Source organism: Papio anubis, chromosome 1 (assembly GCF_008728515.1).
Source record: "Papio anubis isolate 15944 chromosome 1, Panubis1.0, whole genome shotgun sequence".
Lineage (NCBI taxonomy): Eukaryota > Metazoa > Chordata > Mammalia > Primates > Cercopithecidae > Papio > Papio anubis.
This window is the reverse complement of record NC_044976.1, coordinates 205,135,202-205,423,559: the sequence shown is the minus strand read 5'-3', so window position 1 is coordinate 205,423,559 and position 288,358 is coordinate 205,135,202. Positions and strand designations below refer to the sequence as shown.

At 39.3% G+C, this 288,358-nt stretch overlaps 1 protein-coding gene, 1 long non-coding RNA gene and 3 pseudogenes across 17 annotated transcripts; 2 read left to right on the top strand and 3 right to left on the bottom strand.

The window, feature by feature from the left end:
• Positions 1–17,183: 17,183 nt before the first annotated feature.
• Positions 17,184–60,761, bottom strand: LOC108583553. 3 transcript variants are annotated; one of them, XR_004180342.1, is made up of 6 exons: positions 60,376–60,761; positions 57,247–57,349; positions 33,609–33,683; positions 22,254–22,672; positions 20,948–21,073; positions 17,184–17,823 (listed from the first exon to the last, which is right to left on the bottom strand). It is a non-coding gene; the product is annotated as an uncharacterized LOC108583553 (long non-coding RNA). The 3 variants fall into 3 exon arrangements; XR_004180340.1 differs by lacking the exon at positions 17,184–17,823 and having other exon boundaries at positions 20,804–21,073; XR_004180341.1 differs by lacking the exon at positions 17,184–17,823 and having other exon boundaries at positions 20,804–21,073; positions 60,549–60,761.
• On the bottom strand, positions 38,261–38,343 carry LOC116272076 (annotated as a pseudogene).
• Positions 60,762–69,684: 8,923 nt separating the features above from the next.
• Positions 69,685–287,269, top strand: LYST (lysosomal trafficking regulator). Of its 13 annotated transcripts, none has more exons than XM_017953547.3 (55): positions 86,301–86,413; positions 121,754–121,843; positions 123,118–123,247; positions 125,006–125,204; positions 142,021–142,111; positions 144,553–146,635; positions 148,613–149,642; positions 150,690–150,851; positions 152,295–152,451; positions 153,347–153,573; positions 154,078–154,144; positions 160,844–160,953; positions 163,068–163,494; positions 166,577–166,721; positions 168,024–168,197; positions 172,247–172,407; positions 173,280–173,470; positions 177,004–177,249; positions 179,218–179,391; positions 180,304–180,453; positions 183,968–184,105; positions 188,000–188,198; positions 191,754–191,885; positions 194,776–195,403; positions 196,913–197,090; positions 198,691–198,860; positions 201,085–201,315; positions 202,197–202,363; positions 203,009–203,161; positions 207,402–207,563; positions 208,206–208,397; positions 209,979–210,157; positions 212,465–212,671; positions 219,744–219,920; positions 220,494–220,570; positions 220,709–220,897; positions 223,197–223,342; positions 223,431–223,527; positions 224,564–224,625; positions 226,092–226,147; positions 230,061–230,213; positions 233,352–233,596; positions 236,354–236,420; positions 237,780–237,936; positions 240,959–241,099; positions 244,485–244,702; positions 248,309–248,539; positions 253,677–253,866; positions 257,262–257,398; positions 261,432–261,530; positions 270,963–271,102; positions 271,487–271,584; positions 283,667–283,823; positions 284,228–284,299; positions 285,204–287,269. In XM_017953547.3, the coding sequence occupies exons 4-55, from the start codon at positions 125,013–125,015 to the stop codon at positions 285,340–285,342; spliced, it is 11,571 nt and encodes a 3,856-aa protein (XP_017809036.2). In that variant the 5' UTR covers positions 86,301–86,413; positions 121,754–121,843; positions 123,118–123,247; positions 125,006–125,012; the 3' UTR covers positions 285,343–287,269. The 13 variants fall into 13 exon arrangements, with proteins under 13 accessions (XP_017809030.2, XP_017809048.2, XP_017809036.2 ...); XM_009197110.4 differs by having other exon boundaries at positions 123,118–123,315; XM_017953532.3 differs by lacking the exon at positions 123,118–123,247 and adding an exon at positions 111,462–111,571 and having other exon boundaries at positions 86,312–86,413.
• Positions 91,374–91,423, top strand: LOC116271926 (annotated as a pseudogene).
• LOC101019924 lies at positions 215,081–217,910 on the bottom strand (annotated as a pseudogene). Its single transcript, XR_002519100.2, has one exon. The product of XR_002519100.2 is annotated as an L-lactate dehydrogenase A chain-like (transcript).
• Positions 287,270–288,358: the final 1,089 nt, after the last annotated feature.

Here is a 288,358-nt window from a genome sequence, read left to right as displayed (position 1 = left end):
AAATGCATAGCAGCCTATGAGAACAAGACAAGCCACAGGCCAGGAGAAAATATTTGCAAAACATATATCTGATGACTGATGTCCAAAATATGCAAAGACCTCTTACACTCAACAATAAGAAAAGAGATGGCCTAATTAGAAAATGAGTAAAAGATCTGAACAGATACCTCACCAAAAAAAGATGTACAGATGGCAAATAAGCATAGGTAAAGAGGCTTAACATCAAATGTCATTCGGAAATTATGAATTAAGTCAACAGTGAGATACAACTACATACCTATTAGAATAGCTCAAATTCAAAACACTGAGAATGCCGAACATGTGAGAAAGCGCGAACCCTGAGAACATGCTGGTTAGGATGGGAGCCACAGAAACGTTCATTCGTTGCTGATGGGAACGCAGCATGGTGCAGCCACTTTGGAGCACAGGGTGACCATTTCCTGCAAAGCTGAATGCAGTCTTGCCATAAGATCCAGCAAGCATACTCCTTGGTATTTACTCAAATGAGTTAAAAACTTACATCTACACAAAAACCTGCACGCAGATGTTTATAGCAGCTTTATTCATAATTACCAAAACCTGGAAACAACCAAGATGTCTTCAAGCAGGTGAATATGGGTAAATAAACTATGGAACACCCAGACAATGGCATGTTGTTCAGGGCTAAGACGAAATGAGCTATTGAGCTCTAAAAAGACATGGAAGAAACTTACATGTGTATTTCTAAGTGAAAGAAGCCGATCTGAAAAGGCTCCATGCTATATAATTCCACTCTATGACACTGGAAAAGGCAAAACAATAGAGACAGTTAAAAAAAAAATCTGCGGTTTGGGGGTGAGGTGGTGTGGGGAAGGGATGACTAGTGAAGCAGAGGGGATTTTTCGGGCAGTGAAACGATCCTGTGTGATACTTCAGTGGTGGCTGCATGCCATGATGCATTTGTCTAAACCCATAGAATGTGTAACACCAAGGGGGAGCCCTAATGTAAACTACGGACGTTAGTTAATAATAATGTATCAATATGGGCTCATTGATTTGAAAATATATACCACACAAATGTAAGATAATAATAGGGGCTGAGGAGTATATGGAGAACTCTCTGTACTTCCTGCTTGATTTTTTCTGTCAGCACAAAATAGTTCAAAAAATAAAGGCTGGGCTGGGAGCGGTGGCTCATGCCTGTAATCCTAGCACTTTGGGAGGCCAAGGCGGGCAGATCACCTGAGCTCAGGAGTTCAAGACCAGCCTGGCCATATTGGTGAAACCCCACCTCTACTCAAATACAAAAATTAGCCGGACATGATGGCAGGTGCCTGTAATCCCAGCTACTCGGAAAGCTGAGACAGGAAAATCTCAGTGGCCGAGATCATGCCACCGCACTCCAGCCTGGGTGGCTAAGCGAGACCCTGTCTCAAAAAAGTAAATAAATACAAATAAATAAATAAAGTCTGTTAAAGAGAAAGAGCGAGCAGCTCCTGCCAACTTATTATTTGGCCTATAAACACATCAGGTTATTCACAATAACATGTTGCTGCTGTGATTGTTAGCATCAAATATTCGCACATCAAGGGTCTTCTCTGTGCCCTGGGACACACAGGGGTGAGAGCAGAGAGGTGCAGCAGGTTAGTCTGGTGGGACCTTCGTTTCCAACCCACTCTCTTGTCTGGTCAGCTCGGGGTCTGCTCCTGGTCCTGTCGTTGCCCCCGACAAGGAGGCTACAGGAACACCATGGACTTACCAGTCCCATTCAAAAGCACTTGAATCTCTTAGCAAACCAGGTGATTGTTTACAGCAGCTCCTGCTCCCGCCTGAATGTGTCTCCTTCGCCTTCTCTGGGGCTGTCAAGCCCTGCTCTTGGTGAGGAAGCTCTGGGAACAGAGGACGAGTGTACTCTGCTCTACCTGAAGCCCTTGAACTGACTTTTTAAACTACGCATATATAACTTATAACTGTCTCTTTTTTTATTTTTTTTGAGATGGAGTTTCACTCTTGTCGCCCAGGCTGGAGTGCAATGGCGCTTTCTCAGCTCACCACAACCTCCACCTCCCGGGATCAAGTGATTCTTCTACCTCAGCCTCTCAAGTAGCTGGGATTACAGGATTGTGCCACCACGCCCGGCTAATTTTGTATTTTTTAGCAGAAACAGGGTTTCTCCATGTTGGTCAGGCTGGTCTTAAACTCCTGACCTCAGCTAATCCACCTGCCTTGGCCTCCCAAGTTTCTGGGATTATAGGCATGAGCCACTGCACTTGGCCAACTGTCCTTAAATATTTAAAACACAGTGAAATAAAACACAAAATCAAAGGTTTTGTTTTGGGGCTGGAGATAAAAGAGCTGGAATTACCGAAGAAGCAGGATGGAGCTGGTCCCCAGGGTCCCCAGACCATGCAGAGGACTGCACCAGCCATGTTAGTTCACTCAGGCTGCCATAACAAAGTACCACTGACTGGGAAGCTGAAACAACAGAAATGTATTCTCCCACAGCCCTGAGGCTGGAAGTCAAAAATCAAGGTGTCTGCAGGGTCGGCTCCTCCTGAGGGTGTGATGGGGAATCTGTTCCAGGCCTCTGTCCTTGGTGGGTCGATGGCCGTCTTTATCTTAACATGATATTCTCCCTGTATGCTGTTTGTTTCCAAATTTCACCTCCGCTTTTAAAATAGGGTACCAGTCATATTGGATTAAGGTCCACCCTTAAGAGTTCATTTCAACTTGATTATCTCTACAAAGACCATATCTCCAAAGAAGGTCACATTCTGAGGTCCTGGGGGTTGGGACTTCAATATGGGAATTTGGGGTGGGGGAGCAACATAATTCAACCCCTAACACCCAAGCATCCAACGGCTGCTGGGAGAAGCTCTTACAGGGAAGGAAACACCAAGTCGCCAGCATCCTGGGAACTGCAAAGAGCACAGAACCTCTCTGGTAACCTCAAGAAAAGGGTTGTGGGAGTTCCAGTAAAGTCAGGAGAGCAGAGCTCAGGGCCGCTGGCTCAGAAGGCTCCTGGCTCTCGACAATGGGCGGGGCTCGCTCTGCCTCCTGCCACTCAGCTCTCCTTCCCTCTTCTTCTGCACTGCCCAGCTCCCCACTGGTTTCTGCCCCAAGTCTTACCTCCTTGAGTCAGCTGTCCATCCCCTTGGCCCGCAGCACAATGGCTGGGGTTGGGAGGGAAGCAGGAGGAGAGTTATGGAACAAAGCGTGGCTGCTCCGGCCAAGGGGGCCACAGTGGGCAACACGTGACAGCCAGACAATTGGCCAGTGTGGCCAGCGTCCCCGACAGACATACTAAAGCCGCTCCCAGGGGCAGCCCTGGGGAGGTTGGTAATGGCTATTGTAAATCGGTTGCTTTGAAGTGATTGACTGCATGGTACATCAGTGCGAATTGTGGATTTAATTGGCCAACACCTGCCATGCAAAAGCCATCTTAGAATAAGCCATTTTCCTTGTGAGTGTGAGTGTGGGTCTCTGAGAAGAAACCCCATTCCTGCATCAAGCCTTCACACTCCTGCCGAGAGCCAGTTTGGGGACCCAGGGGTGGTGGCAGTGTTGGCCACTGTTTCCAGGGCTTCTTTAAAAGGAAAACAGGCTGGGAGTGGTGACACACACTTGTAATCTCAGCACATTGGGAGGCTGAGGCAGGCAGATCGCTTGAGCCCGGGAGTTTAAGACTAGCCTGGGCAACATGGCAAAATCCCATTTCTACCAAACAAACAAACAAAAACACAAAAATTAGCCAGGCGTAGTGGTGCACACCTGTAGTCCCAACTACTCAGGGGGATGAGGAAGGAGGATTGCCTGAGCCCAGGAGGTCAAGGCTGCAGTGAGCTGATGGTGCCACTGCACTCCAGCCTGGGTGACAGAGTGAGACACTGTCTCAAAATAAAAAAAGGGAAAGCAGATGGGCCACAGGTCTAGGTGTATCCACCCAGCAGGGTGAGAGTCCTCAGTGCTGCTGGTAGGTTCCTGAATCACATCTACATTATCACTGAATAGAGCTAAATAAATGAAATGACACTGAGGGCCTGAAAGAAAGCCTGGCTGAGGCCGGGCACAGTGGCTCAAGGCCGGGCATGGTGGCTTATGCCTGTAATCCCAGCACTTTGGGAGGCCGTGGCAGGTGGATCACCTGAGGGCAGGAGTTTGAGACCAGTCTGGACAACATGGAGAAACCCCATCTCTACTGAAAACACAAAAATTAGCTGGTCATGGTGGCACACACCTGTAATCTGCTACTTGGGACACTGAGGCAGAAGAATCACTTGAACGCAGGAGGCAGAGGTTACAGTGAGCCGTTATCACACCATTTGCATTCCAACCTGGGTGACAAAAGCAAAATTCTGTCTTAAAAAAAAGAAAGAAAGCAAGCAAGCAAGCAAGTCTGACCGATCTTTGGATTTAAGAACTTGCTCTGGTGAGTGGGCACAGAGGGAACAGCGTGGCTCACGAAGGGGTTTATTTTGCTTGGCAGACATGATGGCCCTGTGTATCAACAGGTGGGTGTGCTCATTTGCAAATGAGACTTCCTGCCCAGGGGTACGTCAACTTATGTTATTTTAGGATAATTCTGTTTAATTAATATAAATATTGTATACCTCACCTCTTTCCAAAATGAATTTGAGATAGCAACCCATATCTGAAAGGAACTTGATGTTCTGTATGATAAGGAGTTCTGTATTCTGGAACACTTGACCAAAAGAGTTTGAAACATTTTCACATTAGGTTCCTTTGACCCTGGCCTGAAAGGGAAAGTGGTAAATGAAAGGAAACAGGCTTAAGCAAAACAAACTGAGAGAGGACTTGGAGAGCCTGAAGAGTTGGGGAGGGAAGGGCTGCGCTGGGCATCTCTCCCAGGTGGACTGCGTGACTCCGGAGGAAGATGAGATCACGGAACTCCCCCTGTACAGGCCAGAAGCTGGACATCAGTGTCAAAGTCCATTGTTTAGCAGTGTTTTTTACCTGTTTTTTGTGATCATCCTAGCTACAAGCTTAGTGGTTTAGGACTCCGAGTCCTAGGCTCTTCCCGCCATTGCTATGCCCCAGTGATACCACTGCAGAATAATACCTCTATTTGAAAAAGCAAGCAGTTGTCAGTCCTGCATTTCATTTTTATAGAACGTTTTCACACAAGTGAAGAAGAAACTGATATCCTCCCCCAGGGCCAATGTATCATCAGCTCACTTGTTAACAAGTCCTTTAAAAATGTAAAAAGACTACCTTCTTAGTGAGTTGGCAATTTTAGCAGGTGCTTGACTAGTGATTAGACTCCCTTTGCCATGTTGTTTTATTCATTTGCTACTCAAAGATTCACCCAGGGCTTAGACAGGACTGACACAACTTTCCAGCTATTAAATTCCCCATAAGTTGTATTGTTAACTTTACAAGAATACAAGAATGCACCCACGTGTCCTCGTTGTGCAGAGCCGGTGGAATCTGACTCCGTAGGTCTACAGGACCCACTTAGGGGAGAGCCGCAGCCCCTACTTGGCAAACACAGCATCAGTGGGAAGGTTCACAAGGTCAGGGAGGAAGATCAATCGTCTCTTGCTGTAAAGTTCTCCATGGACTAGGTGCTGGTGGCTCACACTTGTAATCCCAGCACTTTGGGAGACCAAGGCAGGGGGATCGCTTAAGGCAAGGAATTGAGACAAACCTGGGCAACATAGAGACATTCCATCTCTAAAAAAAAAAAAAAAAAATTTTTAATTAGCCAAGTGTGGTGGCACGTGCTTGTAGTCCCAGCTACTTGAGAGGCTAAAGCAGGAGGATCACTGGAGCCCAGGACTTCGAGTCTGCAGTGAGCTATGAGTCCACCACTGCACTCCAGCCTAGGTGACAGAGCAAGACACCGTCTCTAAAAAAAGAAAATTCTTGGCCAGGTGCAGTAGCTCACGCCTTTAATCCCAGCACTTTGGGAGGCCAAAGAGGGCGGATCATGAGGTCAGGAGTTCGAGATCAGCCTGACCAACATGGTGAAATCTTGTCTCTACTAAAAATACAAAATTATCCAGGCATGGTGGCGCATGCCTGTAATCCCAGCTACTCAGGAGGCTGAGGCAGGAGAATCGCTTGAACCCGGGAGGCAGAGGTTGTGGTGAGCCAAGATTGAACCATTGCACTCTAGCCTGGGCAACAGAGTGAGACTCTGTCTCAAAAAAAAAAAAGAAAAAGAAAAAGAAAAAGAAAAAGAAAATCCCTTATTGAGCAACCTCTCTGTTCCAGACACTGTGTCAGGTATCATGGAGGATGCAGAGAATGCAACTTGGTCCCTGTCTACTTAGGACAAGGAGGAAAGCATGAGGACTTAAATGTAAACACGAGGCAGAGGAGCGTGCTAACTGTAGGGCTCTGCCAACACTGAGAAAAATCCGTCACTTTTCCAAGGTTGAATTCCAGTGAGGTAGTTTGTCCAGCAACTGTACATTGTCATCTTTTGTTTGTTTGTTTTTGTTTGTTTGAGAAAGAGTCTCACTCTGTCACCAAGGCTGGAGTGTAGCGGTGCGATCATAGCTCACTGCAGCTCTCAACCTCCCAGGCTCAGGTGGTCCTTTTCACCTCAGCCTCCCAGGTAGCTGGGACTACAGGCATGCATCACCATCCCAAGCTAATTTTTTGTATATTTAGTAGAGACAGGGTTTCACCATGTTGCCCAGGCTGGTCTCAAACTCCTGGGCTCAAGCAATCCTCTCACCTCGGCCTCCCTAAGTGCTGGGATTGCAGATGTGAACCACCATGCTTGGCCTACATTGTCGTTTATAATGCACATTCCAGCCCTGGCTCTTCATCCCTTCTCTATAAACAGCAAACCACAGCCCTGTTGGAAGTTCTCACGGGAAAGCAGCTAGCAGAGTGTGGGGCCTCAATTGTGTGCCCTTTAAAGAACCTCCACTTATTAACCTCAAACATGAGGTTATTATTGAAAAGGAGAAGACGGACTGCCTGCTTTAACCGAGGGTTTTGTTTGCAGGACTCTCGTCTGGCAGCTGCAATCAGTAACCAAGACCTGGTTCTAGAGGGCAGTAGTGACACACTCATTCCAAATTGCAGACAGTTGAAAATGACCAAACCCAGGGCTCAGCCCTTTCAGAAGGACACAGTGGGCAGCATAGAAATAGAAGATGAGTTGAGCCCACTCTGCCGATTGCTGGTCACGAAATTACCAGATGATGCACTGAAATGGAGTGTCAAACCCAGGCGAACAGGGGGAACTTGGAGTAGGAGACTTCATGCTTCACCTGGTCATAGAAGGCGGGGAGTCCCTAGCCTGGCCATGGGGTAATGAAAGCTTGTGCAAGGAACACTGTGTGAAATGTTATGCAAAACTCTTCCCCTAAATGAAATGCTGCAAAGGACTTCTCTCCAGACAGAAAATGGAACTAAACCTAGTATTGCTTAGGGTGGACGTCCAGTTCACAAAACTCCCTTGGTGCTCTTCTGGACCCTACCAAATTAGCCCCGCCCACAAGGCAACCCTACAACTGGGTCTGAGTCCAGACTCACAGGCAAGTTCAAGCATGTGGGGCCATCTTTGCCCAAATCAGTGCCCTTTTCGCACTCGGTGCAAACAATAGTTTTTGGAAGTAGATCTCCTCCAAAGTTTGAAAACCATTCATCATCAGGTCTTAGGCCAGACTTCCAATTTAGGGCACTTTTCCTTCAGCCTCTGTGTGGTTTCTTTTTTTCACAGGCCTCAGCTGTGAGAAGATCTGTTCTTACCACCCCTCAGTCCCTCTGAGCTTTGCTCTTGTCCCAACAGCACCCTTCCTCTGCCAAGGATGCCCCTCCCCACTTCCTTACTCTCCCCCAGCCTCTCTGCCAGCCCCAGAAGAGGAGTACACGTATGAGTGAGCACGTGCATGTGTGCCTGAGTGTGCGTGCGTGTGCGTGCATGTGCATGAGTGTGTGTGCTCGTGCGTGTGTGTGTGTGTGTGAAGCTGCTCCTGAGGTAGAATCTGTAGATGGGGCAAGAATTCATTTATTCAACTCAATTGATTAGGCACTTACTGTGTGGGGGACTAGAGATACAACGGTAAAAAGACAAAAATCAGGCCAGGTGCAGTGGCTCATGCCTGAAATCCCAGCACTTTGGAAGGCCGAGGTGGGCAGATCATGAGGTCAGGAGTTTGAGACCAGCCTGACCAACATGGTGAAACCCCCATCTCTACTAAAAATAAAAAATTAGCTGGGCGTGGTGGCACATGCCTGTAGTCCCAGCTACTCAGGAGACTGAGGGAGGAGAATCGCTTGAACCCGGGAGGCAGAGCTTGCAGTAAGCCGAGATCGTGCCACTGCACTCCAGCCTGGGTGAGAGTGAGACTCTGTCTCAAAAAAAAAAAAAAAAAAAAAGAAGACAAAAGTCCCTGCCCTCCCAGTGGGTGGTGGCCCCTAGGAGCAGTGCGTGGCTCAGCAGGCCAGGGAGACAGCTCTAGGCTACTAGCAAGGGCCGCCTCACCAAACCAGACAGAGGCCAGTGTGTATGCCTCTGGGCGGTGCTGCCGCCCCACTCCCATCCCACCCCAGTGAGGTGATCCCGGTGAGGCGCTCTCCTTCCCCTCGGCGCTCCTCTATGGAAACATTCTTTCTCCCGTGGACATTTGCACTCTGTGAGGACCAAAGCCTGTGGCAGTCTCAACATCACCTGTAGGAAGGTTTTCTTTTAGCAGGAGGTTGTAGTGGGAGGTTGTGGAGGGACAGAGTACATCTTCTAGGCCATCACAGGTCCTGAACTTAGGATTGGCCTCTTTCCTTCAGTAGCCACATTGGCTCTGTGTCCAGGAGGACAGTCACTGTAGATCCACAGAATGGCTGTCATGTGTCTCTGTTCACTCCCGTGGAACGCAGGGGGACCCGGGAAGGTGAGAAAGCCAGGGCTGGGTGTCGCGCTGAGCACGGAGGAAGGAAGAGAGCCGGAAGTTGCTGTCAATCGGGTAGGGCAGTGAAGGAGACTTGGCAAAGCTGATTAAGGTAGGAGAAGCAGGTACTCAAAGGTCACAGAATCACCGGAAAATGATATTCATGGAGCTCACTTCTCACTGTGGCTGCTCATGGGACCTAGTAAAGAGAGCACTTCCCATTCAAGATGGCTTCCCATTCAAATCCCCCTCCTATTCATCTCCAGCTGTGTGTCTCCTGATGAATTATTTAGCCTCTCTGGGCCTCCTTTTGCTCATTTGGAAAATACTTTTAATTGATACTTATTTTAGAAGGAGGTTGTAGAGATAATGAATAGGAAGGGCAGGGAACATTGAATAAGTTTCATAAATGATACGCACCATAATCATGGCACTTAATTCTTACAGCAAGTCTTGAAGCTTTATCTCCTAGCAGGAATTTTAGAGATCTTCCAGGTCAGCGGTTTTCGAACTTTGACCTGCATCAGAACCTCCTAGATAGCATGTGTGTTAAAACACAGATTTCTGGGACCCACTCCCAGAGGCACCGGTTCAGTAGGTCTGGGTTGGGACCTGAGAATGTGCATTTCTAACGAGTTCCAGGGTGATGCTGAGGTTGCTGGTCCGGGGACCACGCTTTGAGAACCACCGTGCTAGTCTAAATTCCTCAATTTGCAGAGGATGGTCCCGAGGTTCAATCCTGTTAGCCCCTTCCCCACGGTCAATAGAGTCAGCCTCCCAGATCCAGGTCCGGGCCAAGGTCAGGAGATCCAAGCTGGGAGACAGGAGAACAAAGTATAGCATTCAGGAAATGTCAGGATGCAAAAAGCCAGACTCCGGGCAATGAGCCCCAGGGACAGACTCAAGGTTCCAGTGAGAGGAATGAGCTTAACAGACAGTAAACCATTGCTGTGCCCAGGAAGAGAACTGGCCTCAGAGAGGTCCCGAGCCACAACAGTCCACATGTCTGGCCTCAGGGAGCTTGTGTGTGTCAGGGGTGGGGAGATAAGGATTGTGTGGGTGACATGGGAGGGTGGGAACTGAGTGTAAGTGCATCTGTGTGTGTGAGTGCATCTGTGTGTCAGTGTTTTCGTGTGAGGGTGTGTACGTGTGTGAATATATGAGCTTGTGTGAGTGTCTATGTTAGTCTGCTTGGGCTATCATCACAATGCATCACAGACAGGGTGGCTTAAACAACAGAAATTTATTAGTTTACAGTCTGGAAGCTGGAAGGCAAAGATCATGGTATTGAAATGGTAAGGATGGTAAGTTATATATGTATATTTTATCTCGACTAAAAAGACTAACAATTTTTTTAAAAGATCATGGTGTTGGCAGGGTTGGTTTCTCCTGAGGCCTGTCTCCTGGGCTTGCAGATGGCTGTCTTCCATGTCCTCACATGGCCTTCTCTTTGTGCGTGTTCATGTCCTGATCTCCTCTTTGCATAAGGATGCCAGTTAGATTGGATTAAGACTCACCCTCAAGATCTCATTTTGATTCAATTACCTCTTTAAGAATCTATTTCCAAATAAGGTTGCATTCTGAAGGATTAGGGATTAGAGACTCAGCATATACATTTGGGAGGGGGATGAGATTCAGCCCATAACAGCACATGTATACGTGTGCACATGTGCGTGTATGTGTACGTGTGTATGTGTATATGCATGTGTACATGTATGTGCATGTGTGTGATGCATGAAGGGAGCCCGGGAGCATGAAGGAGGTGCTTTACAGAAAGCCCGGCAATGTTGGGGAATACCTTGAGTGACATCTTTCCCAGCAAGGGTTCTGGCACATAAGAAATCTGACTTTCTTCTAGCCTCATCCTGGGTTTGTGAGTTTATGAAGAAGCTGAAGAGCTCCATCATTTCCCAGCTAAACATAGTTCTTCAGGTCTCAGGGTTTAAGATGAATTCCTCCTAAGTCCACCAGCATTTTGCCTCCATTCAAGCAACCCCTTCTTCCAAGCATCGTGATGTGACAGTGCAGCGTTCACAGGCGCACCCCAGCTGATCTGCCCTATGGCACAAGAATAACAATTGGAAAAACTTGGCTTCCCTCCGAGAGCAATGCCAGCTTTGCCCAGGCCAGCCCTTTCTGGCATAACTGTGTTCCTTCGAGCTTTCCTCATGTATGACCATCCTTGTGTGACCTCGAGGCCAGAGTCCCCATTTCTTAAAGCTAGGAAAGACATTTTTGAGGCTCCAGTTTGTTCTTTCACAGTGAAAGAACTGTTTGTGGGCTCAAAGGGGGATGTGGCAATAGGTTATTTCAGGCTTTCGAAAGGCCTGTCTTCCATCTGGAATGGATGTATTACCTAATAGGCCGTCCTTTATAGGAACTGAACAAAGACTCACTGACACAATCTCAACGGTTGGCCATCCTTGGAACAGCTAGACAATTATTTTGCTTCTGGATGCAGCAGGCACAAAAGAAGGGGCCAAGGTACATATAGACCTTAGTGTGAGCTGGAGAAGGCCTGAGGGATAAACCGTCAGGAAAGTTCATGAGTTTTCAGAAGGTTCTGGGGCCGTCAGGTTCATACCAGGGTGGATGCACCAGGCTGAGGGCCGATGAACACCACAGGGCAGTAAATACAGGGCCCAGCCCAGGGCCTAGGCATAGTTCACACCCATTAAATGCTTGTTGATCAAATGACTGATTGGAGGAATGAAAAATATTGTTTAAAGGAAGGCAAGTGTGTGTTCCAGGCAGGAAAGAGAGGGCTGGATGTGATGGAGAGAGGTTTATAACCAGCTTCCTCTGGAAGGCTCATTGCAACAACCACATGGTCTTTGAGAAAAGCTTTTCATCAGGAGATGCCTCAGTCTGCATAAAATTATGTGTTAAGTGTCCATCGTATGCAAAACAGTGGGAGGTAAATAAAAGAAGTCCTTTAGAAAATTTCCGTTTCCTGCTTGTATTTCATATGGAAAAACGTAACTAAAACTATAGACATAAGGAAAAAGACTGAAAGAAAAATGGAAAAATAATAGTAATTGTACCACGGTCGTGGGATGATGGCTAAATTTATTTTCTCTTCCTGACTTTCTATAATGCTCTTTTTTGGCTTTAACATCAAAATAGGGATTCAAAGAATCATGATTGTCTGCAGTTGTGACCACTGCAGTCAGCTCAGGACAGGGGTGCCTTTCCTGGAACCCGAAGCTCAGTGCAGAGGATGGGGGTTTGGAACAGTGGGCCAAAGACCCCAGCAAGGCAAACCTGAGCCATTCTTGGGACAGAGTTGGTCTTGATGGGGCCACATCTCCACATGGTATCCCCCACTTAATTTGCTCCAATACCCCCAAAACTTGGCTTCATTTTTTTCACTCCTCTTTCTCCTTTTTCCCTTGCTCATTCATTCATCAAACAAGTATTAAACTCCTTCCTATGAAAAATGAGTCCCATCAAGCCCTGGGAATACATAGAATGAGAAGTAGGTTCTGGGCTCACCACTTGCAGAGGAAGCAGATATTTAAACAAATGGAGCCAGGCACAGCAACTCACGCCTGTAATCCCAGCACTTTGGGAGGCCAAGGTGGGCAGATCACCTGAGATCAGGAGTTCGAGACCAGCCTGGCCTACATGGTGAAACCCTGTCTCTACTAAAAATACAAAAATTAGCTGGGCATGGTGGTGGGCACCTATAATCCCAGCTACTCAGGAGGCTGAGGCAGGAGAATTGCTTGAACCCAGGAGGTGGTGGGTCCAGTGAGCTGACACCATGCCACTGCACTCCAGTCTGGGCAACAGAGTGAGACTCTGTCTCAAAAATAAGTAAATAATAAAAAACAAGTGAAGACAGAACAGGAACAATGGAATAGACAACAGGCTGTCAGTGCCAGGAATCTGAGCATCAAGGAAGGGAGGCTTCCTGAAGGTAGCGGATGTGTTTGATGATAGATGGTAGATGATATGTTTGAAGTGAGTCCCAAAGAAAAGGTAGGAAGACAAATAGGTAAAGACTTTCTGCAAAGAAGGAAATCTGTTTGCAAAGGTACAGCTCCAGAAATGCACGGTGGGTCGTACGCATTGTTTTTACGAGGAGCTATGAGGTCATCAGTCTGGAGCCCAGGGTGCAAGATGAGAGGGGAACATGAGTAGGCATAGCCAGGCTTTGAAGGGCCTCATCTAACCCTACAAAGGTGTCTGGACTTATCCTACAAACATTGGGTTGCCTGAGTCTTAAAGTAGCATGAAGACATGGTACCATTGGTTTTATAGCCAGAGAATTCTGGTAGCCAGAAATAGGGAAGGGAAGTGGGACCAAGGGCCAGAAGAGTGATGATGAAAACAGGTTGGGTGTGGGGGTGGTGAAAGCCTAAGCTCCGTACCCAGCAGTGGGTGTCGACATGACTTGCAGGTCTGTTGGGCGGAGAATGAGGGTGGGGAAGCAACAGGCCCGATCTCTTCCCTCTGCCAGCACCAAGTTCTGGGTGCTCATCCACTCCCTGGCCCCCAGCTGTTTACTGTCTCATGTACTCAGAACCTTGCAGCCACACTAACCTTCCCCAGACAGTGTCATCTCATCCCTGTTCTCCCCAACCACCTTGTAGAGCATAATTGCATAAAGGTTAAATTCCCCCTTCATTTTTTTTTTTTTTTTGAGACAGAGTCTTGCTCTGTCGCCCAGACTGGAGTGCAGTGGCATGATCTTGGCTCACTGCAAGCTCTGCTTCCCGGGTTCACGCCATTCTCCTGCCTCAACCTCCAGAGTAGCTGGGACTACAGGTGCCTGCCACCACTCCCGGCTAATTTTTTTTTTTTTTGTATTTTTAGTAGAGATGGGGTTTCACCATGTTAGCCAGGATGGTCTCAATCTCCTGACCTCATGATCCACCTGCCTCGGCCTCCCAAAGTCCTGGGATTACAGGCATGAGCCACTATGTCTGGCCAAATTCCCCCTTCATTTTTAAAAATTTAAATTATTTATACCTTTTTAAACTATCTTTTGTTTTAGAGATAGAGGCTCACTCTGTCACACAGTCTTGAGAACAGTGACACGATCATGGCTTATGGCAGTCTTGACCTCCTGGGCTCAAGAGATCCTCCACTTCAGCCTCCCAAGTAGCTGGGACCACAGTGTTCACCACCATGCCCGGATAATTTTTAAATTTTTTTGTAGAGATAGGGTCTTGCTATGTTGCCCAGATTGGTCTCGAACTCCCAGACTCATGTGATCCTCCAGCCTCAACCTCTCAAAATGCTGGGATTACAGGGGTAAGCAACCACACCTGGCCAAAATCCTCTTTTAATGGCTACATTCCAAGTCCTCCATTCAGCCTTCACGCTCAGTATTTCCTAGTGTGAAATACCTCCACCCAAAACACCCTATTATGTCCTCACAGTGTCTCCAAGGGCTGCCCTCCTCCACCTGTGTGAATGAAATACATCCTCCAAGGCTCACCTACCCTGTGAAACCTCTCCCACCAGGGTTCCTCATAGAAAGCTCTCCCTCTGCTGATTCCTATGGCATTTTTTCCTGACACTCTACCACGCTTGTTTTGCACTGTTATTTACATGTTTTGAACATGTGTCATGGCTCACAGTATAGTGTAAGCTCTTTGTGGGAGAGAAGCCATGAGTCTCACAGAACCTGCCTACGTAGTAAGAGTTAGTAGATATTGACTGATTGTCAATTTGTCCATCCAGAGGCTTATCAACAGTACCTGTCACTCTGCTGCCATCAGTGTGACTGGTGTGCAGTACTGAGAACAGTCCCTGGTCCGAAGCCTCTGCCATTTATCATAAACTCATGACCTCAGACCAGTCGCTTAACCTCTCTGGATCTTCATTTCCTTATCAGTAAGATGGCAAAGTTAGAGTAATCAATAGTGGTTAATTCCTTTTCTTTTTTTTTTTTTTTTTTTGATCATAGGACCTCCTTTCAAATGTGGACCTGCTTGTGTGCAGCACATGACAAGTCAAGCTGCTAGGAACCCAGCCTTCTCCTCCCTCCTTCTCCTCCTTTTCCTCCTTCCCTTCAATCCACTATAGACCTAGAAAAAAACCTGAAAACTCCCACACTGGGTGGTTCCTTCTAAGACTCAACACCTGCATGGTTACAGGATAGCAAAGATGTCCAGTTTCATGGCTCTAGGTCTGAGCACTGCTATGTCTACATAGGACCACGGCAGGATCTAGGCTAAGACCTTGGTCAAACGTATGCTCACTAATTGTAGAGAAATAGTTACTGCAAAATTTCCCGAGGAAACCAAAGCTAGGGTTTGGTTTCCACTTAAGATTGAGCAACTTCCTTCCAGGGCACTCAACCTTCTCAGCAAAACATTCTCTTTTAATACAGGCAGCCCAATAATACGCAAGGGTTGTGATTGTGCATTTGACATAAACATATAAACGCACCTTCAGGAGGAAGCTGGGCCCTGGTTATTGACTCTGGTGGTGGTGTTTACGTGAGTCATTGTCCACTTTAATCATCTTACAAATCCAGAACAGGTTGAGGTCACAGCTCACGGCCAGTATGGCGGCAAGGGACAGCTAAACGTATACTATGAGATTTGAAGTAAATAGGCGGCTCACACCTGTAATCCAGCACTTTGGGAAGTCCAAGCAGGAGGACTTCTTGAGGCCAGGAGTTTGAGAGCAGCCTGGGCAACACAGGGAGACCTTGTCTCTACCAAAAATATTTTAAAACTAGCCGGACATACTGGGGTGCTTCTGTAGTCCCAGCTACTCAAGTGACTAAGGTGGGAGGATGGCTTGAGCCCAGGAGGTTGAAGGTGCAGTGAACTATGATTACGCCACAGCACTCCAGCCTGGGTGACAGAATGAGACCCTGTCTCTAAGAAAAATTAAAAATAAAATAAAATAGAAATTAATAGTATTACCTCAAGTGACAGAGGATGTTTCACATTTCACTCGTAGTCACCTAAAAATAATTTAAAATCACACTAAAGGGATCTAAGACTTTCATTACCTGAATCCTCCTTTTCAAAATTGTGTCTTCTCTGCAGGATATCTTAGGCCCCTCTCCTTCCTCCAGCCAACCGCAACCTGCGCCCAGCAGGCTGGGCAGGAAGCTCAGTGTCCTCATCCCAGCCAGTCTCTGAAGAGGAACCTGGAAACATTCCCAGTTAACTAAGCCAGTTGCTCCAAAAAGTCCCCCATTCCTGGGTCACTTTCCTCTGACCTGTTCCTAAGTCAGGTTTGCACCGGGTTGGGGTGGATGGGCTGCAAGAACTGTTTACAGATTTCCCAGACCTCGCTCTCTCCTTTTTGTAAACACCTTGACCTAAATTTCCCATCCACTGCTTGCTGGTCAGCACTCCATTGACAATTTCCAACTTCAGTTGTTCCTAAAGGAACAATTGGGGTCCAAGATAGCCCACTGGACCTATCTGCCTTAAACAGTAGAGTTCCTGTTCTCTCCTCTGGGGTGCTTGTCACAGGAACTCACGGGAACTAGATCTTCCCCAACAGAGCAGCTTCTCAGAGTGGTGGGTGGTTATCGGGGCGACTCAGAGGCTGTGTTGTTGTATATAGTGATACCTCTGGGGGATTCACAACGAAAGAACCATGAGTGGGTGCATGGGTGTGTGGAGAGAGAGAGAGAGAGAGAGAGAGAGAGAGACAAGACAGAGAGAGTGCCAAGAGATTTTTGTCACGGTAGCCAGGAATGGGCTGTTTTGGGTTATTCTGAGTTGGAATCTCACTCTGTCACCCAGGCTGGAGTGCAGTGGTGCCATCACAGCTTACCGTAGCCTCGAATTCCTGGGCTCAAGCAATCCTCCCACCCCAGCCTCCCAACTGGCTAGGACTACAGGCTCGCAGCACAGGCGCAGTGGCTGTGCATCTGTGGAGTTCAAGACCAGCCTGAGCAACATAGTGAAAACCCATCTCTACAAAAAATACAAAAATTAGGTGTGGTGGCATGCACCTGTAGTCCCAGCTATTTTGGAGGTTGAGGCAGGCAGATAGCTTGAGCCCGGGAGGTGGAGGTTGCAGTGAACCAAGATGGCACCATTGGACTCCAGCCTAAGTGACAGAACTAGACCCTCTCATAAAAAAAAAAAAAGAAAAAAAATCCCAGCTCTTCCACTTACTGGCTGTGAGATCTTGCTGGTTTAAGATACTCAACTTCTTGGAGCCGAAGTTTCCCCATCTGTAAAATGGGGATGACAATAATAATGCCTACCTGATAGGGAGGCTTTGATGATTACACATTGTAAAACATATCAAGTGCCTGGCACATTGCAAAGCACTGTGTGTGTTAGCCATTGCTTTTATTACGCGACACCTGTCTCCTTGGTTTTACTCATGACTTTAACACAAACAGATTTTCAAAAACTTATTTTGAAAGAATTTTAACCTTACAGAAAAGTTGCAAGAATAATACAATGAACTGCATACACTCTTTGGATTCACTGATTGTTAATATTTTGCCACATTTGCTTTATCTCCCTCTCTTTTTCTTTCTCTTACTCTATATATACCATCATTATAATTATTATTTTTGCTAACCTATTTAAGGGTGAAGTTGTGGGTATTTTGACCCTTTACCTCTAAGAACAAGGAGGTTCTCTCACATAACCACAGTAAAATGATCATATTCATGAAATGTACTGCTGATACAACACTATGATTACATATACAATCCATACTCAAATGTCCCCAGTTGACTCCACTATAATGCCTTTTAAAGAATTGTTCTTCCCTGTTCTGGGATCCAACCTAATCACATGTTGCTTGCAGTTGCCAGGTCACATGAGTCTCCTTGAATCTGGAATAGCTCCTCAGCCTTGCTTTGTCCTTCGCGTTGAGCCGTTTTTGAAGAATGCAGAGCGTGTAGATGCCGCTCATCTGGGCATGTCTGATTTACTCCTCGTGATTCCGTTCAGATTATGCACTTCTACAGAAGGCTCCACAAGTCTTCCTCAGCGCATCATGCTGATAGTCACATGATGTTCATTTTTATCTGTGGGGAGATACTTTGAGACTATAAACATCCTGTTCCTCACACGCCTGCACCCAGCAACTTCTAGACAGATGGGTAAGCTGTGTACCCCACAGCACTGGTGCCAGGCACCTGGAGTTTGGCCGCCCATGCCCTCAGCCCCAAACCCTCCCGCCCTTCCTGTCCTTCCTCCCATTTTGCTGCACTCCTCCCTGACTTTCAGGACGGGGCCTCCTTCTCGTGCCCCTTCCCCACCCATCACAGGGGTTTACACACAGCAGGGACTTCGTAAATTGACATGTGAATGTCAGATTGAAATGAATTAAAGATGTGTGATCTAAGGTCTGCATATCTTTTCAAGGGTAAGTGCTTCAGCAGAAGTTTCTTTGACAAAGATTTTGTTTGTAGTTCACTAGGGTGGGGCCTCAAATAGCACACATGTTCTTTCTATCTGCCTAAGGGCAATTCAGACTGAAAAAAATAAAAATAAATAAAAAATAAAAAATAAACCCTGAAATGGTGTGGAGGAGGGAGAGAGAAAGGAGAATTAAATATGCATATACCTCACAAGCCCGCCACTCTCCTCCATAGGGTGTGTATGGCAGCAGGCAGTAAAAAACAACCTTGTTAGCGAAAGCGATATGTAGAATATGGTGGACAGATACTCAGGCACTTATTCAATATCGATCAAGAACCTATCGTGGGCTGGTACTGCTCCTACTCTAAGAGCTGCGGTGATCTCAGTGAATAAAAGAAACTCCTTGTTCTCACGGAACATAGTGAGTGCTAACAGACAATGAACAAATATCATCCCCATATACCCCCCTACACACACAGACACTCATCAGGGGGTGGTAAGTGAAGGGGTATAGGAAGACAAGCAGGCGGGGAACACTTTGCACAGTCAGATGTAATAAACTAGGCTGGGCTCGGTGGCTCATGCCTGTAATCCCAGCAGTTTGGGAGGCTGAAGGGGAGGACCACTTGAGGCCAGGAATTTGAGACCGGCCCTGGGAAACATATCGAGACCCCATCTTTACAAAAAATAGAAAAACTAGCTGGGCATGGTGGTGCACACCTGTAGTGGAGGCTAATGAGGAAGGGTGGTTGAGCCCAGGATGTCTAGGCTGCTGTGAGCCATGGTGGCACCACTGCACTCCAGCCTGGGCGACAGAGCGAGATCCTGTCTCAAAAAAAAGAAATCATAAACGAGATTTACAAACAGGATATGAATAGACTTTAAAAACATAGTCAATTCACCAATGATTAGCATTTATGATGCAAAGACAGAACAACTTTGTACAGAACTATATTCCTGGGTGCTCTTTCCACATGGGGATTTCCAGTTGTAGCAGAATATTAAACAAATAATAGAGAACCTTTGCACTTCACCTCTGGCTGAGCCACCTCACTTTGTCGAATGTATTAGAGCTGCCTTAATTTTATATATATATATATATATATATATATATATATATATATATATATACACACACACACACACACACACACACACATACACACACACACACCCATCTCCAACTAACATACTGTTTCCTGGAAATAAAACTGTACTCCACACACAGTTTTATTTCCACACACACAAACACACACATACACACAAAAGAAGAAGACGGCTTCTGGGAAAAGATCTTTTCTCCAGAAAACTAAAAATTGGAATGACCAAAGACAGCACCTTTTCAGCTTAACACAGACCATTAGTGAGGCTGGCAAGAATCCAAATTTGGAATCTACCTCCATTGAATCTAAGGTCTCCTGTCTTTCTCAGTGTCCTTCAAGTGACTTTCAAAATAAAGTCTTATTTTGGCAAAGACAAAAAATACATAGTCAATTGAAAGAAGGGCAGAGAATAAAACTGATGGCATCATATTACTTATGGAACTGAAAAACATGCAAAATGCTGCTATACATAGTTCAGGTAAACACATGTCTAAGGACATGTGTAGAAACATGTTAGCATGTAAAGCTAAAGGAAGTGAGAATGGAAGTTTGGAAGGGGAACCGGGGAAAAAATAAGGGATAAAACAAGAGAGGAGCTTTGTCTGCATGGATGATAGGGGGCCAGGAATTGAAGTGTAGGATTATTTATGTGAAAGTAAAAAGAAAGGTACTAGACACAATGGGGAAGGAAGGAGATTTTGCTGCCAAGAATGAGGAAATGAATCTACTTTTCCTTCCCCCCTGCATTTGGGACTAGGTCTGCCAGTGAGCCTCCAAACTTTTCCCTCTGCCCTGTGAGGCTGTCTCAGGGCAGCACGGCCTGCACATCTGCCACTGCCAGGGGGCAGCAGGGGCAAGCATGGTGGCAAGAAGCAGTGGGAAGGCATGAGGCAGCCTCCACTAGCCTGTGGCCACCTTCTCGGGATCACACAGCTCTGGTTCCCAGTTCAGCTCCATTATCTACTACATATGTGACCTTTGGGCAAGTTGCTTTATTCTCTAAAGCTGTTTCCCCATCTGTGAAATGTGACTAATAATATCATAATAGCCCTTCACAGAGCGGTCGTGAGGATTCTGTGGGCCAGCACATGTAAAGCCTCCATTGCAAGGCTGGAACTAGAGCCCATTCTTGGAAATTCTTAGTTATTAACATTCTTCTCGTTTTTGCTTTACTGAAATGACTGCCAAACTCAACTTAGTCCCAGCACACCATTCTGCCTGTTCAGAACATGCCCAAGCAAACTACAGGCAGGCTATTGGCAACTTTTGTCAAAGGATACCTGTGGTTTTCACCATTTTTTTTTTCTGCTTTCTGAGATGGAGTTTTGCTCTGTTGCCCAGGCTGGAGTGCAGTGGTGCAATCTCGGCTCACTGCAATCTCCGTCTCCTGGGTTCAAGCGATTCTCCTCCTTCAGCCTCCCAAATAGGTGGGATTACAGGCCCCCGCTATCACACTGGCTAATTTTTGAATTTTTAGTAGAGATGGGGTTTCACCACGTTGACCAGGCTGGTTTCGAACCCCTGACCTCAAGTAACCCGCCCACCTCTGCCTCCCAAAGTGCTGGGACTACAGGCATGAGCCACCGCACCTGGTCGGCTTTCACTTTTTAAACACACCACACCTGACTCTTCCTGATCAGCCACCAGGATCAGGGGTTACAGAATGCTGTAGTACAAACTTCACCTGAGCATGTTTCCGTGCAAGAACAAGAGGAAACCCAATGCTGTTCTATGGATCTCTTCTCTGCAAAGCCATTGAATTGCTGGTGTTGATTTTTCAATGTGCTGTGCTCAGGACAGCTTCTTTTTCCTACAAATTTGAGATAGAATCACATAAGGAACTGAGTCAAAACTCCAGGGAGAAAGGGTGTGTGCTCACTCGTGTGTGTGTGTGATTGTGTGTGTGTGTGTGTGTGTTGCAAGTGATCTTATTCTAGGTGGTTGCTGAGTTTCCATCTCCAGATTTCATGGTGCCTTTAGCTCAACTCAGCCCAGGCCGAGTAGGTTTGCCAATGTTTGTGCCTGATGTTGGCAGGATGGCTTTGGCAGGAATTGTGAGCACAGTTTTGAAACCTGTACTTATCAGATGGCACCGGATTGCAGTGCGGCAATAATTGCAGGACAATTTAGAGTTTTGCCAGGACAAAGGGTGGAGCAACTCTTTGTGGTTGAGATTGCAGAGCAGCCAAAACTGCCCCACCCGCGGTGTGGTGGGGAACGAGGGGAGGACGGGCCCCCGGGAAGAGCGGGGCGCACAGCTGCAAGTGTCTACCCTCGAATGCCTACCTCAAAAGCACAAGCAAAAAAGGGTAACCCCTGGGGCTGTCGCCACAGAGATCTATACAGGATGCTAAATTGTGAACCCCTTGCAATTAGGGACCATGCCTGATTCATCTTCTTCTCCTAGAAACTGGCAGTAGGACCTGCCCAGAGTAGCTGTTCAATAAGTATTCATAAAATAAAATAAAAGTTTTTACATCTTTTTGCAGTGCAGCCAGCTAAAATGAATGCAAGATCTTAAGCACTCTTCACTGCCACCTTATTGGGTTTTTTTTTGTTTGTTTGTTTGTTTGTTTTTTTTGACAGAGTCTTACTCTGCCGCCCAGGCTGAAGTGCAGTGGCATGATCTCAGCTCATTGCAACCTCCGCCTCCCGGGTTCAAGCCATTCTCGTGCCTCTGCCTTCCTAGTAGCTGGGACTATGGGCACCCACCACCATGCCCGGCTAATTTTTGTATTTCTAGTAGAGACAGGGTTTCACCGAGTTGGCCAGGTTGGTGTCAAACTCCTAACCTCAGGTGATCCACCCGCCTTGACTTCCCAAAGTGCTGGGATTACAGGTGTGAGCCACCGCACCGGCCCCTTATTGACTTCTGATTTTTTTTTTTCCCTTTAGGATTGTAAACTGCAGGGTCCTCCCAGATGCTATTTACACACGTTTTGCCAGCTTAGCACTGTGTTCCTATTAGCATCGGTGTAGCACTCACACACCTGCAAAATGCCTCTAACGATTCATTCTTCATCTAGTCTTCAAAGCAAGGTCGTTGGGGTATCTCTAGTCTCCACTGCAGGCTGCAGGTGGAATTTAGAGAGAGTGTGAGAAAGTTCAGTTGTCTAGGGAGAAGAGCAAGGGACCCATCTCTCTCTTGCCACCTGGGGTTCGGTCTTTCTTCACCTGCTGAGTCAAACTCTCTGAAGCTTAACAAAACAAGAACGATTCCTTCTGCTCTCTTTTGCATCTGGTCTTCTAGATCATTTGGTCTTCCAAGTAGCTGCTGACAAGCTGCAATTCATTTTAGGAGATACAAGTTGCATGAACCCCAGGTCCTGAGCCTTGCATCCCCAGCAAACTTTTCAAACTGAGTTTGACGTTGACGCCTTTCTTCAGAATGATCACTTGTGTTTGCCACCTGAATCAAACATTATTACAAACATGTATTTACACAGAGATAATTAATCTTAAAAACTCCCCCAAATATTTTATCTAGTTTGGAGCCAAAGAAGTTCATTCTCTGTGTGTGTTTCTCTCTCTGAATAAACTGCATTTATCAGAGGAAGTTTGTCTTTTTAGTCGTTGTCTTGCAAAAAATAGTAACTGAGTGGCTATTCCTCTTATAAACTAAAAAAAAAAAAAAAAAAAGAAAAAAAAATTCAAACACCACCTCCCCCCTACCCCCAACAAATGACTGAATGGACCCTCCTCTTGGTCAAGGGGATCCAAGCAAACCTGCAAAACTAGCTCAGGCCATGGTGGGAAGGGAGGGTTGGACGTGCCCCATTTGCCCTCCTCCCGTTGGAGTTTAGGCACAGCTGACCAGTATTCACATGCCATTAACGCTCTTAAGACTGATAAAATAGACTCTTTGTAACAATAAGATATCAAATTCCAACCTGACTCTGGTATAGCATCACATGACAGATAGCAGGCCTTGAAGGAAATTTGTTTACCCATATATAAATAAATAGATATATAGATATATAATATATATATTTTTTAGCAACCTTGGGCAAATTACTTAGCCCATCTAGCCCTGATGACCTCTGTAGAATTGTTATGAGGACTGAATGACTCCATTTAAGTAAAACTCACAGAATAATGCCAGGGACTATGGTAATCACTCAGAAAAAAAACAAGCTGGTGGCAGGGTGTGGTGGTTCATGCCTGTAATCCCAGCTCTTGGGGAGGCCAAGGCAGGCGGATCACGAGGTCAAGAGATCAAGACCATCCTGGCCAACATGGTGAAACCCCATCTCTACTAAAAATACAAAAATTAGCTGGGCTTGGTGGCGTGCACCTGTAGCGTAAGCTACTCGGGAGACTGAGGCAGAGAATGGCTTGAACCTGGGAGGTGGAGGTTGCAGTGAGCCTAGATCACGCCATTGCACTCCAGCCTGGGTGACAGAGTGAGACTCTGTCTCAAAAAAAAAAAAAAAAAAAAAAGGCAAGCTAATATTACTTGAAAGATGAAGATGATAATGCCTACCTGATAGGAAAGTCGTGAGGAAGATTAACATTTAAATATCCAGCACATACTAACTCAGTAATGCTTCCATCCTTCCACTCTTGTGACTTGGATATACCTGGAACATTGACTTATCAGAAGTATCTACAGAAGCGGATAATGTGGGTGAGGGTTAGAGCACATGAAAGGTGTTGTCACTCACAGGAGCTATGGTCCCAGGTGCCCTCAGACCCTCATTCTCTCTGGCTTCTCCTGGCAGTTTGCCTCCTGGCCTTGCAGTGCAGTGGAGCAGGCTCGTCTGGGGTATGGGACTATATTCTCTCTCTTTGATGAACCTCTCTCTGTAGGGTGGGTTTATCAAGAAGTCCTAGCCTGGACCCCGAGTTCCCTGGGATAGTCCAACTTCATCTATAGGTACTATCCATCCTCCAGAGCAGAGGTCAGCAAAATTCTCCTGACAGGGCCGCATATTAAATATCTTTGGCTTTGCAGGCCATATGGTCTCTGCTGCTATTACTCATCTCTGGCATTCTAGCTCTAAAGCAGCTGTAGACGATCCCTAAATGAACAGGCATGGTTGTATTCTAGCAAAAGTGTATGCAGTGGCACTGAAATTTCAATTTCATTTCAGTTTTGTGTGTCATGATATAGTATGCTTCCCTTGATTTTTTTTCAAATAATTGAAAACATAAAAACCATTCTCAGCCTATAGGCCACACTAAAACAGGTGTGGAGCTACATTTGGCCATTGGGCCACCATTTGCTAACCCCTTCAGATCCCCTCTTTCAGTGCAGAGGATTTCTTTTAAAAATTCGTTCATTGTTTATTTTTTATTCTCATTTGATGTCAAGTGTAAGACTAGCTTTATAGGCTAACCATGTTGTATTCCCAGTGACAACTTCTCCTTGAGTAGACATGATTTTGACTGTGACATTTGTATATCTGTGAACTATGGTACTGACTCACGTGATAATGGACTTTAGTAACTTTGAGCTTTTTATTCTCTTTTTAAGGAATCCTTCTTAATTCATTTTATGAAGCCAATATCACTCTGATACCAAAACCAGGGAAAGATATAAGGAAAAAAAAAAAAAAAGAAAGAAAGCTACAGACCAATATCACTGATAAATGTAGATGCAAAAATCTTCAACAATATACTAGCTAACCAAATCCAACAGCCCATCAAAAAGATAATCCACTATGATCTAGTGGGTTTCATCCCATGGATGCAGGGATGGATTAACATATGCAAGTCAACAAATGTGATACATCACACAAACAGAATTGGAAACAAAAACCATATGATTATCTTAATAGGTGCAGAAAAAGCATTTGATGAAATCAACATCCTTTATGATAAAAAATAAATCCTCATCAAACTAGGCACAGAAGGGACTTACCTCAAAATAATAAAAGCCACATATGACAAACCCACAGCCAACATCATACTGAATGGGGAAAAGTTGAAAGCATTTTCCTTGAGAACAGGAACAACATAAGGATGCCCACTTTCACCACTTCTATTCAACGTAGCGCTGGAAGCCTTAGCCAGAGCAACCTGGCAAGAGAAGGAAATAAAGGACGTCCAAATTGGAAAAGAGGAAGTCCAACTATCGCTGTTCACTTGTGATATGACCATATACCTAGAGAACCTTAAAGACTCCTCCAAAAGACTCCTAGATTTGATAAACCAATTCAGTAAAGTCTCAGGTTACAAAAATGAATGTACACAACTCAGTAGCACTGCTATACACAAAAATCACCAAGCTGAGAATCAAATTAAGAACTTAATTCCATTTGCAACAGCTGCAAAAAAGAAAAAAAAAAAAACCCTAGGAATATACTCAATCGAGGAGGTGAAAGATCTCTACAAGGAGAACAACACAACACTGCTGAAAGAAATCATAGATGACATGAACAAATGGAAACACATTTCATGCTCATGGACTGGAAGAATCCATGTCATACCAATGACCATATTGCCCAAAGCAATCTATAAATTCAATGTAATTCCTGTCAAAATACCAACATTATTTCTCATAGAATTAGAAAAAACAATCCTAAAATTCATATGGAACCAAAAAAGAGCCTGAATAGCCAAAGCAACCCTAAGCAAAAAGAACAAATCTGGAGACATAAGATTACTGGACTTTAAATTATACTGCAAGGCCATAGTTACAAAAACAGCATAGTACTGGTATAAAAGTCAACACACAGACCATAGAGAACCCAGAAATAAAGCCAAATACGTACAGCCAACTGATCTTTGACAAAGCAAACAACAACACAAACTGGGGAAAGGACATCCTATTTAATAAATGGTGCTGGGAAAACTGGATAGCCATCTGTAGAAGAATAAGACTGGATTCCTCTCACCTTATACAAAAATCAACTCAAGATGAAACAAAGACTTAATTCTGAGACCTGAAACCATAAAAATTCTAGAAGATAACCTAGGAAAAATTCTTCTGAGAATTGACTTAGGCAAAGAGTTTATGAGTAAGACTCCAAAAGCAAACACAACAAAAACAAAAATAAATAAATGGCACCTAATTAAACTAAAAAGCTTCTGTACAGCAAAATAAATAATAATCAGAGTAAACAGACAGCCCACAGAATGGAAGAAAATATTTGCAAACTATGCATCCAACAAAAAACTAATATCCAGAATCTACAAGGAACTCAAGGAAATCAGCAAGAAAAAAAACAAATAATCCCATCAAACAGTGGACAAATTATATGAATGGACATTTCTCAAAAGAAGATATGCAAATGCCCAACAAACATATGAAAAAATACTCTACTAATCATCAGGGAAATGCAAATTAAAACCAAAATGACATACCACCTTACTCCTGCAAGAATGGTCATTATTAAAAAGTCAAAAAACAATAGATGCTGGCGTGGATGTGGTGAAAAGGGAACACTTATACACTGCTGGTAGGAATGTAAATTAGTACTGCCTATATGGAAAGCAGTATGAAGATTTCTTTTTTTTCTTCTTCCTTTTTTCTTTTTCTTTTCTTTTCTTTTTTTTTTTTTGAGACAGGGTTTCGCTCTTGTTGCCCAGGCTGGAGTGCAATGGCACAATCTGGGCTCACCACAACCTCCGCCTCACGGGCTCAAGCGATTCTCCTGCCTCAGCCTGCTGAGTAGCTGGGATTACAGGCACACACCACCACTCCCAGCTAATTTTGTACTTTTTTTTTTTTTTTTTTTTTTTTGAGACGGAGTCTGGCTCTGTTGCCCAGGCTGGAGTGCAGTGGCCGGATCTCAGCTCACTGCAAGCCCCGCCTCCCGGGTTCACGCCATTCTCCTGCCTCAGCCTCCCGAGTAGCTGGGACTACAGGCGCCCGCCACCTCGCCCGGCTAAGTTTTTTTTTTTTGTATTTTAGTAGAGACGGGGTTTCACCGTGTTAGTCAGGATGGTCTCGATCTCCTGAACTCGTGATCCGCCCGTCTCGGCCTCCCAAAGTGCTGGGATTACAGGCTTGAGCCACCGTGCCCGGCCTAATTTTGTACTTTTAGTAGACACGAGGTTTCTTCATGTTGGTCAGGCTGGTCTCCAACTCCTGACCTGAGGTGGTCCTCCCACCTCAGCCTCCCAAAGTGCTGGGATTACAGGCGTGAGCCACCGCACCCAGCCTGAGATTTTTAAAGAACTAAAAGTAGATCTACCATTCTATCCAGCAATCCCACTACTGGGTATCTACCTAAAGGAAAATAAATCATTTTATGAAAAAGACACCTGCACACATATGTTTATTGCAGCACAATTCACAATTGCAAATATATGGAACCAACCTAAGTGCCTATCGACCAATGTGTGGATAAAGAAAATATGGTATATATACATCATGGAATACTACTCCATAATACAGCCATAAAAAGTAATAAAATAATGTCTTTTTCAGGAACTTGGACGGAACTGGAGGCCATTATTCTAAGTGAAGTAACTCAGGAATAGAAAACCAAACACCATATGTTCTCACGCATAAGTGAGAGCTAAGCCATGGGTATGCAAAGGCAGACAGAGCAGTATAATGGACTTTGGAGACTCAAAAAGGGGAGGATGGGAGGGAAGTGCAAGATTAAAAATTACATATTGGGTACAATGTACACTACTCAGGAGACAGGTGCACTAAAATATCAGACTTCACCACTATACAATTCATCCAGGTAATCCAAAACCACTTGTACCCCAAAACTGTTGAAATAAAAAATATTTTTTAAAAACAAAATATTAAATGTCTTGAAATATTACTGATGCTGTATCTATAAAAAATCATTAACATTTCAATATATAAAATAACCCTTTGTTTAACACAAGGCAAAAACCTGACAGAGCCCTTTCACACTCTACAGTTGTCTCTTGTCTCAGTATCTGATTTATCTAACCTGGGCACTCACTGTCAGACAGACTCATGCAGAAACAGACTCTTTTTTTTTGGAGACAAGGTCTTATTCTGTTGCCCAGGCTGGAGTACAGTGGCATGTTCTTGGCTCACTGCAGCCTCTGCCTCCCAAGTTCAAGTGGTTCTCGTGCCTCAGCCTCTCGAGTAGCTGGGATTACGGGCATGCACCACCACGCCTGGCTAATTTTTTTGTATTTTTAGTAGACACAGGGTTTCGCCATGTTGGCCAGGTTGGTCTCAAACTCCTGACCTCAGGTGATCCACCCTCCTCAACCTCCCAAAATGCTGCTGGGATTACAGGCACGAGCTACCTCGCCCAGCCCAGAAAACGTTAAAGACACCCTGATCCTTACTTTGAAGTCAAAATCTCACTAGATTGTAAATAAAATTTTGGGTTGTAGCTCCGTTAATGCAGGGTTTCAAGACAGCTTGATGGAAAAACCTCCTTTTAGGTGGGTTTTCACCAATAGAGAGCTTTCAACTACCGATTTAAGCTCGTCAGGGAGGTGCTGAAAGGTCACACTCTTAGCATGCTTGATTGGTGGTCTCCCACCTAGCGTCCCAATTCCTCTCCCTGTGTGCATGAGGGAGAAATATGCTTTATGCATTTGATGACTTGGCAAATCTAGGCGAGAGGAGTGAGCTGATTTAGGTGACTTAGACCCTTGGTCTGGGGCAGACATATGGGGATCAATTTCCTCATTTAAGTTATATTCTTCTCAGAAATCATTACAGCGTGTCTTTAACGCACTACTTTTCTCCAAAACAAATATTTACTGACTGAAGTTGTCTTCATAGCCACAGCAACTCTCACCGGTGTTGTATACACATACATATACATATATGTCTATATATGTATATATTGATACACACATACAGAGGCATACACATGTATGTGTGTATATATATGCAGGTAGCCGAAAGACTGATACCTGTGGGCTGCTAACCTCAACATTTTGGATCATCTTTTTTTCTCTCTCCAGAAAGAAAAGGGATAGCAAATTGTTTAGATTCTTGAGTGTAATTGAATAATATATCTTCCCCCCATCTGTTCCCAGGCAGAAGTGTTGCAACATCAAAGCCTGAATCCAATTCCCGGGTTGTCACTCTTCGTGTTTTCTCCTGTCCACATTGTTCTATGCCACAGAAAGAAAATAGACCCTTCCAGAAAGACAAGTGGCCTGTGAGCTTTGGTGCCAAGAATGTATTGGAAACCTTAGAAAAGTAACGAATGCCGTGAGCCATACCCCTGTTCCCCACCTGCCCTGGACTGTTTGTGCTATTCGTTGCTACTGTACTTGCTGTCCTGTTTAAATTGCAGCAGAACAATAGTCTTCGACTAGGGCTGGCTGCAGAATTTAATGCAGAGGTCGAGGGCAGTCTCTGTAACTGGGTTGTTAGACATGAGCCTGGAGGGTCCTTTGCTCTGTCTTTTGGGTCGGCTTGGTCTGGACCATGTAATGCCATCTACAAAATCCCAGGGTGTTTTCAGCTGGTAAAATGAAAGAATCTTAGCATTGGACTGGCCGTAGTGGGCATTTCCAGGGCTGTTTTGCCCAATGGCCAGCAGCTTCTGCTTCAATATATACAGCAGGAGCTCACTGCCTTCCTTCCCCACTGGCCAGCGCAGAGGGCTGGCCTCCTGGGCAAGCGCCCTGTACAGTTGCACAGGACTTGCACTCAGAAGGCTCCCACACTTGGTTTAATGATCTGCTGTTGCTGTCTTGAAATTCTTAATAATTCTTGAGCAAGGGGGCCCTGCATATTCATTTTGCACTGTGCCCCACAAATTATGTAGCTGGTGCTGCCAGCACATTTAAAGCTACCTTCAGCCACCAGCCACACACAGGATGTTTGTACAAACGTTCAGTCATTACCTACCTCTAGACCCCACCCTGCCCTCACTTCCTGCTCTGCTCCAGGTGCTGACTTCCAATCCCAGGCCTTTCCACCTGCTTCTAGCTTCATTTGACTTAACCTGCCTTGACCCTTGAGATTTGAAGTCTGAACCTGGCTTCTCTAATTTGACCCTAAAAGGTCAAACGCCTCAGTGGTTGCAGGCTGTAGTCTTGGTTTTTCCCACCTGTCACCACTTACAATAAATTCAAAGCCCAACTCAGCTCTGATCTCCAGACTCTTAACAGAGATGGGCCTCAGCCCCAGGAGATTAGTCAGCTGATTACATATACAGAGAGTTATTTTGGGCTTTTGTTAAAAGTACACTGAGCCAAACATCTGCTTCCCTATAGTTCCTACACATTACCTGGCAAACGTGGTAGAATGCTAGTTATTGAGTCAGCAAGTAAACAGATGCAAAAAATAAACATACTGAAATTAAGCATGTTTGTTATAGATATTAAACCACCTCCCTCTCCAGTTAAAATATCCAAATGATTCTTCCGGTCATCCTTCACACATCCCTGCACAACCCGCTCAGCCTCAGACTCCCATATCAACTACCTCCATCACATATCCCAACACCCAGGCACCCTGTCCACCCACTTTCAGTCCAGCCCTGGCTTCCATTCAGACAGGTCTGCTCACGGCTCTTCGTCCCATCCTCTTCTCTGTCCCCATGACCCCTCCCAGATAGCCACCGGGCCTGCCATGTCATTTAACTGTGACAAGTCTTCCTAAGCATCTTCTGTTGCGGGGTTCTGCTTTCGTGCCTCTCCTGCCATCAGCATCCCCCGTGCCCCATGCTCTGAATTTTTCTGGGCTCCTGCACAGTGAGGTTTATTTTGACTATTGCTGTGCCTGTACTACCTCAGTTACAGTCCCCCTGAGACAGAACTGCAGCCACCTCCAGCACCGTCCTTGTCTCCTGGGTTATCTCTTGTGATTTTCCTAGACATGCTCATGCCAATTCTTAGACTCCTTGGTAGCACAATCCTTTAAATGGACACCTTTGAGTGTATGTGTATGTGTGTGTGTGTGTGCGCGCTTGCGTGTGTTCATGTATGTGTATTTATGTGCATGGGTGAATGTGTGCATGTGAATTTGTGTGCGTGTGTGCAGATACGTGCATGTATGTACACAAGGGTCATTTCACTCTTACTGAGAGTGTTTATTTCATTATGAGGAACTAGCCTTGTACATCAACACATACCTGACATCTGTGCTCTGATGTCACTTTCAGCTCAGTGCTATATGAGTTCAATGACAGCATCTCCAAACTGCCTTGTCTCATACCTGAACCCAAGCCCTTGGCCATTCTTGTTTTCCACAGCAGTGTGCAGTAACCTAGTGGTTGCCAAACCCAGCAGCCCAATAGAATCAGGTGGGGAGCATTTTTCAATGTATTTCCTATGGTAGCAACTCAGACCTGCAGAATCTGGGTCTCTGCAAAGGGCCCTGAAATCCTCATATTTCCAAAGCTCCACAGACTGGACCAAATTTGGAAAGGCTAACGCAAGCCACCTCCACCCAGATACAAAACTAATAAATGTACCTTAAATGGGCATCGGTGCATTACCCTGCACTAGATAGGTAAGTATTATTATCTCAATTTCATAGTTGAAATAACTGAGGCCCCGGGAGACCACGTGACCTGTCCAAGAGAGAACGCAGCCAGGACTCTGCAAGTTCACCTCCATGAGGCCACTCTTCCCACCGTCCATGGGACTGCTCCTGCAGTGTGTGGAGTCAGATCGAGGGTCCTCCTTGTGTGCCACATCCTAAACCATAACCCTGGAAGTGGCTTGAGCACAAGGGCACATCCAGACAGCATCTCCTGGAACCCGCCTCTAAAATCCCCCAGCCCGCTTACCCTGCCTACTCTGTTTATTCTGCACAGACCCATCATGGAACTACTGGGTGGGCATTTGCGCATGTGTCCATCACCTGCTACACGGGGTGCTCCCTGAGATGGTTGGGGTGCTGTGGAAAGTGCACTTGCCTCCGATGGATGTGGAATAGATCTGGGTGTGACTCTCAGTTTGGCCAGTCTATGAGTTTGCTAGAGCTACCTTAACAGAGAACCACCGACTGGATGGCTTAAATTACAGAACGATGTCTCACAGTTCTGGAGACCAGGAGTCCCAGATCAAGGTGTGGGCGGGGTGGGCTCCTTCTGAGGGAGTGAGGGATTTGTTCTTCACTCCTCTCCTGGCCTCTGGTGGTTTGCTGGTCATCCTTGGCATTCCTTGATGACCTGGAGGGCATCACTCTGATTTCTGCCTTCATCTTCACATGGAATTCTCCCTGTGCACGTGTCTGTGTCCAAATTTCCTCTTTTCATAAGGACACCAAACATATTGGAGGGGGGCCACCCTAATGACCATGTTTTAACTTCATTACCTCTGTAAAGACCCTATCTCTTGATAAGGGCACTTTCTGAGGTACTGGGGGACCTCAATTTACCTTTGGGGGGTACAATTAAACTCATAAGAGCAAGTAACTCATTCTGTGAATTGGAGCAAGTCACTGAACCTCATAGAATCAGTTTATTCATCCACGAAACAGGGATTTAAAAATACCCACTGTGAAGGCTTCTTTCTTGATAACTGTTAGCAGATTAGACAAGGCACAAAAATGTTTTTTTAAAAGCAAGGTAGAGAACAGTGAGGTTAGTTATTGCAATCTAGGTTAAAAGAGGTGGGGCAACTCTCCATCCACTAACACCCACTCCCGCCCCATGAGTGTGCGTGTGTGTGTGTGTGTGTGTACCATACACTGTGATTGTCCGGATCATCAGAGCCTCAGGCAGATTCTAACAGAAAACACATACCAAACAAACACGATTATTCCCGAATGCTGACTTCAAATTTTCACTCACATGAAGGGTATATCAGCACTCAAATCAAGAATGAGGCACCTTTGTTGCTGTTAAATAGGCCTTATCTTTAGTTCAGCATGTTTCCTAAACTCATCTCATCACAGACACTTTAAAAGCACAGATCCCCTCCCCAGGGATTCAGGTTCCCTTGGTCTGGGTAGGGCCTGAGGGATCTGCGTTTGAACAAGCTCCTGGCGTGAATTTTATTGGACAAGCCTGGAACAGGGCTGTCCTGATTTCTCACCCGGCCTCCTCTGCTGCTGATGAGCCAGGTTCAAGTCATTGGACCTGGGAGGGGCCTCCATTTCCTCACCTTTAACCCTATGCTTGATTTTGAGTCTTGAGCTCTCCAGGTCCTTTCCAGCCATAAAATGCCATCTCTTTGCTTGTGGATTTGGAATTCTCTGCATTATAATAAGCTCCTTGAACTACCTCTGACATCTTTTGCCATGTACTTTCCCATCATCTGGAGGGTTGGGGCCTCTTGACTCAGTGGGTGTCCAGCCAAGCTGACCTGCCCACTGCGGTTGAGAGCATGTGTGGAGAAGAGCAGCGGACCAGGGGAACCAGCTCCGGAGCAGAGCCCCTTCAGTGCGGTCTTTTCTCTCTACACCAGGGAGGGATGGTCTTGCTCCTGGCCTCCAGGGTAAGTCTGCAGACCAACTGGGGGCCTGTTTGGCTTAGGCTTACCTTTTAACATGGCCGCTCTGTGAATCACTGCTGTGAAACAACTGGTCATTTAAATGCCTTGGCACGCTCAGCAGTCTAGGATGAACAAATTGTTTTGTTGATTTAGTTTTGTTAGAGAAAAGAGAGAGAGAAAGATAAAGAGAGAGAGAGACCCTAATACATTGCTGGTGGAAATGTAAAGTGGTGCAGCTACTAGGGAAAGCAGTCTGGCAATTCCTCAAAATGTGAAACATCCATCCGTATGGCCCAGCATTTCCACTCCTAGTTCTGTCACTCAAGAGAAATGAAAGCGCATATCTACACAGAAACTTGTGCACTCATGTTTATAGCAGCATTATTCACAACGGTCAAAAGGAAGAAACGACCATCGACAGAGGAATGGATAAGCAAGTTGTGGTTTACCCACACCGTGGAATATCATGTAGCCACAAAAAGGAATGAAGTATTATACATGCTACGACTTGGATGAACCTGGAAAATGTGCTAAGAGAAAGAAACTGGACACAAAAAGAATACATGTTGCATCATTCCTTTTATATGAAATATCCAGAATACGCAAATCTACGGAGGTAGAAAGCAGATTTGTGGTTGTCAGGGACTGGGGGAGGGGGAAATGGGAGTGACTACTTAATGGGTACCAGATGTTATTCTGGGAGATGAAAAGGTTTTGAAACTAGAAAGAGGTGGCGATTGCATGATACTGCGAATGCACTAAATACCACTGAATTGTGCACTTTATAATGGTTAATGGTATGTCAATTGCACATCAACAAAAAGAGAGAGAAAAAAAGGGTAAGGGAGAGTCTGGGGGAGGGAAGAGAGGAAAAATGAGAAAGAGAAGAGAGGCAATATTATTAGGCCTAGCATGTGAATTTTTTATTTTTATTTTTAAAGGATAATGTGACCATCGAGTCACTGAAATGGAACAGAGCACTCCTCTGATTACAGTGACCGCTGACCTCCTCTGAGGGGTGGAAGCCCTATCGCTTCCTTTTCACCAGCAGCAGGCTTTGATACCGCAAGTCACAAGATGTGGCACCAGCATTACATCTTTGGGTCGACTGGGGGAGGCCCCTCCAGCAGTCTCTCAATCAAGCATCTCCAGCTCAGAGGACTCTGCTCTGAGATTAAGCCACACAAGGTTCTTTCGGCCCTGGGGTCTGGGGAAGTGGTCTGGGCAACCACTGAGGGGCTCAGTGGGCATGTGGGGCACACAGGGAAAAGTGAGCCCAGCCGGGCTACAGATTCACTAGGACACTTGGATGGACTCTTTTTGTTAGCTCTCAAATGTGCAAATCATGCTTTTCCTGGTGCTTGGCACGGCAAAGACTTGGATTGTTTAAAAAAGACAATCTGATGGAGATTCGAGCTGGACAGCAAAGAAGACACATTAGTTGGCCAGTCTAGAGAATGCATTCGGAAGGGGTTTCAGCACAAGTCTTCTGCTGTTGAGGTTTGCAGCCCTTGCATCGGGTGCCTTTCAGATAGTCTGGACAAAGGCCTCTGGTAGAGCTGATTGCCTAACAAAATCACTTCAGAACGAGTATGGAGTTCTACAGAATTCACTGTCTCAAGTCAGACCCGCATGGACTCTGAATGACTGATCTTGGCTGCTTGCCTCCACGACCACCCTGTTAGCAGTTTGGTGTCTACTTGTGGGTTCCAGCCACCAATCACAACATCATCCTTCACTGATAGCTGCTCCCACATCTCTGCCTAAATCTATGTGCCACTCCTGGGTACTCGGCACTGATGCTGATCATTCCTGAATGCAGATTCTAGAGCGACAGTCGCTGCAGAATCTCAGATAAGTTATTATTAATAGAAAAGAGTTCAATGTGACTCCTAGCATGCATAGGCTTTGCCATGGTCAGAGCAAAGGTCTTGCAGCACACCCCAGGCTTCCCAACATGCAGATGCTCTCTTGGAGCCCTGAGGAAGCTTCCAGGGCTGTGCAGTTTGCTTGCACATGGGCAGATCCAGATGGCAGCTGATCACCGCAAGGCTCTGTGATCTCTGCGCCAGCTGGTCCACTCCCTCTGGCAGTTCGAATGGTGCTCTGTGTTTCAAGATGGACACCCAGGAGGTCACCTTCTTAGCTTTAGAGCCGCCTGGTGGATCCCTGCTGGAGTTTCCTCCTCAATGTTGGACATGGGGGCAGGTGGTGGTCCCTGAAGGACTCTGTCCATAGAGCCCACTTTAGAAGTCTCCACTGCACTGAGCTGTGCCAAAGCAAGATGCACAGTCCCCTTAGATTCCTGTTATGATTGCTGTTCTCTTCTTATTTAAGTATTTTCACAAAAGACTTGGTTGTTCTCCAGCCTAAGACTTTCAGTAAAGCAGACTATCTTTTAATTTAATAACTCAAATTAAGTGAACATTTTAATTTTCATTTAAAAATTTAAATTTTGTTTAAAATTAAATGAAAACCAAATAATATTTACTTTTAAACAAATCAGTGCAGCATGGTTATGAGCTTCAAGTCCTGACCTGTTTGCCCTGGTCTCCCCCTCCCAGAAATGGTAGTCCTGCCTGAATACCATTTGCCCATCCAAGGGAATCTGTGCCAGATTATGCCTCCAGGGCTGGAGTTTACAGCTCCCCATCACACGGAATGGCAACTCATGCTTCTTAATCAGAGCATCAAATGAATGAGTCAATGCAGTCTTGCTTTTATTTTCACAAAGTGTCTCCCGAGTAAGGCCTGCTCTGAGCTTCGGGGCCTTTCCTTGGCTCCACTCCAATAACTTGAGTAATTTCCTGTGCTGAGGGCCCTTGTGTGCTGAGACTTCTTATCACATGAGCCACTAGGTTAGAGCCTGAACCTGTTTCCAGAGAGCTCATTACAGGCGCTTTGGAAGGAGGTCTGAGCTCTGGAATAGGAGACTGACGTTCTGGCTTGAATTTTGGCTTTGCCCCTGAGTAGCTGTATGACACTGCACAGGTTAGTTAACTTCTCTGAGTTTCCATTCCTACAACTGTAAAACAGGAATCACAAACAGGATGCCAACAGAGGGATGAGCTCAGGCCTCAGAGTCGGACAAAGCTGCATTCAGATGCCAGCTCTGCAGATTGCTAGCTTCGGGACCCCACCACAGCCTCCATGGATGGGAGAGCTGATATCTGCCTTCCGGAGTTCTTGTAGAAATGAAAAGAGAGGATGTATGTACCATGCCTCGCACATGGTTAGGCACTAAGTAAATGTTTTTGAAGACTGCAAAATAAGGATAAAACACATGATGTATCAACTTCCATGGATATTTGAAAGGATCACATTAATATATGTGAAAATACACTGTAAACTATAAAACAATATGAAATGTCATTATTTTGATTCTTTTTCTCTCAGATCATTTTACTCTACGCTTTCCAACTTCTTATTTAGAAAATGTCGGCTGGGTGTAGTGGCTCATGCCTGTAATCCCAGCACTTTGGGAGGCCGAAGCAGGCAGATCATGAGGTCAAGAGATCGAGACCATCCTGGCCAACATGGTGAAACCCCGTCTCTACTAAAAACACAAAAATTAGCTGGGCGTGGTGGCACGTGCCTGTAGTCCCAGCTACTCGGGAGGCTGAGGCAGGAGAATCGCTTGAACCCAGGAGATGGAGGTTGCAGTGAGCCGAGTTTGTGCACTCCAGCCTGGGCAACAGAGTGAGACTCCATCTCAAAAAATAAATAAATAAAATAAAAATTTCATATCTGAAAAAAGTTGGAAAAATAGTAAACACTCAAATATCCTTTTCTTAGATTCACCAGTTATTAACAGTTGCTTCTTTGCTTGCTCTATCTCTATCTCTATTTCTATTTATCTACCTATCATCTACGTATAATTGGTCCAAGCATTTGAAAGCAAGTTGCAGATATCATGAGTCTACCCTAAGAACTTCAGCATGTGTCTCTTGAGAATAACAGCATTCTCCTATAGAACAAAGTACTATTAGGACCGTATTAGTAGGCTTGGGCTGCTATACCAAAATGCCATAGACTGGGTGACCTCAACAGCACACACTTCTTTCTCAAAATTTCAGAGGTCGAACGTGTAAGATCAAGGTGTCAGCTGACTCAGATCCTGGTAAGGGCCCCCTTCCTGGCTTACAGATTGCAAATGGCTGTCCTCCTCCTGCTCCTCCTCCTCCCTCTTCCTCCTTCTTCTTCACCTTCTCCTTCATTATTATACTTTTAAGTTCTGGAGTACATGTGCAGAACATGCAGGTTTGTTACATAGGTATACACATGCCATGGTGGTTGCTGCACCCATCAACCTATCATCTACATTAGGTATTTCTCCTAATGCTATCCTTTCCCTAGCTCCCCACCTCCTGACACGTCCCAGTGTGTGATGTTCCCCTCCCTGTGTCCATGTGTTCTCATTGTTCAACTCCCACTTATGAGTGAGAATATGAGGTGTTTGGTTTTCTGTTCTTGTGTTAGTTTGCTGAGAATAGATGGTTTCCAGCTTCATTCATGTTCCTGCAAAGGACATGAACTCATTCTTTTTTATGGCTGCATAGTATTCCATGGTGTATATGTGCCACATTTTCTTTATTCAGTCTATCACTGATGGGCATTTGGATTGGTTCCAAGTCTTTGCTATTGTGAACAGTGCCACAATAAACATACATGTGCATGTGTCTTTATAGTAGAACACTTTAAAAATATGGAATGCTTCAGAAATTTGTGTGTTGTGCTAATCTTCTCTGTATCCTTCCAATTTCAGTATATGCTGAAGTGAGCATTTTTTTTTTTTTTTTTTTTTTGAGATGGAGTCTTGCTCTGTCACTCAGGCTGGAGTGCAGTGGTGCAATTTTGGCTCACTGCAGCTTCCACCTCCTGGGTTCAAGCGATTCTCTTGCCTCAGCCTCCTGAGTAGCTGGGATTACAGATGTGCACCACCACACTTGGCTAATTTTTGTTTTTTTTAGTACAGATGGGGTTTCACCATGTTGGCTAGGCTGGTCTCAAACTCACAACCCAAGTGATCCACCTGCCTTGGCCTCCCAAAGTGCTGGGATTACAGGCAAGAGCCAATGCACCCAGTCGGCTGTCTTCTCACTATGTCCTCACGTGTTGGAGACACGTGAGTGTCTGTTTATGGGGACACTAATCTCATCACGAGGGTCCTGCCCCTCATGACCTTGTCTAAATATGTTTCCTTCCCAAAGGCCTCAGCTCCAAATACCATTACATTGGGTGTTAGGACTTCAACGTATGCATTGTGGAAGAACACAAACATTCAGTTCATAATGATTACCAACAACTTTAACATCAATACAGTAATATTATCGAATACACAGATATTCAAATTTTATATTCAGCATTCAAATTTTAAATTCAATATTCAATTTCAAATATTCTAAATTCAAATTTTACTTTGATTGCATGTTGAAATGAGAATACATTGATTACGTTGGATTAAAATACATTATTAAAATTTAATTTCTGGCGGGCTTCTGTAGTCCCAGCTACTCGGGAGGCTGAGGCAGGAGAATGGCGTAAACCCGGGAGGCAGAGCTTGCAGTGAGCTGAGATGCAGCCACTGCACTCCAGCCTGGGGGACAGAGCGAGACTCCGTCTCAAAAAAAAAAAAAAAAAAAATTAATTTCACCTGTCTCGTCACTTTTTCATGAGGCTTTAAAAATATTAAAATTCCACCTTTTGCCTGCGTTACATTTCTATTGGACATCACTGCTCGGAATATTCCCTCTCACATTTTGTTGTTGTTTGTGACATGGACATTTTTTGAGTCCAAGCCAATCATCTTGTGGAAGGCTGTACACTACGGCTTTGCTTCCTTTTGACTAGATTCTGGTTAAATCTTTCTGACAAGGATATAATCGAAGTGATGTTGAGACTTGGCATCAGGGGCTCACTGTGTGAGTTTCTCCCATTGTTGGGAATGCAAAGTTTTCTTACTTGGTAAAAGTGGCCTCTGCCAGATGTAAAGATTCCTTTTTTCCTCTATCGCGGCGGGGGGGGGGGGGGTCTTTTGAAATCATAAAGCCTCCTGATCCTACTTACTCAGTGGTGTTAGCATCTAATGATGCTTGTTGCCTGTATCAATTATATATTAGTGGTTGCAAAAATCACAGATGTCTTAACTTTTCATTTTAACTCATTGGCTTGACTGATTTCCTATTCTAGTTTTTTATGCTAATACATGATATGAGCAATTTGCTCCTTTTTTTTTTTTTTTTTAAGACAGTTTCGCTCTGTCGTCCAGCCTGGAGTGTAGTGGCGCCGCCTCTGCTTCTCGTCTCCTGGGTTCAAGCGATTCTCATGCCTCAGCCTCCCAAATAGCTGGGATTACAGGCACGTGCCATCACGCCTGGTTAATTTTTGTATTTTTAGTGGAAATGGGGTTTCGCCCTGTTGGCCAGGCTGGTCTCGAACTCCTGACTTCAAGTGATCCGCCTCCCTCAGCCTCCCAAAGTGCTGGGATTACAGGCGTGAGCCACCACACCTGGCCCAATTTGCTACTTTCTAAGTCTTATTAATTTATTTTACTGACTGCATAGCATTCTGTTGTATAAAATGTAGAATACGATATAGTTGAATCTCTGTTGATGATTATTTACATGTTTTCTAATGTTTTGCAATTAAAAATATTGATTCTATGAACATCCTTGTACAGTGTCCACCCGGTCATTTCCTGCCTTGAAATATACCCCTAGAAATGGCGTTATCGAGTATGTTCAGTTAAATTTTTGACACATATAGTCAGATTGCCCTCCAGAAATATCACACACTTCACACTTTCAGTGAATCAGCCAGGAGGCTTTCAGCTGCAAAGGAACAACAATCTCAACACAGATTGGCTTCCATAATAAAGACATTTGTTTTCTCACAGAAGCCAGAACTCCAAATGAAAGGTGCTACCATACACTCCATTTTCTCCTCAATTTCATTGTTTAAGAAAAGCACTAGTTGTAACCCATTAAATGGACTTCATGACTCACCAGCGGATCATGACCTACAATTTGAAAAACACTGCTTTAAAATCCTCGAATTGCTCTCTGGAACTGGAGATAGGTGGCTACCTGAACAAATTCTGACTTGTGTTAGGAGTGGAGGAATGGATGTTCGTCACCTTATCTATGTATCTACATGGATGACAGAAAACTCCGTCCCCCAGGCCCTTCTCACCCTGCATGTAATTTGGCTCCCCAATCTTTGCCAATCTAATAAGTGAATTCACTGTCTCTCTTTTAAAATTTCATTTATGTAACAGTGCGATTTCATGGATAAACAATACTGTATGGTGCCAGGCTCTGGTAAGAGGCCTGCCTGGATTCATAATCTGGAAAATTCACTTATTACCTGTGTGACTTAGAGCAAGTTACTTAGCCTCTCTGTGCCTCTATTTGTCATCTCTAGAAGGAGGATAATAATATCTACCTCATAGATTTGTTATGATCATTAAAAGAGATAACTTGGGCTGGGACTCAGTGGCTCACGCCTGCAATCCCAGCACTTTGGGAGGCTGAGGCAGGTGAATCACCTGAGATCAGGAGTTTGAGACCAGCCTGGCCAACATGGTGAAACCCCGTCTCTACTAAAAATACAAAAAAATTAGCCAGACATGGTGGCACACGCCTGTAATCTCAGCTACTCAGGAGGCTGAGACAGGAGAATCGCTTGAACTCAGGAGGCAAAGGTTGCAGTAAGCTGAGATCACGCCATTGCACTCCAGCCTGGACGTCTCGGAAAAAAAAAAAAGAGAGAGAGAGAGAGAGAATTTGTATAATGTGCTTAGCACCCTTTCTGAAAACGCGTTTTGGAAAAACTGTTTTTACATTTATAGGTTTCTGTTGCTCTATTAGGATGACGTCTGAATTTGAACCCACCACAGGAGGGAAAAGACGTCGACAGAGACTTGAGCTGTGCCGAAACAGCTGTGTCCTGATTTCACCAGGCCCTACACAGCTCAGGGTATATGGAATGCAAGGGAAGAACTGCTCACAGGGCACAGGGTGGACAAGGCCCTGGAACTCTGTGAGACCAGGAAGGCACCATGGATGACTCTGGCTTACAGAAGTTTAATAGGAAAAAAAAAAAAAGGCAAACAAACATTAAAACAGAAAATGCACCAGCACAGACATATTTTTTTATATAGCACACACAGCTCCTTTTTCTTGGCGTGCCCGTGGTCCCTGCAGCCACTTGGCCAAGTGCAGTATCTGTCTTCCTTCAGGTCCTCTATTGGTGTGCACTTCTTGAGCCTAGGGCCACGTCTTTCCATCTTTGGACAAGCGCCAGTGCCTTTCCTGACACATTGTGAGTGCTGAATAGACAGTAAATGGCTGACTGAACAAATGCAATTTGCAACCATACAGTGGAAGATGTGGAAGTAATTGGGGTGTAGCTTTTTTTTTTTCTTGGATTATCCATTTTCTCTTTGGGATCCATAGTGGTTTATATACAAAATCTCACAGTCAGTGTCTCCTTAGTTGGGGAGCCCAAGTATTTAGGAAAAATAGGAAGTGGCTAAAGCATTAAGAAAAAGAAAAACAAGTGTTACGTGTTCTTGTGCGAACACAGACACTGCAGAGAGGGAGTCTGCAGGACCATAATGAGCTAACTGCAAAGGGGCTATAAATTCTACATAGTGTCTATCTGCAAGCCAGGGCCACCTCAAGGTCTAAGACCCTTGACGTTGCTGTCATATGTATGTGTGAAGATAGATTTCAATTGAGATTGATTAGAAAAGGTACCTTGCCCCTAATTGAATATTGGACAAATGATAAGAGCAGGTAAATCACAGGAGACATACGTTCCCCCAGAAGCTGTAAAATGCTAGGCTGACACCAATCACCCAGACAGTGTTGTAACTGTCATCATCAGTTTTGTGACAAGTGAACAAGATTATCTGAAATCGTGGTTGGAATTATAATAAGAGCTAACATTTATAGTGTTGTCTGTCCCTGTCAACTTCTTTCCCCTGGTGTGACTTTATCCCAATACAACAACAGAAATCCATAAATGAAAAAAAAAATGGTTTCCTCAAATGCATTTACTGTGTTAAGCACCTCGTATGAATTACCTCTTTTAATATTCATCTATAAGGTAGATATTATTATTCCCATTTTAGAAATGATGACCCAGATTCACAGAGAGGTTAAAGTAACTTGCTCAAAGATATATAGCTAAGTAATGGTTGCAGAGTAGGAATTCAGGAAGATCTCTCCCAAGAGACTGCACTATACAATAACGCTTGCCAATGAACTCTCACAGGCAGATGAAATAAAAAGGCAGGTATTTTCTGAAAAGCAAGCCCATTTTATAGTATTAACTCAAAGTCTGGAGTTATTCCCCAGATTGGTGATACCAGTTTTAGGGTAGTGGTGATGATGCTGACATTTCCAGGGACCTTAAAGAACACTTGGGAGTTGGGGGAGCCATTTTTTCAACCTCTATTGCGGGAAATAATCAAATCTTAGTCATCTCTAGTGTGTGACTAATACCCATTGCCAGGGCTGTTCCATTCTGCTGCAGAAGCCACTGTAATGACTAAGCCATCAAGATGGATTTTTTTTTCCTAATGACATATGCTGCACAGGACTCAATTCTATTAAGCCAGCCTTTTCGAGTCTGGATCTGGAGGAGTCATTGTATCACTGTCTTTGAAAATTAGGCTAAAGGGGGTGGTATCTATTAATATACCAAGGCTCTAGTTTCCCTCCTCCTAGGATGCCTGACCTCTCCGGCCCATTCCCATCTCTTTCTTAGTGAACCGGCTGTGCCTGTGTTGTGGGAGCCAGCATGACCTCATCATCCTGAGCAGGGGGTTGGGCTGGGCCAGGGCCCTCTCAGTGCCCTCCCAGGCAGAGCCTCCACCCTGGGTTTTACAGTTACTCAGGGGCCACAGAAGGTGGATGGTGCTAAATTAAGGCAACAAACCAGAAAAAAAAAAAAAAGAAAGAAAAAAAAGCAAGGTCCCACCATTCAATACACCAATGCTTTTATTTTAAAGCAGATACTGTCTGAGGCCATTTCTGACTTTGACATCCTATAATTACGATCCTGAGAAACATTTATTTAGACAACAACACATAAATTAGTTGATGACTTCCCTTGTTTGTTAAACCTCACAAGGGTCAGAGATACAGAGCCAAGAACAATTATCTTGTCACTAACTGAAATTCTTTTGAGTTCTAATTGTTGGGGTATTTAACCTCTTCCCAACTAAAATGCCAGCCCTTTCCCCAGCTTCTGAGAATAAAGAAAATCTGACGCACTCCCCTGCTGAGAACTCGCGAGTCTCTTCACCTCCAGGGTGAAAGCCAATCCTTTTTTCATGGAACAGTCCTTCATTATCCATTCGCTGCCTACCTCTTTAACCTTACCTTTTAATACGATTTTTTAATTGACAGATAATATTGGACATATTTATCATGTACAGCATGATGTTTTTTGTTTTTGTTTTTGTTTTTCGTTTTGTTTTTTTTGAGACGGAGTCTCGCTCTGTCGCCCGGGCTGGAGTGCAGTGGCCGGATCTCAGCTCACTGCAAGCTCCGCCTCCCGGGTTCCCGCCATTCTCCTGCCTCAGCCTCCCGGTAGCTGGGACTACAGGCGCCCGCCACCTCGCCCGGCTAATTTTTTGTATTTTTAGTAGAGACGGGGTTTCACCGTGTTAGCCAGGATGGTCTCCATCTCCTGACCTCGTGATCCGCCCGCCTCGGCCTCCCAGAGTGCTGGGATTACAGGCCAGCATGATGCTTTGAAATATATCTTTGAACATCACTCACCTCTATCCCCAGGTAAGTCTTAACCAAATGGCACCAACCCACCAAGCTCTCTCTGTCTCTTGGTGGTCCCAGGCCATCCGCTTGGCCTTGAAACACCCTCTCCCGACCCCGACCTGTCCACCCTTACCTGGCTGACTCTTCTTACTTCTGTGCCAGCTAAGACATCATTTCCTCCTGGAAGCTTTCCCCGCTTTCTCCAAATGCCCACGTATGTGGGTGCCACTCCTGCAAATTCCCACAGAAGAGTTCAGCAGCTGTCATGGTGGATTATAATGGCCCCTGGATTTGTCTGCCTTTCTCATCAACTGTAAATCTTTGAGAGCAAGGGCTGTGTTATCTTCACTGTCATAGTCCTAATACCCAGCCATTTTGTCTGGCACACAGCAGAAGCTTCATAAATATTTGCGGCTGAATGTTATTCATGCCCATATGATTTTTTACATTTTTTGCGATTTAGAATGTAGCTATCTATTCTCTTTTTAAACTCTCTGCCACTTACTGAAAACAACCAAGTGACTCATAGTTTCTCCCACTCCAAGCTGATGCCTACTCATGCCATCCAGAGGGCAGTCCCCACCCTCCCAGCCCTTCAACACACACTCTGAGCCAAGCCTCCATCATACCATGCTAGAACTTGAATGCCGCCTTGAGGGGTTGGATTTTACTCAACAAGAAGGGTGAGTCAGTGGAAGTTTGTTTAGGACCAGGGAGTGTGCAATTACAGCCAACATGAATGTTTCTGTGAGGTGCAGAATAGATTGTGAGAGGAAGGGAGACTGGTTAGGGAACTGTGACCCTGAGCAATGCAAATTAGGCTACTAGGGAAAGAATGGAGAGGAGGGACCAGATTTGAACTGAGAGGCAGGACTTGGCAATTGACTACATGTGGGGGCAAAAGAAAGAGGCTCAATGTTGATTTCAAACTCTTAGGTCTGGAAAGCGAGAAGGTAGGTGGCGCCACTAACAGAAGTGGAGATCACTGGGTGGATTGTGTGAAGTGCTTGGCTTTGCTTATTTGGAGAGAAGAGGAATGTGTTGATGTGCTAGCAAAGTTTTCAAGTTCTAAAGATCAATTAGTAAAATACAATTAGAGATATCATTTATGACCAGGCATAGTGGCTCATGCCTGTAATCCTAACATTTTCGGAGGCCAAGGCGGGTGGATCACTGAGGTCGGGAGTTTGAGACCAGCTTGGCCAATATGGTGAAACCCCATCTCTACTAAAAACACAAAAATTAGCCAGGTGTGGTGGTGTGTGCCTGTAATCCCAGCTGCCTGGGGGGAGGCTGAGGCAGGAGAATTCCTGGAACCCGGGAGGCAGAGGTGGCAGTGAGCAGAAACTGTGCCACTGCACTCCAGCCTGGGTGACAGAGCAAGGCTCCATCTCAAAAAAAAAAAAAAAAAAAAAAAAGAGAGAGAGAGATCATTTATGAAATGAATACTCCGAACCAATCGTTTCACAAAATTAACATCTAAATGCTTACTACAACACTAAGAGGTGGATTCTATGATTCTCCCTATTCTATGGATAAGGAAACAGAGGTTGAAGTCACGTGATCACATTCATACAGCTGTTCTGAGTGGCAGAGATGGGATTCAGCCCAGGCTGCGTGACTCAGTGTCTTCAGTATGTGGGACTGAGGCTCGAGAGACAGCTTAGAGCTCTCTACAGACTTCAGTGTGGTCCGCATTAGGAAGTTAAAGCACTGAGATGGGACGAGGTTGTCAAGGGAGATAATGTGCAGAGGAAAGTTAAAAACCATATATAGAAATGGAAGACTAAGAGTGAGCAGGCAAAGGGAAGAAGAGGAGCCAGAGGTAGAAAGTAAGCAGGGGCAGCCCGGAAGAGGAAGTGGGTGAAGCATCCTAGAATAGGATGGAAACAGGTTTTAGGAGAAAGTGATGAGTGTCACCTGCTGCGGAGAGATGTTAAGAAGGAAAAGTCCTTTAAGGCCATGGGTGTGTTTATTATTTAGTTTTTGTCGATTGACCAGGCTAGTAATCAGTATGTTTGCCTCCTTAATATTCTAGGGCATCTACAGTGCAGAAAACAGAGAAGTGTCGAGGACCCAACTTGGGTAACATTAGCAGAATAGGTAGGATTATACCTCGAACCAGCACAGGGAGACAGGGGGAAATTTGTGCTGTGGTTTCCATGCTTCAAATATGCCAGGCTATGACATGGCAAGTATAAACATTAACGCTGTTTGAAACCCACAGGGATCACTCCCGCTTAGCTCAAGCCTCAGTATTGCTTTTGGCTTGTACTCACAACCTGAAACAGCCTTGAATCTAGTATACTGTGGCCCCTGAGATCATTTGCCAATGGTCCAGATCTTATTTCAAGCTCCTCTTTCAAGCACCAGACGACCTGGAGTATGGCCATTTCCAGAACTAGCTGGAACTATTTTTCATCTAGGACCATTCAAATAAGACTTCAATGCCATATCAGAATTTACAAACTCAGATCATTCTCTTCCACTTTGCCAGTTGCTAAGTGACCTTTCAGCTGATCTGGAGAGGTTCTAAAACTCAGGGACTTTAAGATGATCTCTGCTGACACTGGAAAAGGAGAGGTCTCTTTCCTTGTCCTTGGCTAAATAATAGATGAACTGGCATCTAAGTTGCTAAGATTGAACTCCCATTAGAGGCTCAAATAGCCTCAAAGTGTGTGTCCTGGAGAGAAGAGGCAGGACATACTGGTAGTCTTGAGGAATTGTAGAAAGTTGAAACTAAAAGAATATCAAAAACTATCTAGCTTAAGCCCTCATTTTGCAGATGAGCAAAACAGAGGCTTAGAAATGTTAAGGGCTTTGCTCTAGTCTCAGAGCTAGTTAATACCAGTACTAGGACTAGAACTAAGTCTCTTAACATTTAATCCAGTTCCTTTTCCACAATACTATTCAGAAAAGAAACATTCATTGATCTGCAGATGTTCGTCCTCTCGTGTTCCAGCATTTTTGCATCTAATGCCACTTACTGTCTCCGTGAGCATATATTTGTGCCTCAGGCAAGAGAGAAGGGAGACTGATAGACAAGTTCTTCAAATTATATTGAATGAAGACCCAAAGGGTTTCCTAAGAGGCAACATGAGCTCTGAGGAAAGACCACTTGGGCTTTGGAATTATTCACTCTAGGTTTTAATCCTGGCTTCATCATTGTCTAATTTGTGACACTGGACAAGTTATATCTTAAACTCTGTATTAGTTTTCTATTGCTGCTGTATCAAATTACCACAAACCTAGTGGCTTAAAACATCACAAATTTATTCTCTTACAATTGTGGAAGAGGTCCAAAATGTGTCTTGCAGGCTACACCAAGGTGTCAGCAGGGCAGGCTCCTTCAGGTATCTCTAAGGATAAATTGTTTTCCTGCCTTTTCCAGCTTCGGAAGGTCACATGCATTCCTGGGCTCATGGCCCCTGCCTCACATCACTCTAATCTCTTGCTTCTGTTGTCACATCTCCCACTACTGACTTTGACCTTCTTGATTCCCTCTTCATTTACTTAAAACACACACACACACACACACACACACACACACACACTCTTTTAGAAACAGTCTCACTCTGTTACCCAAGCTGGAGTGCAGTGGTGCAGTCATAGCTCACTGTAGCCTGAGCTCAAGTGATCCTCCTGCCTTGGCCTCCCACAGTGCTGAGATTACAGGCATGAGCCACCACACTGGACCTTGACTCCTTCTTTTTTTTTTTTTTGAGACGGAGTCTTGCTCTGTCACCCAGACTGGAGTGCAGTGGCCCAATCTCGACTCACTGCAACCTCCACTTCCTGGGTTCAAGCAATTATCTTGCCTCAGCCTCCCATGTAGCTGGGACTACAGGCATGTGCCACCACACCTGGCTAACTTTTGTATTTTTAGTGGAGACGGGTTTTCGCCATGTTGGTCAGGCTGACCTCAAACTCCTGACCTCAGGCGACCCTAGGATTACAGGGGTGAGCCCCCACGCCTGGCCTTGACTCCTTTTATAAGGGATTACATGTGATTACAGTGGACCCACCCAGCTAATTCAGTATAAATAAGCTCACTATCTCAAGATGTTTAGCTTAATCACATTGACAAAGATTTTTTTTTTTTTTTTTTTTTTGCCATGTATGTTCATAGGTCCTGGTGATAAGGATATGGACATCTTTGGGGGTCATTATTCTATCTTCCACAAACTCTGTGAGGCTCAGAGATAAATCTGGAGCCGACAATTCCCATCTAGGGCTGAGTGCAGTGGCTCACACCTGTAATCCCAATACTTTGAGATGTTGAGGCAAGAGGATCGCTTGAGTTCAGGAGTTCAAAACCAGCCTGGGCAACATAGTGAGACTCTATCTCTGCAAAAAAAAAAAAAAAAAAATTTAAAAAGTAGCTGGGTGTGACGTGCACACCTGTGGTCCCAGTTACTTGGGAGGCTGAGGCAGGAGGATCCCTTGAGCTCAGGAGGTCGAGGCTGCAGTGAGCTATGATTGCGCCGCTGCCCTCCAGCCTAGACGGCTGAGCAAGAGCCTGTCTCTAAAAAGAATTCCCTCCTGTCTAATAGTGCTTGGACATCACTTCTTTTAAGAAGACTTTCTTGGGACCCCAAAATCAGGTTAGGGTCTCCTCCTATGTGTTCCCGTCACCTTCCGGGGTCACCTCTTACTGGAGTCCTTATAAAACTGTGTTACAGTTACTTGATTATGATTACATCTTCCACACTAGTCTATATATAATTCCAGAGAGTAGGGACTGTGCCTTATTTATTTTTGTGTCTCCTGCCCCCAACATGGTGTCTGGCACTTGGTAGTTGCTTAATAAATATCTGTTGTCATGAGGATTTAAAAAGACCAAGTAAAATGCCCAATGGGGGCAGGCACGGTTGCTCATGCCTGTAATCCCAGCACTTTGGGAGGCTGAGGCGGGCAGATCACCTGAGGTCAGGAGTTCGAGTCCGGTCTGGCCAACCTGATGAAATCTCATCTCTACTAAAACTACAAAAATTAACCAGGCGTGCTGTCAGGTGCCTGTAATCCCAGCTACTTGGGAGGCTGAGGCAGGAGAATCGTTTGAACCTAGGAGGTGGAGGTTGCAGTGAGCTGACATTACCCCATTGCATTCCAGCCTGGGCAATTAGAGCAAAACTCTGTCTCAAAAAAACAAAACAAAAAAAATGCCCAATGGTACCTGGCTCAAATAGGTATTCAATAGATGGTGAATCATTTTGCTAACACCCATTATTGCCAAAAAAGTAGGAGAATTTTTTTCTTCTTTTTATTTTACTTTAAGTTCTGGGATACATGTGCAGACTGTGCAGGTTTGTTACATAGGTATACCTGTGCCATGGTGATTTGCTGCACTTATCAACCCATCATCTAGGTTTTAAGCCCTGCATGCATTAGATATTTGTCCTAACGCTCTCCCTCCCCTTGCCCCCCATTCCCTGACAGGCCCTGGTGTGTGATATTCCTCTCCCTTTGTCCATTTGTTCTCATTGTTCAACTCCCACTTATGAGTGAGAACATGCGGTGCTTGGTTTTCTGCTCCTGTGTTAGTCTGCTAAGAAAGATGGCTTCCAGCTTCATCCATGTCCTGCAAAGGACATGAACTCATCCTTTTTTATGGTTGCATAGTATTCCATGGTATATATGTGCCACATTTTCTTTATCCAGTCTATCATTGATGGGCATTTGGGTTGGTTCCAAGTCTTTGCTATCGTAAATAGTCCTGCCATAAACATACATGCACATGTGTCTTTATAACAGAATGATTTATAATCCTTTGGGTATATACGCAGCAATAGGATTGCTGGGTCAAATGGTATTTCTGGTTCTAGATCCTTAAGGAATCGGCACACTGTCTTCCACAAAGGTTGGACTAATTTACACTCCCGAAAGTAGGAGAATTTCTATAGATGACAAGTAAAAATGCCTCCATCCCCACAGGGAAAGTACAAGAAAGCATGTCTTCTAGCTTAGAGACAAAAACCCTTTAAGGCAGTCAGAGCCAATGGCATAGTTTAGCTTTTTTGCTTTTATTATAACATTGTTTGGCCCAGAACCCACCACCCATTTGCTGAGGAAAGTGTGCTGGCTGACTTTCAGAGGCAAGTGGGGCAGGAACAGGTGAAAAGGAAGAAATCCACTATCAGTATTTCATCATCAACTGGGCAGAACAGAGCCTCCACCTGGATCTGCCTTTACCTCTTCCAGTGCTGTGAACTCTTGGCTTGTGCCACATTTTCTCTCAATGGGCCACACTTCCTTTCTTTTCTGACATTTATGCCTAGTGCAGTGGAGGGACAAGAGGATAGGCAGCAGGCCAAGTATTCTGGGTGGCCCTGTGGTGCTGGACTCACCAGATTCTTGGACTTGCTATCTGACCATACGCAAGTCACTCCTCTTTCAATTTCTGCGCTTATAAAATGCATGACTCACCTCACAGATGCCGAGAAATTCAAAGTGTTCCTGTCTTTCAAGGGAAAGAGTTATAAAAAAAAAGAAAAAAAAGCTACCGTAGATGTACCTATCAGGCTATTACTAGACCAAAGCTAAAGCCAAGGCCAAAGCCAGCTTTGATTTCATTTCAAAGCCTGAAGCAAGGAACCTAGTGTCGGAACTTTAAAGAAGCATGCTGTTGAAAGTAAGCCTTTCCAGCCTGCAATTTAAATTCAGATTCACACACATCCCACAGTGGAGACCTTAGTTCCCCTACAGGTACACACAGTAGGACTTGAACCAGCAACTTTGCCTTTTTAGCTAAGCAGTAATGAATTGATTGCACTTACAGCCAGAGCCCGATTGGCATACCAGCCATAATTGCTGACAAAATTAAGTCACATGGTCTGCAAAGAATGTTTTAATTATTTGTGAATTTATTTCTATGAGAAGTTTACAAAGGAACAAATATTAAACCAAATGTAGTTATGTATTTTACAAGTCACTCTATTTAAGAACAAATTGTATACTCAGGCCATCATGAGCTCCTTAAAGACCACTGTGTTTTATTTATTTTTAAATCTCCATCTTTAAAATACCCTTAAAATAGTTTGTGATCAATAAGTGTTGACTGACTAATGTGACTCCGTCTAACACGATTTCTGTAGTCTATTGCAGGGATAAGAGGGAAATAGAAGATGTAGTCTTTGCCACCAATCGGAGGCAATGGAGCAAACGGATTAAAGAGACATACAGCGAAAGGACATTGCACAGTGAAAACCAATTTGCGTTTATATGGAACTTGCCTGGTTTGGCAATAATGATCATTCATTCATTTAATCTTTCATTTTGATCATTCAATACATATTTTGTAAGCACATTTGATGAGATAACAAAGAAGAAGGCCATGTTAACTCTGAATTATGCTCAGTTCTTGAGTCTTCTTTGACTAAATAGGGAACACATGGGCAATTCCATGGACAGTGTCCAGAATCGCTACTTTAGAGAAGCAAAAAGATACTACAAGAGCTCAAGGGAGAAAATAGATCCAGTCTGGGGGTGACGGGTGGGTCCATCTCAACCACCAAAGAGCACCTGCTTTCAGTGACGTCATTTCAAACATGGAGAGTAAAGAAGGGAAGGGCAACATGGAATTTAGGAAAAAAGAACTTCCAAACTCAGGAACCTTAATAGTCTGTAAGCAGGAATTTTGACAAATGCTTTTGACTCAGAGATTGAGAATTGTGGTTTAATAAAACCAATAAACTAAAAACTAATAAAAATGACACAAATGACCTTGTACTGTGGATAAAGGCAATCCCACTATCGTTCATTTCACTACCAGCTCTGTCCAGAGGAATAAAGTTCACCTTCAGCCCCCTCTTTATGTCTGTGGATTCCTGAAACTGTGGCCAACCAACTCCCAACTGCCCAATTTCTCCTGTGTCTCCGGTGGGGTTCCCAAGAAGCAGGAGGATTCTTGAGCAGGTGATTCATTGGGGCAGTGGTCTCAGGAGGAGGGGAGTGAGGAGGCAAGAGGGCACAGGGTGGGGAAAGGCAAGCAAGGATGTGGTCTTAGCTGGAGACCAGCTTCAGGCTGATCCCTCCAGGGAGCTCGGGAAGCCCAAAGTGCACCGCAAAGGTAATGCCCCCGTGATACTGGGGGCCGAGATTTTGTATGTTTGGGCCAGACTGCCTTTTGGGAGCCACGACTCCCAGGAGAAGGAGGGGCTGTGAGTTGTCATCAGTCAGCCCTCACAGCAGCTGGGGGTAAAAGGGACCTGGATGGGGTACTCCAGCACCTACCATGGTGAAATATCCTAACCGCTGAATACAAGTGAGCTCAGTGAAGGGAGATGCTCATCCGCAAACTACACATCTTGCCATTATATTACAAAAATAAGTAACTCAAAGTCAAAGCTGTTTGTACGTCCCCCAAGCACCTCAGATTCAACATATTCCAAACCTAAGTGTCACCTCACATCCCTCATCTCACCAAACTGCTTCCCTGGTATTCTCTTTGTCGATGGGATTCCATCATAATGAGGTCATTCAAGCTACTGATTTCTCTCTCTCTCTCTCTCTCTCTCTCTCTCTCTCTCTCTAATCTGTTCCACATTTAATCAATAACGAAGTCCTACCAGTTTTACTTCTTAAAGGTTCTTAAACCTATGCCTGACTCTCCCTCTTCATTACCACTGACCCTGGGCAGATCCTGGTCATATCTCACCAGATCTCCCTGCCTCCAAACGCGTCCTCCCCAAATCCAACACCTCCCACTCCATTCCTGGCTAAAATGTTCAGTGACCTCTTTCTATAGCAATGTCCAAGCTGCCGACCTTAACTTCCAGCAGCTTCCCTGAACAGGCACCAGCCCATCTCGCTGACTTATTTTTCAGCACTTTCTGACTTGCACTTTATTTTCTAACCACACTAAACTGCTGACTGTTGCCTTGCCCACAGAGTGCTGTTCTCCACCCAGGCCTGGGCTGATACTGTTCCCTCTTCTGGTAATGCCTTTGTCCTCTTTATCTGGCTCACTTGGATCAGATGGCACCTCTCCAGGAAGCCTGCTCTTCTCCTTTTCCTCAGACTGGGTTCAGTATCCTTCCCCTGTGTGGTTTTTTGTCTTTTTTTGTTTTTGTTTTTTGAGACAGAGTCACTTCGTCACCCAGGCTGGAGTACAGTGGTGCGATCTTGGCTCACTGTAACCTCTGCCTCCTGGGTTCAAGCGATTCTCCAGCCTCAGACTCCTGAGTAGCTGGTACTATAGGCACGCACCACCATGCCTGGCTAATTTTTGTATTTTTAGTAGAGATGGGGTTTCTACTAAACCCCCAGGCTGTTGGCCAGACTGGTCTCGAACTCATGGACTCAAGTGATCTGCCCACCTTGGCCTCCCAAAGTCTTGGGATTACAGGCATGAGCCACGGCGCCTGGCCCCCTTTGTCTTTTACATAGCAAGCCACTGCAATTGCTACATAATATTACAATTATGTGCCCCCTTCCCTAGACTGTGAGCTCCCTGAAGTTAGGAAATGCTGTGCCTTATTCGTATTTGTATCCTAGGTGTTTAATATAATAACTGGTACTTCGTAGGTGCTTAATAAATGCATGCGGAATGGATGAATATTTCTTGAGCCCTCCCACCCTCTTGAGACAGTTTGCCATTTGAAGAAACTAGATTAGTGTAAACTGATATATGGTTCCCTAAGGTGGCAGGAGGCACTTCCAACACTAAAAGAACAGTACAAGACAGTATATATTTCATTTCAGAGCTGCAGAAGGTGATCAGTCAACAACTTGGGGATGTGGGATGAGAGAGATAAGAAATGGTCTGGGGAGATTTCAGATCAGGAAGAGAGCAGCCCAGAAGGACGAGTTACAAAGAATTGGCAGCTATCTCACCCTGTTACGGGGTGTGGGTTTACCCACCACCAAACTGGAGGAAAAGTGAAATAGTTATTGATTTATTTGTCAACCTTAAGTAACATGATTTAGAACATATGATTATGTGCAGAGTTCATTGGAGCTCAAAGCCAGGAATAGCCATCCAGGAAACATGGACTTCAGAGAAATGGAGCCAGTGATCTAAAGTAAAAAAGTTAAAGTCAGCCGGGCGCAGTGGCTCATGCCTGTAATCCCAGCACTTTGGGAGGGTGAGGTGGGCGGATCACAAGGTCAGAAGATCGAGACCATCCTGGCTAACAAGGTGAAACCCCGTCTCTATTAAAAATACAAAAAATTAGCTGGGCGTGGTGGTGGGCGCCTGTAGTCCCAGCTACTCAAGAGGCTGAGGCAGGAAAATGGCATGAACCCGGGAGGCAGAGCTTGCAGTGAGCCTAGATTGCACCACTGCACTCCAGCCTGGGCGACAGAGCAAGACTCTGTCTCAAAATAAAAAAAAAAAAGAAAAATTAAAGTCTTGCTTATATAGGCAGAAAACAAAGAAATTTAGTAGGATTAAAACATTCCATCTTAGACAATGAGATGGTTGTAAAGTCTTTGTGTTAGAAAGTTAAGAAGGAAGTGAATCTATAATGAAGATCAATAGTGAAGGTGGAAGGGATCTTCCCTGGCCCCCTTCAGTCATTTACAACATTTTACAAAACAATGTGGTAAGAAAGAAGGCTAATCTATAATCAGAGAGACAAAGGTTACAGCTGCCTGTTTATGTAACTTGAGTCCCATAATCACACTCCTTCAAGGTTCATAATATTTTAAAGTTCCAACAGCCTTTAGTTTGAAATACTTATTTTCACACATTCAACAAATATTTGTTGAACATGTACAATGAGGCACAGGCCTAGGTGCTGGGGGATATGGCAGCAAACTCAGAAGGCCTTATCTCTGCTCTCATTGAGCTTACCAGGTGGTGGGGAGAGAAAACACAAAAGTAAGCAAAGAAACATGTCATTACACATAGTAATAAGAACTGTGAAGGGACTAAACAGGATGGTGGGAGAGAAAATAGCAGGAGGACTGGGAAGGTCTCCCTGAAGATGTGGTTTTAAACTGAAGTTGGCAAGGACAGGAAAGAGAGGGAGGAGGAGCATCCCAAGACACAGGCCTGAGGGACTGCCCATTCAAGAAACCCAGAGGCCAGTGCAGCCTCAAAAATGTGGGCTGACAGGGCACAGTGGCTCACAACGTAATCCCAGCACTCTGGGAGGCTAAGGCAGGAAAATTGCTTGAGGTCAGGAGTTCGAGACCAGACTGGCCAACATAATGAGACTGTCTCTACAAAAAGTAAAAAATAAAAATTAGTGGCTGGGCGCGGTGGCTTACACCTGTAATCCCAGCACTTTGGGAGGCTGAGGCGGGCAGACCACCTGAGGTCAGGAGTTCAAGACCAGCCTGACCGACACGGAGAAACCCCATCTCTACTAAAAGTACAAAATTAGCTGGGTGTGGTGGCGCCTGCCTGTAATCCCAGCTACTTGGGAGGCTGAGGCAGGAGAATCACTTGAACCTGGGAGGTGGAGGTTACAGTGAGCCAAGATCGTGCCATTGCACTCCAGCCTGGGCAACAAGGGCACAACTCCATCTCAAAAAAAAAATTAACTGGGCTACTTGGGAGGCTGAGGCAGGAGGATTGCTTGAGCCCTGGAGTTTGAGGCTATAGTGAGCTATGATCGCACCACTGCACTCCAGCCTGGGCAAGAGAGCAAGATCTCATCTCTAAAAAGATAAAAATTAAAAAAAAAAAATTTGAAAAGTAAATCACAATAATAATTTTTTAAAGATGGGCAAAAGACATCAAGGCCTGACCATATCTACAGTGGGGCAGGCAAAGGGAGAGCAGGTGGACCCAAGTCAGCCAGGGTAAGTTTAGATTTTTTTCTATGTGCTACAGCTGGCTGAAGAAGAGTTTTAAGACAGAGATGGTGTGGTATGATGTATTAATCAGTGCAGTTCTTGCACTGCTATAATGAAATACCTGAGACTGGGTAATTTATAAAGAAAAGAGGTTTAATTGGCTCACAGTTCTGCAGGCTGTACAGGAAGCATGGCAGCATCAGTTTCTGGGGAAGCCTCAGGAAACTTACAATCATGGTGGAAGGCAAAGGGGAGTAATGAATCTCACAAGAATAGAGAATAGAGAGAGGGGAGGTGCCGGACACTGTTAGACAACCAAATCTCATGAGAACTTACTCCCTATACAGTACCAAGGGGAGATTGTGCTAAACCATTCATAAGAACTCTGCCTCCATGATCCAGTCACCTCCCATCAGTCCCTACCTCCAACACTGAGGTTACAATTTGACATGAGATTTGGATGGGGACACAGATACAAACCATGTCATGTGATTTACATTCATATGGGGATACTCAGGCTGCTGGGAGGAGACAAGATTGAAAAGGAGTTTGGGAAGAAGGGAGAGCCATTGTGGGTGGGTAGGACTAGGATTAAGCTATTGAGCTTTTCTCTTTGGGAAAGATTATGATTTACCCCATTTTACAGCTGAAGAAACTGTCTTTTATTTATTCATTCAGAGTTGGGATGGAGCCCCAATTCTGTTCTATCTCTGAATTGGTTCTTAAAACCCAGCTGTCTTCTTTTTTTTTAGACAGTGTCTCACTCTGTTGCTCAGGCTGGAGTGCAGTGCAGAGGTGCAATCACAGCTCACTACAGCCTCAACCTCCTGGTCTCCAGTGATCCTCCCACTTCAGCCTCCCAAGTAGCTGGGACCACAGGTGTGTGTCACCATGTCTGGCTAATTGGTGTGTGTGTGTGTTTTGGTAGAGATAGGGTTTCATCATGTTGCCCAGACTGGTTTCAAACTCCTGGCCTCAAGTGATCTGCCCGCTTCAGTCTCCCAAGGTGTTGGGATTACAGGCATGAGCCACCACTCCTGGCCTCTTCTGTAATTCTTGTGTTCGGTTGCACATAACTTCCAGACTGGCAAAGATGAAAAGAAATGATAATATCCATTTTTGGCAAGGATGTGGGGGAAAGGGAACTTCTCACCCACTGCAGGTGGGAATGTGAATTTGTTCTGTCTTTCCAGGGGAAACCCGATGACTGGAAGAGGCGCATCCTCCTAGAGCCACCACGTCCAGTTTTAGGAACCCTAAAAATAAATAAATAAATAATAAATAAATAAACTGTCTACTTAGCCAAGATGTTTGAAAAACTCTTGTGTGTCAGTATTTGTAAGAGTGAAATAGATCCCAGTGAGAAAATTGGGTTACCCAAAGATGCATGGTATGATCCCATTTTGTAAAACATATGTTTATACCTATAGAAAAAATTCTGGAAGAATCTATGCCAAAATATTAAGAGGAGTTATTTCCAGATATTGGCGTATCTGGAGATTTTGTTGTTGCTGTTTTTTAAATTAAATTAAATTAAATTAATTTATTTATTCATTTTTGAGATAGAATCTTGCTCTGTCACCCAGGCTGGAGTGCAGTGGCGTGATCTTGGCTCACTGCAAGCTCTGCCTCCCGGGTTCACACCATTCTCCTGCCTCAGCCTGCCAAGTAGCTGGGACTACAGGCGCCTGCCACCACACCCAGCTAATTTTTTTTTTTGTATTTTTAGTAGAGACGGGGTTTCACCTTGTTAGCCAGGATGGTCTTGATCTCCTGACCTTGTGATCCGCCCATCTTGGCCTACCAAAGTGCTGGGATTATAGGTGTGAGCCACCGTGCCTGGCCTGTTGCTGTTTTTTAAAAAATCTGTCATGTCTAATGTTTCTAAATCAAAAGATGTTAACATTTTAAAATTAATAAATAATAATTGTACATATCCGTGAGGTATATAGTGATGTTTTGATATTTATAATATATAATGATTAGATCACAGTATCAGTATATCCATCATTTCAAACACAAAAAAAGTTAACTTTTCACTGAAGTATAACATACATACATAGAAAACAGCACACATCTTATGTTCACAATCTGATGAATGATCACAAACTGAACACACTCATGAACAAGACATTGATCAAGAAATAGAACATGACCAGACTCCTAGAAGCTCTCTTCATAAAATCAGATTGCATCTACTTTGCTGTGTCTGGCTTCTTTCATTCCAGATTATGTTTATGTACATTGAGTGCACATGGACACAAAGAAGGGAGCAATAAACACGGGGCCTACTTGCGTGTGGAGGATGGGATATGTATGAGGATGAAAAAACTACCTATTTAGTATGTTGTTTATTACCTGAGTGATGAAATAATCTGTACACCAAACCTCCATGGCTGCAATTTACCTATATAGCAAATCTGCACCTGAACCCCTGAACCTAGAATAAAAGTTAAAATATAAGCTGGCACGGTGGCTCACACTGTAGTCCCAGTACTTTGGGAGGCTGAGGTGGGCGGATCAGCTGAGGTCAGGAGTTTGAGACCAGCCTGACCAACATGGTGAAACCCCATCTCCACTAAAAATACAAAAATGAGCTGGGTGTGGTGGTGCATGCCTGTAGTCCCAGCTACTCTGGAGGCTGAGGTGGGAGAATCACTCGAACCTCGGAGGTGGAGGTTGCAGTGAGCCAAGATGGCGCCATTGCACTCCAGCCTGGGCAATAAGAGGGAAATTCCGCCTCAAAAAAAAAAAAAAAAATTGTGTGTGTGTGTGTGTGTGTGTGTATGTATATATCTACATGTATATGTATATATAAATATAACTTTTAAAAAAGATTATGTTAGCCAGGCACAGTGGCTCACACCTGCAATTCTAGCACTTTGGAAGGCCAAGGTGGGCGGATCACCTGAGGTCAGGAGTTCCAGACCAGACTGACCAACATGAAGAAATCCCATCTCTACTAAAAATACACAATTAGCCAGGCGTGGTAGCACATGCCTGTAATCCCAGCTCCTAGGGAGGCTGACGCAGGAGAATCACTTGAACCAGGGAGGCGGAGGTTACAGTGAGCCAAGATTGCACCATTGCACTCCAGCCTGGGCGACAAGAGCAAAGCTCCATCTCAAAAAAAAAAAAAAAAAAAAAAAAAAAAAAAAATTATGTTTATGTGATTGATTCTTTCATGTAGCTGTATTTAATTGTAGCAAGTTAATTGATTGATTAAAACCTTAGAATGGTCACACCTTGTCTTTTATAAATATGACACTGCAGAATCTGTGATATCATAAGCATTTTGTCACCTGATGAAGCACTTTCCATCTAGACTAGCTCTAGGCATTATGATTATCCTCATTTAATAGAAAAGGGGCCTGGGATTAAAGGGTAATTTGCCTTGCACAGGTGGCCAAGCCAGGACTGGCTCTTATCTAATCCATGCCCTTTCTGCCCCACCCGATTGGATTAAGAGCAAAGGTAGCAGTGGCTGAAATGAAAGGAATGTTTTGCTCAGCATTAGACCCTTTAGACATTGAGACAAAGTTACCAGGGAAAGTTGTCTAAACTTCTTTCCTGAAAATCATTGTGAAAAATTGGGAAGGCAAATGTCCCATAAATATTCATCCAGCTTCAATATTAATTATCTCCAGAGAGAATTTCTTCTGCTAATACTATGATATCAACATTTCTCATTTAATACTATTAATCATAATATCTTGATGAATACATTGCATATGTAGTATATGTTTACATATCATGTGGATTTTACATTTGCATATGCCCACTTTCGTCTCCAGCTTAATGAATATCAATGATTGCAGCCTCTTAGCAACAAAGGAGTGTCACTTCTCATTCACAGATGAGGAATTTCAGGCCCACTATCAAATAGATGGTTACAGCAGAACTGGAGCAAAATTCAGGTCTTCAGGCTTCCAGTCCACAACTCTTTGGAGCACACATGACTACATAAAATGAGAAACTTTGTTTCTACTTGGAAACATAAACAATGATAATCCTAATTGTTATTAAAACTGTGAAAGTTTTTTTTTTTTCCCCAAGACAGTAGGGCTGCATGACCTAGTTTTATGTTATCATAAAATCATGATATTGTACCCTAAGATAATGATCCTTCTTTGAAACGTGATTCAGGTGTCCCTATGAAGAAACTAATTTCACAATCCAGTATACTTCATAGGAATTTCGGAAGAAATTAGGCAAATTAGCAGAGAAAACCTGAACTTATCACCTCAAATATTGACTTAAGCGCTAACAGAAGTAATCTTACCTTATAGAGCTGTGGGACTTCAAAAGCAGAAGTGAGGTCACAGAAGAGCTTAGCCTACACTCGTCCCCGCCTTCCCCATTCCTACTTCCGCTTCTGCGGATATTCCTCTTTTTTCCGTAATTTTAGAAAAAAAAAACCACACATGAAATAGTTCACATCTAGAGTCTTCCTACCTCTGAATGCAGAATTCACTGCGCTGAGAGCTTTTCCCCAGGACGTTGGGCTTTGCTCTCACCTGGTCACCTTTCAGGAATCCCAAAAATGGAAGGTCTGTTTTACCCTGCAAAAGAACAGTATGTGCAGGTCAAAGGACAACAGATAAGCCTATTTATTTTCCCAGAGACCTTGGCCAGGCCCTACTGTCTTCTCTTCGCTTGTCCTCAGGTTGCGGGTCAGCCTCAGGTCATGGGGCAGGTCGGGCTTGCAAGGCCTTGATCAGGTCCCAGGGCTTCCCTCCCCACCCTCCCTGGTGGGCTTTCTAGGCTTCTTCTTTGACAGCCTCTGTGAACCTCTGTCCTCCCAGTTACCTTTATAAATAGACAATAGGGAAAAACAAACATTTCAATAAATAATTGAATAAGGTCTCAGAGCTGTTGCCCTTCTAATGACAGTTAGACACTGGGAAATACCTCAAATTTCAGAGCTCTGGGCCATCCCCTGTCCTAGATCTGGGCCCCCTAGGGTAGGTTTGTGGTCTGGATACACACCTTGAATGCTGAGTAAATACACAACTTTCTGGGCTTCCTGTGGGAACTCTTAGAACACGCTATATGGCATGAATATTTGCTCTCCTAGAGAAGATGGCTGAGCCCTGGGACTCTTGTCTGCTGACCTAGACTGTAACAGAGCCTCACAGAGGTCTTTTTTTGTCCTCAAGCCCAGAGAACTTCAGAGCCAGCTGCCTTCATGTGGGTGAGTGGGTGGTGCACAGCTTAGGGAAGGTTGAGCGACAGGAGCTGCAGGGAAGACGTGGCCTCCTTTATGGGGTCAACAGTGGGCCCAAGTCTGGGCTGGGTAGTTGGTGAAAGTGAAACTGGGTTGATTGGGAGAGGGACTCATGGCAGTGCCCCTGTCCGAAAGGGGGGCAAGATCTCTCGGAAGACCCATGATCCTGATCCCTCACTGAAACCCAAGCGCCTTGAGAAATCCTCTGCATTGCTCATGACTAACATTTCATATAGTAATAGTTGTGTTAGGCCCTTTGAATGATAAACACCACATTCTGGATGAGGATGATCTCTAGGAAGAGGCCATGGGAGAAACATATCAATGAAGTTTTATATCCATAATGTTGTCATTTTTAATACAAGTCTTGTTTTGGGATAATTTATAGAAAAATTGCAAATGTAGTCCAAAGAGTTCCCATATACCCCTCCATCCAGTTCCCCCCAGTGTTGACATCTTATATAACCATGGTACAGAAATGAACATAACTCAGAAATTAACACTGGTACAGCTAAACATTAGATTTTATTCTGATTTCACCAGTTTTTTTTACAAATGCCCTTTTTCCTTTTCAGGATCCAATCCAGGACCCGACATTACACTTAGCACAGCCATATTGTTTTATGTTTGAAAAGTTTGAAAAAGTGATGGCAAAATATTAAGATATGATGAAACTTTCTGGTAAAAACAGAAACTTCATCATATTGCTTTCTGGCCATTATTGGAGAGAACTTACAGTGCTTATGAGGGAGGCTCTGGAGATAAGACAAGCAATCCAGCTTCAGCTTCTGGCTCAAGCACTCTAGCTGTGTGCTTAATCTCTCTGAGCCTAAATTTCCTCAACTCAAAAATAGGGAAGATAACAGTATGTACCACTTAGGCTTACTCTGAGGTTTACATGGATTAAGTCACACAAGGCAACTAGAATAGCGCTCAAGAAATGTTAGCTATTATTATTAATTGCATATGTAATTCACAATACAATTTTCCTAAAAATATCTCCTTTGAGAGTCTCTGGAGTTCATTTTAATAGAAACCACAACCTTCATTGTATATCTATTCCCCATTATAAAACTTGTTACATTGTATTGTAACTCTGTATTTCTGTATCTGTCTTTAACAGTATGGTAACTATTTGTTTCTGTATCTGTTTTTAATAATATTGTAACTATTTGTTTCTATATCTAACAATATTGTAACTATTTGTTTCTGTATCTATCTTTAACAGTATTATAACTATTTGTTTCTATATCTGTCTTTAACAATGAACTCCACTTTGCACAGCCAGGCATATACAGGAGGAGGAAAGTGTGTTTAGTATGAAGGAAGAAAGAAAACATGTAAAGTGGGTAGGTATCTCCTCCAGATGCTCTAATGGGGGACTCGGGGCCAGAGTGGGGCACAGCATTTGTGCCGATCAAGGGAGCTGCATGTTTCAGGGCAAAGATTTAGCAGGGATGAGAAGATGAAATAACATTGTAGAGAGAGCTACAAGCACTGAGCAGAGGGGCAGGGGGTAAGTGGGTCTAGATGCAAATAAAACGCTTTCTGTCCTTAAGAGCATGCACAGTACAGGAGCCTGGAAGAACTTTTCATCCCCAGGGCTGAACTGAACATTCCACTGAACTCAACTGGGACAATGGCTGCAGTCAGCTTTCATCCTTGATGCTGAGTACCAAGCAACCCCTCCTACACTTCACCTTTTATTTATTTATTTATTTATTTATTGCTTGATTGAGATGGAGTCTCGTTCTGTCGCTCAGGCTTGAGTGCAGTGTCCTGATCTCGGCTCACTGCAACCTCCACCTCCTGGGTTCAAGTGATTCTCCTGCCTCAGCCTCCCGAGTAGCTGGGATTACAGGCATACACCACCACACCTGGCTAATTTTTGTATTTTTAGTAGAGGCGGGGTTTCATCATGCTGGCCAGGCTGATCTCAAACTCCTGACCTCAGGTGATTCTCCCACCTCGGCCTCCCAAAGTACTGGGATCACAGGCCTGAGCCACCACATCCAATCTTTTATTTATTTTTTTGAAACAAGGTCTCACTCTGTTGCCCAGGATGGAGTGCAGCGGTGTGCCATCACGGCTCACTGTAGCTTCGACCTCCCCAGGCTCAGGTGATCCTCCCACCTCAGCCTCCCAAGTAGCTGGAACTGCAGGCATGGGCTACCATGCCAGGCTAATTTTTGTATTTTTTTGTAAAGACAGGTTTCACCAAGTTGCTCAGGCTGGTGTCGAACTCCTGGGCTCAAGCATTCTGCCTGCCTTGGCCTTTCAAAGTGCTGGGATTACAGGTATGAGCCACTGGAGGGGAACCACCCCATCTTTTTTTTTTTTTTTTAAACAATGTAACCTTTCTTGTTTGTTTTTTGCTGTTTTTTTGTTTTTGTTTTGTTGTTGTTTGTTTGTTTGTTTTGTGTTCTGAGCTGGAATTTTGCCCTTTCACTCAGGTTGGAGTGCAATGGTGCAGTCTTGGCTCACTGCAACCTCTGCCTCCTGGGATCAAGTGATTCTCCCATCTCAGCCTCCCAAGTAACTGGGATTACAGGTGCCCACCGCCATGCCAAGCTAATGGTTGTATTTTTAGTAGAGATGGGGTTTCATGATGTTGACCAGGCTGGTCTCGAACGCCTGACCTTAGGTGATCCACCTGCCTTGGCCTCCCAAAGTGTTGGGATTACAGGTGTGAGCCACCGCTCCCAGCCTTTTGTTGTTGTTGTTTTGTGAGATGGAGTCTCACTCTGCTGCCCAGGCTGGAGTGCAATGGTGCAATCTCAGCTCACTGCAACCTCTGCCTCCTGGGTAAAAACAATTCTCCTGTCTTAGCCTCCCAAACAGCTGGGATTACAGGCACATACCACCATGCCCTGCTAATTTTTGTATTTTTAATAGAGACGAGGTTTTACCATGTTGGTCAGGCTGGTCTCGAACTCCTGACCTCAGGTGATTCATCTGCCTTGGCCTCCCAAAGTGCTGGGATTATAGGCGTGAGCCGCCAAGCCTGGCCACAATGTAACCATTTTTAAGTGTACAGTTCAGTGTCATTAAGTACATTCACATTCTTGTGGCAACCTCACCACTATCCATCTCCAGACTTTTCATCTTCCCAAACGGAAACTTTGTACCCACTAAACAACTCCCCATGCCCCTCTCCCAGCAGCCCCTGTCAACCACCATTCTACTTTCTGTCTCTATTAATTTGACTACTCCAGGTACCTCATATAGTATAATCATACAATATTCATCCTTTTGTGACAGGCATGTTTTATCATAACATCCTCAGTGTTTATTCATGTTGCAGCATGTCTCAGAATCTCTTCCCTTTTTCAGGTTGGATAATATTCTATGATATGGATACATCACATTTTTTTGTCAATTAATCCATTGAGGGACACTGGGGTTTCTTCCACCTTTTGATTACTGTGAATAATGCTGCTTTAGACATTACTGTACAAGTATCTATTTGAGATTCTACTTTCAATTCTTTTGAGTACATACCCTGAGGTAGAATTACTGGATCATATGATAATTCTATGTTTAACTTTCTAAGGAATGGCCTTTTTATAGCAAGAAAGGGTTCTGCGGTGTGGGGGGTGGTGAGGAGGAGGGATGGTAGTTCTGAGAATCGAGATTACTTCAACATTCGTAAGAACCTCAAGGATGGTAGATTGGAGGGATCTGAAAGTTAATGCAGCACAGCTGCCTTCTAACACGTACAGACTCGCTTCTATGAGGTGTTCCTTCTAGGGCTGAAATGCTCTGAGGTCTCCCTCTGCTGCCTTTACCTCTCATGGCCACAGAGATAACGTGAATCTGTCTGCTTTGTGACAGCCCTCAGGCCTCGGAAGACAGCTTTCTTGTCTCCCTGTCTTTTGTCTTCTAGAGAAAGCTTTGTGCTTTACTTTTTTTTATTTTTATTTTTGGTAGAGATGAGGTCTTGCTATGTTGCTCAGGCTGGTCTCAAACTCAAGGCCTCAAGTGATTCTCATGCTTCAGCTTCCCAAAGTGCTGAGATTACTGGCATGAGCCACCATGGCCAGCCTGCTGGTTTTTAACTGTTCCTCCTATGACTCAGTTTTATCCTTATCCTAGGTACTCTCTGAATGAGTTAATTTCTGTACAATACTTATAACAGTGGTAGTCTCAGTGGAATGAAATACCCCTGGCAAAGTCCAAGCAGCATGGCCTAGAGAGAGTTTATCACTTCCTTTATTCTAAATCAGGGCACCAAATGACTGCTTGGGCAGGGCAGGGAACAGACAGGTACAAGTCAGGCCTCTGTGAGACAGCTGGGATTGGTAAAACCCAGGGTTAAATGGGAAGCATGCTGGCTTGCAAAGGTATTTACCTGGACAACAACAGCAGCCCCAACCAAAGACAGGATTTATGCCAAGGACAAACCATCCAGCCTGTTGTCTCCTTTATTTTTTGATAGGTAGGTAAAAGACGGATGAAGGACTCCAACCATCACAATGTGGCCTCATATGGAGCTTGCTTTCAACTAAAACCCTGAACACCTTTTCCCAAAAGTGCTGCAAAATACCTCCCACCTATTCTTTACTCAAACCATTGACGTTTTTGATTCAATGGCAGAGCCCGACATGGCAGTGACCTCTACTAAATGCCATGTTAGAATGATCTCATCTCTTTAACCCTTCAAGATGTGTCTAGTCTTATTCTGCCATCCTGTGTATTTAGTCCATCTCCCAACTTTATGTCTTAGCTTGTCAACGATGAAGGAATGCTTAGCAATGATGAAGGAATTTTAGGAGCTTAATTGACTTTTTCAGTCCTCTCCATAAAGTAGTGCGGTATGTACCACCTTAGCTGGACAGTTGCTCTTATATCTTTCATATTCAGCTGATCTCTGAACTCTCCCAAACAGCCAGGCATAGAATGAAGCCTTGTGAAGGATCACAACTTGAAATCTGTCTTACACTTCACAACTTCCCGTAACTTCGGACATATTTTTAATATGCCATTCTCTCTCTCTTCTCTAATAAGAATGGCAGACAACCTGTGAGTAGGCTGTAATATTTAATGAGTTACTATGTTTTTCTGTGGGTATTTTTAAAGGAATACAGTAACTCTTTAGGAGACAAATGCTTTTTTCCTCCTTGCATTGAATGCCAAGTAAAATTTGGGTAAATTTGTAAATATTTCTTTTTTTTTTTTTTTTTGAGATGGAGTTTCACTCTTGTTGCCCAGGCTGGGGTGCAATGGCATGATCTCTGCTCACCACAACCTCTGCTTCTCAGGTTCAAGCAATTCTCCTGCCTCAGCCTCCAGAGTAGCTGGAATTACAGGCATGCGCCACTGTGCCCGGCTAATTTTGTATTGTTAGTAGAGACGGGGGTTTCTCCATGTTGGTCAGGCTGGTCTCGAACTCCCAATCTCAGGTGATCTGCCTGCCTGGGCCTCCCAAATGCTGGGATTACAGGCATGAGCCACCGTGCCTGGCCTATAAATGTTTCTTTATCAAATAAACATCGTGGTGGCAGTCAGACCTATATTATCCATCTTATTTTTCTTTTTACCTTGATTACCAGTAATCTAGGCCAAATTCAGAGCCCAGATAATCAGCTCATTGCAGGCAATTGGTTATATTCACCCCATTTACAGAGCCCCTACTGTATTTTTAATCTTAAATTACCCTAGTTTTGGAATCGGTATCAACTTTCTCAAGCCAGTTAGTATTACTCTGCACATCAGAAGAATGTTTAAGTAAACGGTAGCCACTCAGAAAGGATTTCTGTCTTCCAAATTAATCATTTGCATCCTGTTCATTAACAAGGGACTCTAAGTTCATAATAAGGCCAAGATGTATTTTTTTCCAAAACATCTTCAAGAGGAAAACATTAATTCAGTACATCGAGTTATGATAGGTGATCTAACATTAGTAGAATTAAACGAGGCAGGAAGTGCTATGAGAAATGCAAGTAACACTTAGAGAGGTAAAGCCTTCACAGCTCTTCAAAATGCTTCAGGGGCTTTTTAACAATATGTGTTACAGCATGAAACACAGCTAACCGACATTTCAAAGGAAAGAAGGCCTTTTTCTCCTAAAGGTATACATTCACAGTGACTTTATTATCCACAGCATTCAGCCAGTTTTCATGTTGGATAGATAAAGAACTTTCTCTCAGTACCTTTGACCCTTAACATCTCTGCTGGGTGTGAGTTAAACTCAGCTGATATGAGAACAGTAAATACAGTCAAACCCACATTCATTACACTGAGTGCAGCTGGGGGAATACATCAACATGGCCTGAACAGTGATAAAAAGGGACTGCAATAATGATGTATTGAATAAATGTTTATCAAGAACCTAATACCTACATGGTACATAATATGCTAGAACACATTTATAAATATTTGTTGAGGAACTAATTATAAAGACTATGCCACGTGCTTTAGGGTTCAGCCATAACCTATTATAAGTAATACCTATTATAAGTGGGTGCTTGTAAGAGATATTACCATATTACCTAAGCACTCACTTTAATACTCATTGTTCTAGGCTCCACCTGATGTTAGGATATGAATCTTTTCAGCTATACGCTGCGTCCGGAAGATCACATGATTAGCATCAATTTCTAAGCACAGTTATAAACTTGATAGTTCTGAGTGAATACATACACTACAGAATAGTCATTCAACAAATATTTATTGCCTGCCCACTATGTAGTCTGTATATACATATACATAACACATGTGCAAAGAGCAGTCTAGTCAGTAGTTTAGGAGGATGGAATTGGATGTTAAAGAGGCCTGGGTTCAAGCACCAGTGCCACCATTTAAAAGCAGTGAGACATTGAACAAGTCTTAGATCTCTTTTCAGTAAAATGGGAATAAAAGTACCTATCTGGAAGAATTGTTGTGAGGATTAAACATAATAACACTGATGAAATACTAGCCCAGGACCTGGCATAATTGCTAATTGGAAAAGAGCAACTTGGCAAAGTGCTAGTTGGGAGGCCAAGGCGGGAGGGTTGCTTGAGCCTGGGCGTTCAAGACCAGCCTGGGCAAAATAGCAAGACCCTGCCTCTAAAAAATAAAAATAATTAGCTAGGCACGGTGGTGTTTGCCTGTAGTCCCAGCTACTCGGGAGGCTGAGGCAGGAGGATCACTTGAGCCCAGGTGTTTGAGGCTGCAGTGAGCTAAGGTCACACAACTGTGCTCTGGCCTGGGCTTCAGAGCAAGACCCTGTCTCAAACGAAAAAAAAAAAAAAAAATGGTGACATTGTTTATATATATATGTACAAAAGTTTCTAAATAAAAATATTAATTCAGAAACCCATAACAGGCATGGTATTAAAAAGATGACAGTAGGCCGGGCATCTTGGCTCATGCCTGTAATCCCAGCATTTTGGGAGGCCGAGGTGGGTGGATTGCAAGGTCAGGAGATCGAGACCATCCTGGCTAACACAGTGAAACACCGTCTCTACTAAAAATACAAAAAATTTAGCTGGGCGTGGTGGCAGGCGCCTGTAGTCCACTCGGGAGGCTGAGGCAGGAGAATGGTGTGGATTTGGGAGGTGGAGCTTGCAGTGAGCCGAGATCGCACCACTGCATTCCAGTCTGGGTGACAGAGCGAGACTCCTTCTCAAAAATAAAATAAAATAAAATAAAATAAAATAAAATAAAATAAAATAAAATAATAAAAATATGACAGTAGTTTTTAATTAAAATATTTTAAAGGTAACAACAGCAGGAGAAAAAAAAAAAAAAAGAAAGGTATATTTTAGCACAAAGCACGGGCAAAAAAAAGACACTAGGAGTTTGGTGAAAGTTTGCCACCAGAAGGCTAGTGGCAATATCTAAGCTTCAAACTCATATTCTGGGCCAGGTACAGTGATTCATGTCTGTAAACCATGGCTTTGGGAGACTGAGGCAAGAGGATGCCTGAGGCCAGGAGTTCAAGACCAGCCTGGGCAACGTTAAAAAATTAGCTGGGCATGTTGGCTCATGCCCGTAGTCCCAACTACTTGGGAGGCTGATGCAGGAGGATCTCTTGAGCCCAGGAGATCTAGGCTGCAGTGAGCCATGATTGTGCCACTGCACTCTGGCCTGGATGACAGAGCGAAACCTCGTCTCTGAAAAAAGAACTCAGATTTTGGGGTTTAGTTCTATGTCCTCCAAGGACTGCAGCGTTCTCAAACCAAGAGTAATGATGGTCCTCACAAGGACAAACTTAGGTCCGCCCCCTCTGCAGAAGAATCAGGGAATTATGACTCATAGGAGCCACCACAAAATCACTAACTGGAAATCCTTGCTGCAGCTACACTGCAAAAGAATCGGACTTGATTTGCCAAATTCCCCATGTGATACAAGCGTGGCCACCTGCCAAAGAGCCAGAGGGAGAGAGGGCCACTCGCCTTCCTGGTGACACAGAGATTTCCTAGCCCCGTTACCAAATGAAAAAGCAACGCAAGGGCTTCTAAGAAGCCATCCCAATGACCTTTTGACTTTGAGAAGAGCAGTCTTCACAGCAGAGGGTTTGGGGTTTTGGCCTCTTTCAGCAGTTTATTCATTCTTACATGGAAAAGTTGTATTCTGAGGTTTCTGTGGTGCATGAAGCTTTTGCCTTCACCATCTGTTCCTGTGTCTTCCCTGGGTGACATCAGAGTACAGCAGAAATTTCCCTTGCCATCTAATGGGGTTTTGGGCTGTTTGACTCAACCGTGCATGTTCCTCAATGCCAGGAGAATAATCCTACCCTAAGTCAGCTGAGCAGAAGCCAGGATCTAACTGCAAACAAGAGACCCGGCTTGCCTAATGGCATGGAAGAGACCAGTTTCATTGCAGCTACCTGGGAAGATGGTTGCTAATTAGCCTGCAACAAAGAGTTCCTTGCTCATCTAAAGCAGGTAATCACTGTTCAGGTAGGTTAAAGTGTTTCTGAGACTTTTCAGTGCCAGCCGAGAGCATGGGCGGCTTAGGAGGGCAGGCTGGGTGCAGACTGAGAGCTTTAAGTACCACAGAAAAAGGTGACTGGTGGATGAATTCCTGGCAGTCCTGTTGCCTCCAGGAGCTGACCCCTGCAGAATACTTGCTCAGAGAGTGGCCAGGACTGCAGAGAAACCGTAGAGGAGAGTATTTGAGGAGGGAGAATATGGATACTTTTCTGGAGTGGGGTGAGCCAAAGACATTCATTGGAGAGATTCCAATCTGATTCTCGGGTGCCAGTAAAATTGAGATTATTTGTCTGGGTCATGGCGTAGTTATAAGGACTCACTCAGTACACGTGTGCAGATGGACTCATGTGGGATGTTTTTAGACAAGGCACATGAAACTGAACATATCCAACATGGACTTACTCTTTCTCTCCTTCTCACTTCTCACTGCTAGCCCTCCCGAACCCTTCAGCCTCTGTTATATTTCTGATTTATGCTAAGGCTATCTCACACCCTTAGGTTTCGCTTACCACCTCTCGTAGGTTCCTACACCCTCTTAACGCCTCTCTCAGTTTCCACATACCCTCAGCTGGGGCCCTTATCATCTTTCTCTTGGGCTATTGCAAGAGTCTCCTCACCATTGTTTCTGCCTCTAGTCCCTTTCACCTCCAATCCTCTCTTCATGCAACTGCCCACATTCTCTTTCTGAAATGCAAGCTTGGTCATATCTCCAGCTTAATGGACTCCAGGAGCTTCCCAGTACCTATGCAATGAAGTCCAAAGCTTCTGCATGGCACGCAGGAGCTTTCAAGATCGGCTCCCTCTGCCATTACAGCTTTATCTCCAGCAAGAGTCCAGGACTGTCATCACCTGGATTACCTGCTGTTCTCCTAACATGACCTTGGAATTGCCTCCTTACTTCCTATGCTATTCCCTCAGCCTGGAATATCTTTCTCTTGTCCTGCCTGACAAACTCCTCCTCTTTTTTCAAGACAAAGCCACCTCCTTTGTGAAGCCTTCCCCATCCTCCTTCCTCCAGATCTGGATTAAGTATTCTGCCTCCTATTCGTGTGTGTGTGTGTGTGCATGTGTGTGAGTGAAAGAGAGACAGTGTGTGTGTGTGAGAGTGTGTGTGTTTAAATATACATAACATAAAATGTATCATTTTAACAATTTTTAAATGTACAGTTTAGTGACATTAAGTACATTCACATTCTTGTGTAACCACCACTACTATCCATTTCCAGGACATTTTAAACTTCCCCAGCTGAAATTTTGTACCCATTAAACACTAACTCCTCATTTCCTTCTATCCTCCAGCTTCTGGCAACCACCATTCTATTTTCTGTCTATGTGAATTTGACTACTCTATATACGTTATATGTAGGGTTTGTCCTTTTGTGATAGGTTTTTTTCACTTAGCATCATGCCTTCAAGATTCATCCATGTTGCAGCACGTGTCAGAATTTCTTTTCTTTTTAACGTTGAATAATATTCCATTGCATATATGTATATATGTACGTATATGTAAATATATATATACACACACACAGTGATATATATATGTGTGTGTATATATATATATAAAACACGTATCACATTTTCTTTATTCATCTATCAATAGACACTTGCATTGCTTCCCCTTTGGCTTTTGTGAATAATGCTGCTATGAACATGGGTGTACCAATAGCTCTTTGGGATCCTGCTTTCACTCTTTGATATGTACCAGAAGTGTAATTGTTGGATGGTATGGTAATTCAAACCCCTATTATTTTTCCTCAAAGCTGATTGTGCATGTTAAATATGCATCTTCAATGTGGTAATGTAGCTATATACAAATTCCCAAGGAGTAATTTTAGATAATTAAAGCACAACAAAGACTCTGCAAAGAACATCTGACTCTTCCCTGTGGTAAAAGTATGTTTTCCACACAAAAGAACTTGCAAACCTGTTGAAACGTGACAGTGTGAATAACACTTGCAATCTAAAATTAAACTCTGGCAAAATACTTCTAAGGAGAAAATCCTTTTAAGAATACCAGTGGGTAAGTTTTGTAGTTATCACTTTGTTATGACCTACTTGGGAATTTGGAGTTAGGAACCCCAGTTCCAGCCCTGCCCTGCACATCATGTTTAGCAAGTCACTTAATTTTCTAGGCTGATTTTACCCTCAGTAAAATAACAAGCACCCCTTTACATTCATGATGATAAGGCAACCCAAGTGAAAGCATTCTGGTAGCCTCAAAAAAGTGAGATCATCTGAATTATCACAATGACCAGCATCCCATGTAATGCTAGGGATCCTTTCCTTTTATTGCAGACTCAAATGGCAGTAAATTGGACTCATGGTCCTCTCTCAAAGGAAGCTAAATTGAATTCTTTTTTTTTTTTTGAGACAGGCTCTGTCACCCAGGCTGGAGTGCAGTGGTACGATCTCAGCTCACTGCAATCTCCACCTCCCGGGTTTAAGCGATTCTCCTGCCTCAGCCTCCCAAGCAGCTGGAATTACAGGCGCCTGACATCATGCCCAGCTAATTTTTGTATTTTTAGTGGAGATGGGGTTTCACCATGTTGGTAAGGCTGTTCTTGAACTCCTGACGTCTGGTGATCCACCCGCCTCAGCCTCCCAAAGTGCGGGGATTACAGGTGTGAGCCACCGTGCCCGGCCGCTAAATGGAATTCTTTAAGGGACAAAAAGCAGCAATACTTGATCTTCCCATTTGCGTAAGAAAAATCTTTGAAGATGAAGTAGAATCGTGGGGACATTTAGGGTGATAAGATAAGTGCTGGTGGGATTTTAAAACATCGCAATTGAGGAGACAGTTTTCCATGAAAAAGGAATAGGCACAGAGAAGGAAAGCCCTGAGGCAAGAATAGAAAAAATACTCTTGGTAAAAAGAGACAGAAAGTCCTACATGGTATGTGTACATTCCATCTAGGCAGTATCGGTTATAGCATTAGAATAAATACCCTAACCCACTTCCCATGATTCTTTCTGGTTTGCTGTACATATCAGGTGTGGCAAAGACGTGTGTATAGTCACTGTTATGATGGTGTCAAATGATGACACTTTTACCGAGTAATAAATCAACACGGGATCCTTAGAATAACTGACTAATCAACTTACTTGTACATCTTACCACCTCCATTCTTACCGTCCATGTTTTCAGAATGTCTATGCTATTGATTCGCCACAAGGGAAGGCAGTATAAGGCAAGTCTACTGAGTTTTTTTCACATATATTGCTAAACTAATATTGAGTGAGATATAGTCTTCCTTCTTCTCTGAAATTGAGGAAGTGGTCAATACAAAAAAAAAAAAAAAAAACAAAACATGTTTGAGACAATTAGAGAATTCAGACGGCCTAACTAATGACTTATAAATACAAGACATAAAAGGTATAGTGCTGTGCACGTAATTGCTGATAACTCGAAGAAAAAACGAGACAAGAGTTTGCTCTTCTGAGAAACTTAGATCCATTCTCAGTCTGGGCATGGTGGCTCACACCTGTAATCCCAGCACTTTGGGAGGCCGAGGTGGGCAGATCTCCTGAGGTCAGGAGTTCGAGATCACCCCGGCTAACATGGTGAAACCGCGTCTCTACTAAAAATACAGAAATTAGCCGGGCGTGGTGGCGCGTGCCCGTAATCCCAGCTACTTGGGAGGCTGAGGCAGGAGAATGACTTGAACCCAGGAGGCAGAGATGGCAGTGAGCCGAAATCGTGCCACTGCACTCCAGCCTGGGTGACAGAGTGAGAGTCTGTCTCAAAAGAAAAAAAAAAAAAAAGAAAGAAAAAAAGCTAGATCCATTCTCAGGGCTTTCAGTTTATGGCTCCATATTTCTCTGTTTTAGAATGCTCAGAAACAGCCTGGAAAACTGAAAGGCAGTCAGTGCAATAAAAGTGGCATTTCTGATTAGAGGGGAAAAGATGAGTATAATGAATGGGTTAAAGGAACAGACTATGTATCTGGAGGAAAATATTTTTCCCTGTTCTCTTTCCCTTCAAACAGTGTCCTCCACACACGTTGTCGGGTGTCTGGTTAGGGAACCAGTTAACACAGGTAGCACCTGGGATGCTACTCAGCAGTTCTTGAGGTGAATATTGTTGGCAGGCAACCATTCCTGCCATATGCTCCCCCCTTTTGCAAAACCAGTCCCCAGTGGCCAAAGATTTGTCTTGCCTTCAGATATCTATTATACGCCCGCCTTGGTCAGAATTCACCCCCATACCTGCAAATGTATTCTCCCCAGTGATAAATGCTCTAATATCATTTCCGCGTATTAAAAGTCAGCCACAAGTGGGTAGGGATACTCACCTCATAGTTGTCTTCAATGTGTGAAGAATGGCTGATAGTGGTGGTTTACACCTGTAATCCCAGTGCTTTGGGAGGCTGAGATGGGAGGACTGCTTGAGCCCAGGGGTTTGAAGTTACAGTGAGCTATGATTGCACCCAAAACTCCAGACAGGGCTATAGAACAAGACCCTGTCTCTTAAAAAAATGTGTTGCCTATTGGGTACAATGTTCACTACTCAGGTGATGGGTACACTAACAGCCCTGACCTCACCACTACTCACTATATCCATGTAATACAATTGCACTTGCACCTCTAAATCTATAAAAAATTTTTTTAAAAATATTAATGTGTGAAGAACTGTGTTCATTGGATTGCCTAAGCCCAGCATGGTGGGCGGCAAGCACGGGTTAAAAGCCAAGTTTCCAACAATTAGCAAAGGCACAGCTGCCAGTAAATATGGTGTTGTCTGTATCCCATCAGGAAACCCTTGCTCTCCTATTAGACCTAATTATCAGTCAGCAGCTGAGTTCCAAAAATGGTACTATGGGTTTGGCAGGAAACAAATCAGGAGAGGTTATCCTGCTGGGTGAGAGGTCCTGTGACGGTGTTTTACAATACATTTCCTGGTCAGCTATTACTGTGATTTGGTGACCTCAAAATCTTGGCTGGTGCTTCTGTGTCTGGAGGAGGAACTTGGGCAGTAGGAGCCACAATGGCAGAAGCAGGGCAGCCATCATTATTTTTACTTCAGGTTGCTAGTATCTGACTATTAGGGAACATGTGTCCAAGGAGGTGGAATCAGGGAGAGTGGGATAGAAGGGAGAGTATCTTCTTGAAATCACACAGAATTCAGGAGAAGCTGAGTTCAATGGCAGCTTGCACACCCGCCACAGAGTCCACTTGCAGAGCTAGAGTTGCTCTGCCACAAGCCAGTCCCTCATTGCTCAGAGTGGGAATGCAATTTGCCAAGACTACCTCCTGGCCTGGAGTCCCCTGTGCAGCTGAAGGCGGAGTTCACCCGCCCCTGGGGATGTGGCCTTGGAGCTTTGCTGATTACGCTATCCTACCTTGCCAACATGTGCGAAGTGACAGGATGATTTTTAAAACTATAAAGATCCAGAAGATTACACTATTAAGTGGGCCCAGACATGTTTAAATGCCTTGCATATTTGAGGCCCTTCCCAATTCACAAAGGTGATTTGATATATCTTATCTGAGTCAACGGTCTTCCTCAGATTTCTAGAATCTAGTAACACCCTGTTGCCCTGTCTTCTTGATATTATATTTCAGTGATTGGTTTTCCAACCTAATGTCTGCATTTGCTCCAATATCAATGTGGGTTTTAGATTTATTATTATTATTTTTTTGTGGCAGACATTGTCAGATACTTCAGAATAGATCACACATTTTATTTTCCATAAGATGGCCCACCTGGGCTACATCTACACTGCTAAGCGATACAATTGTCTCAGAACTGTACTCACGGAATAGAAACATTAAAAAAAAAAAAAAAGTTGACCAGCCAGGCGCGGTGGCTCACGCCTGTAATCCCAGCACTTTGTGAGGCCAAGGTGGGCGGATTACCCGAAGTTGGGAGTTTGAGATCAGCCTGATCAACATGGAGAATCCCCATGTCTAACTAAAAATACAAAATCAGCCGGATGTGGTGGTGCATGCCTGTAATCCCAGCTACTCAGGAGGCTGAGGCAGGGGAATTGCTTGAACCTGGGAGGCGGAGTTTACGGTGAGTGGAGATTGTGCCATTGTACTCCAGCCTGGGCAAGAAGAGTGAAACCCCATTTCCAAAAACAACAACAACAGCAACAACAACAACAAAAAGTTGACCATAAGTGAACTGTTTACAAACTGAATTCTGTGTTCCCATGATTCCCATATTTCCTCCTCTGATGTCAGCACAATCTGGGGAGGGAGAAGGATTTTTCTTCCATCAGAGGCTCCAGCAAACACCTGATAGACTGAGTGACCTCTCTCTCTCATGGCTGGTGTGTGGTGCTGGCCCCTCTGGATAGCAGGACAGGGCTGTTCTCTTTTCTCTGGTGTAACCACCCTGTTATATGGATAGCATATCAGTGCTGACTTCGACCAGGGATCCCACAGACATTTTAGGGAAAATAAGCCTTTCTGTTTTAAATCTCAGATGCTTTTGTCCAGGACTGGACATAGAAACATCTAGGAAACAGGTAAGGAGCAAATCTGGATGCCAGACCCTCTGTCGTGCTTACAATCACCTGCTCCATTCTGCAACCCAACTTTTATTATCAGATAAGCTTTTGTACCTGGGAAGGTCTGAATGAGAGTTCTTCAGTCACTCATCTGAACCAATGCCTGGGGTTGCCCCACCAGGACCCCTATAACTCGGACCATCTAAATTCTAGTGGTAAACATAGGTTAGGCTTAAAGTGGACCATGCCACACTAATATTCAGTTTCGATTCCAAATATGACAGGCCTGTGCCTCTCAAATTAGCTTATGTAGTGAGCTGGGCAAATGATTGTGTCATTTTTACTAGTTTAGTTTCCCTTTGCAGAAAACAGCACTTTCTTAACAAACAGGATGTTACATCATAGTGCACACAGAAGTCAAATACTCCGATCTGCCAGGAACAAAAAATCAGAATTTAAATAAAATCTCCCCAAATATGAGAATCAGCTCTAGCAACTGTTGGCCATGTGGCTACAGATCATAGAGAATTCATTCAACTATTTGTATTCTTCTGTGTCATCAGCTTCCTCATTTATCTAAAAAATTAATTGAGCAACTGCTATCTTGGGCACTTGGGAACACAAAAAGTCAAAATGCAGTTCCCACAACTTAATAAACTCAAAGTGTATTTGAGAAGACAAACTTTTTTTTTTTTTTTTTTAAAGAAAATAACAATAGTAATACTGTGGGAAGCAAGAGAGGGAGGGAAAACTATATTGGATTGTGTTTTGGTTTTTTGGCCATGTGAGATGTTCTTTGCCTTTTAGCAGATAAAAAAGAAAATGCTGCCACCATGCCTGGCTAATGTTTGTATTTTTAGTAGAGTTGGGATTTCACCATGTTGGCCAGGCTGGTCTCAAACTACTGGACTCTAGTGAACCACCTGCCTCAGCCTCCCAAAGTACTGGGATTACAAGCATGAGCCACCATGCCCGGCCTAGAAAAAGCATATTTTAATTTAAATCCTAACTCATAAATAGGGAAAGATCATGCCTTTAGTACATTCAATGCAGTTTGTTTGTTTTTGTTTGTTTGTTTGTTTGAAACAAAGTCTTACTCTGTCGCCCAGATTTGAATATCATACCTCACTACAAGCCTCAAACTCCTGTGCTCAAGCCATCCTCCTGCCTCAGCCTCCCATGTAGCTGGGACCACAGGCGTGTGCCACCATGCCTGGCTAATTTTTTACTTTTGTAGAGATAGAGTCTCGCCATGTTGCCCAGGCTGCAGCACAGTTCTTATGCAGGTATAGGATGAAAACTAATTTAGACAACCAAGCAATTGTGTGGGGCAGGACTCCTTCCATCAGCATGACGTGGCTGCCCCATGGCTTAGGGTAAATTTTTATCCTTTGGTGTCTGGTCCTTATTAAAACAGACTCTCCACCAGCCACTCTGGAGAATCAGAATAACTTGTTATTATAGTTATGAAATGCTTAATCAGCATCCCACTAATTGCCACACAATAGGCCCAAGATATTTGTCCCAGGATATTTAACATGTGCTTTGAGGTTTTTCAATAAGTGATTGGACATTGTAAGCGACATAGAACATGCCTTAGTTAAAAATGACTGTAGGAAATAGGGAACAGTGATCTATGCAGCTACAGTGGGAGCAGGGGGAAAACACAAATCATCTTCCTCCACCCTCCTGCCTGCCTTGCCAGCATCATTCTCAGCCTCCCTGAATTGTGGCCTTGACTCTTTCACTTTGGAAAAGATCTTCAAACCACCGTGATCTTTCCCACCAGGCTTTCCCCTGCTGTTCCCTCTATTTTAGGAATAGAGCGAACAAAATGCACTTTAACGTGCATGTAAATCACCCAGGGATCATGTTAAAATGCCAAGCCTGACTCAGTAAGTCTGGGGCATGGCCTGAGATTCTGTGTTTCTCTCAAGCTCCCAGGTAAGGCTGATGCTGCTGGTTGGAGGAGGAGCCTGGGTTTGGAACACCCTTGCTGTCCATCCTAGCTCGGCTGTCAGTTGTTTCTGGACACATAGATTTTATGCACACACGTCTATGCATACACACGCACATACAAATAACAACCATATCAACACCACCAACAAAACAACAAACCCTTTCAGGGACCAATCAAATGTCCAACTCTTAATTGTCAACTGATTGGTCCAGAAAGGCTATTTGAGATATCCAAACTGTTATTTCTGTATCATAAAAGGAAGATTATTTAAATTCTCCAAAAGTAGGAAGGGCTTAGTTTCAGAATAAAGGACAGTCCTTTGGATAAAATTAGCTTTATGAAAAACCCACTGCATTACTCTTATTTTAAAAAATTTATCCTAGACTGGAGGTGCTTAAAACATTAGGAAAAACTGGTTTGCTCAAAGCCCACTGAGTGTTTGCATCTCAAGTTTAGAGGTTGCCTTTCCAAGAAGCTTTTTATGATCCCGGGATGGGGGTTGGATGTTCCTGGGTGTTGCTCCAGAGAATCCTACGTACAATGTTGCCATAACCTTCATCTCCCTCTTCTATAATTGCTTGTTTACTCGTCTGGAGTCCAAGCAGACCCAGAATGTCTTTCATTCCAAAGCCTTGAACATTGCAAGTATACAGAAAATACCCAATAACTAAATGAAGGTCTGAAATAACAGATCAATCTTGCAATCTTACTACTGTAGTGGATTCTGCATGTAGGACTAGGTAGAGTTGGAGACATTTTTTGAAATGGTGCAAAATTGTAGTGTTTATAGAATGGTGAAGTGTACATACTCAGAATCTTTTTATGTAGTACCATTTTTCGAGAAGGCAGTGAAACACACATATATATCTTTACCTGTTCCTTACCTTGACTCTGACTCACCCTTTTCAACTGCTGTTTTGAAGTGGTCAAGTGATACTCTGTTCTATGCATCTGCTGAGAACTTATACTATCTGTGTTTTTCCATTTCCTTCTGAATGAGTAACCAAGAGTTTTAGCGAGTCCTTGTAATTTTTAATCTGCTCAGATAACCTGGGCTCTTGGCTTTATAAACAGGAATGAATAGGAAACCTGTATTTCAAATGATAATGTTTCTTAATTTCCTTGCACTTCTTAGCCTGTCTATTGTGTAGGACAGATTGAGTTTGCTCTTCCAAAATAAACAGCTAGTGTGGTTTCAGGTGAAAGTTACTCAGAAATGTGTAGACTGCAGGAATATATTGGGAATTAAGATAGATAAATATTGGCTGTTAAAGTTAGTAATGCCAAGTAAACCACTTGGCTAAGAATTATGCTCAATAATGGACCCAAATTCCTCTTTTTTCAATGATAGTGGTGGTGATAGTAATAATAGCACAATAATAACCGCAACTCTGTGTATTTGTGTGTGTGTCTACTAAAACACCTGTGGGCATGTCCGTCAATTCCCAATGATTGTCTCCAGGGTGAGATCATGGAATACTTCCATTTCCTACATTGTATATTGTATATTTCTCTAGTGTTTGAGTTTATTACTATAGCATATATTTTCTGTTGTAAGCAGAAAAACAGGTCAGAATTTTTAAATGGGAAAAAAAAACTTGTATGAGAATTAACGACACTGTTGCCCACAAGTACAGTCTTTCTACATACGAAAGTAGAACACTAAGACACATTCGGCCTGAGGTTTCCACAGGACAGGGGAAGTTTCAGTTGTGTTAACACTTTTGGTTGGTTGGAACGGTCACCTCAAGGAAATAATTTTTGATGTTTATGTCAGGACTCAACGCAATACCCCAAAGTTTGGTGCCTTGGCATGCTGAATACTTTGAACGAACTGCAGGAAACCAAGAGAGCCTCAGAAGCAAGATCTGTTTCACCTTCTCTCCCCCTCCTTTCTCCTGCTTCTCTTTCTCCTTCAAGATAGGCCGTGGAAACTCTAAGGCAAGCCATAGAAAGTAGAACTCCTCCACCACAAAGCAAGCCATAAACCGCCAGGCATATTATTCTTTTTCTTCCCAACTTTCTTTTTGTTTTTTGAGATGGAGTCTCGCTCTGTCACCCAGGCTGGAGTGCAGTGGTGGGATCTCGGCTCACCGTAACCTCCGCTTCCCAGGTTCAAGGGATTCTCCTGCTTCAGCCTCCTAAGTAGCCGGGACTACAGGCGTGCACCACCACACCTGGCTAATTTTTTATATTTTTAGTAGAGATAGGGTTTCACCGTGTTGGCCAGGCTGCTCTTGAACTCCTGAACTCAAGTGATCTGCCCGCCTCCCAAAGAGCCGGGATTACAGGTGTGAGCCACTCTTTCTCCCCAACTTTCTGTATAAAAGCTGGCCATAAAAAAATTCTCTGACCTCCCCTGTTGGATGATTCTAGGTCATAAGACCTTCATTCCAGAGGCATCCTGCCCTGTATCTGGGAAGAAGGAATGGTGCATAGAGATGCCAAGAAGAATCGGAACAGACAGGCATTGCTGGATTCCCCCTCAGTCTGTTACCATGAGATCAAACTCCTTTGTCCAATCACATTTCTATAGTGCTGTCAATTCTTCATTGATTCTAAGCAGAAAAACGGGCAGTTATCCTTGGGTCTTCTGGTCTTCATTTCTAAAGTCTTTCATGTTACATAAAACTTTTTTTTTTTTTTTTTTGAGACAGAATCTCACTCCGTCGCTCAGGCTGGGGTGCAGTGGTGTGATCCTGGCTCACTGCAATCTCTGCCTCCCAGTTTAAGTGATTTTCCTGCTTCAGCCTCCCGAGCAGCTGAGACTACACAGACGTGCAACTACGCCTGGCTAATTTTTGCATTTTTAGCAGAGACTGGGTTTCACCACATTGGCCAGGCTGGTCACAAACTCCTGACTTCAGGTGATTTACCCACCTTGGCCTCCCAAAGTGCTGGAATTACAGGCGTGAGCCACTGTGCTTGGCCCCATGTTATGTAAAACTTTGATTAAATAAATTTATATATTTTTTCCCTGTTAATCTGTCTTTGTTTTATTTCAGAGCCAGCCAGGAACCCTAGGAGGGTCGAGGAAACTTTTCCTCCCCCACGTGTATAAATCTCTTAATCCAAAGACATGAGAGTTTTTGAGTAAAGTATAGATACTATCACCAGAAAAGGAGTCTTGTCCCAGACCTCGAGAGCAGGTTCTTGGATCTTGCACAGGAAAGAATTCAGGGTGAGCTGCAGAGTATAGTGAAGTTAAGATAGTTTATTAGAGACTACTCAATTACAGAGTAGGGTGTCCTCAGAAAGCAAAAGGAGGAACTCACTACCTTAAAGGTAGTGCTTGCTTATATAGGTTGTTAAGAATAGTGTACTTTATTACAAAGGCTTGTGATCAGCTTGTGACATGCTATTAGTATTGTTATTTTCCTATGTTACTATTGAATTCAGCAAGAATTAATGAGTGTATTATATTATAATCTTTAAAGCAACACTTAGTCTTAAACTAAGAATACTTTTTGTTCTTAAAGTACTAGGACAGTTCCATAAATTCTGGGTCTTTAATTAGTTATTAGCATCATTAACTCATTCCCTCAACCATAAACATCTTGTGACCAACCGTGCCCAAGCCCTTGGCAATGTAACACAGCAGATTTGGCTTTATCTGGCCTTTATTCAAGATGCAGTCACTCTAGTTAGGACGCCTCTGACAATACTTTTAGGGATTTCAAATGCTATCAGTGATTTAGTAGAGAAAATTACATGAAAGAATCATAATACAACCAAATCTGATAACTTTTGCAAAATGAAGTGGATGTTGGTAACAACTTAATGAAGACATTAATTACGAATTGACCTCTTCAATAAAGTTTCAAGGTGGCTACCAAGATGCACCATTTTAAAAGATGTATATGCATCCTAATAAGGTAAAGCACTTCAAAATTAAAGTGACACTCAAAATTAAATTGATGCAGGTCTTTAGTCAAATGCATAATTTTATTCATCTGTATAATTCTGACCTTCTTGCTATTGCTGAAATCACAGTCTTGTATTCCTCTACCACTTCACAAATCCATTTCTGTTCCCATGCATTGTAGTAGACAGTGAGATTGTCCAGCTCCAAAATTATGGTCAACTTACTGTTTGGATATTCATTTGAATTTTCAACAAAATTTTCTTAATTTAACTATTTATCCAAATATTTACTGAGTGCCTACTAAGTGCCAGGCACTGTTCTGGTCCTTGGGATAGAACAGAAATAGAACAAAGATTGTTGCCCTTGTGGAACCCATAGTCTAAACGGGGGTGACAATGAAAATAAGCATAAGAAATAGACACATTATATAGTATGTCAGAAGCTGATGGGTGCTATGAAAGAGCTGATGTTTAGAGTTACAGGTTACACTGTGATAAAAGAAACACTTCAACTGAATTAAATTTAAAGTTCAACCGAGCAACAAATGATTCGTGAATCAGGCAGCCTTTTGAGCCAAGGGAGGCTCCAGTGCAGCCACGCGGTGGGAGATTTATGGACAGAAAAAGGAAAGTGATGTACAGAAAATGGAAGTGAGGTACAGAAACAACTGGATTGGTTGCAGCTCAGCATTTGCCCTATTAGAACACAGTTCAAACAGTTGGCTACATTTGATTGGCCAAAACTCAGGAATTGACACAGTTGTGGGCTACGGCCTGTTTACACCTTCATTTGTTATAGTTCAGGATGTACAGAAAAACCTTTAGGCTGAACTTAAAACATGCAAGGAGGCAGTTTTAGGCTAAACTTGATTTAACAACTGTGTCAACTCTCACCAACGCCACCACGCCCTCCCCCAAGAAGTGACAATGTTTTTAAATACAATTATTTTAGGGAACATTTGTGAGATGAGGTCCATTCATGTGTGGGGTCCGGGGCAGAGGCCCCTCTTACCTACTTTAAGGGCAGTATTGAGGGTAGACCTCATTGAGAGGTGAAATTTGAGCAAAAACATGGAGGAGATAAAGGGGTTACAACTGCAGCCAATGTGGAGAAAACAAATTTCAAGCAGAGGTGCCAGTCAGTGCAAAGTTCTTAAAGCAAGACTGTATCTGGCATGTCTGGTAAACAGTAAAGAAGCAGGTATGTAGGTAGTGATGGGAGAGTAGAAAGAGACGAAGTTATGAGGATCCAGATGGTATAGAGCTCTGTAGGCCACTGTAAGGACTTTGACTTTTATCTGAGAGAAGTGGAGAGCCAATACAGAGATGTGACATGATTTGATTTATATATCCATTTAGTCACAATACTTTTTAAAGGTATTTTGGAGAATAATTAAATGTGAAATTATGCACATTTACATCAGCTGAGTTGTTTTAAGCTGGGATGTTACAATCTCATTTAAGATTATAATTCTGGAGTCAAATTAGCTGAAGACTTTCCGGCTTAAAAAGTTTTCCAGTATGTGATACATGCGTAAGTAGAGCTTTCTTCTATATACTTATTACTTTACTTTTTTCTTCTTTTTCATGTTCTTCACTACACATTTTGTGTGTGTTCCTAGGAAATCTTTTAAACTAAGTTTTATTTGATATGTATATTTAGTATCGATGTTCTAAAATACTATTGAATAAAATACACACTGCAGTAGCTTAGTTAAAATACTAGAACCAAGGCCAGGCGTGGTGGCTCATGCCTGTAATCCCAGCACTTTGGGAGGCAGAGGTGGGTGGATCACCTGAGGTCAGGAGTTCGAGACCAGCCTGACCAACATGATGAAACTCTGCCTCTACTAAAAATACAAAATTAGCCAGGTGTGGTAGCACATTCCTGTAATCCCAGCTACTTGGGAGGCTGAGGAAGGAGAATCACTTGAACCCAGGAGGCAGAGGTTACAGTGAGCCCAAACTGTGCCACTGCACTCCAGTCAGGGAAAAAAGAGTGAAGCTCCATCTCGAAAATAAAATAAAATAAAAAATACTGGTACTGAAAAAATAATAGTCACAAATGACATTACTTTGTGCCTTTTACGAACAATTAATACTTTGAGGGCCAATTGTATACCATTATCATCTAAAGTCTGTTTCATTTTCTTCGCTTTAATGAAATCATGATAATCTATTATTTTCTACTCAAGGTTAACAGAAATTAGCTTGTTACTTAATATTTCTTCGACTTCTTTTGTCCATTAAAAAAGGGGGGTGTTTTTAAGATTAGTGTGTGAAAGTTAATGTATAAATAAAAGTAGACACAACTTTAGGTAAAACTATGAAACAGGTTAAGTTTGGCTTCCTCTTTTTGTCTCAGTTCAGGCATATGCACCCAGCACAATACTTAGCGCATTGTGGGTGCTCATTATATACTGGTTAAATGAGTGATAAGTTCCCTGAGGTATTTATTTCCTGCACTTGTTAGGGTTCAGTGAGCCGAGATCCCGCCACTGCCCTCCAGCCTGGGCGACAGAGCGAGAATGTGTCTCAAAAAAAAAAAAAAAAGATAAAAAATAAAAATAAAAGACTGCCTGCCAGAGGAAGTGGGCAATCTTCGCCTAAAGATATGAACTGCTAATGGTTAAACATCAGACCTCAGAGAACATATATTTTAAACCGGGGAGTTTTCTCCAAAAGCACTCTGTAAACCACATCAGTGGGCAACTTAACGCACTTTGCTTGTCATTGGGTCAGATGGGAGTTTGAGGAATTGAGAGTAACATTTGGTATATAGACTTGGTACATAATATCTTGAATTATTTCTATTTCATAATTCCTGTGCAAAAAATTACGGGAGTTGTTGATTCTACAGCAATTCCTGTCAATTTGTAGATTATCTGCTTATTAATAGTTTGCATTGTTTGGTAGAACGTGAAAGCTACCGAACGATTACAGTTCAGGCTTTTTCCCAGTACCTCTGGCGTTGCTGTCTCAGTGACTAGAAGGTGAGGCGGGTGGCCCTTGAAATGCCAAACCGCCTACCGCAGCAGTCTGCCAGTCGCGTGCTGGGCGCAGAGCCAGGGGTGCAGCCAAAACATCCTGGGTTTAACCTACAGCTGCCACTCTCTGGAGGGACTGGTCTATTAGGGCATATGACACTGACAGTGCGCACTGTATACAAACCGTGTTTGAACAGGAGTCGGTTGGAAAATACACCACTGCACTGAATTACTTCTGCAGTGGCTTTGCAAAGCACTTTTTGTTTCTTGAAAGAAGCCGACGGTAACCATTAAAAATATAGCTTTTTCCAGGTCCCAGAGGAAGGCTAGTGGTGCCTTGTGGGTAACCCTTTCTCCCTCTCCTGACTCCTTCCCGTTATTTCTTTTATCCTCATCCTCTAGACCTACACAATGCGACAGGTTGACAGTCTGTGTTGAATGGAAGAGGCGGACGCTGCGCTTGTGTTTGGTGCTTCTCAAACGGCGCTCGCTCTCCCCAGGGTCTGACACTGCCCACTACGCAGAGCCCTCGGTGGTAGTGCGGACACAGGGTATAATCCCCCACCGCTGAGAAACCCAGACCCGGCCGCGGTCGCAGCCTTGAGGGTCGTCCCGCCCCTCTGCCTTCCCTATTGGCTCGGCGGTTCCACGCGTCACGCCTGCGACGCCGGCGCTGTCCTCCCAGAGGAGGCGGGGCTTACACGCGCGAGCCCGAGCCAAGAGCGCACGCGCAGGCGAGCGGGTCTGGGTCCGGACGAAGGGAGGGAGGGGGTGGTGTTCTCGGTTTCCTGGGTTACCTGAGCGGGCGGGGGTGGGGTGTGCGCGGCGGCGGCAGCAGCGGCGTCAGCTCGGGGTTCTCCTGGACAGGGGGAGTGCGCGGCGGCCGCAGCTGCCACAGAACAGGTAAAGGCCGCCGCCGGGCGCCGACGCTGCCGGCAGAGGGTTCCGGGTCCCGGCCCCTCTGCGTGGCTTGGAGGGGAGGCGGTTTGGGGCTGGTGGCAGTCAGCCTGGGCTGAGGGCCGGGGCCGCCGGGCTGAGGGCGCGAGGGCACTTGGCCTGACGCGCCAGCTCAGGGCGTCCTCTCTGGCTTCTGGGCTCTGGGACTTCTCCTCGCGGCGCCGGGCCGCCTTTGACAGCCGCCGAGCCGCCGAGCCGGGGGCGGGAGCTCGGCTGGGCCCCTCCGGGCCATTGCAGCGGCTACTGGGCACTAACTTTATTTCGCAGCGCGCGGGGGGCGAGGTCGAGCAGGCTGACGGCACTGTGTTGCTACCTTTATTTTATTTTTTGATCCTGTGCCGCTGCACTACTCAGCCCAGCTGGGCCCCGGCTGTCAGGTTGACGATGGGAGTTGACGGTTTCCGCGCCACCACCCAGCCGGTCATTCCCCGCGCTCTTGCACGGCGGTGCTCGCCCACCTGTCACCTCCACCGTGCGCCTCGGTCCGCGCTTTCCTCCTGTCCGCGACACCCTTTGACTGGGCGAGAGCTTCTCTTCCCAGGGGATCCCCTGAGACATCTGCCGTCTGTCTCCGGCATCACGGAGCCTGACTGAGATGCCCCTTCGCTTCTGATGGGTTAAATAAACTGGGAAATTACCCAAGAAGACCCCGGTGTAAAGCCCAACGAAGGGGTTGCTTAATGGTCCAGGGGATACAGAGGCTTTAAGAAACATTTCCTTAACGCTACTTTTTATCTGGTTAAACAAAACAACAAAACATCCCCGATACGCTCAGTAGACCATACACACCCAGCGACAGCCCTTGATAGTTAATGGGGTTTGTTTTAAGCAGATAGAAAATTTTAAGGGAGTCGAATTCTGTGTTGAATGCGTTCGTGTTGAATTTGGGCCAGTGTTTCCTTGAAGATCAAATGCAGGTTGCATTTTCCTATTGTTTGTTTAACAGATTGATAGGACAAACTGAATTAGACTTTTCTTCCTGATGATTCTTGGCTCTTCTGCGCTATCACTTTAAAATTCCATGCCTACTCTGTGCTAATAAAGATGTTGACTTTAAACTTTCAGTTTATAGATGTAGTTGATTAATATGGGGTATCTGTTTTAAAGAGCTTTGTTAAGTAGCCAACAACTCTTTTTCTGATAGCTCTTTGCTGTCATCCATATTGTTACTACAAAGATTGGAGAATTTGGAGAAGAGAGGGCATAAGGAAAAATGAATTGCTGTAATTTAATTTACATGAAAATACTTCATAAACTATATAATTACATATATGTATTTAGTAAATATTTATTGAGCACCTACTGCGTGTTACTTTTCTAAGAAAATATAAATATCCTCTCCTTCATGGAGCTTGTATTCTAGTGGGGACCTCAGATAATAAACAAATAAAATATGTGCTGTGTCAGATGGTGTTAAGTACTACAGAGAAAAAGCAGGGAAGAGGGAGGACAGGGAACGGGGAGAGGTTGGAATTTTAACTAGAGGCAGTCAGGGAAGGCTTCCTAGAGAAGATGACATTTGAGCCAAGACCAGAAGTAAGTGAGAGGTAATCCATGCACCTCTCTGAGGGAAGGATGTGCTAGCAGAGAGGAAGGCAGAAGGACTCGCAGAAGCCCTGTGTGCTGGGCATGTTTGAGGACAGCAGAGAGGCTGATTTGGCTGTGGTGGAGAAAGCAAAGAGGAGTAGAAATAAAGTCAAAGAGGTTAGTGTGGTGGGAGATTAGACTGTGTAAGGCCTTGAAGGCCCTTTTAAGGACTTGAGTTTCTACTCTCAGTGAAAAGGGAGTCCACCCTTTGAGTAAAGAACCTTACCTTTTATTTATTTATTTATTTTGATGTGTTTATTTTATTTTATTTTTTATACTTTATGTTCTAGGGTACATGTGCACAATGTGCAGGTTTGTTACATATGTATACATGTGCCATGTTGGTGTGCTGCACCCATTAACTCATCATTTACATTAGATATATCTCCTAATGCTATCCCTCCCCACCCCACCTCACAACAGGCCCCAGTGTGTGATGTTCCCCTTCCTGTGTACAAGTGTTCTCATTATTCAGTTCCCACCTATGAGTGAGAACATGCGGTGTTTGGTTTTCTGTTCTTGCAATAGTTTGCTGAGAATGATGGTTTCCAGCTGCATCCATGTCCCTGCAAAGGACATGAACTCTTCCTTTTTTATGGCTGCATAGTATTCCATGGTATACATGTGCCACATTTTCTTAATCCAGTCTGTCATTGATGGACATTTGGGTTGGTTCCAAGTCTTTGCTATTGTGAATAGTGCCACAATAAACATATGTGTGCATGTGTCTTTACAGCAGCATGATTTATAATCCTTTGGGTATATACCCAGTAATGGGATGGCTGGGTCAAATGGTATTTCTAGTTCTAGATCCTTGAGGAATCGCCACACTGTCTTCCACAATGGTTGAACTAGTTTACAGTCCCACCAACAGTGTAAAAGTTCCTATTTCTCCACATCCTCTCCAGCACCTGTTATTTCCTGACTTTTTAATGATCGCCATTCTAACTGGTGTGAGATGGAATCCCATTGTGGTTTTGATATGCATTTCTCTGATGGCTAGTGATGATGAGCATTTTTTCATGTGTCTGTTGGCTGCATAAATGTCTTTTGAGAAGTGTCTGTTCATGTCCTTTGCCCACTTTTTGATGGGGTTGTTTTTTTCTTGTAAATTTGTTTGAGTTCTTTGTAGGTTCTGGATATTAGCCCTTTGTCAGATGAGTAGATTGCAAAAATTTTCTCCCATTCTGTAGATTGTCTGTTCGCTACTGCCCAAGGTAGTTTATAGATTCAATGCCATCCCCATTAAGCTATCAATGACTTTCTTCACAGAATTGGAAAAAACCACTTTAAAGTTCATATGGAACCAAAAAAGAGCCCGCATTGCCGAGACAATCCTAAGCCAAAAGAACAAAGCTGGAGGCATCATGCTACCTGACTTCAAACTATACTACAAGGCTACAGTAACCAAAACAGCATGGTACTGGGACCAAAACAGAGATATAGATCAATGGAACAGAACAGAGCCCTCAGAAATAGTACCACACATCTACAACCATCTGATCTTCGACAAACCTGACAAAAACAAGAAATGGGGAAAGGATTCCCTATTTAATAAATGGTGTTGGGAAAACTGGCTAGTCATAAGTAGAAAGCTGAAGCTGGATCCCTACCTTACACCTTATACAAAAATTAATTCAAGATGGATTAGAGACTTAAATGTTAGACCTAAAACCATAAAAACCCTAGAAGAAAACCTAGGCAATACCATTCAGGAAATAGGCATGGGCAAGGACTTCATGTCTAAAACACCAAAAGCAATGGCAACAAATGCCAAAATTGACAAATGGGATCTAACTAAACTTACCTTTTATTTTATTTTATTTTCGAGACAGGATCTCACTTTGTTTCCCAGGCTGCAGTGCAGTGGCATGATCACAGCCTACTGCAGCCTTGACTTTCCAGGCTCAGGTGATCTCACCTCAGCCTCTGAAGTAACTGGGACTTCAGGCACATATCACCCACCGTGCCTGGCTAATTTTTTGTAAAGATGGGGTTTCGCCATGTTGCCCAGGCTGGTCTCAAACTCCTGAGTTCAAGTGATCCATCAACCTTGGTGTGTCAACATTCTGGGATTTTAGGCATGAGCTACTGCACTCGGCCCCAGGCTTGCCTTTTAAAAATGATCATTCTGGTGGCTGGATGGAGAATAGACTTTGTTGTAGGGTAAGGGTTGAGCAGGAGCAGAAGCTGGGATACCAGTCCGGAACTGTTGCCGTAATCCAGGCCAGAGATAATGTAGCTTGGACCAGAGTGGAATTGGTGGAGGTGATGAGAAGTCATTGATTTCAGGGTAAATTGAGGGTAGAGGATAAAAGACTCCAAAATGTAGTTCCGAGCGAGTAGAAAGATGGGGTACTTGTGTACTGGATTAGGTTTATAAGAGGAGTGGGTTTAGTGGGGAGAAGGTTGGGAGTTGGTTAGAAGACAATAAAATTAGACATCCAAGTTTTTAAAGAAAAAAATTATTCAGTGATACTTGTTTAAGAATGGTAAGTAAGACTTTATTCAGGACCATCTCAGTAGATATAGAGACCTCTGGAGAGTGGGGCCCTGCAGTAGGGGAGAGAGACTGGGCTCAACTCCGAATACAGCATGGGAAAATGGGAATTTATAGCCAAAGAGCAGTGTGGGGATCCATGGATGGAAAATTGCTAAAAGGAAACAACAGGGATAAGGGGGATTCTGGCTAAGCCGACCTAACGGGATTCTTGCTGAAGACAGGCCAGGGTGATCAGACATTACCTGGGGAATGGTGGAGGATGAGGAACCTGATCAGATATTTAGGATGATTAGATATCCAGGATGTTATGCTAAACAGACTTAGCAGGGTTCTTTGCTAATACTGGATTTTGCAAGGAAGTGCATAGATGGGCCTCACAGAAAATTCAAAAGCCTAAGTAAGTTCGGCCAAGCAAAGAATTTTTGTCAGAGCAGAGATTATTAGTAGTAAACGCAAGTGACTTTGTTTTGAAGAAACATTTTACATTACCTTGACTATACCGGGGGTTAAAATTTTCACCCATAAACAGCCAACTTTGGTTTCATGATTATTTTCTTCTTAGTTCTTTTGGACCAACTTAGTCATTCTTTTCCCAAGTGTAATTTTATTTTTGTTTGATTGCACTCACATAATGTCTTTGTTAGTTTCAGTTGTAGAGAAAGCCATATAGTCCAGAATTTCAGAGTACCTTTTTGGTCTGTTGCTGTATTTAACTTGAACACCTTCATCTGATTAATCTTTTCCTGAATTATCTTTAGTTGCCGGCTTAAGTTCAATATATTTTTTTTTTTTGAGACAGAGTCATTCTCTGGTTTCTCTTCATATTGTATAAATCTTTCACCTTTTACTAAAGATTTCTGTGGAGACAGAGTCCTGCTCTGTCACCTAGGCTGGAGTACAGAGGTGGGATCTTGGCTCACTGCAACCTCCACCTCCCGGGTTCAGCCAATTCTCCTGCCTCAGCTTCCAGAGTAGCTGAGACTACAGGCGTGTGCCACCACGCCCGGCTAATTTTTTGTATTTTTAGTAGAGGTGGGTTTTCATTGTGTTAGCCTGGATGGTCTCAATCTCCTGACTTCGTGATCTGCCCTCCTCGGCCGCCCACTGTGCTGGGATTACAGGCATGAGCCACTGTGCTGGACCAAGTTCAAGATTTTTAAGCCCTAAAATGTTATCAGGTGTGGCTTTACTTGGCCATTTGCAAAATTACAATGGAAATGACTCATTTTTAATACTTTGTAATGTCAAAAGACAAAATTACAACAAATTTAGCTTAAAGATCTTACTTCACTTTTATCTGCATTCTAGAATCAGGCAACACCTCATTCTATAAAATAGAACAAGTGTTCTGATGAGCGGAGCAGAAGTGGTTGGTTTTATGGTAGTCTTACCTTATCTTGAAGGGATGTGTGTGTGTGTGTGTGTGTGTGTGTGTGTGTGTGTGTGTGTGTGTTTTGAGATGGAGTCTTGCTGTGTTGCCCAGGCCGGAGTGCGGTGGTGTGATCTCAGCTCACTGCAAACTCTGGCTCCCAGGTCAAGCGATTCTCCTGCCTTAGCCTCCCAATTAGCTGGGACTACAGGTGCCTGCCACCATGCCAGGCTAATTTTTGTAATTTTAGTGGAGATGTGGTTTCACCACGTTGCCCAGGCTGGTCTCAAACTCCTGACCTCAACTCATCTGTCCACCTTGGCCTCCCAAAGTGCTGGGATTACAGGCCTGAGCCACTTCACCCAGCCTTGGGGGGATATGTTCTAAGATCCCCAGTGGAAGCCTGAAATGGTGGATAGTACTGAATCCTATATACACTATAGAGCAGGATGGTATGAGACTTCATCATGCTACTCAGAACAGGGTGCAATTTGAAATTTTGAATTATTTCTGGAATTTTCCATTTAATATTTTCAGACCGCGCTTGACCTCAGATAACTGAAACCTTGGAAAATGAATCTGTGGATAAAGGAGTACTACCATATAGACTGAAAAGGGGTGAGGAAAGCAGAAACAGAAAAGAAAAAGCAAATTGGTCATATGTCTAATTAAGGTTAAAGCAGATGGGACTTCCTTATGTCAGTCTTATCAGATCATATCATATCATATCAACTGGCATGTTTGGAATTTGACTACTAACTCCATCTCTCCTGATTGCTTGGAAGGTCAGATAAACAATTTAGTTTTGGCTTGGTGACGTAGAATTTCAGCATGAGTGACTCCATTTTTATTTGATCTGTTGGCCCTAGTGCAGGAGGAGCTCAGTCTAAACCAATGACCTCCTATAAATTTCATTTAACACTGATAAGTTAGTAATATGCAGGGATTAGCCTAATTCTTTTGTTTCAGTAAAGATGGCTTGAAATAAATGGGCCATCACATGTTAAATGGAGATCTTTTAAATCAAATTATATAGTATTTGTAGCAATAGAATTTGCCCCGTAAAACATGGATTAAAAAGTCTATCAGTCTCCGAAGCCAGGTGCTGTGGCTTGTGCCTATAGTCCCAGTTACTTGGGAGACTGAGGTGGGAGGATCGTTTGAGCCCATTCGAGTCCAGCCTGGGCAACACAGCAACATGTCATCTCTCTTTTTTTTTTTTGAGATGGAGTCTCACTCTGTTGCCCAGGCTGGAGTGCAGTGGCCCAATCTCGGCTCACTGCAAGCTCTGCCTCCTGGGTTCACGCCATTCTCCTGCCTCAGCCTCCCGAGTAGCTGGGACTACAGGTGCCCGCCACCACGCCTGGCTAATTTTTTGTGTTTTTAGTAGAGATGGGGTTTCACCATGTTAGCCAGGATGATCTCAATCTCCTGGCCTTGTGATCCACCCCTCTTAGCCTCCCGAAGTGCTGGGATTACAGGTGTGAGCCACTGTGCCCGGCCAACATGTCATCTCTAAACAGAACAAACAAAACATATGTATGTATATATCAGTCTCCTGGAATTTAAAGTCTGCACTTTAAGAACCAGGAAATAAGCTAATTTTTTAAAATGGATTTTCAACCTAAATATATCTTAAAAATGTGTAAAAATCTGTCAGATTAATAGCTAATTATAAACTGATCTTGGAGTCTTTGAGGACACTGTATTGTCTTTGATATTGCTTTCTTTTGCTGCTGCATCTCACCAGTATTTGGCTTTGTACCTCTTAATCCCCCGGCTTTATTTACAGTAATGAGAGAGGTCCGATATGTTTGGAAATGTTGAAGGCTTTCCAGGTGTAACTGCTGAAAAACAAAAGCCTTACCTAATAACATGAAAGATTAATGCTTAAAATTGATCATCTTAATCAATAAAGGAATCAAATAATTTTCAAAAGGCTAGTCATTTGTTCCATTCAAATATGATTCTTTGAAATTAAAACACAAAATGGATGAGGACACAGGAGAGCTTTTCACTATTTTAACTGAATGGAAGAAATAAATGAACACTAGGGTAGAGTACTACACATATTAGAAATGTTTATAAAACTAATGCCACTCATCTTTAAAAAGCAGTGTTTATGTAACATTACTACTTAGCAATAACAAAGAATGAACTTTAGATCACACAACAACATGGATAAATCTCTAAATAATTACACAGCATGAAAAAAGCCAGACCAAAAAGAAAAAAAAAAAAGTACATACTGCATTGTTCCATCTATAAAATTCTAGAAAATGCCTATTAATCTATAATGGCAGAAGGCAGATCAGTGCTGGCCTGGAGATCAGGTACAGAGGGAAGGGGCGGGAAAGAGGGAGAACAGTAGAGTACTAGGAATCTTCAGGGGGTACTAGATATGTTTGCTATCTTGATTTGATGATGGTTTCATGGGTGTACACATATGTTGAAACGTATCAAATTATGCACTTTAAATATGTTGTTTGTTACATGTCAGTTATACCTTAGTAAAGTCATGTTTAAAAGTGGCTTGACCATGAAAAGACATGGAGAAATCTTCAGTGCATATCGCTAAGTGAAAAAAGGCAACCTGAAAAGTCTGCATACTTTATGATTACAAGTATATGGCATTCTGGGAAAGGCAAAACTATGGAGACAGTAAAAAGATTAGTGGTGAAGAGAAGGAGGGATGAATAGGCAGAGCACTGAAGATTTTTCGGGCAGTGAAACTATTCTATAGATACCACAGTGGTGGCTACATGTCATTATACATTTGTCGAAACCCATAGAATATACAACATCAAGAGTGAATCCTAATGTAAACTGTGGACTTTGGGTGATAATGACCTGTCAGTGTAGGTTCATTGATTATAACAAATGTACCAGTTTAGGAGTGCTGTCCATAGTTGGGGAGGCTGTACATGTGTGAGAGCAGGGTATACATGGAAACTCTGTACTTCCCACTCTATTTTGCTGTGAACCTAAAACTCTTCTAAAAAATAAAGTCTTTTTTAAAAAAGAGGATAGAAGATTTTTGCCAGAAACCTGAAGAATTGCATATTTTACATTTTAAAATGGGGGGAGAGGAGGGTAAACTCAAGAAACTATATATTGAAAATCTTGACACTGATTGATTCCTAGAAAAGCTATAGACCAGCTTGCCAAGTGCTTAGTGATTTGTAATTAGAAAAGAAAGCACTGGTTGCTAAGACCCAGAATTTGTTTAAGAACAAGTCATATTAAGGTAACTTCATGCTTGCTTATGCCAAATATATAATAGTATTTTTATGATAATCTTTGTATAATACTTTATAACTTACAGAGTACATTCCCATTTATTATTTCATTTAACCCTCACAACATCCCTTTCAATTAATGTAAGATGAGAAAGACCTCAACAGTAATAATCCCAGGAAGGCACAAAGGGGGCAGATGTGAGAGATTTTAGAAAGGCCTCGTGTAGTTATGGCTAAAGGAGAGGGAGGAATCAAAGCAGGCTTTAAGGATTCTAGATTGTCTGAGGGTGAATGGTGATGCAGATAATTACTCATAATTTAAGAAATACGGGTGGAGGAGTGGATTTGGAGATGTGAAATCCATCGATTTTCTTCAATTTGGTGGAATTAGCTGTTTTATTTCCTTTATTGAAACTGAGTCAGATATAAATACATTAAGAAAAAAAAGGCCTGGTGTTCAGGAGAGAAGCCTAAAACCCAATAAAACAATTTTCATTTATTCAGTAAATATATTCTTTCAAATCCTTTTGGTAATGTAGGGAGGTTAGTGGGTGGAGCTTGAGGAAGTAGATGTGATCATTGGAAAGGTTAGTTTGTTTTAAGGATGGAGAAGCCAAGAACACTTTAGTGGATTGAGGGAAACGGACCATTGAAGAGGAAGAAAATTGAAGTCACAAGAGATAGAAGATAATTGATCAAATGTAACCAGAGGAAATGGAAGAGTCAGGTCCAAGAGGACAAATGAAGGAGTTACCCTGAAGAAGAAGAATGATGTATCTTTTTGTTTAAAAACGAAAAGGAAATAGTGGGTAGATATAGATATAAGTTAGTATCCAGGATGGCATCTCTTTTCTCTGTGAAGTAAGATTATCTGCTGAGATTGAGAAGGAAGAACATGGGTTGGAGTATGCTTGAGGGCAAAAGAAAAGTTACTATTGAGATTGGAAAAGGGACTTAACTAGGGGCATGTGACCTCCTTGCTGAATCATGATGAATACCCTTCCAAGGCTTGAAATCACAAATGTACAGAGGCCAACAGGATGGTGAAGCAGTGTTCTCCAGCAGCCTGCCTGCTCCCACTCCCCTTCCCTGCCCCCCATAACAATGCAGAAAACAAATAGACTGAACCTGGACCACTCCCCTTCCCCACCCCCTATAACAATGCAGAAAACAAGTAGACTGAACCTGGTTTGAGATTGGAAGGGAAGATGTAATGGACAACTTGAGTAGGGGGTAGTGGGAAGTCAAGGAATAGAGAGTGGTAATGAGGCTGCTAATTGAAGGGAATCCTACTTATTAAAGAACAAAGCCAAGCCAAGACAAGGCTGGTAAACGTGGATAATGAAGAGGATGAAGAATCTAAATGAGTAAAGGGCAGGATTAATGGAAATAAAAGAGTACTAGAGATGGAAAAATTGGCACATATGATGTGAGAATTCTCAATTTAAGATTCTGGAGTTAGAACAGTTTCAGGTGATGATAAGGGCCAAAGAATGACCAGTGATGGGTGGATAGCCAAGATTAATAGTGCTAATTATAACAATATTAATAAAAGCTACTATTCATTGAACACTGTGTAGTAGTCACTATACTAAATATTTTCCATAGGTTATTATGCTTCTGTTTCACATATTAGTATCAACATTTTACAGATGAGGAAACTGGGGGTCAGTGAGATTAAATAACTTTTCCCAAGGCACACAGCTAGGAAGTACCTGTGTCTTTCTGAGTCCTTCTAGCTTTGAAGCACTTATGCCTGACTACTAAACCAGGCTAGCCTTCTGCAAAGTAGGGGTCATTGAAGAAGAAAAAGGCAAAGAGCTTTAAGTCCTGTGTGTCGGGATTAATTGTTCTTATGGATAATGAAGTCTTCAGAATATATAGCTCCTGTGTGGAAAGGAAGATAGTAATATGACAACATTCCCAGTAAATGGAGATGGCTGACTCAAAGGTCAGTAGGTGACAACTATAAATATAGCTATAATATAATCTTAAAAGTGGATAAAATCAAATAATAATGACTTACAAGTCATCTTGGGAAACTAGGAGAATACTGACTTGTCTTCCTGGCCCCCAATGTGATGCATATGAAAATATTAACCATTCATTTCTTAACCCTCTGTTCTCTCTTGACTTGTGAAATTTTATGTATATATGTGTGTGTGTGTGTATAATTACATGCTTATTTGTGTATATATATTTATGTGTGTGTGTGTATATATATACACCTGTGGGCACGTGCACGCGTGTCTGCCGCGCACACACACACACACCTCTTTTTTGGTTTTCCTCCTACCCCTCTAACCACTCCTTCTGAGTCTCCTTGGCTGGATTCTTCTTTGCCAGCTCCTTCATGTTGGTGAGCCTCTAGATTCTCTCCTCCTCCTCACTTCTCTTCCTTTGTGCTTTCCTTTGACGATCTCATCTATTTCTAAGGTTTCATATACCATCTATATGTTAATGTCTTTTGAATGTTCATCTAGAGATGAATCTAGAACTTTCTTCAAATCCCAAGATCCTTATATAGGAAGATGTACCCAGAAGAAATAGCCCATGATATTTCAGGGCAATATCATGTGACTAGAAAAAAACATCTTAGGCTAGTAATCTCCACTCATGCCCATCTAGTTGAGGGCTCAGTTCACTTATTCTGAACATCCACACCCATTTCTAAGGTGATAGCTTCTCTGGTTACTTATCACTGGTATGACCAAACATCTTGATTTGCCTAAGATGGGTCTGTTTATGCTTATTGTTCGAGACCAACCTGGCCAACTTGGTGAAACCCCGTCTCTACTAAAAATACAAAAAATTAGCTAGGTGTGGTGATGCACACCTGTAATCCCAGCTACTGAGGAGGCTGAGGTGCAAGAATCGCTTGAACCTAGGAGGTGGAGGCTGCAGTGAGCCGAGATTGCACCACTGCATTCCAGCCTGGGCAACAAGAGTGAGATTACATCTCAAAAAAAAAAAAAAAAAAATCAGTGTATCCTGTGTGACTTGTAAGAGCGGCTTATATCCATTAGCTCACTCTTATCCTACTTTTCATATTTGAGTGTCTAGACTTCATGGCACATTTACTGTATTATGACTTAGAGTTTGTTCAAGATTAAAATCTTTTGCCATTTCCTGAATTTCTGCTTAATGATGCTTCCAAAGACAGTAATACTGATAATTATTCTTGAAATATTTCTCTATTAGCCTTATTTAAACATTTTGGAGAATGTTTCTAAAGTCATTTGTTCCACATTACTGAAATATATTTATTTTCTCTTCACCTTATTTTTTTAAAAATAGAACCCAGTAAGGCAGTTTTGATAAAACCTGATTATGCACAGTTTAAGGAAACATTCAAGATGTATAATTTTAATCTTAAATTAATCTTGATACTTACTACATTTTCTGAATGTTGTATTCTCATAAAAGTTCACAACCCAAAGAGGCCTTTAGAGATCATCTAGTTTTTGTTTTTTAAATCTCTGTAAGAATAATGGGCATCAGAAAGGTTAAGCACCTTGCCTGAGATCCTAAAGAGAACAAGGCAAAACAGAAAACTGAGAATCTCTTGACTTTTAGTTTACTATTCTTTCTGTTATACTACCAACCTTTTGAAAATTTTAATGTATTTTAAGAAAGTGATCTCATAACCAAAAGATGCCTGTGCATCATAGAAACCCAAAGTGTTTGGTTTTCAATATGTAATTTGCTTATTTTGACCCTTTAACTTTAACCTTTTTTTCTTCACACAAGTCTACATTTAGACCACAGTGATAGAAACTACCCAATATTTACTGATAGAAACTACCCAGTGTGGTAGGAAAAAAAATTATGTGGGTAGAATTTGAAATGCCCTTGCTCAGAAAATATTTATATGTATTCCTTTCTTATTTGTGTTCTGTGCCCTGCTCCCCTAACTATCCATCTCCACACATGATTATAGAACAATACATTCAGCCACCGGATCTCAGTTTGAACTTGTGGTTATCTTTCTTGGTGTGAAATGTTTTACAACAGTAAACACATTTTTCTGTAATTGACTGCCTCAATTATTATTTTTCTTTCTTTTGAAGGGAAACTAATTTTTTGTGTGTCTTAAGAATTATGAAATAAGAGGGAATGTGCTATCTATACATGCAAGGTATATTTAAAGCTTATAAATATCTGTGTTCAGTATGTCTAAAACTTATTTTGCAGAATCTTCTAAAACTTATTTTGCAGAATCTTTAACCTTATGCAAAATATATATGAAAAAAGTTTATTATTGTAGTACAGCTACATAAATGATTTTCATTATTTTCATTTCACATTTAGGATAAGGCTCCAAGCTGTGGTTTTGGCATTCCTCAGGAGGTGTGGAAAACCATTATGCTTATAATTGATTTTCAAGAACGTTTAAACTGTGTGCTCTGAATTATAATCTTTAACATAGTATGAATAAGCATCCAAAATTTTATTGCTGAAGGTTTTGGTTTTAATATGAGAAATGTTTGGTGAGGTTTTTCGGTGTTTCAGTAGTGCCTTAAATGCTTATTGTGGAATAGAGAAAGGCTTTTGTAAATGTGTCTATTCGTTTCTCACAGCCTTAGCTGTGGGAAGATTTCCTAAAGGTATTTGAATACTAAAATGTTTTCTATCAAAGTTAGTATTAAATGAATTGGTGTTTATTTATTGAACTCTTATATCTGTGGTACTGCGTTAGATGCTAATATTTTTCTGATCAAATAAGATCTGGTTTCCTTTCTTAAGAAAAGTATAATCTAGTTTTAAAAGAAACAATACAATACAGTGTGATGAGTGATAAGATAGAGGCATGTGGAAAAGTAATTAATTGGGAATTAATGGGAATTTCCATAGCAACATGATAAATTAATTGAGAAAGTGTATACCCTTTGAAGGAAGTCCAGGGTGGTACAACGCGTTATGTGTTGGGAGTTTGGAGAGGCTAAATTGTGGCAGGTATTGCGTACTTTGATAATACGCAGTTGGAATCTTCTTCCCTATGAATTGGAGTGACGTTTTTCATTCCAAGGGATATGAGTGACATTTTTAGTGGTTGTATATTTAGATTAGACAAAAAGTAGACCAGACAAGGTGATCAAGTAGGAGGTTGTTAGTATTGCAAGTAAGAGAGGAGTTGAAGGTCTAAGGATGCTTAGGTGTAAAATTAGAAGGGAAGGACCAGATTCAAGGTGATGATGATAATATCAAATAACTATTGATCTTCCTGCAATCTGCAGGCACTGTGCTATGCATTTTACATGAGTTATCTCATTTAATGTTGATATTCACAACAACTGCAGGTACTCTTATGAACTCAGTCGTATAGATGAGAAACTGAAGCTTAGAAAGAGGAAGTCAAGTACGCAAGGTCATAGAGCAGCAGATGCAGAGGTGAACCAGTAAGCAGTCAAGTGGGAGAATTGACTAGGCGCTAGATGAAGTGCTGTTCTGGTTTCTCACCTCAGTGACTGGGTAGAGACCATTAACTGAAAGAGGAATGAAGAAGGAAGAGCTGGCTTATTGGAGAGAAAAATCAATGTTTACTTTGGAGAATAGAAATTTGTATATAGAATACAAAGGGATTGCATGAGTCTGAATCCTGGCTCTGACACTTAGTAACTCTGCGACTTTGAGCAATGACCTAACCTTACTGTGCTTCAGTTTCCAATATGTGTCACCCAGGGGTAATAATTACTTAGGAGATTGTTTGGAGGAGTAAACTAACTACTTACCTAGAATGCTTACAGTAGTGCCTGATGTGCAGTAATAAATCACTGTAGGTGTTAGCCAGGTTATCATCATCATCATGCTATAAAAATCCAAAGGTCTGTTTTGAGGAGGGATGAAGTAGTCAGTGTAAAACATTTAGCACATTCCTTCTAACAGGGATAGAAAGCCGGGGAGATGATTTACCTGGATGAACCTTCATAGTTCCTTTAAATGCTGTCTCTCTCTCTGTAACTACAATGTCTCAGAATTTCCACCCTTTTTTGGTGCTCAGGGCTGAACACAGGTTCTTCCTGAGTTCTATACCTGGTTGCCGAATTTGTTTTTAGGAAAAATGAACTACCTGTTGAAAGGTTTAAGTTTGGTGCATTTTAGTGTGACTTCCTCTGAATTTCTATTAAAATTTTGCCTGGCTGCCCTGTGCCTGAGTTTCCGTTATTTCCTGCCCAGCTTCTCCTGCAACGAGCCAGAGTAACCTCTCCTCCCTAGGTCAGCCCCAGGTTTCAAGGCAGCTGGAATGGCGTGTTAACCAAGATTTCACGGGCTTGGGGAGAGGGGCAGGGAAATAGGGAAATAGGCAGTGTTGTTTCTTGACACCCTGAAATACGGAAAAATAATAGGTACACTTTTCTGGGCCATTGCTTTCTTAGATTTCCATTCTTCCCCCAGAACTGCTGCTCCACTGCTGCTGTACATGTTTTTTTTTTTTTTTTTTTTTTTTTAGTTTTCTTTACAAAATTCTACATAAATTGGAAATATTTCATTAAACACATTTTTCTACTTTAACTTAGCCTAAATGCATAATACAGAATAAATATAGGAACAGCACAACCATTTATTTCCATATTCACTAGTTAAGGATTATTATATTCCCACATTTTAAATACAGAACATCTAGTTCAGAGCCAACTCTTACCCCTCTGACGCTGAAATTTCTGATGCTGTTTAGAGCTGAAGGTGTTACTTTTTGTTAAAATGTAAATACTTCTTTTCAAGAGGAACAACATTTTTTTTTTCCAAGTCATTTACTTTTTGGTATAAATGTACAGTGTAGAAACATGGAAAAAGATAACAAAGCTGTAAAACACCTTGAGAAGTTTGGGGAGGGGCAAGAAGTTTGTGGTGCTTGGAGGCCTGCTTGGGAGTTGGCACTAAGTACAGCTATAATTAGTCCTGTCCACAGGGAAAACTGTCTAATTACAGTTGTAAGTTGTGCCAGACCTAATCACTAAAATGCTCTGAAAGGTAGAATTCTGAAAGATATAGTTTGATTGTGAGTAGTCTGTCAAAAATTGCATGCAATATTAGGAAAAACATTGGATAGGAATCTCCAGACGTAGCTGTTAAGTCCTCTGACTTTTGGGAAATCTCTTAACCTCTGTCTGCCTTAGTTTATCTGTAAAATTTTGAGGGAGGTGATATGGTCATTAACCCAGAGGTCGTTTAACTCTCTGAATGTTGATTGTAGAATGGATTCTCATTTTAAAATAATTTATTAAATGCGAACTCTGGCAGTTTCCTTTATTGTCAGTCAACTTGTCACTTACCTCAGTCTTAGTTGAAAAAATTTGTTTTGAGTATGGCAGTTACATCTTACATATGTCTGTGTTCCAGAGGCTCATTTCTAAGATGGTTGTTTAGAATGTTTAGAATGCATAAGATTTGCCCTTACAGACAAAATAAACTACAGTATACCTGAGTGTTGCATTGTGAGACTTCCCCGGGAAAAAGGTCTGGCAAAGTGCTGAGATTAGCTCAACAAGTGTAACTGGCTTACTGTTTGCCTTACGTGCTGCTATCCTACTTTTGGAGCCCTTTCCCCAGATCGTTGGAGCTACCACAAATGGCTTGGAGGTACGGGAATCTCTTCTCCTTCCCTGACAGGCAGGGTGCTGGGGGAGAACAGGGCAAAATATATCGCTAGCAATTCAAGTTGGAACTCTGAATTCATTTTCCAATTGAGGTATGAGTTGTTACTAAGATTCTGTAGGGTCTGTAGTTAAAGCCTTAATAGCATTTCCTTCCTGAAGCTGTCCCAATGTTAGTATCTACGGAACTGGAGACCACAATCCTAACTTCCTAAGAATACATGACATCTTAACTTCTAGTCAGATGCTCCTTAATGCACTATTCAGAGAAGCAAATTCAGTGGTTGTCAAGAAGGGCCTGGGCTCTAAACAACTGCTGTCACTTCTTTTAAAGTTAATAGATTCAGTGAAAGTTGAACATACCCCCAAGTATGGTGAATGAATAGTCAGTAAATATGGGATCATGATTTGTCTTATGGAAGATTTCAGTTTGTGAAACCATTCGTATTATTGTTAAAGTGGTTTTCATGAATTTTCTTATGCAGTTATTTAATTTAGAACTTTAAGTGTCATATCTTTCCCTGATCTGCATTTTAAATTCCAAGAGGAATTTGATCACACAAAGCCCATTACATATTTTAATTTCCCTTATTTAGTGAGTACCAGCTTTTGCTTCAGTATTCTTGAGAGTGTATTTATTATACACTACAAAATAGATTATAAAGATTTTTATATTAATAAAAGTAAACATATAAAAATAAATTCCTAATGAACTTTCTGTTTTGTCTTTAGTTAGGAATCATTCTTTTTTTTTCCAATAAACATTTTATTTTTAATTTTTATTATTTTTAGTTTTTCCGTAAGTTATTGGGGTACAGGTGGTATTTGGTTACATGAATAAGTTATTTAGTGGTGATTTGTGAGATTTGGGTGTACCTATCACCCAAGCAGTATACACTGTACCATATTTGTAGTCTTTTAATCCCTTGCTCCCCTCCCTTTCTTCCCCCCAAGTCCTCAAAGTCCATTGTGTCATTCTGTGCCTTGGCGTCCTCATAGCTTAGCTCCCACATATCAGTGAGAACATACAATGTTTGGTTTTCCATTCCCAAGTTACTTCACTTAGAATAATAGTCTCCAGTCTCATCCAGGTCACTACAAATGCTGTTAATTCATTCCTTTTTATGGCTGCGTAGTATTCCATCATACATATATGTACATACATACATACACACACACACACACATATATATACCTGCCACAGTTTCTTTATCCAGTTGTTGATCGATGGGCATTTGGGTTGGTTCCATGATTTTGCAATTGTGAATTGTGCAGCTGTAAATGTGTAAGTATCTTTTTTGAATAATGACTTCTTTTCCTCTGAGTAGATACCCAGTAGTAGGATTGCTGGATCCAATGGTAGTTCTACTTTTAGTTCTTTAAGGAATCTCCATATTGTTTTCCATAGAGGCCATACTGGTTTACATTCCCACCAGCAGTGCAAAAGTGTTCCCTGTTCACCACATCCACGCCAACATCTACTGTTTTTTGATTTTTTGATTATGGCCATTCTTGCAGGAGTGAGATGGTATCACATTGTGGTTTTGATTTGTATTTCCCTGATCATTAGTGATGTTGAGCATTTTTTCATGTGTTTGTTGGCCATTTATATATCTTCTTTTGAGAACTGTCTATTCATGTCCTTAGCCCACTTTTTGATGGGATTGTTTTTTTCTTACTGATTTGTTTAAGTTTGTTGTAGATTCTGGATATTAGTCCTTTGTCAGATGTATAGATTTTGAAGATTTTCTCCCAATTCTGTGGCTTGTTTACTCTGCTGACTGTTCCTTTTGCCATGCAAAAGCTCTTTAGTTTAATTAGATCCCAGCTATTTATCTTTGTTGTTATTGCATTTACTTTAGGGTTCTTGATTATGAAATCCTTGCCTAAGCCAATGTCTAGAAGAGTTTTTCCAATGTTATCTTCTAGAATTTTTACACTTTCAGGTCTTAGGTTTAAGTCCTTAGTACATGTGTAGTTGATTTTTGTGTAAGGTGAGAGATGAGGATCCAGTGTCATTCTCCTACGGGTGGCTAGCCAATTATTCCAGCACCATTTGTTGAAAAGAATGTCCTTTCCCCACTTTATGTTTTTGTTGGCTTTGTCAAAGATCAGTTAGCTGTAAGTATTTGGGTTTATTTCTGGGTTCTCTATTGTGTTCCATTGGTCTATGTGCCTATTTTTATATCATTACCACGCTATTTTGGTGACTATGGCCTTACAGTATAGTTTGAAATCAGGTAGTGTGATGCCTCCAGATTTGTTCTTTTTGCTTAGTCTTGCTTTGGCTATGTGGGCTCTTTTTTGGTTCCATATGAATTTTAGAATTTTTTTCTAATTCTGTGAAGAATGGTAGTGGTATTTTGATGGGGATTGTATTGAATTTGTAGATTGCTTTTGGCAATAGTATAGTCATTTTCACAATATTGATTCTACCCTTCCATGAGCATGGGATGTGTTTCCATTTGTTTGTGTCATCTGTGATTTCTTTGAGCAGTGTTTTGTAGTTTTCCTTGTAGAGGTCTTTCAATTCCTTTGTTAGGTGTATTCCTAAGTATTTTTTTTTTTTTTTTTGAGCTATCGTAAAAGGGGTTGAGTTCTTTATTTGATTCTCCACTTGTTTGCTGTTGGTGTATAGAAGAGCTACTGATTTGTGTACATTAATCTTGTATCCAGAAACTTTGTTGAATTCTTTTATTGGTTGCATGAGCTTTCTAGAAGAGTCCTTAGGGTTTTCAAGGTAAACAATCATATCGTCAGCAAACAGTGAAAGTTTGACTGCCTCTTTACTGATTTTGATGCTCTTTATTTCTTTCTCTTGTCCTGCTGCTCTGGCTAGGACTTCCAGTACTGTGTTAAGGAGGAATGGTGAAAGTGGGCATCCTTGTCTTGTTTTAATTCTCAGAGGGAATGCTTTCAACTTTTCCCCATACAGTATTATGTTGGCTGTGGGTTTGTCATAGATGGCTTTTAAAGATGGCTTTTATTACATTAAAGTACGACCCTTGTATGCCGATTTTGCTGAGAATTTTCATAAAGGATGCTGGATTTTGTTGAATGCTTTTTCTGCATCTATTGAGATGATCATGTGATTTTTGTTTTTAATTCTGTTTATGTGGTGTATCACATTTATTGACTTACGTATGTTAAACCATTCCTGCATCCCTGGTGTGAAACCCACTTGATCATGGTGGATTATCTTTTTGATATATTGTTGGATTCTGTTAGCTAGTATTTTGTTAAAGATTTTAGCGTCTGTGTTCATCAAGGATATTGGTCTGTACTTTTCTTTTTTGGTTATGTCCTTTCCTGGTTTTGGTATTAAGGTGATGCTGGCTTCATATAATGAATTAGGGAGGATTCCCTCTTTCTCTGTCTTGTGGAATAGTGTCAAAAGGATTGGTACCAATTCTTCTTTAAATGTGTGGTAGAATTCTGCCTTGAATCTGTCTGGTCCTGGACTTTTTTTTTTTAGTGGTAATTATTAAATTACCATTTCAATCTAGCTGGGTCTGTTCAGGGTATCTAATTCTTCCTGATTTAAGCTAGGAGGGTTGTAGTTTTCCAGGAATGTATCTATCTCTTCTAGACTTTCTAGTTTATGTCTGTAAATGTATTCACAGTAGCCTCGAATGATCCTTTGTATTTCAGTGGTATCAGTTATAATATCTCCCGTTTCATTTCTTAATGAAGTTATTTGGATTTTCTCTCTTCTTTTCTTGGTTAATCTTGCTAATGGTCTATCAATTTTATTTATCTTCTCAGAGAACCAGCTTTTTGTTTCATTTATCTTTTGTATTTTTTGTTTGTTTGTTTCAATTTGATTTAGTTCTGCTCTGATCTCGGTTATTTCCTTTCCTCTGCTGGGTTTGGATTTGCTTTGTTCTAGTTTCTCTAGTTCCTTGAGGTGTGACCTTAGATTGTGCTCATTCAGACTTTTTGATGTAGGCATTTAGAACTGTGAACTTTCCTCTTAGCACCACTTTTCCTCTATCACAGAGGTTTTGATAGGTTTTGTCATTATCGTCATTCAGTTTGAAGAATTTTTAAATTTCCGTCTTGATTTCGTTTTTGACCCAATGCTCATTCAGGAGCAAGTTATTTAATTTCCATGTATTTGCGTGGTTTTGAAGCTTCCTTTTGGAGTTGATTTCCAGTTTTATGCCGCTGTGGTCTGAGAGAGTGCTTGATATAATTTCAATTTTCTTAAATTTATCGAGACTCGCTTTGTTGCCTGTCATATGATCTATCTTGGAGAAAGTTCCATGTACTGTTGAATAGAATGTATATTCTGCAGTTGTTGTATGAAATGTCTGTATATATCTGTCAAGTCCATTTGTTCCAAGGTATAGTTTAAATTCATTGTTTCTTTGTTGACTTTCTGTCTTGATGACCTGTCTGGTGCTGTCAGTGGAGTATTGAAGTCCCCCACTATTATTGTGTTGCTGTCTATCTCATTTCTTAGGTCTATTAGTAATTGTTTTATAAATTTGGGAGCTCCAGTGTTAGGTGCATAAATGTTTAGGATTGTGATATCTTCCTGTTGGACAAGGCCTTTTACCATTATATAATGTCCCTGTTTGTCTCTTTTAACTGCTGTTGCTTTAAAATTTGTTTTGTCTAATATAAGAATACCCTGCTAGCTTTTGGTGTCCATTTGCATGAAATGCCTTTTCCCACCCCTTTACCTTATGTGAGTCCTTATGTGTTAGGTGAGTCTCCTGAAGGCAATAGATGGTTGGTGAATTCTTATCCATTCTGTGGTTCTGTATCTTTTAAGTGGAGCATTTAGGCCATTTACATTCAATGTTAGCATTGAAATGTGAGGTATGTTTGCATTCATCATGCTCCTTGCTGCCTGTGTACTTTTTGTTGTTGTTGTTGTTTTGTTTTGGCTTTTTAACTTGCATTTTTGTTTTATAGGTCCTGTGTGATTTATGCTTTAAAGAGGTTCTGCTTTGATGTGTTTCCAGGATTTGTTTCAAGACTTGGAGCTCCTTTTAGCAGTTCTTCTAGTGGTGGCTTGGTGATGACGAATTCTCTCAGCATTTGTTTGTCTGAAAACGACTGTATCTTTCCTTCATATATGATGCTTAATTTTGCTGGATACAAAATTCTTAGCTGATAATTGTTTTGTTTGAAGAGGCTGGAGATAGGGCCCCAATCTCTTCTAGCTTATAGGGTTTCTGCTGAGAAATCTGCTGTTAATCTCATAGGTTTTCCTTTATAGGCTACCTGGTGCTTCTGTTTCACAGCTCTTAAAATTCTTTCCTTTGTCTTTTTTTTTTTTTTTTTTTTTTTGAGATGGAGTCTCACTCTGTCGCCCAGGCTGGAGTGCAGTGGCCGGATCTCAGCTCACTGCAAGCTCCGCTCCCCAGGTTTATGCCATTCTCCTGCCTCAGCCTCCCAAGTAGCTGGGACTACAGGCGCCCGCCACCTCGCCTGGCTAGTTTTTTTTTGTTTTTTTTTTTGTATTTTTTAGTAGAGACGGGGTTTCACTGTGTTAGCTAGGATGGTCTCGATCTCCTGACCTCATGATCCGCCTGTCTCGGCCTCCCAAAGTGCTGGGATTACAGGCTTCAGCCACCGTGCACAGCCTCTTTCCTTCATCTTAACTTTGGATAACCTGATGACAATGTGCCTATGTGAAGACCTTTTTGTGATGAATTTCCCAGGTGATCTTTATGCTTCTGTATTTGGATGTCCATGTCTCTAGCAAGGCCAGGGAAGTTTCCCCCAAATATGTTTTTGAAGCTTTTAGAATTCTCTTCTTCCTCAGGAACACTGATTATTCTTAGGTGTGGTCATTTAACAGAATCCCAGATTTCATGGAGGCTTTGTTCATGTTTTCTTATTCTTTTTTCTTTGTCTTTTTTGGATTGGGTTAATTCAAAGACCTTGTCTTTGAGCTCTGAATTTCTTTCTTCTACTTGTTTAGTTCTATTGCTGAGACTTTCCAGAGCATTTTGCATTTCTAAAAGTGTGTCCAAAGTTTCCTGAATTTTTTATTTTTTAATTTTTCTTTATGCTATCTATTCCCTTGAATATTTCTCCCTTCACCTCTTATAACATTTTTTGGATTTCCTTGCATTGGACTTTGCCTTTCTCTGGTCCCTCCCTGATTAGCTTAATATCTACCCCCTGAATTCTTTTTCAGGTAAATCAGGGATTTCTTCTTGGTTTGGATCTATTGCTAGTGAGCTAGAGAAATTTTTGGGGGGTGTTGAAGAGCCTTGTTTTGTCATATTACCAGGGTTGGTTTTCTGGTTCCTTCTCATTTGGGTAGCCTCTGTCAGAGGGAAGGTCTAGGGCTGAAGACTGTTGTTCAGATTCTTTTATCTCACAGGGTGTTCCCTTGATGTAGTATGCTCCTCCTTTTTCTATGGATGTGGCTTCCTTTGAGTCGAACTGCAGTGATTGTTGTCTCTCTTCTGGGTCTAGCCACCCAGCAAGTCTACCTGGCTCCAGGCTGGTATTGGGGGTTGTCCACACAGAGTCCTGTGATGTGAACCGTCTGTGGGTCTCTCAGCCATGGATACCAGGGCCTGTTCTGGTGCAGGTGGTGGAGGGTGCAATGGACTCTGTGAGGGTCCTTAGCTTTGGTGGTTTAATGCTCTATTTTTGTGCTGGTTGGCCATGGTTTAATGCTGTTTTTGTGCTGGTTGGCCTCCCGCCAGGAGGTGGCGCTTTCCAGAAAGCATCAGCTGTAGTAGTACAGAGAAAGATCTGCAGTGGGCAGGGCCCTAAAACTCCCTAGAGGGCTAGATGGGCTTGAAAACTTAGATGAGCTTGAAAACTTCCCCGAGGCTATCCGCCTCTCAGCTGGGAAAGAAAAGGGCTTTAGTTCTTCCCTCCACCTGTGAAGTCTGCTGGCTGGATTTGCACCCTCCCCAGAGTTCTGACCAGCAGGCTTCTCACCCAGTTCAAATTGTTATAAAGTTAGGCTAGAGAATTCTTCTCCCTGTGGAGTTTTACCCCCTGCTCCTCTGGCCACCCTCCCAATGGATCCTTGTGCCAGGCAGGAATGGGCTGCTTAGGGACCCAAGGAGCTCCTAGGGCCTTTCTGCTGCATTCTCTACCCCTGTATTTCACTCAGCTTGGCTCTCTAACTTGACTCAGCTCCAGGTGAGGTCAGAAACTTCTCCAGCAAACAGACCTTCAGCTTCTCCAGTGGGGGTGTGTGTTCGGGAGAGGAGGGTCTCCCTTTCCCACTTGCGCAGTTGGGGCACTCACAGTATTTGGGGGTTTCCCAGGGCCTGCAGGAGCAATCTGCTTCCTTCAGAGGGTCTGTGGGTCCTCTCGGGATTGCTGGTTGGGTCTTGCAGGCGATCTGGAGCTAAAATTCACAATGCGAGCCCCCGCATGCTGCTCTGTCCAGAGCTGCAGTCTAGTCCTGCCTCCCATCCGCCATTATCCCAGGAGCTCCTCTCTTTAGTTAGGAATCATTCTGATGGTTGTTGCTTAGCACATCTAGTATTTTAAAAAGTTACACAGTAAAGCTTAGATTAACAGATATTTTCTTGCTTAAATATTGTACAGTTCAACTGATATGCTTCAACTGGCTTATTCTTTAAAGAGAATTATAATAATCTGAACAAATGCAGTTTCCCTGCCCGCTTTGGTCCCCTTCCGCCCACGAGTGTCCTGCATTTCAGACGTATAGTTCTGTGTTGTAGTTTAAAAAGTTTGTAGAGAGAGGTTTAAAAATCTTGTTTCCAGGTGTATGTATTACAATCCAGTGGACTTGAGTAAAGGCTCTGGGTACCATTTAGAGGTAGTATTTAGTGTTAGGGAAACACCTTTGCCTGTTGTCTAATTTCTAATTGACCTGACAGAAGAAGAAAGGCTATGTATATTCTAAACTTGCTTATTTCAGTTCTAGTTAATTAGCTCCAAAAACATATGTAACTCCGAGACAACTGGGATGGGGGAGTCCAGTGACTAATCATTTCTCTGACCGTGGACCTGTAGGCCTCAGTTTTTGTCAACTGTAGAATGTGGGGTTAGAGAATATGATACCTAAAATTTCTGACATGACAACATATGATTCTAAGTTATTCATGTTTATTCCTTTATTCATGTCATTTATGAAATGGCATAAATGGTGTTTTCCTTTTTCTCCTAATGCGTTGTAAAGACTGTATGAGATCTTTGAGAAAGTTGCTAATCAATCTGTCATCAATTTATATTAAACTCTGGAGAGATGGGATTTAGAATAGTTAAATCCATATAAACTAACCTTTTATTTTCAAGAAGGCTGCTTCAAATCATGGCAGATTTTGATTTAACAGAATTTGTTGGGCATTTATTATTCTGTACATTATTTTGCCTAATTCTTACCATAACTGATTTATCGCAGTCTCCTCTTTGGCACATAACATTTTTGAAAAAAAGTCTTTCCAATGGCAATTTCTCTAATGCTGTTGAATTAAGAAAATTAGGCAAGCACATAGTGTTATTTTAAAAGGGAATTTTCCAGGATTTTTGGCATTTGGTGGAAGACTAACAATCAAGTCTTTTGGGTGTTACTGTTTGATGAGGAAAAAGTATGCTTTCTAATCAAGCTGTAAGAATAAATATCATTATTATAACCTTTTTTGCTGTTTTTTCCTTTTACTACTACTTCTTTTTTTTGCTTGTGGAAGCCGCAAGACAGGGAAAAAGCAGAAAATACAGGGAGTCCCTATTTTTTTTTTTTCAGTGCTTCCTTGGAAACCGCGTGATGAAGCAGAACATCATTTTCCTTACACTCATCTGAGGAAAGCTTGCAGTGATCTTTTTCTTCCTTCAGATGGCACTGTCTGTCATAAGGTGTGCAGCTAGTACTGAGCATTTACATAGAGCTGTAAAATTTGTCAACAATGTTTACTGAGGTTATGTAATTTCTTGGGCTCCCACATAGCAACTCTGTGGGGTAGTTTATGGAAGAAGAAGCCAAACTTCACACAGCTCTGTGTGACTAGCTAGATATTGCTAGATTCCTGATCTGCTGCTTCTGGGTCCTATTTCACTACTGTTATGATGCCTACTGTATGTATATCCCACTATTCAGAACAGATTCATAAATAGTGAAAATAAAATGAGCTGGAGCATATTAATAAATATTAAAATATTTAAGAAATAAATATTGGAATTAATGAATTTGTGAAAAAGGGAACTGTAGCACAATGGACCTCTTTCCCTTATCACTGTGGCCACTGGCTATTTGATATTTATTGAAAAGGAAACTCAGCCACCTAGGGACCATTTCTTGCCCTGTTGTTGAGCTTGAGATTGTATTTTCAGTGGTACATGTAATGTCCTTGGTAGCACTGCCTAGAACACAGACATGACAAGGCATCTAAAAACGCCATTATATGAGGAGCAGCCCTAAAAGTGAAGAATATATGTGATCATGGCTTGATGTGAGGGGCGGGTGTAGTAGTTCTCTATCAAGAAGATAAATGTGTGAAAATCCACAAGACTGAGGGTGATAGCTTAATTCTGTAATCTTTTATGTGGATAATAAGTTGTGGAAATTAATCACAGAACCAGAACAGAGCTAAGATATCAAAGTTAACTATTCAAATGTCTGCAGGAAGTCTTACTCAATGAAAGCAGAGCCACTGTTGACTTACTTTAGTGACCATTTCATTTCCAGAAGGTAAAGGAAATGATCCAGGGAGCCAGTACTCTGAGTCTATCTTTGGCCTAATTTGACTACGAGGGGCTTAATTAGACAAGTTAACCTAATGAAAATCCTGAGAGAAAGGCCATGCCATTCATTCAACAAATGAGTAGCATTGAATACCTTCTATTAGCTGTGTTCTGTTCTAGATGCTAGAGATTTAGCAGTGAATACAACAGACAAAATCTCTGTCATTATAGAGCTTTCATTTTAAAAACTTACAATGATCTGTTGTCCAAAAATACTAGCTTCATGGTTACTTAATTGCAGGGACCTTAACTTTCACTTCACTTTAGACATCTGCTTGCAGGGCCACACTCTGGATGTTGTTGTCATCTGGGACTGCTTGTTTCAGAAATCTAAAAATTCTAACATCTTAATTCCCACATTGTGTACTCTTCAGTCTTGTAGAGATCCACACTTCTTTGGTTGCCTGGATTTTCTCCTTGTCTATCAACACTTATTTTCCTGGCCTCTTTCTTTTTCTTACACAGTCTGTGTCTCGTTTTTGGCCATAAGGACTGTTCTTCCACCCATGCCCTTGGGTCCCTTTCACTTATGCTTCTGCTGCCTCCACCCACCAAAACTCCCATTTCCAGATCAGTGATAACAGTCTGCATTGTCTACTATTAGACCCAAGCAGCTGAATCCTGCTGGTGCATCTGAAATATCTGAAAAAATCCGTACCACCAGAAATTCGTGGTTTTCCATCTCTGCTAAGCTAGTAGCCAACCAGTAAATCCTTTTGTCTGTCATCACTACTTTCCCCCATTTGACTATTCTTCCAATAATTATTCTAAATTACTTAGCCTTTAGCCGCCAATCTCTAGACCCCCCCCCCCCTTTTTTCCTTTCTTTCTTTTTTTTTTTTTTTTTTTGAGACAGCGTCTCCCTCTGTCGTCCAGGCTGGAGTGCAGTGGCCCGATCTAGGCTTACTGCAAGCTCCGCCTCCCGGGTTCACACCATTCTCCTGCCCCAGCTTCCCAAGTAGCTGGGACTACAGGCACCCACCACCACACCCGGCTAATTTTTTGTGTCTTTTTTTTTTAGTAGAGACAGAGTTTCACCGTGTTAGCCAGGATGGTCTAGGCCCCCTTCTTTAAGCAGACGACTTTGCCTATTACTTGAATGAAAAAAATTGAGGCTGTCATTCTTGAGCTCCCTCAGTTTCTGGTCTTCCACCTGTTTTCTATATCTGCAACTCTTCCTACCTCCTTTCCCTCAGCCTCAGAGAATGATGTGTCCCCTCCTGCTTCTCCCACCCCAGCCTAACCTCTTCACCTATGCCCTTGATCCAATCCACACTTATTTTCTCTATGAATTTTGTCCTTCATTCATTCATTCTCTTGCCCCTGTCTTCAGTAACTTCCCTTGTGTCATTCATTCATTCTCTTGCCCCTGTCTTCAGTAACTTCCCTTGTGCTGGCTGCAGTGGTATGCTAGTAAATTGGCTCTCCTGGAGAAAGAAACACAAAAGACCCTAATATGTAGCGTTTGCCCATTTCCGTGGTGTAAATACTCGCACCATGGTGATTTTAAGTTACCAACATGGTGCCAGTGATGCTGGGAAGAAGTACACACAATCAGAGCTGATAAGGGATGGCTGCCAATGCCACACCACCTCTTATTTCTTATAGCCTAAAAATACGGTTCTTCCAATTCCTTAAAAAAAAAAAAAATCAAAAACAAATACTTAAAAAAAAAAAACCTTCCTTGACCTATACCTCTTTCTCCAGCTCCTCTCTCTTTTCTGTTTTTCTTTTCTAATCCTGCCTTCTCAGAAGAGTCTATACTTGCCTATTTCCTTATTCGGTCTGGCATTGGAAACTGTGAGATGGAGTTAAGGATGGTTGTTGAGAAGGTATATGTTTTGAGCATTGCTGAAATTGGAATGAAAGGCATGCTGGATTTAGTCTTAGTAGTCACTGTAAAGAAGTTGGTCACTGGCCTAACATACCGAGGACTCAGCTCACCTGGTGTGGAGTGGTTTTGTCCTGACAGCAGACTCTGCACACATTCCTTAGTTCTTCTTATGTGTGCTTCGCAGGTGGCAGTACCATTTAGCCAGTTAACCAAGCTAGTATTCAGAGAGTTGTCGTGATCCCTCCCTTACCACTCACTTCTCCATCCAATTAATCACCAAAATTGTGCTCATTTTGACTCTTGGATATTTATCAAAATTATATTCCTCTACTGTTGCTTTAGAAAAAGATCTCCTTACCATTTTCTTGGAGTATTACACCAGTCTCCAAATTGGTTTTCATGCAGCTGGAGTCTTCTCCATAAAATGTGTCTTCCACATTGCCACTAGAATGACCTATGTGTTCAAGATTGACCATGTCACTCACATGTTCAAAATAATTCATGGGCTTCCTGTCACCTGTAGCAGTGGGTCTCAGCCCTGACTGTTCATTAGAATCACCTATGAAGCTTGTTAAAAATACCAATGTTTAGGTCTTGCTGTGGGTTTAGCGGATTAGGGTCTCTGATGATGGGGCCTAGACAAATTCTATAGGTGATTCTGGTAAGACTTACTAGCCAATAGATTAAAGCCCAAGGTTCTTAGCATAGTGTACAAAGCCTTTCACCATCTGGTCTTTGCCAGCCACTCCCTCCATCTTCACTTTTCCTGTTTCTCATTTTGTAGTTGTGATACCAAACTTACTGTAATTTCCTCAGTGACTTAACTTGAGCTGCTCCTTCCATCTGTAATGCTTTTCTTCCCTTCTTTTCTCCCTTTACCTGTACAACTTCAGTTTACTCTTCATGAAGCTTCCCTGGCCACTCAAATTGGGTTAAGTGTCCCTTAGCAGTACCTAGTACCCTATATATTGATTTGCCTTTGCCACCATAATGTAATCTTCTTGAGGGCAGAGACTGGAATTACTTTATGTTCTTAGTGTTTGATTCAAAGTGGTTGTTTTGTAAATGATAACTGGCAGACTAATAAACAGGAAGAGGAATATGGAACAAAGCCGGAATATAGAGAATTGGAATACAGAGTTCCTAAAATTCAAAGAAAAGGTACGTAAGATGCCAGAGATAGTCTCTTAAAGGGAAAGTGGTTGTAAGGTGATCATAGGCAGTATCTGTACTAAACAATTGGAAGTAATATGTGAAGGAAAGGGATAGGAAAAGTGGCCATATGAACTGATTATTTATTTATTTATTTATTTATTTTTGAGACAGAGTCTCGCTCTGTCGCCTAGGCTGGAGTGCAGTGGTGCGATCTCAGCTCACTGCAACCTCCTCTCCCAGGTTCAAGCAATTCTTCTGCCTCAGCCTTCTGAGTTGCTGAGACTATAGGCATGTGCCACCGCACATGGCTAATTTTTGTATTTTTAGTAGAGACGGGGGTTCTCTGTGTTGGCCAGGCTGGTCTCGAACTCCTGACCTTAGGTAATCCACCCACCTCGGCCTCCCAAAGTGCTGAGATTACATGCATGAGCCACTGTGCCAGGCATGAACTGATTTTTAAATAATATGCACAAGAAAGAAAGAAGGATACGAAACCAAATGGCTGGGTGCAGTGGATCACGCCTGTAATCCCAGCACTTTGGGAGGGTGGAAGTGGGCGGATCACCTGAGCTCAGGAGTTTGAGATCAGCCTGGCCAACTTGAACCTGGGAGGTGGAGGTTGCAGTGAGCCAAGATCATGCCACTGCACTCCAGCCTGGGCAACAGAGCGAGATTCTGTCTCAAAAAAAAAAAAAAAAAGTAAAAAATATATATATATATATATATATATATATATATATATATATATTCATTCCACCAGGAACACAATCCTGGTGGAATAATGAGCTAAAATTTTGAAAAAGGTTGGGCTGACCTTTTACATTTTATATGTAGAAAACGAAAATGAGGCCAGGTGCAGTGGCTCATGCCTATAATCCCAACACTTTGGGAAGCCAAGGCGGGAGGTTCACTTGAGCCCAGGAGTTTGAGACCAGCCTGGACAACATGGTGAGACCCTGTCTCTACAAAAAGAAAGACAGAAAGGGTGTGGGGGTGGGGTGTGGGGCAGCAGGGGGAGAGAGAGAGAATGAATATGTCAAATAAATAATAGATTCTTACCAACAAATGGACCCAATAATCAGATACAGAGAACAAATGAAACTTCTTAGCTTTCTTGTCTTCTCTGACATGGAGAATGAGCTATACACAGACTAATAAGGGTAGAAGTGAGAAAAATAAGAGGAGAAAATTGAAGCCCAAGATTGGGGAGGAGATTGTATCAGAACTCTGGATGCTCTAAAATGAATTCACATCTCAGGGTTAGATTCTGAGAACAGTTGTTAATGTCATTGCTGAACTAATAATCTTTGAGTAATTATGCTGAAATGTGAAAATGTGTAGAAGCCTGTGGAGGAATAATGTTCTAAAATAATAATGTAGATTCCATAGATTTTTGTAAACTTGATGTTACTTCCACAAAAGACTCTAGAGATCATTTTTAAAGATTTTCAAATATTATACTTGAAAGATAAGCAATAAAAGTTATGTGGGCTCTCTGAGAATTCATTCCAGATTACCCAGTTTCTACCCATAGATTCTACATTTACAGTTTAGGAGGATGCTGCAGCTGTAGTATGTCTGGATTCCCATCGGGTATTTGACAGTCTACCATTCTATACTTGGGAACATGAAGGAGAATTGGAGTATAGTATGGGTATAGTTATTGAACAGTGGAACTTGATCTTAATTTAGTTACTCATTGGCAGCCTGGCAGGAAGTCTCTTATGGGCTGCTGTTTTTTGACCCTGTTACACTCATCGGTTTAACACCTCCTCCCCGCTTCTCACTCTCAGCTGGCAATCTTGCTGTTTATTGCACCAAGGAAATAGAAGCACCTGAAAAAAACTTCTTGGTCCTCCTATTGCCAAATATACTAATCTTCCTACGTCTATACTCATATTCTCTGACATGCTTCTAATTCAATTGGATGAACTGCCACTGTTCCTTCCACTTGTACATTGGTCCTCTTCATTTTGCCTACTCATTGTTCCTAGAATTTTCTCTTCTCATTCTAGTTTTTCATCTATTTTCTTTTCTCTGTTAGAGAAACATGCTATATTTCAGCTTAGAAACAAGCTATAATATTAATCAGGTGTGTTTTTTTTTAACCTCACTTATCTCATGTACCCCTCAAGCCACCTCCCATTCCCTTGCATGCTTTGTGGCAGAACTTCTCAAAAGAGCTGTCTAAATTGCTTGCCTTCATTTCCTCACCATTCTTTCCCACTCCGTAAAGACCGTTCTTTGAAAAGGTTGTCAGTAACTTCCATGTTGCTAAATCCATCGGTCAATTCCCAGTCTTCATCTTACTTAACTTCTCAGAATTCTCTTTTTTTTTTTTTTGAAACAGGATCTCACTCTCATCCAGGCTGGTGTGCAGTGGTGCAATCTCAGTTCACTGCAACCTCTGCCTTTCAGGTTCAAGCAATTCTCATACTTCATCCTCCCAAGTAGCTAGGATTACAGATGCACAGCACCATGCCTGGCTAATTTTTGTATTTTTAGTAGAGATGGAATTTCGCCATGTTGCCCAGGCTGTTCTTGAACTCCTGGCCTCAAGTGATTAGCCTACCTCAGCCTCCCAAAGTGCTCAGATTACAGGCTTGAGCCACTGCACCCGCCAGCTTTCTCTCAGAATTTTGATACCATTGATTACCCTTTTCTGTTTCAAGCTTTCTTCACCTGGTTTCTGGGAGATACCACTCACCTGATTTTTCTCCCGCCTCACTTGCTGTTACTTCTCAGTCTCCTGTGTTGGATGTTTACCCTCTCCCTTGACTCAGCCATGCTAAGCCCAGGGCTCAGTCGTAACACTTCTTCTCTGCTCCCTTACAGTCATTCTCCAGGTCCCCATTGTTCATTATAGTAGCCCCTAGCCACATGTGGCTTTTGTCCACTATATTGTGTGGCTGAAATTATAGAACAGGCTCATCTCAGAAAGCTCTGGTGAGCAGCACTGCTCTGGGTTATTTCATCTGTCTAGTCCCATGGCTTGAAAAATTTATCGATGACATGCTGATGATTCCCAGATTGATTCACTAGTTCCAGCTTCCCTGCCTGTTTCGATCTTTAGCTGCCTGCTTGATTACTTAATTTCTAAGAAAGCTGTCACACCTTACATAGCTACAACTGAACATTGTTTTCCTTCCCAACTGCTCTTATGTCAGTCTTACCTATCAGTAAACAGTACTATTCTTCACACAGGCTAAAACACCTTATAGTCTTTTGTGGGTGGACATGGGGAGGGACTTCCATTCTTGGGGAGAAATGGTTTCAGGGGAACACTTCTATTTCTTCTTTTCATGCCTTACTTTAGTTCCTGAGAAGCGAGAATGGATTGACTTTTCTCTTTTTCCTTTGCAATTATTTTTTACCTCTTTTCCTCTTGCACTCAATATCCAGTGCATCCAGCATGCATTTATCTCAGTGACTTGGAACATACATTTACCAGATACCCACATAGTCCATTTACTTATTCCATTCAAGTTTTTGCTCAAATATTACTGTTTCAGACCTTCTTTGTCCATTCTATCTGAAGCAGCATTCCTATCACTCTGTACCCTTACTTTGTTTTACTTTTTCATCGAATTAACATGATCTGACATAGTGTATGTTTGCTCTTCATCTGTCTCTACCCCACTATAATACATGATGGTAAGGATTTTGATTCTGCTCTAAACTCAGTACATAAATTAGTAGCTCACATATAGTAAATGTTCAATGACATTTGTTGAATTAAATGACATATTGATGAAATTTCTGATGACATAAAATGAGGCAATGTAGCTAATACATTAAATTAGCATTTGTTTATGTATCTTTTGTTTTTGCTTGTTCATATTTTACATTTTACCAGTTGCTATATGAGAAAAAGTGAAACATTATTTTACTGAGAAGGTCATTTATATGATTATAGGCATTTGTTACTATGTCTTTCATTTATGATAAATGTTAAGGATATACAAATTCTAGGAATATTGTTGGGGCAAGCTTTATTATGACATAACAATTGTATTAGAAATTGAAATTATACTAATAAAGTTAGATTTAAAATTGGGCATTATAGCTATAAAAGGTAAAAAGTAATAAGACAGGGTCCCTGGCCTTAAGTAACTTGTGACCTAGAGGGTAAAACAGTTATAGATAAGTAACTACAGGATGTGTCTATGTATTTTGGAAGCAGAGGCAAATATATAATGGCCTAAGGGCATCGTTATTAAAAATGTATCTACTTCCAGAGGTTCTGGACACCTAGAATGATACAGGATGATAAAAATTAGAATACAGGTGTGTGTAAACAGCGCTGGCAGGCTCAAGGAGGACACATGTGACTGTGCTGGTGGTTAGAATTAGGATCTTGGATAAAATGAAACTGCATAGATATCCAAGTGAGGCTTTGTAAAATACGGAGATAAAGAAGCCATGCCAGTTTAAGAGCATTAGATAAATCCCTCAGCTTGGCCTAGAAAATGTCCCTCAATAAGAGAAACAGACAGATCTAGCTGACCAGCTGCCAGCTTTCACTTCTTACCGCCATGCTGAGTTAGCTGGAATCATTTTAGCATCGCAAGATGGATGGCTCTACCTTGTGGTAGTCCAAGCTGGAGGGTGGTAGTAGTCAGAGCAACTAATGTAATACCATCTTTAGGCTCACAATTTGACCCATAATTTCCCTCCCATAATTTTATTTTATTTTTTCCCCTTCCATAATTTTAAAGTTAAAAATATCTGCATGGGCTGGGCCCAGTGGCTCACATCTGTAATCCTAGCACTTTGGGAGGCCGAGGTGGATGGATCACCTGAGGTCAGGAGTTTGAGACCAGCCTGGCCAACATGGCGAAACCCCCTCTCTATTAAAAATACAAAAATTAGCCGTGCATGATGGTGGGTGCTTGTAATCCCAGCTACTCGGGAGTTTGAGGCAAGAGAATCGCTTGAACCCAGGTGGCGGAGGTTGCAGTGAGGCCCAAAATCGTGCCACTGCACTCAAGCCTGGGTGAAAGAGTGAAACTCCTTCTCAAAAAAAAAAAAAAAAAAAAAAAAAAATTGCATGATATTGATTAGCTCAGGAGGCAGCAGGAACAGGTATGGAAGGTGTGTTAGGACTCTATTCCAGGGCGATTCCACTTGGTTGAGCAGTTGATATACTGCTTTCTGGTGCTCTGCCAGAGGAGTGAGGGGGTGAGACTGAAATATACCCTGTGCTTTGACAGCTGTGTGCCCTACTGTGAAGCTGCTCCCATCAGGAAGGGATGTTTTTTCCTAATTCACAGAAAGCCCTGCGTAGTCTAACACAGCTGTTTTCTGCCTGGTTTATCTTCGAGTGCCTAGAATAATGTGTGGTACAAGAACTGTTTGGCAAGCTGAAAGAAACTCAAGACAGTTTTCCAGATTTGAGCATTTCGAAGTAATTAAAGATCACTCTGGGCCAGGTACAGTGGCTCCCGCCTTTAATCCCAGTACTTTGGGAGGCTGAGGCGGGCAGATCACTTGAGCTCAGGAGTTCAAGACTAGCCTGGGCAACACAGTGAGACCCTGTCTCCTTTTTTTTTTTTTTTTTTTTAAATAAAAATAACTTTTAAAAAGTCTGATTTAAAAACTTGTAATTCAAAATATCTTCCTGTTTGCTGCATAACTGTAAGGAAACATTTTTCATGCTTCTTCCTGGTAAGAACTATAGAGAAGAGGAGAACAGGTAACTAAAGAGAAATATCCTGTTGCTATCCCAGAAATAGAAATTTATCCTTTAGTCTTCTAGAAATAACCTTCATTATATTGTATACAAAAGATTAATTCATTTAAAAACTTCAATAAAGATATGAAATTTGATGATGATTAATAAATTGATGTTTGGTTTTAGTATTGTCTAAGTTCTTATGTATCCTCAAATACCTTTCATCCTAACAGGAAAGTAATGGCTGTACCCAGGAACTTTGAAGACCTTTTTTTCTCGATAGTATTTAGATATTCCACTGCCTCCTAGATTCTAGTGTTAAGAAGACTGGTCTGATTCTCCTTTGCATTTAACTTGTGATTTACCTGGAGGTTTTAAGTTAAGAACTGGAAGAGGAAAAGTAGAGAGCTATTATTGAGTTGCTTTTTCAGACCACTGTGTTCCAAGATTCCCTCTCAAGAGGAATTCTTGAAGTAGGCATTTTTTTAGTGTGCTCCTAAGATTTAAAAATTTCATTGGTTGTTTCATACATCGTGTATGAAGAATGGCCACTGATTACGTCACAACTTTATTTGTTAAAATTATTTGTGGTTTACTATTGTCATTAATATGTTTGTCTTTTTTTTTTTTGTAGGTGAAGCTTTGTTCTAAGAATATTTGTTTCATCTAGTTTATGAGCCCAAATGATATAGACTCTAAATGTTATAGCAGTGGTGAAAGACTGGTAAGTATATAATGTAATAAATATTAACCATCAACATACTTGTTTTTGAAGGCTTGAAACTACATAATTATGTGACATTCGTTAAACCCCAAAGTTAAAACAGCTAAACTTTTCTTGGTAGAGATGGATGTATAGTTTGTGGTTTATCCATACAATGGTATATTGCATGATGGTTTAATGGAATGAACATAACATTAAGAGGAGAAAGCAAAGTTACCAAAGAATATATACAGTGTACTATTTATATCTGGTTGTTGGCTATAACCTCATGTTATATATTCTTTGTTTCTGGTTACTTTAAATATTAGAAAAAAATTTAAAGAAAATACCGTGCAATCATCTTTTCAGTTGACATTCAAAATCTCTAAAAGTCATTCAATTAAATTCAATATTTCTGTTAGGAAGAGGTGAATGCTTCCTAATGTACAAAGCAAAAGTGTCACCATCACCACAACTGATGTTGTTCTGTTAATGCAAACTAATACAATTAGATAGAATAATGGAAATTATATGAATATTGGATAAGATAATTCAGAATTTTTGTTTTTTGTAGATTATAGAGTATTAAATCTGGGAAATTCAAAACAAAATAATAAAAAAGCTCAGAAAGAAGTTTAGATATATGATTATTATATCAAAAGAAATCCACTTCCTATGTGCCTACTATATACCAGTTTTAAATCCTAGAATATATAATGGAAAACAAAATCCCATTCATAATAATGGCAAAAATATAAAGCACCTTGGAGTAAACCTAAGAAGAAATATGTAAAACCTACCCTATGAAATAACAGCAATTTCTACTTCAAGGAAATAATAAGACAAAGGAACAAGTAGTATAAGGGTGTTAATTGTAGCTTTGTTTATGATAATAAAAGACTAGAAACAATCTATTCAAAAATAAGAGATTGGCTGCATAGTAGACTATAATATAATGCAATATATGTAATATTTACATGTGGCAGTGTGCCATACAGCTATTAAAGAGTGACAGCTCATGTGAAATGTTTTTCAGTATATCTAAATGAAATAAAAGCAAGTAATAGATCATGTATATACACTAGCCTATTCATATAAACATGTATATATTTTATGTACATTTTTAAATCAAGAAAAAGCATACATTTCTGTTGAGATTATAATGCCTTTTACTGATATGGCATTAACTGTTATATCTAAAAATTTATATTGATTTCCATTATCTTAATTTCTAGAAGATAGACTTAATTATTCCCATAATTTTTCAGTTTTTCACATTTTTAATATTTCTAAAGTTGCAGTGTATCTTGCAATGGATGATGCCGTATAAGCACTTGTGAAGTAGTTGACGTGGTCTGCACACGAGTGCACTTGATCATAGACTTTCACATTGTCAGCACTTCAGCAGACTTCGGTGCATTGCTGGTACTGTACCTGTTGAGTTTTAAGTGTCTTCCTGGTTGTTTTCTGAAACTTTCTGCTGATACCATTTGGTAAGATCAAGAAAGCACCAGCATATAAACTTATAGAATGACATTGGTAGCTTTGAAGGAAAATCCCGGAAACAATAGTGCAGTACTCTTAAATGCTGTGTCATGAATGGTCTTGACAACCCAGAAGGTGATATTGTAGGGAAATTTTATGTGATAAGAAACATTGTGTCATAGTTTAATTCTTTTTTAGTGGTGTACTAAATAATTATGTATCCTAAAATTATTAACAGATTCAGTGAAATATATTAAAATTGGATAAATATGAACTGAATATAAATGAGGTTATTGGATTTATTGAATAATTTTACTTTCTGAAAGTATATAAAGAACCAATATTAATATATAGTAGAGGTTATTGCCGCATTTTAGAATAATGAGAGATGTACTTTATACTTTTCTGTCTTCTTTCTAATGTTCAAAAATATTAAAAATAATGATGTTTGTTATACTAAGAGTTATTGTAACACCTAGAATTCTGATGGGAATCAAAGAATTAAACTATGAGGTCCCAGAATGAACAGGAACTAAGTTAGTATTAGGAATTTCTCTGGTATTTCCCCTTCATGTTTATCTACTTCTCTTTGTATCCCATTGGTTCATTTTTACCTAGTTGGCTTCTTCTGACCCTCAGCTACCTCATAATGACTACCATAGCCCCATCTGTATGTGACCTTTCAGCACATCAACTATATCCCTTTAGTTTAAATTCCCGAGAGAGAAAGAAAACCTGATTAGTCCAGTTCCTCTTTGCAACCCACACTATACAAGTCACATCTTGTGATGAGCATGCATTGTAGCTAAATTGGGGCCCAGAGCCTGACTGTGCCTCTTGGCAAGAGGCATAATCATATGCCCACTGCCCTCTCAGCAGGGGTTGTAGGGAGGGCTTCCCCCTGAAGCGGGTGAAGGGAGGGGAAACAATACATGTCTTATTTAACTTAACATCTCTACGTTAAACGTCTTTTAAAGGTTATTAGATACCTCAAAATTACTTTTGGCCCAGAGATGAAACTATTTTGAAACTCTTTGGGGATTTTGTTGTTCATGGTTTTTCCCTTCTGAAAATTTGTACATTTTTCTCTGTATTTATGTTCCCCCATTCTGTTTGCTGTACCTTATTTCCCTTAATCTTAAAATGTCACATTACCCTTTATTTGATTTAAATGTTATAAGAAGTGAAGTGGCATAACTTTAACTGTTAGAATTATTCAATTTTTATTCGCCTGACTGGAAATCCTCTTATTGACTGAACTTTGGTGTTTGGGGAGGATGGGGCAGTGATTGTGGGCTCTATCAAGTGAAAAATGGGTTATAATTTTAAAATGCCAATTTATTATAAAATATGCAAAGCAAGAACATTTTATAAGTAATGGGTTTATTTTTATTGTATTTAAGAAAGAAAGTCTTCTCTCTTAAAAAGAGAAAAATGTCTTCCAGGTGCTGTCACTTACCCATTCTCAGCTATGCTCAGGTATTTCAAACCTGGGACTCATTTCTGCCATGGCAGGAATTACTTAAGAAGCACCCGACTAGGTTAGAACTATGCCTGAAAATATTATAGGGTTAAGTACCAATTCCCAATAATTTTAAGCCAATCTTCAGTTAGAAACAAACAACAAAAACACATAGTTTTAAAAGTAAATTTGTATTTGTTTTCCTAATCTTTTTTTTTGTAATATTTATTTTATAGCTCGGTCATGAGCACCGACAGTAACTCATTGGCACGTGAATTTCTGACTGATGTCAACCGGCTTTGCAATGCAGTGGTCCAGAGGGTGGAGGCCAGGGAGGAAGAAGAGGAGGAGACACACATGGCAACCCTCGGACAGTACCTTGTCCGTGGTCGAGGATTTCTATTACTTACCAAGCTAAATTCTATCATTGATCAGGTAACATGTTTATATCAAATACTTATTTTCATCAATATATGATAGTTAACTATAGCTACGTGGTTTTGGATTACATACTTTCTGAAGCCTCCTTGAGATAAAGTCTAGTCTTTCACATTATTCCACTAAAAAAAAAAAAAGTTGACCTATTTATAACCATATTGTTTATTTGAATACTTTCAAAATATCTGAAATATCTTAGAATTATGAATGGCCTAAGAACTAAATGGTTTCATATATACTATGCTTTTTATCCTAATATCAGTGAGATAACTATGGTTGTTAGTAGAAATATAAGATATAATCTTATATCCCTGCATCTTATGTCAGAAACATGATGAATTTTCATTTTCAATGAATGTCAAGTATGTTTTTGAAAAAGTTTTGGAGGCTGCTAATTCTGGAGTGAAAGCAGAGAGTCTTTTTATGTGAACTAATAATTACTGAGTCTTTTAGCTTGTATACGTCTAATTTTTCAAACGTTGTTTTTGGCTTAATGTATGGTATGACCATATGGTTTTGCTGTTTTCTTATTATAAAATTAACAGAGTTTTAAAACTAGTTGAGACTAGATGTTTTCATCTAACCTTCTTTTACAGATGAGAAAACAGATCTAGAAACATTAAGTACTCACATAAATTAATTTTAAGGCCAAATGTGATTTATATCTTTATTTCCTTTTAGTAGAAAATGAATAATTACTTTGTGAATGTAAAACTCTACAATCTGCTTTCAGGGAACTAATTAATTTAGTTAGTTGAAAAAATAAAGTGTTTGTAACACCAATATGATGGATTTTTTTTTTTAACACTTTGAATGTTACCAGCTTTAAATGTAAAATTGGCCATCATTAAATAAAATTTCTTTGCTATGAAAGCACTTTGCTAATAAATACATATATTGAGTAAATATGGACACTAAAACAGTACCTCTGTTTTCACTATAAGCTAAGGAACATAGCAAATACAAATTAGAAAGCATTTACTTGTCATGGAATTTTTCAGGACTTTTGTAGGTTTATGTTTTTTTTCTGAGACAGAGTCTCGTTCTGCCGCCCAGGCTGGAGTGCAGTGGTGCGATCTTGGCTCACTGCAACCTCCACCTCCAAGTTCAAGTGATTCTCGTGTCTCAGCCACCTAAGTAGCTGGGACTACAAGCGTGTACCACCACACCCAGCTAATTTTTGTATTTTTAGTAGAGACGCGGTTTCACTGTGTTGGCCAGCTGGTCTTAAACTCCTGACCTCAAGCAATCTACCCCTGTTGGCCTCCCAAAGTGCTGAGATTACAGGTGTGAGCCACTGTACCCAGCCAAGTTTATGTATTTTTATTCTTTTTTATGTGATTTGTTAAATGAGTGATTAAATATAATTTGATTTCTATATATTTGTATGACTTTTCTATAAATAAAATTTAAAATCAGAAAAAATTATGTTAGACCGTGTGTAGTGATTTTTTATTTTGAAATTTTGATTATTTAATATGTACACCATGCTCTGTTCTTCTTCTTCCCCATGTTAAAAAAATTCACTGCTTTGTCTTTTTTAAAATACACCATATAAATAGCATCAGAAATAGTAAATATCCAGGAATGACTCCAATAAAATATGTACAGTACTTCTGCATGGAATTCTATAAAAGATTATTGAGAGAAACTAAAGAAGACCCAAATAATTGGAGCATTATATAATGTTCATGTATTGAAAGAATCAATATTATAATCATACATCTTTTCTCCAAATCTGTAGATCCCAATTTAATCCCAATCAAAATGTTAATAACAGCATTATTAAAAATAACATTATTGAGATATTCACATATCATAAAATTCACCCATTTTATGTGTACAATTCAATGGCTTTTAGTGTAGTCACAGATACGTGCATCTGTCACCACAGTTAATTTTAGAATATTTTCATCACCTCCAAAAGAAACTCCATACCCTTTAACTCTCATTCCCCTATCCCTTCCGTTCCCCTACCCCTAAGCAAACACTAATCTACTTTCTATTGCTCTAGATTTTATGCTTTCTCTTTTATGTCATGAAATGTCTTTTAATGTATTACTGAATGACTGAAATAATTCATATCATAACAGCAGCAATAATTTTTCTTTTGGGAGTATTTTGCCAGTCTGTAGTGTTAGCCATTCTAAAAGAATATGAAGTAGTATCTTATTGTAGTTTTAGTTCACATTCCTCTAACAACTAATGATGTTGATCATTTTTTCATTACCTTATTGGCCATTTGTGTATCTTCTTTTATGAATGTCTGTTTAAAAGTTTTACACCATTTTTAAGGTCAGGTTATTTATTTATCATCAGTTGTAGCGGTTCTTTATGTATTCTGGATACAAGTCTATTGGATTACAAATACAGTATTTTCTTTGTATATATGGTAAAGAGAATACTTTCTCTTTTAAGTCATAAAATATATTTTAAGGTATTAAATGACAATTATTTAGGTCATAAATTAAATAATTTTTTTACTGTGGTGGTATTTTTTAATCCCTTCTTTCCACCTAGTAACTTTTTGGAATATCTGTGTCAATAATAGTAGGAACAGTAGATGTGCCTTTGGAGTGAAAATAAATAGCTGTTTAAAACATAGGCCTTTATCAACATTCAGTTCTTTCAATTAGGAAATGGAGAATGAATGTTTGAGTTTTTAAGGGGAATTAATTGAATGAGATTTTATCATTTAAGATGGAATCATAACACTAGGCACATAGTTGTATGTTTTAGGAGGAAATTTAGTTTTTCTATCTCTGCTTCTCATGAATAGGAGCACTTCTTGGGTACTCTGGAGTGATTGAAACCCTTTCTCACCCACTGGAGTCCTTTTGCTGTATTAATATTTATTTATTTATTTTTGATACAGAGTCTCACTTTTTCACCCAGGCTGGGGTGCAGTGGCACAATCTTGGCTCACTGTAACCTCAGCCTCCAGGGTTCAAGAGGTTGTCATGTCTCAGCCACCTAAGTAGCTGGGATTACAGGCATGAGCCACCACGCCTGGGCTAATTTTTAAAAATATTTTTAGTAGAGACAGGATTTTGCCATGTTGGTCAGGCCGGTCTCAAACTCCTGGATCCAAGTGATCCTCCCATCTTGGCCTCCCAAAGTGCTAGGATTACAGGTGTAAGCCCCTGTGCCTGGCCTATTAATAGACATTTAATATAAAGAACTAAATAGACTTTATTGAGGTATAATTTACATACAGTAAATGCACAGATATTGTGCATATAGTTAGATGAATATTGACAAATACACCTCATATCAGTAGTCCCAATCCTTTGAGGGGCCGAGATAGGTGGATTACTTGAGGCCAGGAGTTTGAGACCAGCCTGGGCAACATGGCAAAACCCCATCTCTACAAAAAAATACAAAAATTAGCCAGGTGTGTTGGTGTGTGCCTATAGTCCCAGCTACTCGGGAGGCTGAGGTGAGAGGATTGTTTGAGCCTGGGGGAATCAAGGCTGCAGTGAGCCATGATCGTGCCACTGCACTCTGGTTTTGGTGACAGAGTGAAACCCTGTCTTGAAAAACAAAACAAAATCCAAATATTTACACCTGTGTCATCACCACCAAGATCATTGTTTAGAATATTTCTGTCACCTTAGAAAGTTTTGTCATGCCTTTTTTCAGTCAATCCCACCCCTTCACTTACTGCAAGACCACCGCTGTTGTGACTTTTAGCATCTAAGTGTAGTTTTGGAATCATGTGGTATGTACGCTCATGTCTCTGAAATTCATCCATGTTCTTGCATAATTTAGTAGTTCACTACTTTTTAATTTCTGATTAGTATTTCATTGTAAGGGTATACTGTAATTTGTTTAACCAGTCATCTGCTGTTTAATCTTTTGAGCTGTATGCATTTGGCCATTATGAATAAAGCTGCTTTGCACATTCCTATAAAAGTCCTTGGATATGTTTTTATTTCTCCTGGGTAAATATGTAGGCATACAATTTGTGGGTAAAGGGTAATGTTTGATTAATTTTGTAAGAAACTGCCCAACTGTTTTGCAAACTAGTTGTACCATGTTTCATTCTTACCAGCAGTGTATGAGAATTCCAGTTCTATATCCTCTCTAATATTTGATATTGCCAGTCTTTTTAGTGTTAGTCGTTCTAAGTGAGTATGAAGTAGTGTCTCATTGTAGGTTTAATTTGCATTTCTCTGGCAATTAATGATGTTGAACACTTTTTCTTTTTCTATATTTATGGGTCTTTCTAGACTGCATTGTGTTCCACTGATCTTTGATGTAGTCTTTTATCAGTACCCTGCCTAGATTACTGTAGCTTTTATAAAAATAAGTTTGGAAATTAGGTGTTGTAAGTTGTCTAATTTTGTTCTTGTTTTTAAAGAAAGTTTGGCCATTCTAGATCCTTCATATTTCCATATAAATTTTAGAATCAACTTGTTATTTCTACAAAATGCACACCAGGATTTCAGTTGAGATGATGTTGAATCTATAAATCAATTTAGAGAGAATTGACACTTAACGATGTTGAGTTTTCCAATGCATGAACATGATGTCAAACTCTATTTACGTCTTCTTTAGTTTGTTTCTCTGCACTATTGAGTGGTTTTCATTGTAGAAGTCCTGCCTGTTGTTTGGTTAAATTTATTCTAAATATTTTATTCCTTTTGGATGCTATTATAAATGGTATTTGAATTTTTTTATTTTCCTGTTGTTTGTTGCTCATAGAAATACAATTGCTTTTCGTATGTTGACCTTGCATCCTGTGCCTTTGCTAAATTCATTCATTAGATCTTGAAACTTTTCTGTAGATTCCCTAGGATTTTATATGTAAATAATGATGTCATCTGTGAATAATGACAATTTTACTTTTTTCCCAATTTGCATGCCTTTTATTTTGCTTTCTTGACTTTTGCGCTGGCTTCTAGTACAAAGGCAGATGGAAGTAGTGAAAGTGGACATCCTGGTTTAGTGTCTGACCCAAGGAGAAGCATGAGGTATTTCACCATTAAGTGTGATATGAACTCTCAATTTTTCTTAGACGTGTTTTATCAGAATGAGGGAATTTTCTCCCATTCCCAATTCATTGAGAGTTTTTATACAGAATGGATATTGAATTTTGTTAAATGCCTTTTCTCCATCTGTTGAAACTAACATATGACTTTCCTTTTTTATTCTGTAATGTAGGTGAATTATCTTGGTAGTTTTGTTTGTTTGTTTGTGTTTTGGGTTTTTTTTTTTTTTTTTTTTTGAGACGGAGTCTCAACTCTGTCGCCCAGGCTGGAGTACAGTGGCGTGACCTTGGCTCACCGCAACCTCTGCCATCCAGGTTCAAGCAATTCTTCTGCCTCAGCCTCCCAAGTAGCTGGGATTACAGGTGCCTGTCATCGCGCCTGGCTAATTTTTGTAGTTTTAGTAGAGATGGATTTCACCATCTTGGCCAGGCTGGTCTTGACCTCCTGACCTCGTGATCCACCCATCTCAGCCACCCAAAGTGCTGGGATTACAGGCGTGAGCCACCGCGCCCGGCGATAGTTTTTAAATGTTTGCATTCCTGGAATAAACTCCACTTTGTTCATAATTTATTATACACAGAAATTTAAATCTATTCTTAGGGAAAAATACTCTTTTTAAATATCAAAAACATTCTTTTTAATGGTTAAAGATGACAAAGTTGAGTATTTCCACCACACCACCATGCCCAGCCTATCTTTGCTTTTAATCTCGGCACATGTATCAACTAGATGAATGACTTTAGTTAATCACTTGATTGCTCCTCATCAGTAACAGGACGTTCAGCTGGATGACTTAAGGGATCCTTCCAATATAAGAATGGTCTCTGTGTAATATTTGAAAATAATGGTTTCTGGTTTCTTCTATGTCCTATTGCCAACATATATATCAAAATTGGACTAGTATACATGACCATGTGTTATAAATACTACTTTTAAAAATTTCAGTGATACATAATTTCCATACCTGCTGCACTCTGTGGATGTTTTATAAAGTTGTTATTTATTTTGCTCAGTAAAATATGGAGTTTTATCAAAGGGGGTTGTACATTTCTGAACAAAATATAATTCAAACATTATAATAGGTTTTTTAAAATCTTTGACTATTTTCTATGTAGGAGAGTACTTTATTCTTCCTACATTTTTGTAGTATTATCACTTTAATGTATAGTACTGCAGAAATGGCCTACCTATAGTGATATATAAAATAAATAGAAAAACATCAGACCTTTAAAAGTGTGACTGCAGTTTATTCACTGCTTTACTCAGCAGACCATTGAGTACCTACTATGGCCCAGCACCTCTTAGATGCAGAGATGAAAGGACAGCGACTGTCTTTACCAGGAGCTCTTCACTTTTGAAGAGATAGACAGATAAATAAATGATGACAAAACAGTGTAAAAAGTATTTGGTGAATGTAGTGGAGAGGGGTCATCAGGAACTGCTTTTTAGATATTGACATCACTAAGTAGGAATTGGCAATGTAAAGAGGCAGGAAACACCAGACCAGAGGAATTGCACATGAAAAAACACGGGGGCTAGAGAAAACACAGCACATTCAATGAACTACAAGTAGTTTAGTGAAGTGCCAGCAAAGGCTGTATTTTGCTTTGCTTTTGGTGAAACGGGGATTGGCTAGTGAGAAGACCTGAAGGGCAGAGGCCATGACATGGCAAGCCTTGTATACCATGTTAAGAAGTCTTAATTTTATTCTGAAAACATTGGGAAAAATTTTAAGCAAGGGAATAGGCAATGAGAATTATTCTTCACATTTGACAAGTGAGTTAATGGTAAAATTGGCAAGAGTTGTTTCAATAGGAGAATAATGCAAACTTTTAAATGTAGTAAAGGTAATAATAAGTGAATATTAATTTACTATATCTAGTTCTACAGTTTCTGTTCACACACAAACCTAGATCTATCTATGCATGATTGGTCTGACAGGAATGAGAGGGTGTGGGGGATGCTGGCATTCCTACTTCTTGGAGTAGTGAAAGTATGATCGCAGTGGAAATCTTAACCACTCCACAGTGGTGCTATCCATAGAGAGTAGATAATCATTGAATTATCCCCCTTTAACACCCAGACTCATTGAAGCAATGAATATATCAGTTGATTGTGGTGTAACAGACCATATTCTAAAACTTAGTGGCATAGAACAATGATTTCTTTGCTCGTGATTCTGTGAGTTGGCAGTTCTGGCATGGCTCAGCTGGAATAGCCACTTCGGCTCCTTGAGATATCAGCTGGTCTTACATCTGAGTTTGCAGTCAGTTAGCAGATTAACTGAGGGCTGTTGCGTGGGGCTGTTGGCCAGACTGCCTCAGTTCTCATCCACATGGCCTCTCATCTTTCAGTAGGCTAGACTCAGCTTCTTTACATGATAGTGGAAACATGCCAACAGGGTGCGGAAGCTGCAAGAAGTCACATAACAACATGTTGATCACATTCTATTGGTCAAAGCTAATCCAAGGTCAGCTCAGATTTAAGGGATGGGGAAATAGACTCTATCACTTGATAGAAGGAACTGCAATTAATTTTGGCTGTGTTTAACCTACCATGGTCTCTTCTCTGACCAAAATTATTAGTATTCCTTCTACACTCACTCCCCTCTAGGCCTCTTGAAGTATTATTCCATCATGGCCTCAGGCTTGAATTGATGATCTCATGGTTTACATCAGTTCTGGATATACATGAGGCTTTCACATATAGTGATTTTGTTTCAGCTCTTCTTGATTGAGAAACTTGTGAATTAGACAGGTTATCTGCTCTGCATATGCCCTATATACAATAATGAGATAGGAATAAGTTAATTATAGTAAGAAGAGGGACAGGAGAGGAACATAGTGATCTCTCGGCCATAGCAGTCCTGAAATCCAGTCAGTACATGTTGTCATGGCCCCTGTTCTAGGGTCTGGGAATATATTTTTCTTCTGTGGGAGTGGTTCCCTAATCCATGTTTCTCCAGGACTCTTGGTTCCACCCTATGAAGTCTCTTCTCTTTTCTATAACAGATCGCCCATAATATACAGCTTTCTCACCCTCCTTCCTGCCTGTTGAAGAGTGGGGGCCCAGAGGCCTTTTTTTCATTTTGAACTCTCTATCCTATCCCTTTTAGGCCAAGCTGTTAGTATTTTTTAATAACCAACTTTCTTTAAAATGTGAGTTTCCTGCGAATCTTAATGGGGTTCACTCTATGCCTCAAAAGCCACATCTATAATAGTCTTTGAGACAGCCCTCTCTGCTTTGTATAGAACAATCCCCTGAAGATTCCTAGTAGTACTTTTGTCTAGGTGATAGGGTCTGCTAGGTACCACCTAAGTCTTTCTGGAGTCTTAACAAAGAGTATTATGGCCATTTAATAACCACTCTTTGCCTGCAGGGGAGGTGGGGCAGAATGGGAGCTGGTTGAGCAAACTACGGCCTACAGGCCAATCCTGTTGCCATTGACTTGTTTTTGTACAATGTACAAGCTAAGAATAGTTTTTGCATTTTTAAAGGATTGTTAAACAGAAGAATATGCAACAGAGACTATATATGACTCACCAACTCTGAAATATTTACTATCTGGTTCTTTACATAAAAAGGTTGCAATTCCTGGTCTAATTCAAGAAAAACTGTTAGCATAATGTTTATCACTAGGAAAAACAGTACATATAACATAACTATCCTGACTCATCAAAACATTTGACAAAAGGTCTAAAAACAAATTAAGCTTAGAATAGAGGATTTCTTTCATATACAAATGTTAGAAGAACCAATTTTTTTTTGTTGTTGTTTTTGTTTTTGAGACAGGGTCTCAGAAAAAAAGACTCTGTCACCCAGGCTGGAGTGCATTGGCACAACCTCAGCTGTCTATAACCTCTGCCTCCCAGGCTCAAGCAATCCTCCCACCTCAGCGTCCCAGATAGCTAGGATTACAGGCGTGCATCACTATGCCCAGCTAATTTTTGTATTTTTTGTACAGATGGGGTTTCACTGTGTTGCCCAGACTGTTTTCGAGCTCCTGAGCTCAAGCAATCCACCCTCCTTGGCCTCCCAAAGTGCTGGGATTGTAGGCATGAGTCACCATGCCCAGCTGCCAATAACATTTTTAATAAGAAGTTCTACGTGGGACCAATACAAGCATCATTCTTTATTACTATTTCCATTTGATGATATGTTTTAAATACATGTAGTGGTAAAGTGGAATATGAAAGCTAAATGTGGGAAAGAAGGAGAAATAAAAATACTATTTTTTAAAGTAATGTGTACAGAAAAATCCAAGAACTCATTCAGAAAATTATTCAACAAAATTATAGAGTAAAAGGCAAAGATGTTTGTTTTTAGCTGCAGCTATACAGCTAGAAAAGAAAAGGAAAGAGAAAGATCCCATTTGTAGTACTAATGTAGAAACTTTCAGATATGTATATACACACATATATTAGAAGTAATTATAAAATTGTGATAGAAGAAATAAAGGACTTAAATAGTCCATACACATATATTCCTGCTTATGCGTGGAAAATAAAATTTAATTAGCATGTCAAGATACAGATTTAATGTAATATCAAAAATACCTATTAGGCTGGGTGTGGTGGCTTACCCCTGTAATCCTAGCACTAGCACTTTAGGAGGCCGAGGTAGACAGATTGCTTGAGCCCAGGAGTTCAAGACCAGCCTAGGCAACATGGCAAAACCCCATATCTACAAAAAAATACAAAAGTTAACCAGGTGTGGTGGCATGTGCCTGTAGTCCCAGCTACTTGGAGGCTGGGGTGGGAGGATCACCTGACCCTGGGCAGTGGAGGTTGCAGTGAACCATGATTGTGCCACTGAACTCCAGCCTGGGTAACAGAGTGAAACCCTGTCTCAAAAAAAAAAAAAAAAAGAAAAGAAAAAAAAGAAAAGAAATATCTATTAGCTTTCCATCACATTCTGGATAGAGTCCAAGTTCCTTATCATGTCATCCAGAAGTCCCTGAACGCTAGCCATCTGGTGCCCATCTTCCTGTGCAGCTTTCTAGTCCAGTTTGTGATCTCAGCCCTTTCCCCTTTGACTCACTTGCCCATTCTCTCCCATCCTGCCACTTCTATTTCTGAATGGCTGGGATAGGCAATTAGTTTAAAACCCAGTCTAAACAGTAGTTACGAAAAGGGCCAGTGCCTGGCACCTTGTTGGTACTTGAAATATGTTTCTTGAATGGAAAAATTGCCTCAATGAAAGTTACTTTACTGTTTGTTTCTATGGGGAATTTTATAAAGCTGTTACACAGTTATTTTCCCTGTAGAAAGGAAGACATAAAAATATAAGTATTGGCCGGGCGCAGTGGCTCATGCCTGTAATCCCAGCACTCTGGGAGGCCGAGGCAGGCGGATCATGAGGTCAGGTGATCGAGACCATCCTGGCTAACATGGTGAAACCCTGTAGCTACTAAAATTACAAAAAAATTAGCCGGGCATGGTCGCGGGCACCTGTAGTCCCAGCTACTTGGGAGGCTGAGGCAGGAGAATGGCATGAACCCGGGAGGTGGAGCTTGCAGTGAGCCAAGATGGCGCCACTGCACTCCAGCTGGGTGACAGAGCCAGACTCCGTCTCAAAAAAATAAATAAAAAAAGTAAATATTAAATATGAGTGGTATGTTATTGGCTGATTTCTCTTGATTGGGTGGTCTAGAAATAGCAGGGAATGGACCTGTTCATGGCATATATTGTCTAATATGGCACATTGGGAACTTCCCAGTTGGATGTCATGAGGGAACACCTAATTCCCCTGGATTCTGTGACTATTTTGTGTACATAGGACCTTGGGAGATAAAACTTGGGAGATAAGATCTTGGTTTGAAATAGAGGGCTGCAAATTCTAATTTGCCAGGGTGCCCACAAATTAAGAGTAAAGGATTCTATCACTTCTAAAAGGACAGATTTACAAATGTGCTTTCTTTGGAACCAGAAAGGATAAATCTGGGAATAAATGGTGCCCGGATACTAATAAAAAAGTAATACACCCAGAGGATTGAAGAGAACTTCCCCAATGATGAATTGTGTTTGAAATTGTGGTAATCAAATGTGAAGCAAAGACTCATTTCCCCCAGTGCTATATTGGGCAACAGGGTGGTGCGGAATGCCCTCTTCAGGACTACAATTCCAGCAGAGGGGCCAAAACCCAAAAATCTGCACTTGCCTCAGTCTCATTATTTCAAGGCCCATGGTTTGCAAGAGCTAACTCACTTGGTGAAATGGGGGCAACAGGAATGTTCTCCCTTTCTCTTGAGGGGAAGAACAACAATCTTGGGTTCGTGTGGGAGGAGAAGCTCCACAGAAGAGGTATTGCTGGGTCTGAGCCTTAAAGGTAGCTGAGAAGCCCTCAGCTGAGTGGGAAGGACCTTGTGTCATGCAGAGCTCTGCCAGGAGTCAGGAATGCCTATTCACGCAGCAGTGATGATTTGCCAGTATACTCTGGGGGAGCAAGGGCCAAATTATCAGTACAACATGTCTGCAGCACTTTCTCAGACCCTTGAGGTTTCTGCAAGCTCCATTAGAATGCTATTAGTTCACCTGCCAAAGATAAAGACTCATATAAGAGGATCATACAGGAAAGATGTGCCAAAAATTGGTTTATCTTTTTTTTTTTTAAAGACCATGTATATTTTTATTGGCATCTTTAAAAATGTTGAGGTATACTGAGTATGAGCTATATATGGAAATGTTATCTGTACATCTTTAGTTTTATTATTTGGAAGTAAAGCACATGGAAATGGGGCCCTTTTATATGTTTTATTTTGCATCTAAAATTTAAAGTCATTCATGCAGTGAATGGTTATTGAATACCAAACTCCATGTTAGGCATTGGGTGGCAGAAAAGGGGGTGATTGCTAAGGACTAGGGCCTGGGCCCTGGAGTACATGCCCTGAGAGAAGACTGAGAAGTGTGTTTGGGAAAGTTTCCCATCATACTTGGTGATAAACCTGAACTCCTTTGTGTGGTCCCGAAGGGCCCATTAAATCTGAGGCTGCCTGCCCATCCAACCTACACCTTCCAGCCTTGTCTCCTAGCCCTCTCCCCCTTGCTATGTATGTTTTAGCCACTCTCCTTCTTTCTTTCTTTTTTAAAAATAGGATGTAATATATAATTCCTAAGTTAAAATAATCATGAAAGTAATCATAAAATGATTAAAGTTAATTATAATCATGAAGTGACAAATTAAAAATATGAAATGACAAATTTCTAGAAAAATGTACATCGCAAAATTGACAGGTGTGTATAAATCTCAAATAGTCATCACAGAAAATATTGTAAAACTTACATATTTTCTCCTTCAAGGGCTTAAGGGACAATTCTCTTGCCAGTGGATTCCTTCAGACTCTTTATGAATAGATCATTTTTGTGGTAACAAATATGTTTTTTTAACTTTTATTTTAAGTTCGGGGTGCATGTGCAGGTTTGTTATATAGGTAGATTGCATGTTACAGGGTTTGGTGTACAGACTATTTCATCACCCAGGTAATAAGCATGGTACCCAATCGATAGTTTTTTGATCCTCACCCTTCTCCCACCCTCCATCCTGAAAGAGGCCCCAGTGTCGCTTCCCTTCTTTGTGTCCATGTGTACCCAAGGTTTAGCTCCCACTTACGAAGTGAGAACATGCAGTATTTGGTTTTCTGTTTCTGTGTTAGTTCACCTAGGATAATGACCTCAGCCTCCATCCGTATTGCTACAAAGGACATGATCTCCTTCTTTTTTGTGGCTGCACAGTATTTCCTGATGTGTATGTGCCATATTTTCTTTATCCAGTCTACTGTTGATGGGTATTTAGGTTGATTTGCTATCGTGAATAGTGCTGTGATGAACATAAGCATGCGTTTGTCTTTATGGTAGAATGATTTATATTCCTTTGGGTATATACCCAATAATGGGATTGCTGGGTTGAATAGTTGTTCTGTTTTAAGTTCTTTGAGAAATTGCCAAATTCCTTTCCACAATAACTGACCTAACTTATGTTCCCACCAGCACTGTATGAGTGTTCTCTTTTCTCTACAACCTCACCAGCATGTGTGTTTTTTTTTTTTTCCATTTTTAATAGCCATCCTGACTGATGTGAAATGGTATCTCATTGTGGTTTTGATTTGCATTTCTCTAATGGTTAGTGATGTTGAGCATTTTTTCATATGCTTGTTGGTGCATGTATGTCTTCTTTTGAAAAGTGTCTGTTCGTGTCCTTTGGCCACTTTTTAATAGGGTCATTTGTCTTTTACTTATAAAGTTGAAGTTCATTATAGATTCTGTATATTAGACCTTTGTCAGATACATGGTTTGCAAATACTTTCTCCCATTCTGTAAGCTATCTGTTTACTCTGTTGATAGTTTCCTTTGCTGTGCAGAAGCTCTGTAGTTTAATTAAGTCCCATTTGTCAATTTTTGTTTTCATCGTGATTGCTTTTGGCGTCCATGAAACCTTTGCCAGGGCCTATGTCCAGGATGGTATTTCTTAGGTTATATTCCAGATGGTTGTAGGTGTGCAGCTTTATTTCTGTTCCGCTGGTCGCTCTGTCTGTTTTTGTACCAGTACCATACTGTTCTAGTTACTATGGCCTTCTAGAGTAGTTTGAAGTCAAGTAATGATGCCACTAGCTTTGTTCTTTTTGTATAGGATTGCTTTGGCTATTCAGAGTCTTTTCTTATTCCATATGGATTTTAAAATAGCTTTTTCTAATTCTTTGAAGAATGTCATTGGTAGTTTGGAATAGCATTGAATCTGTAAATTGCTTTGGGCAGTATGGCTTTTTTTTTTTTTTTTGAGATGGAGTCTCTCACCCAGGCTGGAGTGCAGTGGTGTGATCTCGGCTCACTGCAACCTCCACCTCCCAGGTTCAAGTGATTCTCCTACCTCAGCTCCCGAGTAGCTGGGACTACAGGCTCATGGCACCATGCCTAGCTAATTTTTTGTATTTTTAGTAGGGTCGGAGTTTCACTGTGTTAGCCAGGAAGGTCTCGATCGCCTGACCTTGTGAACCACCTGCCTCGGCCTCCCAAAGTGCTGGGATTACAGGCGTGAGCCACCGCGCCCGGCCTCATTTTAACAATATAGTTTCTTTCTATTCATGAACGTGGAATGTTTTTCCATTTGTTTGTGTCATCTCTAATTTCTTTCAGCAATGTTTTATAATTCTCATTGTAGAAATCTTTCACCTTCCTGGTTAGCTGTATTCCTAGGTATTTTATTCTTTTTGTGACTGTTGTGAATGAGATTGTGTTCTTGGTTTGGCCCTCAGCTTGGGTGTTGTCGATGTATAGAAATGCCACTGATTTGTGATTTTGTAGCCTAAGACTTTGCTGAAGTTATTTATCAGATCTGGGAGCTCCTGGGCTTTCTCGCTTTCTATGAAAAAGCCAAACCCATTCCCAATACTTCATATACTTGCTAGGAGCCCTTTTCCTCCAAATCTTTGCATAGATTCCTTCTTCTCATCAATGAAGTATCTGCTCAAATAGCCCGTCCTAAATAGCCTGTCTAAAATGTTACCCTTTTTGTCACTCTGTAGTCTCTTTCCTAGATAATTTCCTTCATAGTACAGCATTATATCTGAAATTTTCTTATTTTTACCCATTATTTTCTGTCTCTTGTGCTAGAAAGTAGGCTTCATGAGGATATGGATATTGTGTGTTCACCACAGCATTTGAAGTACCTGACACAGTGCCTGGCCTGTTTAGTAGGGGGTCAAGAAACATTTGTTTAATGGATAAAAGAGGAAAATGGGCATTCAGACAGTAACACTTCAGCAGGGTGTTTGCTGGAATGGTAGCAAATCAGGAACATGAAAGCTAAGTTTACTAAGGGAAGCAGGTAGGGTGTTAGAGAAGTCTCCCCACAGAGGAAATAAAAACCTAGAGAATGAGTTGCAGTTTGGCAGATGGGAGGATGGGGATGGAGAACTGCAGAAACAGTGTGTGTGAGGAAGACCTACTGGGAGCACGGAGACCAGTAGTTTTCAGAGGAAACCCTTACCAGCTAGATGTGTGAGGACGGCTCATGTGTGGCGGAGGGAGCTGAAACTGGACAGGTCAACAGGAATCATTGCTATGAAGGGTTTTCTATGCCTAAAAAGGGGTTTAGATTTTGCTAAACCCCTTTTTTGAAGAATTCTGGCCTTTTCACAACCAGGACACCAGAAGGAATAGTCCGAATGTCCTGTCTTTACTTTCTCACTTCCTTTGACTCTTCAGCCTATTGTAATTGGACTTGCACCCAAATCACTCTATTAAAACTGTGTTAGTTAAGGGGCATTCCAGTTGCTAAATGCTTTTCAGCCATCATGTCACACAGTGAAAGGGCAACAGCTTTGGCCCTGCTGACTCCTTTCTTTTCTGAACTGGTCTCTTCCTTGGTTTCTCTGATTGTACTTCTCTTTTCTGGTTGTACTTCTACTTTTCAGTAGAAGCCTTTTCAGGCGTTTCTTTAGCATTGCCCATCTTTAAGTCTTTAAAGTCCAGAGTTTCATTCTTGGTGGTCTCCTATTATTCTATATTCTCACCCTGGGAAAACTCACATATGTTCTTGCCTTCCACCCCAATGACTTCCAAATCTTGTTGTTTACTTCATATTTTTTTTTAAGTTCCAGATCTATATATTTACTGTCTACTAAAAAGCTGCCTTCATTAGGATAGCCCATAGACATCTGACTCAATATGTCTAAAAAGTGAATCCCAACCTAATACTGCTTGTAAATTTCCTGTCTTGGTGAGTACATTATCAGCTACCTAGTTGCCGAAACCAGAAACCTGTGGGTCCTTTTAGATCTTTTTTTTTTTTTTTAATCCCTTATGTGCCACAGATAATCAACTGCAAATTATTTTAGTTCTACCTTACAGTTTCTCAAATATGTCTCCTTTCCCTTATGTTGTTGGAGTACTTCAGAAAGTCATCATCTCTCTCATCTGGATTATTGTTTCCCTGCCTCTAACACTGCTTCCCTTTCCACCTAATTCCGTTCAGCAAATCTGATTGTGTCATCATGCCGACCCCCTCTCTCACTGATTGGTGTAAGGCAAGAACTCAAGCTTGAGTTGTCGTTAAATCCTTTACTACCCATGTCCCAGGTGTCCCAGGTCTAGCTCTCTAGCTCCCATTCTACTTCTATACTTCTGATAATGACTGCTCCTTTTTCTGAACTCCTAAATGGAATGCTTGTACCACCCCGGATACTTACTTATACTACATGCTTTCTGCTGTTCTTTAACTGTTTATGTGTATGTATTTTATGGACCAAATGAGGGGACCTTCTCCAGGGCTTGGACCATTTCCTCCAGAAAGGGTAAGACAGTATTTTTGTGGACATAGTGTGCAGTCAATAAATATTTATTGGATTACATTCACTAATAAGTCTTTCTCTCCTTATATATTATTTATTAATAATGTCAGTTTCTCTTTAAAATTGTCTCTGAGTTTTAACTGCATGAAGGCTTCACATTTTTTTAGTAACTTTGTGGCACTGGTTTGCTAATTAATAGGACTTAACTTTTCATTTTCACCTAGCAAATCTGTTTCTTCATAGGTGAGGAATTCTTGCAATGTGCATGGTGGTAATAACAGCTATTTTTGGAAATATCAGCAAGAGTGTGCTAAATACTGTCAAATACTCTTAGATTCTTCTATGATTAGAATGGCTTATAAACTTAAAAGTATCACAGCTTTAATTGGATTGAAGATAGGTTAATTTGATTCTTAGCTTTTCAAATGCAGCCTTTCAAGAACAAGGATTTTTTGGTCAGTTTAAGATAAGATATTAGGAATTGATGTGTCTTACTGCCTTAGAACATGAAGGATTCTTTTGTTAACTGACACAGGCATTGACATGTAGAGAAGAACTCCTGACTCTTCTTCTGTCTCTCCTTCCACTGGTATGGAAGATACCTGTCCAAGAAGAAAAGGCAACAGGTATGCTTTTTCCCCTTATCATATCACTTGTGTTATCAAAATCTCATAGAAAAGTTACTTCTGCCTGAATGTTTGATTCTGATTCAGATTCAGAACAGTATATGTTATAGTGATTTATTATATACTAAATATGAAAAATTATTTAGGCAAACACATTTTTCTTTCAATAATACAAAAACCATGGTGCTTCCTGAGGGACGTACTTGAATGTACTGATGATTAGAAAATGTATGAAGAAGCAGAACACTTATCAGAAGGAGTGAATCTAGGTGTGTAGCATACATCAGAAAAATGGATAGTGAAAAGTTGGAAGTGAAAAATCTGAATAAAGCAATTAAAGTTTCTTTGCTTATTTTAAAGACTGCTTTCTATTACCAGTATTCTTTAAGTGACTTTTGCAGTATTTGTTTTAGCTTAGTTTTTCTAGTGTTGCCTCTAAAGGATAATTTTTATTTTATTTTATTTTTAGACAGAGTCTCACTCTGTCACCCAGGTTGGAGTGCAGTGGAGTGATCTCGGCTTACTGCAACCTCAGCCTCCCGAGTTCAAGCGATACTTGTGCCTCAGCCTCCTGAGTAGATGGGATTACAGGAGTGCACAACCATGCCAGACTAATTTTCGCCTTTTAGTACAGATGGGGTTTCACCATGTTGGCTAGGCTGGTCTCAAACTCCTGACCTCAAGTAGTCTGCCCACCACAGCCTCCCAAAGTGCTGGGATTACAGGCATGAGCCACTGTGCCCAGCCTAAAGGATAAATTTAATATAATATTTTGTTTCAAGCTTGGGTAGAATTATTACACATAAGGTCAATAGATATTTTTAATTTATGATTTTGAAGAATTCATATGTCTATAAAGTACATGAAACTTTAAATGTTTCATTGGTGAGATTAATAGTTTTCCTCTTGACCCTTTCTTGTGACATGTGACTTGTGAGATGTTTGAAGATCTCTCAGGTTAAAAAAAAAAATCTATTCTATTTTAATTCCTGTATTTTTAGTGAATTTCATGGAGGTTTTTTAAAGGAAGTATCTAAGGTCTTGTAATACTGTTTTTCTGCTTATTTATTGATTCACTAACTCTCTGCTTTTATTTTTTTCTAAGTTTGCAGAATTCACACATTGTTAATCACTTAAGAAATCTGATTAATGCTCTTTGGGGGAAGTTGTCTTCATTGTCTGCATCTTTTACTTGGGTGGAATTTGTCAGACTCCTTTTAATTTCTCCTCTTCCCATCTGGTTTGCTTTCCCTGTCTTAGTAAAGCACAGATTTTTTATTTACGGATTTTAATTTACTCACTCTAAATTACAAATACTTTTTTATATAGCTCTTATTACATACTGCAAAGAGAAAGACTGATTTAATTATCTTTTTAGTTAAAAGGAGAATTCGTTCATTTCCCCTAAGAAATAGTTACTGAGTGTTGACCATATGCCAGTCCCTATCTAGGCACTGGGGATGAAATAACGATGTCTATACCTGGTGCCTAGTTTCTCAAATGCTGAAACATTTAAGAAATAATTTGAATAAAGAATTCTTTAAACCTCAGTTTTGGAGAACATTTGGCATATAGTGTATGATTTTGAAATAATTTTAGGAAAATCTTAAAGTAGTTAAGATCTATCAGGTCTATGAATACTATTTTTGAGAATATAATACATCCTTATATCTTAATTAGGGGACTATGGGAGGAGATTTGTAAACAGTATGAACAACAGCACTAAATACCAGATAATCTACAGCATCTCTTATGTTGAAGTTAGAATATAATATATAGTTTTAAATCAGATTTACTTTCTTAACTTTGTTCTCTTTTGTTTGTTGTTGCTGTTTTGAGATAGAGTCTCACTCTGTCACCTGGGCTGAAGAGCAGTGGCACGATCTCATCTCACTGCAACCTCCGCCTCTCAGGTTCAAGTGATTCTCCTGCCTCAGCCTCCCAAGTAGCTGGGATTACAGGCAGGTGCCACCAGATCTGGCTAATTTTTATATTTTAGCTAGAGACAGGGTTTCACCACGTTGGCCAGGCTCGTCTCAAACTCTTGACCTCAAGTGATCCACCTGCCTCAGCCTCCCAAAGTGCTGGGATTACAGGCATGAGCCACCTCACCCAGCCTCTCTTTTGCTGTTTCAAAAATCAGTTTGTATCCTTTGAAGTAATGTCAGCTAGTGTTTAGAGTAAGGATAGGTGTGCCTCTGTTTTGTTGTTTTAAAAATCAATTTGTATCCTTTGAACTAATGTCAGCTAGTGTTTAGAGTAAGGACAAGTGTGAGGGGAAGTAACCCAGAGATGTGACATAAATGAAGGAAATCAGCCCTGCTGCAAAATACATTGAGGATAAACTCCTTTAGTGGGTGATAAATAAGAGGGCTGTCACCTTAAAATTGAGTTTTAAAACATATTGAGGTATTCTAAGTCTTCTTTCTTCATTCTGTTAGATTTTAATCTACCGCTCTCAGCTGATATAATCCTGACCAAAGAAAAGAACTCAAGCTCACAAAGATCCACTCAGGAAAAATTACATTTAGAAGGAAGTGCCCTGTCTAGTCAGGTTTCTGCAAAAGTAAATGTTTTTCGAAAAAGCAGACGACAGCGTAAAATTACCCATCGCTATTCTATAAGAGATGCAAGAAAGACACAGCTGTCCACCTCAGATTCAGAAGCCAATTCAGATGAAAAAGGCATAACAATGAATAAGCATAGAAGGCCCCATCTGCTGCAGCATTTTGTAACATCGTTTCCTAAAGAAGACCACCCTAAAGCTAAACTTGACCACTTAACAACCAAAGAAGAACAGACTCCTCCAGATACTATGGCTTTGGAAAATTCCAGAGAGATTATTCCAAGACAGGAGTCAAACACTGACATTTTAAGTGAGCCAGCTGCCTTGTCTGTTATCAGTAACATGAACAATTCTCCGTTTGACTTATGTCATGTTTTGTTATCTTTATTAGAAAAAGTTTGTAAGTTTGACATTACCTTGAATCATAATTCTCCTTTAGCAGCCAGTGTAGTGCCCACACTAACTGAATTCCTAGCAGGCTTTGGGGACTGCTGTAGTCTGAGTGACAACTTGGAGAGTCGAGTAGTTTCTGCAGGTTGGACTGAAGAACCAGTGGCTTTGATTCAAAGGATGCTCTTTCGAACAGTGTTGCATCTTCTGTCAGTAGATGTTAGTACTGCAGAGATGATGCCAGAAAATCTTAGGAAAAATTTAACTGAATTGCTTAGAGCAGCTTTAAAAATTAGAACATGCCTAGAAAAGCAGCCTGACCCTTTTGCACCAAGACAAAAGAAAACACTGCAGGAGGTTCAGGAAGATTTTGTGTTTTCAAAGTATCGTCATAGAGCCCTTCTTTTACCTGAGCTTTTGGAAGGAGTTCTTCGGATTCTGATCTGTTGTCTTCAGAGTGCAGCTTCAAATCCCTTCTACTTCAGTCAAGCTGTGGATTTGGTTCAAGAATTCATTCAGCATCATGGATTTAATTTATTTGAAACAGCAGTTCTTCAGATGGAATGGCTGGTTTTAAGAGATGGAGTTCCTCCTGAGGCCTCAGAGCATTTGAAAGCCCTAATAAATAGTGTGATGAAAATAATGAGCACTGTCAAAAAGGTGAAATCAGAGCAACTTCATCATTCGATGTGTACAAGAAAAAGGCACAGACGATGTGAATATTCTCATTTTATGCATCATCACCGAGATCTCTCAGGTCTTCTGGTTTCAGCTTTTAAAAACCAGGTTTCCAAAAACCCATTTGAAGAGACTGCAGACGGAGATGTTTACTATCCTGAGCGGTGCTGTTGCATTGCGGTGTGTGCCCATCAGTGCTTGCGCTTACTACAGCAGGCTTCCTTGAGCAGCACTTGTGTCCAGATCCTCTCGGGTGTTCATAACATTGGAATATGCTGTTGTATGGATCCCAAATCTGTAATCATTCCTTTGCTCCATGCTTTTAAGTTGCCAGCACTGAAAAATTTTCAGCAGCATATATTGAATATCCTTAACAAACTTATTTTGGATCAGTTAGGAGGAGCAGAGATATCACCAAAAATTAAAAAAGCAGCTTGTAATATTTGCACTGTTGACTCTGACCAACTAGCCCAATTAGAAGAGACACTGCAGGGAAACTTACGTGATGCTGAACCCTCCTCAAGTTCATCCACTCCTTCTTATAGATTTCAAGGGATCCTGCCTAGCAGTGGATCTGAAGATTTGTTGTGGAAATGGGATGCTTTAAAGGCTTATCAGAACTTTGTTTTTGAAGAAGACAGATTACATAGTATACAGATTGCAAATCACATTTGCAGTTTAATCCAGAAAGGCAATATAGTTGTTCAGTGGAAGCTATATAATTACATATTTAATCCTGTGCTCCAAAGAGGAGTTGAATTAGCACATCATTGTCAACACCTAAGCATTACTTCAGCTCAGAGTCATGTATGTAGTCATCGTAACCAGTGCTTGCCTCAGGACGTGCTTCAGATTTATGTAAAAACTCTGCCTATCCTGCTTAAATCCAGGTTTGTATGTGTTTGGGTGGCAGGGGCGGGTGGGGCGTGCATGTCTAGATCTTTTTCATTGGATGCTTTCAAGTGAGTGATGAAATGTATGCATTTAAACTTCTGACACTGATATCTCCAGGGCCTTGGCAGTAGTGTGATCATGTTTACTGTTTATTCTTTCCTAGGATTTAATTTCAATTTGCCAACAAAAAATGTTCTCCTTCCACATCAGATTTGTTTTAACCATTTGTTTATGTATGTATGTATTTTTACTGAGCTGTTTACAGAGAAGAGGATAGAGCCATTGATTTTAATTTCTCAACAAAAAGAAAAGTTTTAGATATACTTCTGAGAAAAACGTAGATGAAACACAGATATCCAAGAGCAGGGCAAGTTTAATTACTTTATATTTCTTTGATACAATATTATTGGCCATTGAAAATGTTTACAAAGATCATATTGGAATATGAGAAAATGATTATACTATCTTATGGGTAAAATATAAACAATTAAAATAGTATTAGGCCGGGCACGGTGGCTCAAACCTGTAATCCCAGCACTTTGGGAGGCCGAGACAGACGGATCACGAGGTCAGGAGATCGAGACCATCCTGGCTAACACGGTGAAACCCCGTCTCTACTAAAAAATACAAAAAACTAGCCGGGCGAGGTGGCGGGCGCCTGTAGTCCCAGCTACTCGGGAGGCTGAGGCAAGAGAATGACGTAAACCCGGGAGGCGGAGTTTGCAGTGAGCTGAGATCTGGCCACTGCACTCCAGCCTGGGTGACAGAATAAGACTCCGTCTCAAAAAAAAAAAAAAGTGTTCACTTATTTACAACTATGTAAAATACATAAAATGATTATTGAGGCAGTGGTATTAATGGGATTGTTAATTTTAAAATATTAAATTTACATTTGTAACCTCTGCAATATATGCAGAAAAATTAGAAAATATAGATAAGCAAAAATAAGAAAATTAAAATTACTTTTAATCATATCAGTGAGTTTTCCAGATTTTGTGATTGCCAAATCTGGTGCATTTAAAAATAATTTTATAAATAAAGCTTGCTTCTGATAGGTAGACTGGCCTTTCAAATTAATGCATATACCATTTTAGAAACTTATACAAATATATCCTATCATTAATATCTTCATGTGTGGCATTTTTTGGTCCATCTTAGTACAACTACTTTAAAACTATTATTGACATTAAATCATTGCCTTACAGTCATTTAAAAATTTTTCTGTCGTTTCGGCATCGTTTAAATAGAACTGACTGATTAGAAAGTTTTGTAACTCTTTGGCATATTTGTGGACAACCTGGATCTTTGTGATGGAAGGGCTGAGAATCATCTAGCTGGCTTATGTTAAAGTTATTAGTAGGATTCCAATGATCTAGACACAAGTCTCACCTGAGACAGAGCTGAAAACCTTTTTATAGTATTTGTACTATTGACTCTGTGCAGCTAGCCCAGTTAGAAGGGAAATTCATGTGATGCCGAACCTTCTGAAGATTTTCAGCTCTGTAGTGTGATTCTTTCTCTTCATAAGGCATAGATTTAAAATAAACAAAAATTCCCAAATGAACCATCAGGCAGAAAAACTAATGAACAAACACATGCTTACCTGCCCTCAGAGTGTCTATCGCGAGTGTGGTGGTGGCTGTGATGTTCAGAATTTATATAGAATTTGCCATTTGGAGAAAAATATTATTCCCTGAATTGCTTCATTTAATGTGGGACAGGTAATCTTTTGTTTCTAGACACTGCTGGAGCCATATATACAAATGTTTGAAGAAGGATATCAGAGTAATTAGAAAGTAACTTGAAGTCCTGATTATATCTAACTAAGAACTTTAGCCCGATAATTGATGGATAAAATTAGGTAGTGGTTAGTGTATCCCACATGCAATACCAATATATTAAATACTATATGTACTTATTTATAAATGATGTTTCTTTATTTAAAACTTTTTACATGCTTTTTTCTTTCGCAGGGTAATAAGAGATTTGTTTTTGAGTTGTAATGGAGTACACCAAATAATCGAATTAAATTACTTAAATGGTATTCGAAGTCATTCTCTAAAAGCATTTGAAACTCTGATAATCAGCCTAGAGGAGCAACAGAAAGATGCCTCAGTTCCAGGTATTGATGGGATAGACAATGAACAGAAGGAGTTGTCCTCTGTACATGTAGGTACTTCTTTTCATCATCAGCAAGCTTATTCAGATTCTCCTCAGAGTCTCAGCAGATTTTATGCTGGCCTCAAAGAAGCTTATCCAAAGAGGCGGAAGACTGTTAACCAGGATGTTCATATCAACACAATAAACCTATTCCTCTGTGTGGCATTTTTATGCATAAGTAAAGAAGCAGAGTCTGATAGGGAGTTGGCCAATGACTCAGAAGATACTTCTGGCTATGACAGCACAGCCAGCGAGCCTTTAAGTCATATGCTGCCATGTTTATCTCTCGAGAGCCTTGCTTTGCCTTCTCCTGAACATATGCACCAAGCAGCAGACATTTGGTCTATGTGTCGTTGGATCTACATGTTGAGTTCAGTCTTCCAGAAACAGTTTTATAGGTTTGGTGGTTTCCAAGTATGCCATAAGTTAATATTTATGATAATACAGAAACTGTTCAGAAGTCACAAAGAGGAGCAAGGAAAAAAGGAGGGAGATACAACTGTAAATGAAAACCAGGATTTAAACAGAATTTCTCAACCTGAGATAACTATGAAGGAAGATTTATTATCTTTGACTATAAAAAGTGACCCCATACCATCAGAACTAGGTAGTCTAAAAAAGAGTGCTGACAGTTTAGGTAAATTAGAGTTACAGCATATTTCTTCCATGAATGTGGAACAAATTTCAGCTAGTGAAGCTGCTCCCGAGGAAGCAAAGATATTTACAAGTCAAGAAAGTGAGACCTCACTTCAGAGTATACGACTTTTGGAAGCCCTTCTGGCCATTTGTCTTCATGGTGCCAGAACTAGTCAACAGAAGATGGAATTGGAGTTACCTAATCAGGTAATACCGTGTCCTTAGTTCAGCTGTTATGTAATATGTATACATAAATAGATATATTATGTAATATATATTATTATATATAATGTAATATATATTAGGTTTTATATATATTACGTTTTTTATATATATACACACACATACACAGACATACACACACACACATTTTTTAAGTGTCAGATGAATAATAATGGATATTGTGTTTCAAAGTTGAAAGATCTAAATCTTTGTGTGATTTAGATCTTTGGCTGCCCTGCCCAGATCTCCTTTACCAAACTGATCACCCATTCACCATCTGCACATCAGCACCCGTCTTCCAGGAATCGCCCTTGGCCGATGGGACATGCCTCACAGGGAGTTGCCCGGGAAGGATGCTCATAGCTAATGCTGATAGATGTGGCTCTAAGAAGTGGCGACAATCACTGTGGGGCACTTCAGGCTCCAGAGCTTCCCAGGAAATGAGGCTGGGACTAGACTTCTCCTAAAACCACATCTTTGTCCAGATTCTTCCCCTAACCTTTTCTGCTTTCCCTCACATTCTTACAAGTTTTCTCCTGAGATCATTTCTCGACTAAAAAGGAATCCAGGGACTGGGAATATGGCAGACCTCTTCTGTCCTCACTAACTTACCCCTAACTGTTCAGCCAGCCAACAGGCTCTTCCTACTTGAGTTCCAGCCTCCATGTTGCCTTATCTCTAAAGAATCCTGATGCTTCCACACTGAATTTCCACAATTGAAATTCACACGCTTTAACACAGCACACAAAACTCTTCAGTCTTGCTTTGACTTCTTTGCTTAGCTTCATTTCTTGTCATTCTTTACCATGCTGCAATGAAAACCAAATAAGATGAACTAAGTATTTTATCAATAAAAATGTTATTAATTTTAACAGGATGTTTGTATAGAGCTAGATATTTGTATAGTCATTTTACTTTCATATCAACTGCAAGTAAATGGATTAGCTTTATAGTTAGGTAAATATTTATTTTTTCATCATTTAGTTTTTTAAATAGTTATTAATATTCTTAGTCTCTTTTATTTTACCTTAGAACTTGTCTGTGGAAAATATATTATTTGAAATGAGGGACCATCTTTCCCAGTCAAAGGTGGTTGAAACACAACTAGCAAAGCCTTTATTTGATGCCCTGCTTCGAGTTGCCCTTGGGAATTATTCAGCAGATTTTGAACATAGTGATGCTGTGACTGAGAAGGTATGAATAACGACATATAGTTGTGTTCTTTGGGTATGACCAGCAGAGGCGGAAGTTGGGATGAGACTAGGATGCTGATGAATGTCATTGAGCATATGGACTAGGACTTGGTCAGATGAGTTCAGTGGATCTTATTACCACGTGATGGATATATGATGGGATGAACAGTATTTTGTCATTGCCCTGTCTTATACATAACAGGAGAGCAGTATGATATGCTTTTCCTTATCTAATCTGGAAATTTACTGAGAATTACTTCCAGTTAAGACAGAAATATATTACTTGATTTGGTATATTTTACATATACCTGATAGTTTATTAAATGCTAATTCAGGGATGGTGATGATTTACCTATCCTATCTGGTTCTTTGGTGGTACAGCTAATATTTCCAGAACTCTCTACTCACATTAATTTTAAATCATTCAACATAAAAATGACTAGTATTTACATAGAAAATAGCAATCACAATGTTTTAGTTGTTTAATGTTATTTCCTAAAGCAACTATTTTAATTTTCTTTCCTAAAATTATATGGTGCATAATTAGCTCATTTCCTTCTCATTTTATGTTTATTTTACCTTTAGTTGCCTTCTGTCCTTTATTTTTTATGTAACTTCTCTTTTAATTCCTTGATCTAGCCATGTATATGATGTTTTATAAGGTTTTGAAATAACATTGTATGTTACTATTTGGCATAACTTAAAAACATGCTGAAATAGCTATTAATGTTCATCATATTACTGAATTAATTGATTAACTGTAAAATGTTAAAATACCTACTTTATTCTACCTTTTATTGTTGTTACAATGATGAAGTATTCTGAGCTTCTTTAGATGAAAATGTTTTCTGAAATGAAGGTATTAGTGACATTTTTATAAGAAAAGGAAAATTTCAGTCTTACACAGGAAGTTAATACTGGAACTCTTGATTTCTGAGATGCTTGTTATGTAGACAGTTGCATTCCGAGATATTTTAATTAATCCCTTTGAAAAAAATGTCTTGTCTGCTCTAGTACCTAATTTATGGGGCATTTATAAAAATCCTTATGAAAAAATCTTTTTATTAACAAATGTGCACAAATAATATATATTAGTATTAAATTGTATGAAGTAAAATTTCACCACATTGTGGTTTTTAGTCATTTCCTATTGTATAACTAGAATGAAATTTCTTACATATATTTATTTATTAATAAATAATAAATAAATGACCTGTAACTTACTTTGTTAGAAACCCCCTTTTTTGAGGTATTAAGTTGTCTGAAAGCATCTGGGAAATTTTGCTGAGTGAATTTCATAATTTATAATAATTCATATTGCTAAGTTTTTTTCTTTAAGAAAATATTGAAGCTGTCCTTAACATGACTTTTGAATAGTAAGTATTCTATAACTAAAAACAAGCAAATATTACAACTTTTACCTTTGAATTACACTGATTTATAGAGTCGTCAATCTGCAGAAGAATTGTCATCCCAGCCTGGTGATTTTTCAGAAGAAGCTGAGGATTCTCAGTGTTGTAGTTTTAAGCTTTTAGTTGAAGAAGAAGGTTATGAAGCAGATAGTGAAAGCAATCCTGAAGATGGCAAAACCCAAGATGATGGTAAAATATCATTGAAGTGCTTGTGATTAGATCTGCAAGCCATATCATTGAATAGCAAAATAGTTCATAATAATACCACTTTAGAATTTTGTATTGCCTTACAGTTTAACAAATGTGTTGCATTATCATTTTATTGATCTTCCCAACAGTCTGGCATTCATATATGCAACAATGTGATATAGTTTGTTATCACAAACATCGTCTGAGTGCCTAAGAACATGGAGTGAAGGACAGCTTCCCCAATTTCATGTATATTCTAGTGTGAAAGACAATAAATACTAGAAATAGATAATAAAATAGAAATAGATAACCTGGGTGATGTTGTAATCGTAACTGGGTGGTGAAATTTATAAATTTCTTAACTATATCAACGTTTTATTAAGAGCACAGCAGTCTTAAAAGATCTTATAAGTCAATTTTTCCAAAATGCAATATTCAGTAAGACAGGATTGTTTCTCAGTTATGAAGTCGGCAAAATTGAGAATTCATCCAACCAATAGCCAAGCCTGCTATTTTCACAAAGATTTGGGTAGGCAAATTGAACTGCTCTGTGATTTAGGTATTTGGGGGGTCAGAAAGTTTGAATAGGTTTTTTTTTTTTTTTAAAGTTGTGTCCATGGGATGTGTTAAATCTGTATCATATGTCTATAAAAATTCTTGTTTATTTGTAAAATTTGTGGTTCTACTGAAGATGAAAATTGCTTTTAAGGCAACTCATTAATCTTCAGAATACCCATATCATTGTCATAAGTTGTGTTGTAGGAAAAGATTGGAAAAGGTTTTGTAAGCATCCTCTGAATAGTACTTTTGCCACTAGATCTTCTAAATGGTTAATAAAGTTTGAAATATTTAGTGTTTAGGGAATAAAAATAATCTTTTGTTTTTCTCTTTTCAGGGGTAGACTTAAAGTCTGAAACAGAAGGTTTCAGTGCATCAAGAAGTCCAAATGACTTACTCGAAAACCTCACTCAAGGGGAAATAATATATCCTGAGATTTGTATGCTGGAATTAAATTTGCTTTCTGCTAGTAAAGCCAAACTTGATGTGCTTGCCCATGTATTTGAGAGTTTTTTGAGAATTATTAGGCAGAAAGAAAAGAATATTTTTCTGCTCATGCAACAGGTAAAAGATTCATTTAGTTAAATGTGATCAATATTTATCAGACTCATCACCCAATAACATCTCCTTAATGTATAACCCAACTTTTCTGAAAATTATTCGAGATGATTACTTATCTTTTCTGGTCCCTCAGGTGTGTTTTTACCTACAAGTGATATTCCAAAATCTTCTAATTCCGTAGTTTTTTAAAAGTAGCATAAAAAATTAATGTCCTTTGCTAGCCAGTAGTAAATTCTCATCTATTTCTGAGAATGGGTAATATTTTTAAAAATGCATTTAATTTGAATATATGCTCACTGTTTTGAAAAATCAGAAAATTTAAAAACAGTATAAAAAGAAAATGAAAATTAGTATAATCCTACACATAGTAGTCTTTTTAGTCATTTTAAAATACATATATACACATATAGTAGATACCCTATCATATAATTTATTATGACATTACAGTTGTTTCATGCTTCTGTGAGGTAAGTAATTTAATTTTGTATTTTTTTTTGTAATCTTCAGGGAACTGTGAAAAATCTTTTAGGAGGGTTCTTGAGTATTTTAACGCAGGCCGATTCTGATTTTCAAGGTAAGTTGAAACTGTTTTTAACAATAGCTCTGAAATTATTTTTTGTGAAAAGTTGATAATAATGGCTTCAGGCCGGGTGTGGTGGCTCATGTCTGTGATCTTAGCACTTTGGGAGGCTGAGGTGGCAGGCGGATCACTTGAGCCTGGGAGTTCAAGACCAGCCTGGGCAATACAAAGAGACCCCATCTATAAAAATCAGCCAGGTGTGGTGGCGCATGCCTGTGGTCCTAGCTACTCGGGAGGCTGAGGTGGGAGGATCACTTAAGCCCAGGAGGCCAAGGCTGCAGTGAGCCATGATCGTGCCACTGCGCTCCAGTCTGGGTGACAGAGCAAGACCCTGTCTCAAAAAAAAAAAAGTCTTCTATTGGCATAGTGCTCTGTGATTTCAAAAAAGCATCTTTATATGCATTATCCCATTTGTTCCTCAGATCCACACAATGAAATAGACAGAGTGCAAGTATGTTTATAGAGAGGAAAATCTAGATTCCAAGGGGTTGACTTGTTCAGGGTCATATACATAGAAGTGGTATTGTGGGGACTGTAAACCCAGTCTAACGCTATGTTGTTGCCATATCTAATATTGATTACTCTGTACTTGCTACTTCCTCAGACATTTGAGGAAGTCATAATGAATGTATAATATGATTGCTAATCACAATAAATCTACATTTTAATTGGAGAACTTAAGGCTAGCCTACACGAGACGTTAATTTTGGTTTGTGTGATGTTTTCTCATGATTAAATTCAGGTTATACATTTTTGGCAGGAGTACTCAGAAGTGATACTGGGTCTTTCTGAGTGCATCAAATCAAAAGGATTTATGATATATGGATCTTACTACTGGTGATGTTAACTTTGATCATGTGGTTAAGGAGTTGTTTGCCGTTTCTCTATTATAAAGTTACTATTATCCCTTTATAATTAATAAGTATCTTGTGGGAAGATAACTTGAGACTATGTAAATGTACTTTTTCTCATTCTTTTATCCACTAATTTTAGTATTATGAAAAAATATGAAAGTATGATGATTCTTGAGTGAGACAGTTAATTCTGTGGTATCTGCCAAATAGTGATTTTCTATTTCCATCATTCCTTCTGCATTTATTCACTGAGATTGTACTTTAAGGAAAAGCTTTCTCTTCTCATTCATTTACTTATTTAGTATATGGGTGTATTTTTATTTATTACGCTAGGCACTTAGTGAACCCTTGTGTTCTGAATATGTGTTTCCATTTTAACTCTGAGAAATTATGTTCCATTATTTAATAACAGCTTTATTGGGATATAATTCCCATACCATAACTTTCACCTATTTAAAGTGTAGAGTTTAGTGTTTTGTAGTAGGCAGTTTATTTACAGAGCTGTGCAACCATCACCACAATTAATTTTAGAACATTTTCATCACCTCCAAAAGAAACCCTGTACCCTTTAGCAGTCATTGCCCATTGCCTCTTAACCGTCCTCTACACGGATTCTTCTGCAATTACTCATCTACTTTCTCTTCTGGATGTTTTTCCATATACATGGAATATGTGGTCTTTTGTGACTGGTTTCTTTCACATAGCATGATGCTTTCAACCTTCATTCATGTGGTAGCATGTTTCAGCACTTTAGCTCTCTAATCATGTTTTAAATTTCTTACTTTGTATGGATTCCTTTTTTTCAGGTTTTTTTGGTTTTTGTTTTTTTCTTGTAGACAGAGTTTTGCTCTTGTCACCCAGGCTGGAGTGCAGTGGTGCGATCTCAGTTCACTGCAACCTCCGCCTCCCAGGTTAAGCAATTCTCCTTCAGTTTTTATTAATAGACTTTATGTTTTAGAACACCTTTAGATTTACAGAGAAATTGAACAGCTATTATAGAGTTCCCTCATTACACCCTTCCCTGCCAGTTTCCCTTATTATTAACATCTAACTTTTTGTGATGTATGTATTATAATTAATGAACTTATATTGATATGTTATTATTGACTAAAGTCCATAATTCAGATTTCTTAAATTTTTACATAATGTCCTTTTTCTGTTCAAGGATTTTATCCAGGATAATACTACATAATAGTTAGTTGTCATGTCTTCTTAGGTACCTCTTGACTGTAACAGTTTCTCAGACTTTCCTTGTTTTTGTTGGCCTTGACAGTTTTGAGGGGCACTGGTCAGGTATTTTGAAGAATGTCCCTGTATTAGAATTTGTTTGACATTTTTCTCATTGTGCTATCTTGTGATTTTGATTTGTATTTCCCTAATGATTAGTGATGTTGAAGCTCTTTTCATGTGCTTATTGGCCATTTGTATATCTTGTTTGAAGAAATGTCTATTCAAGCCCTCTGCTTATGTTCGAATTGGGTTGTTTCTTTTTTTGTTGTTGAGGTTTAAGAGTTCTTTATATATTCTGGATATTGATTCCTTATCAGATATGTGATATGTTAATATTTTCTCCTATTCTGTGGGTTGTCTTTTTACTCTGTTGATAGTATCCTTTGATGCACAAAAGTTTTTCATTTTGAAGTTCAGTTTATCTATTTTTTTATTTAGTTGGCTGTACCTTTGGTGTCATATCTAAGAAATCATTGACAAATCCAATATTATGGAGTGTTCCCCGTAAGTTTTATTCTGAGAGATATATAGTTTTACATTTAGGTCCTGAATTCATTTTGAGTTAAATTTTGTATATGGTGTTAGGTAAGGAGCCAATTTTATTATTTTTTTTGCATGTGAATATCCAATTTTCTTAGCACCATTTGTTGAAGAGGCTGTCCCTTCCCCATTGAATGAAAGTTTTGGCACCTTGGTCAAAAGTCATGATTACACTAGGGGTATGGACTTTTGAGAGGAAGATCATAGAAGCAAAGTGCCATTGCCATTAAATCATATCAAGGGTACATATTGTCAACATGATTTATAATTGCTGATGTTGACCCTGATCACTTGCATTAAGTAGTGTTTGTCAGGTCTCTCCACTGTAAAGTTACTTTTCCCCTTCTCTGCTTCTTTTCTTTTTTGGCTGAAATAACATTCCACTGTGTGGGTATACTGCATTTGATTTTTCCATTTTTCAGTTGATGGACATTTGGGTTGTCCTGCTTTTTTGCTACTATGAATAATGCTGCTGTGAACACTCACGTACAGTTTTCTTGTGTGTACATATGTTTTCATTTCTCTTGAGTCATTTCTTTTGGGTCATATGGTAACTCTGTGTTTAATCATTTGAGAAATTGACACACGATTGCCCAAAATGGCTATACCATTTTACATTCTTACCATCAGTGTATAAGGGTTCTAATTTCTTCACATTCTTGCCAACATTTGTTATTATATGCCTTTTTAATTATATATCTCCTAGTGTATATGAAGTGGTATCTTGCTATGGTTTTGATTTGTATTTCCCTGAAGGCTAATGTATTAAGTATATCTTTGTGTGTGCCTTAGTCCCTTTTGTGCTACTATAACGGAATACCACAGACTGAGTGATTTATAATGAACAGAAATTTATTTTCTCATAGTTCTAGAGACTGAAAGTCCAAGATCAAAGTGCCAGCATCTTGCAAGGGCCTTCTTGCTGCATCCTCACATGGCAAAAGGCAGAAAGGAAAAGAGGCAAAAGGGGGCTGAACTCTCCCTTTCATAAGGGCATGAATCCCACCCATGAGGGCAGACTCCTCATGACCCAGTCACCTCCCAGATATCCCATCTCTTAACACTACCACAATGGAAACTAAATTTCAACTTGAGTTTTGGAGGGGACAGATATTTACACCATAGCAGTGTGCTTATTAGCTATTTGCATATTTTCTTTGGGTTTCTTCAGAGAAATGTCTATCCAAATCCTTCAGCCATTTTTATACTGGTGATTTGTGTTTTGATTATTGAATAGTAAGAGTATTTTTATATATTCTAGATGGAAGGTCCTCATCAGATATGTGGTTTGCAAATATTTTCTCCCATTATTTGTGCTGTCTCTTCACTTTCTTGATGGTTTACTTTGATAGCACGTTTTAAAAGATTTTTATGAAGTCCTATTTGTCTATTTTGACTTTCATTGCCTTGCTTTTAGTGTCATATCTTAGATCTAATACAGGATCATGAAGCATTATTATTTTAAAAAATAATTTTCTCCTCTCCATATTCCCTTCTCTTTTTTTTCTTGTATTCTAATTGTAATCTTGAGCCTTCCCAATTGATCTTGCAAAGATAAGATTATCTTTCCTGTCATATTGACTATGTCACTGTTTTTATGCTACATCTTGAGACATTTTTTCAATCCCAATCTTTTATTTAATTTTTCATTTTGGTAATTTTAATATTTAAGAACTCTTTTTTGCTTGACTGTTTTCTGGTTATTTCTTTTTCATATAAGGATATAATATCTCCTTGTATATATTTGATTATAGTAACAAACATCTTAAAGTTTCTTCTGTCCCCAAATTATCTCATTTTCCTCTGGGGTCAGTTTTGTCTGTTTCTTGTTTTTTAAGTATTGTTTTTACTGCTTTAGGTTGCTAATTCTCTGATATTTTTATGAACCTTTTAAGCCTATTTATATTTAGTAAAACTGTTGGAGATTTCCTCTAATACTGTGAAAGTGAATTTATTTTCTATTTTGGCCTCTTTCCTGAGTGGGTAGTATGTTGAAGAGCTCTGTGTGAATGTGCTGCTGGATGATTAGGGGCTTCCCAAACACTGTAATGAAGAGAGCTTTACTTTGGGGGACCATTAGGGATACTATTAGCCTGCATGGCAGTTTGCATACCTTAGAAAAATGCATCTTTCACATATAGGGCTTGGCTGGCTTATAGTGTCTTTGTGCTGAGAAAAAAGGCATCCCTTTCTTGATCCAGGCATCACAGCCCAAAACTAGGATACATGGCTTGGCATACAGCATTCATGCTTTATTTTAGTCTCTGCTTTTCCCTCTGGTTAGGCAGTTTGTTCAGTCTGCAGACTGGACAGTTATACTCGGTAGCCGTGATGCTAAAAGCCTATATACACCTGAGCTTTTGCCTGGTAATCCACTTCGTTTCTTTAGAGAAGAGTTATCAGGTTTGGGACCTAAAAGTGAATACTGAACTATCTGTGCTCTGTGCTGAGAAACAGGAGAGAGGTGGATATTCACAGAGAGACCTTTCATTAATCCCTGTATTGTCAGCCGCACTCTCACTTTCTCTCCAGACCTTAGATGGACAGCTTGGCTTCCTACTGCTCTGAACCTCTTTTTAATTCAGAGAAATTCTAGGTTGCAGCTTTGTCTTTTATCCATCTGCTTTTCCATCTTCAAGAAATATTTTTAAATCTTTCACTAGATGTGCCCCAATGCCCACTGCCCCCACATATTTTTGCTGTTATGGGTTTCTTCCTTCTTATAATTCTGTACTTCAATGCTGTGAGTTTTCAGTAGTACACAGAAGCAAGTGTATATATCCATTCCCCCATTTTTAACTGGAATCTGTTAGTTTTGAACTGGAAAAAAAAAAAAAAAACTAAGCACACACACTTTGATCATATTATTTTCCTACTTAAAAACCTTTAATGGATTCATGTTACATACAAGACAAAGTCCATGCTATTTTATGGTCTCATTGCAAGTAGTCTGTCCAGATGTATGTACTATTTTGCTACTGTGTCAGCTCATTGCTTCTGCAAAATATGTTGCTTAAATACAGCTTCTATTCTCTAACCTCCAGGTCTTCCAAAACTACCAATCTTTAAAACTTATCTCAGGTTTTAAATCAAGATTATTTCTTTCAGGTCAAAGTGGAGATAATATTTATTTTGTAGGGTTTTTTTGTTTTTGGTGAGGATCAGCTGAAATAAAGCATGTAAAAATACCTTGAACACTATAATTTGCTCTACAAATATTAGTTATTATTTTGCTCTAAAGAATTCTATGAATTTGTGTATCACCATTTATATTTTGTGCTAAACCTATGATGGAGTAAAGAAAATGTTCAAACTAAATAGTTGGTGATATTTAAGTATTTAAATCATCTTTAATATTTCCACTACTTGTCATCTAATTTTGTACTTAAAAAGTGATAGATATAATTTAAACATTTTCAAGATTAGAAGTTAGCAGACTATTTTATTATATAGAAGTATTAGCTTAACAAATATTATGTTGATTTATGCTTCTTTAAAGAATGCCCTTAGTTTATTTGTAGCTAATTAATCTTTAAGAAAAGTGAGCTCATGTCAGCTGGGCACGGTGGCTCACGCCTGTAATCCCAGCACTTTGGGAGGCTGAGGCGGGTGGATCACCTGAGGTCAGGAGTTTGAGAGCAGCGTGGCCAACATGGCAAAACCCCGTCTCTACTAAAAATACAAAAATCAGCTGGGCATGGTAACATGTGCCTGTAGTCCCAGCTCCTCGAGAGGCTGAGGCAGGAGAATCACTTGTACCTGGGAGGTGGAGGTTGCAGTGAGCTGAGATCATGCCATTGCACTCCAGCCTGGGTGACAGAATGAGACTCTGTCTAAAAAAATAATAATATTAAAAAGAAAAGTGGTTTTTGTTGTTTTTGACGGTTGGTTGGTTGATTTACATTTAGTTATATGGCTATTTCTTCAGCAAATTTTGTGATTGCTATACTAGATTTTTTATAATCCATTCAAAAAGTGACAATAGTATTTTAGCTTTTTTGGTGAAATTGCTCATTTGTTCCTCTAATTGTGTACTAGCCTTAATTTTTTTCCTCTTTCTTTAATTTAGCATGCCAGAAAGTATTGGTGGATCTTTTGGTATCTTTGATGAGTTCAAGAACATGTTCAGAAGAGCTAACCCTTCTTTTGAGAATATTTCTGGAGAAATCTCCTTGCACAGTAAATATGCTATAATCTTTACATTTTTCACTGATAAATTCTTTCACTTATAATTTTTAATAGAATGTATTTTTAATTATTTAGAAATGTTACTAAGCTCTTTTGATGTGACAATTGGTATAGTCAATTTCTTATTATTATGTGTGAAATGCTCAATTATTTGCATATATTTTAACCATTTCACTTCAATTTTGATTAACCAGACATATCACTGAGATTATCTTTTCTTTACCCACCCCATGTCCAATTTTTGTGCTTCAGAAAAGCTGAATAATTTTAATTACTAAAGAGAGCTTAATTGTGAATAGTTATAACCATCTTAGGGATTATCCTTCTCAAAAGGTTATTATCCACTATACTCTTCAGTTATTGTCTACACTTCCCCTTTCCATTGGTGGGGCTTAGTGTCTTTTAAACTATTATTTGCTAGGAAACCCATTTTTTATAATGAAACCTTGACTAGAAGCATAAGCAAATAAGACCAAAAACTTTGGAGCTACTTCGTAGTGGGATTTGGATGTTCCAGAGCCCTGCCCACTTTATCACCCTGCTCCAGTCCCAAGGTTCCTAAGGGAGCTCTGTGGAACATGGGTTAAAAACCACTAGTGTAGATCATTGAAAACTGGCTGCTATATTTGTGGAATGCTTTTTTATTACTTCTTCTAAGTATATTTGTCATTATCATAATCAACATCAGGTGTTATTTTAAGCATGAATAGGACATTGTACTAGGTTAATCTTTTTTATTTTTTTCCTTCTCTCTCCTTAGTCATTGTTCCTGCCTTTAATTAAATGTGCATTTCCTCTTGTATTTTCTATAAATTCTACATTTCAGTTTAACCAAAAACTTGTAATATAAATAAAAGTTTAAAACCTTGTTTCAGTTTGCCAAACACAGATGAAAGAAAATTTACTTGATATGAAAAAATCATGTGAAATAAATTGGAAAGTAATTGAACACTCAGTTTTATGAAGACAGTCATGCTCTAAAGTCAGAAATCTGGAGAATATGTAATGTCTCTGGTTATATCTCTGCTTTAAAAATAATTGGGAGAAGAACCATAGTTTACTTAGAAATAAACATTTTTCGTTAGTAGAAATGGTTCTTGATATAAGTATTATTTTTAATTTAAAATTTAAAACCAAATCATAACTATTAAATCTAAATATGTATCAAAAAATCTAGGTACCCCATAAATATATGTACCTACCATGTATCCACAAAAATTAAAAATAAAAAATTTTAACAAAAAAAATCTAAGGCAGGGCACCATGGCTCACGCCTGTAATCCCAGCATTTTGGGAGGCCAAGGCGGGCAGATCACCTGAGGTCAGGAGTTCGAGACCAGCCTGACCAATATGATGAAACCCCGTCTCTACTAAAAATACAAAAATTAGCTGGGCGTGGTGGCATGCACCTGTAATCCCAGCTACTCAGGAGGCTGAGGCAGGAGAATCACTTGAACCTGGGAGGCAGAGGTTGCAGTGAGCTGAGATCGTACCATTGCACTCTGCCTGGGCAATAAGAGCTAAACTCAGTCTAAAAAAAAAAAAAAAATCTAAACATGAAACAAATTAACCACAAAAGATTACATATTTTAAGAATGAAGGCTGGGCATGGTGACTCACGCCTGTAATCCCAGCACTTTGGGAGGCCAAGGTGGGTGGATCACCTGAGGTCAGGAGTGCGAGACTAGCCTGGCCAACATGATGAAACCTTGTTTCTACTAAAAGTACAAAAATTAGCTGGGGGTGGTGGGGGTAATCCCAGCTGTAATCCCAACCACTCCAGAGGCTGAGGCAGGAGAATAGCCTGAACCTGGGAGGCAGAGGTTGCAGTGGGCCGAGATCACGCCACTACACTCTAGCCTGGGCAACAGAGTGAGACTCTGTCTTAAAAAAAAAAAAAAAAAAAAAGAATGAAATCTGTTTCATATTTTATCTCAGCTATGAAAAAATGAAAATTTTAAAGATGTGGGAGATAGGAAGATATTTAAATAGGAATACTGATATGTATGGGTATGTTTGTATTTTCATGTATAACATAAATTTCAAGATTATTATGTACTTTATTATGTGATTAGAAAGTTTCATTTGTTTTTCCTTTTCTCTAGAAAATTCTTCTTCTAGGTATTCTGAAAATTATTGAAAGTGATACTACTATGAGCCCTTCACAGTATCTAACCTTCCCTTTACTGCACACTCCAAATTTAAGCAACGGTGTTTCATCACAAAAGTATCCTGGGATTTTAAACAGTAAGGCCATGGGTTTATTGAGAAGAGCACGAGTTTCACGGAGCAAGAAAGAGGCTGATAGAGAGAGTTTTCCCCATCGGCTGCTTTCATCTTGGCACATAGCCCCAGTCCACCTGCCGCTGCTAGGGCAAAACTGCTGGCCACACCTATCAGAAGGTTTCAGTGTTTCACTGTGGTTTAATGTGGAGTGTATCCATGAAGCTGAGAGTACCGCAGAAAAAGGAAAGAACATAAAGAAAAGAAACAAATCATTAATTTTACCAGATAGCAGCTTTGATGGTACAGGTATGATGACAGGATTATCTGATTTGTACACGAAGAGTTTTCAGACTGTAATTTTCCTTGAGCAGTAAAAATGTAATAGTGTTCTTAACACTGTTAACATGTTCTTCACCTTAAATGCCTTACTTAGTGATGGTAGGTCCTGACTTATCAAAGCCTGAGTTGTCATATAGCCTTGAATATCCATTACAGATACTTTAGTTTTTTATAGGGGTGAAGGGGACACCACATATACAACTTTTTCTGGGGTCATCAGCCCCTAGAGTTCCTTATGGAACTTCTTTCCTGGTCCCATTACTGGATTAGGGTGGCTCCTGATGTTAGAAAAGGATAAACCCTATAGCTGCTTTTCTTTCTGTTATTTCCCAGCCTCTGTTACACAGTCCGCATTTCATTTTCTTTCTCTTTTTTTTTGAGGCAGAGTTTCGCCCAGGCTGGAGTGCAATGGTGCGATCTTGGCTCACTGCAACCTCCGCCTCCCGGGTTCAAGCAATTCTACTGCCTCAGCCTCCCAAGTAGCTGGGATTCAGGTGCTGGCCACCATGCCTGGCTAATTTTACATTTTTAGTAAAGATGGGGTTTCACTATGTTGGCCAGGCTGGTCTCAAACTCCTGACCTCAAGTGATCTACCCGCCTCAGCCTCCCAAAGTGTTAGGGTTGCAGGTGTGAGCCACCTGCTTTTTTGTTTTTGTTTTTATTTTTTTTTTTGAGGCTCATTGCAACCTCTGCCTCCCGGGTTCAAGTGATGCTCCTGCCTCAGCCTCCCAAGTAGCTGGGACTACAGGCGTGTGCCACCACGCCCGGCTAATTTTTTGTGTTTTTAGTAGAGACGGGTTTCACCGTGTTAGCCAGGATGGTCTCAGTCTGCTGACCTTGCGATCCGCCCGCCTCAGCCTCTCAAAGTGCTGGGATTACAGGCGTGAGGCACTGCACCCAGCCTGCGAACGTCCTTCTCTCTTTTATTTCAAGTTCTCCTTCTCATGCCGTGTCTTACCTCAGTGACCCTCCCCTAGTTCCTGTCACAGAATGTTTAAATGCATCAGCCATTCTCCAACATTAGAATAAATTTCATTCCAGTTCCTTCTTTAACTGAAGAATTGCTATTATACTGCACCTTGTTTCTCATATGACTAGGGCAGAAAAAAACTGTTCATTGAAAAACAGTTTATGGTGATGGAAAGTGAAGTAGGTGGGATAATTCTTAGGGCCTATGGAATGAATGAAATGACTGGATGAGACAGATGTTTAGGGCTTTATATGTACATGGAGATGCAGGCCTCAATTCCACAAATCTTTCGTTATTCATTATTATTAGCTCTTCATTCCACAAATCTTTCTCACCCAGTGGAACCTCTGTTTTAGGACACTATGCCTTCACTAGAATTTTCTGTTGTGGATTGGATTTTGCCACCTAAGAACTGATAGCTCTACATGTGATAATATTTATTATGATGCTATCTAATGTGTGTTGAGTGCTTTCTGTATATATGTCACTTAGCTCAGCTGTTTCTATATACATTTTTAATATTAACAAGTTAGTAAGTGCTCATACTATCTGTATTTTTAGAGGAAGTTAAGTAGCATGACCAAATTATATAGCTGGTAAGTGAGGAAAAGGAATTGAAACCCACCTGTTTTTAATTCCAGAGCCTTGACATTGCTACTATACTATAAGCTATGCAGATTGCCTTCTCATGTTTTAATGGAGGCAATCTCAATGTAAACAGTCTTATAAAATGAATAAATGTACATAGTGACCTGAGAAAAGTAAATATTAGAAAGTTTTGTCTTAATTTTTTATTTTAAGGATATATTAGAAAACATATTTTAGAAAGATGATTTTGTATAAACACTTAAAAATAGTAGACATATATAAATTTTTGAAGAGAGATAAAGAATATTTTGCTGTGATACCACATCTTTTACCTCTAACTGATGCCTTTGGACAAATTAACCTCTCAGCGCCTCAATTCTGTCACCCTGTGTATATTTACCTTATAAGATGGTTGTGAGCATTAAGTTAAATATTTGTAATATTCCTACTCTATAATTCCTAGGTACACACTGGTTTTGTCCTACTCTTTTATTTGTACAAGTTCATATTTGGTATGGAACATTTTTAAAATTTCATGTCAGATATGAGTTCTCTATACATCTTATATCTTGGTCAGTAGCCTCAAAATAATCAGTTACTTTAACTCTTCTTTTTTAAAACTATTGTCATCGCTACGGAGAGTATTTTGTTTTTAACATCGGTCATGGTTTTACCTGTTGAAAAATAGCAACTAATATGTATGCAGTCTAATAAGCAGTAGTGTTCTTTAAAAATCTGAACCTTTGGACATGCATTTTGTATTATGATATAACGTAGCTTTACATAAAGTCACAAGTATTATAATGACAAGTAGATCATCATACATCTTCAGGTAGTGCTGTGTTTTAAAAGATGAGAAAGAGGAGTCAAGATGAATAACCAGATAGCCCAAACCTGTAAGCATTTACCCTAGCTTGCCTTAAAGAAACACTAGAGATTCTGAATCACTTAGCAATTATATTCAAAGACCACTCACCAGGGAATATAAATTATGAATATATTCAAACACTAGAGTTTTTCCTTAAAATTTGTAATATGAAAATTTTTAAAAATCATGCCATGTGATAATTCTAGAGTGATTTTTGGTAGTGTGAGACAATGACACACATTGACAGTGATGTGTGCTCCCTGGACCAGGGTCAGGGAAGTCATAGTGACCCAATCCAGCTGAAGAAAGAAGCTTGGTACACATTGTAATAGGTTGTCACATAGCAGTCTGGTTATGCCCACAGTTGTCCTCAGTTATTATACATTTTTAAACATTTAATAACTTTTAAAGTACTGAATTACCATTTTTCATCCCTTGTGCTTTTTTGGAGTTAACATCTATACTCTGGAAATATGGTTGTTTAGAACAGATCAGGCTCAGACGTTCTGGGTAGGTAACCTACTACAAATGAACAAACGTGCTTTGTATTCTTGTAAATTCACTTTTCTACTCAATTGTTATGAACCATTTTACTGATCATTTTAACATCTTTTTCTTATAGGGAGCGACAGACCGGAAGGTGCAGAGTACATAAATCCTGGTGAAAGACTCATAGAAGAAGGATGTATTCATATAATTTCACTGGGATCCAAAGCGTTGATGATCCAAGTGTGGGCTGATCCCCACAATGCCAGTTTTATCTTTCGGTATTGATTATCCTCAGCCTCCCATGAATAGATAATGTATTTAAATAATTTATGTAAGAGACATTAATGTGAAATCTGCTAATAAAATTTCATTATAGCGAAACAAAAAGTCTCATTTAAAAATATATACATTCTAACAGCTATTAATATCACTTTTGTAATAGTGTATTATTCTATCCAAAAATCCATAAAGTCTAAACTATATTAATTCTCGGCTGGGCGTGGTGTCACACCTGTAATCCCAGCACTTCGGGAAGCCAAGGCAGTCATATCACCTGAGGTCAGGAGTTTGAGACCAGCCTGGCCAACATAGTGAAACCCGATCTCTACAAAACAAACAAACAAAAACCGCAAAAATTAGCCAGGCATGATGGTGCATGCCTGTAGTCCCAGCTGCTCGGGAGGCTGAAGCAGGAGAATCGCTTGAACCCGGGAGGCAGAGCCCAGATCGCATGCCACTGCGCTCCGGTCTGGGTGACAGAGTGAGACTGTCTCAAAAAATAAAAATAAAAATAAAAAAATAAATAAAATACAATAATTCTCTGTTAGATTTTAGACCAAATACTTATTGAAGTCTTATTCTATGGAAATATTCTATCAGATTGTAATGGTCTTAAGGTGTTATTAACAAACATGTTTTCCATGTGGGTTATATATTTAATAGGCATTACCTGATAAGCTTGGGTTCTCCTTGTTATCTTGTCCTTTTATAATGTCTCATTTATTAAGTGGTATAGATACAGGTCTTTTATTTGTATTGAGTATGAATAGTATGATACTATTTGTCTAAAACTCAAATCTAAACAAACCAGTGTGTTATTTAGGAATACCTACCTTGTAAACGTTACAAACATTACTAGATGCCTTATGTACGTTATCTCCTCATTCTTTTAGTAATTCCACAAAGTAGATTAGACCTCCAATACAGTCTGGTATTTAGACATTTATATTAATTTTTCTATGAACCAAATAATACATTGTAATTTCTAAATGAGCGATGACTATATAAATAGTAATAATATATATTTTTTACAAACTGAATTCTGAAAATTATTGCCTAAATTATGACTACCAGCCAATGAGCCTAATCTATTTCAGTTCATGAATTGAGGTAATAATAGAATAACTAAGTAGCTTATGGTATAAAACGAAGACCTACTGACTTTTCAAGCACTTTAAAAAAAATAGAACTGATTTTTAATCTTACTTAAATATTTAGAATTATAGTTACTATATATGTGTTAAATACTGAGGTCAGAATTTTTATGTTTTCAGCCTATGCCTTTTCTCTTTTTTTTATAGTGTGTGCATGGATTCAAATGATGACGTGAAAGCTGTTTTACTAGCACAGGTTGAATCACAGGAGAATATTTTCCTCCCAAGCAAATGGCAACATTTAGTACTCACCTACTTACAGCAGCCCCAAGGGAAAAAGAAGATTCATGGGAAAATCTCCATATGGGTCTCTGGACAGAGGTAGGAAGCATTTTGAGGAAATGCATGTCAATCTCAGTTACAATGTTATGTTTCATTAGTCTATTATAACTTCTGAAACAGATTACAGAAAATTCTAGGTTTTTACTACAATAAAATTTACTATGCTTTAACTTACAAATCTGTCAGAGTTGGACTTTTTTTCCTATTGGTCATTTTCATGCAGAATAAGCCTTCTGTAGAAGTGACTGTTGAAAATTAATATTTGGGTTTGGGGAGCATGCAGATACCTAGAAATTTAGACATTTATGTATAACTATATATGAAAGAACAGAATCTATAATTTCATCCCGCAAGTCCATATATTGTAAAACTGAAGCCATGATAATTATTTAAATTAAGTGGCTAATAAGGTTAATACCTAAATTAAATTAGACTTTCAAAAGAAATTAGAATGACTAGTCTATGTATAAGGTGATAGATTCAGATAGAGTGCTAGAAATATAGCAAGTGATAGATTCAGGGAGAGTACTGTATGATTTTTACCACATAGGAGAATTGTGAGCCAAGTTAATAAGAAACGTCTTGTGGAATATGGTAATGTAAAATTTTAGCCTGTAGGAATTATAAGGTATCTTTGATTTGTAAGCATTGGGAAGTATTGTATTGAATGAAGTAGCATGAAAGAAGATGAGAATTTGAAACTGTAATGTGGCACGGTAGAGGATTAAGCTGGTTGGATGAGTTTAAGTTGAATAATGAGAAATACAAAAGAATGGGCATGGTGAGACTACTTAACAGGCTTTGAATGCCAAGCTGAGAAGTCTAGATTTAATCAAAGGGAACATAATATATTGCATACTATTATGTTGCAGATCTTTTGCTGGATGCTTTATATACATGATCTAATTCTCTCAAAAATCCCTCAAAGTAGATTAGACCATGGAAATAACATATACCCTTAACACAGATTAACCTATTTTTATTCATTCATTTGTTCATTCATCACATTTATTGAAGAATCACAGTGTTTTGAGCACTTGATGTATTAATAAGGCCTGGGGGACAGTGGTAAACAAGATGGACACATTCCCTGCCTTCCTGGAGTCACAGTCTGGTGAGGAATCAGACAACAAGCAAACACAATTAAATGAATATTTGCAAATGATGACAAATACTGTGAGGTCCATGCTTTAAAACCCTGAGACAGAAAATATCAAGTTTGACACTAATGATGGATGGATCAGGGAAGGCCTATCTAAGAACAGGGTATTAAAGCTGAGACCTGAAAGAGGAGATGGAACTTGCCCTGTGCAGGTGAGAGGAGGACAGTTTGAAGTGGAGGACTGGGCATCGCTGCAGGAGGCTGCAGCAATTGATTGCTTATAGCCGTCCAGCCTCAATAATAGAGGGAGACAGGGAACAGGGGCTTGTGAATTGCTTTACAGTCCATGGTGTCTGCCACAAGCAAGAACATGCTTTGGAAATAAGAGTTCAGTTTTGTTGTATTCATTTTAAAAAATTGTAAAAATACGTAATTGAAGCCTAATTTCCATGTTCCATATTCCAAATAAAATACAGTCTGTGACAGTCTCGATCTTCACACCTGCCGTGGCAGCTGTAGCCAATCAGCAAATTTGTTTCCAGAACCTATAGTTAAATCAGATAGAGCTGGGGCTGGAGTTGTAAGTAGAGAGCCCCTGTCTCCTCCTAGACACTCTCCTCTCCATTTCTTGAGCTTTCAACATGTGCCAGGCACTGCATTAGACACTTTATACAGATTACCTAATTTAATCCTCCCAGCAATACTATGAAGTAGGTATATTATTATCCAAATTTTACAGATGAGGCAACTGAGACCTAGAGTGACTTGCCCAAACTCTTGCCACAAGTAAGGGGTAGAGCTGAAAGTTTAACCTAAACTCTGACCCTAAGGAGGGCCCATGTTTTAAAACCCTATCCTTTACTGCCCCTGCAGCCTTTTTCTGAATTATGTCAGCTGACAGGTATAGGAACCATAAACTATTAGACATGTTCAGAATGAGAAATTAGATTTTTATTGTGGACAGTCTGAAATTAGTAAACATAGTCACTTGATTCACACATCACTCTGTTTTTTTACCCACCCACTTAGGTCTACATTCCTTTGAGAGAATTGTTTGCCATTTGGCACAAGTTAATTTCATTGGTTAACAGAGCAAGTGACCAAGAACAAATATTTTATTCTGTTGACTTAAACTTGGTGCTATAATATCTTCATCACCTTATAAGCTATAGAATAATTTCTAGGCCAGGCATGGTGCTTCATGCCTGTAATCCCAGCACTTTGAGAGGCCGAGGCAGAAGGATTGCTTGAGCCCGGGAATTGAAGACCAACCTGGGCAACATGGAAAAACCCTGACCCTACTAAAAATAAAAAATTAGCTGGGCATGGTGATGCGTACCTGTATAGTCCCAGCTACTCGGGAGGCTGAGGCAGGAGAATCACCTGAGCCCAGTAAGTCAAGGCTACAGAGAGCCATGATTGCACCCTTGCACTTCAGCCTGGGTGACAGAGCGAGACCCTGTCTCAATTAAAAAAAAAAAAAAAAAAAAGAATTTCTAAAACAGTACATTTGAAAAGGCCTTTTAAAATAAGGTAACAATACTGAAAATGAGTTAATACTTTCTTAGTTGTTATTAACAGCTTACAAATATAGCAGAAATATTTGGCACATAGTAGATACTTAATATTTGTTTAATTCATTTTGCATTCATCCTGCAGTAGGTTTTCTTTCACCCTTAAAAACACTATTTTATTTTTATTTTATTCTATTATATTTTCATTTTACTTTAGTTCTGGGATACATGTCAGAACATGCAGGTTTGTTACATAGGTATACATGTGCCATGGTGGTTTGCTGCACCTATCAACCCATCATCTAGGTTTTAAGCCCCACATGCATTAGGTATTTGTCCTGATGCTCTTCCTCCTCTTGCCCCGACACCTGCTGACAGGCGCTGGTGTGTGATGTTCCCCTCCCTGTGTCCATGTGTTCTCATTGAAACACTCTTATTTTTTAAAATAAAAAATTTAAAACTATATTAAGTCATAATGCCACTAGATGGCGATAGAGGAGTTTCAGTCACAGCCATTTATTTGGTCAAGGAGAAGTATGTCATTGAACGTATCTCACATCTTTCCTTTATTTAAAAAAAAAACAACAAAACATTAAAATAGTTAAGTTTATCTGTTATATGTGAAACAGAGAGTCTTAGGCAAAACTTTTAAAATAAATATATACAAAGTTAGATTTCTCATTAAGAGCTACCCATGTTAGCTTATCCTGTCTTCATCTTACAAATTTTATTTAGACTTTGCCTTTATAGATTACCCTTATTATCTTAAAATGGAGTTTAAAACATTCCTAAACTAGGGGTAGAGCTCTGTGGTTTCACTAGTTGATGAAGTCCTCCCTGCTTTGTGTGTCTTTCTGTGAGAAAGCTTTATTTTGCCTTTGCCAGAACTCTGTCTTTTGTAAGCGTTCCTTCACCGTTATCCATGAAGCAAAAGAGACTAATCAAAAGCTGCGTAATCACTTAGCATTAAGAAAACAGAAAATGCAGAAAGCATTGACATTTCAGTGGCTAGACAGAAGAAATTTTGAGGAAGTTATGTTTTTACTGATTAGTTTTCAGAGGCCTCATAGATGACATAACATTTTTGGAATGTCATGGATTCCAATTTTTGGAATTGTTGGTCAACATGGGAGACTTCTTGGCAGAATTAAGGGGAGGTGGTTGGTTTGTATCTGTAAACCAGGAAGGTGCATATGCGGAAGTCAAATGGCAGAGAAAACTTGCAGCAAATGTCTCATCACATTTCCCATGGCCTGCTGTGGGATCATCAGGTATCTCTGTTTGGCTCCCCTCTTTCTGCAGTACCTTTGACCAAGAGACAAACAATTAGCCCTCCTCTTGTGCCCCAGTGCCAGCTGGTAATGACCCAAGAAAATTGTTGAAGAATTCTCCATTGTTAAATATTCATGCTTTAAAAATACTTAGTACTAGTACTTCCTAAAGTCGTTGCTTTAACTTTGTTTTTAATGTAGGAAGCCTGATGTTACTTTGGATTTTATGCTTCCAAGAAAAACAAGTTTGTCATCTGATAGCAATAAAACATTTTGCATGATTGGCCATTGTTTATCATCCCAAGAAGAGTTTTTGCAGTTAGCTGGAAAATGGGACCTGGGAAATTTGCTTCTCTTCAATGGTGAGTGAGCCATGATTGCACCACTGCACTTCAACCTGGGCGACAGAGTGAGATTTTTTCCTTTGAAACATTTCCAGTTTTTTTCCTCAGTTAACAAGTATTAAACTAAGTAAATTAACCTGGCTAAAATATGTATCTCTGTTCCTTTACTTGTGTTTAATAAGTACTGTATTTCCAAGACTCTAAGATATACTTTTAAAATATTTTAACATTTTTGTAATCTAGTTGTGTGTTACAATTGATACATACATTTAATATAAAAATGTATTTCCTCCACCCTCAAAAAAGAAAATCTCATATTAAATTAGTGTTTTTTTATACTGGATAATGTAGTATCGTGACTAGTAAACTTATCTTGGTTGTCTCCTTTATAATTTTATTATTTCTTATACAAATATCAAATTTTAGGGAAAAATGAGATATATGATTTTTAAAAATATGTCCTTAAACCTGATACATAATAGCATTCAGACAGTGTTTATTGACTAAATAGGAAGGAATAAAGATATTGATTCAAATTTTAGTTAGAAATGGAATTTACCAAGATACAGCTTCCATTATTTAAAAAAAAAAAAAAAAAAGTAAAATAAATCAGAAAACCTGTTTTCTGGCTAAGGAGTAAATAGAAATATTATGATTTAATTAAAAGCTTCACGATTAACTTTATATACATTAATTCATCTTCCATCATAGTTGGCATAGGTTATTTTCTCATTACACCAATTTGGAAATTGAGGCTTTATCAATTTCATAAAATATAGTGAACAGCTGAAAGAATCTGGCTAAAAAAAATAACTCCTGGTTTCTTGCTTTTTATGAAAAATTCTGGTTAGAGTGTTTTAAATAACTAACTTTATTTTTCTGCTATTCAGGAGCTAAGGTTGGTTCACAAGAGGCCTTTTATCTGTATGCTTGTGGGCCCAACCATACATCTGTAATGCCGTGTAAGTATGGCAAGCCAGTGAATGACTACTCCAAATATATTAATAAAGAAATTTTGCGATGTGAACAAATCAGAGAACTTTTTATGACCAAGAAAGATGTGGATATTGGTCTCTTAATTGTAAGTTTTAATTTTATAAGTTTTAATTTTATAGTAACAACTGTATTTAGGTGTATTTATTGAAATGTATAGTTATGAATTAGATTTCTAAAGATTTTCATGTGGTTCCTTAACATTTTCTTATCTTAGAATTATGTTTTTTTCTGAAAAAAGTTGAAACACTTTGACTTTCTTTCAAAATTTGTTTCAGGTTTTATATTTATGTCTCCATTTCCTTGAAATTATATTTCCATAAAAAGTTTATCAGTTTAGTTTATTTTATACCTACCAATTATTCAGGAAAAATGTTTATGATACAGTGAAAATAACACTTGTTAGTTTGACATACTCCTAAAAAATGTTGCTCTTTGTATTTTCTTTCCATACTTATAAATAAATAATATCCATTTATAATGTTAGTTTTAGTTACGTGTATTCAGGTCTTAGAAAACCTACTCTTTTTTATTTTTTATTTATTTATTTTTTTAAGAGACAGGATTTCATTCTGTCACCCAGGCTTGGATGCAGTGGTGTGATCATAGCTCACTGCAGCCTTGAACTCCTGGGCTCAAATGATCCTCCCACCTCAGCCTCCCAGGTGGCCGGGTCTACAGTCAGGCACCACCACACCAGGCTAATTTTAAATTTTTGTAGAGATGGAATCTCGCTATGTTGCCCAGACAGATCTCAAACTCCTGGCCTCAAGTGATCCTCCCATCTCAACCCCTCAAATGGTGAGATTACAGGCATGAGCCACCATGCCTGGCCTAAAAAACGTATTGTTTAATATCAGTACAAATAGGAATTTTGCTTTCAAAGTATTGCTAATTCTGCTTACATGAGACTCTATTGATTTTTATATATTATTCCAATATTTTGTTCTACTGGTATACAATTTAGGAGCTAGTGGTGAGGTTTTTCATTATAGCAACTAGAAAACTGAGCCTTCATAGTCTTAGAAAATCTACTAAAATCTGGTAGATCTGGCCATGAAACTGGGTTCCTCTTTCTCTTGCTTCTTGTGAGAAGTACAGATATTTCCTACTTGAAGGAGACTACTGTTTTGGAATGTATTTTGTTGTTGTTGTTGTTGAGTTGTGGGGAGGGTAAATGTGGTTGTCAGTAATTATTGGGTAGTAAGGGACAGGGATGCTAAATGTTCTACAGTACATGAACACTATTATACAACAAAGAATGATCCTATCCTAAATGTCTCACCATTAAGAAAACATCCTTTAGGGAAATGGTTCCTCAAACCTGAATGTGCACCAGAATCATCCAGAGGGCTTGTTAAAATATAGATTGCTGGTCCAGAGCTTCTGATGTAGTAGGTCTGAAGTGTGACCCTGGAATTTACATTTTTAATAAGTTCCTAGGTGATGCTGATGCTGGTTGAGGATCACACTTTGAGAACCTCTGCCTTAGGGAGATTGAGGAGCTCACACAGATGTTTGTTCAAGTAGTAACTTTAACTCAGTAGTTTTCAGTTAATGCATTTGTTTTCATAAAAAAATTTCCCTAATCCTTTTATTTTTCCTGAACAGTATATAGGTCATATAAGTTACAAAACTCAACATAAATTATCATGAATGAAAATTCTGAGGGTTTTATGTGAAAACTATTTTTAGAGAGCAAATTCTTTAAGCCCGATTTAGTAATTTGGGAGTTACAAGTTTGTGAAAGAATGGTCAGGGAGAAGGGGTACCCTCGGCCGGGCGCAGTGGCTCACGCCTGTAATCCCAGCACTTTGGGAGGCCGAGGCAGGCGGATCACCTCGGATCAGGAGTTTGAGACCAGTATGGCCAACATGGTGAAACCCTGTCTCTACTAAAAATACAAAAACTAGCCGGGCATGGTGGCAGGCACCTGTAATCCCAGCTACTCAGGAGGCCGAGGCAGGAGAATCGCTTGAACCTAGGAGGCAGAGATTGCAGTGAGCCGAGAATGCACCATTGCACTCCAGCCTGGGCAACAAGAGTGAAACTCCGTCTCAAAAAAAGAAAGAAAGAAAAAAAAAGAAATGGTACCCTCATGTCAGGGTGTGGTGTCAGATTTCTGATTGAAACTACTGTAGGTTTGAAACTTTGCTTTTCCAGCATAATCATACACAACAGAGAGTATAATTGGTTTAGCTGGTGCACAGATACACTGGATGGCATGTCTGATTGCTGTGGGTCATAAATAAACCTCAGGCCAGGCACGGTGGCTCCTGTTTGTAATCCCAGCACTTTGGGAGGCTGAGGCGGCAGATCCCGAGGTCAGAAGTTCAAGACCAGCCAGTTTGAGACCAGTCTGGCCAACATGGTGAAACCCTGTCTCCACTAAAAATAAAAAATTAGCTGGGTGTGGTGGCATGCACCTGTAATCCCAGCTACTCAGGAGGCTGAAGCAGGAGAATTGCTTGAACCCAGGACTCAGAGGCTGCGGTGAGCTGAGATCATGCAACTGTACTCCAGCCTGGGCAACAGAGCAAGACTCCGTCTTGGAAAGAGAGAGAGAGAGAGAGAGAGAGAGAGAGAGAGAAAGGCTCACATCCAGTTCTGAGAGAAGACACTGAATCTATATGATTTCCTGAGCCTGAGTTTGGCATCCACTACTAGTAAAACCACCTTAAAGTACACTATGGGCCAGACACCAAGGTTCATACCTATAATCTCATACCTATAATCCCAGCACTCTGGGAGGCACAGGCAGGAGGATCACTTTAGGCCAAGGGTTTGAGACTAGCCTGCAACATAACAAGACCATGTCTCTACCAAAAAAAAAAAAAAATTGGTGTGGTGGCAGGTGCCTGTAGTCCTGGCTGCTTGGGAGACTGAGGTGGGAGGAGCCCTTGAGCCTAGGAGTTCAAGGCTACAGTGAGCTATGGTCATGCCACTGCACTCCAGCCTGGGTGCCAGAGCGAGACCCTGTCTCTAAGAAAAACATACATTCTGCATTTAAAATTAACTTTAATTTTTAAAATAGTTTAGAGAGTCTTGACAGGGAGCCACACACTGATGGAAACTATCCTTTGCCTGGGAGAAATATTTGAAGTTCTATTTTATTTTAGTTCGGTGTGCTGACCATTGACAATCCGAAATTTTATTCCAGTAGAAAGAAAGATCTAGTTTAGAGTTGCTTTTAAATAAATAGTCAGCCCATGAGCAAATGCAGAGCAAAAATTTCAGAAAAGTTGACCTGACCCTGAGTTCCCAATATTTTTAAGTGCTTAGAATAGTGCCTGGTATGTAGTAAGTGTGGTTTAAGACTTAGTTGATATTAGTAGTAATAGTATAATTTAATATTTATTCTAAACCAAACAAAGCTGGAATCCTTCTCAACCTTGGTGTGATCTATACAATTGATCACTGCTAAATAAATCACTGATCATTTGCTTTATGGGAAGCAGCCTTGCTTCTAATGTTTATCTTTGTTTAGTGTAGTAGCTGTTGTTTTTTAAACAAAGAAAAGGATCAGTTGAGTGTGTTTTCACTTTGAAATACTTACTTGCTAGTTGATAGCTTGCATTTTAAACTTTGTGTCATTACTGAATGAAAATATTTGTGTTTCAGGAAAGTCTTTCAGTTGTTTATACAACTTACTGTCCTGCTCAGTACACCATCTATGAGCCAGTGATTAGACTTAAAGGTCAAATGAAAACCCAACTCTCTCAAAGACCCTTCAGCTCGAAAGAAGTTCAGAGCATCTTATTAGAACCTCATCATCTAAAGAATCTCCAACCTACTGAATATAAAACCATTCAAGGCATTCTGCACGAAATTGGTGGAACTGGTGTATTTGTTTTTCTCTTTGCTAGGGTAAGAATCACTGGTTATAGTTTTGTCTAAAGAGAAATGACTTATTTATTATTGATAAAGGATTTCTTTTGGACCACACGAAAAAGCTACACTCAACTATATTAAACTTTTAAGATAAAAAATTACATATTAAATATGTTATTAAGCTTTCAGCCATAGATGATTCAGGTTTCTTCTAATTTATGAATATTTTAGAAGTTTTCTATTAACCAAAAATGCAATTAGTACAATTAAATGTTAAATGTACAAGATTTTAATTTGAAAGGAGGATACTTTTAAAAATAAAATTTATGAAGCTTTTATTCCTTAAATGTTTCCAATGCATAGGAAATAACTAAGGGTCAGCAAGTATGTTTTTTTTAAAAAAAACAACAAAACTTTGTTTGGGTTTGGAGTTTTTTCAAAAAGGAGAAATACAAAGTTTGCCTCAGGCCATACGTACCATTTTAGAATAAATCATTTAATTATCTGTCCTGATACAGAGTAGACAGTAATTATAGACTATTTCAGGGATTGCTGAAACCTATATTAGGGAGCACAAATAGTCTCACTTTGGTAAAAATCATTTCTACTTTCTCTGGGTCCACATCCCTGTTTAATTAAAGCAGCTTTGATCTTCCTTCATCCTCGGAATGCCGTCTTCATTTTATCCCGAAGTATAACTTCTGCAACATTATCAGGTTTTCATAGTCTCCCTATCTAGCTTTCTTTAATGGAAGCATCTTTGATTAATTTTGCAATAAGAAGCATATGAGCATTTGTTGTTGTTAGGGTTCTTACAAATATTTTGTTAGCATTTGATCCCCCATTCTCTGTAATCTGTCTTTTCTTCTTCACCTCTTCTTTTTTCATATTTTTTAAATCTACTGTCTAGTTGAATAGATTCTCTCCTAGTGTTTTAAAATCAAAAGCCCTTTGACTCCTCACCAATATTTTGTGATCTTTTGTACCACTGTATAGTTTCAAAATGTATATCCTTGTTTTCTTCTCTTTCATCAAGGTATTGAATATAATTTTGTTAGTTACATAAAGATTGGATCTTAGATAAAATGTTTACATTTTTGTCTTTATATGTTTAGTATCTTGCCAGTAAGATTTTTAAAGTATGTTTCTAAGTCTAAAACTTAGAAACCTTGTTCAGTATCCTTCCTCCTCCCCTACAAAAATAAAATTCAGTGTCCTTAAAATCCTTACATGCATAACCTGCCTTGTGAGCCTGGTCTCTACAATCCAGCCAAAGAGGCAACCTGCAGCTTCCTAGATGTACTCTGAACTTCTAATTTAGGCCTTCACCCTTCCCCTGGCTGTGCCCTGCCCCCAGCCACCCCTTTATTCCTGCTTCCAGGATTTGGCTCTCTTCCTTGGCCATCTTATCTCTGTGTAGCCTTCCCCTAAACCAAGCAGAGAGGGGTCAGAATGGTTTCTGTGCTCTCCTGGCATACCTATTGTCTCATTCTTCTTTGGCCTTTAGCGTGATAATAAGTATGTGTTTCTTATGTATATAGTAGTTGTCAGAAAGTGTTGGTTGAAGTAAATTGAAGTACAAGGCACAACATGTGGTTTTTAGCCTCTTATCTCTTTGACAGAAAAGTAGACCCCATTGGGAACAAGTATCATGTATTTTACTTCTTTTTATCTCCCTTACCACATAATGCAGAGCCTGTTTGTCTGCTGACTAATCTATCAAAAACTTATGACACTTCAGATCACTGGTTATAAAATGCTACTGACCGCTAAGGTTGTTCATGTCGTTGTATACTATAGCATATGTAAGAGACTATAGAACATGGAATGTATGCCTTACTCTCAGTTGTGTTTATTCACAATCCTTAAATAGGTAGAGTATGAGCATTAAAAAAATACTTGGTAGAAACTACTGGATTGATGTTACATAGTGGAAGATTATAAACGTTACATTTTTACTCTCAGCAAATTGGGAGAAAACTATATCCACCCATTTTTTTTTAGGTCATTGAACTCAGTAGCTGTGAAGAAACTCAAGCATTAGCACTGCGAGTTATACTCTCATTAATTAAATACAACCAACAAAGAGTACATGAATTAGAAAATTGTAATGGACTTTCTATGATTCATCAGGTGTTGATCAAACAAAAATGCATTGTTGGGTTTTACATTTTGAAGGTATGTCTTCATAAAATTTATTTTTATAGTTTCATATGCAATGATACTCATCTCATCATCAAAGTCTTCCAATAATAGTTTTGTGTTTCAGTTATTCCTGAAGAAAATGGAGGAAACTTATTAGTGTATAGTTAATAAAACTAAGGTATTCTTCTAGTTTTTTTCATCATTTAAATAATTACATTTTTCTTTTCTTTAAAGCATTTTTTAAAAGTAAGAAAAAATAAACTCATTGAATTTTAGATCTGGGTGGGCCATAGATATCTCCCATGCTGTCCCCTCATTCCATAGATTGATAAGATCTTTGCTTTAACCCCCACCATTATGGCAGAGAACCCAGTTCTCTAGACACCTAGAGGCATACCATTCCATTAGGCACTGCTGCTACAAGTTAGTTTTTAAAGTCACAGATATTCGTGCTCATTTTTATTATCCCGCTATCATCATATATTTAAATACTTTTCTAGATAAAAGCATTTGGTAACATTGTGAAAATATTTCTCTCTGAGATTTCTAGTACTAAGGCAAAAGATGATTACTCTACCCTTGCCCCCACCCCTACCTCTTTAAACTGCAAGATCCATACATTTGTGGCATGAATCCTTACTACTTTTTTGAAAAGGTTTTAAAGCCTAATAGAAGATTAATTCAATTTAAAACATAAAAAATGAGTGCTGTTTGTTTTACTCCATGTTTGAACCCGAGTACTCACTTAAAAATATTTGTAAGTTTGGAATTTTCTATTTATCTGAATTGTTTTACAAAACAAGTTAAAGATATTTTGTGAAGTGAATTATTTATTAGCTTTCCTTTGAATTTAATGATTGCTAAAATTGAAAGCTTAATGTTTCTGTTGAACTTTTTGATTAACCAATTACTAATGCATCTTATATTAATGCTAATTTTCTATAGACCCTTCTCGAAGGATGCTGTGGTGAAGATATTATTTATATGAATGAGAATGGAGAGTTTAAGTTGGATGTAGACTCTAATGCTATAATCCAAGATGTTAAGCTGTTAGAGGAACTGTTGCTTGACTGGAAGATATGGAATAAAGCAGAGGCATGTAATATGTACTTTTTCTATTTTTTATTGTGATAACATACATATAACACAAAATTTACCATCTTAAGCCTTTTTAAGTTTCAGTTTGGTGGCATTAAGTGCATTTACAGTGTTGTCCAGCCATCACCACCATCCATCTCTGTAAATCTTTTTTGTTTTGTAAAACCAAAACTTTGTACCCTTTAAACAGTAATTCCCTGTTCCCCCTCTTCCTCTAGCCCCTGGAAACCACCATTCTGCTTTTTTCTAAGGATCTCATATAAGTAGGATCATATAGTATTTGTCTTTTTGTGATTAGCTTATTTCACTCAGCATAATGTCTTCACGGCTCGTCTGTGTTGTAGCATATGTCCAAATTTCCTTTTTAAGAATGAATAATATTCCATTCTATATATTTACCACATTTTGCTCATCCATTCATCAGTTTAGAGATACTTAGATTGTTTCCACATTTTAGCTACTGTGAATAGAAGCGTGTACTCGTTTTTTTGTTTGTTTTTGTTTTTGTTTGAAATAGAGTGTTACTCTTTCGCCCAGGCTGGAGTGCAGTGGTGTGATCTTGGCTTACTGCAACCTCCACCCCCAGGCTCAGATGATACTCCTACCTTAGCCTCCCAAGTAGCTGGGACCACAGATGTGTGCCACCATGCCTGGCTAAGTTTTTGTGTTTTGGATATAGACAGGGTTTCACACATGTTGCTCAGGCTGGTCTTGAACTCCTGAGCTCAAGTGATCTGCCTGCCTTGGCTTCCCAAAATGCTGGGATTGCACACATGAGCCACCACCCAGCCAGCATATTCTTTTAAATATTTATCTAATCATGATTCTGAAGGAAATAATTAATTACTTCAATGTAATGTTAATTATAAATGGAAATCTGGCACTTATTTTCCATGCAAAGTTTTGAACAGCCATGGGGAACGCTGAGCTGGAGAGTCAAAATCAAACTTGGGCTGGCTAAGAATACTGCAGTCAGGCAGGAGCATATGGGCTTATTTGGATTAGTCGAAGGCTTGCATTTACCATAAACTCTGAAAGGGGAGCCTGCTAAGAGTCAGGGGAGTCAGGTCCAGGAGAGGGAAATGGATACACTTCTAACTAGGGGAGCCACGCTGGCCAGGAGTTAGAGATAAGACCATGGTATATAGGGGAAGGCTTCATCATAAGTATAAAGTAAGCAACATAGATTGATCTTAGATGTAGACACTACATCTCAGCACCTAGAATGGCTGGTCTGGTCTTCACAAGGACCCAGTCAGGGAATGAGTATAGGGTTGTTTCCTTTCTGCCCCAGTTTTAAGCAGTCGTAATGGTATAGGCTCATACAGCCTTCTTAGTTCTAGTGTAAACTGTTTGCTCTAAGTGTGGCAGGGTTCTAGTAGGTATTGGTGATTTTGCAAGAAAAAGAAAACTAGATTGTCTAGAACTAATTAGAATATAACAAGATTATCATCAAATATTATTATGGAGCAATTCAGAATATATATACCTTTAGAATTTTTTAAAAAATGGTTTTTCCCAACTTGCCAACAGTCCCAAAAAATTTACACATTACCAGTAATGAGTTGTGAGGTTGAAAAAAGACTCCTTTTTTTTTTTTGGAAACAGGATCTCACTCTGTCACCCAGGCTAAAGTGCAGTGGCGCCGTCTTGGCTCATTGCAACCTCTGCCTCTCAGGCTCAAGCAGTCCTCCTACCTCAGCCTCCCAAGTAGCTAGGACTACATGTGTGCACCACCATGCCTGGGTAATTTTTATTTATTTATTTATTTTTTTGTAGAGATGAAGTCTCACTATATTGCCCAGGCTGGTCTCAAACTCCTGGGCTCAAGCAATCCTCCTGCCTTGGCCTTCCAAAGTACTGGGATACAGGCGTGAGCCCCCACACCTGGCAAAAGGAAAAAAAAAAAAAAAACCCTTTTCTAATCTATTAGTAATAAAAATAAATTTAGTTCAGATATGCTAGAGGAAAGAGAATTTTCTATTCTTCCTATAGAAAAGTATATTACAAAATTGTTATATGAAGAGGCAATTAAAGAGTATGCAGCCACAAAACAGAGAAAAGTATTTTGAAAGGCATGTCCAACAGCCAACTATTACCATGTTCCTGGATTTTGTGATATTCATGGTACTTTTCAGTTTTTAAACTTTGTGATTTGTTGTGATTCCTTTTCTCACTCTGAATAAATATTTACTTTCAGATCTAAAAAAACAAAAGATAGATGAGATAGATAGATTAAAATATGTGTAATATTGCAGGGAGAAAGCAAATAATTATGGGGATAGCATATGTAAACAAATTGGATCAAAAGCAGTATAAATGTGTAATAAAGAATATGCTCAGTTGCAAGTTGGAAAATCTAACTTGGACAAAGTTGGACCAAGTGCTTCAAAGAGCAGGCAAATGTGGGGTTGTTTGATTTTAAAAGAAACATTTTTAAATTGAATTTGAAAGTGATAAGACACATATTACTTCTATGGATTTGTAATAAGGTTTTCTTATGTAATTAATTATTTTTGAACCAAGTCTGATTTTTCTTTTTTTGTTGTTGCTATTTGTTTACGTTGGCACTATTTTATCTTGGTACTACTTTTCAGATTGAATCATGTTTTCATACTTTGGCTGCCTTGTCTTCTGGTTTTCATGTGGCTTTTTCTTTTAGGACATCTTGGCTCTATCTTAGAAAGAGAGAGACCCTGGGTAGAAGAGTATGATTAAGTCTATCAATATCTTGGTTCATTCTTGCCAGATAATGGCAGGAGAAATAGTAGGCTCTGCAACCCAAACCAGTTAATTTTGCTTTTTGTTAAAAGGTTTATTGAAAGGTCACTTAGGATGATAAGATGAAGGGAAGGTTATCTTTCAATATTAGTTATCAGTATAAGATCTCTTTTTTTCTCTAGTATTATGGACAAGTTAAGATTGATTCAATATGGGAGAAGCATTTTAAGGCACTGTCAAAGGATGCTAACTACTCTTTGAAGTGCATAGTTTGTAATCATGCAGAGAATTCTATTATTTGAACTTGAAAGTAAATTTAAAACGCAGAATTTTCACATTGTCGATGACTTTTTGATTTAGTATGATTTGCTCTAAAATTATTTGGTTAAATGCTGCATATGCAGATTGGTATTGAAATGTATACATTTTTAACAACACTCTTTGAACATAAATTATTTAAAAACAATAACATTGGTAATGGGTGTGCTTCTCTAATTTGAACAATCCCTCTTGATAATTCATCTTTTGAAAATACATTTAATGCCACAGAAAGGGTAATGTAGGAAAGCACCTAATACAATATTGCATTCAACATAGCTATTTAGAAATAGCCTATTGGCAACAAAAAATAATAGGGAATAAATTTTGACATTGGCTTTTTGCAGACATGTAGTCTTTGATACTGAATATATATACAATGTTAAATTGTTGCACGTTGTGTGTCTTCCAAAAAGCATGCTGCATATTTTTCAGTACATATGTGCTTACTGGTGTGTGTTTGTCTCCTCAGCAAGGTGTTTGGGAAACTTTGTTAGCGGCTCTAGAAGTCCTCATCAGAGCAGATCACCACCAGCAGATGTTTAATATTAAGCAGTTATTGAAAGCTCAAGTGGTTCATCACTTTCTACTGACTTGTCAGGTTTTGCAGGTACTTTTTATGTAACTTTACTTTTGGAAATATTTTCCACAGTTGTTTAATAATACTATGAACATCAAATTTTTGTGACACTTTCAATGGGACTTTTTTTTTCCCCATCTTCTCTTCTCTGCAGATTCTCTTCTTTCAATAAATAGTATAGGAGTTTTTCAGCTGCTGCATCTTACAACTTGATCATCACACTGTCATAATTCCTAACTCAATTACAAAAGTACAATTACTAAATTTCTTAGATGTTTCTTTATGTTGGGATAGAACAATAGTTTTGTAGTGCCTTGAACAGCAAGAATAGTTAATGAATTTTAACTTGTTCCATATTCTTTAAATAAAAATTTACAAATATGTATTGATTTAATAAGTATAAACTTGCTAAAGGTCTATTTTATATACTAGAATTAGCATTTTAAACTGTATCCAAAATTTTTATTGAAAAGTGACACTAATTTTATCAGTTACATTGTAATGTCTATGCTGTGGCCCTTTTAGTTAATTTTTTTCTCTGCCTTTATTGATATCATCTAGTCTACCAACCAAGCAGATAAAAGGCATCAATACATATCTGCTTGGTGGGTATATTAGACAATTTTTCCAAGTTTTTTTTTTAATGTCTGAGGCATCTATTAGAACTTTGTCAAGTTAGATAAGTACAGATATTCCATGAGATCAGTAATATTTTATATTTTGAGCGCCCTTGCTTCAGTGGCACTAAGGGCTTTTCATTATAGTTGGGCTAAAATTCAAAATCTGTGATAACATCTATAAGAAGTGTTAATATGAGAAGGCTTATATGATCTAGCTATCATTCTAGCTTCATCTTATGGTACTCAGCCTCCTTGGATTTCTTTCCCTTCCTTAAACAAGTGAGACTTTTTTCTGTCTCAGAGTACATGGTATTCTTTTTGCTTTAACAATTATTGATCCCATTCTTTTCATCTGGCCAGATCCTACTTATCCTCCATGTGGCAACTTAAGACTTACTTCCTGAGAGATACCTTCCCTGCCCTTTCCATATAAATTAGTCTTTTCCCCTTTATACACTATGTACATAGTTTGTTAGTTATTTATGGAATTATGGTTGATTTCCTTCTGTAAGTCTCCTGAAAGCAAGGATATGGTTTTTGTTTTGTTTTGTTTTAAATCACACTGTAATGTCAGTACTTGACACACCTGAGCATCTGATAAGTATTTGTTAAATGAATGAATTCCAAAAACACAAAAACATTTTATTGCCTTTCTTGGCCCCTGTGGTAAATTAGACTGTTGTTGTAGGGAATAGAATATCTTGATTGATCTTTCAGGACCCTTGCTTACTGAGTGTTTTATGTGTCATTTATATATCAGTTCTCCTCAATATTTTTTCCTTTGCGTATCCATTTTGAAATGTATTGGCCAATTTTCATTAAGTTCATATGACAATGTGATATTCAGTCTTTGCATGTCAGAAAAGTGGCACTTACAAACTTGGAGATTTCCATATGTTTTTTCACTTTTGTATTATTTACAAAAATTCTAGAAAAAAATCTAGGTACAAATTTTTTTCCCCTCACATGTGTGGTTTTTTACCCTTGTTTGTTCAAAGAGCCCACTTATCAAATTAACAGCTATTTATTAAGCATAGCTTTATGTCAGGTATTGTGGGAAGTTTATAAAGAAATGAACTTCGTCTTTGCCTTTAAGATACCTCAGAGTGTTTATGCACTTCAGGAAGATTAATAAATTGGTAGTGTATTGGATGTAAGGCAGTTTCATTTGTTTGTGAGTACAGCATAAAGAACCTGAACCCTGGTGATTAGAATGTGAGTGTTTAGGCAGGGAGCAAATATGAGAGAGATTATGAGGATAGAATTCATAGGACTTGATTCTGTTTAAATGGAGCTTCAGGAGGAGTCAAATATAACATAAAAATTTCTAGGCGGGAGACCAGAAAAACAGTAATTTTATTAGAAAAAAAAAGAAGCAAACTTGTAAGTTTTGTAGTTTTTGTATTCTACGTTTGAAATTACAGCAGGACATTCAGCAACAGTGAACTAGTAATAGTGAAGCCATCAGAATAGAGAAACACTCCAAGACAGAGAAATGTAGTGAGAGAATCAGAGGGCTGAGGTTTACACCTCAGGAGATACCTATTTTCAGGATGTGAAACAAGTAAAAGGGGCTACTGAAAGAGATATAGAAAGAGTAATTGAAAAGCTAAGAGGAAACTCAGTAAAGTGAAAACCAGAGATGGGCAGAGGGGGAAGAACATGTAGAGAAGGAGGTGATACCTTAAACCAATGATATAGAAAGTTCAGAGAAAATGTAGGCAGATAAAGGGCCATTGACTCAGAAATTCTTAATGACTTACAAGATTTCAATAGCATGGATAAAGCAAGAGCCAGATTTCAGGGACTTTGGATAGCATGTGTGGCAGATCACTGAAGGCAGTGAGAATAAATGATTATTAAAAAGTCCAGCAGCAAAAGCAAAGACAGAAACAGAATGTTCACAGAAGGTAAAGTTAAGGGATTAAAAAATAGTAAAATAGAATACCAGTGACTATTGACAGAGTCAGTGGAGAGGGCAGGATAGAAGTAACCTGGGCTGGACTTGGGAATGAATCACTGATGCTGCAACCAAGAAAGTTAAGAAGATACATGGAGTATGATTTAGAAGAAATGCAGATGGTCGTAGCAGAAATAGTTCTGAATTGGAAGTCATGAGATCTATGTTCCTGTCTTAGCTTTGCCACTTGACATTTATGAGATCTTGGCAAAGGAGCTTTGTGTTTTCTTCTGTAGACTCAGTGTTCTCTTCTTATATCTGAGATAGTCAAACTTAACTGTTTCAGAATTAACATCTACATTTTAAGTACTCCAATTCAGTAATACACAAGAGTAAGTGAGAAGAGTAGATGTAGAGGTATATATTTGGACATAGGAAGATGAAAGATGAGGAAGTTTACCTCCCATGCCCTTAATCTGAAGACCAGCTGCTACCCACTGGGGAGATGGAATTGGAGGATATAAGCAATTTATTTATATATAGCTTTATTTTTAGTAATTTCTTGGCATTTTGCCAAGTCTCATTATTCCAGACAGTAAATGGTGCAGTAGAAAGAGTTCAGAGGCCTAAGTTTGAGTTATAATTATACTACCTACATATTTTATGTATGGTTTACACTAGTCAAATAACCACTTTGTGCCTCATATTCTAGAAATTAGGGCTAAAACCTCTCCTAGAGCTGTTGTGAAAAAGAGCTTCGTAAACTGGAGCATATTGTGTTAGTGTAATGAGTTTTGTCTATCAAAAGTTTTATGTCCTAATCCCATACTAATATTACTAATAGTAATAAATAGTAATAGTAGTAAAAGAAGAAGAAAAGGTAGTAGCAGTAGTAATAGTAGTGACTGTAGTTTATCACTAACATTTATATGGGGCTTACCTATATGCAAGGCACTATTCTAAGAGTTTATGTTATTTAGTCCTCATAACAACTCTGTACAGTAGCACTAGTATCACTCACATAGACAAAGAAAGTGAAGAATGCAGATGTTAAATAACGTACCTAAGATCACATGGCTAGTGAGTGGAGAAACCAGAATGCAAACCTAGGCAGTCTGGCTTTTGAGTCCATGCTTGTGAGAGTTGTAGTATAAGTTTGCCTCGGTTAATTAAGATAAATGGGCTAGAATTAAGTTGCCATCTGTGTTAATGAATTTTTAATAACAAGATTGCTTGAATTAGGAAATAATTTAATGAGTTGTTATGGTAATGGTAAATACGGTCAGACTAGACTAGTAAACCAACAGAATTCTACCTTAAAAAGAATATTTTGCCTAAATGAAAAATCTTAGTTAAGTTGACAGTTCTTTAAATCTAAAGAGAGTTTGATTTTTATTTTTTCAGGAACACAAAGAGGGGCAACTCACACCCATGCCCCGAGAGGTTTGTAGATCATTTGTGAAAATTATAGCAGAAGTCCTTGGATCTCCTCCAGATTTGGAATTATTGACAATTATCTTCAATTTCCTTTTAGCAGTTCACCCTCCTACTAATACTTACGTTTGTCACAATCCCACGAACTTCTACTTTTCTTTGCACATAGGTAGGTATAGTCATTTTTGTTAGATCATGTCTATTTCTACTTTTGTTTTATTCTTCCCACTTGATTCACATTTGTTTGATATTTGAATGGCCTCTGTGCTACTCTAATTACATATTGGGGTTGGGATAGGGCAGAGAGTTATAGAATGAACTAGACATGGCCTCTGCCCTCAAGGAGTCTAAATGCCAAGTAGAGAAAGGGGACATAGACTCAAATAACTACAGTAAAAAAAATATATATATATATTTGTTAAGTATCGAAGAGACACAAAAGAAGAACTAATGAGATTTCAAAGGACAGAGGGTTTCATCCGACCACTGTGGAGAGAATATTTAATGGGTTACATGGCATCTGATGTGGACACTGAAGATTTTTAGTAGAATTTGATAGGTAGATTGGAGAGTTACTGTTCCAGGTAAAGACAGTGACTTTAAAGGGAGGAAAAATGGAAAGAAAAAATAAGGACTAATGAGTTTTACCTATATATAGGGAATCTGTAAAGAAATAGTGACAAATAATGCCATAAATATAGTTTAAGACCACCATTTGCCGGGCGCGGTGGCTCACGCCTGTAATCCCAGCACTGTGGGAGGCTGAGGCGGGCGTATCACGAGGTCAGGAGATCGAGACCATCCTGGCTAACACGGTGAAACCCCGTCTCTACTAAAAATACAAAAAATTAGCCGGGCGTGGTGGTGCGTGCCTGTAGTCCCAGCTACTCGGAGGCTGAGGCAGGAGAATGGCGTGAACCCAGGAGGCGGAGCTTGCAGTGAGCCGAGATGGTGCCACTGCACTCCAGCCTGGGCAACAAAGTGAGACTCCGTCTCAAAAAAAAAAAAAAAAAAAAAAAGACCACCATTTACTTATTTTTACCCGAAAGTCATATCAAATAGGTCCTTGAATGTAAGGCCAGAGAATTTGAACTTGTATTTTAGTTATTGGTCATTGAAAGGATTTTGTTTGTTTGTTTTCAGCAAAGGCTATGATATAAGTAAATTATTGCAGCAGGATTCAGAAATAAGGAACTAGGGGCAGTGAGCCCAATTATAGTAGTCCATGAGAGACAAGATAACAGAATCTGGGCATAGTAATAGTGGAACTGGAAAGGAGGGATAAATTGAGAAGTAGGAAGTTTAGGATGGAATGACTCTGGGGGTGTTAAGGAAAAAGGAGAATGGCTTTGATTGTATAATATATGTTGTATTTGAGGTTCCCTACAGTTATTTATAATATGATTTTCTAGTAGGCAATTGGGAATGAGGGTTACAGCATGAAGAAGGAAGGGTAGGTTATAAGGAGCGGTCCACATAGAAGTGAGGTGAAGCTCTGAGAACAGATGAGACCACTGAAGAAAAGTAGAGAGAGAGAAGGAAAGAGAAAGCTAAGGAAAGAACTGCTGGTAATATTACTAGTTGGAGGGTAAGACAAGAACGAAGAATCAGTAAAAGAGAAAGATGGAATAATCAGTTTTTTTTAAGAACCAGGGAAATGTAATGTGGTAAGAAAGAATGCAAGAATGTACCTGCAAGAAAGCTGAGTCATAAATTTACATTGTAAAACTAGTTGTACAATAGCCATTTTAAGAGATATAGTAAATGGGGCTGGGCACGGTGGCTCACGCCTGTAATCCCAGCACTTTGGGAAGCCGAGACAGGCAGATCACCTGAGGTCAGGAGTTCAAGACCAGCCTGACCAACATGGCGAAACCCCATCTCTACTAAAAATACAAAAAAATTAGCCTGGCTTGGTGGCACATGCCTGTAATCCCAGCTACTTGGGAGGCTGAGGCAGGAGAATGGCTTGAACCTGGGAGACGAGGGTTGCAGTTAGCCAAGAGCGTGCCATTGCACTCCAGCCTGGGCGACAAGAGCAAACCTCTATCTCAAAAAACAAAAAACAAAAAAAAAAAAAAAGAAGAAGAAGAAAAAAGAAAAAAAACATAGTAAATGAATAAAATGAGCAGTAGTAAAGGTCCAAATGAAATTAGATAGCATGACTTTATGGTAGTCTCAGCACATTATAAAGATTCTGGAAGTGGGTTAGTTACAAAGATGGGTAAAATATGGCCCCCTCTCTTAAGATGCTTACAGCTTAGTTAAGGGAAAGAGCATAAAGAAATGATTATATCATGCCACATGGAAAGCACAGTGATAAGGAAGTCAACATTTTTGTTTTCTGGTAGCATAGAGCATATGAAGACTGAGGGGGATTTCCCAGAGGAGGTGTTGCCTGCCCTGAATCTTAAAGGATGAGTGGGAATCAAAGAGAAAGGCCTTCCAGGCAAAGGAAACAGCTTGACAGGGAACTAGGAGAAAGTGGTGTTGCTGAAATGTAATTTATGAAACAAGGCTGGGGAGGGGCCTAGGGACAAATAGTGGTAATTCTTGTGGACAAGAAGCTTGGATTTTATCCAAGGTGATAAGGAGGCATAGAAAGCCACTGGAAGATTTTAAGCAAGAGTTGACATTCGAGAGAGAGCGAATTCTGGTAGCTGTGAGGATTTGAGAGTGACGAGATGTTCATCAAGGATATCATTTAGAAATCTGATAGTAATCCAGTTGAGAGATGATAAAGCCTGAATTATAGCACTATAGTAGGGAAAAGAAGAGTTCAAGAAACAAAAAATAAAGTCGCGCACAGGCATGGTGGTTCATGCCTGTAATCCCAGCACTTTGAGAGGCCACGGTGGGCGGATCACTTGAGGCCAGGAGTTCAACTCCAGCCTGGCCAACATAGCGAAACCTCGTCTCTCCTTAAAAAAAAAAAAAGAAAAAGAAAAAGTTAGCTGGGCGTGGTGGCATATGCCTGTAATCCTAGCCACTCGAGAGGCTGAGGCATGAGAATTGCTTGAACCAGGGAGGTGGAGGTTGCAGTGAGCAAAGATCACGCCACCACACTCCAGCCTGGGCAACAGAGCAAGGCTGTCTCAAAAAAAGAGAAAAAGTCAGCAGAACTTGGTGACTGATTTGCCATGGATAAAGGAAAGGTAGTAGTCAAGGGTGGCTCCAGGTTCCCACATGGGAACTTCCCAAAGAACAAAACAGAAGGAGTAAATTTAGGGCAAAAAGATGATTCAGATTTAGATTTGTTGCATTTGTGATTCATTTAAGAAACCAAGCAGTCGAATTTATAAGTATGAAGCTCAGAAATGATTAGTTTTTACAATTAGACACTGATGGGGATTTATAAAAATAAAAGACACAGTCCTTTCCTCAAGGAATGAACAGATGAACAGTCTCCCTTGAGAGGTGATAATAACATATAAAAAGTGAACAGTTAAATGTTAAATCATAGAAATAACTGTAAGTACAGTTGGAATTAAGAAAATAGAAGTTAATGTGGCCAGAAATAATAAACAACAGCAAAATCTGTACTAAAAAATTGTGAAGAGTACGTATTCACATATCAAATGTGCCTTAGTATAAAGTATGCCATATATTGTTCTCTTTAAACATCTTTTTGTCAAAATTTGAATTTAATGATCTGCTTTTAAAGTTGTATTTTTTTTTTATCCTTTTTAAAAATTTTGCTCTCTCAAAAAAATTTGGATTCTAGATGGCAAGATCTTTCAGGAGAAAGTACAGTCAATCATGTACCTGAGGCATTCCAGCAGTGGAGGAAGGTCCCTTATGAGCCCTGGATTTATGGTAATAAGCCCATCTGGTTTTACTGCTTCACCATATGAAGGTAAAAATAGCAATAATGGAAGTATAGCCTTCTCACTTTAGTTCTGAATATTCTTAGAGAATTAAATTGTACATATTTTAGAAGTGTATATAGTACAACCTCATTCAGTCTAACAAGAGACACCCAGCACAGGTCCTCAAGAGAATTGAGAAAATGGATAAGGCTCATGCTATCTTGTTCTGGCATTCTCTGACCTCTCTTATCATAGTCATTTGTCTTTCATCAAGCTTCTGATTTATTTTACCATTTTCTTCAGAAGCTTTTAAAAAACTTTTATTCTCTTCTCTCTACCTAAAACCATGATTCTAGACAACTTCACTTGCCAGATAAATGGCCACCCAATACTCCAGCTTCACATTTTTTGACTCAGGGTACCCTTTCTCTACTTTGTCTTACCACTCTGCATGCATCTGTCTTGGACTTTATCATCATCAAGAGTGCTTTCAAGCACCTGTGAAACTCCAGTATCCCACTCTATTCTATCTATGTGATCTATTTTTCAATCACATGCATCACTCTGAAACATTTTCAAATACTGTACGTGGCTCCATTTTTTTTTCAGGTCGTTTGAACAGAATCTTTCTGTATCATTAGCCCTCCAGCCAACCAGAGAAATGGAATCCTTTGGGGGAGTTCTGACATGCTGAAAAAAGGCAAAGGGGATGCAGTCATCCTCTGTAACTGACAACCTCCCGTCTTTGTTTTTTGTTTTTTGTTTTTTTAAATCACACTCCAAAGTTCCCCTTATCTCGCTTTCCCTGTCCAGCCTAGGTCACATTAGCCAATAACCTCAGCAGTTATTCAGTTGGAAACTATCTCAGTTTCCTTGTCCCCTTGGCCTGTTGGTATTCTTGAACTGAAAAATGCTAACCTGGCCTCAGTCTAACCGCTGTCGTACTGCTGAAAGTTGTAGTAGAGCTTTAAATGCTGCCCTGTAATTTTTAGGTATGTTCAGAATCAATACCGTCTTCTATTTCCATAGTAAGTATATTCAAGTCTTTAAGCCTGCGGTACTTTTCTGTCTTCCTAATTTACTCTTAACAGAGTCTCATCGCTACTTTATAGAAAAAAAGAATAGGTGCAGGTTTTCTAGTTGCAAACTGACCATACATCTTTTCCTTACCTGACTACCATCCTTTTCCATACTGGGACATTGCTCTTATTGTCAGTCCTAGTCTTGTCTTTAGCTTCAATCCTAATTATCAAATAGTGCGGGTGAGATAGTAATAGAGGTAGATAGAACTAGGTATGTAGGTATTAGTCTCTAGTTTTGTTTTCCTCCCAAAGTGTTTCAGTTATTCTCTAGCACTTTTTATGCCCTTTTATAATAATATTTTAAGGCTATGTTTTTATTAGTTTTTTTTCTTTTTAAAAAAAAAACTTTTTTTTTAAATAAATGAGATAGGGTTTTGTCTTTTTGCCCAGGCTGGTCTCGAACTCTTGGGCTCAAGCGATCCACCCACCTCGGCCTCACAAAGTGCTGGGATTACAGGCTCGAGCCACTGCACCTGGCCTTTTCAAATTAGTTTTATTTGGAATTTTACAGGACATATTTGTTTTTTAAATCATCTGTGTCATTTTGAAACATTTTCAAATACAATCATACCTCCATTTTTTCCAGATCTTTTGAACAGAATCTTTTGGCAACTTTAGCTCTCTAGCCAAAATCCAGAAATAACTAGAAAAAAATTCTGAGCCATGGAGCTATTTTATTGCCACAAAGTCTATGCTCTAAAGCAGTTCACTTAATGCCTGTTTACTCTGTATTCATGGTCTCAAATTTTAACCTGCAAAAGAATCACCTGGAGAGCTTGTTGACACTGATTCCTGGGCCCCTCCCTCACAAATTCTGTATCAGTAGATCTAGGGTGGAGCCTGAGAATGTGAATTTCCAACAATCCCACAGGTGGTGTTGATGCCCATGCTACTGGTTCACAGACCACACCTTGAATGGCATGCACTTATATCCCATGCATTACAATGAGAATAATTTTTCTGGTGTCTTCCTACATAGAATATTAGAAGCAGTGAATTAGAGAGCTGTGACAAGAAAAGAAACTATTACTTCTCACTAATAGCAGCAAGAAGTGACTGCAAAAATGGAGGAGAGAGAGAACTGTCTAGGGCTGTTTAGGCAAGTAACAACAAGTACTACCATTTTTTGAGCACCTATTATGTGTTGACCTCTATGCTAGGTGCATCACAAATATAATCTCAATCTTTAAAGCAACCCTGCAAAGTAGATATTCTGAACCCTCATTTTACATTTGTAGAAACTGTAGTACAATTAAGTGATTTACCTTGGACCACCTCGCTATCATTTGAATCCAATTATATCTAGTTGCAAAGCCCACACTCTTTCCACTACATCCTGGTAACTGCTAGCCTGATGTAAATTGAGTTTCACTTAATTCACTTAATTTCAGCACAGTAGAACCATTAATCCTAATGACTGAATCATTCAGTCAATACTATATTTTATTAAGACAGAAAAAGACATATGTTTTGGGAATATATTAATAAAAAGTGGTTAAAATAAAAATAGCTTTGGCATTTAAGAATTTTAAGCATTAAGCCAGGTATAGGGGTGCATGCCTGTAGTCCCAGCTGCTTAGAGGCTGAGGTGGGAGGCTATCTGGAGCCCAGGAGTTAGAGGCTGCAGTAAGCTGTGATAGTGCCACTGCACTTCAGTCAGGGTAAGTTTCTTTTTTTCTTCAAAAAAGAAAAAGTAAAGAAATTTTAAGCATTAGTTACTTGTAAAATTAACCTATATGGATTTTAACAGTGCTAGATAAATGGGCTTTTGCTCTGGTTGCAATTTATAATGCAAACGAGAGGTGGTCCCACTTAATAGGTTTTTAAGTAGTATTTTTGTATCTACTCTTACCAGGAGAGAATTCCTCTAATATTATTCCACAACAGATGGCCGCCCATATGCTGCGTTCTAGAAGCCTACCAGCATTCCCTACTTCTTCACTACTAATGCAATCACAAAAACTGACTGGAAGTTTGGGTTGTAGTATTGACAGGTTACAAAATATTGCAGATACTTATGTTGCCATCCAATCAGAGAAACAAAATTCTTTGGGGAGTTCCGACACACTGAAAAAAGGCAAAGAGGATGCATTCATCAGTAGCTGTGAGTCTGCAAAAACTGTTTGTGAAATGGAAGCTGTTCTCTCAGCCCAAGTCTCTGTCAGTGATGTCCCAAAAGGAGTGCTGGGATTTCCAGTGGTCAAAGCAGATCATAAAGAGTTGGGAGCAGAACCTAGGCCAGAAGATGACAGTCCTGGGGATGAGTCCTGCCCACGCCGACCTGATCACCTGAAGGGGTTGGCCTCCTTCCAGCGAAGCCACAGCACTGTTGCAAGCCTTGGGCTAGCCTTTCCTTCACAGAATGGATCTGCAGCTGTTGGCCGTTGGCCAAGTCTTGTTGATAGAAACACTGATGACTGGGAAAACTTTGCCTATTCTCTTGGTTATGAGCCAAATTACATCCGAACTGCACGTGCTCACAGGTACTTATGTGTTTTTGTGCACTCCTTCCACCTTTATTTTACTATTCTTTAAAGACTCTCTACCCATCTGGAAATGTCTTCATTATGCCACTTCTTATAATATAACAAACAGAAAAGTTTATTTCTTTATATATGTAATAATAACAAACAGAAAGATATATTTTTCCTTATTTTAATGCTAGATAATATTGAATTCCATATTTAACCAAAATCTAAACCATAAGTAGCATTTAAAATATGTATATATCGTGGTTTAATTCCTTACAGTTATTAAGGAAAAATTCTTCAGGACAGAGAAACGATAGGATTTCTCTAAAGCTTTGACTCATGAGAATGATTCTCTCCACTTGGTGTTCATGTGAAGGTGGGAGTGGTTTCTAGATTGGGCCTGTCCTGGGTAACATCTCACTTTATTTGAGACAAGTGACTGCTCCAGAAGGGAAGAGGAACGGGTGTCATAGGGTGGTCACTCCATTCCACTCAGGTAATTATAATGCAGGTCTTGGTGCCGAACATTGGCAGTTCTCTGGATGAAGTCAGAAGAGAGCTAAAATGGCCTCAGAAGAAATGCCGGTGTTTCCCAGGACAGGCTCACATCAGACTGCACAGGGTCCTCCACGTCATGACAGACATTGCCTAGACGTTGTATTTCTTCAGCCATTTTTCTTCTGCTACTCCAGTTTGTTCTCTCTCCAAACACTTAAGGTTCCTCTCTCACCTGGACACAGATGACCTTGCTTTGGTGATGAGATATCCCACTTATCTTTTCCTCTACTTCTGCTATCGCAGACCCATGACTTTACGTGGAGCTCAGATGCAGCAGTGCTAGAGAGCATTCGTTTATGAAAAACTCTCGTTTCACCAGGAGCTTCCAGAAGTTTCACCTGGGCTAAACCCAGCAGCATTTATTAGGATATTTAGATCGAGGTTTTATTTTCACACTTGATTCTTGAGAGGATATTCTGTAATGCTAAATTCTTCCCCTGTACCAATATTTGCCTCTCTGCTCTGTGACTGAACTGGGTTTTTCTGACATGCCTATACTCCTAATAAAACTGTTTCTTCCTTGGTGGAAAAAACATTTCCAATAGCATCTCAAGTAGCAATGTCCAGTGAAACTTTCTCCAGTGATGGACATGTTGTATTCATGCTGTCTAATACAGTCGGTGCTAGCCAGACATGCCTATTGAGCACTTGAAATGTGGCTGATGCAACTGAGGGACTGAATTTTTAGTTTAACTTTAAATAAATAGCATAAGTAACAGTGACTACTGTATTAGACATCAGAGATGTAGAATCGAATAGTGTTAGTAGACTATATGGCCAAAAAAATCAATGATAAAAAGTGATGGTACATTTGTTAATGACAGTTAAATTAGGAAACATTTCTTAAACATTATGAACATTTGTTTTACCTGTCAAAGAATGCTACTACTTGTCACAGTTCCTGAGGTAATCATCATGTACTTTCTCATCATGTTAGTAAGACTTTTTTGGTCTCTATTTTAGTGTAACTGAAGACTGTTTGGTACCTATATGCTGTGGATTATATGAACTCCTAAGTGGGGTTCTTCTTATCCTGCCTGATGTTATGCTTGAAGATGTGATGGACAAGCTTATTCAAGCAGATACACTTTTGGTCCTCATTAACCACCCGTCACCAGCTATACAACAAGGTGTTATTAAAGTAAGGGCAAATACTGGATATGTTACTTTAATTCAGAAAAATAAAGATGTATGTAATTTAAAATTTTGAGTATATACATTAAAGTAGACCTGAATCTTTCTTTTATATTTTAGAATAATGAACTAATATAGTTTGTTACTTATTACATTGTTTTTTAATTTTTTTATTTTGATAGCTTTAGGGATATAGGGGTTTTTGGTTACATGGTCATATTTTTGCATCATCCAGTTTTAAGTCCCTCTCCATATATTGGTTCATATCAGTACGTTTTTTAAGTCTACCAATAAATCCCCATATCTGAACACTTAGTAAATCTGTTTTGTTAAAAATTACAAGGAACACATGGTTCATTGGAAATCTCTTCTTCAGTGTACTATCAAATTTTAGACATTTACTTCAGGTCTCAGCTTAGATGACACCTTTTCAAAAGACCTTCCCTGTTTATCTTATCAAAATCACTTCCCTCTGATCTTACTGTTTATTCTATCATAGATAGCATCCTATTTATGTCTTGTAATTATCTTTTTAATCTGTGTGCTTGTTTTTTAAATTTCTCACAAATATAAGCTTCATGAGGGTGGGCATCTTGTGTAATAGGTACTAAGTATATTATTGAATGAGTAAATGCTTGATATGAATAGTTTCCATTAGAAAACAACCCAATATTAAAATAATCTTGTAAAGATTCTCATTTTCTTTAGTTTGTTTGGGTGTAGGTATTGTTTAATCACTTGCAATACAACCTAGTATTGAGCTCCCATTTCATGTGTAAGTCCCTGAGCTAGTTGCAATATAGTATATAGAGGGAAATAATATAAGCTCCTACATTCAAGAATTTCACGGTCTAGAAGGGAGAGTCTCATACTTAACTAAGTAAAATGTAAGGAATTCTGTGATGAGTGCTGCAGTGGCAGTATTAATAAATACATAGTATTTACAAAGTGTTATGCTGTAAACTTAGAAAGTTTTTTTAGTAGGGGAATAAATAGATGTGTGTCTGAGGGAAAGGAGTCTATTGCTACTGTGAGAGAATCATTAAAGGTGAGAAAGAGGTGGAAGGATTAATTTGGTATCACATCTTAAATGTGTTGCATTTAAGATGTTAGAGAAGGGTGGAAATTCAGGCCTGTGCTCAGGATAAATAATCTGTCAAGAAGCCTGGAAGTGGAGCTCTAGGATAGACATAGATATAGATATAGATATAGATATAGATATAGATATAGATGTAGATATAGATACAGATATACATAGATTTGTAGACAGAGCATAGTTTACGGATTTTCCCCCCTCAGCATTAGGAACAAATATTCTACTTATACTCAACTAAGGTTGCCAGTCTACTAGGTGTCCATGTTCAACTAAAAATGCCAGTTTCCCCATGAGAGAATCATTAAGATCTCCAAGATAGAGTCATCATTAGCATTCTGCAGTAGCCAGAGACAAATTCATTTTTGCTTTGCTGTGGTGATGGCATTTTTTTAAGCTTTCTATGTTCTTCTGTACATATGAACTTAATAATTTACAAATGCAGTTGTGTTACACTGATTTGTATACCTTAATTTTAATGCATTGTCTAAATTGACTTAAAGTTTTTCTTTAGCTATTAGATGCATATTTTGCTAGAGCATCTAAGGGACAAAAGGATAAATTTCTGAAGAATCGTGGATTTTCCTTGCTAGCCAACCAGTTGTATCTTCATCGAGGAACTCAAGAATTGTTAGAATGCTTCATTGAAATGTTCTTTGGTCGACATATTGGCCTTGATGAAGAGTAAGTATGTTCTTCCCTCCACTATAATTGGGAATCTTGTCTTTTTTTTTTTTTTTTCTCGGCCTGTTGCCCAGGGTGGAGTGCAGTGGTGCAATCTCAGCTCACTGCAACCTCCGCCTCACGAGTTCAAGCGATTCTCCTGCCTCAGCCTCCCAAGTAGCTGGGATTACAGGCACGCACCACCACGCCCAGCTAATTGTTTGTATCTTTAGTAGAGGCAGGTTTTCACCATGTTGACCAGGCTGTTCTCAAATTCCTGACCTCATGATCTGCCTGCCTCAGCCTCCCAAAGTGCTGGGATTACAGGTGTGAGATTACAGGCGTGAGCCGTTATGCCCAGCTTTTTTTTTTTTTTTTTTTGGAGACAGTGTCTCACTCTGTCCCCCAGGCTGGAGTGTGGAGAGACACAGTCATGCCTCAGCTCATTGCAGCCTTGAACCCCTAGATTCAAAGGGATCCTCCTACCTCAGCCTCTCGAGTAGCTAGGATTACAGGCATGCACCACCACACTTGGCTAATTTTTTTTACTTTTAGTGGAGATAGGTCTTGCTGTGTTTCCCATGCTGGTCTCTAACTCCTGACCTCAAGCCATCCTCCTGCCTTGGCCTCCCAGAGTGCTGGGATTATAGGTGTGGGCCAACGCACCCAGCAAGATCTTTTGTCTTAAATGTAAAATTTAGTGAACTCACTCTTAACAAAATCTTTTAGTCACCTTTAGAAAAAAAATCTGCTAAAAGTAATTTTCCAGGTAAATCAATGTATTATTTGCCATATGATATTCTTTCTAATATAACTTCATCCTTCATAGTTCATTCACTAGTTAGAAACTAGAAACAAATAAAAGCTGCATCAGATGAAAGTGATAGCTAAGATTTGGCATATAGTATTAACATGAGGAGATTAACTGAAAAGACAGGTGAGGCTGGACACGGTGGCTCTTGCCTGTAATCCCAGCACTTTGGGAGGCAGAGGCGGGTGGATCACCTGAGGTCAGGAGTTCAAGACCAGCCTAAAATACACTAAAAATACAAAATTTATTTTGTCTGCACTAAAAATACACTAAAAATACAAAATTAGCCAGGCACGGTGGCACATTCATGTAATCCCATCTACTTGGGAGGCTGAGGCAGGAGAATCGCTTGAACCCGGGAGGCGGAGGTTACAATGAGCCAAGATTGCACAATTGCACTTCAGCCTGGGCAACAAGAGTGAAACTCTGTCTCAAAAAAAAAAAAAAAAAAAAAAAAGAAAAGAAAAAACGAAAGATAGCTGGTGTATTCTCAGTGACAGATTACATAAAGGATCCATATAGGAACTCATTACTCTCCTCAGAGCTTTCAGGTTATCTGGGAGAGGAGTAAATCCCTCACCTAGAATTCCTGGATACACTGATTATCGAGTTTTGACCCTAGTAGAATGCTGATGGATTAGCAAATAAGTGTAAAAATAAAAGAATATTTTTCTCCCAAACCAAAAGTTTGGCAGAAATTAAATTGTAATTTCTGCTTGTGATAGAATAGAGAGAAATGTGTGTCTCTTTATTGTGATAGACAAATTCAGACCTTAAAGAATTCACTAAATTATTATGATAGTTTCAATGCTACTTTTCATTTATATACAACTTTTGACTTTCACGAAACAGTTCTGCATTACCTTATTTGATTCTCACAATAGCCTTGAGAAGAAAAGAGGACATATATCACCACATATTTTTGACAGATAAGGAAAATGAGGCACAAAATACTTAGCTAATTTCATTCCATCCCAGAGGCAAGTTGTATTGGGATAAGAACTCAAGAATCATTCCCTTTTGCTAGACTTCTTTTTACTAGTTCACTGTCTCTCAAATACTATGTAAAATAATAATAATAATTTTCCTGTGCAGTTTCCAAACTGCTTTGGAAAACTGTTTCCAAAACAGTTTCTTTGGACATAAGGGGCTCATGGATAAATTAAAATAAATCAGTTAAAACCATAAAATTGCATGCATATTTCACGTGAATGTTTGTGTATTTATCTTGGGATGGACTTCTAGCAACAACTTTTACCCTATTATTGAAGGGACTTTATAATCTTAACAACAGGTTAAGAATCCTTACTCCCTCAATTTTTTTTTTTATGACTTCAAAATCAAGTTAACAAAATGACCCATAGTTGCTATCATATTTACTTGTTTTGTGACTAATTGTTTCTAACATGCTCTTAACTGTATTATTTATTATAGATTTGATCTGGAAGATGTGAGAAATACGGGACTGTTTCAGAAGTGGTCTGTCATTCCTATTCTAGGACTAATCGAGACCTCTCTGTATGACAATATACTCTTGCATAATGCTCTTTTACTTCTTCTCCAAATTTTAAACTCCTGTTCTAAGGTAGCAGATATGTTGCTGGATAATGGTCTACTCTATGTGTTATGTAATACAGTAGCAGCCCTGAATGGATTAGAAAAGAAGTAAGTTTAAAATTATTATTTAAAATTACATCTGATAAATACTTTAGAACAGGAAAACTTCAGTATTAGTGTACTTTAATACACGAGTTTACCTATGTAAGAAGCCTTCCTGTGTACCTCTGAACCTAAAATAAAAGTAAAAAATAATAATAATAACAGAAAGAAAGAAAAAAAAAAAGCAAGAAATTGTATTTACTGAATGTCCCTGTATGCTACTTTATTAACTGGCCCGAGTTAGTTTCCACCCCTTGCTTGATTTGGAAAACCCAGATGGAGAGAAGCATTGTAGGCCTAATATCATACATTGAGGTAGATTATCAGGATTAAGATTGAAGACCAAAAGTAACTAATTCATATTTATTGGGTATTTATAAGTGATTAATATAAATGCAAATCTATTACCTCTTTTAGTCCTAAAGATAACTCTAATTTATACAAGTGAGATTCAGAGAGGTTAATTAATTTAGTCAAATTCACCTTCTCTGAAAAGCCTTTGCAGAATGTTCCTGTTCATACCCACACAATCTTCATCCTTAGTGTGGACTAGAAACCTGTCTGTGTGTTCTTATAGTATCTTGTATTAATCTCTAGTGTTGCACTTACAACCATTTACTATTTATAGTGATCTGTTTACTTGTCCGGTTTTCTGAAAAACTATGTATTTTTGACAGGTGTCAAAGTGTATCTTATTTCTATTTCTAGCATACACACTACATATTACTTGCCATAGAATAAGTGTGAATAAATATCAAATGACTGCATGAATGAGTGCAAGCTGGTCAAACAGGAATTTAAACCTTTTAAATTGGTTAGCTGTGTCTTAAATTATTTGTTCTTTTTCTTATAAATGTTCTGTTTTCTTCTTGTGTTGTTATCTTTAGCATTCCTGTCAGTGAATATAAATTGCTTGCGTGTGATATACAGCAACTTTTCATAGCAGTTACAATTCATGCTTGCAGTTCCTCGGGCTCACAATATTTTAGGGTTATTGAAGACCTTATTGTAATGCTTGGATATCTTCAAAATAGCAAAAACAAGAGGACACAAAGTAAGATTTAATTTTTACGAATTTGGGGAGGGAGTTGTATAATAGACAAACCTGTTATTTGAGTACAATCTCTTTCTTCTTAGAAACTCTTTTACTAAAAGTTTAACATTAATTTTGTGATAATATGTATCAGTTTTTAAAAAGAAGCCTAAAAAGGCTTGAAAAAGTGGCAAAAATAGAAAAAGTGATTCTACCGTGTAGTTAGTAGTTGGCAATACATAATTGAAAGATGTCACTGATTTTTCTTACCAAGTAGAATTTAAAAGCATATGTTGCATAGTAATACCCTTTTGTTTTCTTTAATGGTAATTATTAAAGTGAATATGAAACGAAAAGTATGATAATTGCTGGTTAAACTTTTGCCTTATATAGAAAAAAACCCTCTTCTTTGAAACAATTTTTAAAATGAAATAAATTGTGAGCTAATATTTTTCCATTGAAGGTTTTTTAGTGACCATTTGTAAATTTGCTTTAAAATTGCCTTTAACAAGAATTTTAAAATGTCTACGACTATCACCCCCATGCTGACCAAAATTTTAAAATTTATATCTAACAAAACATTATTGTCATGATACATAAAATCAGTTCAATTTAAAAATTAATAACCACATAGCTTGAAAACATTCTAGTATCTTCTGTTTTTAGATATGGCTGTTGCACTACAGCTTAGAGTTCTCCAGGCTGCTATGGAATTTATAAGGACCACCGCAAATCATGACTCTGAAAACCTCACAGATTCACTCCAGTCACCTTCTGCTCCCCATCATGCAATAGTTCAAAAGCGGAAAAGCATTGCTGGCGAGTATTGAAATCATATTTTAATAACCATAAATTGAGGCTAGCTTGACTTTCCTATGTTCTTATGCAATTCACATTTTTAAAATATTTCTTGTTTTACATAAAATTTAAGAAAGATTTTTTCCTGGAGGAAACTATTCTACTGCTTACTTTTAGTGCTTTTCTCATCCAGTTATTTCTTGAGCACCTGCCTACCATGTGCTGAGCATTGTGCTAAAATATTGGAGATACAATGACGAAAAAAAACCAGACACAGATTCTGCCCCTGCAGAGATTGTAAAATAGTAGGGAAATGTAGAGGGTAGGAATAGAGATTATAACAGGGCAATCTACATCAGGAGTTAGGGAAGTCTCTGAGAAAGTGGGATTTCAATATAGATGTAAAGGATGAGAAAGGAGTTAGCAAGGTGGAGAGTCAGAAAAAGAGTATTACAGGCAGAATGGATGGCTTATGTGAAGCTTCCAAGGCAGGGAAAAGCTGAGCTTGTTCAGAGAAATAAAGCCATTTAGCTAGAAGGTGTCACTTGATAAGACTGGGACACCAGAAGAGGCTGTACAGTATGGTATGGGCCAAAGTCATTTTTTAATCATGCAGGCCTTGTTAAGGAGCTTAGATTTTATCCTAATGGGAAGTCATCAAAGATTTTAAGTAGGTGTCATACTATAAACAGCTTTCTGTTTTATAAAGATCACTGTGTCTTCTGTGTGGAAAGTGGGTTAGGGGAGAGGAAGAGAAGAGAGGTAGTGGGGAGTCCAGGTAGGAGGCTATTACAGTAGTCAGGGCAGATGATGGTGGCTTGCACATGGTTAAAATGCACATGATGTCAGGGCTTGGTTATACATTAGTACATGTCATCAAATAATAAACATTAATATTGTTAGGCTTCCTTATTTTTTCTACAAAATCTGCTATGACCTTTATCTGAATACAACCCAGAAAGATAACATGAACACCACATACACAGGATATACACTCATACGTATATATACATAGTGGATAAATATGCATATGCACATGCACATACACACACCATCTCCAAACAGAGTATTTGGTAAATTGTTTGAAGTTTAATCAGTCTTACTGTCTCGAATTCACTTAAGTTCAAATCTTTCTTTCACCTGTGTTAAGCTACTTCTGTGTTCAATGCTATGCAAAAATTTTAAACCATGTGAAAAACTCACTTGTAAAGAAAAGCTTTCAAGTACACATTGTTTTGCAGTAGTATGTTTAAATGATGCTAAATCAAACTTATATAAATAAAACTTCTAAAACATCTATGTAACTAAACCTACTGCCCAGCTACATTATTCCTTATTTAATATCTGAATGCACTCTCTTCTTGAGCTGCCCTTCCAGTTGTACATCTCTTTTGCCCTGAGTAGAAATAGATTCTTTATCAGTTCTAGCATTAATGCTCAGCTTCCTACATGCCAAAACATGATTGCTGGACACCTTTCCTTTGCAGGACTCCTTATATAGTCAGTGACTGCTTAGATGGAATTCGCCCTCTATTGATATCAGAAAGTGTACCTTTGCTACCCCTGCTGTTTCTTTCGTATTGATACTTCTCATTTTCATATCTGTTCCTCCTCTGCTTCCATCCCTAGATCTCTGGTTTTAGTTAATTATCACTTTGTGCCTGGGCTAACGCAATAGTCCTCTTGCTATTTCCCGTTTGGTCAATGATTTCTCTAGGAGTCTTTAATCTCTTTAGATACTAGCATTTTTGTCACCTTGAGCCTTAGAGCCCTACATAGCTTCAAGTTTGTTATCTTTTTTTTTTTTTTTTTTTTTTAGTTTGAGTCATTTTAAAACAGATAATGAACTTTTAGTCTTTTCACTAGATGGCTCTCCTTTTTTCTGACTTCTTAGCTTCTTATTATACTTGGCCTTGTGTTTTTTGCTCTAAGTAAATGTGATTGCTGTGAGCTGTAGGAGACTTACAGAATCCTACAAGTTTTTAGCTTAATAAAAGACCTTAAAAGTCATCCAGTCCAGCTTCTTCATCTTAAGACCCACTGCATCCTAGAACTAGGGACTGCTGGCACATGCACCCCTATACTCACCCCTTTGTGTCCTACACCACATCTACTCATTCCAGGTCTGTCATATCTCTTAGGAACCATCTCTCTCTCTCTGAAGTCTCTCTCAAGAATCCTCCCTGTTTTAAATACTGCCCTTATTTAAATTCTATCTTTGTGAATCTAGTTTGCAAAATACTACTTTATATGTGTTCGGTTGTTGCTTTGTAATTGTTTCTAAGTTGTTTTTTTACACATATGCTTAGGGAAGATTGTGCTTTTTGTTTCTTCACTATTACTTAAAAGTATCATTGAAAGTATATTGGCTTTGTATGCTACAGGTACAAAAACTGCAGAATACTAAGGCTCTTCTGTTTCTGAGCAGTGTGGTTACAAAAACTAATTCAAGGCCATTTGTCCATGATACTAAAGTGACATAGAGGGATTTCTATTTCTGTCATGTCTGTCAATTAGGTAATGAATTGTTCCTTCAAAGACTTAAGCTGTTGTCTTTACTGATAAATGTTTAGGTGTGGTGGGAGGGATTCCTAAATAGATTCATTTAGCATTTGTTGAAAACTACTGAGATGAGTGACACCTCCAACCCCACTGCCACCCTCTCCTCCTTCAGCAGAAGTTGTGGGAATTGCCAGCAGCTGCAGCTTCCACTGTGGCCACACACCAGACTCTGATAATAGACACATTTACTCAAACCTTGAACCCCAGGATATCCATGACTTGGGACCAAAGTTTCTTCAGCAATACTCTCATTACATCTAGACCTTAAGTTCTTGCGTTGCTAACGGAGTTAGACACTATTTTATTGTCAGATTAATCTTCTTACAACCTCACTCAGGTTTACCATTCTTCTGCTCAGCAACTCTGAGTTGCCTGCCACCCCAGTGAGCAAAGCTCTGATTCCTTAGCCTCTATATCTGTTTTTGGTCTAGTTATCTGTATCTATACATACCTTTTTATGTAATTTTACCTAAATGGTATCATGCTCTACCTACTGTTTATAAATTGATTTCTATTTCTAGTCATTTATTATAGATATTTTTCCATGTTAAGAAACATAAATATTCTTTTATTTTTAATGATTGCAAAATAATCTGTTATTTTGATGTGGATAATCTAACTTTTATAGATAAACAAAGGTTTTTTTGCTTGATTTTTGCTAGTATAAATAAGGTAGCAATATACACTTTTAAATGTATTTTTTTACTTGTCTGCTTATTAATATGAAAAACTTTACACATCACTCTTAATGCATGAAGGTAGAAGTAGTCAGCATCAGGATATTATTTAGAATGCTAGACATATATTTAAATTGTCATACACTCACATACACACACAGTTATATTAGTAATTCACATACAAATGAACTTTATATTTCAACCAATAATAATATTAACCATTAAAAGTATTTTATTATTTGTGAGAATTAGACAGGCATTACGTTTTACATTCATTATTTTATTTTATCAACAAAATGACTCTTTCTTTATCCGTTTATTCAACCATCAAACATCAAATATTTCTTGAGTACCAACCATGTACCAGTTACTATATTACTTGTCTTCATGGAACTTGTACTGGGGGAAATGATGAATAAGCATATAAACAAATATATTTAATACAGTGTCAGATAGTGATAGATATCCACCTGTGAAGTAAGCTCTGTTTTCTTTCTAATCTGCATCTTATGTATGAGAAAACTGAGGTTTAGAAAGAAATGTGCTTAAGGCCACACTAGCTCTGTGTGGCTTCACAGCAGGAGTGCTGAAATACCCTCCCACTTTTTCTAGTATTAATACATAGTATTAAAAAAGACCTACTTAACATTTCCTTATTCAGTGTATTGTCATACCTCTGAATTACAATCATCAGCTGCACATACAGCATGAAAGCTGTCAGATGTAGACATTAGGAAGAATCTGCTTAAACTCAGTATATTGTTTGACAGTATAACTCTTGAATATATACAGGATATGAATTTTTGTATTTTTTTTTTTGCCTCAAAAGTGACTGTCTACCAAAATATATTAACTGATTAAGAATACTAATTACCCAAAATAGTAAGCAATCTAAAATAGTATTAAAATATTTAAATAGCTTACAGGATAAGTCATTAAAACCTGTGATAATTTAGTCATATGTAATTTTTATAGAGGTTATTTATAGAAATTGATATATGTTTTCATAATTTAAAACAAAGGTTCAATTCCAATGAAGGGTTCTATTATTCCTCATCTACCAAGACATCATTTTGGTTCCTATGGTCAACTTCCGATGCCCTTCTCCTTCAGTTCATTAAATCAAGACTCATCCCCCCAGTTTTCTCCTGGATGCACTACCTGTGTTGTACCTCCTGGAGCAGGTGCAGTAATGGCGCAGGAATGCCACTCCTCTGTGTTCAGTCTGAGGAAACCTTTCTCAGGAAATGCCTTTGTAGCATTGAATTCCAAATGATGCATGTGTTCTAAATCATTTTAATAACAAATCACTGGAATTATATTCACCTTTCTGATCTCTTCACTGTCATTGACTGATTTCTACTTTGTCACTATATACAATTTTTAAAACTACTTTATGAAGTTCAACAACAGTAATTATCCAGAAATAGTAATATTCTTACTAAAAAATGATGTGCATTAAAACTTGATTTTGGAATACAAAGAAGTGAAACAGTATTTGAAACTATTTTATCAAAATGTTCTAAACTAGTTAAGCCCATTTAATACTTTTTAACTTGAACTTTGCCAAATGACATCTGTTTTACTAAGCTATGTCACTAGCCTCAACATTGTTATTTAGGACTTTGAAACCAAAAGTACTGTTGCGCTTCTTGAAAGAGGGAGAAACATCATTTTCTCTTAATCACTCTCTCCTTTGTATAAATTGACTTTGTAGTAAATAAGGTTGTTTTCACGGTCTGGTAATCAAAAAGTTTCAGCAAAAATAGTTTCCTTGATCCTTATTAACACTGGCATTTGATGTTTTAATTTATATACTTTTGAAGGTCCTCGAAAATTTCCGCTTGCTCAAACTGAATCGCTTCTGATGAAAATGCGTTCAGTGGCAAATGATGAGCTTCATGTGATGATGCAACGGAGAATGAGCCAGGAGAACCCTAGCCAGGCGACTGAAACGGAACTTGCACAGAGACTACAGAGGCTCACCGTTTTAGCAGTCAACAGGATTATTTATCAAGGTAAGACTATAGGATTAGTTTGTTTTCTTCAGCTTTTAAAATGAAAGAGAAGTAATCTAAGAGGAAACTGGTTAGTTTTCAGATGTTTAAGCAACATTATTTTTCAGTTCTTAACATCCATATTATTAAGAGTTTCTTATTTGGAACTGGTAAGTCTTAAATAAAAGTCCACTTTCAGTGTGTTCAATGCTAGCCCAGATTGACCAGTTTAAAACCGTATGGCACTTCCAGTATGATCTTTTGAGATCATTGTAGATTCACATGCAGTTAAGAGATAATACAGAGAGAGACCCTGTATATCCTTTACCCAGTTTCCCTCAATGAATCTTGCAGAACTGCCATTCTGACAGATGTGTAGTGATATCTCATTGTGGTTTTAATTTGCATTTCTATATTGGCTAATGAATATATATGTACATACTTAAATTGTAATACTTAGAGCAGCCACTAAAAAAAGCTATTCAAAGAAATACACTCCAAAACACTATAAATAATGTTCTCACCACACACCCAAAAAAATGGTAACTATGTGAGGTGTTAGATATGTTAGCTAGCTTCATTATGGTGATTATTTGACAATGTATTCATATATCAAAACATCTTAATTATATACAATTTCTGTTTGTCAATTATATTACAATAAAGCTGAAAATTGTTTTTAAAAAAACACTATAGATAAGTCAAAATGGAATTCTAAAAAAATGTTCGGGTAACCCCAGGAAGACAGGAAAAAGAAAACAGTAATTGTTAATCACTAGAAAAACATGATAAACTCAAGTTTTTTTTTCTTTTTTTAGTTTTTTTTACTTTTCTTTCTCTCTCTCTTTTTTTTTCTTTTTTCTTGAGATGGGTTCTCACTGTCACCGAGGCTAGATTGCAGTGGTATGATCTCAGCTCACTGCAACCTCTACCTCCTGGGCTCAAGCAATCCTCCCATCTCAGCCTCCTAAGTAGCTGGGACTTCAGGTGTGTACCCCATGCCCGGCTAATTTTTGTATTTTTTTGTAGAGATGGGGTTCCACCATGTCGCCCAGGCTGACCTCAAACTCCTTGACTCAGGTGATCGATCTGTCTGCCTTCACCTCCCACAGTGCTGGGATTACAGGCGTGAGCCATTGTCCCCAGCTTTTTTTTTTTTTTAACTTTTCTAATGTACATTCTGTGCAACAGACTCCCAGACTAAACTCTTGAACCATGATTATTACATATACAGCATGTAAATGGATAGCACATGCAGAGAAACAGCTCTGTAGATCCACTCCTGTAAATATGACATGGTCTTTATGTTCGATTTGTATAATAATCTCATGGTTTGAATCATTTTGCAGTTTAACTTACCTTCATTAGCCAATAAATATTTAATTTGGAATTGTATGACATGCATTTTGAAATTTCTGTTATTTTACATGAATTCACTTTCTACTAGAGTGTATCTACTACATCTAATACACCTGATAAACTTTTAAATTGTGATAACTGAATTAGTAATTAAAAACAATATTTTTACCAGTATTATTACTATTTATAATGGCTAGATAGTAGTGATATGACTAACCTTGTATTCTTTTTTTCAATTCAAAGAGTTTAATTCAGACATTATTGACATTTTGAGAACTCCAGAAAATGTAACTCAAAGCAAGACCTCAGTTTTCCAGACTGAAATTTCTGAGGAAAATATGCATCATGAACAGTCTTCTGTTTTCAATCCATTTCAGAAAGAAATTTTTACATATCTGGTAGAAGGATTCAAAGTATCTATTGTAAGTAAATTAATTACATGTGAAACGTTCATTCACACAAAGGAAATAGAGGTTTTATGTTGACTGTATTATACGTTTTCACAATCGTATTTCTTTGTGCTCTTTCAGAGAGCTTTTTAAAACTCGGACGAGAACAATATATATTGCTAATTCACCCTTTCCAAAATGACTCCACTCATGCAGCATTACTTTTTAAGCCTGTAACCCTAGAAGCTATTTTCTAGTGTTGTAGTTTAGTAAGATCAGCATCAGAAAAGAGTAGATCGTCGTCATTGATGACTACTATGAGAGTTTACATTAATTGTTTTTACAGGACTGTATTTATGGCTCCTTACTCTCAGTTTTCTGAATTATTATGAATTTTAGATCTTGGCCTAAGTGTATCTAACACCTTTAAAATTACGTAGAGAATACTGATAAGTGTCACGGTTCATTTATCATCATCTCACTTGGGTTTCTGTGGGTCACTTACAGTTGACACAATGGAACAAGTTGGTCAGTTTACTACATAGATAGCAAAAGCCAATCTAATTCTAGCAGCACTCATAAATCATGACATGCCAGTCTCTAAATCTAAACTAGATTTTGGTGTTTTAGCTCTGAACAGCAAAACCAAGTGCAGATTCGCTCACAGAGTCCTTAGGACTAGACGTAATTAGAGAGGAGCTGTTTCTAAAACTCAGAATGAATTCTGAATGTACTGCTTCCAGTTTTAAACCACGTACAAGTGATTTGATCAGCATTTGGCTAGGCTTAGTGGGACCATTGTTAAAACAATTGGTTAATTGTTAGGGAATACTCTATGGTAAACCCATAGAGTAGTTTCCCCTTATCTTCAGGGGTACCTTGCAGGACCCCTGGTGAATTCCTGAAACCACAGATGGTACTGAAACCTATATATACTATGTTTTTTCACATGCATACATACCTATGATAAAGTCTAATTTGTGAATTAAGCACAGTAAGAGATTAACAATAATAATAAAACAGAACAGTTATAACAATCTACTTTAATAAAAGTTATATAAATGTAGTCTCTTTTTACAGTGAGTAAGTATCTTATTGTACGGTACGTAACTATTTTCAGACCATGGTTGACTGTGGAAAGCAAAACCACAGGTAAGGGGCACTGCTATATGCAGTGCTTAATTTGTGACTAACACTCAATAAAGTAGCACAATTCGAGTCTTTATTATGAATCCTTTCTCTTTTTTATTGCAAAATCAGTGTAGGCTTATTTATCATTGCTCTTTGATAGTTTTTTTTTTAATTTATAATTTTTGAGCCTTTGGTAATTTTTTCATGGCTTAGGACTTTAGCTTCTTTATCCATCTCTTCTTTTAAACTGTGGTAAGGTATACCTAACATAAAATTTACCATTTTAACCATTTTTAAGGATGCAATTCAGTGGCATTAAGTATATTCATATTATTGTGCAGCCATTGCCACCATCCATCTCTAGGAACTTTTTTTTTTTTCTGAGATGGAGTCTCAGTCTGCCTCCCCAGCTGGAGTGCACTGGCCCGATCTCGGCTCACTGCAACCTACACCTCCCAGGTTCAAGCGATTCTCCTATCCCAACCTCCCGCGTAGCTCGGATTACAGGCACCCACCACCACACCCAGCTAATTTTTGTATTTTTAGTAGAGACAGCGTTTCGCCATGTTGTCCAGGCTGGTCTCGAATTCCTGACCTCAGGTGACCCACCTGCCTCGGCCTCTCAGAGTGCTGGGATTACAGGTGTGAGCCACTGCACCTGGCCAGAACTTTTTAATTATCCCAAATGAAACTCCGTACCTAATAAATAATAACTTTTACCACCCCTTCCTCCATTACCCAGTAATCACTATTCTACTTTCCTGTCTCTGTGAATTTGACTGTTCTAGATATCTCATATAAATAGAAGCATATACTATTTGTCCTTTTGTATATGCCTTATTTTATTTAGCATTCTGTCCTCAAGGGTCATCCATGTTGTAGCATGTGTCAGAATTTCCTTCCTTTTTAAGGATGAATAATATTCCATTGTATGTATATACCACATTTTGTTTATCTGTTCATCCACTGATGGACGTTCAGACTGTTTCCACCTTTTGGCTATTTTGAGTGATGCTGCTATGAACGTTGTATGCCCATCTCTTTTAAACTCCTGTGTGTATGGTTATGTATATATCTTTCTAATTTTGACTATGAAAACCAATCTGGAATAAAACATGTTCTATAATCTTCTTTAGGGCTGTGTTGAGGCTAGCATGGTATTGCTTAAGCAGTCTGATCCTAATTCATTCCTATCTTGATTGATTTTAGGGTTCAAGTAAAGCCAGTGGTTCCAAGCAGCAATGGACTAAAATTCTGTGGTCTTGTAAGGAGACCTTCCGAACGCAGCTTGGGAGACTCCTAGTGCATATTTTGTCACCAGCCCACACTGCACAAGAGAGAAAGCAAATTTTTGAAATACTTCATGAACCAAATCATCAGGAAATACTGCGAGACTGTCTCAGCCCATCCCTACAAGTAAGTGTCTCAGCTTTGATAAGATAAGTACAACTTTTGGTGAAATATAAAGTCTGAATAAAACAAGAACTGAAATTAAATTGAATTTTCATGCCTAATTTATAATTTTCTTACCAAGCAAATTTAACCTAAGGCCTTTCCTTAGGTGCTTTTACACAGGCTCAATTTAACCTGTGTGTTTATTTCCCAGTCTTTTTTCTAGTGCCTAAATTAAGAAGTTCTGTTTCAGAGTTTCTGTCAGATACTTTGTAATGTGTTAACATATCTTGAAGTGTTTTCTTTAAGGATTGTTTGGAGGCTTTTTAAAAAGCATTATATTACCTGTGAAACATCTATATTGAATAGCTCAAACAACAATACATACAACGTATCTCAAAAATATGTGTGGTCAGTTAAAATAGAAAAAAATTATTAATCATTTGGAATAATCAAACCCAAAATACCTAAAAGAATTTCAGAGTGTATAAAGTTTACCACTTCAAGAGTGGTAGTTGGAAAGTTTAAAAGGTACATTAAACCATATTGGAGGGCTGTTTAACAGTTTCTTATAAAATTATATATATATATATATATATTTATTTATTTATTTATTTTGAGACAGTCTCACTCTGTCACCCAGGCTGCAGTGGCCGGATCTCAGCTCACTGCAAGCTCCGCCTCCCGGGTTTACGCCATTCTCCTGCCTCAGCCTCCCGAGTAGCTGGGACTACAGGCGCCCACCACCTTGCCCGGCTAGTTTTTTGTATTTTTTAGTAGAGATGGGATTTCACTGAGTTAGCCAGGATAGTCTCGATCTCCTGACCTCGTGATCCGCCTGTCTCAGCCTCCCAAAGTACTGGGATTACAGGCTTGAGCCACCGCGCCCTAAACATATTTAACTTGTGACCATGTTACTCCATTTTTAGATATTTACCTAAAAGAGAAATTAAAGCATATATTCATTGAAAGACTTGTTTAAGAATATCCATGGCAGCCTTTTTTCATAATAACCAAAAACTAGAAATATTCAAATGCTCACCAACAGAAGAATGTACAAATTGTGATTTCTTTCTACCTGTAGAGAGAAATCTATATAGACTATTCTACAGCACTGTATAGACTATTATACAGCTTTAAAAAGGAACGGACTACTGATACACCTACCATTATGGATGAATCTCAGGAACACTGAGCGGGGAAAGAGACAGCCAAACACAAAGGAGTACAATCTGTGATTCTGTTCATCTGAAAGAACAAGCAAAACCAAGATATGATGATAGAATTCAGGACAGTAGTTGCCTCTGTGGAAGGGGGATGGTGAGAAAGCGAATTGACTGGAAAGAGGTTTAAGGGAACTTTCTGAGGTGATAAAAATAAGATCTTATTTTGAGTAGTGGTTAAATGGATGTATGCAATTGTCAAAACTCATAGAAACACTTAATATATGTATGCTTTATTATATGTAAGTTATACCTCAATAGAGATGAGAGAGGGTATATTAAATCATATTAGGAGTCAAAACTATTGGAAGGGATACTTTTAGGTGATTTTTCCAGTATTAACACACTTTCAAGTACACTGAGGGCACTGTCTTCCTTTTCCCAAGACAGAAGCCTATTTAGCCTGTATTTTCCTTCTGTGGAGAATTTGAAATGGTGTTTTTTTCTTTCCTTTATGCTCAGCAAAGTTGCTATCCATCAAAATTCAACTGCAGTGTTAACAGTCCACTTTTTCTCATACCATCTTCCCTTCCCCACTACTTCATGTCTGTCATGTCTTCCCACTACTTCATGTCTGTCAATCATTATTGAATTTCAGCTTGAAAATTTTAACTGTTGTTGTCGTTGACTTTTTCTTCTCTCAATCCATTTCATCACCAAGGCCAGTTGTTTATTCACCCACGAAGACTGAGGATATTGTCTTTAACCTAATAGTTTTAGCAACCACTGATAATTGCCAAGATCCACTTTTTCATTAGAGTTACAAAATAGTGATATCTCTAAGCCTCTCATTCCATCAACATCTATAAGCTCTGACTTTTCTATAGGGAAGAACTTTCCCTTGTCAACTATTTGGCTACCTTTTTTTTTCTTTTTTTTTTTCACTGTACAAGATTTATTGTAGGTTTTAGTTAGTATGACACTTGGATAGTTGGTTGCATTGTTTATATGTAGATCTCTTTACATAATACGATAATGTACACTACTGATATATATAGTTCACAAAATAAGATTGTTTGGATCAATTATGCACCATACATGCAATATTGGATTTATACACTGGATCCAGAATGTGACTGATTGGGAAAAAATGTTGGACCAGGCATGTTCAGTGAAGGAGCCAGGATGTTATTTATATAACACGCGGTAAACATCCATCTGGCTCAAGGGGCAACTGCAGCATGGGCAGCATTGGCAGTGGTGCCTCAGAGGTGGCAGAACTATTTCACACCAACCAGTTTAGGACTACACAAGATTAGTACCATCCAGCCTACAGGATGGTACTATAGGATATAGCTACCCACAGGATATAGTACCTACAGAATATAGCTGTAGGATTTTACAAACCATTCCTATTTCTAACTTTAGGAACTGACGTTTTTCCCAGTCCATCTTAACATTACTGCTTTAATCACAGATCAGATAAAAAGGACAATATGCACAACCTCCAACTAAAATCCTGTTGTAGCCTAGACAGTGAAATGGTATGCCATCAGAAGACTTTAAAATTGCAGCTCTTTTTGTATCCCCCAAAGTGGAACTGCACTCTTCTTCAAACGGCCCCTTAGGAGTCAGAGTCACCTTCACAGGGTCTGAGATTCTGTCCTGTCCCAAGATGCAAGGAACACTAAGGAAGACATCATCATTTATTCCATAGAGACCCTTAATCATGGTGGAAATTGGGTGCACCCACCCAAGATTCTTCATTATACTGTCTGCCAAATCTGCCACAGAGAGTCCAGTGGCCCACGATGGGTAGCCTTTGAGTTTGATCACCTTGTAAGCACTCTCAGCCACCTGCTTGTGAACCTCTTTCCACTGTTCCTTATCTATATCAGTCCCTAAATCTGGGTGCAGAGTCTTGAGGGAGACACCAGTAACATTCACTCCGCTCCATACAGGCACACTAGAATCTCCATGTTCCCCAAGGACCCTACCCATGACAGCTTAATGGGTGAACTCCCAGCCTTTCCTGCATTGGGTAACGGAATTGGGCTGAGCCGAGATTGCAGCCACTTCCAATAACACGGTTTTTGGGAAAGCCACTTATATTCCAAGCCACAATAGGTCAAAGATATCCACTGGATTTGAAACAATAAGCAACTTGCAGTTCAGGCTGTATTTTACAGCATTAGGAATGATGAATTTAAAGAAGTTCACATTACACTGGACCAAATTAAAACGGCTTTCTCCCTCTTGCTGATGTGCCTCAGCTGTGATAATGACCAACTTGGAGTTTGCAGTTACATATAGTCTTTGCCAGAGACAACTTTTGATGTTCTAAGGAAAAGGCTGCCATGTTGGAGATCCATCATCTCGCCCTTCAATTTGTCTTCCATGACATCAACAAGAGCAAGTACACCTGCCAAGTCCTTCATTAAGATACTGATGGCAAAAGCTGTGCCAACAGCATCAACCCCAACAACGGTAATCTTATTCTGGGGAATCTCTTCTTCCTTTAGAAGATTATGAATCGGCTGATCCTCGAGAGTTTCCATATTGGACTTGGAAACAAAAGGAATCGGGAATGCATGTCCAGTGGGTGTCTGGGCACGTGGCAGTGAGATCCGGACTCTTGGGCAGCGGCTCCAGCACCTTGGCTGCCTTTAAGTACAGTCAGTCAAGGAAAGGCAGGATAAATGCTGTTTCCTTCCCTGTTTATTAATTTTTAGAATGATGAGTTCATGCCCCTAGTGGCCTCTAATTTTTGTATTTGTTTTTATTTTTGGAGTATCATTAGGAACTCAGGTATTTTAAAATAAATGTTATGTGTTTTAGTCTTTTGCAATCATTATTTGGTTTGATATTAAAATTAACACCTCTGTAGATTCAAGTTGTTGGGTCGACATGGCCTTTTTCATTTTAACAAGTTAATATGATTAAACTTCTTGTTTTCTGGCACAGAAGAATGTCCCAGGCCCACCTTATACAATTCCTTCCCCAAACCTAGAACCCAACTTCCCTCCCAAGAAGGCCTTATTTCCTTTTAAGGAGATGATAGCATTTAGAGACTACAAATCTAAGGACTACGTATGTTTATTTCTACTGGGTTGTCGTTTCTTCTCAGGCTTTTTAGTGGACAAAGCTAGGAAATATGTATTTTTTTAGAAAGACAAAGAAGTCATGAGTTTGTACTGACGCTTTCACTTTTTCTTGGATTTTTTTATTTGTATTTCTTATTAATGTTGATATCTTGGTTCCTAATATTAACATAATCACTTATTTGCTTTGTCTTTCTACATATATAACATTTTCAAAATAAGATGACCAACATGATCACTAATAACAATCCTGCTGAGTGCAGTTGAAGATGTCTTTGTGGTTCTTTTTGTTCCTAGCATACTGTTATGGTCATATACAGTGAAAATACTGTATTATAAAAGCACTTAAATAGTTTATTTGGTCAGGCTGCCAACTTCAACCAATTAGGTAGGTAGGTAGGTAGGTTTTTTTTTCCAGTTTGTTTTATAGTTTTTTGGGATTCCTTTGGGGTTTTGTTTGTTTGCTTAATTTTGTTTTTAATCGTGAAATGTCTACATGGTTCTAAAAGCAACGCTGTGAAACAGCACATTCAGAGAGGTTCTAGCTTTTATCCCTTTCTTCTCCTGATATTCTTTCCCACTCTGTGTAGGTAACTGACTTTTTTTTCTGTTGAAGATACAGGCAAATCTATATATACATGTATTTACACATGTAAATATTCTCTCCCCTACTTCATAACACAAAGAAAGATAGCAAAGTATACACACTCTTCTGCACCTTACTTTCTTCACTTAATATATCCTAGAGATCATTATTACATAGTAGTGTAGAGTGATCTTCTTTATGCCTTTTCACAGCTGCATACATTTAATTTGTATTTCATTTGGAATCTGCCTGGGTTTTTTAAGCCCCAGGCTTCTTTTCTGCCATCACAACTTGATTCTGATTAACACTCCAGCCTGCTGACCCTCTTCTTTTCAAGATAATCATATCTTTGTGTCTTGCAACCTCTTCACATCCTGTTTATTTTTACTGTCATGCTGTTTTATTCATGTTGTCCACCAGCACAGAACACCTTTCTCTCCTTTGTCTATCCATATCCCTATTCTATCCTTTCATTTGGCCATGACCCAGATCACTCTATACCTTCTTCAAAACCTTTCTCCCTTTCTGTAGTCCACTCAGAACTCTTCCTTATTAGAACCTTCTTTGAAAAGAAATATTTTACATATTTTAGCACTTTATTATTTTCTAAGGATTCATGTTTAACAGATTCAGTTCCTTAAATCAGTTTTTTAAGGGCCGAAAATAAGATTTTTTTGGTATCTGTTCCAAAAAAATGACCACTTTTATAGTCCCTGAAATGATAATTGTAAGTGATCAGAGGGTATTAAAATGAGATATTAGAAACAACTTCAGTGTTTAAGAAAATCATGTGTTTCTTTAGATATTCACAATGAATAAAAACATTTCGGATAGTTTTTCAAGATAATTTTAGAGTGTCACTGAATGCTAAACTGAAATATTTTTAAAGTTATATCAAGAACATTACTTTTAAGACACACTTAGGAAAATCTTCCAGTCATTTACCATTTTTATTTATTTGCCAACTCTTTGGGCCTTTTACTCACAGAGCTTCTGTTCATTTTTCTCTTTTGGTCAGGTAGCAGCTGTCTCTGACTAATTTAAAATGTTGCATTAAAATGAGCTGTGCTATTTTCACTATTGCATATGTTCATCTTTTGTTTTTGGGAAATGACATGATATGATTCAGCATGATAATTTAAATATCACCCAAAATGTAATCATTTCCAGATCATTTTCTGACATTTAATACTATTCACAGTTAAAAATGTCATAAAACTAAATACAGCGATATTCATGTCAGTGCTTATTTTTAAAGTAAAATATATATGTTTAACTTGTTGACAAAATTATTGTCTAAATAATACATGCTGTACACATTAGAGTCAGGTGTAATATCTACAGCATGTAAGGGCCACTTAAAAAGTCACGAATCGACATTTGGTTTCAGTTTGTGCTGCAAAGGACAATTGTCATTATCTTAAGTAACACTGTAAATTTTGGTTTTAGGGCCTGTTAATAAAAGATTGGCTAAAACAACTCTTCCATGGATATACATATAGAACTGTCTGCGTAGATCTCACCAGTTTGAGAGTTTTTCACCTTTTGTCCTAGGGAGTAGTGAATGCTTACAAGCTAAAGATAGGTTTTAGTTCTAGAAATTTCACCAACTTCTCTTCTACTAAGCAGAAATCAAAGGAAGAAGAGTAAATAAGTTTTAAGGTCTAAAGGAAGCTTTCCCTTCTAGTTCAGTTTTTCTGTGAGAAAAACTAAAAATTATTTTCCTTTATCCCACTTTATTTCCTGTATTCCTTTAGCAAGTCCTTTCCAAAATTCTTTCCCCAAAAGCTAGCTGGCTAGCTTGCTTGCTTTTTAAAATATAGTTTATAAGAAAAAATTTCAAACATACAGAGAGTAGAAAGAATAGTATAATAAATACCATGGAATGATCACCTAAATTTAACAGTTACTATTTTTATTATATTGACATCATTTCTACTTTTTCTGAACTATTTTAACATATATATGGAAATTATGATATTTTACCTCTAAATTCTTTTTTAAAAATATTTTCCTATGTAACCATAACATTGTTACATCTAACAAAATTAGCATTAATCCTCTGTCATCAAATATTCAGTGCATAATCAGATTTCTGTAATTATCCTCAGAATGTCTTTTGTAGGTGCTTTATTCAAATCAGATGCAACCAAATAAATCTAGCAATATAATTTAATTACTATTAAGTAATTTAAATGTAAGAATTAAAATTCTAAATGACTAAAAAATTATTACTTTTTTTAAAGCATGGAGCCAAGTTAGTTTTGTATTTGTCAGAGTTGATACATAATCACCAAGATGAATTGACTGAAGAAGAGCTAGACACAGCAGAACTACTTATGAATGCTTTGAAGTTATGTGGTCACAAGTGCATCCCTCCCAGTGCATCAACAAAAGCAGACCTTATTAAAATGATCAAAGAGGTGAGTCAATGAAACCATAGTACTTTCTTAGGAGATTCCATCATAGATAAAGAATGATTGACATTACTTTTTTAAGAACAGAGTATCATTGATGATGAACTTGAGGTGATTATTTTATTTTATTTTTCCTATATACTGTACTGCTTTTTTCTATGAGAGAAGAAAAATAGGCTTATTTTAAGGAGCACTTTGTTCTCTGTGGTCATCAGTATCCATTATCGTTAGCCTTCAGTGAAGGGAAGACTTTTAAAGTGACAAGCAAGCTGAAACATACCTTGAGTTAGAGGTTTTTAATGAAAAAGCAGAGTAAGGAGACAAGCGACTATGTAAACTCATCAGGTTTAGCAACCCTGGTTAACCATTCTACTCTAATTTATGTGACCTAAATTGTATAGACACAGAATTATAACATATAACATTGTTTAGATGGTTCATTTATTTTAATATTCTGGTCTCCTAGGGACAATCGTTTTTCCTTTGTTAACTGGGTTTTAAAATGAGTTTGTTGGGCTCTGTGCCAATGTTAGGTGAGAAATAATAAATTTTATATAGTATATTATCTAAATATTTTAGGAACAAAAGAAATATGAAACTGAAGAAGGAGTGAATAAAGCTACTTGGCAGAAAACGGTTAATAATAATCAACAAAGGTAAGATTTTGTATGTTCCAAAGGCGTGTCTTTTAGGAATCTATTAGATTTCACATATACTTTTAGTTTTAAAGTATCATGTTTTGATAAATACGTTCCATGTATTCTTAACTATGGACAATCTTATTATTTGTTTAGTCTCTTTCAGCGTCTGGATTCAAAATCAAAGGATATATCTAAAATAGCTGCAGATATCACCCAGGCAGTGTCTCTCTCCCAAGGAATTGAGAGAAAAAAGGTGATCCAGCACATTAGAGGAATGTATAAAGTAGATTTGAGTGCCAGCAGACACTGGCAGGAACTTATTCAGCAACTGACACATGATAGGTAAGCTGCGGGAGGACGGTTAAAATTGTCTTCCATGAAGATTTAAGATATTGATGTTAAACTGAATTTGTATTCCAGAATTCAGACTCATAAAATCATTTCATTAAACTTTTTTTTGTTTAATCATTTGTGATTTTTTTCATCTTAAAGAATAATCATACGAGTTTTTTTTTAATTCTGGGGAAGAAAAGTAATGAGAGGCTCATTAGCTTGTCTAGATGGTAAAATTGGCTTAATTTAAAAATATGGTCTTTGTAAAAGAATAGAGAAATCACTGAAACAGGATGATTGAGAAAAATATATTTTTCTAACTAATTTAAAATATGTATTACAAATAACAAAAAGAGGGAAATTAGGTATTATTCTCCAAATTTGGTTAAGGTAACTGATTCATGTGACTTTGGTGTACTAACATACACTAAATATTAGACACTAAACTAAATTCCAAATGGTTAAAAGAATTACTCAAAAAGTTTATAAAGTAGAAGATAGTAGGATATTTGTCAGCTCTTTGAAGGATAGATGACTTTCTAGAAGAAACTGCAAATAAATCAATAGATTTTAACCTTAATTTTTTCCAGTGTGTTTAACAAACATAACAACAACAAAAAAGCCTGGAAATATATTTTCAGCAAATAAAGAGTTATTTTTATTGTTTGAAAAACGTATACAGATTCTAAAGTAAAATATTATGATCCCAGAAGTTTGAATGAGCAAAAGGCATGAACACATTCCTCACATAAGACAAAATGAGTTACCAAACACATGGGAAAATATTCAATATTGCTAGAGGCTAATTTGGTTTTCTAGAACCTTTAGATACCACATTTTACTTTTTATGTTAAAAAAAATTTTGGCTGTTAATATTCACAGCAGGGTATTAGCTGTCCTTACTGAGAACTTTGGTGGCATTGTACATTTTGACAATATATATTAGTAATCCTAAAAACGTTTTACTTCTAGCTTCAGTTATCCTATTTTAGTGATTCTGTCCTAAGGAAAATATTCAAAATATAGAAGGCAGGCCAGGCACAGTGGCTCACACCTGTAGCCTAGGACTTTGGGAGGCTGAGGCAGGAGGATCACTTGAGCCCAGGAGTTCAAGGCCACGGTGAGCTATGAACATGCCACTGCACCTTGGCTTGGGCAACAGAGTGAGACCCTGTCAAAAAAGAAAAAGAAAAAGAAAATAAAAGTTTCCATCTCTGCATTATTTATGCTAGTGAATGAATTAGAAACAAGTTATATATTAGCAGTAATATGGTTAAATACATTACAGTGCATCTGCCTTCATATTGGGCAGCCATTCAAAATAATGAGATAAAGATAATACTGTTTCTGTAAAATAAGGCAAATTATAGAAAAATGATCATAATGATCATAACTACAAATTAAAAACAGATGCATGTTTTTTTAAAAAAAGATAACAACCACTACCAGTATTTTGGTATGTTTAGGGTATGAATAAGGGTGGGTTTTTTCTCTTATTTATTTCTAAAATTGTATTTAATATGTTTTTCCTGTCTTATTTCATCTAAGATATAAATTTATTTTAAAATCTTTTTTAAAATGTGATTCATACCACAGAAAGAAACTGATTTTATTTGTTTCATTAGACAGTAGGCAAAATGAGGCCAGGTCAGGTGGCTCATGCCTATAATCCCAACACTTTGGGAAGCCCAGGTGGGTGGATCACTTGAGGCTAGGAGTTTGAGACAAGCCTGGCCAACATGATGAAACCCCATCTCTACTAAAAGAATACAAAAATTAGCCGGGCATGGTGGGAGCCTGTAATCCCAGCTACTTGGGAGGCTGAGGCAGGAGAATCACTTGAGCCTAAGAGGCAGAAGTTACAGTGAGCCGATATTGTGCCGCTGCACTCCAGCCTGGGTGACAGAGCCAGACTCAGTCTCAAAAAAAAAAAAAGTAGGCAAAATGGGAAATGTTAAAAATTAATTTGGAAAAAAATTTTTATCTAACCATATTAAATGCAGCATGTTGTATTACTAAAGTGTTCATAGTAGTCATTATATATCTTTTTAAAAATTTAATAGTTGAAAGAAACTGGAAGCAGATCTTGCCTTCAGGTGAGGAACTGGGAGACTGGGATTCAGGAGCAAAAAGACACTTAGATTTTATTACTTGTGCTTGTATATGCATTCCCTGATCAAATGTATAAATATTTGGAGTTTTAAAATGAGCAGATCAGTTGTGACTTATTCAATCTCTGTAATGATTTTTTTATAGCTACAAGTCCTGAATGATCACTTAAAACACCCTTTAATCTTTTTACTTGCAGAGCAGTATGGTATGACCCCATCTACTATCCAACTTCATGGCAGTTGGATCCAACAGAAGGACCAAATCGAGAGAGGAGACGTTTACAGAGATGTTATTTAACTATTCCAAATAAGTATCTCCTTAGGGATAGACAAAAATCAGAAGGTAATAGTGGCTTCTTAACTCAACATATAAATATAGCAGAGAACTATGGTCATTAGATAAAGATAATGTTTACTTTTCTCCTCAACAGATATTGTCAAACCACCACTCTCTTACCTATTTGAAGACAAAACTCATTCTTCTTTCTCTTCTACTGTCAAAGACAAAGCTGCAAGTGAATCTATAAGGTAATTTTGAATCCATAGACCTTCACTCTTTCATGAATATACAACAGTTTATTGTAGCGTTTATGTAATATTTATTTTAGATAATGCCATCATTTTTAGAAAAATCCTAAACAGGAAAGGCTCAAGGGAGGACAAGGTTATATGGCCAAAATCTAAAAGGAAATGACATTTCTGATAGCAAGGGTTCATGGGATTTCAGTCATCATGTTCTGGCCCTTGTTAGTATACATATATATATACACATACACACACACACACATACAGACACACACATATATACACACATATACATGTACACACACACACACACACACACACACATATTTTGTAATTGACTGTTTAACATCTCTGTAAAGTAGATAGAGCTGCCGGTGGTATCATCAAGAGGCGATATAATGTAGTGATTAAAGGTTCAGATTCCAGTTCCTGCTCTTACTAGCTCTTTAATCTTAGACAAATTACTTAACCTGTCTGTCTCAGTTACCTCATCTATTAAATGAAGAAATAATAATAGGCACCATAGCATTGTTGAGTATTAAGTATGTTATTATATATTAACTATTGATAATATTCTCATTGTGGTTGTTATACCGATTTCATAGATAAAAAACTGAGATGCAAAGAAGAAAATTGGCTAAGAACACAAAGGAACTTTCTGATTCCAGATCCTGTTTTTCCTAGAATACTAGGCTTTTTTTAAAAAATGTATTTGAAGTATCAGAGGTGTGAAACAATGTTTGCTTATTTACTAGAAAATATAAAATATTGATACATCTTTTAAATAACTTAATTTATATATTCTGTCTACAGGTTATAGGGATTATTAGCCTTTTCTAGGTGTTTCAGTCATTTCTCTTCAACTAGAATGTTAAAAAAGGAGCTAATATTTTCATGTGGGTTTCAACAAGATACCTCATGCTATTGGAGCTCTATCTAGTCTGCTTTGCAGAAATCTTTTACTAGGTAAAATAAAGCATGTACTCTCTGAAATTGGTCAAAGCATTTAGTCATAGTAATTTTAAATATGTTTTGACAGAATAAATCGAAGATGTATCAGTGTTGCACCATCTAGAGAGACAGCTGGTGAATTGTTACTAGGTAAGTCAAATTTTGAAGAATTTTGCACATATTCACCCTGCCTTATTTATTCTTAGATTATTTAAAGTGTTTTTTTGACACCATGCCATTAAATTGGATAAACTTTCTGTAGTATCATATAGGCTAGTTTGTCTTAACATTATATGTGATTGCATATGACTCATGAATGTGTAGAAATGATATCTTATGTTCTGAAAAGCACATGAATAGCATTTTAATTTTTATAAGATTAAATTTCTTCATGAATATGCAATTTTATATTTAACCGTTTCTTTTATTATATGCCAATTTAGATTTTTTAAAGTGAAAAATTATTGGTATACTTACCTACTATTTTATTAGATATAACTGTCCATAAGAAATATGTCTACTTTAAGATTGTTCATAATTTATATTCTCTATTGTACTTCTGAGAGAAAGGCCAAGATTGTTAGTCCATGGATACCTATATAGTTATATTTGGTTGGAAATTTTATTCTCAAAGTATGAAGGAAAACAATTATACCACTTGGCCTCTATTCCCTTAAAGAACCAATTTGTATGCTGTAGGCTAGGTTCTCAAAGTGTGAGAACTCTGAATTAGTAGCATCAGCATCTCATAGGAGCTTCTTAGAATTGCACATTCTCACGCCTCAGTCCAGACTTGATGCATCTGAAATTCTGAGGGTGGGACCCAGCAGTCTATGTTCTGATGAGCCCTCCAGTGATTTGATGTACCTTAAAATTTGAGAATGAATGTTGTAAGCTACAGCCTCCAAGGTCCAAGATGTGGAGCTTCAAGCCTGGTGGGACTGAGCCCCACCTTCACAAGGATGGAGGCAGTACCCTTCTCTGAGCTAGCCATGCCACTAGTTCAGAGTCCACTCAGTACTCAAGGGTGATGAGCATGCAGGGGGCAGAACTTCAGAGAAGTTCCCAATATTTTAAAACGCGATTTGGGACGTGGGTTAGCAACAGCCAGCTTATGAAACAGGAAAAAGTTGGGGGCTATGTTTAGGGCCTGCTCTACCCTATTGAGTGTCTCAGTCTGCAAAATAATTAAGGATTTCCCTTTTGCTAGATAATTTGGTTTACCACTTGACTTCAATTAGTGTGTAACAAAATAAAGCAAATCAATATCCTTGTAATGTAAGAGTAATGGTAATAATAAATAGCCAACATTTATTTAACACTGAGCACATAAGCAGTTTGCATATATTCTAATTTGATTCCCATAGTAGCTCAGTGAAATAGAGCTCCCTGCAAACTTTTTTTTTTTTAAATAAAGAAATTAAGACACAAAGAGGTAAAGCAACTTGCCCAGGACTTCATGGATACTATTCAAAAATATTTATTGAGTGCTGGGAACTGTGTCTAGGTAGTGAGACTCAAATTCAGACCAAAGGACTCTAGAGACCATGCATTAAACCATGAATGGTAGTGTGCACATGCATTTTAAAACCCTTATATCCAATTACTTTCTGCAGGTAAATGTGGAATGTATTTTGTGGAAGATAATGCTTCTGATACAGTTGAAAGTTCGGTGAGTAGAAGCTTAAGTCTGTATTTACATAAATCTAGACAGATTCCAAAACTGTATCAATTCCGTATAACTAGAGAGAAGGAAGAGCTATTAGAGTTAATTATTTGTCACTCTATGTATAGATTGGTCTGAGTTCCAAACATTTTTTAAAATATAATTTTAAAAAGAAGACTGTGCCATCTCCTCTGGCTCATGGCCCAAGTCTTATAGCAGTTAATGTAAGTCATATTCTGAATGCTCCTATTATATCAATTTATGTTCTTTTCTTCCTATTACTATCCTCTGTTGCAGCAAATATCTACTCCTTGCCACTCCCAGTTCACTATCAAGTACCTTTGCCTTCAGAAAGAAAGGAAAAATATTAAATAATTGAATAACTTAAGTAATTCTGATATTCACATAGCTTAATGATAATTGTTATTATTCTAGACAGACTGGTATTAATCAGAAAATAAAGATTCTTATATTTTTTGTATAATAAAGCTTTTATTTGAATTATCTTTTATGCCATTAAAATATTTTTTGAGATTCCTGTAATAGAAGTAAGCTTTTTGTTTCAGAGAAGTTCTAAAGCCAGGAATTCCTAAGGATATACTAAATGAGATTATGTGTGGTTTAATTATCAATATATATTTTATTTTAAATAAATTAGGCCAGGCATGGTGGCTCACGCCTGTAATCCTAGCATTTTGGGAAGCTGAGGCAAGTGGATCACCTGAGGTCAGGAGTTTGAGACTAGCCTGGCCAACATGGTGAAACCCCGTCTCTACTAAAAATACAAAAAAATTAGCCGGGTGTGGTGGCAGCACCTATAATCCTAGCTACTCAGGAGGCTGAGGCAGGAGAATTGCTTGAACCCGGGAGGCAGAGGTTGCAGTGAGCCGAGATCATGCCACTGTACTCCAGCCTGGGCAACAGAGCAAGACTCCGTCTCAAAAAAAAAAAAAAAGTAATGAGTGAAAACATGAGGTTTGGTTATAAAATAAATAATGTAAAAAAATTCATGAACATATTTAAAGTAGTCAGATATATGAACAGCATTCTTTTCTGACTTATATAGCAATTACCACAGGGTTTGTCCCAGATAGTAAAATATAGTTATGTTAATTTTCAAGATGTATCCTTTTATCAGCCAAGGAATGTAATAGTTGATGTATGAGACAACTTTTTTGTGTGTCCAAAAGATGACAGTTTTTCACCTTAAAAATTCTGCTCAATTTGTGTTTAACTCCATTTGACATGAGGTGACAGAAGAGTCTGAGTCCACCTGTTGAATATGTTGGTTTATTTTCAGTGCTTGAGGATACATTCACAAATACTTGGTCTGGGATGACACCATTTAATTTTAAGTTAACTTGCATGCTATAAATGTATCTTATGTTTAAATAAAGAGGAAAATTTTTTTAAAAATCTAAAAATGCCCTTGCTTCTTAATAGACAGAAAAATCCTTCCTTCCTATGTACTTTTGTAGTGTTGGTTCTTCTTATATAACATTTCGTATCTTGCATTGTGTATGCAAATGTGTGTACAAATGTTTCATGCCCCCTTTTTGACCTATACAGATTTATTTCATGCAGAGCACTTAGCAGAGCACCTTGTGCATAGGTGGTTAATTAATATATGTTGAATGAATGTTGAAACTAAACAAAGGAGGAATTCAGTTTTAAGTATGAAAATATTACATTTTCATTAAGATGTCTTATTTTATTCATGATATATTCCCTGCTTTTACTTATAAAAATTATTTTGGACCAAGAACAATAGTAAAACACACATAGAGTAGGATAATTTGAATCTAAAAAAAATTTAAGGTTTTGGAAAGTTAAAGAGCCTGGGATAAAACAGTTCTTGGCAATTGAGTCCTAAATTTGCTCTGAGCTTCCTGTTAGTCAACACAGAAGAGTAAGTAAGTGAAATTTTTTAAAAAGGAAAAAAAACTGATTAAAAAAAAGAAAACTAGGATGCAGGTTGATATGAGGAGATACATTCTAGCTAGTTTTAAACTTTAGTAGAAACTTCTTTCATTATTTCACTATTAAAAGCATGACTTAATTGTAACTGAATACATAATTTATATATTCAGTTACAAAGACCTAGATGCACTTTTTAAAAAGTTTTTCTTGATTTTGTACTTTGGGAGGGACCTAGTGATGGCAGGATGTGTAGGCCCTGTGGTCCCTACCTCTTCATTTCAGAATGTGGGGATTTGTCTGAGTACACTAGGATTAATACTCTCAAGCAGATTCAACCTTCCAGTGATTGTTTTCTCATCTTCTTTTCTTCTGTTGACCACCTAGCAGGGGAATGTATCTATTTGGTATGTGTTGATCTGTCAGCTTACATTCGGTGGGGCTTTATTTGCAGAAATGCCCCATTAGTTCTAGGAATGCTCCTCCAGAGATTCCGCTTTCCCTTTGCTGGATGACTTGGAAGCATGAGAACTGTTTCAAAGCTCGGGCGTTTTCAGGCCATCCAGACGTGGATTTACCCTAAATCTATATGATGGCAGGCCCACAATTATGAATTCTCAGAGAAAGGCTTTTTTTTCTGTTCTCTAGGTTCCAGGCCAAAAGAGACAAGCTTGCGTCCTGGTTATTTCCCTTTATTTTTATTATTTTTATTTTTATTTTTTTAAGACAGAGTCTCACTCTGTCACCCAGGTTGGAGTGCAGTGGCGTGATTTCGGCTCACCAAAACCTCCGTCTCCTGGGTTCAAGTGATTCTCCTGCCTCAGCCTCCCGAGTAGCTGGAACTACAGGTGCCTGTCACCACTCCCGACTAATTTTTGTATTTTTAGTAGAGATGGGGTTTCACCATGTTGGCCAAGCTGGTCTTGAACTCCTGACCTCAAGTGATCTGTCTGCCTGAGCCTCCCAAAGTGCTGCAATTATAGGCATGAGCCACTGTGCCCGGCCTATTCCCCTTTATTGATGCGCACATTTGTTTGTCTAATCTTTCATTAGGCATCCCTTCCTAGGTTTTAGCTTTCTGAAGCAATCTCAATTCCACACCCCGATTCTAGGGGGCCAAGGCCTCATCTTCTGTCCTCAAGTTGCTGTGAACCTACATCAGTTCGTTTCTGAAACTGGGGTATGTGCATACATGCATGTGTATGCAGACACATACAACAGAGCAACCAGAGTATCACTCCCTGCTTAGTGCTGATTTTCCGGTTCCTCTACATTTTTGACCCCTGGGGATGTCATTTCCCTTGTTTTCTTGCAAGCTCAGCTATGTATTTAAAAGGATATTTGCTTAGTAAAAGAAGCCAACCTGAAAAGGCTATATACTGTATGATTTGAACTATATGACATTATGGAAAAGGCAAAACTCTATAGAGACAGTAAATAAATTAGTGGTTGCCAGAGGTTGGGGAGAGGAAACGAGGGATGAGTAGGTGGAGTCCCAAGGAGTTTTAGGGCAATAGAGCTATTTTGTATGATATCGTGATGGTGGATACATGTCATTATACATTTGTCAAAGCCCATGGAATGTACAACACAAAGAGTGAACCCTACTATAAACTGTGTACTTTATGTAAGAAAAATGGTAGCAATATTGGTTCATCAATTGTAATTTATGTCCCATACCAAATGCAAGATTTAATAATAGAGAAACTGTGAGTGCAGGGCCAAGGGAGGGGAGGATACATGGAAATTCTGTATTATCTGCTCAATATTCTGTAAACCTAAAACTAGTCTAAAAAATAAAGCCTATTAATTTTTTTTAATTTCTAAATTTTATCAAGCATTTTGAGGTGTTTTGCATTGGGAGAGTTTTCAGGTAATCTTATCTGCCATCTGCCACAAAAAGATTTTCTGTTATGTTTTGATGCTTTTTAAAATCTAAAATTAAAATTAATTATTTATATTTCTGGCAAAACAAATATTTTTGCCTATTTCTTTGTCTTAGAGCCTTCAGGGAGAGTTAGAACCAGCATCATTTTCCTGGACATATGAAGAAATTAAAGAAGTTCACAAGCGTTGGTGGCAATTGAGAGATAATGCTGTAGAAATCTTTCTAACAAATGGCAGGACACTCCTGTTGGCGTTTGATAACACCAAGGTAAATTCACCCTTATTAATTGATATATATTGTTTAAGTGCTCATGGGCCAATGTAACTATACTCATACTGATTACATGAAGGTTTACTGAAATCGAATAAAAATTGCCATATTTCTTAGTCCTGATTAAAGTGAAGCCTTTGTTATATGAGGATTGTCTTTTACCTCCAAAATGAGGTAAATTCTGATTCCCCCAAATGACTGAAAGGAGTAATTTAAACTTGCTCAGTGCTGTAGCGGAGTCCATCTTTGACAAACTCTCTTGACCTCTAATCCTGTCGGCCACCATTTCTCTGCTCTCCTTTATAGAAAACCTGTTGGGGAAAGTTGCATATGCTTGCTGCCTCCAGTTTTCTTTTGAAATGCTTCAGGCAGACTTTCTTCTCACCACTCTCGTCAGGGTCATTGGTAACCTCTATGTTGCTAAACCCCTAATGTCATAATCTTTCTTTGTCCCCATTTTACTTGACCTATCGGCAGTGTTTGACCCAGCTGATTTTTCTCTCCTTAAATAAAACCTTCCTCCCTGGGCTTCTGGGTTACCATTTTCTCTTAGTTCTTATATCTTACCCCAGCCATTGCTTCTCAGTCTTGGTTGCAGACACCTCCTTGGTGTGTTGCAGGGCTCATTCTTCAGACCTCTTGTCTTCTCATCCAGTCTTACGACTTTAAAATACCATCTGTATTCTAACAATTTACAAATTTATGTCAGTACCCAAACCTCTCTCCTGAATGCCACACTAATTTAACTCCTGACTGGTGTCTCCATTTAGAAGTCACTAATTTGCATCTCAAGCTTAACCTGTACAAAACTGAACTTCTAATCTTCCCCCCAAAATTTCCTTCCAGTTTTCTCTATCTCAGTAAATGACAACTCCATCTTTCCAGTGCCCAGGCCAAAACTCTTGAGATTATCCAAGACTCTTGTTCTTCTCTCATCCCCTGCATACACTCTCTTAATAGGTCCTGTTGGCTCTGTCGTCAGAATACATCCAGAGTCTGACTGCTTCCACTGCTACCATCCTGGTTTAAGCCACCATTATTTCTTGCCAGAATCATTTACAATAGCCTCCTAACTGGCTTTCCTGCATCCATACTGTTTCTGAAATCCAATAAAAATTGCCATATTTCTTAGTTCTAATTAAAGTAAAGCCTTGGTTATATGATTATTTTTGACCTCCAAAATTGTGTTAAATTTCGATTCCCCAAAATGACCGAAATGAAGTAGTTTACACTTGCTCAGGGCCAGGCACAGTGGCTCATGCCTGTAATTCCAGCATTTTGTTTTGGGAGGCCAAGGCAGTCAGATCATGAGGTCAGGAGTTCAAGACCAGCCTGGGCAACATGGTGAAACCCCCATCTCTACTAAAAATACAAAAATTAGCGGGGCATGGTGGCACATGCCTGTAGTCCCAGCTACTTGGGAGGCTGGGGCAGGAGAATCACTTGAACCTGGGAGGCGGAGGTTGCAGTGAGCCAAAATCATGCCATTACACTCCAGCCTGGGCAACAGAGTGAGACTCCATCACAAAAAACAAAACGAAACAAAACAAACAAACAAACAAAAACAAAAAAGAAAAACCTTGCTCAGTGCTGTAGTGACTTTCAGCTACAATGACTTTGACAAACCCTTTCTTGACCTCCAGTCCCTTCACTACCATTTCTCTGCTCTCCTTTATAGAAAGCCCCTTAGCCCCCCTTCAGATTGTTCTCAACACAGCAGCTAAAGTATGTTGGACCATATATTTTCTCTGCTCAGAGTCCTTCAGTCACTTTCATGTCACATTCACTTGAAGGCATCGTCCTTCCAATAACCTGATAAAGCCCTGGATAATCTCATACCTTGTTACCTCTCTGACATCATTGTCTACCATTCTCTCCCTCACTGTTTCCTCCATCCATGCCTTGAATGTCAGGCACACCAGTGCCTTGGGGACTTTGCATTCACTGTTGCCTGGAATGTTTTTCTCCTTAGAAATCCAAATGATTTGCTTTGTCACTTTTTCAAGTTTCCTGATCAAATATCTTCCTATCAGAGAGACCTTCCTTGACTCTATAAAATAACCACCCCTCCCTCTCCACCAAGCATCCCTTACCTCCTTTACTTTGGTCTGTTTTTCTCCATAGAATGTATTAGCATCCAGCATTTTCTGCCTCTCCCCAGTAGAATGCCAAGTCTTTGCTTTGTTAAGTTCCAGTTCTTCAGAATTTTGAACACTACTGGTATGTAGGTATTCAATTCATATTTGTTGAATAAATGAATGCCTCCTTTTCCTTCCAGGGCTTGGCTTATAGTCTGTCATAAATTCCCTTCTGTGGACCTTAGCATCAACAATTGGCAACCTTCAGATTTAGGCTACAGGTTTAGGATGATCTGTTCTCTGTGGTTTTGCCTGTTCCATAACTACCAGTACATTTCCTCATTAAGTTCACACTCTCATTATCCATATCTGTGGCTCTTCTTCCTATGTTTGAAGCATATGCCTGCTTAGAATGGGTATTTCATATCTGTTTTTAGCAAAGTTGTCTTGTCTGTTTTTTTCATTTATTAGCAATCATTATATAATTGCTTTAAAAGAACCAATACCCTTTTTCTGTGACAAAACTATTGTGAATCTCTAAAAAAGAGTTTATGTTTTCAATCAGTAGTGAAAATCAAATATCCTATTTACATAGGCTACTTTATTTAATTCTTATGAGAGAAATATTATCACTCCCATACTATAGACATGGTAACTGTAGCACTGAAGGTTAGCAGGTAAATAGACCAGATCTGTCCAATTCAGAAGACCATGCTGTTTCTACTATACCATATTGCATTTATTTAGAATGAGACTCTTCTTTTTTCCTTATTTTTTTTTTTAGTGTCTTAAGTGACTTTTCTATACAAACTTTTTCTTAGAAGTTTTTTATTAACATATTTCTCCAGCAGCAAAGCATAGTGGTGAAGAGCCCAGCCTTTGGAGGATGACCTGGACTTGAATCTCAGTTTTCTACCCATTAATGTTACTGAGAAAAAAATAATTTCTTGAAGGACATGAGATTTGTAACATGTCTATAATGTCATGGGTTCTTTGCAGAAAAGTGCCTATAAGACTAAAAATAATATCTGGGGTTTTTTTTCTACTTCCCTTTTAGGTTCGTGATGATGTATACCACAATATACTCACAAATAACCTCCCCAATCTTCTGGAATATGGTAACATCACTGCTCTGACAAATTTATGGTATACTGGACAAATTACTAATTTTGAATATTTGACCCACTTAAACAAACATGCTGGCCGATCCTTCAATGATCTCATGCAGTATCCTGTGTTCCCATTTATACTTGCTGACTATATTAGTGAGACACTTGACCTCAATGATCCGTTGATATACAGGTAAGTTAAAAGAACCTTTAGGGTTCATCTATTCATATGTTGTATTTCTTTATTAAAGTTTTTATTAGGAAAAATTTCAAACATGCATAGAATAGAAGAATTATATAAGAACCCAAATACCTATCACCCCAGTTCAACAGTTGTGAATTATGAAGATTTTTGCCAAACTTACATTATCTTTTTTTCTTATTTAAGGCAAATCACAGACATCTTGTTATGTCACTTCTTTGTTCTGCAGTATGCATCTTTTTAAAAAATAGAACACCTTAACCACAGTGCTATTATCACATGTAAGAAAATTGACAGTAATTCCATGATATCATCTAATATCTAGTCCATTTCCAAATGTCCCCTGATTCTCTCAAAGATAGTTTTTTATAGTTGGTTTTCTTGAATCAGGTCCATTATCATGTTTGGTTGCTATATGTCTGAACATATACCTAGAATCGCCTTTTTTTTTTTTTTTTTTTTTTTTTTTTGAGATAGTGTCTTGCTCTGTCACCAGGCTAGAGTGCAGTGGCACGATCTTGGCTCACTGCAACCTCTGCCTCCTGGGTTCAAGCGATTCTCCTGCCTCAGCCTCCCACATAGCTGGGACTACAGGCGCGTGCCACCACGCCCAACTAATTTTTGTATTTTTAGTAGAGACAGGGTTTCACCATGTTGGCCACGCTGGTCTTGAACTCCTGATCTCAGGTGATCCACCCATCTCAGCCTCCCAAAGTGCTGGGATTACAGGTGTGAGCCATCACGCCTGGCCAATTTCTGAGTCTTTTTGACAAGACCATATTAGTTTCCTTGCTTTCTGACACAACAAAACATCCAAGGCTCACCTTGTCTGTTTTCTTCTAATACATTTAGAAGAAATGAGAGAATGGGAAATCAACATTTTGCAACCTCTAGTGAAATAAGTGATTCAAGCAATAATCATCAGTGGATTAAACCATTAGGTACAAATTCAATGGGAGCCTGAGCCCGCAGATCAAACTGAGCATCATTAGAGTGGAATATCATAGGCTTCCTGATACGATACAACATAAAGCTCACTCCTCTCAACCATGCAGAATGAGAAAAAAAAAAAAAAAAAAGGAAAATATATATAAAGCTCACATCAGCACCTATAAAGGATTCTTGACAAATAAAGAGTTGAACCTGAACCTAAGCAAGACTTTTCCAGTCTCTAGGAAATACAGGGGTTATGGGAACAAACTAAATGATGTTACAGGAAGCAATCAGAAAATGCAGAATGTGAAGCCTCCAGCAGAATAAATGACCTGGTTTTTCCAACAAGTCAGTGTCAAGAGAAAATAAAGAGAAAAAATACACATAAAAAATAATGGCTGGCTGGGCGCAGTGGCTCACGCCTGTCATCTCAGCACTTTGGGAGGTCGAGGCAGGTGGATCACAAGGTCAAGAGATCGAGACCATCCTACTCTACTACTAAAAATACAAAAATTAGCCAGGCATGATGGTGCATGCCTGTAGTCCTAGCTGCTTGGGAGGCTGAGGCAAGAGAATGGCTTGAACCCGGGAGGCAGAGGTTGCAGTGAGGTGAGATCACGCCACTTCACTCTGGCCTGGGCGGCAGAGTGAGAGACTCTGTCTCAGAAAAAAAAAAAAAAAAAAAGTAGGCAGCCATCTTAAGTGATTTTGCTCTATTTTTAGATGTTAATTTGTATCTATTCTATAAAACTGTTTTTACTTTTTAACAAAGTTTTTATGATTAGAAAAATCTCAAAGACAAAATTAGTGCACTTAATACCACTAATTTCAACATTCCTAGAAAATAGTAATTTATATTTAAAAAAAAAAAAAAAAAAGATGTGTCAACATGTGGTTAAGCAGACCTGGTTTGACTCACTGAAATTTAGGTAAATCTTGCTGTCGGTCAAGGTTGAAATCCAGGTGGTCCATGCCTGTGCCAGACCAGATGGTTCCTCAGGCAAAAAAGCCTGCCCTTCTTCATCAGAGCTTTTTCTTTTGCACCTTCAAGTGCCACGCAGGGACACAGATTCTGATTCTGACACAGAATCTGACACATGATTCTGTAGCTTGTAAAAGTGAGGATTCATTCCTGGAGGGATGAGGATTCATTCTCCTGCTTCAAGGAATGGTGTCGTGTGGTTCACATTCTCTGAACACCAGCACTGACACCTTTGTACGCGTGCATACATACTCTGCACTATGCACAGTGTATCACTCACCATCTACTAACTAGGTAGCAAAATATTTATTTCAGTTCTCACTCTCCAAATCTCAGCTTGGTCATTTTGAGCACGTGTTGTTTCTTCAGTTTTTACTAACTAGGCTAGTAATTACACAGCATCTTCCTCTGTTCCTAAGTTCTGTCGAAACTGTCCTTCACTCTACACTGCCTAACTGGATGTAGAGTCTGGAAAATGGAACACTAACTTTCAGGGCTTGGTCTAGGAATCTGCTCCCACAAGCAGCATCAGTTACGATTCTAGAGGAAGCTGCAGAAGGGAAAGAAGGATAGTAGTAGCCCTTCTTATTAATGCTACCTGTAAGTCAGGAATTCCTAATACTGACCTGGCTCTGTGGGGAAAATTCTACCTTAATTTCTGAAATCATAATTTTGAATGGTGACTGTTAGTTGCAAAACAACATGTTTAAGCAGAGAAATAAAGGCGGAGCATTTTGTTGACCACTTACCAACTTTCAAGATGCAGACATCTAGGGAGCTTAATCTTGACAGTATCAAAATATTTAATTTTTAAAATTATCCTTTTCTTGTAGAAATCTCTCTAAACCTATAGCTGTTCAGTATAAAGAAAAAGAAGATCGTTATGTGGACACATACAAGGTAGCTTTTGTTTTTACTCATACTTTATTAAATGAAAAATTGTGTTTTGTTTTACAGACTTGTGTTTTACCTAATTTTAAATTTATACTACTGATTTTTTACTTTCTTGTACTAGGATTGACGGACAGCTAGAAATCATTATGTGAAATGAAATATCATCTTCTATCCTGATTTTCTGAGAACACTTCGCCCAGAAAAAGGATACATTTATTTTGGCACAAATTGAAAACCAATAACTCATTGTTTATTCAAGTATACAGTAGTCACATTCCTTATAAAAATCACAGAGATTTCCAGGGACCTGCTATTCATATCCCCTAGTGTTATTTATATAATAGTGTTAATATCTTTATAATGTACCATAACCATTAGTCATATTCAGGAAATTATTCATTGGTTTATTAAACAAAAATTTATCAGATTTTAACATTTTAAAAAGAAAATGAATTACCTTTTTCTGTGAAGTTAACATTAATGAAATTCTATTGGAAATTCAAAAAAATGCAATAGCTGCACATTACATTCTTCACAGGAGTATCAAGACAGGAGCAACTGAAACACTTTTCTCATATTCATCACATTATTTTATGCCACAGTTCCTGAAACGTCCCTCTAAGCATCTTATGACTGTCACTACTTGATTCTTCAGCAGTTGAAAATGCGTCATTGCTGTGAGAATCAAGAAGTAACTCTTAATTCACTATACCTGACTTTGTTATCAGAATCAGACAGAAGCTATGGGAGACAAGAATAGTGACAGATTTTAAATGTTTGGTTGAACTTCCTACTTTATGATGGGAAGACAGGAGTAGTGAAAAGTCACCATATTCTTTTTTTTTTTTTTTTAAATCTCTGGTAACTGCACTGTAAAACAGACTTAAAATGTTATATTATTACCAATAACGTGACATAGTTTTTACATTTCTATTGCATTTCTACTTCTAGAGAAGCAGTTCTCTAAACAACATAGCATTACATCTTGAAACTCTTTTGAAATGAAGACATCTCTAGTGACAGAAGCACCTCTCATTTGTTGGGTGCTTGATCAGCTTAGACATTATGAGCCATTAATTAGGAGGTGGAGTGCTCAAAGTTGGGTAGGTTTCCTATGAGGGGATGAAAGAGTGAATGTGGAGATGGGAAATGCTTCCGAGTGTTTAGGTCTTAGTGAGGCACCAAGGAGAAGACTCCCAGACACTCAAGGAGGCTGAAGTCTCCGGGGCAAGAGTGGGAGGGCCAGCCGTGGAGAATGGCCTCAAAGGGGTAGTAGAGAAGGAGAGAATAAAAACCATCCAGCACTTTTCTAGTGTTACCTGGAGCCCACAATCACGAATTCTCTGTATTCACTGTTTCTTTCAGTACTTGGAGGAAGAGTACCGCAAAGGAGCCAGGGAAGATGACCCCATGCCTCCCGTGCAGCCCTATCACTATGGCTCCCACTATTCCAACAGCGGGACTGTGCTTCACTTCCTGGTCAGGATGCCTCCTTTCACTAAAATGTTTTTAGCCTATCAAGGTAAGAATTTTTTTAATAACTGCGTAGAAATCATGTTGAGTCATCAGGAAGAAAAAAAACAAAAAAGAAACAAAAAAAAACTTAGGACTGACTTTCTAAGAACTATTGAGACTAATCAAACTACAGGAAAAAGAATTATATTTATTCCTTCCCCAAAATTCTCCTCAAAAAAGCTGTAGTAAGCCAAATCATCTTGCTAATGCCTCAAATTTTAGCTTCAAATTAAATGTCTAAGTTTATAAAAATGCAATTCACTTTTTAAAAATTAAGATATAATTCACAAACCATGAAATTCACCCTTTTAAAGTTTATGCAGTTCACTTTTTAAAGACATTCTACCTAATACTTATTTCAAATCCAGTAAGTTACCTTTGGAGCCTATGTACATTATTGTAGTTTATTATAAAGGCAAGTACCTTATTGAGGTTTATTCTAACTAACTAGTTAATAAAAGAGGCACACCGGCAACTTCACTGTGGTAGCTTTCTAGTTAATAATCTTCTACCTCAGCATTTTAAGTGACAGACTGGAGGCCTGAACATGACTTAGATAAGAGTGAATTTATATTTTTATGCAAGTTGGGACACACTCACCTGTAGTTTCTAATGAGAACTGTGATATTAGTTCTATAGCTCTTTCTCGTGGAATCCAGAATACTTTGAGGAATCATTATCCATTCTTTTACTCAACCATTCTTGAACTACTTCATGCCTTTTATTCATGTACAACCTATTGGAGGAATGAATTTGTATTCACTCTTATTGGTCTACAGAAGGGGCTTTCCTATGTTTGTCTCTCTGTAAGTAAACAGAACAAATGTTCTATATGACAGCTGTTCAAATATTTGAAAATTGTTGGCCTGTCCCCTTTCTCTCTCTGTCTTGTTTTTCCCCTGGCTAATTATCCTTGGTTAATTTGACAGCAGATTGAGCGCCTCATGGATGCATGGTCCTATCCCAGCTGCTGCAGGGAATACCAAAAAATAAATAGGACAGTTTTGTACTAAATAAGGTGTTTTTAAAACCAGTGTTTAAGCCATCTTGTTTGCTGTGGTTTCCAAGCCTGTCGCTATTCTGAAGATCTTTCTGGACATGTTCTGATTTGTGAATGCTCTTGACGAAAAGAAAAAGGCAGTCAAAATAAAAAAGAATAATTCAGATGTGCTTGCGCCCCTACAGTGTTTAACAGAACTGTTACCTCCTCCGTCCAAGACTACATTTCATTTAATGTAGCCCAAGAATCCATTAATATAAAACTACCAATCAACTAAAATTTATCAATATTTTCATTCATGTTACTATTATGGATGTATTCATATATAATATGTTTTCTTCATTATGTATTTATGAATATATTTTGTTTAAAACCTAGGACTACCTCAGTCTCCATTCACTTTCATCTTACTAGTTTCAAGTGATATCTCTTGGCTTTTGAATTTATTTCTTTGCTTTGGTTTAGTACAGGGATTCTCTACCTTGGCACTGTAGTCATTTCGAGCTGCATAATTTGTTTGTCATGGGAGCTGCTCTGTGCATTGTAGGACATTTAGCAGTACCCCTGGTATCTCCCTGCTAGTGCCAGTGGTACCACCACTGCCCACACCCCATCCCCCCAGTTATGAGAATCAGAAATGTTGTCAGACATTGCCAAATAAACCCTGGAAGGCAAAAGTGCTACTGGTTGAGAACCACAGGTTTAATATATGCATATTCTAGATAATAGGAATTTGTAGTAGTACTGTTTAATAAAATGTAGGAAAATACAGAGAATCTTAAAATCTGAACAGAACCTACCCAATGTGCTTCTCTTGTTCCATATTTCTTTAGTCTTAACTCTAGATACTTTGACCTCACCATAGCATTACAAAATTACCTTAATTTTTCTGTTTAGTTTTTTTGTTTGTTTTTGAGAATTACCTTAATTTTTCTGAATTCCATTTTGATTGATAACTTTTTCTACAGAGTTAGTAGGTATTTCTTTAAATGGCCTTCCTTACTTTCTGAGAAAAAGTAAATGTTCCTAAACCTTATTTCTTCCCAGATTTTATTTAGTGGCCAGCCAATGCCAACTGACTCAACAGAATAGATGAGAAAGTAATACAAGTGACAGAAGATGTTGCTCAGCAGAGCAACTAAGAAACCCGATGCTGCGATGTGTTTGTGGCAGTCTCCAAATGAAAAGATGTGTTCAAATTTCAGCACGTTCACAGACGTTTTAGATGATGCAATATGGTTCCTAAGAAACATGTAAACTGCTACTGTTGTCAGGGGCCAGCTTTTGGATATAATTTAATATTCTAGGCCTTTCTCTATGGCTAGAAAGTCTGATCATTGTTGGCAGAAAAGAGAGTCCAAACTTAATTCTTGATTATTAATAGTCTACCCTGGGGAAAAAAAATGAACAAAAGAGTGACTATGCTTAGTTTTATTTTCATTCATAGGAAAGTTTACTCAATTCTTTAGCTCAGAGTTAGAACACCCAAAAAACAATGCACCGTAACATATGCCAACCCCCGCCCCCTACTAGGAAAAAAAAAAAGAAAACAAAGAAAGGAGAAAAAGTAGTCTTAACAATTCAAAGTGAAGGAATCATTTTGCTCCCTGATGGGGAAAAAACTGTTTACCTACTTGAACTTCAATTTTCCTTCTTCATTATTCATTCATTCAATAAACCAACCATTATTGAGTACCCATTATGTGCAAGGTGTGGATGATATCCCAGGGCCCTGTTTTTGTGGAACTTTCATTCTACTTTGATAGATAGATGATAGTTCAACAAATAAATGGTATAAACTAATCTAATTATATGTATTACAAAAGCATAGAACAGATGAAAAATATAATATCTCAAGTTTATAGAAATATTTATTTTCAAGAACATGAATAACTTCTTTTAAACTATGGGCAAACAAACTGAGCATTATTTTAATCTTTTTGAAGTAGCAAAAGTAAATTAATTATGGTAGGCCTCAAATAGAATTAGGTCTTTGTGTCTTAATTTTATTATTTGTATTTTTTCATAGATCAAAGTTTTGACATTCCAGACAGAACTTTTCATTCTACAAATACAACTTGGCGACTCTCATCTTTTGAATCTATGACTGACGTGAAAGAACTTATTCCAGAGTTCTTCTATCTTCCAGAGTTCCTAGTTAACCGTGAAGGTATAGCAATAAATTATTTCTTATTTATATTTCTGAGGGCTTGTGGTTATTTTGTAATTTTCCAAAAATGAAAATAGCTTTTTTAAGTCCTAAAAATTTGAGTCCCCAAATAAGAGAAAATGTTTTTTATTAAGTATATAATTCTATTTTCAAATAAGCTTGAGAATTTTAAGTATTTTATAGGATTAAGTATGTTTGGAAAACTGTAACTTTTAACTATTAAAATTATTTGTAAATATGTATTTTTATTTTATTATAGAAATTACTTTATTCTTTTTTCTGAATACAAAAGTTATAATGTGCTAATTACTTTAAAATTAAGAGGTATGACTTTATTGAAAGCAAAATGTAAATTAACTGAAATCTCAATTATTTTTTTTTTTTTTTTTTTTTGAGACGGAGTCTCGCTCTGTCGCCCAGGCTGGAGTGCAGTGGCCGGATCTCAGCTCACTGCAAGCTCTGCCTCCCGGGTTCACGCCATTCTCCGGCCTCAGCCTCCCGAGTAGCTGGGACTACAGGCGCCCGCCACCTCGCCCGGCTAGTTTTTTGTATTTCTTAATAGAGACGGGGTTTCACCGTGTTAGCCAGGATGGTCTCGATCTCCTGACCTCGTGATCCGCCCGTCTCGGCCTCCCAAAGTGCTGGGATTACAGGCTTGAGCCACCGCGCCCGGCCTGAAATCTCAATTATTTTATGAGGAATGACCAAAATAAAAATAAAATACTCTGCCCAGAATTATCTAATAGCCAAAAGGAATACTGAAGTATAAAATTAAATTTTCTATGATGCCAACCAACAGTCTTGGCTGCCAACCTTAGCTATTCTTAAATAGAAGAGCAGCTAACCCTTTAAGGGATGTCTTTGGGTCATTTCTTACATTACTTAATTCTATAATTTTATGTGATCCTTAAGAGCATATGAAACTGAGCTTTAAGAAGTTGGTGTTGGGCAAATTATGTTAGAATTTTGTTGCATAGTATCAGTGTCTCTGAAGTTGTTTGATTGATTATTGAATCATCAGTAGATTCATGCCACCCTGGCGCTTGTTTCACAGTGTTGCTCAAGTGAGAAATGCCTCAGTCAAACATCAGCACCTGCAATTTGGGGTGCCTGCCTTGAAGCTTTTCATTTAGGACTCCTGTTTAAAGCTACTCCTTGTTTTTTCTGTCCATGGTCTCTTATATGTATGTTTTAGCTATCTATGGCTGTATAACAAATAATCTCAACACTTAGTGGCTTGAAACAATAATAAATTTATTATCAATCATGGATAATAAAATTATTTTTTATTGATCAGAAATTTAAAAAAAGGTCAGAAATTCAGAAACAGCTCAGCCAGGTGGTTTTAGCTCAGGGTCTCTCATGCTGTTGCCTTCAGATTTCTGGAGGTGGAACAGGCAGAGGATGAAGCCTTAGGTAACTGGAGCACATCACCCTCTCTTCATGCAGTGTTAGTGCTTTTTCATGTGGTCTCTCTGTGTGGGCTAGTTTTGGGCTTCCCCACAGCACGGCAGCCCTGAATGTCCTACTTGGCAACTCAGGGTTCCAAAGACAAGTGTTCCAAGAGGGAGACGAACAGAGGCTGCATGGCCTTTTCCAGCCTGTTCTTAGCAGCCACGCAGCATCACTTCCACTGTATTCTTCCTGTTCGTTGAGGCAGTCACAAGTGCCTTCCCAGATTCAAAAGAAAGGAAGATAGACTTTGCCTTGTGATGGAGAGTAGCAAGATTCTGGAAGGGCATGCAAGACAGGAAATGCTGTTATAGCCATTTTTGGAAAATACAATTTTCTACAGCGTATATCACATCATTTCCTATCAGTGTTCCTCTGGGACTCTTATACGTCAGTTGTCTGCTTTGGATCAGGAGTGTCTGCCTCTGTGATGTTCCCTCAGAACACCTGAAAGTTGGGAAAGCTTGAGTTTATACAAATACCCTGTTATGCACCCCATTCCCAGCCCATTCCCAGGTGCCTCATTCACTGTTAAATAAGTTCCTGCTGCTGCCTCTCCTGAAGCCACACACATGGAGTTCTGCAGGTGCTCAGCCAGTCCATCCTAAATCAACCGTGTAGCTCCTCCGTACGATGACTGCTGAGCTTTCTGAGATGCTCCCATCCCCTCCCATGTGAACTTATATACGCCCTTGATTTATATTCCATATCATATCATTTCAAAATACTTCCCAAGCATTTTGGTGAAGAGCCTTCTGTTTTTCCAAGATCAAAACTTAATTTTATATGAAGCTTAATCAGCTTTTAAAAGGTCCTTTTAAATTGATATTATGTTGTGGTGTTCAGCAAACTAGAAAATGTAGCACAAAAAGCCATTTCTGTTTAAAGGTAACATTTCCTGGCCGGGCGCGGTGGCTCACGCCTGTAATCCCAGCACTTTGGGAGGCCGAGGCGGGCGGATCACAAGGTCAGGAGATCGAGACCACGGTGAAACCCCGTCTCTACTAAAAATACAAAAAATTAGCCGGGCGCGGTTGTGGGCACCTGTAGTCCCAGCTACTCGGGAGGCTGAGGCAGGAGAATGGCGTGAACCCGGGAGGCGGAGCTTGCAGTGAGCCGAGATTGCGCCACTGCACTCCAGCCTGGGCGACAGAGCGAGACTCCGTCTCAAAAAAAAAAAAAAAAAAAAAAAAAAAGGTAACATTTCCTTTAGGATAATTTTTTTAAATAAGCACTTCTGAGATTTTTGTTTATACTAGCAGACTGATGAGACAATTAGATATTAGCTCATTTACGTCACAGAAGAACCCTCTTATTTCCTGTGTTGGGATAATTTTGTTATCTACAGGAATGCTTAGTAGAAAGGAAGTCAGAACAGACCTATAGACTTATAAAATTAATAGACTGTGGCAATTCATTCTAAGAATGTATATACTTTATATTAGTTGAGTTTTTAAACTATAGAATACTAATGTATTTAGTAAATATTTACTAAATATAATCTTAAATTTATTAAAATGTTAATGCCAATAGTTCAGAAATGCTTCTACAAAGCCTTAGTTTGATTCTAATCAGGTTTACAATTGAATAGATATTTAAGTACTTAATGCCCTTGAAGAAGTGAATAGTGAGAATATTGGAATTAGTAGGCAATGGTTTTCTCCTTTTCTTCAATACGTTATAAAGTGGTAGAAAGATAAAGTTGAAAGATCTCAAATTTAATTATGATAGCATTAGCTCACATAACCCTATTAGTAGGTAAATAAGTAGATGAGCAGTGGTGTTTCTTATTTAAAATGTAAATCCTCCTTCCTATTCCCTTTTTCGGTTGTAGCACACAAACATCCATTTTTGTGAACTCTTAAGAACTGCTCTTGACTGAATGAAACCTGCTTTGGGGAAGTTGAATATTAATATTAATCTTCTCTTTTAGGTTTTGATTTTGGTGTGCGTCAGAATGGTGAACGGGTTAATCACGTCAACCTTCCGCCTTGGGCACGTAATGATCCTCGTCTTTTTATCCTCATCCATCGGCAGGCTCTAGAGTCTGACTACGTGTCCCAGAACATCTGTCAGTGGATTGACTTGGTGTTTGGTTATAAGCAAAAGGGGAAGGCTTCTGTTCAAGCAATCAATGTTTTTCATCCTGCTGTGAGTGACTCTTTTAAAATAATCTGTATTTATATAAGATAGAACCTGAATATTTTAAGGTTAGTTGTTCGACTGTTCCTTTAAAACACCCAAGTTACCAAAGAGAATTGGTAGTAGCATTAAACCATCACCTAAGATTTTTCAGGTTTTATATTTCCTCTCATTAAAAACAAGATACTATCTTTTTCAGAGGTTCCCCAAAACCATCCCCAGGTTTGATGATTCACTAGGTGGATTTGAGGATTCAGCATATAGTCATCCTTCTAGTTCAGGTTTATTACAGTAAATGATACAAAGTAGAATCAGCGTGGGGCAAAGTCTGGGAGAAATCAGGCACAAACATCCAAGAATCTACCCCTGGTAAAGCACAAAGAGCGTACTCAACCTCCTCCAGCAACGAGTCATAATGACACATGTGATATGTTGTCTGCCAGGGAATCTCATTAGAGACTCAGTGTACAAGATTTTTATTGAGGTTGGCAATGTAGGCACCCTCTGCCTCGCACATACTGAAATTCCAGCCTCTCAGAAGGAAAGCAGTTGTTCTGTATAAACCGTGTTGTTTGTACAGTTTAGGCACAGTAAGTCACTCTTACCAATTAGGGAATGGTAGGACCTCTCCTGAAATTCGAGTTCCAGACAACAGCCAAGGGCCAACTTTGCAAGCAGGCCTTTCCAAAGATAGCAGTCAATCTTGCTATGTTAACTCTTTTCTGCACACTATCCGACATACATGGTCTACTTTAAAATGGCACCATGTTTTCTTATTACAGAAAAAGTACTTGTACTTTGTTAGAAAAATGTATAAAATACAGACTAGCAACAGGGAGAAATTTTAAAGTCCACTTTAGTATCACCATCCAGAGATAAATAGTAAAAGCACCTTTAGACTTCTTTCTATAGATATGTATCATTCCATTTATATAATAATAATATTAGTGCTATTTGGTAACCTTTTCTTCTCCCTAAATAAGATAATCTTAAATTTATTCAAGTCATTAGGTATCATTCTACATTATTTTTAATGGCTTCTTAGTATAGGTAGAGTGTTCTTAATCCAAAAATCCAGAATTCAAAATGCTTCAAAATCAGAAACTTTTCGAGTGCCAACATGATAATCAAAGGAAATGCTCATTGGACCATATCAGATTTCCGATTTTTGGATTAAGAATACTGAACTGCTAAGTAAATAATGCTAATATTCCAAAATCCCCCCCCAAAAAAACCCTGAAATCCAAAACAATTCTGGTTCCAAATGTTTGTATAAGGGATACTCAACATATATTCTCAAGTATAGCTATAGAATAATTTATTTAGCAGTCTTCTATTGTTGGATATTTAGTTAGGATTTGTTTGCTATTAAAATTAATATTTCTATGGTTATTTTTAGGTACATCTTTACTTCCTTAAGATAAATTCCTAGAAGTAGAATTGTTACATTTTTATTTTTTATTTATTTATTTATTTTTGAGATGGAGTCTTGCTCTGTCACCCAGGCTAGAGTGCGGTGGTGTGATCTCAGCTCACTGCAACCTCTGCCTCTCAGGTTCAAGCAATTCTCCTGCCTCAGCCTCCCAAGTGGTTGGGATTACAGGCGCCCACCACCACGCCTGGCTAATTTTTGTATTTTTAGTGAGACAGGGTTTCACCGTCTTGGCCAGGCTGACCTCGTGATTCACCACCTCGGCCTCTCAAAGTGCTGAGATTACAGGCGTGAGCCACCACGCCCGGCCTACATTTTCAAGTATACTTTTTGAGGTTGTTGGGTAGACTAACTTTAGAAAAAATAATCTTACCTCTTCAGGAAACATTTATTTTGCTAGGCTCTGGGGATGCAAAAGTAAATAAGACTCAAAGAGGGTGAAGGGGGTTAGGAGGAAAGCCAACTTTCCTTTCCAAGGTAGATGGGCCTGCCTGGATGTAGTGGAGACTCCAAATGCGGCCGCTGAAAGGAAATCCCTTGAGGAGTGGGAGGTGAAAAGCAGATTCTGAAAAGAAAGATACTTCCTTTCAAAAGGAAATATCTAAAGGACCTCCCCACTAACTGTAATTTTCTGTGTTGATTGTAACAAATCTACAAGAGTTTATAACAAATATAGGTAAAATGCATACACAGAACCTACAGTAGACCACTCTGTATCTGAGCTTTTTTAGGCCAGTAGTCCATTCCCCGAAAGTAGCTTTAAAATAAAAAGCTCATTAGTTTATTTTGTTCCATAATTATTTTGAGTACATCCGAAGTCATGTAAAATTAAATTTCTTAAGAGATTTATAATCTAGAAAAGAGAATAATATAGGTTTCCTGATTATTCTAATAGAAGATAAATGCTATGGAAAAGTTCATTCTAAAAAAGGAGAATAATGTAGTTTGGTGAATAACAACTTCACATATAATATTAATATATAAGGGAGGAAAAACACCTTCTTTTCCTCAGGTTAACTGGAGTCTCTGCAAAATAACAAAAACAAAGAGAAACAAAAAACCAGATTAACAAGAGCAAATCATATAAATTTATTTAATGCAAGTTTTATGTGGCACGGGAAGCTTCACATGGAAATAAGACCCCAAGTAGTCTTTGGAATTTTATTTTGGCATTTATAGAAATGTTATGTCTAGATATGTAATGAAAGCCACTACAACTGATTAAATATTATACTAAAAGCTAAGCCATCCAAGTGGATATGTACGAAATATAGCTGATGTATACTCAATTACTGATCACCAGCTTTAGAAATAAAGAAGTAAATGCACATTGCTCTCCATCTGACTCTACAGGATAATGACACTAAGAAATAATATTCTTCTTGGCCAGGCGCGGTGGCTCGTGCCTGTAATCCCAGCACTTTGGGAGGCCGAGGCGGGTGGATTGCCTAAGATCAGGAGTTCGAGACCAGCCTGGCTAACATGGTGAAACCCCATCTTTACTAAAAATACAAAAAAATTAGCTGGGCGTGGTGGCACATGCCTGTAGTCCCAGCTACTTGGGAGACTGAGGCAGAAGAACCACTTCAACCCGGGAGGCGGAGGTTGCAGTGAGCCAAGATCGTGCCATTACACTCCAGCCTGGGCGACAGAGTGAGACTCCATCTCAAACAAATAAATAAATAAGAAAAAATATCCTTCTTAGTGCAATAATTTTATTAGTACAATAATACCCTTTACATTTAAGAGCTTTGAATTTTCATTGCTGCTCTTTTGGTTTTATCTACAATATTTGTTAGAACCTAAATAATGCTCTCTTTATCTACCAGCATTGTATTTTAACTTCATTTTTGCCTCTTCCTATATATTGCTTTGGACAAGCAATTTCTCCAGTAATTTAATATCAAGTCTTATATGATATTCTCAGGTCTTAAATTAAAAACTGATTTTATAAACATACCTAATTATAACCAGTCAAGATACATTGTTTTTGTTCACCTATTCAGAAACATTGATACTTCTGATCTCAGTGAGACCATGCGTGATTGTTAACCTGAACAAAAGCATTTTTTCCATAACCTAGAATATAAAACAAAGTGTTGTTTTTCCCTTTGGTGTTATATTATTGCCAAGTCTTTCTTTTTACTACATATGTCTTGTTCCTTTATTCTTTCACTCTGCAGACATATTTTGGAATGGATGTCTCTGCAGTTGAAGATCCGGTTCAGAGAAGAGCGCTAGAAACCATGATAAAAACCTATGGGCAGACTCCCCGTCAGCTGTTCCACACAGCCCATGTGAGCAGACCTGGAGCCAAGCTCAATATTGAAGGAGAGCTTCCAGCTGCTGTGGGGTTGCTAGTGCAGTTTGCTTTCAGGGAGACCCGAGAACAAGTCAAAGAAATCACCTATCCGGTATGTCATTTGGATTTCAATTGAATGCAGATGTTGCCAGGCACTCTCCCAGGTGCCAGGGATACAGTAATGAATAGCATGGTCCTGTCCTAAAGCTGTGTGCCAGTCAGTGCAAGACAGGTGCAGCAGCGAAAGCAGAATCCTGTGCGAGGTAAATGCTGTGTTAGCGATATGAGACAGTGCTTTGGGGAGCTCAGAGGAAAGAAGAATTGATTGTTTCAGACAGTAACCTCCCTCAGAAAGCAGAGAGAATGGTTATTCCCAGGGAAAGCCTCCCAGGGCAGTGACATAATAGGATTTTGCAAACAAGAAAAGAAGGACTAGAGAATAGTTTGAGCATTGGTATGCCAGTGTACACTTATCATCCACAATCAAAAGGATTGACCAGTGATGCGGATGTTTTGGTTTATACTTAAGGGAGAACTTTACATATTTCTTTGGCCTCCCCAGGTTGTAATGATAAATAGTACTGCGTCCAAAAATAGGAAGTAGGTATAATTTTTACTTCAAAATAGAAAAATCAAGCAAGCAAGCCTTAAAGCTAAAGTGGATTTTAATCTTCAACTAAATTCTTCATATAAAAACAGCATAAGATAGTAGAATGTGAATTGTAAACACTATAAGGGTTTGCAGAAGGAAATCACAGAAAACGAAAAGGTAAGGGAAAGAGGTTGTAAAGGACCTTAAAGATGAAATAACTCAGTGTCTCTCAAAGTGCAGTAATCTGTGACCTATTTTAAGAGGAAAAGGTTTTTACACACCTACACCTTGTTTGACTATTATTCCTTATAATAATATTACTTTATGTAAGACAGAACACTGGATATAAATTATTTGTGCTTATAGCTCACATGTGTCAAATGTTCATGTTAAATACAAACAAAACTTATTCCACCAGTGAAATTCAATTTTAAAGCATTAATATGGTAGACAATGTTGTTTTGCTAAAACTAAATTGCGAGTGTTGAGTTTCATAATAGAAAACTACATTTTTTGTTTTCTGTTTTTGAAGCTTCACAAATCACTTTAGTCACTGTGTAATTACCAGCATCACTATTTTTAACTACGATCTGTCACTTGATTGATTGATCGATTGATTGAGACGAGTCTTGCTCTGTCACCCAGGCTGGAGTGCAGTGGCACAATCTCAGCTCACTGCAACCTCTGCCTCCCAGGTTCAAACAGTTCTCCTGCCTCAGCCTCCTGAGTATCTGGGATTACAGGTGCCTGCCGCCACACCCAGCTAATTTTTATATTTTTAGTAGAGATGGGGTTTCACCATATCGGCCAGGCTGGTCTCGAACTCCTGGCCTTGTGGTCCGCCTGCCTCGGCCTCCCAAAGTGCTAGGATTACAGATGTGAGCCACCACACTCAGCCCAATCTGTCACTTTAACATGTCAACATAATTTTACAATGTATCCCTGAAAATTAATAAATGCCATTTAATTTACTACTATACTTACTGCTCATTAGCTGTTAAAGTTGGATCTGAGCAGTATGGCTGCTTGCAGTGGGAACATGGTACCAACCTACTTCATTCCCACCTCAGGACCTTTGTGATGACTGTTTCCTTCACCTGGAATAACCACTCCCCAGATATATCCCCAGTTTTCTCCCTCATCTCATTCAAGTCTCTGCTCAGACATCTCTTCCTCGGAGTCTTCCCCGACCCCCATTTAAATGCTTTCCATAAGCTCTGATTATATCTAAGTCTACTTATGTCTCAAACAGGTGTTCCGTCATCCTCAGACCCCTTCCCCTTCTTTGTTTTTGTGTATAGCACTTCCATCACCTGACATATTGTATATGTATTAGTTTATTTATTTGTCTATACTCCCCTCCCAAATAGAATGTAACTCCATAAACACAAGGACTTTGTCTGTTCTTGTTCATCACTGTGTCCCCAGTTCCTAGGAAGGTGCTGGGCATATAATAGACACTCACTATTTTTTAAATTAATGTCTTCTCTGATGCAAGTTCTTTAAGGTTTGGTTTGCTGCACTTCTGTGTGATGTGTAATGACATTTATGCCACTGCTTTTCTTTATTTGAACCACGGTGAAACCTTCCACACCATACTGCTTCTTGACTCCTTGGGCCTTCACTTGACATCTACACAAAATGCAAACACAAGCCTTGAAACCAAGCAACAGTACTCATTTATACAGGGGTCATCTGGATGACCCAGATATGCTTGTGTGAACTTCAGTTCGCCATTGAAGTTCAAAACAATCAGAGCTGTATAAAAAACATTTCAACAAAGCACTCCTCTTTAAATATTCTATGAGAAGTGGCTGTTCATATCCTTTGCCTACTTTTTCATGAGGTCGTTTGTTTTTTTCTTGTAAATTTGTGCAAGTTCCTTGTAGATTCTGGGTATTAGACCTTTGTCAGATGGGTAGATTGCAAAAATTTTCTCCCATTCTGTAGGTTGCGTGTTCACTCTGATAGTAGTTTATTTTGACGTGCAGAAGCTGTTTAGTTTAATTAGATCCCAGTTGTCAATTTTAGCTCTTGTTGCAATTGCTTTTGACCTTTTCTTCATGAAATCTTTGCTCATGTCCTAAATGGTATTGCCTAGATTTTCTTCTAAGGTTTTTATGGTTTGGGGTTTTATATTTGTCTTTAATTAATCTTGAGTTAATTTTTGCATAAGGTGTAAGAAAGAGGTCCAGTTTCAGTTTTCTGCCTGTGGCTAGCCAGTTTTCCCAGCACCACTTATTAAATAGGGAATCCTTTCCCCATTGCTTGTTCTTTATCAGGTTTGTTGAAGATCAGATGGTTGTAGATGTGTGGTGTTATTTCTGAAGTCTCTGTTCTATTCCATTGGTCTATATGTCTGCGTTGGTACCAGTATCATACTGTTTTGGTTACTGTTGAAAAAGAAGCTCAAGATCACTGATCATTAGAGAAATGCAAATCAAATGAGATACCATCTCACACCAATCAGAATGGCGATTATTAAAAAGTCAAGAAACAGTAGATGCTGGTGAGGCTGTGGAGAAATAGGAATGCTTTTACACTGGTGGTGGGAATGTAAATTAGTTCAGCCCTTGTGGAAGACAGTGTGGCGATTCTTCAAGGATCTAGAACCAGAAGTACTATTTGACCCAGCAATCCCATTACTGGGTATATACTCAAAGGAATATAAATCATTCTACTCTAAAGACACATGCACACGTATGGTTTATTGTAGCACTATTTACTATAGCAAAGACATGGAACCAACACAAATGCCCATCAATGATAGACTAGATAAAGAAAATATATACCATGAAATACTATGCAGCCATAAAAAAGAATGAGATCATGTAATTTGCAGGGACATGGATGAAGCTGGGAGCCATCATCCTCAGCAAACTAACACAAGAACAGAAAACCAGACACCGCCTATTCTCACTCATAAGTGGGAGTTGAACAGTGAGAACACATGGACACAGGGAGGGGAAAAACACACACTGGGGCCATACAGGAGGGTTGGTAGGGAGGGGAGGGAGAGCATCAGGACAAATAGCTAATACATGCAGGGCTTAAAACCTAGATGACAGGTTGATAGGTGCAGCAAACCACTATGGCACATGTATACCTATGTAACAAACCTGCACATTCTGCGCATGTATCCCACAACTTAAAAAATAATACTGATAATAATAATGATAATAAATATACTATGATATAAAATAGTTGCCATTGTATCTTTCTGTGTCATTGAAAAACTAGAAGTTTAAATTCTGCAACTCATATAAAAGTAATTTCCTGGCAGGGAACTGTGAATGATAAATGATAACTATAAAATTTAACACACAAATTTTTCTCAACTTTAATATTGATAGATTTGTATCCCACAGGGGAGCTACAAAAAAACACTGATAGACAAAATTTTAGAAGCTTGTTTTTAAAATGCCTGATCCTAACCTCTCTGTTCCCACATGAGCATTCCTGAAGCTCTTAAGCTTTTCCAGAGATACTCATTTTTTAGACCACTATGATATCATTTAAAACTGTATATTAACATGTCCCCTAAATAGTCTGACAGAATTATTAGAGCTCCTAAACAGGCATGATTTTTTAAAAGATAGTATATAGGTCAATGATGCCTTTTTTTTCATTTATTTGGAAAATGACATAAGCAAGTTTCACTAAAAATCTTAGGTTTTTTACAGAAATGACTGAAAATTGCTTAATATATTATTTTTATTTTATGTAGCATTTCCTCTGAAGAGTTGAAAGTAAAATAATGGGTTAAACTCTTAAATGTCTAAAAGGAGGGAATCCATTAAAAAAAAAAGTTCAGTAGAGGATAAACCAGTCATAACAAGAACAAAAAGAATAGAACTATTGGGGGAAACTCTTTAAAAGGGCATCATGTCTTTTCTTCTTGATTTTGAAACTTTTTAATAATTGTTTTTGCTTGAAGTCAAGGAAACCTTTTCATTACTGTTCATGGGCAGCCACATGGGTATCTCTCTAGAGTCTTCACTCATCTTTCTTTCCCCAAATCCTCTTGTTCCTCGAGCTCTACCTTTTATTTTTCACTGACAATTCTTTCTCATCTCTTTTATTCTCTAGTACTGGCTAGAGATTCTCTAATCCTCTCAATATGTTCCATAGATAAACACTTCCCCTTTCACTCATCACATACCTATTTGAGATGAGAACCTGCTATGTCCAGGCACAAAGATGAATCAGAGGTGTCCCCTCTCTTCAAGGAGCTCATAGCTGAGTGAGGTTTCCTGTGCTACATGTGGTCTTGATTTCTATTGCCATATGTACATATGGCTTGTCATACTACCAAATTACAGTCTTCCAGTAAGTATCAACTTTAGTTTAGGTATTTCAACTAGAAACAAGAAATATACTACATTTTTTTCTCTGCTCAAATTTCAAGGAATTTTGAATTATTAACCACATATTTTCATGCAAATTAGGCCAGAACCACAGAGTAAAACTCAAATAAGGAACAAATATTTCTATATGCTAAGTATGAGAAGTAAAAAATATGAGTAAAATAATTCTTGCCCTTACAGACCTTACAATCCATATTACTTTCTCTTACTTTGTTTAGCGCTTAAATTAGAAATAATTCTATACTTACTACCTTTTAAAAAGCCATACTTTTTATTTGTCTTGGTTTTAGAGTCCTTTGTCATGGATAAAAGGCTTGAAATGGGGGGAATACGTGGGTTCCCCCAGTGCTCCAGTACCTGTGGTCTGCTTCAGCCAGCCCCACGGAGAAAGATTTGGCTCTCTCCAGGCTCTGCCCACCAGAGCAATCTGTGGTTTGTCACGGAATTTCTGTCTTCTGATGACATATAGCAAGGAACAAGGTAAAATAAAATGTAATGAAGATCATTCTGGATATATCTTTCATGAGATTTGAGTATTTCTAGCTCATCTGTGCTGCTACTTTGAGTCCTTGGTGGAAAAAACTCAGCTCAAATCTGTGGTTATTTAGTACAAAGTGGGAATGAAAACATACTACGTGAAAAAACTGAGAGTTAAATGCAGTGCCATTTGAAATGAGAGGAGGAACTTGAAGGGAACAGGAATAAATGGTTATGTTCACAAAATGAAGGTGTTATCAATTTGACAGAAATGTACACTTTGAGGCTGTTGAGCCCCAGAATAGACAGACATATTTGACCGACAAATCTACCACCTCAGAAGATATAGTCATGGGTTTAAGCAACAAACACAACAAGGATGTCAAGATAACCTTGAAAATAGGTTTTTTTTTTTCTTGTGTATATCAGTAGTTTATTGTTTTTATTTTTATTTTTTAAATTTTTTTTATTTCTTATTATACTTTAAGTTCTAGGGTACATGTGCACAACATTTGGGTTTGTTATATATGTTTGAAACACGTGTTCCTGAAAACCAATCCTTTTCTGACTCCCCACATACTGACTCACTAAAAGCAACATGTGAGAAAGTGCTGTACAGTAGAGGCCTCTTCATGTTTCTAAATGTCAACTAGACACTGGAAAACTAGGGACATTTTGCATTTGAGCAGTCCCTCAGCCATTCCAAATTAACCATTTCACTAAAAACAAAAGAATTCTTCCTACTTGCTAGGCATGGATGTGGGGCACCAAAATGAATGACCTAGAGCACTCATCTGTTTCTATCAGGTTATTTGCAGACTTGCCTAAAAGCCAGTGTGTGGACTAGATGCCATTAGCAGCCAGCACTGCTGACAATTACCATAACCTTCTGTGCACTGTGCTCCTTGGGAGCCGTATATAGCCTTCCACCCGAACTGCAATACAAAGGGGCCAGCACCCAGAGAAAACATCATCCTCATACATTATTGTATTGAAATTAGGTATGCTAGCTGGGCCGTAGTTCTTTTAGGCTCACTCTTATCTCTGTCATGAAATGAATGATTGTTTTTATAGTTGTTAGAAATAAGAGAGGATGCATACCGTTTTATCTACATTTAGTGAGTTAATAGGATAAGGTAGATCTGTTTAATCATAATTATTCTGATATCAATGGTTTATTCTTACTAGTATGTTACAATTAGTTATGAGGTAATTTACAAGTAATTTACTAATAATACCAAAGTACCAACATGGGTGAATTATTTACCTTTAAAAAATTAGAGTACAGTAAAATTTCTCTCTGTTGAGCAAAAGAGAAAGAGCGGGTATTATCACTTAGCATTATGGGACTTAAACATGTCAGACATGTTCTAAGCCTATCTTCTTTGTGCCACTACAGTCATGAACCCTTAGTGTGCCCCTAATAGCTATGTTCATTCAAATTACACTTAATTTCCTCGCACAATGTATTTGGAATTTGTCAGAACCTGGGTATGTCCAGGGCAGTAGTGTAATAGAACAGTTTCCCCTGTGGCCCCGACAGTCACAGTTCCTGAGTTTTGCATCCTTGCCCAGCTGCTTACCAGCTATGTGGCCTTGGGGAAGTTAACTTCGTGCTTTGCAAATCCTGGCTTTTGATCTATAAAGCAGGAATAACAAAATAATTTACCTCACAGGGTACTTTTCTGTAAGGATTCAATACAATAATGTATGAGGATGATGAGCACAGTGCCTGGTTCATTCTAAGTGCTTAATAAATGTTTATTGGTCTGTAAACACCCTAGGGTCTGGAAGGGGTCAATGTTTACGAGATACACCCAACACTAGACCCAGCAAGGAACAGTCCACATAGACATTCTGGAGAGGCACTGACTGAACAGTGTAGCTTACAGATGAAAGTTAGGTCACTTGTTAACACAAGAGACACACTGCATCAGAATCTCTGGCGCTTGAGTCCAAGCTTATACACTCTGAAAATCAATTTTAGATTCAATTTTAGTAGATCCTATTTAAGATACACTGTCTTAGTAGGTAAAGGAGAAGTTTCTTTTTCTGAAAGAAAAAAAAAAAAAAGATGATGCCTCTTGTGGTTACTGGAATGAGAAACCTTGGTTTATGGAGCACTTGCTGCATGCCAGGCATTATGGTAGGTTTTGAGAGGACTCAAGACTCATGTGGTTCCTTTCCCTAGCAGCTTATATTTAGAGCAGTTTCTATTTAGTGAGTAGATTCCAATTCCTTTGTTGCAAAATGTTGTCAACGTTTCTTATTTTACTCAACAAAACAAAAAGCTATGAATTGCCTATTTTCAATACGCTATTGATTCATTCAAGAAATATTTATTTGTTATACTCATCTACATGCTGGGTATTCTACTGGAATAAAGAAAGCATATTCTGTTTCCTTTAGGAACTTAAAACATTGCGAGTTTCAAGGGCAGTACCATTTACAGCATCTATGCTGCATTTAGCTATATCCAGCATACCAACAAAGCATAGATAGTTAATGGTACTGGGAAATGATATCAAAATTTCCAAATTTTTATGCCAAGAGAACATAATACTATGTTGTAAAAGAGAGAGAGGGCTGGGTGCAGTGGCTCAAGCCTGTAATCCCAGCGTTTTGGGAGGCCAAGGCAGGCAGATCACTTGAGGTCAGGAGTTCGAGACTAGCCTGGCCAACATGGTGAAACCCTGTCTCTACTAAAAATACAAAAAAAATTTAGCTGGGCATGGTGGCGAGCGCCTGTAGTTCCAGCTGCTGGGGAGGCTGAGGTACAAGAATCACTTGAACCCAGGAGGCAGAGGTTGCAGTGAGCCGAGATTGCGCCACTGCACTCCAGCCTGGGTGACAGAGTGAGACTCTGTCTCAAAAAAAAAGAGAGAGAGAGAGAAGAACAGAGTCTCCTTGAATGAAAATCTGCCATACACAGTCCTGCAGTTGACAGGATTAAATTATCCCTTCTCAGGGTAGGTGTTGCTTCCACTCTAGCAGTAGTGTCTTCCTGCTACTAACAGTTGTCTATCCTGGGTATCTAGAAAGTTAAATAGTATCTAGTTCATATTTATTTTTAAAAGAAAAGGTGTCTCAGAACATGAATAGAGTAAGCTTGACTATCATTGTCTTTTATAATAATTTCTTAACAGAAATTTTAGTTCTGAATCAAATAAATCCCAGACAAAACAACACAAGTGAAAAAATATAATCCCACCCTCAGAATCCTGTTAGCATTAAAGGAATAAAACTAAAAAATTGTTCCATTTTAGAGATATAAAGATGGTTTTGCACCAAATGATGTTCTGCTATGTAAACTTCACCCTTTAATCTGCCAGTTTGGGGCTTTCATGTAACAAGGGAGCAGTAACCATCTGATACTTTTCTTTCTCCTTCTCCTTGAGGTGTGAGAAGCATGAACAGTACGGACATTCAGTGGTCAGCCATCCTGAGCTGGGGATATGCTGATAATATTTTAAGGTTGAAGAGTAAACAAAGTGAGCCTCCAGTAAACTTCATTCAAAGTTCACAACAGTACCAGGTAAACATTTTTATTTTTATTTTTAGTTTTTTTTTGGAGACAGAGTCTTGCTCTGTCGCCCAGGCTGGAGTGCAGTGGCGTATCTCGGCTCACTGCAAACTCCGCCTCCTGGGTTCACGCCATTCTCCTGCCTCAGCCTCCCGGGTAGCTGAGCCTACAGGCACCCGCCACCATGCCCAGCTGATTTTTTGTATATTTTTAGTAGAGTCAGGGTTTCACTTTATTAGCCAGGATGGTCTCGATCTCCTGACCTCATCATCTGCCCACCTTGGCCTCCCAAAGTGTTGGGATTACAGCTGTGAGCCACTGTGCCTGGTCAACATTTTTTTTTTTTTTTAATTTTAGACAGAGTGTTGCTCTGTTGCCCAGGCTAGAGTGCAATAGCACAATCTCAGCTGACTGCAACCTCTGCCTCCCAGGCTCAAGTGATCCTCCTCCCTCAACTTCCCAAGTAGCTGGGACTACAGGTGCGTGCCACCAAGCCTGGATTATGTTTATATTATCTGTGGAGATAGGGTTTCTCCATGTTGCCCAGGCTGGCCTCAAACTCCTGGGCTCAAATGATTCACCCGCCTTGGCCTCCCAAAGTGCTGGGATTACAGGTGTGAGCCACTGTGCCTGGCTTTTGTAAATGTTTTTGTGGAATCTTTATAATAGTTAAATACAATGCATAAAAATGAGTCAGATTGGCCGGGCACAGTGGCTCACGCCTGTAATCCCAGCACTTTGGGAGGCCGAGGCGGGCAGATCACCTGAGGTCAGGAGTTCAAGACCAGCCTGGCCGACATGGGGAAACCCCTTCTCTACTAAAAATACAAAAAAAAAATTAGCCAGGCGTGGTGGCGCATTCCTGTAATCCCAGCTACTCGGGAGGCTGAGGTAGGAGAATCGCCTGAACCCAGGAGGCAGAGGTTGCAGTGAGCCAAGATCACACCATAGCATTCCAGTCTGGGCAACAAGAGCGAGACTCCGTCTCAAAAAAAAAACAAAAAAAAACAAAAACAACAACAACAAAAAAACTGATAGCAGCTAGCTTGTTTGGTTGGTTGGTTGGTTGGTTGGTTGGTTTTGAGATGAAGTCTCACTCCATCACCCAGGCTGGAGTGCAGTGGTGTGATCTGCACTCACTTTAACCTCTGCCTCCCAGATTCAAGCGATTCTCTTGCCTCAGCCTCCCAAGTAGCTGGGACTACAGGCATGTGCCACCACGCTTGGCTAATTTTTGTATTTTTAGTAGGGACGGGGTTTCACCACATTAGCCAGGTTGGTCTCAAACTCCTGATCTCAGGTTAATCTCCCGCCTCAGCCTCCCAAAGTGCTGGGATTACATGCGTGAGCCACTGTGCCCAGCCAAGCAGCCAGTTTTTAATATCCTGCAACTTGTCCAGTCAAGAAGCTGATGTTAAGCTGGGCGTGGTGGCTCACACCTGTAATCCTAGCGCTTTGGGAGGCCAAGGCGGGCAGATCATCTGAGGTCAGGAGTTTGAGACCAGCCTGGCCAATATGGTGAAACACCATCTCTACTAAAAAATACAAAAATTAGCCACGCGTGGTGGTGGGCACCTGTAAATCCCAGCTACTCGGGAGGCTGGGGCAGTCGCTTGAACCTGGGAGGCAGAGGTTGCAATGAGCTGAGATCGTGCCATAGCATTCCAGCCTCGGCAACAAGAGCAAAACTCCGTCTCAAAAAAAAAAAAAAGAGAGAAGCTGATGTTTATAGTACTTACAGACTTCCTAACTACCACTATTTGTGTCCCCCAAATTTGTTTTCTACCCATTTTCTCATTGAGAGAGTATAATCATAATCTCCTACTCAACATCATTAAAGGGCATAGTGTTTGAACCAAATCAGCATTGCCTTCTTCTCAGTGTTCACTCACCTTTGTCATTAAGTCATTTTCTGTAACCATAGTGCCATCTTTTATACCTGATTTTTCCTAAATGGACTGGATATTCAGGCATCATGATCACTGGGCCTATAGCCCTGTGATCTTTGTTAGTGTCCCAGCTTTGTTATATACTAACTACAGCCTTTGACTAGTAACTTAACCTCTCCAAACTTGAGTTTCTTTCCTCCTCATTACAACCAAGATAATAGTACTCATACTACTTTCTCAGAAAGCTGCTGTAAAGTGTTTCCAGTGTTTGTGAAAGAAACTTGTAAACTGTAGAATACCGTGTAAATATACAGTACTGCTGCTGAACTGTTACTGACTCTTAATTGTATGGACAGCCTTCTTTTTTGACTCTCTTTCCATGGGAAGTTCTCTTACCATCCTCTGATTTCCATTACCTACATAACACCTGCTGCCTTATCATCTGTCCTAAAATGTATCCCATTCCCTGAGCTCTTTAGAAATTGAGGAAGCTACTTAGGGGAATTTTTAGCAGTGAAAGCAAGAGGAGCAGTGACTTGTTTGCATAACCCTCAATATCCCTGACCAAAATATCACCACCATTTGTTTATAGCTTACCAGGAAACTGACGGAAGTAAGAATAAAGAGACAGTGAAAAACAACTTTACTAGGAACTTTAGTAAGATTTTTTTTTTTTTTAGTTTTGAAACATATCAGGCTGCATTAATCAGAGCCTTTTTATGCAGATAGAAATATATATGCAAACACAAACAAGTTATAACCATAAATCATGGCAAAGCTGGTAATAAAACTAAATTGGAAATGAATCTACAAAATAAATGAAAACACAAAAACGTATTATAGAATCAGTATGTCCCTTACTGCACCCTTTTTGGGATTATTGTAAATTGGGAAAAACAGAAATATGTACAGTGGGAGTTAGATATACAATACATTCTACCTGTCAAAATACACTGACATAAATTTGTGAGCAGATTTATTGCTGTCATCAGTAATCTGGATTTACAAACATCTTGACTTTCCAATGAAAAGTGAAGAAAAATAAATGAAATCATCATCAGTATTAACTGAATGTTTTCAATGCAATGTTAAAGATACAAGCTTTCAATCAAATTCTTTCCACCTTTAATTACTAGGCATTCCTTCTATTTAAGAGTTGGGTACTGTTACATTAGATTGATGCGTTGGGAAGAGAGGACAAAGATAGATAACTTTGAAGAAGCTTTCCAATTCACTAATATATTTTCACCAGTGCAAAGACAAGCATTTAGTCAAATTGTTTTTGCCAAGTAAATTGACTATTAGTTTAGCAGATCCAAAGCTTGAATAAAGTTGTTTAAAATTCTTTTTATTTTTTTCTAGCTTTATTGGAATATAATTGACAAATGAAATTGTATATATTTAAGGTATACAGTGTGATGTTTTAATATATGTACACATACATTTTGAAATGATTACTACGGTCAGGCTAATTAACACATCCATCACCTCACATAGTTAGCATTTTTATGTGTGTGATGAGAATATTTAAGATCCACTATCTTCGCAGATTTCAAGAATACAACACAGGGTAGGGGTCAGCTGGTGTGGAAAAGAGGACCTGTCAGGCCACACAGAAAATTAATTCAAACCTGAATGGTGCCTCTGTGGTTAGGACTGAGGGATTTTGTACCAAAGGCATAATCCCATCTTTTACATTCACATTTATCTATCTTTCTTCTCCTGCTTAACAATCTTTAGAACTATTAGAAGCAATCCCTCTATTTATATGTACCCTGTTTCCCCACCAAAGACATAAAATGAGGAAAATAAAAGCAAAAAGCAAATAAATGTGTGAAGTACACACACATTCACACTCAAGCTTGGATTTAATCAATCCTGAATCATTGTGTTAAATTTATCTAAATATATATACATATATACACATACATCTACACACAGGCGTGTATACACAGTATAATATATTTTAATTGGGAAACAACATTTCGACATTTGGCTCAAAGTTACAGAATATTATTATATCTGACACGTTTCTAACTGTTTCAAGAAATGTTTACCTAACATTTTTGAGATTTAAAAAAAATAGTTGTCAGAAAAGTAGAAGTATTTTTCATTCTTTTAAAACATGATAATCTTTGATTTGTCCTTTTTCAAAGGTTACTAGTTGTGCTTGGGTGCCTGACAGTTGCCAGCTGTTTACTGGAAGCAAATGCGGTGTCGTCACAGCCTACACAAACAGATTTACAAGCAGCACGGTAGGTTCTGGGCTTTCTGTATGGGTAGTATGGGACTTTGTCAATGAAGGGAAGAAAACCTTTATGAAGTATAATTCATTTTGCATAAGATTAACTTAAAATGTTTATACCTTAATCTTCTCCCTACATTAGGTCTTAAAAATCTTTAGGGTTTATTAGAATCATGAAAAATCTTGAAAACAATTGTAGTAGTCCTATTTTTTTTCAGAGACAGTATTTGAGTTATGATCTGTTTTGTATTTAGGCTTTTAAATGACATTTGGTGCTTACCTGTATTTGCGATATCAACCTGAATGCTTAGGAGTATACTGTAAGAGTCTATCAGTTTGAAAGCTTAGAAACCCTAATGTCCAACATTCCCATACCCTCTGGGTAAACTAAATGACAGCAAAATCTAAGTAGTCTGTCTGGATTTGTACCACTTACTGGAAGAAATTTTATTATTTTTTAGCCATTCACTGAACTCCCAGGATTTTAGAGTTGAATCATAAAACAGGGAAGAAAATAAGACAGATTATGCAATGCTTCTTTTAATTTACTGTTTTGGGGGAATTGTTTTGTTTTGTTTTTGTTTGTTTTTTGAGACAGAGCCTCCCTCTGTTGCCTAAGCTGGAATGCAATGGCACAATCTCAGCTCACTGCAACCTCTGCCTCCCAGGTTCAATCAATTCTCGTGTCTCAGCCTCCCAAGTAGCTAGGACTACAGGCATGCGCCACCACGCCCGGCCAATTTTTGTAATTTTAGTAGAGATGGGGTTTTGCCATGTTGGCCAGGCTGGTCTTGAACTCCTGGCTTCAAGTGATCCTCCCACCTCGGCCTCCCAAAGTGGTGGGATTATAGGCATGAGCCATCATGCCCAGCCTGTTTTTGTTTCTTCAATCTGCCTGTGGTGCAGTTGAGGATATGTGGCAAGTTTAGGTTGAAAACTCAGTAATCATCATTCTGATCCAGAATTTTCACTGTGCATTTTTTCCCATTATAATTTTCTTTATAGTATTAAATCTCTTCTACTGGGTGAAACCTGTATTTCTAGCATAGGGTGACTCCCAGGTTCTTCCTTTTCTTTCTTTCTTTCTTTCTTTTTTTTTTTTTTTTTTTTTTTTTTGAGACAGAGTCTCACTCTGTCGCCCAGGCCTCAGTGCAATAGTGTGATCTCAGCTCACTGCAACCTCTGCCTCCCAGGTTCAAGTGATTCTCCTGCCTCAGCCTCCAGAGTAGTTGGGATTGCAGGTGCCCAACACCACACCTGGCTTATTTTTGTATTTTTAGTAGAGACGGGGTTTCACCATGTTGGTCAGACTGATCTCGAGCTCCTGACCTCAGGTGATCCACCCACCTCGGCCTCCCAAAGTGCTGAGATTACAAGTGTGAGCCACCATGCCCAGCCAGGTTCTTACCTTTTTTTCCAAGCTTATTCCCTTTTGAACTCTTGTTAAGTTTCTTTGCATGGTCCCTGAGGTATAAATGTGACCATATTTTGTTTCTGTCTGTTAGTCTAAGGAGCCATTAAAATGGTTTAAGCAGGAGTTATATGATCCAATCAGCATTTTAGGGAGACCACTGTAGAGCCTGCAAGGGGAAGCACTTCCAAGGGCATGAGACTGGGAGCCAGGACACCAGCGAGAAGGCCACTGCAGTGATCCAGGCAGAAAGCAAAGAAGGGCAGGTTTAGGAGCCAGAACAGTGGAGTGTGTGCTCTGAGAAAGGCTCACATCCAGGATAAAGGACCACAGAAGAAGGACATCCAGACATCAGGGAGCCTGATAAGTTACACTTGAGCTGGATCCTAAAGGATCAATCTACTATAAGTGAAGGAAAGAGGAAAGAACATTTCCGGCAGAGGAAATAGTTTACACAAGACCTGGAATCAAAGACTTGGGTTTTTGGGGGGTGGCAAATACTTTTCTGTGTAGTTTAGAGTGTAATGTGTTGGGGAAGAATGACAGAAGCAGGGCAGGAAAAGATTGAGGCCAGTGATGAGGTTTTTACGTGTCATGATAAAAAGAATGCTAAAGAATATAAGCAGGGCGTGGTGGCTCACACCTGTGGCCCCAGCACTTTGGGAGGCCAAGACAAGAAGATTGCTTGAGCCCAGAAATTTGAGACCAGCCTGGACAACATAGCAAGATCTTGTCTCTACCAAAAAACAAAAATAAAAAAATTGGTCAGGCATGGTGGTACCCGCCTGTGGTCCCAGCTACAAGGGAGGCTGAGATAGGAATATCACTTGAGCCCAGAAGGTCGAGATCACAGCAGTAAGCCGTGATCACACCACCGCACTCCAGCCTGGGCGGCAGAGAGAGACCTGACAAATTGTTTTTTAAAAAGGATATAAGCAGAGAATATAAGTGTCATAACTTTTTGAATGTCTCCTTTTATCACCTTTTGATTCCCAAAGGCTTAAAATGAATGGTAATTTTATAACATCTGTAATAATCATGCTGCCGTTGCCTTTGATCTTCTGAGCTTCCCTTTCTGACTTTCTCCCACAAATCTAAACCCTGCTTCTAGGGCAGTTGTCTGCTTGTGCACTTGGATCATTTTGCATCATGACATGGACACCTTTTTTTAAAACTGGCTTTATCTTTTGCTTTTTATTTCCTTTTGCTTTTGCCAACACTTTGAACAGCCTTGTTCTTAGTTTTCCCTACTTCTCCATTTTTAATTGTACGCTAACACAGTGTGCAGTACGGGTTTTAGAAAAGAGGTTAAGCTGTCACTATAGGAGTATTTGTGCACAGGATAGCTTTGAGGAAGCAGATCAAGAGCATAGCTATTACAATTTAAATACTGCAAGACATATACTTCTTTTAGTTTTGAGGTCATGACACACTTGTGAAGGTTTATGTTGCTTAGCTTTCCTCAGTTGTATATTGGCCTTAAAGCAGATTTTTCAGCTAATTTTTATAGGATTTTTTCCACCTATTAGGTGATCAAATCATGAGATTAATAGTTACTATTAAACAGTGCCAAAAAATCTAACTTAGTAGTGTAGTTTTATCAGTTTGTTTTGAGGGGAAATTACTTGGGTATTTGCAGGCATTGTTGTTGCTTTTTCCCAGGGATCATGTTGCTATTCTGGCATCTCTAAGGTTGTGATTCTGACCCTGAGCCTGTGAGATTAGCAGGAGACACCTCATGTTCACTGGTTTCTGTTCTTCAGCTTTCCTGACCCACTGAATGCCATGGTTTTAAAAGTGTTCCTGTCCTCCCTTGGATTGTCTTCCACACAAACAAAAGATGGCCCCCCACAACCCAGTGCCACATGGGATGTGGCCAAATCCTTGTTTGAAAATACTTTCAAGGGGATCTTATGAAATACTTTCCTTAGCTAGTAAGCATATCTAACTTTGAGCACCATAAGTTTCTGTTGGAGCACCCAAGATAAAGTCTTCTAAAATGCATTCTAGGTAACGATGAATTAGTTGACTTGTGATATGGGATTGTTACCTATAAGCCATTTAAATGTTAGAGGAGAATATCTTCTAAATGTGATCACTGATAACATTTAAATGTTAGAGGAGAATATCTTCTAAATGTGATCACACTGATCACAACAAATAGTTGCTGTCGGGTTATTCTGTCACTAAGTAACGTGGCCGTGTCATCTTCATATAAGTGAACACCTATATATCTGTTCTCTAACTTGAGGGTGGTAGAAGAATATGTGTGCAGCTTATACAAGATAGTATTACTTTGTTCAAGAACAATATTTAAAAGAAGGCGCCAGCACAAGAGACCTGCTCTACTCACCGAAGTTATTTTCTGACCCGTCAGTGAATTGTCTAGTAATATTAGCCTTTGCAATCATCTCAAAGTGCAGAGTTTATTAAACAATTATCAAATACTACTATTAGGAGCCCTGTGTTGTGTTTACCCATAACTGTTACTCATTTTACAGAGTAAAAGGTGGAGAATAGGTCAATAAATCTGTACTCTCTGTTTCTTCTGACATATTTTTTACAATAATGAATGGGATTGACTATGGTCAGTAGGAGAATGGCCTAAAACTTTAGGAAAATATTGGCCCAAGGAGACCAGACTTGTAACTTATCAAGTAGAACCTTAGCCTCACTTTAGTTTTAATGTCAAAGTAACTCACTAATCTGTACTCAGTGAATTGAAGATAGTTGTTCTGTTTAAAATTGGGACACTGGAGAAAAACAAAGTATGTGTGGAAAAAAATAAAACAGAACTTCTAGAAATGACATAAAAATAATAGTTAATATTTACTGAGTGCTTACTTTGTATTAGGCATTGTTCTAAACTCTTTACATATTCTGATGTATTAATTTTGGGCTCAAGTATCTTTATTTTTCTCTATATTCTTTCATCTGATTACATTTCTATGGTTTTAACTATTGGCCCTAAGCATAAAACAGATGTGAGGATGATCATTCTAAGTGCTGTGCATTGTATTCCAGCCCCAGGTTGTCTGGTACTTTCCTTTCTCATCTCCCACCTGGCTCGTGGCCTCTCTTGCATCAGTGGTGCCTGCTGTGGGCTTCCTGAGGCTGCACAGCATGCTTCTCACTGCTTGTCTGCCACATGCTTCTCTGGGGCTTCCTTTCTGTGTGCACCAGCAGCCTGCTGAGCTAAGGCATCTTCCCTTTCCTTGTTGCTCTTCTCTTTCTCCACTTTCCTCTTGGGCATACAGGGTCTTGCCCTGTCGCCCATGCTAGAGTACAGTGGCACCATCACGGCTTACTGCAGCCTCAACCTCCCAGGCTCAAGTGATCCTCCTACCTCAGCCCCATCCCCAACCCCCCACCAGTAACTGGGGCTACAGGCACACACCACCATGCCCTATTACTTTTTAATTTTTTTTCTAGAGACGGGTTCCCACTATGCTGCCCAAGCTGTTCTCGAGCTCCAGGGCTCACCAATCCTCCTGCCTCAGCCTCCCAAAGCGCTGAGATTACAGATGTGAGCTACACATTAAATCTTCGCAATAACCCTTTGATGTAGGTTTTGTCATTATCTCCATTTTTACGTGAGACCACTGAGACATACAGTTAATCCTTCTTGTAACCTGCCCAAGGTGTCACAGCCAATTCATTGGAACAGCTAGTTAAGCAGCAGATTACAGAATTAATGAACTGAAAAAAATTACACAGAATATAAAATAGAAAGATAAAGAAAAAAATGAGGAAAGAGGGGGTATGAGGGCTAGAATGAGAACATGCAAATGTGGTGAGTAGTTATAGGATGAGAGAATGGGAGAAAGGCCCAGTGTGAAGAGATGACGACTGAGATTTTCCCACAATTAAAACTTGAATTTTGGGTTAAAGAATCACAGCAATTCTTCGCTGGAGAAATAGAAACGAGTCAAACCTCTCTCCTTCAGGTGTCCCCCTGACCATTGTCCCAGCTCAGCCCTTTGCATCCTGCCCGGGTCCCTATGTTGACCTTCTCACTGGTGTCCTGGCCCCCAGTCTCATGTCCCTGGAAGTTGAGTCTCCTTGCAGGCTCTGTGATGGCCTTCCTAAAATGCTGACTGCATCACATTACTTCTGCCCCAGACACTTCAGTGACTGTTTATTACTTGGAGGATAAAATGTAGGTTGCTAGGCATCACACACCAGGCTCCGTGATCTGACCCCTCTCTGCCTTACTGCCCCCTCTACTTCACCACCCCATTTCTTCCTGCTCCCTACCTACCCTGCTCCCAGTAACATTGGCAGTGCCACTTTCTCTCATATCTCCTTTCCCTCACACATGCTGTCTTCTTAGCCCAGAGTGCCCTTTGACAGCCATTTTTCTTTGAGTAAATTCTGCCAGTTCTTCAAAACTTCAGTTCATAGGCCGTCTCCCAGGGAATCCTGCTTTCACTCCCTGTCCCCAGTCTGAGGAAGCGACTTATCTGTGGGTCCCCGGAGTTCTCTGTGAAAATCATCTTTGGTAGCCCTCACTCCTTACTGCCATGGAGCTCCCGGAGGGGAACCACATGTGCATCCCCAGCTCCTGGTTTAGTGACAGGCACACAGTAAGGGATACTCAGCAATGTTTGTTGAATGAATAAATGTATGGGTTGCATTCCACATTACCCCTCTCTCTCTCTGTAATATGAAAATCACTTGTAGGCCAGGCACGGTGGCTCACGCCTATAATCCCAGCACTTTGGGAGGCTGAGGCGGGCGGATTGCCTGAGGTCAGGAGTTCTGTACCAGCCTGCCCAACATGGGGGAACCTCTTCTCTACTAAAAATACAAAAATTAGCTGGGCATGGTGGCAGGTGCCTGTAATCCCAGCTACTTGGGAAGCTGAGGCAGGAGAATCACTTGAACCCGGGAAGTGGAGGTTGCAGTGGGCCAAGATTATGCCACTGTGCTCCAGCCTGGATGACAAGAGCGAGACTTTGTCTCAAAAAAAAAAAAAAAAAAAAGAAAAAAAGAAAGTCATTTGTTTGTCCTTATTTAAAATATTTGTAGGCCAGTCAAGTGGTTCATGCCTGTATTCCCAGCACAGCACTTTGGGAGGCCTTCCCAGGTGGGAGGACCACTTGAAGCCAAGAGTTTTGAGACCAGCCTAGGCAGCATAGCAAGACCCCATCTCCACAAAAAAAAATTAAAAAGTAGTTGGGCATGGTAGTGCACGTCTATAGTCCTTTTATTCAGGTGGCTGAGATGGGAGGATCACTTAAGCCCAGGAGTCTGAGGCTACAGTGAGCTATAATCACACCTCTACACTACAGCCTGGATGACAGAGTGAGACCCTGTCTCAAAAAGCAAAAACAAATAAACAAAATTATGATCATGGCCAATGGCCAACAAGAGGTTTCCTGTTTCTTAAAAAAGTTGTTCAGAATAATCCTCCCCTGAAACAATGAAGATGGGATAAAATATATATACAAAAATATATCTTTATAAAATATATTCATGTTTTCATATAACCTATAAGTATATATTTTAATATAATGTAAATATATACTAATAAAATATATTTTTATTCAGTCTTAGTTTGTGTGTGTGTGTGTGTGTGTGTGTGTGTGTGTATATATATATATATGGCCTTAAAAGCATTGAAGATCTGACAAGCTAGTAAGAAGCTACCAAGCCAGAGAGGTAAATAAGCAGGAAGGAACTTTAGCCCTGAGGACACTGTCAATCCTGAAACACTGACACTGTCCTTGGACAGCCTCTGTGGAAGAAATGGAAAACAGAATCCAGGAACTAAGCAAGCTGGGGAGTGCCAAGAGAGTGCGCCTCCAAAAGGCTGGTCCCTAACGGGCTGTGCTCTCAGAATGAAAATGAGTTGCATGGGAGAACCCTTGCGTGGAGTTATATCCTGGGCTGGAATTCCCTGGGTTGTCTAGGATCCTCAGAGACTTCACTTTGCATTAAGGTGGCCCCAGGCTGGTGTGGTGGTCGTGTCATCTGGCAGAAACAAGGAAGTTACTTGCATTCTGTTCCACAAATAGAGGAATTCCCACAAATAAATGTTTTAATGTAGTGACAAATACACAAAACCAGGCACACACACAAAAAATGCAGTTAAGAAAATAATTTATGAAAAAGTTAAAAGTATTATAACTTTTATAATTTATCTTATTATAAAAATAAATATCATTTAAAGCAACCTTGATTGCCACTTGAAACTTAGGAAGCTTTCAAAGATTTAGAGTGGGGCCGAATCACAAACTCAATGCTGCAACCCAAGCAGAAAAGGAAGGGGCTTAGGTCCTTTAGAGCAGGGAATTCCTTGATCCTACATACCTCAAAGCATGATCTGAAATGGGTTATGGGCATATCCCAGTGGCTCTGCAAACTCCTGGCTGTGGAGAGGGTCACAATCCAAGAGCCGGAATGGCTCTAAAGGGAGGGCCCGGGGGTCCAGGCCTCCGACTCTTGCTCTTGTTAAAAGCTGATCTGGTCGCCGTGACGGTTTTCAGTTGAAGGTCACATGCCCTAGATAAACAGGCAGTTGCTAAACAGCTCCAGCCAGTTGTTCTAAGGAATAATGTGAGCCTGGTATTGCCTGGTCTTTTGATTCTTTAAGTGTAAAATATGTATTTTTATGTATATAAAAATATGTAACTGGACTACAGAGCAGCTAAGATAGATGGCTATACCTAATATATCAACACAGATATATTTCAGAAACAATGGTGTTTTTGAGAAAAGGCAAGATGCAGAAGATACCTAAAAAATAATACCATGTATTTAGAATTCATAAACATGAAATACAATATAATGCATGTATGTATTATACAGTATGTTGTTTATGGCTATAGTAACATAATAGAAGTATAAAAGCTTACATAGGAACATAAATACAAAATTTAGGATAGTAGTGACTTCTGACAAGAGAGAAGAAATAGGATATAGAACAGTACAAAATTATATGTACAATGTTTAATGCTTTATTTAAAAAATAAATTGATAATATGAAATGTTAAGATTTGTTAAACTGGGTAGTTAGTATATAGGTCTTTATTATACTTATTCTTTCTACTTTTCTATAATTTTGAAGGGGAAATATTGAAATGCTTTATGATAACACATAGTTAACCTAACAAAGCAAGAGTCAAACCCTGTGTGGACATCTGGTATCCGTGAGCCAATGTGGCCCTCAGAGCACCAGTTTGCAAGCTTTGATTTAGAAAGTCAAGCCATAACTGTTGAATATCGGTAGCATTAGGCCCCATCACCATTGGTAACAGCACCAATTGGTATGACACGTTCTGAAAGTATACTGTCAAGAACTATAAAATTATTAATATTCATGGACCCACTAGGAAAATTTTGGAAATTTTAGCAGAGACAGGGTTTCACCATATTGGCCAGGCTGGTCTCGAACTCCTGACCTCATGATCCACCCACCTCGGCCTCCCAAAGTGCTGGGATTACAGGCGTGAGCCACTGCACCCAGAATTTTTTTTTACAGAAGCATTTCTTCTTAAAAAACTTTAATTTAATTATTTATTTCCCAAAGATCTGCCCTCTAATTTACTAAAAACCTTTTATACATGAAGAATTTATGGTATTATCTATAATTTGAAAAAAATAGAAATAATTTTAAATGTCTGTCAATGAAGAATACTTGTAAATTATGGTGTACTAACTGTATAGAATATTATAACATCATTAAAAATTATTTTGAAGACAATGTCAAAACAGGAAAATGCTTGTAGGAGAATATGTAAAATATAAAATAGGACATTTTTTATGTGGCAGTATTACAACTATAAAAATACATGTATATTTGAACAAAGATTGGACAAGAATAGACAAAAACAAAAAGCAGATAAGTTGAAATTATGAGGAATTAAAAATTTTTAAATTTCTTTCTTTGTTTTACTCTGAATAGGATTGAAGAATGATATGTTTGAGAAGACCATTTGAGTCACTTTGGTTGTTTTATTTTTGAGATACTATACTAGAATACTTTTTGTTGTGATTTTTATCTTATACTTAATTTTAAAATTTCAGCCATCAGAGATAGAAATGGAGACTCAGATACATCTCTATGGTCACACAGAAGAGATAACCAGCTTATTTGTTTGCAAACCATACAGTATACTGATAAGTGTGAGCAGAGACGGAACCTGCATCATATGGGATTTAAACAGGTACAGAAGAAGGTCTCCAAATCAAACACAGCATTTTTAATATATCCATTTTTGCTATATGAAATAAACCAAAATAATATCTTTACATTATAATCATTTTAACCATGAAACACATGCTTAAAGGTAGTAAGATTACCTTTATATTTTATTGAAGTCAAACAATCAGGAAAACATGTATGCCTTATGTACAATAGGTACATAGACTGAGAAAAAGAATCACAAAATAAGAGAATGTAATTATATTTAATGATCATATACAAATTCATGTCTTTTGTCTTTCAGGTTATGCTATGTACAAACATAGACTGAGAAAAAGAATTACAAAATAAGAGAATGTAATCATATTTAATGATCATATACAAAATCATGTCTTTTGTCTTTCAGGTTATGCTATGTACAAAGTCTGGCGGGACACAAAAGCCCTGTCACGGCTGTCTCTGCCAGTGAAACCTCAGGTGACATTGCTACTGTGTGTGATTCAGGTGAGCTTGCTCCAACCCAAAGCACAGGGCTGGCTGGTGCTCTAACAGCGCATTCGGCCAGTGGTTACCTCCTAGGTCAAGCCGTTCTCTCAGGTCCCTGCCAGATCTAAATACTTTGGTAATAGCATGTACATGTGTAGAAGTACAATATGGTCTGAGATTGAGTTCATCAATTTAGGCCTCAGCTTATGCAGAAGTTAGTACTGTCATAATTTAACTGTTTTCCTGATATATGTAAAATTACATTTGAGTACATGTTAAGCTAAGCAAATTATTGTTACATAATTTTTTGAGTGTTCTTGGTTTTGACTTTTCTCCCCTTTTTTGCTTCTGCTTTATAACTATTACCTTTGTTACCCTCCTCCTGTGAAAGAACAAAATTTTAACAAATTGAGTTGAAAAATTGAATTAGCTTTTATTAATGATTAATGAATCAGGCACATTCCATCTATGAAGTAGAAAGGTACCCCAGTGAGCTGAGCAGAGGGGGTAGGCTTTATAGGCAGAAAAAGCTGAAGAAAGCAGAAATAAGGAACAAAACTCAGATTGATCCTTCCACAGTTACCTTCCTTAGAGGATTAAAGCAGAAGGGACTTCCTTATCATACCAGCTCAACTCAGTGATCCCTTATCATCGATTGCTGTGAATCTCCTGTTTTTTGGAAAACTGGCCCATTTCCAAGTTCAGTTTGATTAGGTGTCACCTCGCACAAGTGACTACTCCATTCTGGTTTAATCTGGTATGTTAGGGCCTAGTGCAGGAGCTCAGTCCAAAACATTGGCCTACCATAAATTTTATTTAACACTTCTGACTAAATTAAAAGCCTCAGCAGATGCCCAGCTTGAATATATGTCTTCCAGTTTTGGAGAGAGAGCAATAGTATAGAACAGTAAATGAAAGTATAATTTGCCTTAAAAATTACATGACAAAAATATATCACCTAATGAAGAGTCTTTTGTTGTTGTTGTTTCATATATACATGTTAAGAAACCAATGCATCCAGCAGAAAAGAATAGTTGGAAAATTCATGAATTTTCTGTTTGCATTTCTGTTTTTAAGGGTCTTAAGATGCAAAGGATCCTTTGAAAAACTGCTTCTTTCTTCTGTCCATTCAGTGTTGGACATACCTATAGTGGGTAGTCCTCTATCCTTTGCTTGCATTTTTTACATTCTTTTCTTCTAACACAAAACGTATGGTGTTTTTCCAGACACCAACCAATTCTCTGACACCAACTGGGTGTCCAACTGTATAGTTCAACTGTGACACTAAAAGTTTGCAAATTTGGAGGATGCCATGAGCCCCACCCTCAGGTTCAATAATTTGCCAGAATGACTCACAGAATCCAGTAAAACACTGTTTATACTTAACAACTATCATGTATTATAAATGATAGAAATGAACACCAGCTGAAGAGGTGCACAGGGCCAGGTCTGGAAGTGTCCTGAGTGCTGGATTGTCTGTCCTCCTGGAGTCAGGGTTGTGGAGTTAGGGTGCATCACTTTCTGGCACATAGTTGTTAGAAACAAGTGCTTGGTGCCATAAAGAAAAACTAGCACTTAGAAAATTTCTCAGGAAGGCACATTTACTTCTGCAGAAAGGTGCTGCCTGTGTCCGACCAATCGTAAGAGCACACCGAACAAAGGAGAGAAAGGTTTTTATCCCTAACGCAGCTCCTGTTGCTGTGTCCTCTCCTCATTGGCTGGAGTCGGACTGCACAATCTAAACTAACCCAGTTGGCTAAGACTTAAACTTTTCTAAATATGGTAAACATGCAGTTTGCCAGAGGAGGGGAGGAAGAGACTGTTGCTAAGGCAGAAAGGGTAGTTTACAGAACAAGTCTGGGCATGTCTGGGCGTGTAGAGGTTTGCTAGTTACAAATTAAGCAAGAATGGGGGCTGTGTACAGAGCAAGAAAGACCAAGGGAGCTTGGAACTTACTATTTCTGACACCTTTCCCCCTTTTGATTTTATAGTTCTTCCTCTTCAGATTTCTTAAATTTTTCTAACATCTCTTGGCTTTGTAGTTCCTTTTGGTTGTTTAAGAATAGGAACTTATTTGAGTAAGGTTGGGGAGAATAGAGAGAGGTTTTGGTAAGGGCTTTTTCTATAAGCCTTTGCCTTAATCCACGAATACAAGGTATGATGCAGCAACTTACAAGAATGAGTACACTGATAACAATTGCAAGGGGGATAAAGACTGATGCTATGAGTCCTTTCTATTTTCTAAACCATTTTTCTATGAATTTTCGGCTAATTTATGTGCTAGGGTGGTAAGGCCCTGTAAGGCTTTTGTGATTGTTCTATTGGGGACTGTGTTGTTAGGGATAAAAGTACAACATTGGACTCCAATCATGACACAGACCCCGCCCTTTTTGGCCAATATTATGTTAAGGGCTATTCTATTTTCCTAAGCCATCTGACTGGTAGGACCTAATTGTTCAGCTATTCCTTTAATGGCATCCCTAGTATAGTTAGCAAACTTCTGTTGATTACAATAAAGGTAATTTATCCAGTCTACATTTTTGTTTGCAGTTACCCATGAGAACAATATAGATTCAAATCCTGCAGCTGTTTGATTCCTGGCTTTAAATTCATTTAGCACCTCTTGTGGAACTTTGATGGCATTTATATATATGTGAGGATCAGAAGACCTGAGGGGGGCACTTTTTTTTTTACAATTGTTCTTTCTATTTGGTTGATGAAATGCCAGGGTGAAAGGGATGGCTAATTGGATTACAGCGCAAGTGCCGCTCCACTTACTTGGCAGAGTACTTAATAGTGGTCCACTGCAGTACTACCATACATCTGATTGGGGATGAACAAGGGCAGACTGGCTGGTTAACTCTTGAAAAGGCTTAGATTCACTGCATCCTGTTAGGCTTCCAAGGAATTCCAAATTTTCCCCCTGTCGTGAGAGACACAAGGTAAAATTGACAGTGTTAATTGGAGGCCAAATAGCTCTCAAGGGCTGACCCATAGAGCCTTTAACTTCTGGGAATAGTAACAAGAGAGACTGGCAGGCCTTATTGCCCCAGGCTGTGGGGTCTTGGAAGAGAGCTACTATGCAGTTCATATTCTGTTGGTCAGAGGACCATCCAAGTGGAAAGCGGATGATTTGAGTCTCTAGTCTGCCTGTTGTACAAGCGTAACAATTGCTTTTATTTAAGGTGTGAATGGAATATTTAATCCATTTCAGCCAGGCATTTATATCTTGGTACCCAGTTTTTATGGCTAAAGTTTGTTTTAAATCCTTGACTTTTATTACAACTACCTTGATTTTGTCATTGGGCATGAAATGGGAGATGGTTTGATTGGATGGGCTTGGGGAAGGGGTAACAATAGAGGATAGAGGGGAAGAAACAAAGCGCTTTTCAAAGAAGCCTATAGAGTCCTTTCTAACGACATTTTCTCCTAGACCATAGAAGCGCCTAAGGTGGGGTTAGAGTTACTAGAGGTAGGGATAGTAATAGAGACGAGTAGCGGGTTGCACTGGTGGGTTTGACAGTTGTGGGCGGTGGGGGTGACTCCTTTGGTGAAATGGAGGTAAGGCTTTAGGGTGGCGCAATCATCTGAGGATGTCTAACCTTGATTTTTGGTGATCTAAACAACATATGCCCATTGAGAATGTAAACTGGGGAGAGAGTGCTGATCCCCCCACTATAGGCAGGATAAGGGGGCAGTAGCAGCTTCCCTGGAGGGGCAGAGGTATTTTTCTGATGCTATTTCTCTTTGGCATTGAAGGTTCCTGCAGGGTATAACAAAACAAGCATTAAAAGTCATAGTTTGGGGTGAGCTTGACTTAGTTACATTAATAGTAAAATGGGGGGAGGTGGTTAAGGGAAAGAGAAGAGGAAAAAAAAAAGAGAGACAGACTGATTAGACTTTTCTTTTTAACATGACTTTGGTGGGAGTTGGCCCTGGGACAACAGTCCATGGCTTTGAAGAGGGCAATGCTTTCTTGACTTGGGTTTAATGGGTCTACCCTTTTTCAGCAGTTGGGATTACTGTTTCAGTTGTTAAGAGCAGCAGGTAAGGTCCTTCCCAGATGGGCTCGAGCTTTCCCTCTTTCCAACTTCTGATAAGGATGTGATCTCTGGGTTGGTGTCAGTGAACTGGGAATTTGAGGGGTGGAGTTTGTGCTAGGAGGCTTTGAGTCTTCAGGGAGTAAAGGGTGAAAGACAGATTAAATACATAGTTTCTAAGAAACTGATCCTTTGTCTCAAATGTTGGGAGGTCAGTAGTGGAATTTAAATAAGGCAACCTATAAAACATTTATAAGGGGATAAGCCAATATCTTTCTAATGAGCAGTTCAGACTCTTAACAGGGTAGTGGGAAGACATTTAGTCCATGGTAACTGAGTTTCTAGAATTAATTTGGTTTGGTGTTTGTTTGTTTTTTTTTAATTAAGTTTAGAAAAGTTTCTTTAGTGATAAAGATAATCAAATCCCTTTCCACAATGGAAAGTTCTACATGATCTTAAGAACTAAAATATCATGATTTGAAAAACAATATGGAAAGTTATTTGCAGTACAAACTCTATCACATTTACTTAAAAAGCAGCCGAAGTTGCTTTTTTCTAGGTATACAGGCAACATTCCACACCATTCAATACTACCTCCCTTTCGTGAAACACTTTCTTCTGGTGGCTTTCAGAATACTAGTCTCCTGATTTTTCTTCTGGGTCACTAGTGGGTCCTTCTCAGTCTTTTGCTGGTTCTTCTTCTTTTTGTCTACTTCTTAATGATGGCATATCTTAGGTCTCTGTCTTTCGCTGCCTTCTCTTCTCTAGCTGTACTGGGTGATCTTATCCAAAGTCATGCTTATTCCCTAATGACTCCCAGATTTATTTTTCCAGTTCCAAATTGTACCCTGAAATCCAGAGTTGGATATCTAAATTGCCTACACAGCATTTCCAACCTAACATAGCCAAAACAAAACTCGATTCTACATTCCTCCAAACCTGTTGCTTCTCCAGTACGCCTCATCTCTGAATTTCAGAATTCACCCAGTTGACAGGTAAAAAACCTGAGTCATCCTTTACTCCTCTCCTTCTTCTTCCTTATATCCAAGCTATTAGCAGACATTATCTTCTCTACTTACAAAATAGAATCTGAATCTAACCTCTAACTTCTCCTACCCTAACATCTATCACACTAGTCCAAAACTGTTACCTAGAACACTATAATAACCTAACTGGTCTTTGCTTTCCTCTTTAATCTTTTTCAGTCTAATTTTCACACTGTAGCTCTATATTTCATAAAGGTAAATCAAATTATGTCATCCTCTTCTTAATCTAATTGCTTCCCATTTACATATCTATGCCAGACTATAAGGACCTGGCTCTCTTCCTTATGTCACTTCTTACTATTCTTCTCTCTTAATCACTATGCTATAACCTCACTGACCTCTTGTTATTCCTTAAACATGCCAAGTAAGTTACATTTTAGGGCCTTTTCACTTGCTTTTACCTTTGTCCAGAATGCTCTTTCCCCAAATATTTATATGGCTCATATGCTTACCTCATTGGGGCCTCTGCATATGTCATCTCTTCAAACAGCCTTCCCCAAGCCATCTTATCTAAAGTAACCCTCTCCACATTCTGTCCCAGTGGGATTCATCCTTGGATGCAAAGATGATTCAACATATACAAATCAGTAAATGTGATATATCATGTTAACAGAATGAAGGACAAAAGCCATATCATAATCTCAAAAGATACAGGAAAAAAGATTTGACAAAATTCAACACATTCTATCCCTATTCCCTGCCTTTTCTTTATAGCAGTTAATATGTTATATTTGCTTATATTGTTATTGTTTGTCTTCTCCATTGGAATGTAAACTCCATTAAAACAGGTACTTTGAGCTGGGTGCAGTGGCTCACACCTGTAATCCCAACACTTTGGGAGGCTGAGGCGGGTGGATCACTTCAGGTCAAGAGTTTGAGACCAGCTTGGCCAACATGACAAAACCCTGTCTCTACTAAAAATACAAAAATTAGTTGGGCGTGGTGGCAGGTGCCTATAATCCTTGTGAAAATAAATAGTTTAAATACTAGCTCTATTTCTTTCCCCGAACAGAGCTCAGGTGTACTGTCTTTTCATTATCTTTCCAGTATTTTAACATGAGACTTAGAGGGCTATCAGAGGGAATCCTATTATCTGCTTTGCTCTTTGTAGTTTTTGTTTTACTAGGGTTATTTCCCATCCTGGAAGTTTTAGATGTGTCCCTGAGTTTCCTGAGTGTGTGGGGCTCAACCTCTCTTACTAGAGATTTCTTGCACCCTTTCCCTGGAGGCTTAACCCCCCTCCCCACTGGAGGTTTCTGGTACTCCTTTACTTTACTCCACATTCACTTTGCACTTAATTGTGCATCTCATTCACACACTTCCAACCTCCAGGATGTCCCGACTACCAAGGAAGTACTTCAGTGCCCCTGTGGCTTTTCTTACCTTGGTCTATGCACAGAATTACTTGGTTGCCATGTAGGCCTTTTCCTCCCATGTTACTGAGAGTCTGGGTATATTCATCACGCTGGGTGGGTCTCAATCCCTCACTCTTGAGGCTGCTGCAATGAGACACGTCTCCTCTCAAGAGGTAATTGGAGACCCTTCTCCAGAGGAGAATGGGATCCTGGATGAGCCCCCATTTTGTTAGAAACAAGTGCTCAGTGCCTCAAAGAAAAACCAGCACTTAGAACATCTCTCAGCAAGGCACATTTACTTCTGCAGAAGCGTGCTGCCTGCATCTGTCCCATTGCAAGAGCATACCAAACAAAGGAGAGAAGGATTTTTATCCCTAACACAGCTCCTGTTGCTGTGTCCTCTCCCCATTGGCTGGAGTTGGACTGTACAATCTAACCCATTTGACTAGGACTTAACTTTTCTAAATATGGTAAATGTGCAGTTTGTGAGAAGAAGGGAGGAAGAGACTGTTGCTAAGGCAGGAAGGGTAGTTTACAGAACAAGTCTGGGCATGTAGAGGTTTGCTAATTACAAATTAAGCAAGGGTTGGGGGCTGTGTACAGAGCAAGAAAGACCAAGGGAGCTTTGAAGAGAAATTATTTTCTGACATAGTTGTGTTCACCAACCCAGAAGTGCTCCTAACCTTGTCATTTAGGGACTTTATGGAAGTTTTGTTACATAGGTCAATCTCCAGCCCCACTCTGCCTCCCAGTGTCACTGTAGAGTGTCTTGACTGCAAGTTGTCCAGGTTCTTGGTGTTTTGAACAAAGAATTGGACAAAACGCCCAGCAAAGCAAAGAAAGAATGAAGCAAAGAAAGAACAAAAGCAGGAATTTATTGAAAATGAAAGTACACTCGACAGTGTGGAAGTGGACCCAAGCAGCGGCTCAAGGGCCTGGATATAGAATCTTCTTGGGTCCAAATACCCTCCAGAGGTTTCCCATTGGCCACTTTATGCTCACCTCATGTGAATGAAGTGGTATCCCACAATCAGTCTGATGGGTTGCCTAAAACCACCAATCAGAGGCTGAAATGGAGTTACAAAGGTCACACTCCTGTGCAAACATCTGATTGCTTTTTGCAACCAATCAGAGGCTAAGGTGAAGTTATAAAGTAGCAAACGAAGACTCCACCAACAATCAGTTTGATTGATTGCAGACAGCCAATTTCCCATCTGCCAGCAGAAGACACAGGGGGTTTTGCGAAGGGAGTCGCCTTTTGTTCTTTAGGTGTGGAAAGTTAGGGTTTTCCTTTCAATTTAGTTCTAGGAAGTCAGTGTGAAATGGCCTTATGTTCCCTGCCTCCAGACCCTATTCTCCTGCCTCACCAGGAGGTGGGCATGAGAGTTGGGGGGTATCTGGAAGTTTTAGTCCTCAATCATGTGGTTGGTTTTCTGGTGGCCAGCCTGTAGACTGAAGCTATGTAGTCCTCCCCACTGTGAGTCATCTCATTAGCATACAGAAGACAGTAAATTCCAAGGGCTTTAGGGACTCTGTGCCAGGAACCAGGGACAAAGATCAAATACTTATTTTTCATTATACCACAGATACCTGTTAGGGTTTTGTTATTGTTGTTTCTACAAAACATTCATTTATTCTTGTATTCAAGAGAAGTAATATCTTCAGTCATGATTAGATTTCAGATATGAAAGAATTTTTGCTAGTCTTAGCCCCCAGTCATAAAATAATGTCATGAAAACATTTTTATTCCCTAATGATTATAACTAAGGGAAAAGATCTTAAAGAGTTGATTTTGGTAGTACAAGTGTATGCAAATGATTGATGATTTTGCTAATTGTTTTTCCTTGATTTGTGCATTAGCAACTTTTAGTGTGTCATATCAAGAGGAATGCTGGGGAAATAAAATAATGATTATTTATATGGAGTTCTCTGTTTTCTTGTTTTGGCAATATTTGAAAGTTAGGACTGATCCTGAGGGAGTTGAATTTTGTAAAGTTAATTACTTTCCTGCTGCCAGTACTGATTTATATCTGTGATATTATATCAGCTAGTCATATGGGAATGAGAAACAAAATTACTTTTCTGCAATTACCAACTCACTAGTAGGGTATTCAGGTGTCCCTGGGTAGCACACAATGTAATAGAGTAGTGGGTAAAACTTTTTTCCAATTTGAACAAAAAGGCCTTGTCAACTTTTTAAAGGTCTCTTGATACATATATAAAAGAAGTCATAAAGAGCACTTGGTATATAGAGAACATAATTTTTTAAATTACTTTTTTAAAGAGAGGTCAAACTTATCTCTAGGGACCTAGACTAGAGTTTATCCTCCTATTTTCTTATAGACCAAGAAGGAAAGAAAGTAACCAGATTTAACCTATCAAAAATTTTGACTATTTATTGGATACCATCCAAGTAATCTTAAAATTAAATATGTGTGTGTGTGTGTGTGTGTGTGTGTGTGTATGTATATACCTACAGTCAACCCTTTGTGTCTGTGAGTTTCACATCCGTGGATTCAGCCAACCTCAGATTGAAAATATCAGAGGAGGAAAATGGATGGTTGCGTCTGTATTTAATATGTACAGACTTTTTTTCTTATTATTCTCTAAGCAATACAGCATAACAACTATTTATATAGCATTTATATTGTATTAGGTATTATAAGTAATCTAGAGATGATTTAAAGAATACAGGAGGAGGCCGGGCACGGTGGCTGACACCTGTAATCCTAGCACTTTGAGAGGCCAAGGTGGATGGATCACGAGGTCAGGAGATCGAAACCATCCAGGCTAACACAGTGAAACCCCGTCTCTACTAAAAATACAAAAATTTAGCCAGATGTGGTGGCACCTGCCTGTAGTCCCAGCTACCCAGGAGGCTGAGGCAGGAGAATCGCTTGAACCCGAGAGGCAGAGGTTGCAGTGAGCTGAGATCGTACCACTGCACTCCAGCCTGGGCAACAGAGTGAGAGACTATCTCAAAAGAAAAAAATAATAATACAGGAGGATGTGCGTAGGTATGCAAATACTACATCATTTTATGTCAAGAACTTGAGCATCCATGGATTTTGATATCCTCAGGGGTCCGGGAACCAATCCCTCTCAGATGCCTAGGGACAACTCTATATTATGTGTCTGTGCTGTATGTGTAACATCTTCTCAAAAGTTACATTGACAGGCTCATTCCTCCTGATCATAATTTCTCAGTTCTTATGATGGGATATGGTTTTTATAGTGATAAGATGTGAAATGTATTAAACTGTGAAAATGTAATCAATGATTGGGGGAGGGATGTGTTTACCATTCTATCACTGGATCAAAATATATGCCTTGAACTAGGGTGAGACATCCATAGCCTGGTCCTCTGTTGCCAATGGCAAGATAGAGTTAGTAAAATATTCTAAGATTCAGAGTGGGGTGGTTCTTTAATTTATTTTTATTTCCATGACTAGGTATACAAAGGATAGAGATGCTTTTCAGGAATGCCTAAGTTTCTGACTTTTAGTTGATGTGTTAAATCATACATGCAAGCAATCTAGTATTGGGTAACAGTGTCAAATTTTGATACTTACAGAAGTAGGCAGATGAGTAGTTATTTGGTTTTGTGGTAGCCCAAGATACTGAGTGAGCTGCTAGGATAATTCTTTGGCTACTAAGTTCCATGCCATACTTCAGAGTCCAGGCCCACATTTAGATTTTTTATTTTGAAGGATTAAGCCATGTGGTAGTGGTAGCTATGGGTTACAGTGACAAACCCCTACCTCAATATATTTTATGGCTATGTTTCCAGTGACTTCAATGAGCCTTCTAGCCTTACTAGTACTCATCTAATTACTTTATCTTTTAAAAAAATATTTTAGCCAACATTTAATTCAAAAGAAAGCTTGAAATGTAGCCTACTCGTGGAAAATATTTTATGTAAGTGGAATCACATAGTACCTGTCTTTTTGTGTCTGGCTTATTTCACTTAGCATGATGTTTTCAGGGTTCATCTGTGTTGTCGCATGCTTCATTCATTTTTACAGCTAAAGAAAATTTGTGCGTGTGTGTGTGTGTACATACTACATTTTGTTTATGCATTCGTCTGTTGATAGACATTTAGGTTGTTTCCTCTTGGCTATTGTGAATAATGCTGCAACACACTGTGGTTTTGATCTGTGGTTTTTGATGGTCTTTGGCATATTTTTAAATAAGGCATTGTTTATATGTTTATTTGCTATAAAATATGAAATATTTTCATTGTCTTAATAAAAGAGAGAAGCAAAGTCTCTACTTATATGTTAATGAAAAGAAAAATTAAATATAGTGAGACTATGCCATCAAACTTTATCGTGCCTGCTAACCACTTCATCAGTATGAGAATATTTCCCCAGAGAAGGCTGGACGCATCATCAGGCCCCAAACCACCCTGTTTATAAAGCATGGCAGGCAATCATGCTTCCCCCAACCCCAGAAAACTAAAAGAAAAACTTTTGGTTACTCTGTAATCTTTGAAAAGAAAAAATTAGTTTAATAAGGTATTGCTTTATAAGATTTAATCTTAGATGTTCTGAAGAATACTTTTTTTTTAAGAATTAAGTTTTAACTCAGGTAATTTTTACTACACCTTTTATTTTTTCCTCTTCAAAAGTCATATGTCACTGTTTTTTTGTTTTTGTTTTTGTTTTGAGACAGTCTCTGCTCTGTTGCCCAGGCTGGAGCACAGTGGCGCCATCTCAGCTCACTGCAACCTCTACCTCCTGGGTTCAAGTGATTCTTCTGCCTCAACCTCCCGAGTAGCTAGGACTACAGGCGCCCACCACCACACCTGGCTAATTGTTTTGTATTTTTAGTAGAGACGGGGTTTTACCATGTTGAGTAGGCTGGTCTCGAACTCCTGACTTTGGATGATCCACCTGCCTCAGCCTCCCAAAGTGCTGCGATTACAGGCATGAGACACCGCGCCCAGCCAAGTCACTTCTTATAGATGGTTTCACAGAATATTTCCTTCACTTGTTGCAGACTGTTTAGCTTTCCCAGTATTTTCAATCATAACTCATATTTGGTGGTTCATATGTGAAATATTACAGTTACACAAATATGATTATTTTACCTTGTTACTGTACATCATAGATTGCGTCTTTTTGTTTTTATTTTTTCACTGGTTATTGTCTTTTGATTAATACATAAAGATCTATGCAACTTGGCCTGGTGCAGTGGCTCACGCCTATAATCCCAGCACTTTGGGAGGCCCAAGTGGGCTGATCACTTGAGGTAGGGAGTTCAAGACCAGCCTAGCCAACATGACAAAGAGCCATTTCTACTAAAAATATAAAAATTAGCCAGGTGTGGTAGCAAGCACCTGTTGTCCCAGCAACTTGGAAGGCTGAGGCAGAAGAATCTCTTGAACTCAGGAGGCAGTTACAGTGAGCCAAGATCACACCACTGCACTCCAGCCTGGGCGACAGAGTTAGACTCTGTCTCAAAAGAAAATGAAAAAGGAAGATCTGTGCAACTTGTGTAGTAATTTCATTTATACAGTCTTCAGTCATGGGTTGTCTACAAACTTCATCAATAAACAAATGAGCTTGCCCTTCAGGGTTGCCCTTCTGGGGTCAAATGTGGTGGAGTCTGGGACAGCCACATTCTGGTAACCTGCAGGATGATTTGGGTGTTTTAGCTGGTGGAGGCAGTGACCTCAGACTCTGGACGGTGAACGGGGATCTCGTTGGACACGTCCACTGCAGGGAGATCATCTGTTCTGTGGCTTTCTCCAACCAGCCCGAGGGAGTATCTATCAATGTAATTGCTGGGGGATTAGAAAATGGAATTGTAAGGTAAGAGGAATTTGGATTCTCTTTTATTGATTTCATAAGGACATAGGAGTTTCAGAAATTAATTTTTAATACTAGGCATATTAATATTCAGTATTTAGAGATTTAAACTCACCTTGGGATACAGGCTCTTTAGTTATTCCTGTTTTATTTCTAAATAATAAAGATAGCTTTAGTACAGTTTTGAAGTTTTATGTTAACTATAAAAGATTAACAATATGAAAGTATACAAAGTTAAAAGTTCCCTTATTCCCACATCTACCCCCTGCAACCTTGCTAGAGGGAATTACTGTTAATTATTTATTACATTTCCTTCCAAATGATTTTTAACAAATAAACAAATATGGAGGGCTTTTTAGGGAGAGTAATTTTAGTTTGCATAATTAGATGATTTTTTTCCCTTCTAGGTTATGGAGTACATGGGACTTAAAGCCTGTGAGAGAAATTACATTTCCCAAATCAAATAAGCCCATCATCAGGTAAGATCTTCTCCCCTTTATGCTTAAGAATATAATTTGTGATTGTATTTTTTGTAGAGAGGTATTTAAGCATGCAGACTTAAAGAAATGTGTGATTGAAGTCATCATGAAAAGCCAACCATTTAACACACAGTGCGTTGTCCATGATCCAGCAGCAAGAGAGACCACACTCCTGTGTCTTCATGGATCTTAAAATCTGAGTCAGTGACTCAAAGTCTAATGGAAAGACATGCTTGTAGCATGTCTCTGGAATCATAGAGACTATATTTTTTCCTTTCGTATTTGATAAGACCATAATGGTGATTGATAGCTGCAGGGGTGCTTGACAGGATAGATAAATAATCAGTTACTCTTTGCTTAGTTAACAAATTTGACTTTAAATAATTAGAAATAAAGTGATTCAAATTCTACTTTATTAAATTAAATGTATTTTCAGTGTACCAAATTTAAAGTTGAAGGAACCTATATTATTAATGTTACATTTTTTTTCCTTTTCTCTTTCAGGGAAATAATATATAGCCATAAAATACTTATTTATCTTTATAAGGAGAAAATATAGTACTGTTACTTTTTTTTAAGTTTTGTACACCCAAATATTTGTTGTTTATGTAATAAAGCATAAACAAGGAGGCAAAAGAAGATATGCAAAGAAGAACAGAATGTACTGAGCTTTGTGATCCTGATTTTATTCTATATCACCTCATTTACGAGCATCTCAAACTTGTCAGCAGAGTTGACTATATTAGAATTACAGTCAAAACCAATGAGTTGTAGGCAGTCATTTAGTTTATGTCTCTCTGCGCCACTGAAGATAACTTCTTTACACTAACCTCAGTGTGATGACCAATATGCGAATACCATTTTAAGAAATATAATATACAAACGGGAATTTTTTTTTTTACAGCCTTACATTTTCTTGTGATGGCCACCATTTGTACACAGCAAACAGTGATGGGACCGTGATTGCCTGGTGTCGGAAGGACCAGCAGCGCTTGAAACAGCCAATGTTCTATTCCTTCCTTAGCAGCTATGCAGCCGGGTGAATGCAAATGAACTTTGCGTTCTCCAAAGCACTTTAACTCCAAACTAGATTTGTTGACTTCACCAGTTTTAGGAGGTTGAACCTAAAGAAATGGATGACTGAACAAACCATCCAAATAATGATAAAGTCTATTCATCTGCACAAAATTCTAAAGATGTACATGATCCTAAGAGGAAAGTTCTGTTCTGTTTTAATGATAATTTGGAAGATTGTGTCAATATGCACTAGCTAACAAGTTTTAAGCCTTGCATGGTATATTAAAATGATATTCTTAAAATTTTTTCCCACCAAGGTATTCCAAAGAAAATATTAAGGTCTCCCCTTTTTCTGTGATTCCAAAAGAACCAGTAGAATTTAAATTGGTTAGCTAATTGTTTATATGAAACACACTAAAATTATATTTTAAAAGTTTTCTGCCATGAAATACTCCTCCCACCACACACACATGCTCCAAAAGAGGAAAGAAAAAATGATAATTTTTAGGACTTGATAATTGCTTTATTTGAGAAGCAAATTATTCAGTAGGTGCCTCTGTACCAAATATTTTATGGAGTATCTGAATACTAAAAATAAACTATGAATGAATCTCAAAGTTAGGCAGTTTTTGCCAGTTTCCTTCTTAGCTCAAAGGAGAACCAGAATTTTTTTGACAGCCACAAACAAGAATACAGGTATCTTGGATTTCAGACACATTCTGTTTCTTCATAAAAATTTTACTTAAAATGTGTAACACTAGATATTAAATATCCTTAGTTGAGTCACTAAGGTTTAAACACAGTGGTAAGTCTTAAAGTCTGCTATTTATAGAGCATTGAATCTGTACCAAATTGCAATAGAAAGCCTCCAGTATGCAAGAAGTTTGCATGGGTATTAAGAATACAGCCTAAATAAGCCATTTAATCTAATCTGCAGGAAGAATTTTCTTCCCCAAAACAGAATTAGAAAAGAAAAGGAGACAGCTTACTTTATTTTAAACAGGAGGCAGAATAATTCTTTTAGGAAACCATTTTCGTTCTGTTTCTACTAACCTATATCATCTGAGAATTCTAGGAAGAAGAATAAAATCTAGTGTATTCCACAGCAAACTTACATACCATACAGACAGAATTCCTAAATATCTTGGAACCGTCTGTCTCTCCCATATGATGGCTGTCTGTATATTTTTACTTGGGGTGGTGCTTTATTGGCTTTGAAAACACTGTCAAATAAGCTCAGTAATATGTTACCATGGGATAAAAATATGTATCCCTGCCTAAGAATAACTTGTGCATTTGTTATGGAAATTTAATTCATATGGTGTTTACAGTACTACTTTTGTAACTTCCAGACTTTCTAAAACATTCTGCTTAAAAACCATATAAAATATAATTCCAAAGTCTCTGCTGTCAAGATAGATTCGAGAGAAAGCAAGTGGCCATGTATGCTTTAACCTTAAACTGCGTACACATGTAGTGATACCTAGGCTGCATTTAGATCACCATGTGCTCAGGCCAGGTGTTAATCCTGAGGTCCATGGAGGTGCAGAGATGAGATTACTCCTATTCACGTTGAAGTGATTTGCTTTGTTAACAAAAAATTGCAGCTATTGTCTAGCTTTCATTTTTTTACTGAGAACTTTAAATTAGTCCCCTATTAGAATAGGGTTGCTACTCAGTCTTTTTTTAAAAACCGAATTTCATCATTTATCTAAACAGAAAATATGCAAAATAACTGGTCTTGTTAAGAGTGCAATATTATATTTTTATGTACAAATAAAAATTAATTTGGGGGGATTATTTATTCAGCATGAAACCTAATATGTATATGTTTGAAATACTTCATAATGTGCATGTTGTAGCAAACATTTCTGTAAATTATCACAAGCTCTGTTACCTTTATATACACTGCCACTTCAATTTGGAAATAAATTTCATAAAAATAGACTTAAACACCTTTTCTTTAAGCTATTTAAATATTATGAGCAGATCTCAAATCAATGGCTTTTTTTGTAACCCACATAGGTTTTGTCTTTAGCTCCACTATGCGTTTACATCACTAGATAAAGATAACTTCCTTTTCTTTTTTTTTTTTTTTGAAATGGAGTTTTGCTCTGTCACCCAGGCTGGAGTGCAGTGGCGCGATCTCAGCTCACTGAGGTTCAAGCGATTCTTCTGCCTTAGCCTCCCGAGTAGCTGGGACTACAGGAGTGTGCCACCAAGCCCGGCTGATTTTTTTTGTATTTTTAGTAGAGACAGGGTTTCACCATGTTAGCCAAGATGGTCGTGATCTCCTGACCTCGTGATCCACCTGCCTTGGCCTCCCAAAGCGCTAGGATTACAGGCGTGAGCCACCATGCCCGGCCTAACTTTCATTTCTTATTGTGGTTTTTGTACTAAAATTTTATGTTTCAACCTTTACTACCCTTAAATGGTGTGGACATTAGTCCCAAGATCAAACCGCTCATTTTAAGGAAAAGACCATCTGCTCACCCCCATCCCCACAGCAGATCTATATTGAGCCCTTGCCAGGTGCCAGGCACTGTACCAAGTGCTGAGGATACTTGCTGCACGAAGCACAGTGGTCCCTGCACTCCTGGAGGTTACAGGCTGGTGGAGAAACCACCATAGATAACACACAGCATGTACAGTTACAAACCATGGTAAGTGTCAGGTAAAATATAGGGTACTCTGAAAGAATGTAAGAGGAAGGACTTTATTTAGATTGAGGAGATCTAGAAAGCCTCTTGAAAATTTGACATTTTTGGCCAGGCGCGGTGGCTCATGCCTGTAATCCCAGCACTTTGGGAGGGCGAGGTAGGCGGATCACTTGAGGTCAGAAGTTGGAGACCAGCCTGGCCAACATGGTGAAATGCCGTCTCTACTAAAAATACAAAAATTAGCCAGGTGTGGTGGTGGGCGCCTGTAGTCCCAGCTACTTGGGAGGCTGAGGCAGGAGAATTGCTTGAACCTGGGAGGCAGAGGTTGCAGTGACTGAGATTTTGACACTGCACTCTAGCCTGGGCAACAGAGCGAGACTCG

Excerpts from the sequence above, each read along its gene's own strand:
- LYST (XM_017953541.2), top strand. The coding sequence starts at position 125,013 with ATGAGCACCGACAGTAACTCATTGGCACGTGAATTTCTGACTGATGTC. Across the intron at positions 146,636-148,612 it reads CCTATCCTGCTTAAATCCAG|GGTAATAAGAGATTTGTTTT; the intron begins GTTTGTATGTGT and ends TTTCTTTCGCAG. Across the intron at positions 179,392-180,303 it reads TTGGGTTTTACATTTTGAAG|ACCCTTCTCGAAGGATGCTG; the intron begins GTATGTCTTCAT and ends AATTTTCTATAG.